The following is a 217381-nucleotide window of genomic DNA, read 5'->3' as shown; positions in this document are numbered from 1 at the left end:
GATAAGAGCAACTATAGCACCACATTTTGTGAACAATTTATCACTCCCCGTGCGCCGTACATAATGCTCCAACACTAGGATGGGTCAAATGCAGGGAAACCGTTTTGTTACTACATAGTACCTATACTACGTAATGACAATAAGTTCAATCTTCTTCATAAACTTCATAGCCCAATCACTGCAGAACTTTGCAGTTTCTGCCAATTTTGATGAATCCCAAGCCCCTAAAAAACATTCACCTGGAAGGACCATTGGACCCTTTCATTAAAGAATGGTCTTCATTTTGTAAATGATGGTCCCCTAAAGCTGGGTATGCTTTACGTTGCTTTACCATCCTTCTCAGGCCAATACACCAGCAGAGCGCTAAGAGCAACAACATCAGTCTGAGAGACTAAATAAGCAGGATATAGAGGTGAGCTTCTTCCTGTTTATTTCCCTTTCTTTCTATGTTCAGGATTTTTTTTTTGTACATTTTTTGTTTCAGTTTCTGAACAATACAAAACATTCTACAGCAAATCCACAACTGTGGTGGGTCTCATCAGCAACAACGATGAGCCCCACTAGGAGGGAGGTGAACAGCTGGCCATGCGGTGCATAGACAACAATCTCTTCCTTAACGTGGGGAAAACAAAGGAGACTGTTGTTCACTTCAGGAGAAACCACACCCAACCCACTGACCATCGGTGGTGCTGCTGCTGTGGAGCCGGTGAGAAGCACCACATTCCTGGGGTGAACATCACTGATGATCTCTCCTGGAGCATCAACACCACGTCACTCGCCAAGAAAGCCCAGCAGCGTCTCCACTTCGTCCGCAAACTGAACAAAAAGAGAGAGCAGGAGCCCCCCATATATCACCTCTCCCATCTGCCCCCAATTGACCTGGATTTGCACCACACACAAACACACACACACACACGCACGCACACACACACGCACGCACGCACACACACACACACACACAGCACCAGACACTTTTCTACTACGCTGCTGTGGACAGTCATTTGCACTACATATTTGTGCTGTATAATATTCATCCTCATCCGACTGTAATTTTGTTATTTTATATTGACTGTTGTGCCTTTTATTTATGCCTCTTAATGTTGGTGTTGAACATTATAATAACATGCTAACATCAGCTCATTATTATGATTGTTTCCAAATTATGTTGTACCTGTGTTATTAATAACGGTTACATACTTAGCCGTTTCTTTCCTCACTTTACCTGCACTATCTGCTGTTATAATAATGTACATTTTCCCGTTGCGGGATAAATGAAGGATTTCTGATGCTGATAGCCCTTAACAAAAAGAACAGCTTTGGTTGATGGGAATGTCATTAGTCGAGCAGGTATTTTGATACAAACCAATTTTGTAAATATTGTACAATATTTACTTAAAGTTGTTATATAACCCAAAAGTCACCAGATCATCAAAGTTATTACAATTGTTCCTGAAGAGCACATGATATTGTTTACTACATCTAATGAGATCCAATAAACACTCAAGTTATTCCCAAACAATGTCATTATCCACCAAATGATTGTTTTTAATTGTCTTTATTCGTTGTAAAATGGTCTTCACAGTACAGAGCACAACTGTACAGGCTGCTGTCATAGAAAGGAGAGCTTTAGTACAATGCTTTGTATGCAAAGCATTGTACTGTTTGGAGGTTCTATAAAGCTGGATTTTAGGGGTCAAAAAGTGGAGTGAACTTTGGGTAACTTCCACTAAATGTGAAATCAAAATAGCATGTGTGTGTATCATCTGACTACGATATATATGTCTGTTCTATACATTACATGTCCTGTGTTCTCCTTTAAAGAAACTTGAGCACATGTATATTATGTATCTTTCGGTTTCATAAATGTGCGTCCTGCACCAATCAGAATATTACATCCTCCACCATTGAGTGTAGCAGGCAAAACCTATTCATTTTTATTTTATAAATACGTTGCTGGATTAGTCTTATGGATAAATCATGGTGTTCAAACACATAATTTATCACTTTTTTCCGGCTTTATTTTCTTATTTATATCTTTAAAATTAGTGTTTACAAGTGTAAAAGTTCCAGAGAGATATAAATAAGAAATACAACTCGGTCTGGCTCTTATATGAAGTTTTAATTCAACTGTGTGTTAAGTAATTGTTTGGGTTCTATAATTGGACTGCATCAGTTCTGCATTTACATTAAAAGAAACATGGTAATCTTGGCTACTTGTTTTTCACGGTTGTTCATTGCAGAGAGCTCTATTATTTTTGATGGTCTTATTATGTATTCCAGCCGCTGTTCTCGTGTTCACTTGGTGTTATCGCGGGAAGTGGCGAAGAGATACGCTAGCTCCGTTTACCTATCGTGTAACTGACAGAAAGCCTAGCCTGGAGTTCCTCAGCGCTGATGGTGAATAGCCACTGCTGCGGTAACGGGCGGAGGAGAAGAAGCCGCAGAAGGAGTCAGCAGTGGCAGAGGAGTAATAGTACGCAGATAGTCTTATAAAATTACCAGTATTATTGTATCGTCGGATCATTACAAACGCCAGAAAGGAAGGGAAGGGAAAATAAGGAAAGATGGCGGCCGCGGCCTCGCCGGGCTCCGGCTCGTCCACCTCTTCAGACTGGATTGTACTGAGAGATGGTTGCCTGCGTTGCGACGAGGAGGGCCTGCGAAGCCTTTCCTACCACCCGGCCCTCAACGCTATCCTGGCCGTCACCAGCCGCGGCAGCATTAAAGTCATAGACGGCACTTCGGGGGCCATTCTCCAGGCTTCAGCGTTGCACGGTAAGCATCCGAGTCCTCCTCTGTCAGCCCTGACACCAACAGTGTGAGAAACCATCCTCTGGTTGTCAACACACACTAACGCTAAACACGACACAGGCTAGCGCTAGCTGTTCCTAGTAGTGTTCTTTGGGCCTAGTTACATTATTTGTACAGGATTCCTTTTGGTTTGCTTTTACATCGTCTTTGGACGTTGAGTGGTTTATCTTCAAATGTACAGTAGTGTTTCTCCAGCGTCTGTGCTTGCTTCTGTTTACCACCGTTATGTCATATAGCATGCAAGCTAATAGCTAGCTGGTTAACATAGCACAGCGCTAGTTAGCCGGGCAACCTTTCCTCACAGTCCCTGTCATTCTAGTGGTCAGTCACGATATGTCGTTATATTGACACTTCATGTCGAGGCACTAATGTAGCAAACCTAATGTTAGCTAGTTTAAGGTAGTAACGTTACATAATGGATATGGGAGTTACTGTGACAGCCACTAAGCTAGCAAGCGGCACTTTAGCTGCTTAACTCCACAGCCTATGGTGTTAACTGTCAGTCATTTACGGTCTGATGCGGAAAGTAAGCTTTTCTTGATGTTGCAGTTTTCTGTAATAAGAGGTGGAAGAAATACTCGGATCTTATACTTAAGTAGAAGTACCAGAGTTTAGGAATACTCTGTTACAAGTAAAACTTCTGCAATCAAAATTGTACTCAAGTAAAAGTACAAAAGTATTAGCATCAAAATATACTTAAAGGACCCAAAAGTAAAAGTATACATTATGCAGATCAGCCAATATCAGAATAATTCATATCATATGTTTTGATTATAATGATTGATCATGAAAGTGTTCTCAAAGCTGGTAAATGTGCAGCTAGTTTGAATGACTTTGTATACTGCAGGGTAGCTGTGGGGTTTTTTCGGGAGTTTTTCCTTGTACGATGTGGGGGTCTGAGGACAGAGGGTCTAAGGACAGAGGGTGTCGTATTGTCATACTGATATTCTGTACACACTGTGAAGACCACTGAGACAAATGTAACATTTGGGATATTGGGCTCTATAAATAAACATTGATTGATTGATAGCTTGTGGATTTACTCCAGGTGGAACTAAAGTCTGATTTAACACTTTGATTACATTTCAGATCATTCATCCAGATCTGTAAAGTTACTAAATAAATGTATTGGAGTAAAATTAAACACTTTACCTCTGATTGTAGTGGGGTAGAAGTACTAAGTAGCAAAACAATTGAAATCCTCAAATAAAGTGAGTCCCTCAACATTCTACTTAAGTACAGTACTTGAGTAAATGTACTTGGCTACTTTACACCACTGGGTGGAATCAAGCAATATTTGCTTGCTATGCTAATTCAGTCAGGCAACTAGCCTAACACTTGTCTTGTTTGTTTTGCACATCTGCATGCACAGTACAGTCACAATGTTACTGACATGTACATAACATTGACATGTACATAACATTGACATGTACATAACATTGACATGTACATAACATTGACATGTACATAACATTGAAAGTTTCCAAAGACTTGGAAATTCCTTTCACAAGCTGTGCTCCACACCCGCCTGCTAACTGCAAAGCTGATCCTCTGCTCTGTTTACACATCATAACATGGGGCAAAGCGCTTCTCTTTTAAAAGCTTGAGACTAGCATTGCTTAAACACACATGGTTAACACAAGTGTTAACATCATAAATTGTGCGAAGATGCGGATGGATGTCAGTATTTATAGAAAAGCCTTCACCCTGCCTTTATATCGTTGAACAAAATTAAGATTGTTGGTTAGTACCTTTTTCCATATGAAGTGTTTACTGTGATTAAGAACCCATAGCTCAGTCAGTATTCAAGTTGTTGTGGATGAGGCTGTTGACTGTAAACAGTATTGCCACACACAGTTTCTCACATAAATACTGCTTGATTGTAGAACTGTGATAGTTTGTACTGCCCATTGTGTTTGATGGCCTCGCCTATTGGAGGATTGGGTCATATGCCTTTTGAGATGTAGCATATCACCGTTTGACGGAGTTACTATGATAATGATGATAACAATAATAGTAATCATCATCATAATAAGAACATGCTTTTTCTCACTTTTCAAAACAAAGTAACACAGTCTTATAAGCAGCAACCTTTTCTCTAAACATAATGGTCTGTCATGTCTTTGAGAGGAAAGTGTTTTCTGCAGTGGTTATCTGTCTGCTCTGTGTGTCAGCCCTGGGTGTAACCCCCCCTCTGACCCAATGTCAGCTGGGATACAGCCCCATGCAACCCTGTGAAAGCACAAGTGGTTACAAATGTATGATTTTTCTGCAAACCGCTAATGTTGATACAAATATTGCTCCATTGGAAGCTGTTTATACTGTACATAAAGGTGACGCTGTACATGCAATACTGAGCTGTTGGATATTCAATTGACTTGACTTTAAATTGACTTGAATCTCAATATATTTACTGCACCGGCTCCTGGTTTCCAGGTCCGGACTGATGTTGTGTCTGTCGCCATCAGATGTCTGTCCATCGGGGTGATGGATGCTTGATCCCAGTTGAACCCGAATGCATGGTTATGTCACTTCTAGATGTCTGTTTTCTGCCTGGTGTTGTCACATCCATTACTAGAGGAGGACAACACCAGAGATGGAATGGAAAGATCCTGACACAATGTTTGGGTGTTTCAATGCTGATTTCCATGTTTGTCACATTTGACATTTTATAAGAAACAACAACATTATGATCAATGCTCCTCACTGCATTTCTGCTTACCATTATAATATTTAAAAATCTTATTTTGCTTCAATTGTTTTTGACTTCTGTGAATTCACCAAGGACTGGATACTTACCTCAAGGTGCCCAGTATTTTGGCACTTAGTTGCATTACAATATTGTAAAGGTAACTCCGAGTCTTCAGTATAGCAAAGTGTGTTTTGCCTGAAAAGCTTGAAACTGACCCTGAGAAGTGCAAACATTTTAATTTGTAAAAGGTGTAGGAAGCCTGTAGATTGTATGTGAATTATATACGCTTAGATATAAATGCCTACATTTTCAAAGATGCTCTTCTCGTTGTTTAATAATATTGTTGTTTTTGTTTTGTTAGGCTGCTGGTTGTTTTGTCAAGCTTTCAAACATTACCCATCCTCCAACCAACCCAACCCTCTTTTTGTCAATCACCAACCATTGAAATAGACTACACAAAAGGGAGATACCTTAAGTTGTTGTCAGGGCAATTCAATTGAAGACTAAGTACATTTCTATGAACACAACTCATATTATGAGCCCACATTGTGTAAAACCGCAAAGTATGGTATGATATGGTAAATACATATCTGTTTTCAATTCCACAGTAGAAATAAGAAAATGACCATGAAAAGGTTTGGCTTTCATTTGTTTGGCACAAGATGGTAGAGCATACATGGCGAATAACGGACGTGTCCCTGTATTATTATCTCAAAGTACAATCGACCAAAGATACATGTAACTTAACCGTATTTCAGGTAGATATTTCGCCTTCATTCCAGCCTCCCTTCCTTCACACTGTCTGCTGTCTTCTGTTCCTCTCACAGCTAAACCTGGCGGCCGTGTCAGGTGTCAGTACTTTCCTGCAGTGGACAAGGTGCTTTTCGTGGACGACTATGCAGTGGGATGCAGGAAGGACCTGAATGGCATCCTGCTCCTGGACACAGCTCTGCAGCCTCCTGTGGCGAAGCCGGAGGACATGGTCCAGCTGGAGCTGCCGGTCACAGAGGTGAGGGACCACTGTTCAGAGAGAGTTCATATTCACATGTGTGTGCCCTTTAAAGATGTGTGTCCTTAACCCTTTCATTCCTCCCTCAATATATAAGCCCTCATTGTTATTACTGCTGCAGTGCCTGTTTGGGTCTTTCTCTTGTTTTGAAGTGAATAATTGATTGCCTCAACTAAGTCAAAGCCCCCTGAACAGTGGATGCCCCAGGTGGTGTTGTTCCTTGGAGCAAGCAGGAACATTCATTGTTTATGTTCATTGCTAACAGCGAACACAAACTATGTTGTTCTAAATAAAAGTCAAACATTTGACTATGTTGTTAAACATCACACTTCTTGATGTTTAACGACCTGATGATGTCACAACCTGTATATTCAAATAGTTTTAGATACTACACAAGGCACATTTACACAAGCCGTGTTTTGTCATTGGTGCAACATTTGGCAGGAAATAAAGTGGTGCTGACGCTTACAGAGGCCTTGCATAGGCCATTTAAGGACTCATCTGCTATTATATCTTACTATTCAACTGCATCTCAACAGCTGTACCTAAACAATTTAATTATTTAAGGTACAAATGATCTGACACGTTTCTGTGGGGTCAATTGGTTCTGAATGTGTCAACAGTGACATGCGACTGAAGTCATATAATCATGCAATAAATGGCTCAAAAACCCATGGAATCCTTTATTTATTAAGAAGATGGTACCCGTTGATGATGGTAACTGTGTGTGTGTGTGTGTGTGTGTGTGTGTGTGTTGTTAGGCCCAGCAGATGCTGTCAGCCTGTCAGGAAAAGATTGACGTGTCTAACACAGAGGGCTATGAACTCTTTATCACCCTGCTCAAAGAAGGCCTGAAGAATACCTCACACGAGACGGCAGCCAATCACAAAGTGGCCAAGGTAAGTCTGAGACCTTTCAAAAAGTGACATCTTTTAAAGTGTTACATCTTGTATAAATAGATGCTTACTTTCCATGCTAATATCAACACATTAGGGTTATGTCATTTAGCTGTTAGTGACACCTTAAAGTCACGCGCGTGTTTCAGTATGGGGTGTTTTCGAAGATCATGTGAGAGGAGTCGGTGAAGGAAGACTAAGGATCCTCCCACTCAGAGTACTGCAGTCATTCATTCCACTTGTTCCACTGCCTCTGCTTTCCGGGTCCCTATTGCTCTCACTTCTCTTACTGCCTTTGGGCAATAGAAGGTTAGGTTCCTTGGGGTGGACACTTGTATAATGTATTGCCATCCAATGCAATAGCCTTAAATGAATATGTGCTCTGTAAAGCGAACGTTTAATTATTGTTAACACTGAGCTGTTGATTAAACCTATGTTATGGTGATGGATTACATTATCTTTTACCGATTCCTTGCTTTTAGATTTAAGTATATAGGTAAAAGTACAAAATACCTCTTAGTACGTTCTAGGATACAAATGGAATTCACACAATTTCTTTCAAACCGAGGTTAATTGTTTTTTCTCACAGCCAGTTCAAACACAGTTGTGTTTGGCACAGCTAGTTTTCTCTCCCACATATTGATAGAGTATCAAGCTATGACTAGGGCCCGAATCTTGCTAAAGTCCTGTCAAGACTCTGACTGGGGTCCCTCTTTAATTGTGTAGATGTATTACCTTATCAAACAAAACCATGCTAAAGTCAAATTGAAGCAAGCCAATCTAGTAAAGTGACATGGCCTTCTCTAGTCACAGTTGGCTACTGGGATGTAAACACCAGCACATCAAGGTAGCACTTTAAACCTATTGGTTTCAATAATAGTCTAATGTTCTAAAGGAGAGATAACGCATTAAACTTACAAAATACAAAATGTAGTGGCAGTTTATTTCTATGTCGCATTAGCAGATCAATATTATTTGTCTTCCTTGTGTATCCAGTACAGTGCGTGTACATGTCTAGCCTGGTGGAGCCCAAACACGGGCTGTGTGTGTTTTGGTGCAGCAAAGGACAATGTGACTTGGCTTGTGCAAAATAAGGAGGAAATAACCATATTTACAAAGTTAACCTTATTCAATTGTTTTCTGGACCTGATTTTCTATGAACACAATTCAATGTAAACAGCAACATCCCTTCTCAAGTGTCATTGCTTACGTGAAAGTTTCCTAAAGAACTTAAGAATGGGTTTACTTCTTTGAGCTGCATTACATCGTAATGGTAACACTAGTCATCATTAGTGTTAATTTCGGCAGCTATTTTTTTATTTAGTTTTAGTCTTAGTCCTGTGTTAAATTTCCTTTTTAGTTTTAGTCATATTTAGTCACCTTCATCCTGTTTTTATTTAGTCAAGTTTTAGTCGACTAAAAGTCTGAGCATTTTAGTCTTATTTTAGTCAAAGAAAACTAATTATTTTAGTCTACTTTTTGTCAATGAAAACTGTTGAGTCTTTTTTTAGTCATCAGATTATATAGAACATTCCAGTCAAACTAGTCTAGCCAAAACCAATAATTTGTAATTTTAGTCAAACATATTTCACAATAAGATTATATCTTGTCCTTATTTGATGAAAAACACAGGTTGAATGATTAAGAAAGCAGCTTTGCAGAGAGTATCTGGTCAGGTTTGTGGTGGTTTTACCTGCTGTGTTTTGGCCACATTGCTTCCCTTCTGATAAAACAATGCATTCACTTTTTTTGTCCGCCTCATTGGAGCGAAAATGGGCCCAAATATCACATCGTTTCTTTCTCCCAAGCAGTGGTGGCTTTAGACTTTTTCGTTGTCAGTCATTTTGACGGACAGGATCGTAACATTTCCGTCATAATCCATTATTATCCGCCGAGTGCACAATTTATCACTCACTCGCGCTGGGGGTATTCGGTTAACGCGAGTGCGACCACTGCTCCCAAGCCCTGTTGTTGCCATTTTATTTTCTGTTAAATAAGGTTAGTTAGACCATGAGTAAGACCACGAGTTAGACCATGAGTAAGACCATGAGTAAGACCACGAGTAAGACAATGAGTTAGACCATGAGTTAAACCATGAGTTAGACCACGAGTAAGACAATGAGTTAGACCACGAGTTAGACCACGAGTAAGACCACGAGTTAGACCACGAGTTAGACCACGAGTTAGACCACGAGTTAGACCACGAGTTAGACCACGAGTTAGACCACGAGTTAGACCACGAGTTAGACCACGAGTAAGACCACGAGTAAGACAATGAGTTAGACCATGAGTTAAACCATGAGTTAGACCACGAGTTAGACCACGAGTTAGACCACGAGTTAGACCACGAGTAAGACCACGAGTAAGACAATGAGTTAGACCATGAGTTAAACCATGAGTTAAACCATGAGTTAGACCACGAGTAAGACAATGAGTTAGACCACGAGTTAGACCACGAGTAAGACCACGAGTTAGACCACGAGTTAGACCACGAGTAAGACCATGAGTTAGACCACGAGTAAGACAATGAGTTAGACCATGAGTTAAACCATGAGTTAGACCACGAGTAAGACAATGAGTTAGACCGCGAGTTAGACCACGAGTTAGACAACGAGTTAGACAACGAGTTAGACCACGAGTAAGACCGCGAGTAAGACCGCGAGTTAGACCGCGAGTTAGACCGCGAGTTAGACCGCGAGTTAGACCGCGAGTTAGACCGCGAGTTAGACCGCGAGTTAGACCGCGAGTTAGACCGCGGGTTAGACCGCGAGTTAGACCGCGAGTTAGACCGCGAGTTAGACCGCGAGTTAGACCACGAGTAAGACCGAGTCTTCCTGACAGTTCATATTGTGCCGCTGCCCGGTGTAATTCAAATGTACCGCCGCGCGCAGCACAGAAACAGCTGCTGCTCTGCCGCAGCACCGGAAATGGAACTGCTGGGAGAAAAACTGACTATCAGAGATTTAACGTTATCTTTGATAATATTTCGTCTCCTCATTTTTCGTCAACGAAAGTAAAGAGAGATTTTGGCATAGTTTTTATTTAGTAAACTACATTTTCGTCTCGTCACTTTTCGTCAACGATATGGCATGATGATTTCGTTACAGTTATTGTTTACTGCCGTCGGTGCCGTCTCGTCATCGTCTCGTTTTCGTCCTGGAAAAAAAGGTCGTTGACGAACATATTTCGTCATAGTTTTAGTCAACGAAATGAACACTAGTCATCATGTACTCAAATATACCTGCACCAGTGTCTGCTTGACTGTAAATTCACACCTTGATGATGTAGCTAGCTCCTAGTGATCTGCATTTTGTTTTACTGGCATTAAATCCATCTCTCCTCTCGCTGATGTTTGGCTTCTCTTTCAGTGGGCGACAGTGACACTCCAGCTTCCCCACCACGTGCTGAAGCTGGTGGCCAGTGCCATTGTCAATGAGCTCAAGAAGATAAACCAGAACGTAGCTGCCTTGTCTGTGGCCTCATCCATCATGGACAGGCTCTCCTACCTCTTATCAAGCGCCAGGCCTGAGCTTGGTGTGGGCCCCGGGCGCTCTGTAGATAGGTGAGCAAGCAGGAAATAGTGATGATTTTCAACAACTTTTGTAGCATCACTCTGTAATCTATGATACACAACACGCATATGACTGATTGTAAACAGTCCACTACAAAACAGGAACTGTGATACATTCCACACGTAACGTAAAACTGAACGTGTTCCTTATTTGTTCTCTGCAGGTCTTTGATGTACAGTGAGGCCAACAGGAGGGAGACTTTTACATCGTGGCCCCATGCTGGGTACAGGTGGGCTCAGCCTGATCCAATGGCACAAGCAGGGTTTTACCACCAGGTAGGTTCTGACAGAGGAGCACAGCAGTCTGTAGCTTTACATCTGTTTACTCGCATGCACATTCAAATCATTTGCATGCAGTCGAGGGGATTTTTGGCGGCTTTTGAATGTTGTACACAACAATAGATGTGAACTCTTGGTAGATAGATCATCTCATGGTCCCTTTCAAAGTAAGCATTGCATGTATTATAACAGTCTCTGTGCACCAAGTCTTCCTTACTTAAAAGCTGAACATCTACATGGTGCGTAAGGGCACCTGCTGTTTTATCCGCCAGGAGGATGTACTGTTAGCACTGTTAGCTTAATAACAAACTGTTGCGCAATTTTTCCAAACAAATCAGGATGTTGCAGCCTTGCATTGTGCATGCTTCACCAAATTGGTCCAGTGCAGACATTTATTAATCATTGCTATTTCTTGTAATATCAATGCTGTGTATTTTCACCTGTGGTTGAAATGCAGCTGTGTAAGTGTTTGTCCCACCCTGTCTTTCCATAGCCTGCCTCAACAGGAGATGACAGAGCCATGTGTTTCACCTGTAGTGTGTGTCTGGTCTGTTGGGAACCTACAGATGAGCCCTGGTGAGTTAACTTTATTAAAAATGCATTTATTGAGCTACGAGCTATAACATATGAATGAAGACCAACATTTCTCTGCTACCCCTAGGTCTGAACACGAGCGACATTCTCCCAATTGTCCCTTTGTGAAGGGCGAGCACACACAGAACGTGCCACTGTCAGTGACACTGGCCACCAGCCCTGCCCAATTTCCCAACAGCCCCGACAGTTCGGACAAGATCGCCTGCTATGGCTTCGGCAGCTGTCCACAGTTTCTGGCTGCTGCCACCAAGAGGGGCAAGATCTGCATCTGGGACGTCTCTAAAATGATGAGGGTCAGAACATCTAAATGTTAAAGCATCAAACTGTCTCATGTGTTGTGTTTCACTTTCGATGATATTGGTGGCAGCCTGGAAATGTTGGTATGGGCCCAGAATCAAGAGTGTGTCTTTATGGGCTGAACAGGTGCACTTGAAGTTTGACATCAATCCATACGACCCAGCCATCCTGAGGCAGCTGATTCTGTGCGGGGGGGTGGAGCAACAAAGCGAGTCTCGCAGACCAACCCTGGCCTGGCTGGAGGAGTCTTCCACCTACTCAGACCTGCCCAAGCTAGAGGGAGACAGGTAACACACATAGATTTCCAGCTAGATAATTTAGGATAATAGCAAAACCTAGAACAGAGTTTAAGTACTATCCTCAAAACAAACAACAACAACAACAACAACAACAACAGAAGTGTGGATGACTGAAAAGACAGTAGCCATTTACTCTGACTCAAGCACTCAGTTCTTGTTTCTTTGATGGAATCCTGTGTTTGTGTTTTATCATGTGAGTCATGTCTTTTTAATCACTTCTTAATTTGCAGTGATGACCAGTTGGAGGATTCAGACAGCGATGAGCATTCCCGATCAGAGTCATTAACCGGTATGAAGACATGAATTACCACTTTTTGTGATTTCTAAGTGCTGGTGGTGTTTCAGAGATTAGGATGCACAATATCAAAAGCAATGTAGATACTGGATGTCAACTTCATTTCAATTTTTTTGTTTAAAAAACAAATGTATCCAACCTATTATCAGGAACATGACTGACCTCTCCTCTTGTTTTTATTCCAGGCCAGCAGTCCCAGTGGGAGAGCATGGATGTGAGCCTGGGGGTGACGTCGCTGAGTTTGCTGCAGCAGCCGGAGAAGCTCCAGTGGGAGGTGGTGGCCAGTGTGCTGGAGGACACGGTTAAGGACCTGGAGGAATTGGGTGCCAACCCCTCACTAAACCAAGCCAAGGCCCACAGCCAGGCCAAAGCAAAGGACAAGGTGGCTGACTACCACAACATTCCCTTCCCCTGCCTGCTGGCCGGAGGCCTGCTCAGCTACCGCCCAGCATCCTGCACCCCCATGGCTGGACCCCTGCCCACAGCCCCAGCTTCAACTCGCAGGACCACAGATGGTCCGCTAAGGACTCACGGCCCTGAGCCCTTTCACCCTGGGCCTCTCCAGGACCCTATGGAGATAGAGACCTGTAACCCCCAGATTGCGGCCCAGGAGCAGGGCTTCTCTAACCTCGTAGGTTCCCAACCCCCCAGCCCCTCCTCTCTGCCGGCTGTTCGCAGGACTATACCTGTGCTGCTGCTGTACAGCATCAGAGAGGTGGACGACAAGTCCTCAGGGCAGGTGTTTGCTCAAATGAACAATCTAATGAGCAAGGGGCTCCACGAGGAGGGCTTCACTGTGCCACAGATTATAGAGATGGAGTTTGACACACACGAGCAGCTTCTTCTTCAGGATCCTCCTATCACTTACATTCAGCAGTTTGCTGATGCAGCAACTAATCTGGCTGGGTTGGATGGTCACATGGACAAATGGAGCACGCTGGCTGCAGCTACGGCCTCCGCCCCCCCTCGGCCAGGAGCACTTGTGCAGTGCTTGAGGCTTCCCAAACAGCTGGAAGAGGAGAACCTTTATGTGGACTCGATCACGCCCTGCTGGGACGGTGTGCACCTCCTGGTGGGCCTGCAGCCATGTGGCACCGAGTCTCTGAGTGCTACAAACCAGGTGGAGGCTCTCAACAACCTGAACCGCCTGCACTCTGCACTCTGCAGCCAGCGCAAAGGAGACAGTCTACACTCAGTGGCCAATGGGGTGGAAGGCCACCACTCAGGGGGCTCACCGCCTCAGACCCCCCTCATTCTCCCCCCAGGAGACCAGCCGCAGCAGCAACAGAGGTCCCCAAGTAGTGGGAACGGCGGCTATCTTGCACTCTACAAGCTCAACTACTCCACCCGTATCGTCACCTTGGATGAGGAACCGGTGAAGGTGCAGCAGATCTGGGACCCTTGTGATGCCATCACCTCCCTCATACTGCTGCCTCCTGATGTGCTCGACAGCAGGGAGGACGACAATGAAGAGGCTCCTGAGGAGGCTCTGGCCTCAGGGTCCAAAAAGGGCTCCTCTGGGTTTGGAATGGCCCCTGCAGGCTCTGCTGGCTCTGCTGGTACTGGGACTGCATGTGGTGCAGCAACAACCAGCAGCACTGTCACCGGCCCCTCCACCTCTGGCATGAGCCACAAAGAGTGCAAGCGGGTCGAGGTGGCGGGCCTGGGCCACCTGGTGGTGACCACACGGGCTGGATATATAATGATACTTGACCTGTCTACGTTGGAGGTCCTGGCCAAGGTGGAGCCGCCTAAGAAGGAGGGGTCTGCAGAAGAGACGGACCCCTTTGTCTCAGTGACCTATTGCTCGGGGACTGACCGCCTTTGTGCCTGCACCAAAGGTTAGTGTTTCATTCCTGAGCCTGTTTCTCTGTCGACTGCAGTTCTGCTCACTGCTGGGATAGATGGGCTGCGATTGGGTTTAATGAATTGGGTTTTCAAAGTAGTTCTTACTTTTTTTCAGCAGCATATTATTGAAGATTTGTCAGAAATATCAAACATTTAAAAAAAAATTCAGAACACCTTTTCAATAATGTTTTTATGTTCTGAGTTGTGTGAACTCAGCAAGCGCACTGTTCCTGTTATGTGAATTTGTCCTAAAAACTATTCTTCTACTTTCATTACATTACATTACATTGCATTTAGCTGACGCTTTTATCCAAAGCGACTTACAATAAGTACATTCGACCAGGAAGACACAACCTTGAAGAAAACAGAATCATATAAGTACATCAGGTTTCATAGAGCCAAGCATTTCAAGTGCTACTCAACTGGCTATAAGCCAGTCCTTTATTAGTATATAAGTGCTTTGTTAGCAGTTCTTTGTTAGTAATTCTATCGCTCGAAGTGGAGTCGAAAGAGATGAGTTTTCAGTCTGCGCCGGAAGGTGTGTAAGCTTTCTGCCGTCCTGATATCAATGGGGAGCCAGTGTTTCCCCTAGGATGGAGTCATAGCAGCGGTGCTAAGGCACGTGGGCCCAGTATAATGTGAGCGCATGGAATTTTTTAGTGTGTGCGCGTGCGAAGTGCGCCACGCCAATTAGTTTCTATGTGTCAGCACAAGAAAGGCTCGAGGCCTAGTACCAGGGCCGGTTCTAGCTAATTTGCTGCCCAAGATTTTATATGTAAAGAATAAATGAAAAATCTCTACAAAAGGCAAATACACTACAAAAACAGGAACTTATTGACATAGGTCATATCCGTCAAAATGGCTTCAAATGTATTCAGTATTGTATGAGCTTGTTTTAATTGGGGGGTGGACGTCACATCCTCTAGGGGGGTCCGGGGGTATGCCCCCCCCCCCGGGAAGATTTTCTTTTTAACATTTTAAAGTAAAATGCTTCAATCTGGTGCAGTTTGAGCACACAATTACTAGAGACCTGATCTAGGGGGTACAACTCTAAACACCCATATGAAAAAGATCGGTTTACATTTTAATAATCAAATAAGTATGTGAACATAACCAGTAACCAGTAACCCATAGCCAATAACAAATACATGTAGCTTATTTTATTTGTGTTCATTCATATCTTATTTGACCTAGTTAACATTTATTTATGCATATTTTTGTATCTCTCCAACTTTAAACGATATTTTTGGTTTACTGTCCTATAGTATACATTGGAATGATTTCAAACCTGTTTTTATTTATCCTAATAATTATAAAGGAGTGCCTTGGAAATATGTGTTTACATAATTTGTGGTCAAAACGTTTGAGACCCACTGAGACAACTTAGACTGAAATGAACTATCTAAACGCTGAGTCCTTTACCTCACTGAGCCTCTCAGTCTGACAGGAGAGCTCTCCTCCACCCTGGTTGTAGAAACATCTACTTCTTATATCCGTTAGCGCAGCTAGCACCAGATTCTAATAACAACAGCGCCGGTACCGGTGCGCCCTCTCTCTCTCTCGCTCCCACGCTCGCACTTTGGCTGTGAGCTGCAGGCGCCTGATAAGCCCCCACTTTCATGACTTACAGCGTCTATCGTACAGGGCAAATGGAAAGTGTAACCGGGGTGAAAAGGGTGTTACATTTACTTAATTATGAATGTTGTTACATCAAGGCCGAAAATTAGGATGAGCACCAACGGTCAAAAATGTTTTTTCCCTCCCAGAGCTACCAGCGCAGCGCCCCACAGATCTGGTGCCCTATACCAAAAATCGGTCCTGCCTACTAGTACATACAGTGGCAATGTCTCAACATTTAGCAAAAATACACCTTTATTGAACATACAGTAACACAAATACTACAAATCCACATAACAAACAATCAAAAATGAAAAAGGGTTGCCACTTATTATTATTTTAATTTTTTAAAAAAAGATTATTTTTTTTTTGGGTACCTAGCTGGCGCACCCTAGCAGCGGCACGCATATTTCAGCAGCGGCGCTGCGCCGCCACTATTTGTATATAAGGGAAACACTGGGAGCTCATTCCACCATTTTGGAGCCAGGATAGAAAACCCACGTGTTTTTGCTGATGGGAACTTGGGTCCCCCTCGCAGCGAGGGTGCAGCGAGTCGTTTGGCTGATGTAGAGCACGTGCTGGGATGTACAGTTTAACCATGTCCTGGATGTAGGAAGGGCCAGATCCATTCGCAGCATGGTACGCAAGTACCAGTGTCTTGAAGTGGATTCTAGCAGTTACTGGAAGCCAGTGGAGGGAGCGGAGGAGCGGCGTGGTGTGGGAAAATTTAGGAAGGTTGAAGACCAGACGAGCCGCTGCATTCTGGGTGAACTGCAGAGGTCGGATGGCACATGCAGGTAGACCAGCCAGGAGGGAGTTGCAGTAGTCTAGGCGTGAGGTGACGAGAGCCTGGACCAGAACCTGCGTGGCTTTCTGGGTCAGCTGGAGACGTATCCTCCTGATGTTTTAAAGCGTGTATCTGCAGCAACGGGTTGTAGCAGCGATGTTTGCAGTGAAGGACAGGTTGTTATCTAGGATCACACCCAGATTCCTTGCAGTCTGGGTCGGGGAAACAACAGAGGTGCCGATGTTAATAGTCAGGTCAAGAGTGGGACAATCTTTTCCCGGAAGGAAAAGCAGTTCAGTTTTATCAAGGTTGAGCTTGAGATGATGAGCGGACATCCACTGAGAGATGTCAGCTAAACAAGCAGAGATGCGTGCGACGACCTGGGTCTCTGAGCGGGGAAAGGACAGAATTAATTGGGTGTCGTCAGCGTAGCAGTGGTATGAAAAACCATGCGGGCTAATGACAGATCCGAGCGAGTTTGTGTACAAGGAGAAGAGGAGGGGACCAAGAACAGAGCCCTGAGGGACCCCTGTAGTTAATTGACAAGGGTCAAGGTACGGTCTTTGAGGTATGAGGTGAGGAGGGAAAGTGCAGAGCCTGAAACTCCAAGTTCTTGGAGAGTGAAGGAGGATCTGATGGTTCACCGTGTCGAATGCAGCAGACAGGTCCAACAGGATGATGACAGAGGAGAGGGAGGCTGCTTTAGCAGTGTGCAGTTCCTCAGTGACAGCAATGAGGGCAGTTTCTTCATCAGCAAGTTTAATGTCCAGCCTTGCTTTATATATGTTTTCTCAACACTTTTGTTAACTCAAGAGGTTTAGCACCTGCAGGTGATTCGTTTATATACTGTCAAGATCAATCAACTGAAGTAAGAGTTAAAAGTGCAGTGAAGTCATTTGTAGGTTTTCATTTTGCTTCGTATCTCGTTTGAAGGTGGAGAACTTCATTTCCTTCAAATTGGAGGTGTGTGTGACGATCTAGATGATGGAGACATGTTTATTGATGGCCCCCTTTCTAAAGGGGCTGAACTGCTGCTTGAGGGGGCCAAGCCCTCCTCCAACCCCTCTAGCCCTGGAATAACAGGTGAACCTGACACACACACTCACTCACTCAGTAGCTGTCCACTTCAGAATTCATGGCCTGATCGTCAATTACAAACATTTCACTGGTAAATGATTTGCCCTTCTGTGATGCTGTAACTGCTGAACTGTCCTCTTTGAAGGAGTGGACCTCCTTGTTGACCAGCCGCTGTCCACGGAGAGCCTGATGTCACTGGTGGAGCTGACACGCTTCGAGACGTTGATTCCCCGCTTCTCAGCCACTGTGCCGCCATGTTGGTCGGAGGTGCAGCAAGAGCAGCAGCAGCGGCGCCACCCCCAGCACCTCCACCAGCAGCACCACGGAGACGCAGCCCAACACACACGCACCTGGAAGCTTCAGAGCGACAGGTAGCGTCAACTTTTTTAAAACTGTATGACTGCAGTCACTTTAATAAGTGTCCCAGTTAAATGGCTAAGTCATCTTCAGTGCTTGAGTTGAATATCTGAGCAGTCGGTGACCTGTGTTGTCTTTGCAGCTCCAGCTGGGACGAGCATGTGTTTGAGCTGGTGCTGCCCAAGGCCTGCATGGTGGGTCACGTGGACTTCAAGTTTCTCCTGAATGCCAACATCATCAACATTCCTCAGATCCAGGTCACCTTACTGAAGAACAAAGCACCCGGGCTGGGCAAAGTCAGCGGTAAGGACACTGTCTTGAGATGGTATCTTTTTTGTAAAGTATTTAGTACAGTGACGATACTGAATGCATACCTGCAGGTTGGTAGATTGTTCTTTGCAACTGTTTTGATCCAGGTGCTTAAAGTTGTTTGTGTTGTTTTTCATTACAATATCCGCTAAAAGGAATTGTGGCCTATTGAATATGGATCCTCTCTTTGTGTCTGATTCTTGCCTCTGATGTCTGTAACAGAGACGGCGGTGGACAGACAGATCTCCTTCCCCCTCTCCAGCGTCCTCCACGCTAACGGCGAGAGGAACGGACAGCCTCTGCTGCATGACTTCACAGAGGACATCCAGTTCATGGACATTGAGGAGACATCAGGTAAAGAATAACACCATTTTTGCTTTATTTCAGATTCAGAAATGTTGCCGTCTCTAATTTTCTAAAAAGACGGTAACAAACATGAGTATAAAGGTTGGCATTTAGTGTTTAAGCACTTTGAGTGGTTGGTAAACTGGAAAGGCATGAAATGTCTTTTTAGGGCTGAAGGTTGTTGTTTGACATTGTGAAAGTCTTAATGTGTATATTACCCGCCCTAAATATAGCAGTTCATGTGTTTGCTGCAGGTTCCATGCTGTGTCCATTCCTGGAGGACCACAAGGAGGACATCCTGTGTGGTCCAGTGTGGCTGGCCAGTGGGCTGGACCTCTCTGGCCATGCAGGCATGCTCAGTCTCACCAGCCCCAAGCTGGTCAAAGGTAACTACACTCACAAGTACACGTTCTGTGAGGGCATCGTGACCTGATCACAGCCTGACCCTCAGGGGTTTTCTGCTCAGGAAGATGCTATTCTGTTGTGAGTGCGTCCGTGTTTTCTAAGCTGTATTGTTCTCCCTCCCCTGAAGGCATGGCGGGAGGCAAGTACCGCTCCTTCCTGGTTCACATTAAAGCGGTGAGTGACCGGGGCATGGAGGAGAGCCCCCGACCCGTAGTGAGGATGCCCTGTGCCAAGCCCCAGGGCACCAAAGCGCACTCACTGTCCACCCTGCTGCAGCGGGCTCAGGCCTCCAAGGTACACATCACTGCTTCCAGTTTTCTCAGGATAGGTTCATATTTGGAATACTCCCATGCAAATATAAATGTAAATAATGTTTTTATTGATGTATTAGTTTCTCATATCCTTACCTTTCCGAAAAAGTTAACCACACTCACATTAATGTATTTGTGTGTGTGATTGTAGGAGAAGGTGTCTGCAGTGAAAAGCGAGAGCTCAGCGCCCTCGAAGAAAGTGGAAAACATGCGAGGCTGTGACCTGCTGCAGGAGGTCTCAGTCACAATCAGAAAGTTTAAAAAGACGTCAATGCCCAAAGAAAGGTCAGATCACTGTGAAACATTATGTTCTGTTGGCACTGTCAAAATGTTGTTGTAATAAATAATCTAACATTGCAGAAGTAAATTGAACAGTAAGTGTACTAACACACATTCCATCAGATGACAGTGACTTCTTGGTATACCTGTTTCTGCTGTTCCTGTCGCAGAAGTAAACCTATGTTTGTCCTTCTCTGCTCCTCAGGGTCCAACGCTGTGCTATGCTGCAGTTCCCAGACTTCCACGAGAAGCTGCTGGACGCTCTGTGTAGACGCACAGAAGTCAGCCCAGCCAATGAGCACGCTCAGAGCCTCATCCTCGACATCCTGTGCTGGCTGGCTGGGGTGTTCTCTAACGGACCTTGCAGGTAGGACTAAAATAACACTGCGTTCATCTATGACATCTCGTTCACACGTTACCTCCACTTTGACATTTTGCAGACAATAATAATATATTCTTTGGCTTCAGTTTAAGAGAAGGAAAAGAGGGCCTGCTGGCAAAATCCAGGACGCGGCTAACGGATATTGTACGGATGTGTTTCTTCGAAGCTGGCCGGATGCATAGCGCACAAATGTGGCCCGCTTTCTTGCACTTGTATAAGGTAAGAAGCAGTGGATGATTTCATCTGAACTGCCCAGTGAAACTGAGGCGGGAGGGGGGCAGATACATTCATATAACACTACTCACTCACTCAAAAACACATTGTCTACAGATACATTGCATAACAGGAAAGCCTACACGTACTGAATATTCTAAGCAAACACGTATCCCTGGGGAATATTTGTTTTGTTTGCTGTGTTGCGAAATAAATGTTTGAATTCACCCCGAGAGCACCTGGACCTGGATTATTGAAGTGAGCCAGTGACGTTAATATAGGTTCAGGAACTGTTCATCAAATGATCTGGGGGGGGCACTGGAAAGAAAAGCACAACACATTATTATGGCTATCCCTTCTGCTTTATGTAACGTTTATTTGGTTCCTATAGTGGGAAAATGCTATACGATGGAGTATTTGTAATTATTTATGTTTTTGGGTTTATACGGACATAATAATAAACATGCTGTTTTATTTTCCCTGCTGTAGCAATGGGAAAGGTGACCAAAGTCAGCAGGGTTTTGGAGTCAGTCTTCTGAAGGCAATGCTAGACAATATGCCTTATCTGCCTGCATCAGCTACTGGTGGTAAGTAAGTGAACAACAACTCCGATCATCATCCCCCAGCATTCTGTGCCTGACCCCTCTGTCCTGTCTCAGGATCCGTGTTCTGGTACTTCGTGCTGCTGAACTACGTGAAGGAGGAGGACCTGGCAGGCTGCAGCACCGCCTGCGCCTCTCTGCTCACCACCATCTCTCGACAGCTGCAGGACCGCCTCACCCCCCTGGAGGCTCTGCTGCAGACCAGGTACTGCAACTACTCCAAGAGTTTCTTACAGGCTTGCAGGCTTGTGAGGCACAAATACCATTCTATTACTTAAAGCAGGGGTGGGGAACCTTTTTCCTCTCAAGGGCCATTTCAATGTTTTCCACATCCTCCGAGGGCCGTACACATTATTGACCTCTGCTTAAAAATACTAAAATCACAGCCCATTCATTTGGCCTATCTTTCATGCACGTGCACGGTTGTGGCATGACCACCAAAACAGAAAGATATGGACACAAGATGTGTGCAAATGTATTTAGTTTCCTATCCATGTGAACATGATTTAAGTGGGGGGGGACCTAACCTTCTCTAGGGGGGTCCGGGGGGCTTGCTCGCCCGGGAAGATTTCTTTTTTAAATGTTGAAGTTGAAAGCATCAATCTGGTGCACTTTGAGAGCAACATTAAGAGATCTATGGATACATCTCTCAACACCCATATGAAACAGAACTGTAAACAGATTTTCTTTTTCTTTATGGATATTTTACAAATCACTCCCCTTTCAAACTGTATTCTTGTTTATTAATAACAACTTTTGTTTACTGTCATATAGTATTTATACCCGTTTACTTTATTTTCTTGTGTTTTTATAACTATAATGATCATATAAAGATGTGCCTTTACCTCACTGGTTGTAGAAAAAGCTTCTTATATTCGTTAGCATAGCTAGCTAACCAGATGCTAATAACAACAAAGGCATTGACTGTATACTCAGTGTGACAGATGAACAGATCGCCACTGGGCTTTCAGCTAAAGACACAGCCACGCAGAAACTGCGGCATGTGTACGGCTCCTTATGGCTACTGACATTTGTGAAGTCCCGGCCCGGAGCCGCGTTCTGGTGCTCTCCGTCAGAACTGCATCCCTGTCAGACCACGTGATGACACGTTAGGCTTGTGTTGTGTTCAAGGACCCTGACCTTGGCCAGGAAAAACAGGCACTCTCTTGTTTCATTTTTTTTGCGGTCTAGATTTCTTTAATTTTTTTTCTTTTTTGCGTGTGTTTATAAATTACCTCGAGGGCCGTAAAAATGGTCTCGCGGGCTGTATACGGCCCGGGGGCCGGAGGTTCCCCACCCCTGACTTAAAGGGATAGTGGAAATTGAACCCCAAATAGTTTCGTTTTAACTTATATACAAGCATAATTACGTACCAAAACAATCACACCTGATTAAAAAAATATAATAATTGCCTTACGCATGTTAGAAGCACTTTATTGCAGCTTCCCCGAACTTTTTTAGAAACGAAATGATCGATTCAGCCAAACCGGAAGTGAGGAAAACTCAGGAAGACGAAACGATAACAAACCATGGCGTCTATGCAGAATGAACGTGGAAGGGCAAATATACCAGACAAAGAAGAAGGATTGTACGAGGTATCCAGTGATGATAGCGAGTCAGAAACATCCTCTCGGCTTTCCTGCGAAAATGTAATTTTAGGAACTGAATCTGAATCCGGTTCAGTAAGCGACGATGGTGAGAATATTGAGCCAGACGATGGACCATTACGTCCTTATTTGTTCGAGCCCGAGGTGATGGAGTTAGTTCACGGCATGGGCAATGGCGAGGATGACCAGGACCAGGCGCCAGATGATGCACCCCTACGCACAAATAATCTTGACTGGTAGGTCCCTAAGCATAGCTCACGCTAGGCGCTATATTATATATTGCAAAAGTTGGCATGCATGCACTGTAGGCCTATGGCTATGCCCGAGGATGACTGCATGTAGGGTACATTTCATAACATACCAGGGTCAGGTTCACATACATTATCTTGTCACATTTATTATTGTATATGTAACAGCCTTATGGGCATTAATTACATGAATACATTTAAATGAATTGTATACTAGCATGATATACAGCTAGAGCCAATCGGTCTTTTGACGTAGTATGGTCCTAATCCTAGGCTAGCCAGGCTGCCTGTCAAGTGTAGGCTGTACTCACAGTACTGTTAGTCTATCATGTCTATATGATGACTGTAGTGTACACATTCGACACTGTGTACCGGATTATCGGATGACGAGGCCTCCGGTCGCCTAATCGACAGGCAATAAATGGCGTTGTACACAATGGTACAGGCTAACGATGCATTAAATCAGCCAGAAAACATAATAAAATACTCGTGCTTCGTCCAATGTTTGTGCCCGTCTTCCTTTGTTTTCGTCATCACCCGAAGATTCCCGAAGTATTTCGTTTCATTGAGAGGGCGTGGTCGGGAGCAGTAAAATTGAAAATAAAATGAAACGCGCATGAAAAAAAGAAAAAAGGTTTATTATGCTTATTTTTTAATAAAAATACATAAGTTAAACCCAAAATTCGCGGATTTCCACTATCCCTTTAACTTATTTATTTAATAATAAGAAGATACAAGTATTTCCAACTACTGCTGAAGTGAAGCCCACGGTCTCATCCGCTTTGTTCTTAATTCCTCGATGTATCTACCCATCACAAGCGTCACTCTCCCCCTCCTGTCCTCCTCCTGCAGGTACGGCCTGTACAGCTCTCCCTTCGACCCGGTGCTGTTTGACCTGGAGGTCAGCGGCTCCTCCTGTAGGAACGCCTTCAACAGCAGCATCGGAGTCCAGTCAGATGAGATCGACCTCTCTGACATCCTGTCAGGTATCAGCTTTTCACACGGTATTCTGACTAACGATGAAGTTGCATCAGACGGTAAACAATGTATATGAAATAAGATTACTTTAAATAGATTGAACTTCTCCAATACATTTTGTTTAATAGAAGGGGATCATGTGTAAAGATGGCTCCAGTCTTTGTTATTCTGATAAGGATGTATACACCCTTTAATTGAAGCTTTAAGTCATTTAAATGGTATACTGACTCTTTCTGTATCTCACAACATTTGTCCTTTAAATTCTTAGGGTCTTGATTCCAAAATGGAGGAAAACTGGATAGAGTTGAATTGTACTTTTCTCCTGAAGCTCGGTGTGTTCCTGAATGTTTGCTTTGGTGTTGTGCAGGGAATGGAAAGGTGAGCAGCTGTTCAGCAGCAGAAGGCAGCTTCACAGCACTAACAGGACTCCTGGAGGTGGAGCCTTTGCACTTTAGTTGTATCTCTACTAGTGACGGCACACGGGTGGAGCGAGACGACGCCAGCCTGTTCACCGGTAAACATCACTTGAAATAGATGTCTTTGGCCCCTGATCACAGAGCGCACACAGTTGAAAAGGTTTCTTCAATGCCTAATATTAACTGTTATTTTTAAGGGCTAGGAATATGCTGGAATTAGAATAAACTCTTAGAACAGCTCCCTTTAACACAATCTTGTGTATACTCAATTACTTGTGGTTTTAAATGTTGTATTATTTTTTAAATAATTGTCCACTTGAGAAGCTGTTGGAACACTTAAGTGGCCATCTCCTGATCTCTTACTCTTGACCCCCAGTGAGTACGTTTGGCGTGACGCCTGCGGTGGGAGGCCTGTCGTCAGGAACAGTTGGAGAAGCTTCTACAGCGCTGAGCTCTGCAGCACAGGTGGCGCTACAGTCACTGTCCCACGCCATGGTGTCAGCGGAGCAGCAGCTGCAGGTGCTGCAGGAGAAACAGCAGCAGCTGCTCAAGCTGCAGCAGCAGGTACACACGCCGCACGCACACAAGCGCATGTACGCACAAACGCACATCTTTCACTTAGCAGCATAGCATAGGTGGCACAGTGAAACTGGAACACATATTTAGACATAGCAGTACTATGTTACTTTTAACAGTATATTTTCACACATTTAATGTCATTTTCAGGAATTTTGATTTTCTTGAATTGTTTTAATTTCTTTTTAGTAATTCTGCTGTTACGATACCAGCTACTAGTTAGTTATGGCGCGTTTCCACTGCAGGGCCTCGCACGGCGTAGTACGGTATGGTTAGGCCTTGGTAGGCCAGGCTCACTTTATGCTGCGTTTCCATTACAGTTTAGGAACTGGGGTAGTAACTATAGAAACGCAGTGTAGGCGGAGCCGTGACGTGACGTCATCTTCAATGCGAACACAAAACCAACATCAGCCGTTAGCTGTTATCCCTCAGAGCTCACAGCTCCTCATATCTGCTCAGAAACTGGACAAAAGTTAAACAAGTACAAACTACAGACTGTCTGTGTCATGGCGAACACAGTCGCTGGTTTATTTATGTCTGGAGGCCGTTGTTGTGAGTGTGGACGGTCGGAGCATATATAACGTTAGCTTAGATCTCCATTCAGAAAACACACATTCTAAAAGGTGTTTCTCTGCCGTCTGTCTGCAGACCTGTCAAAGCATTAATTCATGGTTTTTACTAACCGGTATCAGTGTGTTGTTACGTCGGCATCATTTAGAAACGTGTATTACAATTAAATCACGGTCAAATATAGATAGATAGATAGATTCAACTTATTGTCATTACACAGTACAGGTACCATGTAACGAAACGGTTTCTCTGCATTTAGGAGCAGTGTGCTGCCATTATGTACGGCGCCCGGGGAGCAGTGTAGGGAACGGTGCCTTGCTCAGGGACACCTCGGTAGCACTTGGTCTTTCTGGGACTTGAACTGGTGACCTTCCAGTTGCCAAGCCAAGTCCCTATGGACTTCGCCACCACCGCCATATAATATGTTCATCTTGTTGTAGTTGTAGCCCCCTTGCCAGCGATTCTCTCACTAGTTTAGCATACTCAGCCCGACTCAGCCCGACTCAGCCCGGTTGTTGGCCCGGAAAGAACCTGGATTTTGGAGAGCCAGAAAACTGTGAAACAGTACCCGTTAGCCGGAATTACCCCTAGTGGAAACGCAACAAAAAAACGGGCCGAGTTTGGCAGGCCACGCTTAAACCGTGGTACGCGCTGCAGTGGAAATGCACCATTAGTAACCCTTCTGTGTCTGTGCTGCGAACAGAAGGCCAAGCTGGAGGCCAAGCTGCATCAGACCACCTCTGCAGCCGCCTCTGCCTCCGGCGTGGGGACCATCCACAACTCTGTGCCTTCCAACCCCTCCTCTGCCCCGGGCTTCTTCATCCACCCCTCTGATGTCATCCCGCCCACACCAAAAACGACTCCCCTCTTCATGACCCCTCCTCTCACGCCGCCCAACGAGGCGGTGTCAGCGGCCTTCAGCGCTGAACTGGCTCATCTGTTCCCCGGTTCCATGATGGACCCCGGGCCCATCAACCTGGCCGCGCACAAGAACACACAGAAAGCCAAGCCGGTTAGTTCATGCAGCTTCATGCTGCTTAGTTAGTGACAGCTGCCTGTCATACAGGGCTGCCTCATAAGCCTCAGTTATTTTTTAGCAGCAACTAAAAACGACCCAGTACACAAATGCCTTCTCAGTTTCATTCTCCTTTTCACTAGACACACAAGGGAGCCAAATCAATTATTAAATAACCCTTTAAACAACAATGTCTGAGGGAGACTTGCAGTACAATGTATAATACTTAATCATTCCCTTTATTCATCCAGGCGTCCAAATATACTCTCATAGGTTTTAGGAGACTAAACATATAAAAAGATTCATAGTTCAACATGTGTAAATGCCTGAATTAAAACAAGACACTTTTGTCAAACCCATAATCTAGCAGAGAGATTTATCTTCTTTTTCTTTTGTTAAATACGGTTTTGTTTTTGCAGCAGAGCCCCATGGGAAGTGGTCTGGCTCTGGCCATCTCCCAGGCGTCTCACTTCCTGCAGCCTCCTCCACACCAGTCCATCATCATAGAGAGGATGCACTCTGGTATGTCGTGGATAAGTGGTGTGTTGGAATCAAACGTATACAATTTTTAAAACCTCAGTACAATTATTCCAAAGTTAACTTCCGGTGTCCTTTCTCCTAGGAGCTCGTCGCTTTGTGACGCTGGACTTTGGTCGTCCGGTGCTGTTGACTGACGCTCTGATCCCGACCTGCGCCGACCTGGCCTCTCTGTCCATCGACATCTGGACTCTGGGGGAGGAGGTGGACGGGCGCAGGCTGGTGGTGGCCACCGACATCAGCACCCACTCCCTCATTCTGCACGACCTGCTCCCCCCACCTGTCTGCAGGTTCATGAAGGTGTGTATTTTGCTTTGCATTGACACATGATGGCTGACTTTAATGTTGTTAGTTTTTCTTGCTTTTCTTTGTTTACCATAAGTATGCCTTCTCCTCGTTTGCTTTCTAAACTCCAGATCACTGTGATCGGGCGCTACGGCAGCACCAATGCTCGGGCAAAGATCCCGCTGGGCTTTTACTATGGACACACGTACATCCTGCCCTGGGAGAGTGAGCTGAAGTTGATGCACGATCCTCTGCGGGGAGAGAGCGAGGCCGCCTGTCAGCCAGATGTTGATCAACATCTGGCCATGATGGTGGCGCTGCAGGAGGACATCCAGTGCAGGTAAGCATGGGAGTAAAGTATTTTACTTTTCTATTATCAAATCACACCGAAGGAGCAAACCAACAATGTTATAATCCTCATTACTTTCTGACTCCTCCTACTGTCCATGATCTTTGACTCCAAGCCCATTGGTTAATACTGAAGCTAAAAAACAGCTCACTCATATAACCTAGAATAAGATTTTTTTTTTAAACAGCTGTACTGCAATTTTTAGCAAATATCAGTCACATAGGAAGATGTTTGCAGAGGTTGGGGACCATCTTTTGAGGTGAATTAATTCACATTCAATTAACTCCTGTTTTCCAGATACAACCTAGCTTGCCATCGGCTGGAGACGCTTCTGCAGAACATCGACCTGCCGCCTCTCAACAGTGCTAACAATGCTCAGTACTTCTTACGGAAGCCAGACAAGGTGGTGGAGGAGGACCAGCGTGTGTTCTCCGCCTACCAGGACTGCATCCAGCTACAGCTGCAGCTCAACCTGGCTCACCACGCAGTGCAGCGGCTGCGCGTCTCCCTGGGGGCCAACCGCAGGTCGCTCCCCACAGCCGGGGCCCCGGAGGTCCAAGAGCTGGTCCACAACTCCTCCACAGAGCAGCTGAGGACCATCATCCGCTACCTGCTGGACACACTGCTCAGCCTGCTGCACTCCAACAACGGTGAACAAGCGTGATCAAAACAAATCTTATTTGTTTCTTTATATTTACTTGTATATACAGTAGGGCTGTACCCGAATATTCGTTCGTTGGAGTACTATTCGGGTTTCAATTTCGTTATTCGTTTTGTTTGTTTTTTCCCCGTTTTTTTTTTTACAAATTGAATTTATTGAAATCTCCAATATCAACGTAAGAGCTTGTGCCTCTTCGGGGGGTGCTAACACTTAACCATAAACGTTATCGTTTACTTTCTCCGTCTTTATATGTAGATATTACTTTTCTCCGTTAATCTCTGTCGCGTTGTTTCCATAGCAACAACAACTTCCTCTCAACTGCTACCTCTCCTTCAAAATAAAAGCATGTCCATAAATAGGACTATTCAACTGCAACGAAAGTAACAAACACAATGCGATATCCTTTTCAATTTCAAAGAACACAAATTGGGTTACATTAACAAATAACTATAAAACAACAATACTGTAGAACAGGGGTGCCCAACCTTTTTTGAACCGAGAGCTACTTTTAAAGTTGCCAGTCTGCCGAGATCTACCAGTCCAAATAGAGAGGCGTAGCCATTACTGACAGCCTACTACCAGGTAAATACACACTACTACTTGTATAAAACTGACCTTTGTACGATTAATACTTCATAAAATACTGCAGATCCTTTATCTTACCTCTTTCTAATCTACACACAAGTATTTAACTGAAGTTACACAACAGTGTTGTTGATACAGAGTTGGAGTTTATTCACACGTCACTACAGTGGGTAATGTTTAAGAAACATTGAACAGTGCTGCCACATATGACACAGGGACAAAAAGAAAAGACTCTGAACCCTTTCTTTGCCATTATATAAAAATAGTGTTGCAACAAAAGTATAAATGAGGCTTACTAATAAGACAACTCAGATCTGAAGCTACTCAGGAATCTGCTGCCAACGTGCAATAAAAGAGACAACATTAATAGAATCAAACCCTTTTTTGTTGCATTTTATTAGAGTATAAAAAGAAATGCCTTTAAAATAGGATGCAAGCAACACTAGCTATACAATAATTATAATGAATAAGTTCAAACAAACTCAAACTTACAGCTGATTAATAACGGTATCTAACTTGAGTTTTTATTATATCAAAAACCTGTTGAAATGCTTTGTTATTTTTACTGTCCCCTAAAAGCGCGCCGGCAGCCTCCAGGAATGCTTCTTTCACAACTTCGCCGTCTTTGAAAGACTTCATGTGTTTCTCAAGAACGTGACTGACACGATAAGATGCTCTGGTAGCAGCCTTGCTCTTGTTGCTGGGCCTGGTGAAAATGGACTGCTGTGCATTTAGCTGTCCTCTCAGGCCCCTCCCCTTTAGCTGTCCTCTCAGGCCCCTCCCCTTTTGGAGCGTAGGGCAGGAGGGAATTCCGTCTCGTAGCGTTTGTGCACTGTTTTGAAATGCCGCTCCTAAATGACCCTTCTTCGATAAAGCCTCGCTCGCATTGCAGATGAGACAGATGGACTTTGAATTGGAATACATACAAAAATAATCATCCTCCCACTCGGAGTGAAAGTTATATATTTTGGGCTTTTTTGCTTCTGCCATAAGTGCGGTCTTGTGTGTGTGCGGACTGTCACTCCTGTTGCCACGGACAACGTCAGCGAACTAGTGCCCACAAGCCACGCCCCGACACATGGGGTCACGCCGGCCAATCACAAAGCTTTGGTGCGTTCAAGTGCATTATTCTGGCACGGGAAGATTATGTTATAGGACATTAACGATATAACAGAATATTGTTGTTCTATTTTTAGACACATCTCGCGATCGACTGGGAATTTCCCTGCGATCGACCGGTCGATCGCGATCGACTGGTTGGGCACCCCTGCTGTAGAATAACAAAATGAATGCCGTGAATACACCGAAATACACGTGTTGAAGCGCGGGCCGAATATCCGGAGCTCTAAAAATGGTATTCGGGACAGCCCTAATATACAGTAGACCAATGACACACACATCCCAGACAGGGGCACAAATGCTTGAATGTTTTCCTCCCAGACTTTTACCAGTAGAATATGGACATTTATGTATGGATACATGTGTGGACAGCATCATACTTATATTTACACCTGATTGATTCGTGCCTCTGTATATTCCAGGCCACTCTGTGCCCTCAGTGCTGCAGAGTACCTTCCATGCCCAGGCCTGTGAGGAGCTCTTCAAACACCTCTGCATCAGTGGGACGCCTAAGATCCGCCTCCACGCCGGCCTGCTGCTGGTTCAGCTGTGTGGAGGAGAGCGCTGGTGGGGCCAGTTCCTCTCCAACGTCCTGCAGGAGCTCTACAACTCTGAGCAGCTGCTCATCTTCCCTCAGGACAGGTGGGGACATCAGATTGCTTCCATCAACCACAGATCCTGAACTGATTCTTCCCCCAGTGCTTTTTAGCTTTATCACATTGAGGATTATCATTCTCAGTGTAAAAGTCAAAAAAGCTTGTCGGACAATTGTTTTTTTCCATGTATTTGTTACTCAAATGAGAAAAGAGCTTAAACCTTAAAGCGCAGCATTGTTGCTAACTTCAGGACCAACCTGATCATCTCTCTCTTTCTATCTCTCTCTAAATGAGAGAGATAGGCAGCTCTGTAGCTCGAGCTGCTGGCATCTCTTTGAATCCCATCAACAATCAGAATAAAAACACTTTGAGTTTATTTAAATCTCAATGAAAGGCTTTGCTAGTGAGGAAACGGCTCTGTCAACATTGAAACAATCTCTTGCCCTGTACATCCCTCTGTCTGTACTGCCTCTGCCTTATCTTCTTGCTACGTATTATGTACGTTTCTTTTTTGTATTACTTTTGTATTAGCATTTCCAGTATTGTATGCCTCTATGTAGCATGTTTTTACTGATTGTATTTACTTGTTATTTTAAATTTAAAAAAACGTTTAGGGTGACATGCAACATCTGTCCAAGGATTACAGATGAAAAATAGCCTCTTGGCTAACTCTAGCATTTACAGAAATACACTCATTAACTAAAAATAAATCAACCAATAGAACTAGTTCTCCTAAAAACAGGTCTCAAATGACCCTGTTTGAAGTTCACCAATGCAGTATTTTGCTTGTCTTGTTTGACCCAGGGTGTTCATGCTGCTGTCCTGCATTGGCCAAAGATCCCTGAGTAACAGTGGAGTGTTGGAGGGGCTCCTGAACCTGCTGGACAGCCTGCTGTCTCCCCTGCAGCAGCCACAGGCCTCCGCCCAGCGCAGGACCGAGGGTACAGCCAGCCTCACTGTGGCACCGTTACACATTTATGTTTGATGGAGCAAAAATGGCACATTTCAGCAGATTCTATATTAGAAAGTGTGACAAAAAGTGTGTGTTTCAGGTGTTTTGGATATTCCCATGATCAGCTGGGTGGTGATGTTGGTCTCCAGACTGCTGGACTATGTAGCCAGTATAGAAGATGAGGCTGCAGGGGGTAAGAAGCACCTTGGAGGGAAAGAACGGGAGAGATCTTTTACAGGTATAGAAACTACACAATATTCCCTCACTTTTTTCTCTAACCTATGATTATATATTTTATTTCACTAAAGGACTTCACTATTTCAAGTCAAGAATCTAAATAAAAACTGTTATAGGCATTTTTGACAAATATCTATGAAATATGGACAACTCACAAATGAACCACACACATTATGATCTGTTAAAGTGGAACATACAACATGGATCTCTGAATGATCTTTTTACTAACCTGAAAGAAACCTTGTTAGACTTTCATAGAATACACTTCATTTCTTTTCTGCCCTCTTATTGAAATCTGTCCTAACCCCAGTGACCTGATGAGTGCTGTTGCTCTGTCCTCCAGGTATTCAGTGGAGCTTCATCAACAACAGCCTTCAGTCTCAGAACTCCGGCAGGGCAGCGAAAGGCAACAGCAGCCTGGACCGACTTTACTCGCGCAAGATCCGCAAACAGCTCGTCCACCACAAGCAGGTAAATGTGTCTCATCTTCACCATGTGCTTTAAGAAGTCAGTGTGATAAGTGAATATGTGCGTACGAGTCCTACAAACTCAAGGACAATGTTCTTCTCATCTCTTGTTTGACTCAAATAGGTTTACAATGCTCCTATTTATCATACCCTTTTATTGCAGCAGTTAAATCTATTGAAAGCAAAACAGAAGGCTTTGGTGGAGCAGATTGAGAAGGAGAAGATCCAGAGCAACAAAGGCTCCTCCTACAAGCTGCTGGTGGAACAGGCCAAGCTCAAACAGGCCACATCCAAGGTGAGCAGCTCAGCTTCTGCATGTCCAGTAAGCATCCTCTAAAGAGGATCCACGGTGTGTAATAAGTTGTCTGCATGTTTTAATAGTATGACGACATTCGTATAAATTATAATATTAAAGATTGTTACTTTGTGAGATGAAGATAATGCACAGACTTAACTACAGAGCTACAGATTAATTCTTCCACTTATTATGCTAAGATAAATGCATTTAGAGAGGGAGCATCGCTATGTAGCTCTAACACAGTATATACATGTCTAATACTTGGATGTTTGCCCTGCCTCTCTTCCTTTTTAAATGTCTTTTTATCTTAACATCGGCAGTATTACAGAACATGACATATTTGACAACATGAACAATGTACAGACGTAGTGCACAATGAAAGTATGAATAGCGTAATCAAAATAATAAAACATCTATTGTCCCCACACGAGCCCACAGAGCCCTGGTGTTATTGTCTGTAAGCAATCAGCTCCTAATAAGCTGTAAAGGGAATCATACGTAAAGAAACTAGAGAGCTTCAAGGGGCATACATTCTAACCGGTATGCCTTGTCACGTGTTGACTTATCCACATGTCACAGTGGGGGGTTCCTCCAACACCCACTTTAATAAAATGAACCTCATGGCACAGAAGAGGAAGATTTTAATTGAGTTTGAGTAATACTTGGGGGATTATCTATGCCTAAAATGCACAATACAGTTGTTTACTGTCCTACCCATTCTGTCATGGATTTCTTTTAGACCCTCTCTCCAGAGTGCTATGATATACACACATTGGGATAAACTGGGAAGATATGAGCCTTATGAGTTATTTTGCATTATTACAAAACGATGATGAATCTGGGTTCATTGTATTGCGTCTCTCTTCCAGCACTTTAAAGACCTGATCCGCCTGCGGCGGACGGCCGAGTGGCCCCGCTCCACGTTGGACACGGAGTCCAGCACAGCCAAAGAAGCCCCAGAAGTGGAGCCCCTGCCCTTCACCCTGTCCCATGAGCGCTGCATCTCTGTGGTGCAGAAGCTGGCCCTCTTCCTCCTCTCCATGGACTTCACCTGCCACGCCGACCTGCTACTGTTCGTCTGCAAGGTATCCATCGGACCCTCATGCATGGACTTGTTCAATTCCATAATCTGTATATACACATAAATAAGTACTTTTCTTACCCCCTCAGGTCCTTGCTAGAATAGCCAATGCCACAAGACCCACGATCCACCTGTGTGAGGTGGTGTCTGAGCAGCAGCTGGAGCGCCTGCTGCTCCTGCTTGTGGGAACAGACTTCAACCGGGGGGACATCTCCTGGGGGGGCGCCTGGGCGCAGTATTCCCTCACATGCATGCTACAGGACATCCTAGCAGGTGTGTTGGGTTGCTTTAAGTCTGGTGTGACTCGATTAATGAAAGAGTGTAAGATAACACATGTCTCCTTCATCCTGTCTCCTGTACAATGGGATATTTAGACTTTACCTGATCCTTTACATTTTGTTTGTTGAATTGGTGTTTTAATGTGAATATTTCTAATTTGGTTCAGTCATTTTACACATGCTGTTTTGATTTGTATTAGCCATGCTAGTTCTAAGGATATGTTCTGTCGCTCTGTCATTTAAAAAAGGAAATATCTTTACAATGATGCGATGCATTTCCATCAAAGTATTAAACATAGTGGAGTCCCCTTGAGCATACTTTTGAATAGCTTTGGCTATCCTTAGACTATTATTATAGCAACATGATTAAGTGAAATAGTTCAGCAAATACTAAATAAACTTGCACCACATTTTTAACCTACACACAAAATACCTCGGTAACAACTTTTAGATTGTTTTCCCTAGACTGCTGTGATACATTTGAATAACTTTGAATCCCTAAGCTTTTCATCCAGAGGCATCAACGAGTCATAATTTTTCATCCTTTGGTTTTTGACCAAATACATGCAAAACTAAATACATTCCTGTAAGCGTTACTGTCCCTGTTTAGTGCCATTAGTTAGCATGCTAACACACTGAACACGGTAAACATTCAGTGACAACATTGACATTTTTAGAATGTTAGCATTTCAATGTTAGCATTTAGCTTAAAGCGCGGTACAACCCAGCATGGTGCTTTGATTCTCACTCAAAAACAGTATCCCTAATGTTGTGCGTTTTCCTCCGAGCTGTGTCATTAAGTGTACACGTTGTTGTCCCAGGTGAGTTGCTGTCTCCGGGCTCTCTGGATGGCATCGATGATGGTGCATGCGGCGAAGAGGCCGGGGCCTCTTCCTCCTCAGCGGGGGCGGATTCGGACGACTGCCTCCCCCAGCCGCCCCCCATCCCCTGGTAGAGAGCATTGATGAGGCCCTGGTGCCTGATATCATTGCAGGTACTACGGGGGCATCCTCAATATTCCAAAGTGAGTGGGTAGCCCCGTCCACACTAAACACACACACACACACACACACACACACACACACACACACACACACACACACACACACACACACACACACACACACACACACACACACACACACACACACACGTTGATACCAACACTTTGTATCATCACAATATAAAGTATTTGTTTGTTAAATATTTTTTTAGAATTGCATTTCACCGTTTGTTTTACAGTATCGTTCAATGTGTTTAATGATTGTAGTTCTGTCTTTTGGAATGGGAGTCAAACATGTAGGCCAATTTGTCATTACAGTTATTATGACTTCAGTGTTCTTTCAGAGGAGTAGAGGAGATGATGGCTCCATCGGCATTACAATTGCCCAGTAACGTGCTCAAGAAAGTTTCTCTTGCCTGTTTGTTTTCCTAGTGTGCTTGCTTGGCAATATTAAGGCTGTTTTTATTATCCAAAGGTGCTCCACCTCTGTCCTCTTTGGAAAAAGATAAAGACATAGACTTTGACTTGCTACAAGACCTGATGGATGTTGATATTGATCCTTTAGATATTGATTTGGAAAAAGATCCACTCGCGGCCAAGGTGTTTAAGGTATGTGTGACTTCGTATTGTTCTCTTTTCTCTCGCTGTCTACTTGTTTATAACTTGGTGTTGGCCTGTGTATTGATGTTATTACGTTGACATGTTAAGTTAGGAAAGGCTGGAATAAACGGCATTACACACCTAGCTAATGCAGTGTTGGAGAAACTGATGTGCAGATGTTAAGACTTGCTTAATATGAAAGAGTAAACATAGAATATTGCAATATTATCTCATGAGTACAGGAAACAGTTTTGCAACACGTTAAGAATGAAGTTGTTAATGATCAGAATGTATCAGGGGAAAAAGATAAATGCATAATTAGACCAGAAATGCCCCTAGATTTAGAGTTAATTGTGAATAGTTCAACTTAAGTTAGGTTAACTTTTAGAAGATTTAGCTTGATATTGTGTGATTTTCACAAGTACATGTGTATTATTAGAACAGTTCCATTATCATGAAATGTCCATTGAAATACATTAGTGTTAAAAGGGGCAACGAATCGGAATGAAAGGTGTGCAGTCCGTTTTTTGTGTCAGGACATTTGTTATCAGCCTAAATGGTTTTATACACTTGTTAACTAAAAGATTGAAACATTTGACAGTGGTGAGTTCTTCGTCTTACTATTTATCAGACCCAAATCATAGATGAAACATTTGAGTATGATTGATGATGGCCCCTAATGTTACTGTCCGAATTCAACAAGTTGAATGACCAGTTTGTTAAACTGAAGGATCAGTGAATATGATTTATTTGTTTTCAAGCTGCACATTTAGAATGAATTGAACCAAGCGTAGCATAACATAGTTTACTTTCAGTAACTAAATGTGCATTTTGTGATTTGAATGTTAATGTAGAAGTTGACTTTTTATTTTGCCCTCGTCCTCACATCTGTCCTCAGCCTATAAGCAGCACCTGGTATGACTACTGGGGCGCTGACTATGGCACGTACGGGTACAACCCGTACATCGGGGGGGTTGGTATCCCAGTGTCCAAGCCTCCAGTCGCTGTTGAGAAGCCGGGCTCACAGAGTCTGTCAGTGTCCGTGTCGCAGGGTGAGTGGAGGCTCATTTCAGCACTAGTCTAGTCCTCTCTAAATCCACTTTGTGATGTGTTTGACCTTTGGCCCCTGTGTCACAGCCCTGGATGCCCGGCTAGAGGTGGGCCTCGAGCAGCAGGCTGAACTGATGCTCAAAATGATGGCAACCCTACAGGCCGACTCTATTCTCCAGGCCCTCTCCTCCAGCTCCTCCACAGGTAACCTCACAACATCACAAACAGAAGCCCGTTTTATTTAAATAACAAATGCTGTTCAGTAGTTGACCATGAGTGCTCAACAACCCACACAAGTGTTTTTTAGCAGTCTGTGTATCGCTGCTGTAACATTAACTTGTGCGTGTGTTTTTTCAGTGAGCCAGGCCTCCAATGGGACTGATGACTCCCTGCTGAGGGCCCTGCACGGGGGGGGGTCTCCTCCAGCCAGCTGCCTGATGATCCAGCCCTCGTCCATCCCCATGTTGAGCGGCTGCTTCAACAAACTCTTCTCCATGCTGCAGGTCCACCATGTACAGGTCAGCCCTAGGGATGGGTACCGAGCCCCGGTATTAAACGGGTGCCGGTGCAGAATTATTAAAGACCGTGGTACCGTTAAGCTCCGACGTTATCTGTCTTTTTATCGGTACAGGAGACATTTAAAAAATATGTATTATTGCTACACAAACATTATATTGCAGTTTTAGTGTCGCCAACTCCGTTTCTAATACGCAAAAAGACTGCAAAATGCGTCAATGATGTATTTTCGATCTTTCCAATCCAGACGAGAGATCTCTCTCCCCCCGTCTATGTGTGAGGGGGCGGGGCAGTTTACACACACGTGGCTGCTATATGCATGCCACACACACACACACACACACACACACACACACACACACACACACACACACACACACACACACACACACACACACACACACACACACACACACACACACACACACACACACACACCACACACACACACACACACACACACACACACACACACACACACGGCAGAGAGAACTAAGCGCTAATGTGTGGTAAACTTTACCCGTGTCGATGTGGACAATGAGAGTTTAGCATGTAAGGGCGGTAACACGAGCAATTTGTCTAACATCGTGCAAAAGTGCACCACATTCAGACGGAGGAATGCACTTGTTTTTGTTTGTTTTTTGACAGTTCTATAAGTTCACATTATTTACAATTTGTTTAATTAATTTACCTTTTTTTATTTTTCAAAAGAACCGATAAGAGTACCGTTTTAAAGCAATGGTCCACTCATTAGATAATTAATCAACACTTCAGTATTTAGTGAAACGTTATGTTTAAACCACACCCTGAAGAAATCAGCGATATTCCCCGGTAAATAATGATTTTATAGCTCTTTTTTATCAAAACCTGTATATTCCGTCTGGCCGCCGCCATGTTTGCCATTTTCAGTAGTCACGTGATGGTCGTGACGTCATCCATGCGTTCACTTTGTCAACACACGGAAACATGGCGGAGTATTTCAGTTCGGACTCGTCAGCAGAGGAACAAGTTTTGACCAATGTGAAGAGATTGGATGGGGGAATTCAGCCATACATATCAGTATGACAATACGACACCCTCTGTCCATAGACCCTCACATCGTACAAGGAAAAACTTCCGAAGAAAACCCACAGTTTAAAGGGAACATGGGAGAAACCTCAGGGAGAGCAGCAGAGGAGGGATCCCTCTCCAGGACGGACAGACGTGCAATAGATGCTGTGTGTAAATTGAAAAGATAATACATTTGCAACATAGGTATTCCAGATGTTTGGAAATGCATGTGTGTATAATAGGAAGATGATATAAGATACTATATGTATGCATGTAGTACCACCCTTGCTAGCGATTCCCTCTCTAGTTTAGCATACTCAGCTTCGTTGTCCCTGGCCATAGAATCACGATTTTATGGGGCCGGAAAAAACTGGGGGAAAATACACACTAGCCGGTACTACGCTATATGGAAAGGCCACCAAAAACTGTCCTGGCCTGGACGCTAAAGGACGTTAAAACGGGGCTAGCCGCTGCAATGGAAATGCGCTATAACATACCTTATTCTTACTCCGAGCACTACTTCCGCTCCTCCGTCGCTTCACACTTGCAGAGGGCGATTTCTCAACTGGCCGAACTGGTGTCCTGGTCGGTGATGACACCAGAAAGACCGATGGTACTGCATCTCCATTGAGTAATGGTTGTTCCATAAATCCCATGTTATGTTTGATCATACTCTCAGAGTAGTCGTCCGGAAATGTGAAATGTTCGCTGCATACATGAGCCTGTGAATCTCTCGGTTCGGGCCGGCCACATTTCGCTAGCCACTGCCTCCGAATGTACTTCTTACGCTTACCTTTTGGCAACAGATGGAACCGAGCATTCCGTGGATTGTTCCTATCAGAATTGTGGCAATATTTGGCGATACAGTGAGGCATATTTGAAGAGAGAAACTACAGTAAATAACATGGAGATCAACGTGTCTTCGAAAACCAAACGCATGGATTACGTCATGTCCGGGAAATGGCGGCGCCCACAGTGTTGATGTTATTTCGGTATATAATCAGTTTAAAATCACTGATAATGTCATCGGATTAAAAAAAAAAAGAGAGAGAGACTGGCAGAGACTGGTCTGTTTTATCGGATGATAATTATTTAAAAATGAGTGTCATGAGCATACCATTCCTTTAAAGGACCGGATCGATAAGCGGCATCGATAAAAGTAGTAGTACCGTTAAAACTTTAACGATACCCATCCCTAGTCAGCACACACAACAACAGACGGGGAACAGATTCCCTGACTGATATCAGTCTTCAGTGTGGAAACCTTTAGTCGACATGGTTAGGTATTTCTTATTTAGTTTTTAATCAGTTCCATGGGGACTCGGCAACTCCAGAACTTTAACCCCAGAGCTATGCCGTGTAGTTTTGGCTTTGTGTCCTGTTGCTGTCTTACACCAAAGACTTTGTTTCCCAAGTAACGTCTGTCGTGCAGACGGCAGCAGGTCCAGGTAAAAACAGAAGTAGCTTTAGTATCTGATAATCTGGGTTTGAAGCAGAAGTTAACGAGGTGCCAGTTGGCATCTAACGTATAGACCGGTGCAATGACACTGTTTTTTCATGTAAAGTATTCAGCTTTTTAGCTCAATGTCGGGATGAGGTTTTACTGCACATCGGTGAAACCTCATCACGCTGTGCTGTCCTCCGCTCCCCAACAACCATCCTCAGTTTTGGAAGAATATGAAAATTCACAAGCTTCTCTCAGCTTAGTGAGGATTTGATGAAGATAACATTTATTGCCCAGTCGGTCTAAAAACACTGGATATGTTTCCTGGATGAAATGAACGTATGTGATTAGTTTCATTTTTGTACTAAATGATGTATATCATCATGCAACAAAAACATCACCAGTGTGGATCATTAAAGTGATACATACATGTTAGTTTCTCCAAATTCTGTATTTCTTTCTTCTCTCAGTTGGAGTCCCTGCTGCAGCTGTGGTTAACACTCAGTCTCAACACATGTTCCACTGGCACTGAAGAGAGCGGATCAGACATCTTCATGTTCAACGCCAGCCGAGTGCCCACCATCCCCCTCAACCAGGGTCAGGACTCCTTCTAAACCCCGAGAGGGAATTAAGTCCCTTTTTTACATTCGCTATTTTTGTTTTATTCTTATTTTATAAATGTTTTTTGTGCGTTTCCAGCATCCATTAGCAGTTTCCTGACAGTGCTGGCGTGGTACCCCAACACCTCCCTGAGAACGTGGTGTCTGGTGCTGCACTCGCTCACCCTGATGACTAACATGCCAGCCTGCGGTCAGTGCTCCACTCTCACTGAGTCTCCTCAGAGCTCCGAGAGTCACACTCTTTCTCTCAGACTGATGCATGTTGAATTATGCTACACCAAAAGCAAAGCAAGACACATTTATCTAAGTCAATGTTATTATTATGTTTGTGTCATTCTTTTTCAAACAGCTGGCTGTTCTTGTTGGTTGTTTCCTTTTTTAAATGTTCCTACAACAGTTTTCGACGAAGAGCATCCTTGAATCTACCATCAGGTCATTGGATGATGCCCTCAACAAACTCAAAAAGAATCCCAATGTTTATTCCTTAATAAAATCATTCCAAATCACCAGCTGTTTGAGCGAGAACAACTTAATGTACCTGTGAAACACGCCCAGCAGTACACAACTTCTTTCACTTACAATTTGAATGATTCTTAACAGTATTGTCAGTGGTATGGTGTTGAATAAGTTCTGTTTGGACTTCCAGGCTCCAGCAGTGGGATGAGCTCTCAGGAAAGCACCGCCCAGCAGATGGTGTCTGACCCCACCCTGGTTCATGTCCTTGTGCGCTTCCTGTCTGGCAGCAGCACCAACGGGACGAGCCAGCACAGCTCTCAGGTGGGACCCACCGCCACCCAGGCCATGCACGAGTTCCTGAGCCGCCTGCAGGTCCACCTGTCCTCCACCAGCCCGCAGATGTTCAGCGAGTTCCTGCTCAAACTCATGCACATCCTGTCTACAGAGAGGTATGCTTTCCCTAATGTTACAGCACAGTCAGTTTCAGCACATGCTTTATGAATGGTCTTTGTGAACTAATGGCTCCTCCCGACCCTGCAGGGGTCCGTTCCAGTCCGGCCAGGGTCCACTGGACGCCCAGGTGAAGCTGCTGGAGTTTACTCTCGAACAAAACTTTGAGGTGGTGTCAGTAGCTACAATCTCCTCTGTCATTGAGTCCATCACATTCCTGGTCCACCACTACATCACCTGCGCGGACAAACTGGTGTCCCGCAGCGGCTCCGACAGCTCTGTGGGGGCTCGGGCTTGTTTTGGTGGTTTGTTTGCCAACATCATCCGGCCAGGAGACGCCAAGGCTGTGTGCGGAGAGACGACACGAGACCAGCTGATGTTCGACCTCCTCAAGCTGGTCAACGTGCTGGTGCAGCTGCCTCTGTCCGGGGACAGAGAGTTCAGTGGACGACTGCCGCCGGCCGGCAGCGAGGCGGCTGACAGCAGCGTGTCGGACGAGGAGAAGGTCTGTGGCAGCAAAGAGAGTGTGGCTGGTGGCTCAGCGTTCAGCCAGGGGCCCCCTGCAGGGGTGGCCGACCTGGTGCTAGCCAATCAGCAGATCATGAGCCAGATCCTGTCCGCACTGGGCCAGTGCAACAGCAGCGCCATGGCCATGATCATAGGTGAGACCCATCACAGGCACTTCCTGTGCTCTACCAACAGTTCCAGTGTCTTTCACCTTGTTCTTTTGATTTTACTCCTCACTTTTTCCATTTACAGCTCTTAGCAGCCTAAGACAGATTTTTTAAATCTGAGTTGGAAGAGAGTGCATATTAGATTTGCATCAGGTGGACTTGACTAAAATATAACTATTTCCAAAAAATGAAATTGCTGCAAAAGTTGAAATGTGCCTCATTGAATGAGGAGAAGGTATTTAGCCTATTCAACATGTGTCAAACATTTATGGGATACTGATAAATAGTCAACAAACGGACTCATTAATGCCAGTCATACATCAGTACTTGTGAAGTAAAACATTTACCACCATATATAAGCTACTGGTCAGAGCAGAGTTGTAGCCTTTATTGAATTAAACAGTACTGTGTTTAATTGCTTTGGAATTCAACTAAATCATTTGGTATTGATAATAACATTTCACTTGTGGGTGAATTGTTCCCTTAACCAACCAGAGAACAAGAGAACAACGTGTATATCAGGAGGGTATATCTACTGCCACCACAAGCTTTCTGTCTCTGTTCCTCAGGAGCCAGCGGCCTCCACCTGACCAAACATGAGAACTTTCACGGTGGCCTCGACGCTATCTCTGTGGGTGACGGCCTCTTCACCATCCTCACCACCCTCAGCAAGAGGGCCACCTCAGTGCAGGTCATGTTGCAGCCCATCCTCACGTACATGGCCTGTGGATACATGGGCAGACAGGTGAGCAGCAGCCTGTTTGGACTCTGATTACTTGATATTAAAACTAGGGCTGTCAGTCGATTAAAATATTTAATCGCAAATTAATCGCACATTTTTGATCTGTTCTAAATGTACCTTAGAGGAATATTTGTAATACTCTTATCAACATATGAGTGGACAAATATGCTTTATGCTAATGTTTATCATCATTTGAACAATGACAAATATTCTCATGAATATTAAACGCAACAACCTGGAACCTCTCATTCAAATAATTAGTGGCGTTAAAAATGTTTTGCGTTAACTTGACAGCTCTAATTAAAACCCGTCTTGGGAACCAATGCCAACGTTTTTTTTTTTCTACATTTTGTAGGGGTCTCTCTCCACCTGTCAGCTGTCGGAACCTCTCTTGTGGTTCATCCTCCGAGTGTTGGATACCAGCGAGGCTCTCAAGGCCTTCCATGACATGGGTTTGTACACACCACTTCTAAACCAGCCTTTTACTCAAAGTTTGGAAAAACCGATTGAACATGAAGTGTTACTTTCTTGTGTTTCATCAGGTGGTGTGCAGTTGATCTGTAACAACATGGTGACCAGCACCCGGGCCATTGTGAACACAGCACGCAGCATGGTGTCCACCATCATGAAGTTCTTAGACTCAGGTCCTGGGAAGTCAGCGGACGGCAACCTCAAAGCCAGAGTGATGACATCAGAGCCGGACAACGCTGAGGGACTCCACAACTTTGCTCCCTTGGGTGCTTTTACATCCTCCTCAATCTCTTCCATTGAGTGGGACAGTATTTTACAGCAAAATACCCTAACACCTTGCCAACATGTTTCTAATGTTCTATGATCCCTTTGTCCCTGCCCAGGCACCATCACATCCAGCAGCCCCACAGCACAGCCAGCAGAGGTCCTCCTCCAAGCCACGCCCCCCCACCGACGAGCCCGCTCGGCAGCATGGTCCTACATCTTCCTGCCGGAGGAGGCTTGGTGTGACCTCACCATCCACCTTCCTGCTGCTGTGCTGCTGAAAGAGCTCCACATCCAGCCACACCTTGCCTCTCTGGCCAGTGAGTAGCACCCAGTTTAACAGTGACGGTACATTTGAAAAAACGTAATGTGGAATTTTTGGGATAATTTGTTTTAATCACTATTTTTGCAACCATCATTCATGTTCTGCTGTGTTCCCTTCAACCAGCCTGCCCGTCATCCGTCTCCGTGGAGATCAGTGCTGATGGGGTCAACATGTTGCCACTCTCCACGCCAGTGATCACCAGTGGCCTAACCTACATAAAGATCCAGCTGGTGAAGGCGGAGGTTGCGTCTGCGGTTTGCCTGAGGCTGCACCGGCCTCGTGATGCCAGCACGCTGGGTCTGTCTCAGATCAAACTGCTGGGCCTGACGGCGTTCGGCAACACCTCCTCTGCAACCGTCAACAACCCCTTCCTTCCTTCTGAGGACCAGGTGTCTAAGACCAGGTACCAAAAACAGATTCTGGACTGAGAGTAGATTCATGTGTATTAGATGTAGGTGTTGTAACCTTTATTTTCTCCCTACAGCATCGGGTGGCTGCGCCTTCTCCACCACTGCCTGACCCACGTCAGTGACCTGGAGGCCATGATGGCCAGTGCTGCAGCCCCCACCGCCAACCTGCTGCAGACCTGCGCCGCGCTGCTCATGTCGCCTTACTGCGGCATGCACTCTCCCAACATCGAGGCTGTGCTGGTCAAGATCGGCCTGCAGTCCACACGCATTGGACTGAAGCTCATCGACATCATGCTGAGGAACTGTGCCGCCTCCGGCACCGACCATGCCAGTGAGTCCCACACAGCTGCAACAGCTTTAACTATAGGTCACATAACCACAGGGAAGAGCCTCCAAAACTCAACGTTCAAATACTGAGACTCATTTCATTTGTTTTTATTTATTTGAAACGTTTTTGGCATATTTTAGATTGCCTCACCAGGTGTTAACAGTTTGTTGTTCTGCAAGGTCTCCATTGAATTTGAATATTTGGTCATGCTTCATAATATCATTCATTTCTCAGAATGATGTAGTTTGTAATAAGAGACTCAGTTGGTGTGTTTTTGGTGCACACATGTGAGTCCCTAACCAATCACTGGCCACACTTTAATTATTGTGTAGCTACTTGCAACAAATGACATAAAAAAAATAAATCCATTTATATAGCCACAGCTGACCAAACCTGAACCTAGGTCCGACAAAAGCTTCAGGCTCTGGTCACATTAATTGTATGCATCATTGTTTCAACTCCCCCCCCAAACAAACCTGTAAACACTTCTACTGTGGCAAAGCATCTGCCAAATGAATGTAATGTATGGAGTTAGTGTTGCACGGTGTACCGATACTTGAAAGGTACCGCGATACCCTGCCGTTAAAAACGGTACGATTCCTCCGTTTCATTAGTATCGGTACTTTAAGAATGACAGGGGAAAGCACTCCGGTGAGAAAGCGCCGTTTTAATAAGAGCCGTGTGTGTTCAGCGCTCTGCTTCCACTCCCTGCACTGCAGCCGTGCCTGCAGTCCCTCCCCTCTCAAGCACGCTCTAAGTGCCTCCCCTCTCTCGTGCACGCGGCCACGCGCTAGCTGCCAGAGCATGTGAGAAAACGAGAAGCATGGCTGCAAGTGGGAGTGCAACTGCCGCTGCGCCTCGGCTTGTTGACAAAAAAGACGCCAGAAGCGAAATTTGGAAGTATTTGAGCTATATCTCTGACAGTGAGGGCAAGCCTACGGACACCACGAGGCCTGTCTGTGAGACATGTATTAGATCCCTGCAAACCAAGGGAGCCAACACATCAGACTGGGCTAAGCACCTCGCCGACCGGCATCCAGAGACAGACCGGTTAGCGAATGTGATAGATAACATAATTACATCATGCTCAGCCCATGCCCTCAAATCTAAGTCAAACTAGTGTAATTTATTTTGTGACAAACGAACGTTTTCGTAGTTTGACGAGGCAATTAATGGCAATGCTAACTGTCTAATATGCTATCTTTTTAGCTAACTTACCAATGTGGCTAACATCTGCAATGTACATTTTGTCAATAATTATTTATATTACTGTACTATTACATGTTAATAAAATATAAAGTTCACTATCAAAGAAATCACATACACTCAAGTATAAAGAAGAGACCATGTTGTAAGAAAACGCTTAACAGATAAACTATAATTGTATTGATCATGAAAATAATAAAAGAAAAGTATCGAAAAAGAATCGGAATCGCAATTCTTGACTTGGTATCGAAACCAAAATGTTGGTATCGTGACAACACTAGTATGGAGGTGAGTTAGGAAGCTGTACCATGCATATCTACAGGAGAAATGTCCACAAACTATACAAAACCTACCATAATACTGTGCACATATTTCCTGTTGAAGGTTCAAAACTCATCTTAAAAACCTAATTATCAGGCGATAACAACCCTTTTTTAAGTCTATGCTTCCATCGTTTCAGATTTAAACAGTCCCCTGCTGTTTGGGCGACTGAATGGCCTCTCGTCAGATTCCACCATTGACATTCTCTACCAGCTGGGCACCACACAGGACTCTGGAACCAAAGACAGGTATATATCCACACCCCAATTTTACCCCAACTGTCCTTTAGACCCCCCCTGTAAGAATAACAACCAATGAGTAACACTTTTTGTCAAGGTGATATTCCAGACAGACTCACGAGGCAATAGTTAAAAGTGTCCTTACGTCCTCTTTGTCATCTTTTACTGTCACATGCTTGTGTTGGTTGAATATAAATTCCAAGATGACTCACCTCACACTGAGGGTAGGAGATGAATTGAAGATTTTAAAACCACATGAGGAGTTATTTATCCAATATAACTCTGAATCTCCACCCTTCAGGATCCAGGCTCTTCTGCAGTGGGTCCATGACTCTTCTCGGGTGGCGGCCCACAAGATGAGTAGCCCGATGGGGTACACTGGTGCCGCTGCGGTCCCTTCCTCTTCTTCATCCAGAGAGTATGGTCTCCTCATGCCGTCGCCCTCCCACCTGCACTGTGTGGCAGCCATCCTGTGGCACAGCTACGAGCTGCCGGTTGACTACGACCTGCCTGCACTGCTCAACAGAGAGCTCTTTGAGTCAGTCAACACTCTTTCCCTTATCATCAACACCGCACTTTAGTCTGTTTGCCAACTCATTGAGATCTATTGTGAACCCAGGAAATGTTGAGTACCCCAACGTTAGAAATGAATAATTCGGGTCCCCAGCACATAGAAATGCTGGATTCTAGCTAGCATATGTTGCACAATTAGCACAAGTTGCATTAATTAGCTTTAATAAGCATATGCAAACAATAGCTAAAAGATGGCTTGGCCGATTTGGACTTGGACAATTTTGGTGTCGTTTTGGAGGCATAGTTAGGATGTAGAATCCATTTATAATATTTCAGGATCTAAAATGGCAGTTTTGGGTCCCCTTAACTTTATAATCGACCACACATTCTTAAAAATCAACCCACCAGGATAATGAATAGCCACTTTCTGGTTGAAATGCCATATATGCTCACCATAACATCATTGGGTGGGTGGGTGGGTGTGGAGGTCACAACAAGAAAAAGCAAAAAGAAGTCCCAAATGCATAATTCCAAGTTTGGTGTTATTTATGTTTGAACAGTAGTGCAAGTTTCAGTTTCAAAATAAGGAACTCTGACATTTTGAATAATTAACTGTATTAAACAGTTAAAAACAAACCACAAACAGCACCACACACACTCAGATGGCCAGATTATCTATACTGGCTGATGTCAAACAAAAAGGTTTCATCAAGCTGTAAAACTAAAAAGAATGTCTTGAAAATATTACATCATAAACAATAAGAAAGTGTTTCAAGAGCGCAAAGTCGTTTAAAAACATATGCCAAAAGCTTCCGTTATTTCTTTTGGTCTTTCGGCTCTCATGTCTCTTGGCTTCTTAAAACCAGCGGGGATCAGCTGCTGAACTGCTGTTGTCTTTGGCCGGGCTCCGGTGAGTGGCAAATCTGGGTGATGCCTTCTGATATGATTTAGCATGTTTGGCGTGTGTTCTCATTAGCATACCGCACCGCTGCAGAACAACGCCGACACACCGTCCTCTTCCGATCCACCACTCGCACACCTCATCGTTATTGTAGTCCACAGGGAACCCGAAATGTTCCCACAGCTGATTTAAAAGAAGCAGGTGGGTTCTAGCTCCTGTGTGTTATCTGAACTCACCATACTAACTTTTCTTCTTCTCGTATTTTGTTCGTTTTGTTGTTGTGTTTCTTCTTGTTCTTCATTTGTTGTTTAAGGGCGGCTGGCAAATAGCTTTTAGGCGCAATACCGCCCCCTGGATTATATATAGTGTAGTGGATGCTGCCCTGAATGACAGACTTTTTTCCCACTCATAAAAGAAAAAAGGCGTATTCGTCGTGTGACTGCGTGTGCCGAACCGTGACGGTACGGGACGAATACGGATACCGTTACACCCCGTGTGTGTGTCTGTGTACACACACACACACACACACACACACACACACACACACACACACACACACACACACACACACACACACACAGGCTGTGAGTGATCACACACACAGCTGCAGCCTGGCTGTGTGTGTGTGTGTGTGTGTGTGTGAGCACTCACAGACTCACAGCCAGGCTGCGGGTGTGTGTGTGTGTGTGCGCTCGGGCTGGGTTTCGCTGTCTCGCAGACCCCACGCAGCAACTAGGAAACCACACCAGTAATCCAGCTCACACTGTCCGCTCCTCGCAGCAGCGAGCCCCGCAGCGTCCCCCAGACCCCACGCAGCATTCTCATCTGTTTGTCATCACTGGTGTCATTTTCTGGTTGCTAACAAACGCCATTGTAACACATAATCACTGATGTTCCGCTGTAACGGTGATGGACTCATCAGAACAGAGTGGGCGAGCTGACCAATCAGAGCACACTGGGCTCACAGGGAGGGGGGGGCCGTTTAGGACAGAGAGTGAATACACATACTTTACAGAGATGCTGTGAGAAACCAATGTGAGTTTGGAACATTGCACAGTGTAAATGTATTCTAGTGAGCTCAACAATGGAATCATGATCAGTAGAAATGGCCATGACACGGGACCTTTAAGGACATTTGACATGTTCTCATGTCTGAAAAAGCATAATTTATGAAAAATACATAGTGCTAATCTTTTTCACGTTTGTCCTAGTAACATATTTTTAACACTTCAAACATTATTCAAATATTATTAAGCCTTTATAAATAAATACATTTACTTTCACATAGTATTCATACACTCTGGTACTTCTATTTTTACTTTTTACAACATCTGAGTACTTCTCCCTCTTCTGATAACCATGGATTGATGACTGATGAGTTCCTCTTCCTCCAGGCTGCTGTTTAACTGGTCCATGTCGTTGCCGTGCAACATCGTGCTGAAGAAGGCAGTGGACAGCCTGCTGTGCTCCATGTGTCACATCCACCCCAGCTACTTCTCCCTGCTCATGTCCTGGATGGGGATCGTCCCGGTGCCCAGCGCCAGTCACTCTCAGGTCCAGCGCCACCGCCTCTCCATGACCGACGACGGCAAGAAGCAGCACGACGCCAACACCAGCTCTGCAAGCCTCACCGACGACTCCAAGCATGCAAGACCCCCGGTCAATCTGTCTGAGTCCCAGCTCACCACGCTGGCCGCTGCCTCCCAGTCTCCGGGAGCCATAGAGCAGCTGCTGGACTCGGGCTTACCCTCCCTGCTAGTCCGCAGCCTGGCCCAGTTCTGTGTGGGTCTCCTGGCCAGCGCCGACCTGCCTCTACCCGCTGCTCAGGCCGAAAGACGACATCACCACTACCACTCATCCTCCTCAACCTCACACCTTCTGGCTCTGGCTGCAGAACTGGTCGCTCCAGTGCTGCGTTTCCTGACTGAAGTGGGCAACAGTCACGCCATGAAAGACTGGTTAGGAGGACCTGAGGTAAACCCGCTGTGGACGGCTCTTCTATTCCTGCTGTGCCACTCCAGTGCCAGTGCCGGTGCCAACGCAGGCTGTCTGCCTCTGGGCTCTGCAGCTGCGGCCGGCCCCTCTGCATCCCAGCCCCAGGCCTCAGGCTCACGGTACTCCCTGGCGTCTTCTATGCAGGCAGGAGGGCTGACCACACAGCAGAGGACCGCTCTGGAGAACACCACCGTGGCCTTCTTTCTGCAGTGCATCTCCTGCCACCCCAACAACCAGCGGCTCATGGCTCAGGTCTGCTTTTATATTCCCCTCTGTTGAGACTAAAGATTTCACTTTGATTGACTTTTCAATTTCACACATAGATTAACTGTAAAAGCATAGAGCTGACTTTTAATACAAATTATAGTATTAACTATATTTTTCGAACATTCATTTCTTGTTCCTTTGTGGTTTGAATGTCAAACTGTTTTCATTTGGATATATTATTTCGTCTTCAGTATTGATTTAAATCATTTCCCTTGTCTTTAGGTTCTCTGTGAGCTCTTCCAGTCTGCACCCCAGCGAGGCAACGTGCCGATCTCTGGAAACATCTCAGGCTTCATTCGAAGGCTTTTCCTGCAGCTCATGCTGGAGGACGAGAAGGTCACAGTCTTCCTACAGTCACCTTGTCCGGTGGGTAACTCACGTCTGCTATATCAGTTCTGGTTACATACAGCCTGAAAATATAATTATAACAATTATAACATTCACACAAAACCGTTGTCCCCCTTTTTTTCATCAGTTATACAAAGGACGCATCAATGCCACCAGCCACATGATCCAGCATCCCATGTACGGAGCAGGACACAAGTACCGCACCCTCCATCTGCCCATCTCCACCACGCTGGCTGAGGTCCTGGACCGGGTGTCTGGTATGTTTCAACACACAACACTTACACTAGAAATCTGCCTGACAAACAAAACTCAGAACAAGATGAGTTCTTTCAAAATAAGAGTCCCGATCTTATTACTATCAAAATAAAAGTGCAAAACGAAAACTTTACCATAAGAAAATATTGGCATACAAATATAATCACTTCTCTAAAAGTAACTCATTTTAAATATAGTTAGAAATATTAAAGGTAATTTACAATAATAAAAATAATATTAATATTAGTAATAAGCTTTATATCTGTATAGCACCTTTTTATACAAGAATTGTAGCCAAACTGGCTTCACAGCAGTTCAATAGACAGAGTAGTATAACATGACAGGATGAAAGCAATGTAGAGGAGCAGCTACATTTCAACACATATATCCACGAAGATTAATACATGAAGACTTGTGACTCGGGTGACTTGGACTCCGACTCGGACACAGGTAATGATGACTCTGACTCGACTCGGACACTCCTTGGGTGACTCGGACTTGGACTCGACTCCGACTCTCCCTAGGTGACTCGGACTTGGACTCGAAAATTGGGAACTCGAGAGTGACTTGGAGTCGTGAATTGGTGACTTGACTACAACACTGGTCCGAGATATATGAGGCTTCCTGCTTCTCCATTTGTCTCTGTCATGGGAAGAGAAGCAAGGTCTGGACACATCTCTCTGGGGTTCAGCCTCACAGTCAAATGGCATTGCTGCAACATGTTTGTCATTTTATTTTATCCCAGTTTTCAGGTTTGGGATTCAGCTCGTTTAACCTGCAGAAATAATTTCAATACAAATATACGTAGTTGTAACCATTTAACATCAGACAATTTGTCAACAAAACACCGCAATAGCCACATCTACTGCCTCTAAGCCACATTTTCATTGAATATTTGTTCACTGTTTTAAGCTTAACAACATTTATTTTGTTACAATAACTAAATAAATAAAGCCCCAGTAGGACTATTTTATTACTAATTTGATATCATTCTATCTTCTATTTATCCAAACAGACACACCAAGCATTACAGCCAAGCTAATCAATGAGCAGAAGGAGGACAAGGAGAAGAAGAACCATGAGGAGAAGGAGAAGATGAAAGCAGACAGCGGCTTCCAGGACAACTACAGTGTGGTCGTGGCCTCAGGTACTGTTGTGTGTTTCAAGTAACGTAATGTAAACATACACTCCTCTGACAACAGACCACCTCTGAGTCTTACCCCGCAGACAACATCAACATTAGATTAATAAAGGGAAATGTGTATATTATTCACCCACAAATAGAAAGCACCGAATAGATGGATGAATAGTAGAGCGTCTGCAACAATGGAAAAATATCTACGATAAGATAGGATGGTCATGTTTTATCTGTCCTAGGATCAGCTTCAGTGTCTAATAAGCACATGGCAGAGTTTTGACATGTATAATACTGGCATAATAGATAAGTTCTTGGTTGCTTTAAACCTCTGTATTTTGATCCAAAATAAATATGAACGTGTATTTCATTCGATGAAAACAAGACTCACAGTCCAGTCCTGTCTCTCTGTTCTCCGTGTCCGTATTCAGGCTTGAAGTCCCAGTCCAAGCGAGCTCTTTCAACCCCCCCCAGACCTCCATCCAGGAGGGGTCGTGTGATGAGTGACAAGTTGACTGCTTCGTCTGGAGTGGACCCCTCAGCCAAAACCATCAGTGTGCCTGTCTTCCACCTCTACCACAAGCTGCTTCCAGGTACTGCAAACAGGGCAGGGTTCACATGCTCACTCACATCTGGTGACTTTCAAGTGTTTGAGTCTGAAACTGATCATCTCATGTATTATGGACGAGTGTTTGCCTTTTCCCTGTGCTCCCCTCAGGTCAGCCCCTCTCACCGGAGATGACTCTGGCCCAGCTCCTGACTCTCCTGTACGACCGCAAACTTCCACAGGGCTACCAGTCCATCAACTTGACCGTCAAACTGGGCTCCAAGGTCATCTCCGACCCGGGCCTCTCAAAAACAGACTCCTTCAAGAGGCTGCGCACGGAGAAAGGTACCAACAGCAGCTTAATGCTCATTCAACATTCATTTATATTATTTCTGTTTCATACCAACATTTTGCCAATCCCATGTGGGAATTCAAGGCCACACTATTTACATATTCCGAACATGCATATACAAAGCATGTGAACATTTAATCCAGGATTTGGCTTCCTCTACCCTTAATCTAATGTCCATCCATCTGAAAGGGAAATATATAAATGAAGAGATGATTTATTTGTACAACAATTTTCCTTTTGTTACTGCAATACCGATAATGTGAATAGAAAGAGGTCTAGGGGCTTACCACGCAGTCACATTCTCAAGGCGTTGTGCTGCAGTGAGAGTCCCGTCCAGTGGCTCTCCTCCTTCATCTATACCTGATGAGTTATATATTCAGTCAGGCTGCGTTAAGTCTTTGCATGTTGCGTTTTTTTATCAATGCAGATTTCATGTACTTAAAATGGCATTTAGAAAGATTGTGTTATACAAGGGATACTGTTCCTAGTATTTAAGCATTGGGGAATTATTTGCAGCTTAACTCTGATTACCCTTGCTTATCAAATGGAACGGATAATAAAGGAAGGACAGTTAGTGAGGAGGACAGGTTGATGCTGGGATCAAACTGCTGACCTTCCTTTAGCCAGAAGGCCACACTGCCGATCCATGGATGTGATGCCTTGAGCACTGCTTTTATTTAGCCATCCAAATCTGCAGGCTCCAGGGTCAGCACGAGGTTGCATTCATTCATGACATCAAGGTCTTTTTTGATGATCTCAGCACCGGTGAATCTGCAGATCTGCTCGGGCACCTTTTGTCTGTTCGCCATGTCCTGCCCACGCTCCATAGTTCACATTATGGTCTGTTTGTGATGGATGGTTGTGTAATTCAGTAGCATAGGTGTTCTAATTTGAAGGACAAAATGGTTTGTTTTGTGAGTGTGTTTCTTTCCCCCCTCGAATGCACATGTGGAAGTCACGACGGCTCTTATGTACTGTTAAGTGTCCCATTAAGCCACACATTAAGCCACCAACCAAGAGAAATCCTTTCATTTTCTCTTATCATATCGCCATTTCAAAACTTGTAAAATCTAAATGGAAATCCAGACCCTATCTGTGATTAAGGGATTACTCTCAACATCTGAACTCGCGGCTAGCAGTGCTGACAGAGCTGGACTGTGGGTGTTTGAGCCCAGTGTGGTGACCATCCGCTATGGAGTGAGACTCACATGCAAATACAGCATGGCTGGCTACCTTAGGTATCAATTAATAATTTTCAGATTCCTTCTTGATTTTACATTTCATATTCTTAACATTATTTGCATTTAAAAAAACAACTCTCCCACCTTGTTAAAGGTGGGGTAGGTAAGTTTCAGAAACCGGCTCGAGTGCACTAAAATGTGAAAGTACACAGCCGAAAAGAATCCGCCCCTTCCTTCAGACTTCCTCACAGAGCACCTCCTCCAACACACATGCACGCGCACATTGGCTATAGTTCAGGGGAATTGTTAACCATACAAAACAGATAATTACCTGTCCAAGAGAAAAAGAGCCACCACGGCGTCAGATTTCAACTCGGTGTGTATGGGGGTTATTCCCGATCTTTATTCAAGAGCGTGGTATTTCAATTTGAGAGCATACTTTATTGATTTCCTTCACTCAAACCCTGTCATCGCACCAAAGACAAACCAAAGAGTAACCGCCCTTACGGGACGCTGTAATAAGTAAACCGAACGCACCCGCAAGGACACCTGGCCTCCTATTGGTTGAGGGATTTTGACAGGATTGTTTCACAAAAGTTTCGAGCGCGAACAGAATAAATCTGAGAGCAGCAATATATCTGAGTGCAAGCGTACAGTTTGAGCAGAAGCAGAGCAGATCTAAGTGCAAGCAGCACTATTTGAGTGCGAGGACAGGGTTTGAGGGAAATAAATACATAAAGTATGCTCTCAAATTTAAAGACCACGCTCTTGACTAAAGATAGGGAATAACCCCCATGTGTTCCATCAGTAGTCGCCATCGTTGAAAAGCAACTCCGATATTGACTCTGGTTTGAATTCTCCTAGTTTCCACTTTGTTTTTGTTCCTAATTTGCTCCGTTACATTATTTCTTTTGCCACCAGTAGACGATGTTGAACCTCACTCTGCCATGGTGAAAGTGGCCGCCTGTTGCTGGCGAGTCATTGAAGTACTGCTGCATTGCACGCCCAATGAGGGCACGAGATACATTTGTGCGTGCACGAGATGGAAGGCTGACAGACAGACAGGGCGGCAATCCAATCCGTTTAGCCGGCCTGGCTAAACGGATTGGATGTACTTTCTACAGTACCACGGCTTCCACAGATGACATTTTTTTATGGATTTTTTGTCAAAGCACTTCAGATATTCATTGCTATCGGGATGTTAAGAGCATTGCATGGAATATAACAAAAAGTGTATCTCGAGCCGGTTTCTCAAACTTACCTACCCCACCTTTAAATGTGCTTTGGCACGACTGCCTTTTAATGTGGTCATGCCAATAAAGCCTTTTTGAATTTGAGAGGGTGAGAGAGGTCCAGCAAAGGGTTGGGTAGAAAAACACATCTAGAAAGTTGTGCAGAGCGATGAGTCATCTGCCAGATTTCTCCTCTGTAAGAAATGAGGAGTGGCTTTTAAGGGATGACCTATCAATAGACCAGAGTTTTATGTTATCATAAAACAGTAAGACTGTGCTTCTACAATACACTGGTAGAGGGGGGTGTGGTGTGTCTTGCTTTCCACCCTTTGTTTCATTTTGAGCGTCTGACTTTGTCTTCACATTATAAGTGTAAACAAGGACATTAGGACGGTGTTTCATCTCCTGTCTTTGGATCAGCACATAGCTCACCCCAGGATAGCCCCCCCCGACTGCAGACATTAAGACCTACTGATGAATGAGAGCAGTGTTCCTCCTCCTCCTCCTCCTGCTCTCTGCTGCACTGTTGGAGCGATGGGAGTGATGGACTGATGATGGGCTTCACCACACAGCTCAACACTGAAGTCTAGAACCATTGAAATAAGATATTGCAACCAGGGAAAACATTATTAAACAGACACACATTCAAACACACACACTTTATACAAAACAACAGAATAAAAATGAAATGTGATAATTAAGGAAACTAGGATGATAAGAGAGCCACTTCGAGTGAGAAAAAAAAAAATCAGTAATACTATTATACATTTTTTTAAATGATAGGCTTCAGACCAACAATACCACCATGCTAGTCAAAATGTGCACACACGTTTAAGCATATGTAAGGCTAAACCCCACTTAATACCCTCTTTATTTTCAAGGACCATGCAATCATCGTGAAAAAAAGGAAAGCCACACTTGGCAGAAACAGCCACTGGCTTATAGCATTTAAATAAAAACATTAACGTTGTGTTTTATATGTAACACGTGTGAACAAATCGGACACCTTTTCCTCTTGTGTCCATCCCAGACATCCCAGATATTATATATTTCATTTAGAGTAGGTTCTACATTTAATCAAGTGTCCAAAATGTGAGACAGTGCGTGAACACACAACAGGTCCTCTGTTTGCTCTGCTTGCAGTGGACCACTGTGACATGCTGAACAGCTGTCCTGAGGATGAGCCCATGACGCCAGGGGACGAAGGTCTGGACGCCGCAACGGACGAGTCTCTGCTGGAGACCAACCCCATCCAGTCCCCGCTGCAGGTCTTTGCAGGCATGGGGGGGCTGGCCCTCATCGCCGAGAGGCTGCCCATGCTCTACCCGGATGTCATTCAGCAGGTACCCTCACACAGAGATATGCTAAACAATAAAAGAACCAAGACAGTCAAGGAGGGCTTAATCTTGAACCAGTAGAGTGCGGCAGTGATGACGTATTTTGGTAGGCCGTCCCTAGGGTAGCATCGCACGTGGTCCTTTGACACATTTTGAATTTTCTTTCGATATTTGGAATATTGTAGGAAAGAAGCTCTCAGGTAAATGCACATGTATGACAGATAAACAACCACTTTTATGATTGTTGATGTGAAAAAGCAATCGACCAAAGGAAAAGCTAACGTAAGGCCATAAAGAAACTCCAGTACGGTCACATGAATGCACGTCACCACCGCTAAGCTAAAGGAGGCTAATGCTAGCGTGGTCATGTTTAGTAGTCTTATTGATTCACTTATTGGCAACTGTCGTTTTTAAGAAACATAGAAGCTTCAGACATTCATGAGTGGGGTAGTTTCTGACCTTTTTTTATGTGGAGAACATAACATTTCAAATATTTTAAGCTTGATTTAAATACAGATCTTTCTTTAGAGATCCAACCAAAAGAACGATTTAAAAATGAATAGACTTCAGGGCTCAATCCTGCACCACTCGATTGAAGCATGTTAAGAATAAACGCTTGAATTGAATGGTCATTTCATGAGAGGAGTTTCATATTTCGTATTCACAGTATGTAGAGGGGACAGCCTCGTCTCCCTCAGCTTGAATTGGCTACATCATGACACTGCAAAGTTCTCGCCCTCCTCATCCTGCTGTCAGCATTGTCTCCCATAGCTCTCACCTTTGCTAACGTTCCACTCTGTCCCCAGGTGAGTGCCCCCGTGGTGCCCTCCGCTACGCAGGAGAAGCCCAAGGACAGCGACCAATTTGAGTGGGTGACCATCGAGCAGTCGGGCGAGCTGGTGTACGAGGCCCCCGAGTCCATCGCTGCCGAGCCCCCGCCAATCAACAAGCAGCAGACTCAGTCATCGTCCTCATCCTCAGCCTCAGTGCAGACCATGTCTCCCATCCCGGCCCACTCTCTGGCAGCGTTCGGCCTCTTCCTGCGCCTGCCAGGGTACGCAGAGGTGCTGCTGAAGGAGAGAAAGCATGCCCAGTGCCTGCTGCGCCTGGTGCTGGGGGTCACAGACGACGGAGAGGGCAGTAAGTCTGACCAATCAGCTGCCAGTACCATCAGGGTGTGCCTCACAAACAAATGGAGGTTTTCATGTCTGATTTGATTCTTACTTCTCGAGTCAGTTTAATATTCATCTCAAAATTCAAATGTTTTATTGTGATATACAAAATCTTAAGTCCCAGACTCCTCCAACAATGCAACATAATATATATAAGACATAAAAAAAATAAAACAAAAATACAAATATTGCAAGAAATAACAAAATAGAAATAAAGTTGTGCAAGAAAAAGTTGCAAAACTAATGCGAAAGTGATGCAGAAGAAGTGAAATATATACCTGTAATATACAATAAGCTTAATTTAGTGAATGCAGGAGTCTATTTACATGTAAACATCATAAGATAAATAAGAACAGAATGTACAAAGATGTTGATGGGTTATTGATGTCAGAGTATTTTTCCATTTTGTTGGGTGAGTCTTCAGGCCCAGCTCGACAGACACAAACAGAATATCAATAGCGTCATTATTCACTGGAAAGACATTGGTCATTACAAATACCAAAACTATTTCATAGCAGCATCACATTGTCTTCAGATGACCAGTAAATCAATGTTCTGCTTTGGCTTCCCCTCAGGTCACATCCTCCAGTCTCCGTCCGCCAACGTGCTGCCCACGCTGCCGTTCCACGTGCTGCGGGCGCTGTTCAGCACCACCCCTCTGACAACTGATGACGGAGTCCTGCTGCGCCGCATGGCTCTGGAGATCGGAGCAATCCACCTCATCCTGGCCTGTCTGTCAGCCCTCAGCCACCACGCCCCCCGCAACCCCAACGCCAACAGCAGCGTGTCCGAGGTACGGCCCGCTGTTCAAAATAATACATCATATTTATATAGCGCTTTACCTAGTGCGCAAAGACCCTTATGGGGGGGGCTGCAGCTAACTCCCTGTCGCCCCAGGTCCGGAGCTCAGTCTTGATGGGCTGCAGGGCGGGGGGGCGCTGCCAAGGTTGTTGATGGCTTTTGGATGTAATGAGTGATATCATGAAGTCAATCTGGTGTTTGAAGAGTAGCCAGTGAGGGTCGTGGAGGATAGGGGTGATGTGGACGCAGTGTCGTGTGGAAGCAGACAGCAGAGTTATTCACACACAAGCCCACATACACAGACTTTAATAGGGCCAGCCATGTTCTGGAAGCTGTGTAAAGAGGCTAGCAGCATGCCTAGTGTTTGTGGTTGTTTTGGTGACAAGCCAGAGACCTGTCACTGTGGCCGTCCCTCAGCCCCCCAGTCCAAGAGCTTCAATAAGAGCACAAAATAAGAACATCAACTCCGAAACAAAAAATACGTTTTTCATCCATGTTGGCTCCTATATACTATATATTATTCATATAAAGCTAGAAAAACATTAGCATGCTGTGATAGCTTGTCGGGAAGAAATGTTAATCTCCTTATTTAGGTTCCTTGACGTATTACCTTTAGATATCTGAATGAAAATGTTTTCTAAGCTATCAAAGAGTCTTTCCTTTAAAGACATTCCTACATTTTTCTAATGTGAGGCTGTATAGGGAAACAAACATGAAGTTGTTTGCTTGATGTACAAATGTTTTATTTTCATGATTCCATAGTGGTGTATTTGAATGTATCTGGATTAGGGCTGGGCGATTTTTTTTTTTTCCTAACTAATGGACAATTTTCGATTTAAACCTCGATTTTTTTCTAAACAAACCAGACCAAGGCAAAATTTCAATACATATTTTCTTTATTAACACAATAAAAATAAATCAATCAATAAATCAATGTTTATTTATATAGCCCAATATCACAAATGTTACATTTGTCTCAGTGGTCTTCACAGTGTGTACAGAATATCAGTATGACAATACGACACCCTCTGTCCTTAGACCCTCACATCGTACAAGGGAAAACTTCCGAAGAAAACCCAGTTTAAAGGGAACATGGGAGAAACCTCAGGGAGAGCAACAGAGGAGGGATCCCTCTCCCAGGACGGACAGACGTGCAATAGATGCCGTGTGTAAATTGAAAAGATAATACATTTGCAACATAGGTAGTCCAGATGTTTGGAAATGCATGTGTGTATAATAGGAAGATGAATCCACGAGGATATCCATCCAGGACTTATGATCCAGGACCACAGCCACGACTCAAGATCCAGCGCTCGCGATCCAGGACACAGGACCGCAGGATCATCCATGACTCCGGATCCCAGCGTATATAGACACCAAAAGAAAGACATTTGGGGAAGCTGGGTTAATCGGAACATGAGAGTACACAGGTACAGACAGAGATGAGATTACCAAGTAGTCTAGGCCTATGTGAACAAATCAGTTGTTCAAGAATAAAAAAAACAAAATAAAAACAGCACCACGGCACTTGGCTGTCATTAATGTGCAAAGATTTTTTTTAAATCAAACTGAAAAAAAAATCTCTTGTAGGCCATCCCTGAAAAAACTTGTAAAATGAAATACAACAAATAATAAATAATGATAATGAAATTAATAATAAAAAAATACCCTTAACATCCCTTTAACTTTCTAGGAAGTTGTCTTTCTACAGACCTTACACAGAACAGTTTGTTCTATGTATGACGGCTTGTACCCGAACCACTTCCATACAACTGAAGTAGCACCTTTTTTAGGAATGAGTTCTTCATCTGTGTTCGTGGACATTTTTATGGTACGTCTGTCGGTGAAGCAGTGAATGTGATTGTAGTAGGCTATGTGACTACCCGATCTGCAGCTCTGCACATGCGCACAGTGTTATAAATTAAAATCAATGTTTTTGATGGCATAAAGTACCTTAAACATACCGTCAGTTTAAATGCTGTTTTATACTGAAAAACCATAAGTTCTCGTGCGCAGTTGTTAAGCTTTTATTCTGAAAGTCCTTCATCTCCGGTTAGCATTTAGCATGTGGCTAATATACCATTTACTATAGAGGTGAATTTAGTAGCGATATGACACGGAGTGTTGCACACCGAAACCTACTAATTTCAACACTACAACTACTGTATAGACGTCGAGATATTATTATTGCTGAATATTAAATGAAGGTACAGTTTATTTGAATACGTTTGTTTACAGACGTGGGTAGCATGAGACAACATGGGATAGAAAAGGATACACCTTTTCAGACATGTATGTCAGAAAAGGTGAGAGCCTTTTGGATTACATGAGCCCAATTTGAGTTATGTGTGATAGTTCCTATAGTAGACATTTCTTTGTATTCCTTGAGAGCATTTTTTAAACTTGACATTGCTGTATAATTAGTCTCATGAAACTTTACAACCAAAAATGACAGACAGAGGTTAATCAAAGCGTGTATGTCTCACCCAGATGTCTTCTATGGGGCTAATACTGTCGACTTTTGATATACCCCTGAAACTAATGAGTGTTATTCAGGGCCAGAGAATGTAAACCATTTCTATTTTCCACTCCAACAATACACTGGCAACAAGCATTGTCCTTAAAAACAAGGGGAATTTAATACATTCTCAGAATGAGTGTTCTTAAATCCCCAACCCAGAGCCACCCGTCTAACTCTAAACATTATTGTGTGTGTTGGCAGCCACAGATGTCCAGTTGTCACGGTGGTGGCACAAGTGAGGAGCAGCAGCTGTACTGGGCTAAAGGCACTGGTTTTGGTACTGGATCCACAGCCTCAGGCTGGGACGTGGAGCAGGCTCTCACCAAACAGCGGCTGGAAGAGGAACACGTCACCTGTCTGCTGCAGGTGAGTCCATTCAATGTCAGATCATTTCAAAGCCAGTTTTGAAAATAATTTGGATGGAGCCTAAAATTCTTTCAGAATTCCAACATCGTCCCAGCAATGGGGAAATGTACATTAGTACAACAGCAGAAGTATAGTGCTGATAAAGTGAAGAGAATAGACTTGCATATAAAAATAACTTGGTATGCACATGTTAACAATATTTAAAAAAACCTAATACCAGATACATGTAAAGTGTGAACTTAAATGTGTCAATTAAGACAAAGTGGACAGAGTTTTTTGGTAATTGGTCTAACAGTGTGTCTACATTGTTTTTCTCACCAGGTGTTAGCAAGCTACATCAACCCAGCCGGCTCCAGCAGCTGCCAGAGTGCGGAGGCGTGCTCCGCAGAGAGCCGAGCCTCCAACAGCTCTGCGCTGCCCGCCGTGCTGCAGGAGCTGCTCTGCCAGTCCTGCCTCATCCCCGCCATGTCCTCCTACCTGCGCAACGACTCAGGTAGGCTCCATGATTTTACAAGACACCCAAAGCAAGAGGGTGTATTTTGACACCAGGTAGTAATAACTGTCTTTGGCTGTGATTAACACTGATGAGTGTGGCTAAGAGAAAGAGCAACACACACAGAGAGATTTAGAGGGAGTTTGTGTGCGATTGTGAGTTATAATTAAGATTTAATTAACTTGCCAATATGCCACCAACACCCACAAATCATCTTTGTTAAGCTCATTCGGTCTAGGAAGCATGTGTGTGAAATGAGCACAATTTGTGTGTGGTTTAATTATCTTGGATTTTAAATGCTACACCTCCTAAAAACCAACACCTGATAAAGGTGAAGGGGGTCTAACCTTTCTGGGGTAAACCCTGAAATTATGACGGTGGTAGCCCTTCAGTGCTTGGCAAGGCAAGTTTATTTATATAGCACCTTTCAACACAAGGCAATTCAAAGTGCTTTACAAAAAACGAAAGACATTAAGAAAATGTATGGTTGTGGACTACCTGAGAGATATACAGCAGGAGAACACGCCGTCCACCGCGGAGAATAAACAGAAGGGCAACCATGACAACCATGCTCCGAGGTCTTCTTTGCTGCTTTTGGTGTATTTTGTGGTGGCAGCAGCGCCACTTACAGGCCCCGCATATGTACTACAGCGTTTCCAGCGTTTCCAGCATTTCCAGCGGTCTAGTGTGAACGGACACGTTAATGAATCGAATGCGTGTGAACCAGTGGCGGCGCAAGGGGGTGGCTACTTGGGCTCAAGCCCCGGATGTTTTCTGAAAAGCCCCGGATGTTTCACTTAAAAATAAATAAAAATAAAACTTTTTTTTTTTTTTTTTTTTTAACGTCTCGGGTGTAATGTGCAGTACCGGAGTCCACCAGAGAGGCATCCGCTGCGGGACATTAGCCTGCGTACTGCGTAGCCTGCCCTGAAGTAGAAGTGATCCTTCCTAGTGCCTGATGAGTTTTAAGCTAATAGCCTATACAGTTATGGATATTAGAAAGTTTTTGTCATTGAAGCAGCCGCCACAAGCTGCAGCAGCAGCAGTATCAGCAGCTGACAACAATGTCATCACCAGCAGTCAAGAAATGGATGATGTTTCAGGTTTGTGAATCTAATGGTGATATCTGCACTCTGGCTGACTGAGTAAGAAGTGAAAAAGAGTGATTTGACGTTAATGTTATAGCTAGTAAACATGGAGTAACCACACTAAGTATACCCTTATATGTCAGTATGTATACAGAACATGACTAAAAATGATCCTAAGATGTAACGTTAATCCTTCATACCTCAGTCTACTTTTAAGACACTAAAATAACGTATTCCATTTTTTATTTTGTTTTCGCGCGTGGAATTATACCAGCTCTCGTTTCAGTACACATAACAACGGAACTGACAGGCAACCCTCTGAATCAGACTCCGATTGGCTGTGACTGCATCCACTCAGAGTGTCCGATTCAGAAACGTGATTCTTACACATTTTTTACGTCACAAACAAAGATGGTGGATGAGAATAGATCTATAAAACGATAAGCAATGCGCCAGAATCAAGGTGAGACTATCCGCATCCTTTAAAACTCTACGCACATTCGTTTCACCTTAATAAGTAAACGACTATTTGAGTGAGTTAAAGAGCCTGTGACACGAGTTTCCCCCATCATCCAAACCCATCAATTTGAGTAAATATTGTCCCCTTGAAAACCGTTACTGAACTGATTTTGGATATTTGTACTTTGATAACCAATAATCTGCCCTTCAATGTTGACCATTTTCTGGATCTTCTCGGGGATTCTTCAAGTCCCGCCAAATGATGGGTGACGTCATTGCGGGCACAGCGCTCCAGCTGCACCGTCCAGGATCCCAGCTTCTGCATGTAAACCTTTATATATATACAGTCAGATGTAAACGCACGACGGCGCACACAGCAGCAAGCTCAGACAGCGATGACAGGTTAATGTTGAACGTGTCTGAGAGCTCATATGAGGCTGAAGGATCGGTTTATGTTGTATCTGTTAGAAGTTTAGGAATTAGGTGCGTCAATATGGGCGATCATATGGTCATGTAGCCAGTGGTGGACTGGGACTAAAAATCATCCCGGGACTCTCGACCGGCCCACTTCGGTACCGCTAGTAAATTGTCAACGGGGGGAGTGGGGGATGTCAGGGGCGGCGGGTGCTGTAGATAGTAAATGTAAATATGTAAATATTTGTGTCACTGCATCCTGGTAAAATACAAATATAATGTATAATGTCTGTGTCTTTGACCTTAGCGCTGCTAGCCACCTGTGCCCTGCACTACGAAGCCAGTTCAACAGACCCTGGATATGTTTGAGTAACAAACAAACTAACAACAACAAACTAACAAACGAGATCTCGCTAAGCGGTCCTACGACGCTGGTTATCAACTCGGTAAATCAAGCCAGGGTTTCTCTCTCCAGCTGAGAGCGCGTTCACGTCTAAGACACGCGTGGATCTGACTTTAATTACATTTGACTCGAGTGTTTCGTCAACATAATGTGTTGAATAATACTTCTGCATCCAGTCTGTGACACTGAGTGTTGCACGGCCAGATGAGGCTGGAGAAGCTGACTCAGATCAGGAAATATATGATATATTATGATATTATATGATCGATGATCGACTGATTGATGATGTAATATGAATGATAAGTGCGACACGTCGGCGTCTTCTCTGCATACGGCAGTTTAAACTGTATTTCCTTTATCCTGTAATATGACTTGAGAGATGTAAACTCCACACACTGAGTTGATCTCTTTTCTATAGACGCCGGAGGCGGGCAGCGTCAGGTAAAAGAAGTTATGTAGCCTTCTCAAACCTGAGCCTCACGCGCCGCCTATGGGGGATGTGCTAGTGACTTATCCGACCGGCCCCGATGGCCAGTCCGCCACTGCACCCAGCCCACGTAAACTGTCAACGGGGGGAGCCTCGCTGCGGGGAAACGGTGGACCTAGTGTCCCGATCGGAGTGGGAATAATAATAATAATCCGTGCATTTTATCCATTAATTTCCCCAACATTGTGGTAAAAAAACCACACGTTTAATCCATGTTGGTGTACTACAACTACAAAAAGCATCGGTTTGTTTTCTCATCAGGAAATGCAGACCGGCTCAAACAAACGATTTTTAATCATCAGCCGAATTGACATGAAAGCACTAATAAATGTAGTTTCATCCACTTGAGTTTACAACTACAAAAATAATCGATTTGTTTTTATATCACATCCTACTGGAGGAAATTCAGTAGCTCTCACTACCGATTTGTAATCCTAATGTAATCATCATCTTCACCACGATCATTTATGTTTATGTCGCCGAATTGACATGAAAGCACTGACACATATGAATATACTGTAGTCAACTTCATTACAACGTTATTAACGTGCCTAATCTCAGTAATTCACCATTTCTACGCATGACAACACACTTTGTCCGTGTTTGGCTCTCGAAGAGTTCCCGCATTGACGTCACTTCCGGCTTCCCCCAAAACTTCAAAATGAGTCGAAGGAATTTCCCCGCGATGTTCGAAATTATTGATATTTAACGGAACGGTATCGCTTTTTCTTTTTTAAACTGACGGTTCGAGATTACTAGTAGCCCAATATTTCATTGCACAACAGTTGTTGGGATGCTGTCACAGGCTCTTTAAGGCATTAGTTTGCTTCATTAAAGGGTGTTACTGAGTGTTCTCCAGTGTCTTTTGTCCGCTTTAAGGTGTTATTAAGGTAGGGTTAATGTTGTTCTCAAAGTGCACCAGATTGATGCTTTCAACTTCAATATTTAAAAAAAAATCTTCCCGGGGGAGCATAGGGACCCCCCTAGAGGAGGAGGACGACCCCCGTAAAAGATGTTCGGTCCACCCCCCACTTATAAAAAATAGCACTGTACTCCTGTACCCCTGCACCCCCCCGCCCCCCCAACAACTCCTGGGCTAAGCCCCGGATCTCCTACAATCCTAAATCCGCCACTGGTGTGAACGGAACACTTTTTTGCGTTTGCGTATACATGCGTTTTACTGTATGCGTCCTCGTGGAGCCGGGGTCTAAGCCAAACTATATCCGGTCACAGAGATCTGCTATTTTAAAGTAAGGTCAACACATATCGACCCTAATTATAGTCTATATTAAGAACGAGAAAAGTCTTAACATATATCGTTTTTTGTAAACATATGACAAATGTGTGAGGGGGATGACGTCAGAGCATCGTCCTATGTGCCGGGCTTAGCCCCGGACAGCCCCAGCCCAATTTAACCCCTGGGTGTTTGAGAGGGAGCTCCTATATGGCATTGCCCCGCTGAAGCTCACCAAAGTTTAATATATTTCATAGTTCAAAGTTTTGTCAATTGTTTTGTTTATTGGTCAAATACTGGTTTCTACTGGTTTCTACTGGTTTCTGAGGAGTTGTACTGGAATGAAAGAGCACAGAAGCAACAAAGCAGCACGCTGCATTAAACCTGACCTTCACAGAGAGGTTGAAGTTCATGTGGAGAGGAGGCTTCAGTAGTCTGTGTGCACTCTGTTTAGTTGTGCTATCAATATAGCCCTGGTGGATAGAAATTCAGAGGCTACTGACACTGGGGGGTTAGTTAGTCTGTCGACGGTAGCAAACAAGGCACGTGCGTTGTTTTTGTTTTTGGTAATGATGTCAGAGAAGAACGATTGTCGTGCGTTTTTCAATTCCAAATTATCAAGGCCAAGTCTCTCTTTATAAATGTCAAAGTGAACCTGGAGATTTGTTTTTCGCCACCTGCGTTCAGCTTTTTGACATTCTCTTTTTTCTGTTTTCACGGTCATGGCCTTTCTCCAAGGAGATATTTTCTTCCCAGTCACTTCCTTTACCTTAGTTGGAGCAATGGCATCTATAACATTTAAAATTTTTGAATTAAAATGATCTACTAGCTCATTTACTGAGATGTTAGCAGGGGCAAGTGTGGACAAAGAATCCTGAGTAAACATTTCCCTAGTGTTTTCAGTTAAACATCGCTTTGTGGTTACCTCTTTTTGAACACTTGTGTGAACAGAAATAGAGCTCTCAAAGAAAACACAGGAATGGTCAGAGAGCGCAACATCAGTCACCACAACCTTAGAGATATTCAGACCCTTTGAGATAATTAAGTCCAGAGTGTGCCCCTTATTGTGCGTGGGCTCCGTCACATGCTGAGTCAGTCCATAGCTATCAAGAGCACAACACAGTTCTTTAGCCCCTCTGTCCTGGGGGTTGTCAACATGGATGTTAAAATCACCAACAATGACTAGACGGTCAAAGTCAATACACACTATAGACAGCAGTTCGGTAAAGTCATCAAAAAAGCTTGCACAGTATTTGGGTGGCCTATAGATATTTAGGAACAGAGCTCGAGAGGAGCATTTCAGCTGAAGGGCCACATATTCAAAAGAAGCAAAGTTCCCATACGATGTCTTCCTGCATTGAAGGGAATCATTGAACAGAATAGCAACTCCACCTCCTCTCTTATGCATTCTTTCCTGACTCATAAAACTAAAGTTGGGAGGGGTTGATTCGATAAGAACAGCTGCACTGTTATTTTGTTCAATCCAAGTTTCCGTTAAAAACATAAAATCAAGATTGTGCTCAGTGATAAAATCATGGATTAAAAATGTTTTTTTGGGAGCACAACATCCTAACAAATCACCACTAACAGCAGCTGATGGACTAGCATCGCTACTTTGCTTTCTATGATCCATTCGGTCTGAAAAATACAGCTCATGATTAGCAAACACGGTCACGCTTCTCCTTCATGTCATACAGTCACAGCATTGCTTCTGAAAACGTTCAACAAGTGCTCAGTGCAACCAGAAGAAAAGGTAAAGCCATGCGACTACACACCACCTCGCTCTTCCTTCTTAAAGGGGATCAGAAAAAAAGCTTGATATGGACATTCAGCCTAAGATGGCTGTAAAGTGAATAAGTTAGTCCTGTTAAGTAACAGGACAGCAGCATGCCCACTCTTTTGTGCAACATTTCATGGGGTCCTATTTGTATTCAGATGAGTTCTTATTCTTGGGTTGTTCAGTCAAATATTTTGACCCACTGGTTTCTGGTCATGATGTGAAGGGCTGCCAGATACCGGCCTTTCAGGCTGAGAGAGTGGACAGATGCTCTGGTCTTCTCTTGTAGTGATTACTGCAGGCTCGAGTTCCTGCACTGCACTAGTTCTGAATGACTAGAGATAGGTATGGATGTTCCCGTTTGTTTGTGGAAGAGATGGAGGATTTCTGCAACATGAAACAGCAGATGGAGCTACAGCCTCTTAGACTGAAACTGAGGCTGTTTGCCTTGGTTTCAAATCACACTGAAGTAAGTCCCAGTACCATACATGTAATGAGTCCAGGCTTATAGGACACACTGTCCGAGCAACACTTTTATATTTAAACTCAAGAATAAAAGGTGTCTTTCCACTGTGATTAGGTTTTGTTATGTCATAGTGTGTTGTAATTGAATGTGAGCAAATTGGATTGTAATGTTTCTAGCAAGAAGCAGGAGCACGGCTGTAGATTGTGTGCTGCAGCTCAGACCCCATGCTCAGGTCATCTCTTATACTCCCAGTCAGTTGAACAATGAGCTTCCAGCAGAGCTCTCGGTACTCAGTGGGCTTCAGCAGTGTGGAGGTCAGGTCAGCCCATTGCTTATACCCTGCCTGGCCTCTGCAGGGAGCGGCTGGTTATTAGTGCTGCGCTGACCTTCTGAGTCCGGCTGCAGTGGGGCGTGACACTGCTCTCTTCACTTGTGGGCCATGTGGCAAAAAGAAATCTATGCTTTTATAGCAATCGTATTTGCATTTCCGGCAGTTCATGTACAAATATAATAAGTCAAATAACCCACAATTGACTATTCTGCTTTTTCTGAAGCATTTTAGTAGAAATAATAAAGTAAGTTATTGAAAGCTTTTCAAAAAAGTACACTGAACTTAAGTTGAGACAAATTACTTTTGCCAATGTCAATAATGTACCTTTTTTTTGACAAAATGTTCTTATTTTAAGATTAGGTGAAATCAACCTTAATGTTTTGCCTAACATTACTTCCAGCTATTAAGAAGAACAGTTGTGTAAACTGCACCATACAACAGCAACCAATTCATGCCCCAGTTTAAAAATAAAATAATGGCAACAATAGTTATTTGCCTTCTTTCCAGATAAATAAAGTTAGAGGATTTTTGTAACTGCTACGGCCCGTCCACACAGCAGCGTGCTTTGAAGCTTCCAACGCTTCTGCCCATTCACTTTGAATGGGGTGACGTCACTTTTAGCCGAACTGCATTTTGGGATGCGGAGCGTTGCTGGCGTTGCTCGCTTCAAAAGTTGAGCAATGTTCAACTTTTGACGCCTCGGCAGAAGCGTCAGCCAATCGAATCATATGCCAGTACAAGTTCTAGCCAATCAAACCGCTGCTTGTGTGTCTGGGGCGGGAGATTCATGTGATTGGTTGTTGGTCGAGTGTTAGACACGCCCGCCGGCAAGCGTCAACACACGCCGCTGTGTGGACGGGCCGTTAGGGTTATTTTTGGTGTTATAATATTGGATTGCATTATTCTGTGAAGTGAAAATAGCATCCGCTTTTCTATGTCAGTCTTTGAGCAAACTATTGATTGCAGTTCCCATTAGGATGTTGGTGTAAAAGTGAGTCAATGCAAACGTTTGCGGTACAGTCTGCGCATTGCAAGGACAAAAGCTTCCATCAAAATGTTATGGCCAAAGAAAGTCAAAGCCTCATTTTATGTGTGCCCCAGATTTCATGATCACTTTGGAATTAAATCAAAGTATTAATTTCTTCATTTTAATGGCATGTTTTTGTTGTGAAAGAAGACATAGAGACATGCCATGCTGGTTGTTAGGGAAATGGCTGTGCTGTAATGTGGATCGTGCCCATTTGCCAGTTTACAGTAGGGTCTGATGAGTGCAGTAACAAAATAACCGTAACAAAATGAAAACGTTATGAAGTGATTCGTAAATAGGAATACAGGTTTGACTTAATGTTTTCATAAATATATTTTTCTCCCAGGAAAATTGGCATGGGACTTATTTTTACCCTCTCAAAGAACCGGAATCGAGAACCGAAAAGAACCGGATCGAAAAGCATTACCGGAATCGTTCAAATCCAAACGATACCCAAACATGGATGTATAATAAGAACCCAACCCTATGTGTGATGCAGTCAAATCTTACCGCTCACTTACTGTACGTTAGCAGTGTCGTAAAACTGTGGGGAAATTTAAAATACGATGGCGAAGAAGAAGATTCCAGTGGCCCGAATTTTTCACTTGTCCAGATTGGACAAGGCAAAAATGTATTCGGACAAGTAAATTGCCAAACTCACTTGTCCATGGACAAGTACTCTCTAAAAACGTTTTCTTACACTGCCGGTATTATACTTTTATTTTAATTGAATTTGTTATGTTATTTATTCCACTTTAGTGCCAGGAAAACAAAAACAAAATGTTTTATAAAAATTATGAACATTTATTTTCATCTCTACATAATATACTAGCTTTGAATGAGCACAAAATCCTAGCAAATACTTTGCTGTACTAACTGATTAAGGGCCTTTTAAGTTCCAATAGACAGAGGATGCTATTGATTCTTGTTTACTGAGGATGTGGAGATATTATAATAATAATAATAATAATACGAACTCGGATACATCATTATTATTAGTATGAAGATGAAATGTATTGTAGATATGCTGCAGCTGCTGCAGTTAGCGACATACAGATTTAAGCATCACTGTCCCCCCCCCCCCCCCCCCCCCCCCACCTACAATGGTCATTTGTAGGGGGGGGGGGACAGTGATGCTTAAATCTGTTTGTATGTGTCAGCTCTGAGCCCGTTCCAGCTGAATGTGTGCCACCTCTCTGTGCCTGACGGTGCTGGGATGTTTCACTTTGCATTAGTATCTCTGTGAGCATGTTGGTGTGTGCTAATGCAGCCCGGGTCTCATAATTAAATAACAGCTGATAAAAAGCATCCTGAGTGTTGTAATTGCTCCTCATTATCTGGTAAATTCTTCACACACTTACAGTGGGGCAAAAAAGTATTTAGTCAGCCACCAAATTGTGCAAGATCTCCCACTTAAAAAGATGAGGCCTGTAATTTTCATCCTAGGTATACCTCAACTATGAGAGACAGAATGGGGGGAAAGAATCCAGGAAATCACATTTTTAAAGAATTTATTTGCAAATTATGGTGGAAAATAAGTATTTGGTCACTAACAAAAGTTCATCTCAATACTTTGTTATATACCCTTTGTTGGCAATGCCAGAGGTCAAACGTTTTCTGTAAGTCTTCACAAGGTTTTCACACACTGATGCTGGTATTTGGCCCAATCCTCCATGCAGATCTCCTCTAGAGCAGTGATGTTTTGGGGCTGTCGCTGGCCAACACGGACTTTCAACTCCCTCCAAAGATTTTCTATGGGGTTGAGATCTGGAGACTGGCTAGGCCACTCCAGGACCTTAAAATGCTTCTTAAGAAGCCACTCCTTCGTTGCCCGGGCGGTGTGTTTGTGATCATTGTCATGCTGAAAGACCCAGCCACGTTTCATCTTCAATGCCCTTGCTGATGGAAGGAGGTTGTCACTCAAAATCTCACGATACATGGCCGCATTCATTCTTTCCGTTACACGGATCAGTCGTCCTGGTCCCTTTGCAGAAACACAGCCCCAAAGCCTGATGGTTCCACCCCCATGTCTCACAGCAGGTGTTCTTTGGATGCAACTCAGTATTCTTTCTCCTCCAAACACGTCTAGTTGAGTTTTTACCAAAAAGTTCTATTTTGGTTTCATCTGACCATATGACATTCTCCCAATCCTCTTCTGGATCATCTAAATGCTCTCTAGCAAACTTCAGACGGGCCTGGACATGTACTGGCTTAAGCAGGGGGACACGTCTGGCACTGCAGGATGTGAGTCCCTGGCGGCGTAGTGTGTTACTGATGGTAGCCTTTGTTACTTTGGTCCCAGCTCTCTGCAGGTCATGGACTCGGTCCCCCCGTGTGGTTCTGGGATCTTTGCTCACCGGTCTTGTGATCACTTTGACCCCACGGGGTGAGATCTTGCGTGGAGCCCCAGATCGAGGGAGATTATCAGTGGTCTTGTATGTCTTCCATTTTCTAATAATTGCTCCCACAGTTGATTTCTTCACACCAAGCTGCTTACCTATTGCAGATGCAGTCTTCCCAGCCTGGTGCAGGTCTACCATTGTGTTTCTGGTGTCCTTTGACAGCTCTTTGGTCTTGGCCATAGTGGAGTTTGGGGTGTGACTGTTTGAGGTTGTGTCTTTTATACTGATAACGAGTTCAAACAGGTGCCATTAATACAGTTAACGAGTGGAGGACAGAGGAGGCTCTTAGAGAAGAAGTTACAGGTCTGTGAGAGCCAGACATCTTGTTTGTTTGTAGGAGACCAAATACTTATTTTACCGAGTAATTTACCAATTCATTCATTAAAAAATCCTACAATGTGATTTCCTGGATTCTTTCCCCCCATCCTGTCTCTCATAGTTGAAGTGTACCTAGGATGAAAATTACAGGCCTCATCTTTTTAAGTGGGAGAACTTGCACAATTGGTGGCTGACTAAATACTTTTTTGCCCCACTGTACATGTGTGTGTGTCCTCCAGAGACCCACCCATTCATTTTTGTCCTCTGTGGAGCTTTGAGGTTATACATTGTTGAGATCTTCATAGTATGTTGAATACTTAAAACGAAAGTTAATTATAATCAAGTATAATCAATTATATTCTTGGATAACTCACAATGAAAATGTTTCATATGTTATGTTTTTCTATATTTACAGTATAAACCAAGTGGTTTGTTAAATTGAGTGTAAGACCTATAATGATTTATGGGTGTCAGTGATAAGGGAGAAGGCAGTTTCTTCCCTCTCCTCTCACAGCAGTACACAGGGAGGGGGGCTCCGAACTTAAGGAGAAACACACTGAGGCCCCAAAAAGGTGGTTATGTCATAGAGAATAATAATTTGCAAGTCCTGCAAAGTAGGGATCATGTCCTTTTTACACACACATGGGAAGCTGTGTCTTATGCCATAGCCAATAGAATATGTCCGGTAATGTCCAGTCCTGTACATCAGAGGCCATGCCCAGTTTCCACAAATATGGATATGGAGGAGTTGTCTTAGGTTTTTCTATCCTGTTTTCGAGCATAAAGACACTGGCGGATGGGGAGGAACTTTCTTTTTGGGAGAGAGCGAGAGAGAGCGGGGGCTTCCTCTGGTATGCTCTCTCTCGGTAAGCGCTGTCCCTCAGAGCTGGGTTAATAGCTCTCGGTAAGGTTCTCTCAGACTTGGTAAATATCTCTCAAATGTCTTGGTTGAATGCTGAGTGAATTTCTTTGTGAAATGAGTGGAATGATTTGATGGGTGATGTGTTTGAGTATTATGCCCGCCAGCTGTGAGGAATCTTCCTCTGAATTCATGCGGATAGGTATGGGTTTTAGAATGTTATTCCCGCCATCTGTTTCGGAAAAAAGGTATGAAATGTATGTGAATTGATTGGGAGAAAATGAAAGTTTGAATGTGCTTTTTATTAACACCGGTCTTTTAAGAGGAAATGCCTCTAAATTCTATCGGGAGATTTAAAAATCACAACTGAATTGGGCAGTTAAAATTACAATTTTGGTAATAAATGTAAAACTGTGAATTAAAGTTTCATATTAGAACATGATCACAGCATGATAGGTTTAGTATGATTATAATGTTGTAAAGAGAGAAGGTAAAAACCCTGTATAAGTTTGGACCTATTTTGCTTCAAATAAACTGATCCCACCTTTTGGATTGGGACAACTTAAAAGACATCTGTGCTCTCCTCTCCTGCTTCAAAGAGTTCAATATTTTTAATTCATTATAGTAAGGCAACATCTTAGGAGTTAGTGTAGTGAGTTTTCAGAGCAGTGTAATACTTATTTGCCAACTTTTTATTTCCCCCATTTTACACAACACAAATGGAGGCAGCTCACTAACCAAGGCAGAGAAAAATTTGAACAGAATCATTGCGGGAGACTCAGACATAGACCTGTCAGATGATGAGGATCCACAGGCAGTGATTGAGGAAGAGGTTGATAACTCAGAGGAGGAGGCATTGATTGAGGAAGAGCAGGAGACGGTTATAGAAAAAAGGCCCGTCATTCACTCTGGGCCAAAACTAACACGTGGGTTTCTGTAGGGTTCATGGCAGACGGATGCAGTGGGAACACATACATCAAGTGCCTCAAATGTTAGATGTATCTCTGCATTGCAAAAAAGGATGGAGTACTACAAATGAGGGCTCAGTATTTGTTGCATTGAGTTGTTGTCTAAATGTACTTGTATGTTAATGTTGTTTGTATACTATGCTTCACATAACTAACACCCGATGTACTCTACATTACATTACATTGCATTTAGCTGACGCTTTTATCCAAAGCGACTTACAATAAGTGCATTCGACCAGGAAGACACAAACTTGAGGAAAACAGAATCATATAAGAACATCAGGTTTCATAGAGCCAATCGTTTCAAGTGCTACTCAACTGGCTTTAGATAAGCCAGTCCTTTATTAGTATATAAGTGCTTTGTTAGTAGTTCTATCCTCGAGGTGGAGTCGAAAGAGATGAGTTTTCAGTCTGCGCCGGAAGGTGTGTACTCTACAAAGGATACACAATAAAACAGAAAATCAAATATATTGTTTTAGTTTGTGTTAGTCATTATGTTACCACCTTAAAGACTTGTGTGATCTCAAAAAAAAAGGAAATTTGAAACCTTTTTCTTTCGGGGTCTCAGGAGATTATGGGGCGTTTGTAGCCCTTGTTTGATTATGTATTTCTACCTGCTCTGTTGAAGCATAGCCTTAATGATTGAACACCTTTAATAGCTATGAATAGCCACTCCATATATCAGAGGTGCACATCACTTTTTGAGTGAGTTACTCAGATGAGTACCAGGAGACAGCGTTTGGTACTCACCCCACACGAAGCGTGGTCCTCCTCAGTGTCTCCTTCACTGTCCTCTATTTACACTTCTTGCATGCTAGATGATGATGAAGATGATGAAGAAGCACCTCCCTGTCTCTTTTTAAGTCTCCGATTTGCTTTCTCCAAAACTTGTTGCCAAAACTGTGAAGTCCTTGCATTTCCTGAGGCCAAGTGGAAGGATCAAATACTAAGAAATGATCACATGACTTGAAGTAATATCTGATTTCAGATGTGGGAAGTTACGAAGTACACTTCTTCAAGTACTGTACTTAAGTACAATTTTGAGATATTTGTATTTTATTTGACTTTGATGCTACTTTGTACTCCTACTCCACTACAGTTCAGAGGTACATGGTGTACTTTTACTCCACTATATATTATATATTTAATACCTTTAGTTACTTCACAGATGTGGATGAATGATGTGAAATAAGTAAATCCACAAGCTACCCTGCAGTCTACAAAGTCATTCAAACTAGCTGCACCTTCACCAGCTTTGAGAACACTTTCATGATCAATCATTATAAAACATATCATATATATTATTCTGAAATGGACCAATTTGCACAATGACTACTTTTACTTTTGGTACTTGGTAATACTTTTCAAATTTTACTTGAGTAACATTTTGAATGCAGGACTTTTACTGTAACGGCCCGTCCACACTACAGCGTCGACAACTCCAATCTGCCCATTCACTTTGAATGGGGTGACGTCACGTTGCCTCGCTTTTTCGCCGAACTGAATTGTGGGTAGCATAGCGGTCCGTCTCCGCCGTCTGTTCAACTTATGACGCCGGAGTAGCCAGCGCCAGCCAATCAAATCCCGTTTCGGAAAATCTGACAGCTCAAGCCGTAGCCAATCAAACCGCGTCTAAGCTGGGAGAGATATCCCGCCATTCATTTCTATATTTCAAAAAAAGTTGGAGGAGAAACTAATTATCGCCGTAGCAAATCACCCGGTTTTGTATGACCAGACCCTCTTCACCTACCGGGATACAAACCGGAGGAACCAGGCATGGAGGGAGGTGGCAGAGACAGTGGGTGAAACTGGTAGGTTTTCGCCTGTTTGGGGAGTTTATATATATACTGCTCCCATAAAATCCCCGGGGTTTTTTGCTTTGTATGTCGGGGGCGGGAGATTCATGTGATTGGTTGTTGGTCGTGTTGCTTGAATAAAATCCCCAAGCTACAGACACGCCCAGCTCCAAGCTTTTTTTGAAGCTGTAGTGTGGACGCTCCGTAACAGAGTATTCCTACACAAGATATGAGTACTTCTTCCACCTCTGTCTGATTTCAAACTCTTCCATAACACCCTGAGTAAGTTTGCAACTGTGTGTTTTACTCCACTTTGTTGTAAATAGATATGAAAAGGAAAAAAATGGTGCCTCATGAACTGCTGTCTAACAGCATATTGACCACAGCATATTACTAGACCGACTGGAACACTGGGTGGGACTTTCGGAAACAGTTCTAAATTGGTTTGAATCCTACTTAAAGGACAGAAACAACTTTGTTTCTATAGGTGAATACACATCTGAGTTGACAAATATGACATGTGGGGTTCCTCAAGGCTCCATCTTGGGGCCTCTTCTCTTTAACGGCTACATGCTACCACTGGCTCAGATAATGAAGAACAACAAAATAAGTTACCATAGCTATGCAGATGACACACACATTTACGTAACAATTTCACCAGGAGACTATGCTCCAATTCAAACACTGAGTGAGTGCATTGAACAAATCAATGACTGGATGTGTCAGAACTTTCTCCAATTAAACAAAGATAAAACTGAGGTAATGGTTTTTGGAGCCAAGGCAGAACGTATAAAAGTTAGCGCTGAGCTTCAGTCTGCAATGTTCAGATAAAGCCAGAAATCTAGGTGTAGTCATGGACTCTGACCTGAGTTTCAACAGTCACATTAAAACAGTTACTAAATCAGCCTACTATCACCTAAAGAATATATCTAGGATTAAAAGACTAATGTCACAGCAGGATTTGGAAAAACTTGTCCATGCTTTTATCTTCAGTAGACTGGACTACTGCAATGGTGTCTTCACAGGTCTCACTAAAAAATCTATTAGGAAGCTGCAGCTGATTCAGAACGCCGCTGCTCGAGTCCTCACTAACACTAAGAAAGTGGATCACATCACTCCTGTTCTGAAGTCTTTACACTGGCTTCCTGTGTGTCAAAGAATAGATTTCAAAATACTGCTGCTGGTTTATAAAGCACTGAATGGTTTAGGCCCAAAATACATTTCTGACCTCCTGCTAAATGATGAACCATCCAGATCTCTCAGGTCTTCAGGGACTGGTCAGCTTTCTGTCCCCAGAGTCAGAACTAAACATGGTAAAGCAGCGTTCAGTTATTATGCTCCAAATATCTGGAACTAACTCCCAGAAACCTGCAGGTCCGCTGCAACCCTTACTACTTTTAAATCCAGACTGAAGACTTTTCTTTTTGTCGCTGCTTTTAATTGAACTATTCATATCTTAAACTGCACTGTAACTTTTATCCATGTATTTTTCCTTTTAATGTTTATTTTATTAGCTTTTCTTTTTTAATGCTTAATGTCTTTAATTTTTTGTAAAGCACTTTGTATTGCCTTGTGTTGAAAAGTGCTATATAAATTGCCTTGCCTTGCTTAACAAGCTAGTTCACATGGCATATTGATGCCATTAAAAACGTTTAATAAATTAAAGTTTAAACAAGGCACGGTTTGCTAGAATAGCAACCATAATAAGGAAAGGTGCAAATAAAAAGTATGCCCGGCTCAGCTAGAGGCTGAGGGGGTTGGTTAATCAGTGCGCCACAGCAGGTTAACACACACTCGGGAGAGCGCTAACATGTTGTCAAGGACAAATATCACCTCGTTTCTTTTTCCCAAGCCCTGTTGTTGCCATTTTCGTTTCTGTTAAATAAGGTTCGTTAGATCCGAGTGTTCCTGACAGTTCAGTGTGCCTCTGGCCCGGTGTAATTCAAATGTACCGCACGCAGCACAGACACACAACTGGTGCGCAGCCGCAGCACTGGAAATGGAACTGCTGGGAACAAAACTGACTATCAGAGATGTAACGTTATCTTTGATAATATTTCGTCTCCTCCTTTTTCGTCAACGAAAGTAAAGAGAGATTTTGGCAAAGTTTTTATTTAGTAAACTACATTTTTGTTTCGTCAGTTATTGTTTACTGATGTCGTTGCCGTCTCGTCTTAGTCATGGAAAAAAAGGTTGTTGACTAACATATTTCGTCATGGTTTTAGTCAACGAAATGAACACTAGTCCTTACTTAACTTGAAATATTAAGCTGTAGTTCCAGGACAGTCTAAAACACAAAGTACATATTTGGAAGGAGATTCAAACCTGTGACAACAGTATAATAATAAAGAGACTATCTAACCCTCACTTTATTCCGCTTATACAATATTAGTTTGGATGTTTTTTTCATCTCCCTAACCTCAAAACCTTTTTGGATATGTTGTTATGCTGTCAGAGGATAGTTCTCTGCATAGTAGTGACTTATAAGACCCAAAAGAAAACGTTCAGTATGAGCTGCTGATTACAACGCAGATTGACTGATGTTATGACAGCACGTCTTAACATTCTCGAGTCGAGCTTCCAGTATAGGCTTTTTAGGTGGTGTAATAATCTCTACACCTCTAAAGCAGCACACAGAGCTGGTAACATTCTGGAACAGAGTTTATACAGATACTCTGTTACCACTGAAAACAACAAAACATGACAATTAACAGTGGGCCTTACCACTGCCGTAGGTGGGTTGGATCAAACCCTTGTTTTCTTGGTTGTATTTAATTAACTGCAACCTCAAAATACCCATTCCTCCCCCAGAGAAATAAATCCCCTCCAAACGGAGCCTCATTTCTTTACTACCCCCAACTCTTTATTTTCCTCTTACTCGAACCCACTAGCACGCCAGCTTTCATTTTCATGCTGCTTATCCCCCCCACAGCTCCTCAGCCCCAACAGTGCTCCACATTAATCATTGGTGTCTTGGCAAAGCCTTTTGGGATGCATTACAGTTTCTCACAGTCTCCTGGCACTCCATCATATGAACTAAGCCATTAGTGAGAGGTAACACCTTTACATTTCAGCACAATACTAATGTATCTCAATTGAAGAATGAATTCCTGGCACATTGTGGTTGACACTAATTGGCTTCCCGATCTGATATGCGATGTTTATATGTCTGTTGTATTCAGACTAAACATCTCTACTGTTCTAAACCTCGATTTTCCTTTAGGCTCATCCAAGACAAATAAGAATGTAAAGTTATCTAAGCTGCAGCAGGTTACACCGGTGAGGTAGTCTCTATTCTGGTCCATCATTCATGTTAAGTGGGCGCCCGCATGATGTCGGAGGGTAATCTGAACATGACTGGGCTGTTGGAGGGTGTTTGGTAATGATTCTTCACTCCATATACCGTAGATACCATGTGGAACAGAAGGCCATTGACACAGGCGAGTGTGTTTGTGTTTACAGAGCTTCCCCACCATTGAATAAGTGTGTGTGAACGGTGGGGTTTATTAGCACAGGCTTCACATTGTTTAAGTTTTTATTTTTTATATTTTATATGTTCTCAGCCTGGGTAGCAAATAGTGGTTTTGACCAGGCCACCACTAGTGATCATCATTTTAATTACAGAAGCCATGGGGCTTCTTCTCCCTAGCTCATGTTCTCTAGCATGCTGGATGGATTGAAGAAGTGTCCCACTCTGTTGTACTTTTCACTTGCTTTTCCATTTGGGTTTTTAGTCAAGATTAGTCTTTAACCTGTATAGCTCATGCTAGCAGGAAAATACCCTTTTCTATTCTGTCAGTTGTGATGTAGCATGCATCAGCAAGCAGAGTGAGATTACATGTTATGGGAGTATGAACATGCAACCATAAAGATGCCCTTCAATTCCCAATTGGGTTCTTATGTCTTCCTATCCCAGTCACATGAAAGCAATCATCTTTCTCCTGCATACGTCATTACATAACTCCTGTGATGATCCTCAGACTCTGTCACACACACTCCTTTGGGGTTTCTCACAGAAATGGCTGGAGGCTATCCTTTTTTTATATGTTCAGATTTTATTTTTCAGATGTCCCCTATTGCATGTTACCTCTCGACTTGATTCAAATGTGTATACAAAGCTTTTTTAACACAGGAAAAAGATTGCTGACACAAACCTGAAATCAACATGAACAAATATATGAGAATATTCCAACCCCCTCCCAAACACCAACTTCAAATTGTGGAAATAGATGCAGAAAAAGCAAGAAGATAGACCCAGTTGACATGTATATAGGCTACATGGTTTATTGACACGTTTATCGTTTTCTCACATTTCTTGATAATTAAACGTTTTCTTTATAAAAAAATATCTCCCTTTTGGAGTAACATCTTTACAAATTCCTCATCAGCACAATGTAAATGTTTTTGCACATATGTTCCTAAATAAAAATGTGTTTACATGTAAGGTTGTTTCTGGTTGGTTGAGGGCATTTTAGAAATGGCAGATATTTTTGGAGATGAAAGTACAGCAGAACTAAGAGCCACATTTCTGGGGAAACTCTTGGACAGGGGCCAGGAAGCTACAGTATATGTGGCCCTGAAGGCTGATGGGATATGGTGGCAAATAGTGTCTCCATAGAAGCTTCAAAAGTTCTACTTGTAATCAGGTTGTTAAAAGCCCTTCCATTCAAAGAGCAATTAGTCTTATCAACATACATTTAAAATGAAAGTCCATAAGACTTTCAAAGAGTCCAGAAGTCCAGGAAAATGAGTTGAAGTAGAGGTTTGTATATCATATCAGGCCACTGGGTGGCTTAGTCATGTCCACCTGGCTCTGCCCACGCTGGGACCCACACAGCCCGCTTTCTGCCATGTCTCCCAGCCCTCTGTTATCTCCCCGGCTCATGGCTATGGCTTGGCATCATGGCTTCGCCATCTTCAACCTCTTCCAGTGTGTCCAGTTTCCTCCACCTCTTTCTGGGAAAGATGTTCATGTCAGTTTTCTTTTTCCAACTCTTTCTAATCCTCCTTCCTGCCTGCTCACTTCCTCCTTTATCGTAGAAGTCTTTTCTGATGGCAGGTTTAAAGAACCCTTTATGTTTGATTTCACAGTGTGGTGTAAATGTAAACAAAGACGACTACAAAAAGGTTAAGGAATGTGCAAATGATGCCCAAAAATGCCAAGATAGACTCCTCCTGCTCCTCCTTGACCTCTAGTGCCTTGAAGTCCTCGAGGGTGATGGCTGTGGTGCCCATGATCCTGATGCTCAGCTAACCAGGCAGGGGAACACTTATCTGGAATAAAAGGAAATCATGAAGAGCATGTCAGACCGTTCACACGCGCATAAAAAGCAACCAAAATATCTTGTCTGAATGACCAAGTCATTTAAGGCTAAACATGGCTTCATTTGTGTTCGTCCTCTTACTAATCTACGGTAACAAACAGTCCCACACTGATCTGGGTTTTGCAGCCCCGCCAACGTTATCCGCCCACCAGAAAGAAAGAAATCATTAATGGAACATAACAATGGCCAGTCAGGGCGGAGGGGAGATTAGAGTGTAAACAGCGGTGTTTACGAGCTGCCACAGCTTGGAGCAGAGCGCCTTCACAGCAGTGTGTCTGTCAGCGCCAATCAGCCTCTGCCGTGGATAATCTGCAATCAAACTGTTCAACTGACATCACTACAGCACAATGGCGTTCCTTCATGTCAAAATAAGCATGATTTAAGGCTTTCATTAAGAGCCCCCTCACGCCCGCCCAACTCTTTTCTCTTGCCGTTAATGATTAACCACTCCCCACCCCCAGGTCCTTGTTAGTAGTTATTTTAAGCATAGTTCCCACCTTCCCTATGAAGGACATTGGAGATGGTGTGAACACAAACATTAACAGGAGCATTCTTGGCTTTGGTTTATATGTGAATGGAACTACAATCCTCCTCACCCCCTTCAACTCTTGCAGTATATATGTCACCTTATTCACTGAAATGCCTGATATTACAAAATACGAAATTACACACAAATAAAAATGATGGTATAAAGAATAAGTGGCTTACCCTAAGGCGTCTAAGGTGTATGACAACAACATCCGGCATGCTTTTTGGATCCTCACTGGTAAGCCATGGCTTCAAAGACATTCTACATGTGGAGGATGGGGGGAGAGAAGAGATGTGTAGCCTCAGACAGTGACAGACGGAGCGATAGAAGCTAGTAGTGGCACGATGCCTTCGCTGTGCTCACAGGCTTTCCAATAAAAAAGCCTGATGTGTCACTTCTCCACTCACCCAGTCTGTAGCGCCACCGGTCAGGTTAAAAACCCTCCACCCCCCAACTTCCCTTTTGATTCAGTTTCCCCCTCGCAATCGCAACCGTCTCTTATCAGCAGGATTGCATTGCTGCTAAAGCGCTAGTAGCTTCTTCTGAGGGAGATACCCTCTCCCCATTTACCCCCTCCTGCCTCCCCACTGTTCCTCCCATCTTTTTTCTGTCTGCTGTCTCTTGAGTTCCCTTTTACTGCTTTGCCTAAACACAACTCATCCACCTCCCTGCCCGACTTATCAGTAAATCCAACACCTCCTTTTTCAGTTCTATCCCTTCTGATGGCTTACTACTCTTCTGTGGAACAGTACAATTTCAAAAAAGCCCTCATGCCTGTCACTGTAGCCCCCATGCCAGTCATTACAAAACTGTCTTTAGGATCAGTTGATGGGGACACCCATCCTCCGTTGAGCCAAGTAGGAATGGTTTACATCCTGCAATTAGTGGAGTCTGGCAGATGATATTCCAAAAGTGGAAAAGCTGTAAAATCCCATGGAGCAGACGTCTGAAGAGAGGCGATAGCAGCCGGAGCGCCAGACTGTTGTTATGGCAATATGGATCTGCCTCTGCTGCCAGTGACAGCAGTGTTACGGCAGGTCTCCAACACCAGCTATTCCGTGGGAGGAATGTGCATTGCATAACCAAGCAGAACGATGTCAAGAGAGGGAGGATTCTGATGGTGGTGGCAATGAAGGAGAAGGAGAATGAAAGGGAGGGAGGGAGGGGGAGGGACGTGCCATTGCTCGCACTTTCTGTTGTCTCCTCCCCTCCCACTGAAGTGGGGGCTGGTTGAGCTCACACCCATACAGCTACCACCTAGACGGCACACAATAACAAAAAGAGAAAGGAGGTGAATCCAGCCGGCGCTGCCACGCTCCGCTCTGAGTTCAGCCCATCCTTAGCTGCTGGTACTCAGACCTGTGAGAGAGGAGGAGTGGAAGAGGAGGAGGCAACAAAAGGAGGCTGGGAAATAAAGGATGGTTGGGTAGAAAACAAAGAGGAAGGCAGTGCAAAGATGTAGGGGTCTTTTGACGCATTTCCACCGCAGGGCCTCGCACGGCTTAGTACGGTATAGTTATGCCTGGGTCACTTTATGCTGCCTTTCCATTACAGTTTAGTAGCTGGGGCAGTAACTATAGTAACGCAGTGTAGACGGAGCCGTGACGTCATCTTCAATGAAAACCACAGAAAACCAACATCAGCTGTTAGCACTCAGAGCTCACAGCTCCTCATATCTGTTCAGAAACTAGACAAAAGTTAAACAAGTACAAACCACAGACTGTCTGTGTCATGGCGAAAGAACCTGGATTTTGGAGGGCCAGAAAAACTGTGAAACAGTACCCGTTAGCCGGTGTAGGTCATGGATGTATAATAAAAACTGGATACAGCGTGGGAGGCGGGGCCTCTTTCATTCCTATGAGAGTTGCTCATTGGCGCATGAAGACAAAATGTCCCAACTTTTGAGAGAGCAAAACGTCACGAAAGTATTCATATAATCATATAATCCGTTCTTATTGTGCATCCATGGGTAAAGGTAAAACTCATGTAGTACTGAACACGTCACATGAACGGGCGGCGCGGTCCCGTGGGTTAGATCCGCGTTCATAATGCAGAGGAAAATAACTCTTTGCGAATAACGTTATTAGCACATTTTACAACTTGAGGACCGAATGTTTTTAATAAGGGCTATACAAATGTTCATACTGGGTAGTTTAGTTTTACAGAAGTCTCTTTCCCAATGTTGGTCAATGGGGAAAAGTATTTCCGGGCCCAGCGACTGATACAGAAGTGTAGTACCGCCGTTTGGCCACAACAAATATTTTCCTCAGAGTCCGGCGCACTTCCTGGGGGCTTGGTGTAGGTACCATATGTCCATGGCCTACCAGATCAGCCCGGGTCCGTTGCGCTTGCCAATGACGTCACACATTGGCTGTACAGCAACCCAAGAGGACATTTTACACGGCCAAATTCCGCAAAGAATATTAAAAAATATCAATCGACAGTGAATGTATGTTAGTGGAACTGTGTCAGGAAAGTGAAGTGTTAATTAAGGAATGTTAATGAAGAACTGAAATGCATAAAATAGAAAGTTAATATGTAGCATATCACTCCGAAATATGGTCGTAGACTTTACTGATGATTTAGAATTTATTGAAACTCCAGACTCAACGTAAGAGCTTGTGCCTCTTCGGGGGTGCTAACATTGGAATATAAACTTTATTCTTTACTTTCTCCTTCTTTATATGTAGAAGATATCAGATACAGTCATGTTGTTTCCATAGCAACAACAACTTCCTGATAACATGGCAATGCCATTTTCCTCAAAGATGCCAACAACAAAGGAAACACTTCATTTGTATCAAATATAAATGTTCTGTCTGTCGATTGTATATGAACACATACAGGAGTAGATCAATCAGCTTGTTCATATATTGTTAACAACATGGATAGCGCTAGCTGCATTGCTGATGTCCAAAGCAAGAAACAAAAATAAGAATCCCAACAAAGTAGAAACCCCCACCTCATTGCTACTATATAGGCACCAGATAGTGTTAAGGATTTATATAACATAACTTTATTCATTCTGGAAGGAAATTAGGCTTCTTGATAGAAACCAGAATATTCCTCAAAATGTACAGTGAAAGCAAGTTTTGTTTATAACTGATCGACCGGAGTAGAATAAAACAAGACTTAAATAATGTACATGTTTCTTGAATAGATATATTTTTACACATTGAGGAAAATGTCCCAAATATGCCACAGTACCATTTAATATAATATAATGGCAGAACAACCAACCTTTACTACTCTCTTTTGTCTCAGTGGGCAAATAGTTTTATTTGTATTTGTGTTTTGTATTGTTTATTATTATCACAATATGGTTACCAACAGCCCTAATCCATCAAGCCCCAGAGTAAATAGTGTGTCTTTGAATGCTTCATTGAACTGTGACCGCTGTCAGTGCAGTAATCCCCTTTGTTTTTGCATTAGTATTTTATTTCAGCCCTGGTGTATCTTGCATTCCAATGAGTTTAGCACATGACCGCTACAAGGCTGCTTTAAATCTCAGAAATGTGTAAACTTTAGCTTTTTAGGACAGTGCTTTTTGATAACAGTTCTGCCTGAATACAGTAGATTAAAGGTAGTAACCACCATGGATTAATAGGAAATGTATTGAATAACTATTACTTTGTAGTAGTAATCCCTTTTAATTTAATATTGTTTTTTAATGCAATTTTTCATTAACTGCCATAAATGGTCAAGTGCTGCAACAAACGCCTCATGATAACCTTAAGTGTGACAAGGAAGCCAGTTTCTATATTGAATTACAGACCAAAGTAGATTTGTTAAATTAAATGTTGCTGCAACACAGCTAAAAACATGGAGAAAGACATGAAACTAAGATCATGTTTCTCATTAAATTGTCAGTGCAACTTATCAAAGAGACCACCTTAGTGCATGATGCCAAAACATTGGTCTGCTGTCGATTAAGTAGCTTTTCCCGCAGTTAAGTGCAAATCCACTTTTATCTTTTATATAATGTCAATTTCTAGATTTTCTTTTTGATATTCTTATACTCACTGTTAAAATAAACCTACCATTAAAATGACAGACTGTTCATTTCTTTGTAAGTGGGCAAACTTACAAAATCAGCAAGGAATCAAATAATGATATATATATATATATATATATATATATATATCATTATTTGACACATACAAAGAAATGAACAGTCTGTCATTTTAATGGTGGAGCAGAGCTTTTAAGACTTTCATTTATTTTTTAGACTATTAACACGTCCGATGTACAATATTACTTATGTGTTGGGTACCGAGAAATTCAAATGATACCCAACCCTACTTATGTGCAATATATATATTTATATATATATTTATATATATATATGTTTATATATATTTATTTATATATATTTATTTATATTATATTTATTTATATATATATATTTATTTATATATTTATATTATATATATATATTTATTTATATATATTTATATATATATATTTATTTATATTTATATATATATATTTATTTATATCTATTTATTTCACTATTTATTTATATATATTTCTCTATACTTTACATTTACTATCTCTTCTCTCTCTATCTCTATCTCTATATCCTAACTACACTCTCAATATCTATCCTCACTCTCTTCTCTCTTTCTTTCTATCTCTCGAATCTTTCATTTCTCTCTTTTCTCTCTCATCTCTCTTTCATTTCTCTTTGCTTTCTCTCGCTCATCTCTTTGCTTTCTCATCTCTCCGTCTCTCTTTCTCTCTCTCTCATCTTTCTCTCTCTTTTTCTATCTCTCTCTTTCTTTCTCTCTCTTCTCTCTCTCTTTCTCTCTCTCTCTCTTTCTTTCTCTCTCTCTTTCTCTCTCTCTTTCTCTCTCTTTCTCTCTCTCTCTTTCTCTCTCTCTCTTTCTCTCTCTCTATCTATTTACTCTATATAAAATCGCTCGCAAATTGTTAACGATGCCGAGCCACTTTAAAGTACACAAGTAGTACGAGGAACTTAGCGACGCACATAAAGAGGCGACATGGGGTCTGCGGCTGAAAAGAGAAACCTGAAAGTTAGACATATGAGTTAAATCACTCAGTGAGGTGTTCTGTCAGAGAGAGTGGTGTTTAGTTTACAGCAGCCTGTGACGGCCAATAATAATTTAAATGTCTTCCTCACTGTGAGCAGTTATGAAAGAGCTGTTTGTGAAAGGTTATTTGTTTTCTTTATTGTTCCTATAGAAACCACTGCTTCCTGCTCACTGGTGAGTCAGCCTATGAGTGTTCAGCACATCAGTCAGCAGCTGTATGGGCATTGCACTATGGTAGCTGTTATTTGCACATTGTTAATCATGAGCAATGCATCCTTACATTGTTTAACTGTGAGGTGTTATACAATTGTACTGTACTCTGGAGAGCTTTTAAAGGTAAACAAATAAACGGCATGATGGGATGTGCAGTACCAAATATGTAAAGCACTTTTTTGTTAATGTATGATTTGCTGCATATCAGGAATAAAACAAAAATCCTCGGTCGTACCAAATTGAAGTATCATTATTTTTGCATAGTGTTGAATCGCACCGAATCGCATAATGTTGAATCAAATCGTATCGAACTGTATCGCAACTAGGGTTGCCAGAAACTGACCATGATCAAAATCGATTATTCGGCAGCCCTGGCGAATAATAATCGATTATCCCCCACGGGAGAAAAAAAAAAAAAAGGAAAAAAAAAAAAACTCAGACAAAAGGAATTCCGTTGTTTTCTTTACTGGAACATGTTTAACAGTACAAACAACAAACAAGCATGTCATCACAACGACGTGGCCTTGAAGTGAAGTTGGTAATGGCCAGCTGTGCTGCGTCTTTCTCTGTAACCTCTTTGGCGTGCTTCGCACTCAAATGCGAACGCATTGTTGAGGTTGAGCTGTGATAGACCAACGTCTTTTCGCAGAACTTGCATTTAACTTCCTTTGGACTTGTATGTTCGAAGTAGTTCCACAAGGAGGAACTCTTTTTACCTGCCGGCTGCCGCTTTGTTCATCTTTAGTCGCACGTGAGAGGGAGAGGGGGGTTGGGGGTGGGGTCGGTGTGCTGCAGCAGCAGTCTGCACGCAGGCTTCCTCCAAGTTTACAGTAAAACAAACTGGTGGTGTGACCAATGGCCATTTAAAATTATTAATACTATTACTATTATTAGCATATATATATTTATATATATTTTGGTTGAAACAAAGCCAGAAAAAAAACAAAACATAAATAATAAAAAAAAATATATATAAATAAAATCGATTTTTAAAAATAATATTCGATTATGGAGACTGTAACGAATAATCGAATAATCGCTGGCATCCCTAATCGCAACAGGGGTGAATCGTATTGTATCGCATCGCCTGGTGTTTCAAATCGTATCGTTAATGTATCGTATCGTGGCAACGTATCGAGATGCGCATCGCATCGGCCTCAGTGATGGAGATGCACATCCCTCGTAGACACACACACCCCCAGCCGCCGCCTCTGTCTCGAGCCAGTTAACTAGCGGGCCTTCTAGAGTACCCTGGAACCGAGGGAAACTCTGAAAGAATACGCCCATTGGCTACAAATCAATATATGATTGGTTGATCAAACTGTCAGTCCAAATGTACGCTCTCATTCAGTGCAACGGCCAGGGCATTCGATCAAGGATGTAGAATACCTTGGTTGAAGGATGGATATTCTACCCAGAGACCCAGAACAAGATCTGATTGGTTGCTTTCTTTTCGAACACAAATCAACGTAACACTGTAATATTACATATCAACAACACAGATACAATTCACATTTATTCATTTTATATACATTTTATTTATATAATTAAATCGATTTTGTGTTTGTTTTATCTGAGTGTTCCAGGGTATTCTCTGAATACCTTGAAGGCCCTGACGGTTCGCCACTGCTACCAACACATTAACATGCCTCTACAGTTACGTTACGATAATACTTAATTGTGAGGTCAAGTCTGACATTTTTCTTGCATCACAGCAGCCCCATTTGCATTATCAAAAAAGACACATATTTAAGGAATCAGACATTTACCATAACATTAGAATCACTCAAGACATTATGTTCAAGACCCTCCAATGTACATTTGATCTGGGATTTAACTCTGTATTTTATTTGAGGATTGACTGGTGCACAAAGGAGTGCTTGAGTTGTCTCAACAAAAGCACTATTCAGGGTTCGTATGGGTGCTTGAAATCCTTGAAAATGCTTGAAATTTGACGTGGTATTTTCAAGTTTGGGAAAGTGCTTGAATTTTGGGAAAGGTGCTTGAAATTGAGATAAAGTGCTTGAAAATGTAAATGCTTTACTTTTACAATAAATTGCTGTCTGACTGTTCGCTTTTTAGATTAAAAGAAAAGCATTGCTTCGCTTCTACATAAAACAGCTCCGCTGCACCTTCCCGCGCTATGCGCGCGACCTGAAGTGTTTGTGTTATGTGTGACCTGGGCATTCTGATGAGAGATAGATGACTGTGTGCCAGGAGGTTGCAGTTTCAACGAGCGTTGGCTAGCAGAAAACAAATACGAGCCATGGCTAAGACGAGGGTCAAGCCCACGAGTCGCCTCCTGCAAAGTTTGCAAAAATAACGATGCGAGAGTCTGCGCTGACGAGCCACATGAAAGGTACGCCGTAGTAGAGCATTTTAGATTAGGCTAACGTTGCATGTTACGTTTGTTTAAGCTAACGTTAGCAAGCTGAATAGCGAACTCGATTGAGGGATAATAATAATTGGAGGGCACAATCATTTCAGAGGAGCGTACCTATGTTATGTGCGTTACAGTCGCCATCGTGTGGTGTTCAGAGGACGAAGCACTCACGGCATTTCGTGTTATAGTCACGAAATATAATCTATTGATTCGACACGGAGCGATTTTGAAAGCAATGTATTTCTACTGGTAGTATGTTTCGTGCCTAAACCAAATGTGACTTGCTCTATCGAAATCAGTCGCATTGACCCGAAGACACATTTTCGTTTGTATTACTGGTCTGGGGGGAGCTCGCGAGAGTGTTTGTGTGTTTTTGCGTTTGTGTATTTTTGCGTTTGTGTACCGGGGAAACACTCACGAGAAACACCGGCCGTTGTTATGCTTGCTGTGACGTTACATTAGTCCGTTCTCCGCTTGTAATTATGCCGAAGCTTCAAAGTTGTATTTATCATCTGAATTTGCCGAAACAAGTTTAATATTCTGAAAGCCAATACTTTGTTTATTTGAAAACAGATGAAAACAAACTGTCTTTTATATAAAATTGAAGTATTATACAAGTAAAACTACATTTTGCTTTAATCCCATCATGTAATTGCAGAATGAACACAGTCTTCCTTTGAAGATGTATAAGTCAGGTGTCTTGAGTAGTCAGCATTACCTAAAATCATTGGACACATTTGTAAATATTATTTTCCACTTGTTAACATTGTGAGCCTATTTCTATGCAGCTCTGCGTGATTTTGTGGCTACAATTCAGGCTAATACACTACCAGAGGTGGAATAAGTACTCAGATCTTGTACTTGAGTAAAAGTAGAAGTACTCTGATCTTGTACTTGAGTAAAAGTAGAAGTACCAGAGTGTAGGAATACTCTGTCACAGTAAAAGTCCTGCATTCAAAATGTTCCTCAAGTGAAAGTAGAAAAGTATTATCATCAAAATATAGTGAAAGACAGCGAAAGTAAAAGTAGTCGTTGTGCAGATTGGTCCATTTCAGAATAATATATATGATATGTTTTTATAATGATTGATCATCAAAGTGTTCTCAAAGCTGGTGAAGGTGCAGCTAGTCTGAAGTACTTTGTAGACTGCAGGGTAGCTGGTGAAGGTGCAGCTAGTCTGAAGTACTTTGTAGACTGCAGGGTAGCTGGTGAAGGTGCAGCTAGTCTGAAGTACTTTGTAGACTGCAGGGTAGCTGGTGAAGGTGCAGCTAGTCTGAAGTACTTTGTAGACTGCAGGGTAGCTGGTGGATTTACTCCAGGTGGAACTAAAGTCTGATTCAACACTTGATTAGATTTCACATCATTCATCCAGATCTGTGAAGTAACTAAAGGGATTAAATTAGTGCTGTCAAAATTATCGCGTTAACGGCGGTAATTAATTTTATGAATTAATTGCGTTAAAATATTTAACGCATTTAACGCATGTGCAGAATGGCCCGCCCCATACGTGCCACCAGTGGCAGCGCCAGGGTATGGCTGGGGTAGGCTGGGGTAGGCTGCACCCATACCAAGAAATGTTTTAGCGCCACCATGACAAATTATGTTAAAGTAAGCAAAATAAAGTCTGCCAACTCGCGGAGTAAATTGCACAGACAGCAGTTAGTAAGATTGATTTCAGTAGCCACGGTTTTGAAAACTTTTGTCACGTAGTGATCGTCTTCTCAATAGAACATCTTTGATAACGGCGTGGTGTTGTTGCAGGAAGTCCCGACGCAGATTACTCTTGCTGTAGTACAGGGCAGAGCCATATCATAGTAATAATATGGCTCTGGTACAGGGCTGCACATAACTGGTACGCAGGTTATGTGCGTAATCTGAAATGCGTACCGTCACTTGTGTCTCAAAGCGCATTTGCGTACCGACGTACTTGTGAAGCTTTTCCAGAAGGCGGTTAGATCACCGGACGACAGAGTCGGTCTCCGTGTGCACAGACAGGGCTGCTGTTAACGTCGGTCTGTACAACGGAACTGTGCCAAAACTACGCCAACCGGCTGCGGAGGGAGACTCCCCCCCTCACTGGAGAACTGCGCCAACACAGCTGATCACAACGTTCACACTCTGTGGTCACGAAGTACTCCACTAGCCCCCCCCCCCCCCTGTCGACTTTCCTGAAGTACTCCACTAGCCCCCCCCCCCCTCTGTCGACTTTCCTGAAGTACTCCCCGTTGATAGAAATCAACACGTAATGAATTCAGACCCCACGGTTTGATGATTGATAGGTGTGTGGGTTGTCTTTCATTTTGACACGCAGAACAATGTTATAATAAACATAGATACTGTGTTAAATGGATATATCCGCCTTCTTTCATTTATCTTTCCATTTCCACAACAATATACATAAATAAATGGCATACTTTGGACATAGTTCGAATGGTGATTAATCATGATTAATTAATTTTTAAGCTGTGATTAATCTGATTAAAAATTTTAATCGTTTGACAGCCCTAGATTAAATACATGTAGTGGAGTAGAAGTACACCATTTACCTCTGACTTAACTGCCAACCTAAAAGTACCTCAAAAATAGTAATCAATAATGTATTGAAAAGGCTGATTGTTTTATATTGGCTCAGCCAGGTTATATGTGAGGCCTAGTCTACGTACAGATCACTAATTTTGAAATATTAAACTTAGTTTTCTTTTCTTTAATTGTTCATCCTAGTGTAGAAGGCTATCACGAAACACACATTTGGTTGTTTATAGCATAAAGAACATCTGATTTAATGTGAGGTAGGGAAATAATCATTTGAGTATGTGTATATAAATATGTAATTTACAACGGCTGTAAGATGCTTGAAAAGCTGGAAAATGCACCTTGAAAATGCTTGAAAAGTGCTTGAATTTGACTTTGGAAAAGGTGTAAGAACCCTGACTATTGTTAATTTAATAATGAATATACATGTGGATGGTGTGCAATTTATTTTGAGAAGAAGAAAAACAAGCTGACAAACCCACAGCCCTGACACATCCTTATAAACATATAATGCCTATTACACATCAAGCAGACACAGAGCAACATTAGAATTGATTTGGTTTCATGTTTATGGCCAACTACCATTGACTTTGTTAGCGATTGCGTTGCCTCTAAAATTCTCTTTGCCTTCTGTCTGACCACAAAGCAATTACATAATGCAGTCTATTAGGAAAAGTTGACATACTTAAAGAACACTTTTGTATCAGTCTCATGCACATTTGCAGCACCAGCCAAGAAGGGCAATTATCCAGTATGCTCATTCGAGAGAAGCACATCTCTCTGCATCTCAGCTACCTTCATTAAAAATGGACCATGGTCCCAAAAGGTAAATTATGAGCTGCTCTCAAATGATAAGTGGTGTTCCCCATGGAGGATCCAAAGGAATCACATCGCCTGGATGGGCTTTTGGAATGTTTTTTGGTAGCAATGCATATACTGTAAAATTAGGGTTGGGAACCGAAACTCGGTTCCAGATGAGAACCGATAAGAAAATGCCGGGTACCCATACAAAATACACAATTTCGGTTCTGCTTAACGGTTCCTAAACGCGGTAGACCCTGTATTCCACCGGGTCCGTCTGCGCCGCGGTGACCCGGTGGAATACAGCCAGGGTAAGGGAGGACTGGCCATCTGTGTGTTCTGGAGAATCACAGAACGGCCGGTCGTCAGCGGGCTGTTGACGGCCGGCTCGGTACGCTGACGGCCAGCACCGCCCTTCATTTTTTTAAACGGCATCATGTAAGTTGCGGCGACAGAGGTCCACAGTTTCCCCGAAGCGAGGCTCCCCCAGCCCTCCCGTAGACAGTTCACGAGCTCAGTCACTTCATAACACCAAAGATGGATCGTGGTAAACGCTCTAAAATGATGCTCCACTACACTAAAAAATAAAAAGACAAGGCACAGTGTAATGCCTGTTAATAGCTTGCCACAGGCATAGCTCAGTTAAAATAAAGCACAGCTATTGTACAATACATTTGTATTGCATGTATATTTTTAATTTGTAAAAATGTCAGTTAAAGCTTAAAAAAATAAAGATATTTTTGTTATCTAAATGTTTGACCTCTTTCTTTTACAATTTTGGAATCGAAACGGGTAGGGATGCACAATATTGGTTTTTTGAAACCGATACCGATAACTTCCTGCTTCTCAAGACCGATACCGATAACCGATAATACAAAAAGATTTACGCCACTAATTATTTTAACGCGATTAATGCATGTGTATTTTTTTTCCTCGGCCGCCCCGTAGTTTCAGAGCGCATCGAGTTTAAAATACCATCTACAAGCTGATGCTGACAGCCCCGCTCCTGCCGCCCGCTTGTGGCAGACCACACTTCCACGCTCACCGGCAGGCACCGACTGGCCATCGGGAGGACCGGGAGGGTGTGTGTATGTGTGGCCCGAGCGAGAGAGAGACCTTACGTGCCTTGTTGTTGTTAGCATCTGGTGCTAGCTAGCTGCGCTAACGGATATAAGGAGCTGTTTAAATGAAAACAGAGGAGCGACATTTCGCCACAACTGCGCCGAGCACTTGACTTGATGCAGGAAGCAGACAGCGGGACATTGTAGGAGAAGTCAGCACACTCAGCACGTGTGTGCGCAACATGATTGCAGCGTCCAGGCAGCTCCGGTTCGAGCATATGCCTTGAGTTGCACATAGCTCCAACGCGCGTCTGTGCGCACACACACACACACACACACACACACACACACACACACACACACACACACACACTGTATTGTATTATTGTCTTCGTACGCTTTTAACACACCATCGTAGCGATGCCGGTGTTTCAGGTGACTGATCAGGTTCGAAGTATTAGGGAGCGCTGGATTTGTGAAGAACTCCCCTCTTCCTAAACCACTAATACCACCAAAATTATATTGTATATTATCGGGGCTATTAATACTGGTATCGGGTTTATCGGGATGACGTCATAATTCCTAATATCGGACCGATAATTATCGGGCCGATAATTATCGTGCATCCCTAGAAACGGGGAATCGATAAGCAGAACCGGAATCGATAAGCAGAACCGGAATCGATAAGCAGAACCGGAATCGATACATTTCAAACGATACCCATCCCTATGTACAATGCAGTGATTGTCTCTCAAATATGGGAATGGATACTTATTTTTCCTCACCCTGCTGTGGCACTATCTGCAGTAATTAACATCACAGAGGTGTCCATTTCTAAACAAGTTCATTTTCTTTCACCCCCAGTAAAATACCAACCATCAATCTGTCAGCTATAATTACAGGAATCTTTGCATCTTCACTGGGGACTGCGGGCAGAAAAGGCACTAGACTGGAGTTGTTAGTGGGCAACAGGGTTTGGGTGTTAATTAGAATATCTGTGTTTGGCATTTGATGCCAGGGATTTTTCGGTGGTTGATTATCACTTCTATTTCCAGGATTTTGAACGGCCATGTATAGAAATCAATGATTGTGTGTATTTCTGGAGGATTCACAACCTGATTTTCAAATACAACTTCTTGAAACCATCAAGCCATTGATTTGACACGAGGTGGGGCTACAGGGAGGGATTAAAGTCCAACAGCAGAGCTTTTATTACAAGAAGCCCTTTCATATGCCATGCTAACTCATGGCAGGCACTCCTATTCAGGTCTACTGGCCTCCATTAACTTTTACTCAGCCTGAAGATCCAACATGGCTACTGGCAGTACCCATCTCTGTACGGCCCCCAGAAGGCCCTAAATCACAGAGAGAAGGCCCAGGTGAAGGCTGGCTGTTGGAAGCACTGCGATGACTGCAAGTCAGCACCACCAAGACGCTCATAGCTGTGATGGATGTCCCGCCTCCTTGGGTTTCCACTTTTCATGTGTCTCAGAGGAGAACAGCCTCTTTACTCTTTGCTCTGAATCACTGTTCAGGCTCCAAATTGGTGTTTCTTTAATTTCATGGAAATATGACTATATTTACAGAGGCAGGAAATGAGAAGCCAGTGCATATGACTTGTTTTGTAGTGTTGTACCAGGCGGTTGTTGAAATAGTTGGAAAAAGCGAAAAAGATAGTAAACCATTACCAATCATTTGTATCATAAGGTTAATAACAACAATTCATGGCGGTTTGTTGGCATAGTTTTGTGAAACTATATATGTGTATCCCCTTGGAAGCCTTGTAAATAGTTCATTGTTTTATCAATTGTAAATAAGATGAGGAGACTTTGATAAATGTTGATATTTGGGGGTAAAGTACTATCATGTACATCTAAATGATGGATTAGCCTCCAGGGACCATGAATAGTTGAATGACCAATGTAACCATTGCTAAAACACACTGCATGCATGGCTAAAGAACAAAACAAAACATGAGCGCAAATATATACAAATATTTTGTGTCCTTTCTTTTTATTATTTTCTCTTTCATTAGTGACATTTATTCCCCAAAGTGTAGAAAAAAACTGACATTGAAACAGAGCAGCAGGAGGAGGAATTCTGATGAGTTGCACACAGTAATTACATCGAGGTAACTAAAAGGGACTAGGATTCCATGCTAGGTGTCATCCAAAGACACCGGTGTAAGGATCTGCGATGAGGTTGAAGCTCTGGGAGGTCAGTGTTGTGCAGATGCTGAGTGACGACAGTGGATAGCGGGGAATTTCAATATAAATGTAAAACAGTCTGCAAGCCCCGAACAAGAGCTGTTTCTTTAGAGCAGGGGTGGGGAACCTTTTTCCTCTCAAGGGCCATATACATTTTTTCAACATCCTCCTAGGGCCGTACAAATTATTGACCTCTGCTTAAAAATACTAAAATCACAGCCCATTCATTTGGCCTTTCTTTCATGCTGTGCAAAGAAAAAGCAACCTCTTAATCCTGATATCTTGCCATGACTCACGCATGCATGCACGTGCACGGTTGTGGTATGAACACCAAAACAGAAAGATATGGACACAAGATGTGTGCAAATGTATTTAGTTTCCTATCCATGTGAACATGATTTAAGCGGGGGGGGGGGGGACACCAAACCTCCTCTAGGGGGTTCCGGGTACTTGCTCTACCGGGAAGATTTTCTTTTTAAATGTTGAAGTTAAAAGCATCAATCTGGTGCACTTTGAGAGCAACATGAAGAGATCTATGGATACATCTCTCAACACCCATATGAAACAGAACTGGAAGCAGGTTTTCTTTTTGGATATTTTACAAATCACTTCCCTTTCAAACTGTATTCTTGTTTATTAATAACACCTTTTTTTTTACTGTCATATAGTATTTTATACCCGTTTACTTTATTCTCTTATTTTTATAATAACTATAATGATCATATAAAGATGTGCCTTTACCTCACTGGTTGTAGAAAAAGCTTCTTATATTCGTTAGCATAGCTAGCTAACCAGATGCTAATAACAACAAAGGCATTGACTGTATACTCAGTGTGACAGATCGCCACTGGGCTTTCAGCTAAAGACACAGCCACGCAGAAACTGCGGCATGTGTACAGCTCCTTATGCAATTTTTTAAGTGCCGGTGTAGGTACCATATCTGCACAGCCTACCAGATTAGCACGGGGTCCGTTACGCTTACTAATGACGTCACGCATTGGCTGTACGGCAACCCAAGAGGACATTTTACACGGCCAAATTCCGCAAAGAATATTAAAAAATAACAATCGACAGTGAATGTATGTTAGTGGAACTGTGTCAGGAAAGTGAAGTGTTAATTAAGTAATGTTATTGAAGAACTGAATGCATAACATTGAAAGTTAATATGTATCATATCCCTCCGAAATGGTATCTGGTGTTTCAATCAATCAATCAATCAATGTTTATTTATATAGCCCAATATCACAAATGTTACATTTGTCTCAGTGGTCTTCACAGTGTGTACAGAATATCAGTATGACAATACGACACCCTCTGTCCTTAGACCCTCACATCGTACAAGGAAAAACTTCCAAAGAAAACCCAGTTTAAAGGGAAAAATGGGAGAAACCTCAGGGAGAGCAACAGAGGAGGGATCCCTCTCCCAGGACGGACAGACGTGCAATAGATGCCGTGCGTAAATTGAAAAGATAATACATTTGCAACATAGGTAGTCCAAATGTTTGGAAATGCATGTGTGTATAATAGGAAGATGAATCCACGAGGATATCCATCCAGGACCGATGATCCAGGACCACAGCCACGACTCAAGATCCAGCGCTCGCGATCCAGGACACAGGACCGCAGGATCATCCATGACTCCGGATCCCAGCGTATATAGACACCAAAAAGAAAGACATTTGGGGAAGCTGGGTTAATCGGAACATGAGTGTACACGGGTATAGACAGAGAGAAGGAAGAAATAAGATGTCCCCCGACAAACTAAGCCTATATCAGCAAAACTAGGGGCTGAATCTAATCAGCCCTAACTATAAGCTTTATCAAAAAGGAAGGTCTTAAGCGCACTCTTAAAAACGGATAGGGTGTCTGCCGCCTGAACACAAACTGGAAGCTGATTCCACAAATGTGGAGCTTGATAAGAAAAGGCTCTGGCTCCCATTGTACTTTTAAAGATGCTAGGAACAACCAACAACCCTGCATTCTTGGAACGCAATGCCCTAGTAGGACAGTAGGGTATAATGAGTTCTTTAAGGTAAGATGGCGCCTGCCCATTAAGGGCTTTGTAGGCGAGAAGAATAATTTTAAATTCTATCCTGTGTTCTATAGGGAGCCAGTGTAAGGCAGCCAGAACAGGAGTAATGTGGTCCCTTTTCCTAACTCTGGTTAGTACACGAGCCGCAGCATTTTGAATCGGCTGAAGCGACTTGACTGACTTCTTGGTACTCCCTGATAATAAAGAGTTACAATAATCCAGCCTAGAAGTAACAAATGCATGGACTAGTTTCTCTGCATCGTTTTGAGGCAAGATATGCCTGATCTTTGCAATGTTACGTAGATGGAAGTAGGCGGTCCTTGAAATTGATTTTATGTGGGCGTTAAAGGATAAATCCTGATCAAATATAACACCAAGATTCCTTACAGTCTCACTGGAGGCCAAATTAATGCCATCCATAGTTAGTATGTCTTTAGATAATTTGTTTCGTAGATTCTTCGGGCCAAGTACAATAACTTCAGTTTTGGTCGTGTTTTAACATCAAAAAGTTTAAGGTCATCCACGTTTTTAAGTCCTTAAGGCAGTCTTGAATTTTATTTAGATGATTAATTTCATCAGGCTTGATTGATAAATATAGTTGAGTATCATCCGCATAACAATGAAAGTTTACAGAATGATTCCTTATAATATTGCCTAACGGAAGCATATATAATGTGAACAAAATAGGTCCGAGCACTGAGCCCTGTGGCACTCCATGGCTAACTTTGGTTTGCGTGGAAGATTCATCGTTAACACGTACAAACTGAGAGCGTTCAGATAGATAGGACCTAAACCCAGCCTAAAGCAGTTCCCTGTATGCCAACTAAGTGCTCTCGTCTTTGCAATAGGATATCATGGTCGATAGTAACAAATGCAGCACTGAGATCGAGCAAAACAAGAATAGAGACAAGTCCCTTGTCTGAGGCTATTAGAATATCATTTGTGACTTTAACCAGAGCTGTCTCTGTGCTATGATGTGTTCTAAAGCCAGACTGAAAATCTTCAATAAATCATTGTTTTTTAAGTAATCACACAACTGTTTTGCCGACCGCTTTTCTCAAGAATTTTTGAGAGGAACGGAAGATTAGAAATAGGTCTATAGTTGGCTAAAACCTCTGGATCGAGGTTGTGCTTTTTAAGAAGCGGTTTTATCACTGCTACTTTGAAATGATTGTGGAACATAGCCTGATAATAAAGACATATTCATAATATTTAATAAAGAAGTGCTAATTAATGGAAAAACTTCCTTCAACAGCTTAGTTGGATTGGGTCTAACATGCACGTTGATGGTTTAGAAGAGAGAATCATTGCATGTAATTGTTCAAGGTTAATGGCTGAAAAGCATTCTAGTTTACTATCTAGTGTAATATTAGAACTTACGATTCCGGGAGCTGTTGATAACACTATACTGGTCGAAGGCAAGAGGTCATTAATTTTGTTTCTAAGAGTAACAATTTTATCGTTAAAAAAGCACATAAAATCATTACTACTGAGTGCTAAGGGAATAGAAGGCTCAATCGAGCTGTGGCTCTCTGTCAGCCTGGCTACAGTGCTGAAAAGAAATCTTGCATTATTCTTATTCCTCATCTTTTCCATAGCAACAACAGCGTAAACTCCCACAGACAACACGATTCATCATCTGAACGTGTGTACTGTCTGTTCCAAAAACTGCAGGAACCCAGAACACAGACAAAAAAACATAACCCCCTTCACATTGTAAATGTTACGGGTCCCCGATGTGACCACAGTAGCAGTGATGATAACTGTATTAAGCAGGTGAAACAGGAGCTGTTGACAGGAAGTTGTTGTTGCTATGGAAACAACATGACGGTATCTGATATCATAAAGACGGAGAAAGTAAAGAATAAAGTTTATGTTTAAATGTTAGCACCCCCCGAAGAGGCACAAGCTCTTACGTTTAGTCTGGAGGTTCAATACATTCTAAATCATCAGTAAAGTCTACGACCATATTTCGGAAGGATATGATACATATTAACTTTCAATTTTATGCATTTCAGTTCTTCAATAACATTACTTAATTAACACTTCACTTTCCTGCCACAGTTCCACTAACATACATTCACTGGTCGATTGTTATTTTTTTAATATTCTTTGCGGAATTTGGCCGTGTAAAATGTCCTCTTGGGTTGCCGACAGCCAATGCTGACGGTCATAGTAAGCGTATGGACCCCGTGCTAATCTGGTAGGCCGTGCAGATATGGTACCTACACCGAGCCGCGTTCTGGTGCTCTCCGGCAAACTAAAACCCCTGTCAGACGAGACATATACCACGTGATGACATGTTAAAATCGATGTATGTTTTTCATGGACCCTGACCGTGGCCAGGAAAAACAGGACTAGCTTGTTTAATTATTTTGCCGTCTAGATTTCTTTAATTTTTTTCTTTTTTACGTGTGTTTATAAATTACCTCGAGGGCCGTACCAAATGGTCTCGCGGGCCGTATACGGTTCTGGCCGGAGGTTCCCCACCCCTGTATTACATTTTGTAGCTTGTTGTCAATAAGTATATAAATTATAAATTATTTATGGCATCCTGTTGGGTTTGACGTCATCTGAACAGGACATCGCACGCTCACTGCTTGATAGCGTGTGAAGGTCCGTTTGTGCCGGTTGTTAAACAACATCGTTATGGGGAAATGCAAGTCTGCGTCCAAATGGTTGGAAGATAAGGAGGAAGGACAATCAATACTGTATATAGTAACTGTGAGGTAAAGTGTGTCGCCAATGTAACCGGTTAAATCTCGAAGTGGCGATGAGTTCTTAAAATGTATGGAAAGGGTCTTAAAAAAGGTCTTAAAAAAGGTCTTACATTTGACTTCAGGATTCCTGCATATACCCTGATGTATTATTTATTACATTACAGAAAACTTTCCTCTAATAATAAACAAAGAACTCGTATAAGGAGAATTAAAAAAAAAAAAAAAATACACAGGCCTACTTTAAAATAAATAAAACGTATAGCTGCACCCTAAAAAGAGTTAACTGATTGAATTATGACTGAACATCATTAGCTGTCTTCCTCTTCTGTGTTTTTCCTCCAATACGTAAAGGCTGCAGCACCTTTGAGAACTTCTCTACCGGTAAGCCAGCATCGGTTGCTGTGAAAGCATATAACTCTAACCACCAGAATTAAATCCTGTGTTCCTCCGATACTTTTCTTTGATCTATCCATAGTTCGCTCATCGAGCCGGGGGTCAGGTTATTCGCCTGCAAGAAAAGGCGCTGGTGCGGGACCGCAGCAGGATATGACGCATATTTTAGTTGACCTAATTAAAACTGTTTATTTTTTTTATTTAGGTGTCACAGTATCATCTCAAAATACAAGATACGAAACATTTTCAACCGTGCAACAACATATAAATATCCAACAAATATTTGTATTTTATTTCCTTCTTATTTTTGTCTAAGCTCAAGGGAGCCAGAGCAGAGGGCTTAAAAAGCCGCAGGTTGCAGACCCCTGGTCTATATGATAGAGAACTGTAGCGGATACGACCGTTACCAGTTCTCGTGTGGCTGCAGCCTCAGACCAGCCCGTCTGACACCAACAACCATTCCATGTTCAAAGTCACTTACATCTCCTTTCTTCCCCGTTCCAATGCTCTGTTTGAACTTCACCAGGTGGTCTTGACCAGATTAGTTATTTGCGTTAACAAGCAGTTGAACAGGTGCACCTAATAAAGTGACCAGTGAGTTTGGGTATATATAAATATATTTATTTATTGATAGCTCTCTCTAGCTCTCTGTTTCTGTCTCTAGCTATTCAATATTTGTTTAAAGTAGACATGTTATTGTAGTATGAGAGCTGGCCACCGGTGGCAGCACTGATCTTTATTGCTATAGATGAGTCAGTCTTTTTTGTTGCTTTGAATTCACTAAAGGTCTTCTTTCCCCCCCCTCTGTATATTTTGGGGTCACTAAGGATATTACCTGCCCTCCGGCACATTTTCATTTTTATTATTGTTTTTGAGCTACTGTGACTAAGATGTTTGATTATGAAGGTTCTGGATCACTGTTGTAGTGCAGTAGAGATCTGTTTATTGGGAAATAAAGAAAGTCAGTTAATTGTTTGCCCTATTCTTGGAGCATCTAACACTCACACACTGCATCCTGTGGTCTTGCTGCAGTCCTGGATATGGCTCGTCATGTGCCTCTCTATCGGGCGCTGCTGGAGCTGCTGAGGGGCCACCTCCACCTGCACCACCCTGGTCCCTCTGCTGCTGCCTCTCTCAGGAGACCCCGAGGAGGACGAGGATGAAGAGCACTCAGAGGGACAGACCTCTGTAGGGATGCTGCTGGCCAAGATGAAGACATGCGTGGACACATACACCAATCGTCTCAGGTGAGATAGTCAAAATACACACAGCACACAGGTCTATACCTACACATACATTTAATTATTTTATATTTTGGGCGGAATATACTACTATGATTTAGCCATTACCCCAACTCTCCAGGTAAATAGGCTCTACCATTATTAACCTTTTCCTCCAATGGGTATATGAATTTACCCTGAGTGACATTCAGATTTAGAAACTCCGCTGCTTTTGGCAGTGGTCAGGAAAAGTGCAGAATAAAATTCAATTTTCTGAGGAAAAAACATTGATCTTGCAGAAAGAGCCTGCATCTTAAACACATCCCTAACATAAGAGATGGGACACATCATCTCCACACACAACGCTCATGCAAGCTTGGTTTATACGTATTGAACCAAGTTTACATGCATATACCTCCTGCATAAATACATACCATAATAATCCTTATATTTATTATAGCGCTTTATCAATGACTCAAATCGCTTTACAAATACACATTACACATACAGATCATACATACATGTAATGGTCATCTACTGTGGACAATACCCACAGGAGCAAGTTCAGGTGAAGTGGCTTTACAGACACAGATCTGATCATCATTGCACAGTGTCAGTGCCACAGCGCCACACCGGCCATCTTCACACCTCGAAGTCATCAAGGCGCTTTTACAAGTACACATTAATATCATACATGTAGTGTTGCACGGTGTACCGATACTTGAAAGGTACCGCGATACCCTGCCGTTAAAAACGGTACGATTCCTCCGTTTCATTAGTATCGGTACTTTAAGAATGACGGGGAAAAGCACTCCCGTGAAAAAGCGCCGTTTTAATAAGAGCCGTGTGTGTTCAGCGCTCTGCTTCCACTCCCTGCACTGCAGCCGTGCCTGCAGTCCCGCTCCTCTCAAGCACGTTCTAAGTCCCTCCCCTCTCTCGTGCACGCAGCCACGCGCTAGCTGCCAGAGCATGTGAGAAAACTAGAAGCATGTCTGCAAGTGGGAGTGCAACTGCCGCTGCGCCTCGGCTTGTTGACAAAAAAGACGGGCAGAAGTCTGTGAACGGGCCGTTCAGGTGTTCAGAGCAGAGCTTCCTGTCGGAGCGGCAGAGCGTGATGTGCACTGAAAATTTTTTCTGTCGCAATATTATCGTTGAGCAAACTTAACTAGCAAACTAGCATCACTATCTGCTAACGTTAGCTTTAGCCTTCGTTTTCTATTAGTTTTTTTCATAGGCTATAAACGGAGGTGGTATACAAGTACCCGGGTCTTGTACTTGAGTTAAAGTAGAAGTACCAGAATGTAGAAGTACCAGAATGTAGGAACAATCCTGCAATCAAAATGTTCCTCAAATAAAAGTACAAAAGTATTATCATCAAAATATAGTTAAAGTAGCGACAGTAAAAGTAGAAGTACTCAGGTCTTGTACTAGAAGCACCAGAGTGTAGAATACTCTGTTACAGTAAAAGTACTGCATTCAAAATATTCCTCAAGTAAAAGTAGTCATTGTTTGATTGGTCCATTTCAGAATAATATATATGATGTGTTTTATAATGATTGATCATGAAAGTGTTCTCAAAGCTGGTGAAGGTGCAGCTAGTTTGAATCGTGTGGATTTACTCCAGGTGGAATTAAAGTCTGATTTAACACTTGATTATATTTCACATCATTCATCCACATCTGTGAAGTAACTAAAGGGATTAATACATGTAGTGGAGTAAAAGTACACCATGTACCTCTGAACTGTAGTGGATTAGAAGAACAAAGTAGCAAAAGAAACATTGAAATACTTAAATAAAGTACAAGTATCTCAAAATTGTACCCAAGTAGTACTTGAGTTTATGAATTTAGTTACTTTACACCAGTGGCTATAAAGATAGAAAGACTAAGCCTTGCACAGAGGCATGAAAATACATTTTCAAAATGCTCAACAGTGCTGCCGAAATGTTAAACTCACTGCTACACAATTAAAATAAATGCTTTTATATATATTTATATTAGATGTGACTCTTTGGCGTTTCTGTTCTTAGTAACACTGCTGCTTCAGTTGTTCTGACTGCTAACATCATCTGTTATTCCTAATTTTAAAGACGATATTCCGTGTTTCCCTTTTTTTAAGAAAAGTATCGAAAAAGAATCGGAATCGCAATTCTTGACTTGGTATCGGTATCGAAACCAAAATGTTGGTATCGTGACAACACTACATACATGTACTGTGGACAATACCCACAGGAGCAAATTCGGGTGAAGTGTCTTGCCCAAGGACACAACGGAGTTCCCCAACGCCCAGACCACTGCGCCAACCGTCCCTATAGTCCCAATAGTGCCTGAGTATGAATGTCTCCATTCCTCATAAGTCAGAGAGACAGCAGAGAACAATGAAGCTGTCCTAAGGTCCATTTTACATCTCTGTATACAACTTGTATATGATTAGCTGTTTTTAGCTTCAAGTCATACGTTATCTTAGTTGTGTCAAAATAATGAAATCTGCCTCATTCGAAGACTAGTTCTACAAACAGGCTAAAGAATGGCTAGTAAATGATATATAGACAACAGGCCTTTATCTTTTCAAAGAGAAGGATACAAGTAACAGGAATAAGAACACTTCCCTAATATTTGGGACAATATAGTATGTTTTCTGGTAAATCAACACAATGATTTTTTTTCCATTGAATTAATTAAATACCTGACAAATAATCACCATTCTGGTTTACCCTGCATATATATCGGTGACCGATTTGAGTATGTACAATTGTATTTTCAGATACAGTCTGTGATGTTTACCCACAGTAGCAACTGTACATATAACGAGTCAAAGAGGAGAAACATTTTTCATATCAGTGAACCTAAAAACCCACAGCAGCATTATACCAAAACATGTGTATAAAATCTGTCTTTTGAAATCTTAAGGAAAAACTACCAACCTTTGTATTAATGCATACAAAATGACATACAAGTTATCAAACAGCAGCCACTATTACATTATGACTGAATGTACATGTGTGTGTGTGTTTCAGGTCAAAGAAAGATAAGGGTAAAGGTGTGGTGAAGACGGACACCTCAGACCCAGAGCCCGAGGGCCTCACTCTGCTGGTGCCTGACATCCAGAGGACCGCTGAGATTGTGTACGCTGCCACCACGAGCCTGCGGCAGGCCAACCAAGGTGCCCAGAAAACACACCCATGGGGATCTATTGCAAAGTTAGATTTCAATCAGTCTGCAAACACTTCATCAACATATTTACATTGCCATTAGATGAAGTTGAAGTGTGCATGTGGGGGAACATGCACACTGAGTGTCAGGTCAGTTCACATGAAGAGATCGATGTGTAACATGAGGGTCTTGACAGATGTATAATATTGTAATTATGTGGACCCATGTCTACTGGCAGAACCAATTAAAAAGTGTTATTTATTATTTGCATTTGTATTTTTTACATTTGTATTGAATTGTACATTTCATTCTTTTGAACTCTTTATTTGGCTAAATGTTTCAGGAACATTTTAAAACAACATCATTCAAATCAAACTGGATGCCCAGGCATGAGACCGAATGGAAATGACAATTATTAAAGTTGTCGACGTAAAACATTTTTCTTGCTGACAGACAGACAGACGCTGTCTGAATTTAATTGTATCCAATAAAAGTTAATGGGAGGAAAAAGCCATCATAAAAAAGAAAATCCTTCTCATAAATACATTTGGTTATTCAGATCTGCATCAAACATATTATTTTCTAGGTGGTTGATCAGAAAAAACCAAGAAAGATGTTCCAAAGCTTATGCCACTGTGCCACTTATGGAATGCCTGGAATGCATCCTTGCTCTGTTTCACTCTAGCCTTTGTGATTCTTGTTTCCTCAGAGAGGAAGCTGGTGGAGTGTTCGAGGAAGGTGTCCAGTCGACCCAAGCCTCTGTACGTTCTGCGCTCTGTCGAGGAGAAATACGTGGCTGCCATGAAGAAGCTGCAGTTTGGTCAGTCCGGAGTTTGTGTGATGCACGTTTATATGTACATTTGTATATTCACAGATTTGCATATTAGTTTTATTTATTTACCACACACACACACACACACCACACCACACACACACACACACACACCACACACACACACACACACACACACACACACACACACACACACACACACACACACACCACAACCACTCAGCCATGTCATGACCTATTCCACCAGTTTAGAAATGGATGTAGTAAGCAGCTTGATGTCTGAAGTAATGTCAGGTGACTGTAAACACTGTTGTTCCAGTGAGCTGGCAGAATAGAGCCAGACAAGTCATGACAGACTGAAGGCTGGACTGTAACTCCTTCTAGCAAGACTTCTGATTATATCATTTAATTTCACCCTATGTGGGATATAAGAGTGTTTCTGTTGAGGGGATAATAAGAGTCTGATGAAATGGTTTGCAACTTTTTGACTGAAGTTGTATTCATGGTTTGAATGCCCTTTAGTAAAGCCAATAGAAGTAACATTTGTATACAGTATATTTGTACTAGAAGACCAGTTGTTCTAAGGGCAAGAAACAGCATAGCTTCTTAGCTCTTAAAGTGTATAACACAGGGTCGGCTTCCTGGGGGGTCATTCGCGGGCCATGCACCCCCAAACGAGTCACTGTGCCCCCCAACGCAGGGCAGGCAAGCCCTGCCACTTTGCCGGTTTTTTGTTTTGTTATCATACAATAAGTGAAAACGTTTCCACAAAATGTTTTTTTGTGTGAAATAAATCAGAAATAAAGAATAGAAATAAACTCACTGCTGCTCGTTGATTGGTGTGTTGCTTGACCAATGACCCCGACCTTTGTTTTGTTGTCATTACGTTAGTTGTAAGCCCAGTGGCGATCTGTTATACTGATTACAGTTCTGTTTCATATGGGTGTTGACAGATGTATCCATAGGCAGGGCTGCACATAACTGGTGCGCAGGTCTACCCCTCGCTATCGCGTGAAGGGTCTGCTTTATGTGCCCCGCACAGTAACCCCGCTGCGAGGCGAACAGTTAATGAGTGCTCACTAGCGCACCTACAAATTCACAATATTATTAGAGTATTCACAACTCCGGACCAAAGAGTTTGTCACAACATTACATCCCTCCCTTATTTCAGATGAACATTGACTTTTGATATTAACGAAATGTAAATAAGAATTTCAGTAAGAAAGGTCTCTTGTACTTAGTAATCAAATAAAGAAATTAATGTTTTAACTAGTGCTGTCAAAATTATCGCGTTAACGGCGGTAATTAATTTTTTGAATTAATTGCGTTAAAATATTTAACGCATTTAACGCATGTGCCGAATGGCCCGCCCCATACGTGCCACCAGTGGCAGCGCCAGGATATGGCTGGGGTAGGCTGGGGTAGGCTGCACCCATACCAAGAAATGGCTCAGCCCCACCATGACAAATGATGTTAAAGTAAGCAAAATAAAGTCTGCCAACTCGCGGAGTAAATTGCACAGACAGCAGTTAGTAAGATTGATTTCAGCAGCCACGGTTTTGAAAACTTTTGTCACGTAGTGATCGTCTTCTCAATAGAACATCTTTGATAACGGCGTGGTGTTGTTGCAGGAAGTCCCGACCGAGAATACCTTTGCTGTAGTACAGGGGTGCAGATAACTGGTACGCAGGTTATGGCGTAATCTGAAATGCGTACCGTCACTTGTGTCACAAAGCGCATTTGCGTACCGACGTACTTTCCAGAAGGCGGTTCGATCACCGGACGCCAGAGTCGGTCTCCGTGTGCACAGACAGGGCTGCTGTTAACGTCGGTCTGTACAACGGAACTGTGCCAAAACTACGCCAACCGGCTGCGGAGGGAGACTCGCCCCCTCACTGGAGAACTGCGCTAACACAGCTGATCACAACGGTGATCGACTTTCCTGAAGTACTCCCCCGTTAATTAAGACCCCACGGTTTGATGATTGATAGGTGTGTGGGTTGTCTTTCATTTTGACACACAGAAAAATGTTATAATAAACATAGATACTGTGTTAAATGGATATATCCGCCTTCTTTCATTTATCTTTCCATTCCCACAATACACATAAATAAATGGCATATTTTGGACATAGTTCGAATGGTGATTAATCATGATTAATTAATTTTTAAGCTGTGATTAATCTGATTAAAAATTGTAATCGTTTGACAGCCCTAGTTTTAACTTAAATGACTGAGTCTTCTTTGTCACTAACAAAAATGTCCTTTTTGTAATTGTTCAACTATCTGCAGTCTCTTGACTTCTTGAAGTCATATTTCAGCAATGAGACGTTGTGGTGGTCTCCTGTTTGTTCTGATTGAATATCTGGCTGGAACAGGACCTTCGGGGTTGATATTCTGGTTTTGGAGCTGATGAGTGTCCTCTCTGGTGGGTCAGGAAGTTGTAGATCCAGATCATCCTCTTCGTCAGTCATTCCTGAGTCCGATCCAGTAGGAAGTGAAGGTGGGAGCAGTTTGAAGTGTGAGGAGTTTCGTGTCATCTCATGTCCTAGGCGAGCTGCTGTCACCATTGATCCTCTGATCTTCACGGTGGTGTCAGGTTTGCTTCCATAAGGAGTCATGAGCTTGCCTTTGATATTCTGACGGCATAGCACAATGTCACCTGGTTTGAGGATAGAAGGGCGAGCTCTGTTTGTGTGGTCGGCATGCTCTTTGATGCGCTGCTTGACACGCTGATCAATATCTTGGAGTTTGGTGTCAGGTGTGTGATGTTGAGTCACATGAAGAGCGGGGAGAGTGGTGTTGAGTTTTCTCCCAAACATGAACTCGGCTGGAGTCAGCTGTGTAGTGCCGTGTGGGGATGCACGGTCATTTCTAAGAAAACTGTACAGGTTCTGTTTCCATGGTTTTCCTTCGGTGTGTGTGGCTGTTATTGTTTTCTTCAATGTTTCCATGAAGCGTTCAGCTTCTGCATTAGCTCTCGGCCAATACGGTGTTATTGTTCTGTGTTTGAATCCGAGATAGTGGCTGAAATCTTTGAACGGCTGTCCATTGAATGGAGGTCCATTATCTGTTTTCACCACATGTGGGATACCATAGGAGGAGAAGATTCTGTCCAGTTTGGGAATCACTGTAGTGGCTGCTGTGGACTTTAGTATCTCAACTTCGGGGAACCTGGAATACTCATCAATAACCACGAGCAGGTAATCACCTGATGGCAAAGGTCCTGTAAAGTCAATAGAAACATTTTGCCACGGGCCTTTGGGAAGTTCAGACATGTTAAGTGGTTCCATGTGATTCTGGGAGGTTGCTGCTTGACATGGTATGCAGTGTTTTATCATCTTTTCCACCATTTCATCTATGCCTGGAAACCATACCTTCTCCCTTACCAGTTGTTTGCTCTTAACAATGCCAAGATGACCGTCATGGGCCAGGCTTATTGCCTTATGTTGGAGAGAGGTAGGTAGCACAAGTCGTGTTCCTCTGAGAATGACATTCTCTCCAGCGTTGACTGTCAGTTCGTTTCGTAGGCGGTAGAGTGCTTTCAGCATTGGATAATCAGTGTAGTCTGAGTCCCGTGGTGCATGTCTCCAGTGTCCTGCACTCAAACAATGCATCACTTTACATAATGTAGGGTCATTCTTTGTTTCTGTTTGTGTCACTGCCTTTGGAACGACATTGTCAATGACAAAGTTGACATATTCCTCAGCCATGCAAGATGATCTGCTTGGTATGTTTCCCTCAATAGGATGTCTGGACATGTAATCGGCAGGGTTATCTTTTCCAGCTTTGTACTTGATAATGTAGCTGTATGGTTGTAGTCTTAGCCGCCAGCGTTCTAACCGAGCTGGGGGTGTGGCTTCTGGGTTGTTGAAGATCAGTTCAAGCGGTTTGTGATCTGTGATGACAGTGACGTGTGACCCATAGAGATACAGGTGGAAGTGTTCACATGCCCAGAGGATTGCCAGAGCTTCTCTCTCGGTTTGAGAATAGCGCTGTTCCACTGGTGTGAGTGCTCGGCTGGCATATGCAACAATGTTTGTTTGTATTTATTTATAGAAGGACATGAATACAAAAACATTAATCTCAGCAAAGAGAAGAGATGCAATATGCCAGATTATAGCTAATGGCTCATTTCCATATGTGGTCCTCAGGCAGGTTCATAACAATCAATAAACACATTTTAAAAAATGATATTAAGATTAACATTGCATGATCTCTATCAGTCAAACAATTTTTAAACCTGATTTAAGTACAGCTCAATAAATTAATACATAGTACACTTGAAATACACTTACATGATCTTGGTCACTCAAATAATTATAAAGCCTGATTTAAATACAGGTTACGAACATAATACTTAGTACACTTCAAATACACTTAAATAAAATATCTAAGATATAGTATGACAATACAGTTCAAATTATAAAAAAAACTCAGATTACAGTGTAATTAATGTTGGCATAACTGGTTGCTTAATGTCATTTTTTTTGCACCATAAGAAAACGAGTATTCCAGTGCTTGATGGCCGTAAACGAAAATACTGATCGTCCAAAGGCAGTGCGTCTCAGAGGGATGGTTAGATCTGCATTTGATGCAGATCTGGAGTTTCTGCAACTCTGCTCACGGCAAAACTGAAAAAAGCTCATCAACGGTGGTGTTGTAGAATTGTGAATGATTCTGAATCGAACTCTGGAAAGTAGAACCAGACTATCAAAACGGAAAAGTTTGTATTTGGACAGTATATTGCAATGATGGTGTTTTAATGACTTTCTATCCATAACCTTTAAGGCTTGTTTATAAAGAACCTCAAGTGGTCTCATAGCAGTCTTAGTTGCTTGGGACCAGCAGGTTATACAGTAGTGAAAATGTGATAGTATCATGGCATGCAAAAAGGTTTTCAATGCTTCTATGGTTCATGAGTTCCTAATATGTTTAAATTTGAAAATGTTATATTTCAGCTTTCTAGTCATGCTTCTAATATGGCTTTCAAAAGTCAAATTGGCATCCAAGATCACTCCCAAGTATTTGACCTCATTGACGTTTCCAATTATTTTACCATTCACACGAAGCTGTGGATGCGTGGTTCTTTTTTTCTTATTCGTGAAATACATTGTCACTGTTTTGTTAGTGTTTAGAGTAAGACACGAGTCATTTAACCATTGAGCAAGTTTGTGCAGCGTCAACGAGAGCTTAGAGGCAACCTGTTCAGCATCTTTCCCATGAGTGGAAACCACCGTGTCGTCAGCAGACATCTGGACGTCCACATCCTCACAAACAGATGGGAGATCATTAATATATATGCTGAACAACAGCGGTCCAATAATTGAGCCTTGTGGCACTCCGATTGAGCATGGCTTAGTTTCTGACAGTTTATCATGCACACATTGAGAACGACCAGCTAAATAAGACCTGCCCCATTGTATTGTGCTAACTGACAGGTTGTAATTGTTGAGTTTTGATAAAAATTTGGTATAATTTACTGTGTCAAATGCTTTTCGCAGGTCAAGGAACACTGCTCCAACTATCCCTCCTTTGTCATACTTAGCCTTGATTCCTTCCACTAAATAGCAGCATGCAGTCTCAGTAGAATAATTGGTCCTAAAACCAAACTGCATAGGATGGAGTATGTTGTTGTAGCTTAGGTGTGACACCAGCTTTTCCGCGACTACTTTTTCAACTACTTTGGACACAACAGGTAGAATGCTGATGGGTCTATAGTTGCCTACTTCTTTCTTGTCGCCACATTTAAAAATTGGTGTTACAATAGCAGTTTTAAGAGCTGATGGAAATGTATTGTCTTTTAATGATTGATTTGTAACATAGGTGATGGAGCTAGTTAAGTCCTTTTTATGTTTTTTTATAAATACTGTATCTAGTCCCCAGTGATCTTTAGCCTTACAATTTGATAAGGTGGCAATTATTTTATTCACTTTAGTCTCATTTGTACAGTTGAGTTTGAGAATGTGGTCATTACCCTCTTTGTCAGGGCTGTGCTGGCTGAGTATGGCACCTAGACCAACAGGGCTGGCATCAACCAGTAGTTTGGATTTCTTCCTTGGGTCAAAGTAAGCCATTGTAGTGTTTTCCATCAGCTCTGACTTTAGCCTCTCCATTGCCGACTGTTGTTGTGGTCCCCATGACCAAATCTTTTTTTGTTAGTTGACGTAAAGGTTCAGAGATCGTGGCATAGTCATGAATGAAACGTGAGCAGTATGTTATCATCCCGAGCAGACTGCGAACCTCTGATGCGTTTTGGGGTGGAGGAAGGTTCTTGATGGCAGTGATCTTTTTAGGATCTGCTGATATGCCTTTTGCAGAGAAAATATAGCCAAGGAACTCAAGCTCTGGTTTACTGTATTCACATTTATCAGCATTGAGTAGGGATGTAACGATATACCAAATATCGCGGTAAATAAACGTCCCAATACCGTCGTGAGACTGACAAAATCTACCGCGATTTTTTTATTATTATTATTTTTTTTTAAATAATTTTTGTAACACTTTTTTTTGTTTTAAACCTTTATTTAACCAGGTGGTCCCATTGAGATCATTGATCTCTTTTTCATGAGAGACCTGTCCAACATGGCAGCAAGTAGGTTACAACATAAAACAACATTACATTACATTGCATTTAGCTGACGCTTTTATCCAAAGCGACTTACAATAAGTACATTCGACCAGGAAGACACAACCTTGAAGAAAACAGAATCATATAAGTACATCAGGTTTCATAGAGCCAAGTATTTCAAGTGCTACTCAACTGGCTATAGATAAGCCAGTCCTTTATTAGTATATAAGTGCTCTGTTAGCAATTCTTTGTTAGTAATTCTATCGGTCAAGGTGGAGTCGAAAGAGATGAGTTTTCAGTCTGCGCCGGAAGGTGTGTAAGCTTTCTGCCGTCCTGATATCAATGGGAGCTCATTCCACCATTTTGGAGCCAGGATAGCAAACCCACGTGTTTCTGCTGATGGGAACTTGGGTCCCCTTCGCAGCGAGGGTGCCGCGAGTCGTTTGGCTGATGCAGAGCGTAGAGCACGCGCTGGGGTGTACGGTTTAACCATGTCCTGAATGTAGGAAGGGCCAGATCCATTCGCAGCATGGTACGCAAGTACCATTGTCTTGAAGTGGATTCTAGCAGTTACCGGAAGCCAGTGGAGGGAGCGGAGGAGCAGCGTGGTGTGGGAAAATTTAGGAAGGTTGAAGACCAGACGAGCCGCTGCATTCTGGATGAACTGCAGAGGTCGGATGGCACATGCAGGTAGACCAGCCAGGAGGGAGTTGCAGTAGTCTAGGCGTGAGGTGACGAGAGCCTGGACCAGAACCTGCGTCGCTTTCTGGGTCAGCTGGGGGCGTATCCTCCTGATGCTGTAAAGCGTGTATCTGCAGCAACGGGTTGTAGCAGCGATGTTTGCAGGGAAGGACAGGTTGTTATCTAGGATCACGCCCAGATTCCTTGCAGTCTGAGTCGGGGAAACAACAGAGGTGCCGATGTTGATAGTCAGGTCAAGAGAGGGACAATCTTTTTCCAGAAGGAAAAGCAGTTCAGTTTTGTCAAGGTTGAGCTTGAGATGATGAGCAGACATCCACTGAGAGATGTCAGCTAAACAAGCAGAGATGCGTGCGACGACCTGGGTCTCTGAGCGGGGAAAGGACAGAATTAATTGGGTGTCGTCAGCGTAGCAGTGGTATGAAAAACCATGCGGGCTAATGACAGATCCGAGCGAGTTTGTGTACAGGGAGAAGAGGAGAGGACCAAGAACAGAGCCCTGAGGGACCCCTGTAGTTAATTGACAAGGGTCGGACTCGGACCCTCTCCAAGTTACCCTGTAGGTACGGTCTTTGAGGTATGAGGTGAGGAGGGAAAGTGCAGAACATGAAACTCCAAGTTCTTGGAGAGTGTGAAGGAGGATCTGATGGTTCACCGTGTCGAATGCAGCAGACAGGTCCAACAGGATGATGACAGAGGAGAGGGAGGCTGCTTTAGCAGTGTGCAGTTCCTCAGTGACAGCAATGAGAGCAGTTTCGGTGGAGTGACCTGCCTTGAAACCAGACTGGTGCAGATCCAGAAGGTTGTTCTGATGGAGATAGCAGGACAGTTGTCTAAAGGCAGCGCGTTCAAGTGTTTTAGACAGGAACGGGAGGAGAGAGACAGGCCTGTAGTTTATAACCTCAGACGGGTCGAGAGTGGGTTTCTTTAGGAGAGGGTTTACTCTTGCCTCCTTGAGACTGTTTGGAAAGTGACCAGAAGTTAGAGAAGTGTTGATGAAATGGGTGAGAAACGGTAAAATATCAGGAGCGATAGTCTGAAGGAGGTTTGAGGGGATAGGGTCCAGAGGACAGGTGGTAGGGCGGGCAGAGGTAATGAGGGTAAGAACCTCACGTGGAGAGAGAGGGGAAAAGGAGGTCAGTGTGCGGGTGAAAGGAGGGTCTGGTGACCCAGCGGTGAGTAGAGGTGAGTCAGAAAAAGAAGAGCGAATATCATCAACCTTTTTTTCAAAGTGGTTAACAAAGTCGCTTGACAGAAGGGAGGAGGGGGGAGGGGCTTTGGGGGGGTCCAGGAGGGAGGAGAAGATGGAAAATAGTTTTTTGGGATTGGAATAGGAAGATTGGATCTCATCTTGAAAGAAAGTGCTTTTTGCCTGAGAGATCGAAGCAGAGAAAGAGGAGAGGAGAGCCTGATAGGTTAGGAGGTCGTCGCGGTGTTTGGATTTCCACCGTTTCCGCTCAGCTGCCCGAAGGACGGTTCTATTAGCACGCAGTGCGTCATTTAGCCAGGGAGCAGGAGGGGACTGGCGAGCCTGCCGAGATGTGAGAGGACAGAGAGAGTCCAGAGAGGATGTGAGAGGACAGAGAGAGTCCAGAGAGGATGTGAGAGGACAGAGAGGATGAGAGAGTAGAGAGGAGAGTTTCTGTAGCAGAGTTTGGAGGCAGGAGTTGGAACGAGTCAGAGGAAGGGAGGGCTGAGAGCACCGAGGAGGCAAAGGTAGAGGGGGAGAGGGAACGGAGGTTACGGCGGACAGGTGCAGGATGAGAAGAGATTAGCTCGTTATGTTTGGAAAGGGGTAAAGAGAATGAAATGAAGAAGTGATCGGAGGTGTGGAGCGGGTTTACAGAGAGGTTAGAAGTAGCGCAGTTCCTTGAGAATATGAGATCAAGGACACTGCCAGCTTTATGAGTTGGTGGGGACGGAGACAGTGAGAAAGCAAAGGTGGTTAACAGAGATGTTAGTTCGTCTATCTTCCCCGTCTGGAGGTTGAAGTCTCCGAGAAGTACAGCGGGAGGGCCAGTTTCAGGGATGTGTGAGAGGAGATGATCTAAGTCCTCCAAGAAGTCCCCCAAGGCGCCTGGTGGACGGTAGAGAACAACAATGGTTAGTTGTATAGGATGGGTTACTGTGACGGCATGGAATTCAAAGGTGGAAGGAGTGAAGTTAGGTAGCTTGAAGAGGGAGAAGCTCCATTTGGGAGAGAGCAGGAGACCAGTGCCCCCTCCTCTGCCAGTGGGTCTGGGTGTATGGGAGAAGGAATATGCTGTGGAGAGAGCTGCTGGGGTGGATGTGTTGGATGGAGTAATCCAGGTCTCAGTGAGAGCAAGGAAATCCAGGGATGGCAGGGAGGCGGAGCCAGAGATGAAGTCAGCCTTAGGAACAGCTGACTGGCAGTTCCACAGGCCACCTGAAACTAGATGTTGGATCTCAGTGGAGCACGTGGGATAGACGAGAGCAGGCCGGTTATAGCGATTAGGAGATACACGGGGCCAGTGATAATTGTGAGAAGACACATGAACAGGAACACAGAACACAAAAGGACATCGTATTTACAGGGCTACATTTACACCAGTGGTTCCCAAACTTTTTGTGCCCAAGGCACCAAAGGACAAGTAAAAATCTCAAGGCACACCTATTGTGCAAAATAGCCCTTATAACACGTGTTATCACTCATATCATGTAAAATATATATATTCCTAAAAACCTGTCTGATGATGCTGAGTGAGTCACTAGTGTGTTTGAGTTGAGTTACTTGAAAAACTAAAGTGAAACTTGATTTATTTTATTGCAGGGTCTGATTATTAAATGTCCTTGTTTATTTGTGAGATGCAGTGGCTCAAAGAAAATGCCTACTTTGATTGGTAGTACTATAGGTACAAAAACACTGGTTTTCTTGTTCCAGTCTTTTACTGTCACTTTGTTTTTGACACTTTAAAATACTGCTATCCTACTAAAATGCTGTACAAATCAGATTTATTATGTAATAAAGAAACCTTTTCCGAGTAAAACATTTTTTATTGAAAAAAAAAATAGAATTTTTTTTCCCCCCTTTATTATTCAATATTATCGTACCGTTAGTTTTTGGTATCGTTACATCCCTAGCATTGAGTGTGATATTTTTCTCCCTCAGTCTCTGAAAAACAGCTTTGAGGCTACTGTTAATAATAATAATAATAATAGCTTTGATTTATATAGCGCCTTTCAAGGGACCCAAGGTCGCTTACAAGTAGTAGGGCAAAAAATAAACATAACAAAACAAAAGTCAGACAGACAAAACAACAGACTGGCAACCAGTGGAGGTGGATGAGGGTGGGAGTGATGTGCTGCCACGGCTTTGTGTGCGTGAGTACCCTAGCAGCACAGTTTTGGACATACTGGAGCCTGTCCAGGGTTTTGTTGGGAACCCCGAACAGGACACCATTGCAGTAGTCCAAGCGGGTGGTGACAAATGCATGCACCAGGGTCTCGGCAACCGACTCCGAGAGTGACGGTCGGAGTCTGGCAATGTTCCTTAGGTGGTAAAAGGCCGATTTGGTCACAGATTTTACGTGGGAATGGAAGGAAAGGGTGGAGTCAAGGATGACACCCAGGTTGCGGGCTTCAGGAGATGGGGAGATGGAGCAGCCGTCGACCTCAAGGACGAAGTCACCAACCTTCTGGAGCAGGGCCTTGGGTGCCACAACCATGAGCTCTGTTTTATTGCTGTTCAGCTTAAGATAGTTGGAAAACATCCATGTTTTGTCATGCAGGCAGTTGATGAGAGACTGAGGGGGAAGCTGGGAGGATGGAGTGGTGCTGAGATACTATTGGGTATCATCAGCGTAGCAGTGGAAATTGAGTCCATGATGTCGGATGATCTGGCCGAGGGGGAGCATGTAAATGGTGAACAGGAGGGGGCCAAGCACAGAGCCCTGGGGTACACCGTGGTGGACTGGGGCCGGGGGTGAGTTTGAGCCACTGATGGAGACAAACTGTTTCCTGTTGAGGAGGTAGGATGTCAACCAGGACAGCGCTGTGCCAGTGACACCCAGGAGGTCTGAGAGGCGGGTGAGGAGGATGTTGTGAGAGATGGTATCAAACGCTGCAGAGAGGTCCAGGAGGATGAGGATGCTGAGGCGGCCAGAGTCAGCAGCAATGAGGAGGTCGTTGGTGATCTTGATGAGGGCGGTCTCAGTGCTGTGTTGCTGTCTGAAGCCGGATTGGAAGGGCTCATAGAGCTCATGGTTGGACATGTACAGATGGAGTTGGCCGGCGACCACTCTTTCCAGAGTTTTGCTGAGGAAAGGAAGGTTGGAGATCGGCCGGTGGTTCTGGAGGTCGTCGGGGTCCAGGCCAGGTTTTTTGAGTATGGGGGTGACTGAGGCCAGTTTGAAGCTGGTGGGGACTATACCAGGAGCCAGAGAAGCGTTGATGATGACCACCATGTAGGGACAGAGGGTGGGTAGGCAGTCCTTGACCAGGGCTGTGGGCATGGGGTCCAGGCAGCAGGTGGAGGTCTTGGCCGAGCTGACCAGTTTGGCCACTTGGAGAGCATCCACAGGGGAGAAGGAGGAGAGGTTGGAGTGGGAGAGGCGCGGCGCTTGGGGTGCGTTACCAGGTGAAGTGCAGGTAGGGGAGAAGGGCCAGTCACCAGGAGCTGCTGATGGATGGCCTCAACTTTCGCCTGGAAGAAGTCGAGGAATTTGGAGCACAGATCGGGAGCCCCTGAGGGCTGGGGGGCGTCAGGGGGCCGTAGTAGGCGGTTGGTGGTGGAGAACAGTCTTCTGGGGTTGCTTTGCTGAGCACCAATGAGACGGGAGTAGTAGTGAGTCTTGGCATGGGAGACTCACTACTGTTGTGCTCTTCTTGTGTTTTCCCATACACAATGATGTCATCACTCATGTCCCTGACGTTGGGAATGCCATGTAGCACTCCTTGAATGACATTTTGGAACACTTCAGCGGCAGAGTTAATGCCTAAGTTCAGTCTGGTGTACCTCCAGAGGCCAGTATGTGTAGTGAAGGTGGGTGAATACCTTGAATCTGGATGTAGCTCAAGTTGATGGTATCCAGCATTCAGATCCAGCTTGGAGAATACTACAGCTCCATTCAGGTCGTGGATGAGGTCATCTACAGGTGTCACAGATACTAAAAACATTTGCACACTTTTTATATGGTGGCCTATGTCCATATGTTTCTGTTTTGGTGGTCGTGCCACAACCATGCATGTACTGTATGCACAAGTCATAGGTGCACTATAAAATAGCACTACACCCCTGCAATGTGTGTGAAAACAAGAGACTTTACAGCATGTTTTTAAATTGAACTTGCGTTGGTGTTTGTGTGCAATGTGTGCCCCCCCGTGGTAAATGATTACCCCCCCATTTGATTTGTTCTAGAGCCGACCCTGGTATAACAGAAGAATGACAATGTTAGAGCAAGAGCTAACAGAACCAACTAGCTAGCATGCTATCCATCTAGTGATGCCAGTAAAACAGCCTTTTCCCTTTTTTGTAGCAAATGCAAGCAAAATGTTGTTCCGCTTTAAAAGGTATTTAACAATATTACATTATTTTAGCAAGATAACTAGCTAACCGCAGCATGCTACATGTCCTTTCGTCCCTCCATTACTACTGAAGGAAAGAAGAACTTCCAATAAGTGGTCCTAACAATTCATTTAAACATGGCTAAAAATATAAATGTATATTTTGAAGTTGTTATTTGAAGTGTTTACAGGCAGCACTGATGTTTTTAGGTTTAGTTGAGAGGAGAATAGTACATTCCTACAGCAGTGAGAGCTTCCTCACTCTGGCCTCTCTCTCTCTTCAGACACCTTTGAGATGGTCTCGGAGGACGACGATGGGAAGGTGATGTTCAAGGTGAACTACCACTACATGTCTCAGGTGAAGAACGCTAGCGACACCAACAGCGCCGCCCGATCCCGCCGCCTGGCCCAGGAGGCCGTCACCCTGTCCACCTCCCTGCCCCTCTCTTCCTCCTCCAGCGTCTTTGTCCGCTGTGATGAAGAGAGGCTGGACATCATGAAGGTAAAATACCACTTCAAATTGTCCTAAAGTCATGGATATGTCATAGTTTTGCTGGTGTGTACAGGGTTTTGTACTGAGATTCATAGAGACCACTAGTTTAAGAACTAGAGGGTTTGGATTGTTCTAGTGGACTGTGTTACTGCGTCGGGTGTTTCCACTTACAACTGGCCATGACATACTCATTCCCCCACTGACATTTCATTAAATGGCTGTCAACCCACATGTTGATTAATGGCAAAGTCTCTCCTGCTTAATGTCAAAATCCTCATCTCTTAGCTCCGTTTCGCCAAAAGAACATGTGAGGAAGGGAGGGCTCGTGCTCCCTGAACCCCTCATTCACTAAGTGAGCCCCCCTGGCATTGTCCTCTTGGAATATGTCCGTGCCATCAGGGAGGAAGAACTCCATTGATGTTAGACCTGGTCATTCAGTATATTGAGGAAGTCAGCTGACCTCATTCTTTGGGAACATAACGTTGCTAAACCTAGACCTGACCAACTGCAGCACCCCCAGATCATAGCCTGCCCCCACAGTACGGTAGGCACTAGGCATGATGGGTACTTCACTTCATCCGCCTCTCTTCTTACCCTGATGCACTCATCACTCTGGAACAGGATGAATCTGGATCCATTGATTTGGTTTTAATAATGCGTTGGACAGTTCTTTCCCTGATTTGAGTAGTTTCACCAATCTCCTTAGTTGTTTTCTTTGCTTGATGCAGGCCAATCATTTGATCTTTTTGTAACTGATTAATGTCCTTGTCTTCCGACAGGGATGTTTAAGAAATGAGAAGCTAAACACCACATCAGCTGGGTTAAATAACTTGTTGCCAGCTGAAACATGTGAATCTCTGCAGTAATTATCCAATGGAAGGCTCTTCCAGATTGGCTCAGTTAAATCCAGGTGGTGACTTTTTTTTTGGACGGGCAGTGTATGTATATGTTATACTTGCTGTGAGCACCAAGCTGGTATAAAAGGAAGGATTTTAGTCCATAGCCAAGAGTCCTGTCACAGCGGTGCACTGTTTCCTTCTGCAAATACGTTCATACACACCAACTAAAAGTCACTTTCTCCATGAGTGTAGCATGGCCTGAGGAGCAGCACAAAGGAACAGTAGCTGATGAGGTGGAAATCTCCTGATCTGTGAGGGTCAGCGCATCCTGTGCCCCCCCTGCATCCTTACGCCAGGACAAAACAGCTTTGTAGCAGCTGCTTCAAAAGGAATTCTCAATACCCATTTCATACTACTGAAAAAAATCCCAATTAATTCTACATAACCTCACTTACTCTGTTTGAATACTGTTTCTTTAGGAAGTTTAACAAGTAATAATTCACCTTTCTAACATCTATTTTATATTGCCATGAAAATATATTCTTCAGACAACTGTAAAAAAACTCATTTTAAAAGATTACATTTAAACACATCATAATGTTTAACTCTACATTCACAATACACATTTTTCCTAAATAGAGCCTGAATGCACCTCGGATGCTGGCAGCTAACATTAACAAGGAGAAAATAGGGTGATTCCCCTGCACGCATCGTAGGGACTTTAATGAATACATTTGGACAAAAGCTCAACTGATGTGTACTGTGTGGGTGTTTGGGTAACAAGAAGGAAGGATGTGGATGTGCCAGCAAACAGCTGGTAGGTAGAGGAGAGAAGAAAACTCCAGGGCGCGCAGACAGGCTCTCTCGCTTTAGGAACTAACTCAATTAATTGAAATTCAATGATTTGATGTGTCAATAAGACGCCATTAGTCTCAAGCCACTGCCTGTAGTACTAAAGTTAAGGTTGTCTTGGAAAAAGTTGTTGTATAATACAAAGGTATAATATATTACATTTAAACTGTGCTCCAGTACTTTTCTGTTCAGGCATATGACAAGTAGGGTTATATTATCTTGTAACGTTTGTTTGATAAAGAAGAGATATCGAAAGAATCAAATATTAAAATAATAATATATATATACAGTTTTAAAGATTTAATATAGTTAATAAATTGTTGTATTGATTGAGTTATAAAAAAAACAATCGTTGAATAAGTTGTTAGAATAATTGACTAATCCTAACAACATCTTTTGTGGCGCACCCCCAGCTGCTTCACAGACCGAGCAACACGTCATACGGCAGCTATAACAAAGCCCTACAGTTCGATTCATTTCTTTTAAAGGCTTGTTTTCTATTTCTGCTTAAGGGTCAATCATTAGATACAATAATATACTGGGGATGGAGCTTATTTGATTATATTAACATATGCATTTATGTCCTTATGACACGTTTTAAGTGTGTTTGTTTTGTTTGATAATGAGCTTATCTCTTTTGTTCATGAAACAAATAGTTGTTGCTACACATGCCAGGAGAGGTGGAGAGGTGTCTTTTTCGTTCCGCTAATGTCACCCTTTAGCCTGTTGTTAATCACATTGTTGTGGCCGTGAATACGCCTGAGAGGGAGTCACAACTTGTTCACCTTGATATCCTGCCCTTTGCACTTCACTTAGTTTGTACTTCCTGTTATCAGTGTGTCCACCTTTCTTTAATGAAGCCCCTCTCCATGAGTGTGATTAGTAACCTTCTCAGTGCTTCCTCTTCATCACCTCTGCTCTGTGTTTCAGGTTCTCATCACAGGCCCAGCCGACACACCGTACGCCAACGGCTGCTTTGAGTTTGATGTGTATTTCCCCCAAGACTACCCCAACTCCCCCCCTCTGGTCAACCTGGAGACCACCGGGGGACACAGTGTGCGCTTTAACCCTAACCTCTACAATGATGGCAAAGTGAGTGGAAACCAGCTCAGAGGCTGTTGGTGTGTGTCATCATCAAGAACAGGATGGATTTGTTTTTATTAACCCTTTCATCATTTTAATCATCAATCACAAACAGAAATGTAGTCTTCCATTTCGATTTGAATGATCTAGGGAACATTTATGATGATGACAAAAATGATTTCTTCATTTTCATATTTAAAAATGGGTATAACTACACAACTCAAACTCACTTCCATTTCACCTGAGAGGAACAAACAGGAAAAACATATACAACAAATTCAAAATGTAGTATAAAACATCTAGGAACAAAGTCCTTCACATGAAGTAGAATCCTAAATGAAGTCATTTCCGTGTAGCGTCATATCTTCTCAAATAAAGAATCAAACCTGCAATACATGTAGTGACTGCAAAGAAAATGACATTTCTGAAATAAATGAGTTTTCCGTGTTTAGTGAGATGGCTAAAAAGATAGTTGTCCATCAAGAACCCAACATGGTGTAGAAGTGTCAAACTCACCCAGCACATCTGAAGAGCGTCCCGGTCAGGTGTCCAGTTTTAAATTAAAGCTGACATTTGGACGACATCCCTCCAGAGTTCTTGTTTTGCGATGTTAGAACATATTTAGCTCTCCCTCTCTGGACCTGGCTTTCTTCCATTGAGTAGTTGGGGTCAAGGTTACCCCCCACATCTGTGGCTCATCATCAGGCAGCCGCTGACACTCCGCACACATTTCAATAATGTATATGTCGGAGCAGTACATGCTCCGACCGTCCACACTCACAACAACGGCCTACAGACATAAATAAACCAGCGACTGTATTCTCCATGACACAGACAGTCTGTGGTTTGCACTTGTTTAACTTTTGTCCAGTTTCTGAGCAGATATGAGGAGCTGTGAGCTCTGAGTGCTAACCGCTAACGGCTGATGTTGGTTTTCTTTGGTTCTCATTGAAGATGACGTCACGGCTCCGCTTATACTGCGTTACTATAGTTACAGCATAAAGTGAGCCTGGCCTACCCAGGCCTAACTATACCGTACTAAGCCGAGCGAGGCCCTGCAGTGGAAACGTGCCATAATTGGCGTCAAAGCTTAATATTGAGTCCAATCAAGCTGGATAGATAGATCCTTTATTCATCCCAAATTGGGAAGTTATTTTATCACAGCAGCAGTGTTGTCACGAGTTAAACATATGTATAGTATACAAATTAACAATAGCAGCAAGTATATACAAATTCACAAAAGAAAAGACATATATCAATAGCTTATCTAGTATAGGGGTGCAACAACTAATCGACTAAATCGATTAAAATCGATGACCTAATTAGTTGCCAACTAATTCAGTCGTCGATTCGTTTGGTGCCGTCATCACGTGTGTTTTACACGCTGTTAAGCTCCAACGTTATCGGTCTTTTTATCGATACTGGAGACATTTAAAAAAATACGTCATATGTATTATTGCTACAATAACATTATATCGCAGTCTTAGTGTCGCCAACTCGTTTCTAATGTGCAAAAAGACAAAGAAATGCGTCTATGGTGTATTTTCGATCTTTCCAATCCAGACAAGATCTCCCCCCCCCCCCGTCCCCCCCGTCTGTGTGCGAGGGGGCGGGCAGTTTACACACACCGCGGCTGCTACATGCAGCAACACCACGGCGGGGATGGCGGAGAGAAGCGCTCCAAGGTGTGGTTAAACTTCACCCGTCTCGATGTGGAGATGCTCGTTGGAATAAGTGTTCAGCATGTAAGGGCGGTAACACGAGCAATTTGTCTAAACACTTAGCAAAAGTGCTCCACATCCAGACGGAGGAATGCACCGGGTTCCACTGTCTTTCTAGCAGCTCTGTAGCCCCATCCACGAGGAACGTTTCCACGTCAGGTGTTATGTATGCTAGGAGCGACACATGGAGTTAACTCAATGATACAAACATGGGTTAATGATTAAAGGAAACAGAGTTAGTTAGTTTGTTAAAGTTTCAGCTATTCTGTTCACAGTTCTGTCATCACATTATTTAATACGATTTGTTAAAACATTGTTGTTTCTTTTGATGTGAAATATTATTTATTTAATTTAAATAAAAAGAAATGTTAATTCTGTTCACAATTTGTTTTAGTTAATTTAATAATATATGTATTTTTGAATCAAGTATTCATCTTTATTGTCTTCATTGTTTCCACATGCCTAAAACAACCTCAAGCTAAATCTAAAAGTTGATGGCTAAATAAGAGCGTTTGAGAAATTGTGCAAGGCATAATAGTCCGAATAGTCGATTAATCGTTTCATTAATCGATAGATTAATCGATAGATTAATCGATTATCAAATTAGTCGTTTGTTGCAGTCCTAATCTAGTACACAATATATTAAAAAAGAATCTACTGAATACATTTCAATACTCTACAAAATACAATTTCACTACACATATATGTATTGATCATATGTACATTTCAATTGTAATAAAACAATTGATGGAGCTGTTCCCCTTTAGATATGTCATGTTGAACAAAAAAAACGTATAACTAAAATGAATTTTTTTTTTTTTTTCAACCAGGTATGTTTAAGTATCCTCAACACATGGCATGGGAGACCAGAGGAGAAGTGGAACCCTCAGACCTCGAGCTTCTTACAGGTGAGCCTCAGATTCATCAGGCCTGCTGTCAGAGGGGTCAGCAGGCTGTTGGAGTCTTTGTGTCCCAGGCTGCACTTCATCTCTGGCTGTCACTACAGTGCTGCAGGCTCTGTATTAATGGGCCTGGTGGATCAACAGCTGACATGAAGGATGCCTTTTAAAGCCGAGTTATCACTCTGCTTTGGCCACAGTGTGTGGGTGTTAATCAAAGCAAACACAAGCCACTATCATTTGAACCTGGGAGCCATTCCCGCTCACACACACATCACTCATCTTGGACTCGGGATCAGAAGGATTCAATTGCATGTTCAGCCAAGACGCCTCGTTTTCAGCTTTGATTCTGCAGACTGTTTTCACATTTCATCCTGAAAATGCTAAGCAGTATGGAGGATACATAGCTGTGAAGATAACCAAGACCCATTGTAGCTAAACTGCCAAATGTTACATTTTCCTAATGTTTTTTATTTTGTAAAAAGACTAGTTCATCTGTGTTTACAAAATATAAAGCCAGTGGTACCAAGTAACTAAGTAATTGTACTTAATTACAATTTTGACAGTAGTTTACTTGAGTATTTACATTTTCTGCTACTTTGTACTTCTACTGCACTACATGTATTTAATCCCTTTAGTTACTTCACAGATGAATGATGTGAAATCTAATCAAGTGTTGAATCAGACTTTAGTTCCACCTGGAGTAAATCCACCAGCTACCCTGCAGTCTACAAAGTACTTCAGACTAGCTGCACCTTCACCAGCTACCCTGCAGTCTACAAAGTACTTCAGACTAGCTGCACCTTCACCAGCTACCCTGCAGTCTACAAAGTACTTCAGACTAGCTGCACCTCCACCAGCTACCCTGCAGTCTACAAAGTACTTCAGACTAGCTGCTCCTTCACCAGCTACCCTGCAGTCTACAAAGTACTTCAGACTAGCTGCTCCTTCACCAGCTACCCTGCAGTCTACAAAGTACTTCAGACTAGCTGCTCCTTCACCAGCTACCCTGCAGTCTACAAAGTACTTCAGACTAGCTGCAACCTTCACCAGCTACCCTGCAGTCTACAAAGTACTTCAGACTAGCTGCTCCTTCACCAGCTACCCTGCAGTCTACAAAGTACTTCAGACTAGCTGCACCTTCACCAGCTACCCTGCAGTCTACAAAGTACTTCAGACTAGCTGCACCTTCACCAGCTACCCTGCAGTCTACAAAGTACTTCAGACTAGCTGCACCTCCACCAGCTACCCTGCAGTCTACAAAGTACTTCAGACTAGCTGCACCTTCACCAGCTACCCTGCAGTCTACAAAGTACTTCAGACTAGCTGCACCTTCACCAGCTACCCTGCAGTCTACAAAGTACTTCAGACTAGCTGCACCTTCACCAGCTACCCTGCAGTCTACAAAGTACTTCAGACTAGCTGCTCCTCCACCAGCTTTGAGAACACTTTCATGATCAATCATTATAAAACATATCAGATATATTATTCTGAAATGGACCAATCTGCACAACGACTACTTTCACTGTCTTTCACTATATTTTGATGAGAATACTTTTATACTTTTATTTGAGTGACATTTTTATTGCAGGACTTTTACTGTAACAGAGTATTCCTACTTCTACTTTTACCAGGGTTGCCAACTCTCACGCATCTGGCGTGTGACACATGCTTTCACTCTCAATCTCACGCTCTCACGCTGCCCAAACTATTCTCACGCCAAAAACAAGAATACCGAAGACTCGAAACGGTTTTGAAAACTTTTGTCACGTAGTGATCGTCTTCTCAATAGAACATCTTTGATAATGTCTTCTGGCCAATCAGAATCAAGATAACGGCGTGGTGTTGTTGCAGGAAGTCCCGACGGAGAATACTTTTGCTGTAGTACATCTCTATATACATCGATACAACATTACGTGTTGATAGAAATCAACTCGTAATGAAATAAGACCCCACGGTTTGATGACGGTGTGTGGGCTGTCTTTCATGTTGACACACAGAACAATGGGGGCTATCCACCCTTATCCACAATGTAGAGTCATTAACACAGCTTCTTCCCTCTTCTCTCTGATGCGGCTTTCACACCAGCGCTTTTCCCTTTCTAGCTCCGAGCGGGAGCTTTTCTGCTTCAGCTCCGGTTTCCCTTTTCAGCTCCCGCTCTGTGCACACCGCCCACTGGGCCGCAGAGCTGCCCTTGCTGCGTCATGACGTCACCGTTTACATCGCTGATTTGCTCCTCAACGGCAGCTCACAACAACAACTGCGTCGGGTCGATGATCGTGTTGCTTTTAATCACACGAAGCCAGATTAAATTGAATAACGACTTCTCCAACCTTATGCTTTGCTCCAGAGTGCCGTGGTTCATTGTTATTAATGTGTTTCTGCAGCATTTACCGACCGCTGCAGTGCTGCTCTTCCACAGGAGTCTATTCTCCCGTTAGCTCCCGGTTAGCTCACACTGCAGCGGCCGCTCTAAAGCAGGGGTCTCCAACCTTTCTCCACCTGAGAGCTACTTTGAAAAAATGAAAGTGGCCAAGAGCTACTTGCATCGCATCGCTTACATTTATTCACATAGCACTCATCAGTTGAATTAAGCTACTTTTGTGTGAAATCAATACCCAAAGCTTATCTAAAATCTTAACTTCACATCAAGGTCCAAGAAAACGACAATTTCTCACATATTAATATGGACAACATAGTAAGTACTTCACTGAAGATTCACATACATGTCCAAGAGCAAATTACAATGTTTTCACTTCTTCTTATGGCCCACATAGTAAATACATCGCCTTAATCACCACCTTGCAAGCATCTTATGGCACGTGTGTAAAATAAGTGCATTCACTCTTTTTTACAGTCAGTGAGACGACTGGCGCTGCATGGAGTCCACCATAGAGGTGTCTGCTGGACCCACTTAGGTCCACTCTAATAGAGTCATTTACATGTTCATCAGTCGGTCTTGTTCTGTATTTAGATTTCATTCATGTCAGAAAAAGCTGCTTCACAAAGGGATGTATACAGAACCACATAAAGCAGACAGGTTCAGTGCTGCTTGGTGATGTTCTTATAGTTTTCTGGATCTACAAGGCTCCAGAAATGTTGTGAGTTTTGCTGAGACTTCAGCTGAACATAATTTTGGAGATTTATAACCTCCATCTCCATAGGATTGACACTGAACAGTGCAGCCATCTTTTCTTCTTCTTCGTGTTGACATGAAATTATAAACCATAATTAATCAATTGTAGGTCTAGCCTCCCTATATCTGTGTGTGACATTTTTCCATCCTCAAAAACAAAAAACTAATACTTCTGCAGTCTAGCTGCAGCTTCTAGCAACGGCCTTCTGTTAAAAAAAAGGACACTGAATGTCCTGAATGAGGCATCACACACATGACCTGAGTCTGAACACAGCAGACAAGGAGTATTTACAACAGCATTATAAAAACAAAAATAGTACATGTGGGTGCTCACTTACATTCTCTGTCTCACTGTTACATGAATCCCATGAATGTATGAGATTAAGTTAGCTTCATCATCTCAGTGATTAAGTGAATACTAAAGTTTCTATCGGGTCACTGTCAGCCTGTCACTCATTATTTTCAGGAGGGGGCGGGGCTTGGAGCAGCAGAGAGGAGACGGTGATCGCGGAAGCTTTCCTCCTGCCTTCACAAATTTTACACGCGTATTTATCAACGGAAAATAGCAAGAGGACATTCATACTCTGCATCCAAGACTTGATTAAATCCACCAAAAACCTGACATGACGATAACGAGTGTTTTTCAAAAACACAAATCCCTCCCTGTGTGTCTCTGAGCCGCAGCGACAGGGCCTGATTCAGAGCGGGTCATTCTGCTGTTGGTTCTGACTGGTGCTGCTGGAGAAAGCAGACAGCTCCGTGTGTGGTGTCGCTGTGCTGCTGTCACGTCTGCTCCTTGATCTCTGCGTCACCGACCAATTTTATATTCGTGTGACAGAAACAATTCTAAATTAAAAAAACTTGATTGTCCGGCCGCGGCCGAAAAATCAAGAAGCAACGTTATAATCGATAATCGAGCTGGGAGCTACTGAAAAGCTGCCCGCGAGCTACCGGCAGCTTTTCAGTAGTGAACAGGAAAACCCGGCGCTTTTCAGGCTCTAGCTCCGAGCCGGAGCTGAAAAGGCGCTGGTGTGTAACGGAGCGTCCACACTACAGCTCCAAAAATAGCTTGGAGCTGGGCGTGCCTGGAGCTTGGGGATTTTATTCAAGCAACACGGCCAACAACCAATCACATGAATCTCCCGCCCCCGACATACAAAGCAAAAAACCCCGGGGATTTTATGCGAGCAATATATATATAAACTCCCCAAACAGGCGAAAACCTACCAGTTTCCCCCACTGTCTCCATGCTGGTTCCTCCGGTTTGTATCCCGGTAGGTGAAGAGGGTCTGGTCATACAAAACCGGGTGATTCGCTACGGCGATAGTTAGTTTCTCCTCCGACTTTTTTTGAAATATAGAAATGAACGGCGGGATATCTCTCCCAGCTTAGACGCGGTTTGATTGGCTAATGCTTCAGCTGTCAGATTTTGGGAAACGGGATTTGATTGGCTGGCGCTGGCTACTCCGGCGTCCAGGCGACCAGAAGTTGAACAATGTTCAACTTCTGGTCGCCTGAGACGCCTCGCTCGGCTACCCACAATTCAGTTCGGCGAAAAAGCGCGGCTACGTGACGTCACCCCATTGAAAATGAATGGGCAGCTTGGAGCTGCTTGGAGCTTTCGACGCTGTAGTGTAGACGGGCCGTAAGGGGCATGTGAGGAGCAGCAGGTTCAGCTTTCAGAACAAAGTAACACAAAACTAAAATGGCATTCATTTTTTTAAATATGTTGTGTAGTAATAGATGTATTTATTTTTCTTCTCAAGAGAGGACCAGAATGTGTATTTTATGTTAGTATTTCAAAAAATATCCTGGGGGAGAATCCCCCCAGACCCCCCTGCAGGGGTTGGGCTTTCAGCATGTCAACTCTTTCACCTGTGGGGAAGTTGCAGGATAGGCTCCAGGTCGCCATTTTTATTTACTACAAGACAAATGTGCCTTTTTATTTCATACATTTGGATTGAGACGGAAATAATCTAAACCTCACGCGTGGCGTTTCACTGTCAAGGGGGGCGTGTAATTACATTGCAAAAACTGACTTGAGCCCCACGACTGTATGGGTTAGCCCTACCATAGATTACCCAACACAAATACTCTGGAGCCACAACTGCCGACCCGTATTGCGCAAGCGCAGATCTAAGATCCAGTAGAAATGATAAAAAGTAAAAGTCGGCTGCTTATTGTTCAACTAGGCCAAAATAGAGTCAGAGAGTATATGAGAGTGAGTGTGTTAATTAATATGTTTGGCAGTTTGGTGTGTGTGTGTGTGTGTGTGTGTGTGTGTGTGTGTGTGTGTGTGGTGTGTGTGTGTGTGTGTGTGTGTGTGTGTGTGTGTGTGTGTGTGTGTGTGTGTGTGTGTTGTAGGCCTCTCACGATAATTCATTTTGTTGGATACATTTTCCCGGAAATTATTGTCACCGTTGTGTGACCATTTTAGACCCCTGACATAATAATAATTCAAGTACATCCTTTCAAGCTGCTAGTCACATCCTCATGTAAATGGCAATTTATCGAGTTCATTTTTATTTATCGTACGATAAGTCAATTAATTGCTTATCACGACAGGCACACAATAAAACAGTGGAAACAAACATGTGTTTGACTTTCCTTAGTGAATGAAACTGTGTGCCCTTTATAGTCTGTGTCCAATATTGTGTATTTGTATATATTGTATATATATCCTGTATATATGCTAAGGTCCCGCTGCTGACACGATAGCAGTCATTTTGTGTGCATATGTGTAATTAAACCCATGATATCAAAATCTCACTCCAGCCAGGCAACCCTGCTTTTACTCAAGAACAAGACCTGAGTACTTGTCCTACCTCTGTCTAAAGTCTTTGAGGCACCGTAACCAAAATATTTAAATTGTATTTTCGTATCCTGAACGACACCGCCGCCAGGGCGCGTCTCCCCGTTACCTGCAGAAGGAAGCCATGCACTCAACGCAGCCCCGCTCTCTTTAACTCCAGGTGACTTTCTGCCGCTTTCCTCCGTGGTGCTGATCGTTTCACCACAGCTGTTGCGACTTTTGACTGATTTCGATAGAGATAACAAATTAGAAGGAACAAAATATATACAGATTTCAGTATTCTGAGGCTCTGAGCCCCATTTATTTTCCCCACAGGCGGCAAAAAAAGCCCGACATTATACGATTTCAAATAAAAACAATAATGGTGGCTTGATATTGAGTAAGAACATGTTTTTATGAACCCCACAGCTTCCGGTCTTCCAAGACCCGACCGGACAAAAAGACGCAGGCACGAAACATACTACTTGGTTGCGTAATTAGACCATAGCTTGTTAGTATGTTGTTAGTTATAAATTATAAACTGAGGATTTGACCGCGTCGCTATGGTTGATACTTTTAGAAACAGGCTTTTATATAAAATAGTATTATACAAGTAAAACTACATTTAGCTTTAATCCCATGTAATTGCAGAATGAACACAGTCTTCCTTTGAAGATGTATAAGTCAGGAGTCTTGAGTAGTCAACACTACCTACAAATCATTGTACACATTTGTAAATATTATTTTCCACTTGTTAACATTGTGAGTCTATTTTTATGCAGCTCTGCGTGATTTTGTGGCTACAATTCAGGCTAATACACTACCAGAGGTGGAGAAGTACTCAGATGTTGTACTTGAGTAAAAGTAGAAGTACTCAGATGTTGTAGTGAAAGTATAAGTATTCAGATCTTATACTTGAGTAAAAGTAGAAGTACTCAGATCTTGTACTTGAGTAAAAGTAGAAGTACCAGAGTGTAGTAATACTAGTACTGTAAACAAGTAAAAGTCCTGCATTCAAAATGTCACTCAAATAAAAGTATAAAAGTATTCTCATCAAAATATAGTGAAAGACAGTAAAAGTAGTCGTTGTGCAGATTGGTCCATCTCAGAATAATATATCTGATATGTTTTATAATGATTGATCATGAAAGTGTTCTCAGAGCTGGTGAAGGAGCAGCTAGTCTGAAGTACTTTGTAGACTGCTGGGTAGCTGGTGTTGGTGCAGCTAGTCTGAAGTACTTTGTAGACTGCAGGGTAGCTGGTGTTGGTGCAGCTAGTCTGAAGTACTTTGTAGACTGCAGGGTAGCTGGTGAAGGAGCAGCTAGTCTGAAGTACTTTGTAGACTGCAGGGTAGCTGGTGGTGGTGCAGCTAGTCTGAAGTACTTTGTAGACTGCAGGGTAGCTGGTGAAGGAGCAGCTAGTCTGAAGTACTTTGTAGACTGCAGGGTAGCTGGTGTTGGTGCAGCTAGTCTGAAGTACTTTGTAGACTGCAGGGTAGCTGGTGAAGGAGCAGCTAGTCTGAAGTACTTTGTAGACTGCAGGGTAGCTGGTGTTGGTGCAGCTAGTCTGAAGTACTTTGTAGACTGCAGGGTAGCTGGTGAAGGTGCAGCTAGTCTGAAGTACTTTGTAGACTGCAGGGTAGCTGGTGGAGGTGCAGCTAGTCTGAAGTACTTTGTAGACTGCAGGGTAGCTGGTGGAGGTGCAGCTAGTCTGAAGTACTTTGTAGACTGCAGGGTAGCTGGTGAAGGTGCAGCTAGTCTGAAGTACTTTGTAGACTGCAGGGTAGCTGGTGTTGGTGCAGCTAGTCTGAAGTACTTTGTAGACTGCAGGGTAGCTGGTGAAGGAGCAGCTAGTCTGAAGTACTTTGTAGACTGCAGGGTAGCTGGTGTTGGTGCAGCTAGTCTGAAGTACTTTGTAGACTGCAGGGTAGCTGGTGAAGGTGCAGCTAGTCTGAAGTACTTTGTAGACTGCAGGGTAGCTGGTGAAGGTGCAGCTAGTCTGAAGTACTTTGTAGACTGCAGGGTAGCTGGTGAAGGAGCAGCTAGTCTGAAGTACTTTGTAGACTGCAGGGTAGCTGGTGTTGGTGCAGCTAGTCTGAAGTACTTTGTAGACTGCAGGGTAGCTGGTGAAGGAGCAGCTAGTCTGAAGTACTTTGTAGACTGCAGGGTAGCTGGTGTTGGTGCAGCTAGTCTGAAGTACTTTGTAGACTGCAGGGTAGCTGGTGAAGGAGCAGCTAGTCTGAAGTACTTTGTAGACTGCAGGGTAGCTGGTGTTGGTGCAGCTAGTCTGAAGTACTTTGTAGACTGCAGGGTAGCTGGTGAAGGAGCAGCTAGTCTGAAGTACTTTGTAGACTGCAGGGTAGCTGGTGTTGGTGCAGCTAGTCTGAAGTACTTTGTAGACTGCAGGGTAGCTGGTGAAGGTGCAGCTAGTCTGAAGTACTTTGTAGACTGCAGGGTAGCTGGTGGAGGTGCAGCTAGTCTGAAGTACTTTGTAGACTGCAGGGTAGCTGGTGGAGGTGCAGCTAGTCTGAAGTACTTTGTAGACTGCAGGGTAGCTGGTGAAGGTGCAGCTAGTCTGAAGTACTTTGTAGACTGCAGGGTAGCTGGTGTTGGTGCAGCTAGTCTGAAGTACTTTGTAGACTGCAGGGTAGCTGGTGAAGGAGCAGCTAGTCTGAAGTACTTTGTAGACTGCAGGGTAGCTGGTGTTGGTGCAGCTAGTCTGAAGTACTTTGTAGACTGCAGGGTAGCTGGTGAAGGTGCAGCTAGTCTGAAGTACTTTGTAGACTGCAGGGTAGCTGGTGGAGGTGCAGCTAGTCTGAAGTACTTTGTAGACTGCAGGGTAGCTGGTGAAGGTGCAGCTAGTCTGAAGTACTTTGTAGACTGCAGGGTAGCTGGTGGAGGTGCAGCTAGTCTGAAGTACTTTGTAGACTGCAGGGTAGCTGGTGAAGGTGCAGCTAGTCTGAAGTACTTTGTAGACTGCAGGGTAGCTGGTGGAGGTGCAGCTAGTCTGAAGTACTTTGTAGACTGCAGGGTAGCTGGTGGAGGTGCAGCTAGTCTGAAGTACTTTGTAGACTGCAGGGTAGCTGGTGGAGGTGCAGCTAGTCTGAAGTACTTTGTAGACTGCAGGGTAGCTGGTGGAGGTGCAGCTAGTCTGAAGTACTTTGTAGACTGCAGGGTAGCTGGTGGAGGTGCAGCTAGTCTGAAGTACTTTGTAGACTGCAGGGTAGCTGGTGGATTTACTCCAGGTGGAACTAAAGTCTGATTCAACACTTGATTAGATTTCACATCATTCATCTGTGAAGTAACTAAAGGGATTAAATACATGTAGTGCAGTAGAAGTACACCATTTACATCTGACTTAAGTTTACTGCCACTACCAACCTAAAAGTACCTCAAAAATAGTAATCAATAATGTATTGAAAAGGCTGATTGTTTTATATTGGCTCAGCCAGGTTATATGTGAGGCCTAGTCTACGTACAGATCACTAATTTTGAAATATTAAACTTAGTTTTCTTTTCTTTAATTTGTCATCCTCGTGTAGAATGCTATCATGAAACACACATTTGATTGTGTATAGCATAAAGAACATCTGATTTAATGTGAGGTAGGGAAATAATCATTGGAGTATAAGTATGTGTATATAAATATGTAATTTACAACGGCTGTAAGATGCTTGAAAAGTTGAAAATAAACCTTGAAAAGTGCTTGAATTTGACTTTGGAAAAGGTGTAAGAACCCTGTTATTTACATACGTATTACTTTATTTTTTTATTAGTTGAAAGCCCAGTGGCGATCTGCTCATCTCTCATCGAAATAACATGCTACAAAGGGGCGGACTGGCCATCTGTGTGTTGACCCTTCCTGTCGGCTCCCAGACCGTAGTGGAGGAAACGGGGGGTGACTCTCTGTCGTCTCCCAGGGCAGGAGCAACAACTTCAGGTTCAATAACCCACGTTAGCTCAATGACTGCAGAGAGGCGAGCTCTTCTTGGGAGGCCGTTTAGCTGTTCTTCTGTTTCACAAAATACATCACAGACCTCTGTTCTTCTGCTGCCTCGTTTCACTTCCAGAAACATACACACGCTCGCTCTACCATCCACACCCCTCTCTCTCTCTCTTAAAGGGACAGCGATCTCATCTCACTCTGCATGATCCTAATATCACAACATGTGTGCTCTGGAGAATCACAGAACGGATATTATTATGCCGTTTAAACCAATTATTTAAATGTGTTGCGCTGACAGGTCCACACACTGCTTCCCCCCCCCCGACTGGTTATCTTTAGTGGTGCACTGAGGTATGGATGAACACAAACTCTTGAATGCAGCACGATGACATTCACACAGAGCGTTGTTTGTCATTAGCCCGCATGGTTTTTCATACCACTGCTACGCTGACGACACCCAATTAATTCTGTCCTTCCCCCGCTCAGAGACCCAGGTCGTCGCACGCATCTCTGCTTGTCTAGCTGACATCTCTCAGTGGATGTCTGCTCATCACCTCAAGCTCAACCTTGACAAAACTGAACTGCTTTTCCTTCTGGGAAAAGATTGTCCCTCTCTTGACCTGACTATCAACATCGGCTCCTCTGTTGTTTCCCCGACCCAGACTGCAAGGAATCTGGGTGTGATCCTAGATAACAACCTGTCCTTCCCTGCAAACATCGCTGCTACAACCCGCTGCTGCAGATACACGCTTTACAGCATCAGGAGGATACGTCCCCAGCTGACCCAGAAAGCCACGCAGGTTCTGGTCCAGGCTCTGGTCACCTCACGCCTAGACTACTGCAACTCCCTCCTGGCTGGTCTACCTGCATGTGCCATCCGACCTCTGCAGTTCATCCAGAATGCAGCGGCTCGTCTGGTCTTCAACCTTCCTAAATACTCCCACACCACGCCGCTCCTCCGCTCCCTCCACTGGCTTCCGGTAACTGCTAGAATCCACTTCAAGACACTGGTACTTGCGTACCATGCTGCGAATGGATCTGGCCCTTCCTACATCCAGGACATGGTTAAACCGTGCACCCCAGCACGTGCACTCCGCTCTGCATCAGCCAGACGACTAGCTGCACCCGCACTGCGAGGGGGACCCAAGTTCCCATCAGCAGAAACACGTGGGTTTGCTATCCTGGCTCCAAGATGGTGGAATGAGCTCCCATTGACATCAGGACAGCAGAAAGCTCACACACCTTCCAGACTGAAACTCATCTCTCTCGACTCCACCTCGAGGATAGAACTACTAACAAAGCACTTATATACTAATAAAGGACTGGCTTACCTAAAGCCAGTTGAGCAGCACTTGAAACGCTTGGCTCTATGAAACCTGATGTTCTTATATGATTCTGTTTTCTTCAAGTTTGTGTCTTCCTGGTCGAACGCACTTATTGTAAGTCGCTTTGGATAGAAGCGTCAGCTAAATGCAATGTGATGTTTGGTTTATGCACACACTTGCATTAAAGCGAGCAGGGCCCTTGGAAATTGATCCCTCCTTTGCAGGGTTCGAAAGTGCATAGAGATGTCTTCATTGATTATCATTTCATTTAGTGTGCTGGGGATCAATAATGGAAAATAAGGGGGTTTGAATAGGAGAGAGGGGAGTAGGCTGGGAGCAGGCAGTCATCAACAAGGGTGGATATTGCCTCTGATATCTGGCAACCCAGTTTAAGACAGACGGCTCACCACAGTTGAAGGTCACTGGTATCTTCCTGATGGAGCATTATCAGGAGCACAGCAACCAGCTGCAGAAGGCTGGTCGGCCTTCACTGCCAGGTCCTCTTTGTTTGTGATGTAGTGGGCGGCGTCCTTATTCTCCTTGAGACAGACATTAATCGTGCTGTTAATACCGATATATTCAGGCGTGTATCTTTCTGCTTCCAAAGAATGTCTTGCTTTTGTCAGAGTCCACCCCTGCCAAGAATATTGAAGAGGCGGCTTTAGATGTGGAAGTGTCCGTGGTTACACCAGCTCTCTGGACACCAGACCAAGCTGCATTGCATAGCAGTGTGTAGGGTTCTATAGGCAATCATACTTTCTTCAATCAGAATACTTTATTTTTCTTGGGGAAAAGTAGGTTTTGTAATAGTTGCTACATAAAACATTATAATTATAACATAGAGATTTTTATAAACATGCTTCAGGTCAGCTGATTGAAATGAAATACAAAATAATCAAAATATGCATATGGACTTAGAAAAATTAGAAACATTAAGATATTTATATCAACTTTAGAGGTAAAAATGTGCACTATATATTGCATGTGCATTAGAATAAATACAGTGGTGTATTATGAATAAGACGTAGATAATGATAGATAGGATAATGCACAGTATAAGGCTTTGATGGTGAAGTTATTCCTGGTGTCAGTGTATTAAACGGAATGACTTCCTGTTCTGTTGTTTGAACTTTCTAACCAGTAGGTACCCTGAAGCTTTCCAATACATCATTTATTTTCCCTCCCTGTTTTTAAATGTGTAGGTTCTGGTGTCGGTGCAGTCCCTCATCCTGGTGGCTGAGCCCTACTTCAACGAGCCGGGGTATGAGCGCTCCCGCGGGACCCCCAGTGGCACCCAGAGCTCCCGGGAGTACGACGGCAACATCCGGCAGGCCTCGGTCAAATGGGCCATGTTGGAGCAGATGCGCAACCCCTCACCATGCTTCAAAGAGGTAGGGGTCTCTATCCTGTTCAGTTTCCTTCAACATGCCGTTCTGTGGATGATCATGTCATTCCTGGAACAACTTGAACTTTTTAACTGCACCTACAAAGGAATCATGGTCCTTGTTACAATATAAACTTGGTATTTGTTGAAGAGGAGGGGTTCAAGATAAAGCAAGAAAAGAACCCCTTCTTCAGAATGTCATTGTCATGTTATGAATCAAAGGGAATGTTTTAAAGTAAAGTGAAATGTTTTAGTAATGCTATACAGATGTAAGGCCTGGCCTGAACCTGAAATGGCCGGGACTTGGGCTGAGACTTTCAGACTTAACTCTGTCACATGTACCGATCGTATTCTTTGCAGAGGGAGTCAGTTATTTGTATTTTCTTCTCACTTCCACTCTCAATACACATTCCTAATAGAAGACAAAAGAGTTGACATAATGCATTAGCTTCACACCTTTTGCCCTTCTTGACATGTTCTATCAACTGAAGAGGAATGCAAAGCAGCTTCCCCTCCCTCAGGCTGTCTGATAATACATCCTATGAATCCCTTGGAGATGACATTGTCTGGAAGTTGGCCAATTCCTCCTCCCCCCTCTCTTCCTCACAGTTTCCTGATACAATGTAATCCTTTAAATGGTCCATGTTCAGACTGGTGTGCAGGGCAAGATAACAATCTTTCAGCCTGCGCATCCAGAGCAGCTTCATTCGGAAGTGTCAGGAAACAAGAGGCACGGAGGAAGAGGGGCGCTCTGCTGAGAGGGCTGACTGGGGGAGAGAACCAGAAGTGATCCCACCACTGATTACATGATCAACACATTTCTAATAGAAGCACATCCAAATAGAGTGATTTCATGAATAGCTTTCACAAGGGTCATTTGGCTTTACTGCTCTTTTGACTTCATTCAATAGGAATTGAGCTGAAGGACTTTGAGGAACACATTTACTGGTTATTCTTCTGACCAATATTCAAATGTCTCCAGATGAATTCATCTCCACACCTATGCTGGTGGTCTACATGGTATACATCTATACAAAGCTTCATCACCATCATGTTCCTGTTGGAGCCGGCCCATGCCTCCATCCACATGGCCACATGGCAACTATATTGTAGGGCTGACTGTTCATGCTTTCACTAAATATTTACACAATAATGTTTTTGATCAAGGTCTTTTTATTGGTTTTAAGGACACATACGATACGATGATCAGTACAATACAGTATTACATTCCAAATGACACAACAGAGTCCCACCCCTAGTATGGTATTACTGTACCGATTAGTAATGACATTAACAATTACATGTATAAATACAAAGAAATACAATAACGTTTTTGGGACGTGGATATAAATACTAAGTGGTTTAAGGCAACATTTAGAATAAATTCAGAATATAATTTCACTTTACTGTAATTCAGACATTCAGACCAGGAAAGATACTAATGCTATATGACCATATCATAGATCAAAGAAGATACCCACTCTCATATCAGTGTTGATATCAAATGAATGTAATAAATACACAGCCCTTTGCTCTACCTGAACTAAACATTATACATTTCATTTCTTGTTGTTCTCTTTTATGAGCCGTCAGTTGGGGAAAAGTCAATTCTCTTATAAAAACACTTACATAATAATTCAAAACAAACCTCAGTCTTCTCAAATATCAAAATGAGACAAATTGTCTGGTTGAAGGTATATACCCCCCCCCTTCAGTGGGAGGTTTTGGAAGTATGCTCTGAAATCTGAGACTTGGATTCACCACATGTTTGGAATGAAGCAGAGCCTCAGTCTTTTAGGACTGAGTTCAGAGCGGGAGTGAAGTGTTCTGAGGTAACCCGTTCTCTGATTGTATCCACAGTCAGTGCTGCTCGTATTTCAGTGTGATCTGAAGGTGTTATGTTATAAATCTATCTGGCCTTTGCACAGTTGGATGGGATCAAATGGGGAAGAAAAGAGTGTAAGACATCGCCCAGCCAGTGTGTGAAACGGAGCGTTGTAGCGAGAGATCTTGAGGGGACTGGGGAGGACGAGGTCAGCCGACTGAGACATCTCACACACACGCTCTCAGAAATTCAATTAGGCTTGCTAAGAATCTCCCATGTGCTTTTCTCTGGCCTTTTAGCACCTTAACGTCTCCAGCTGAGACACATCCACTGAGAGAGGAAGACTACCAGCCAGGAGCAGTGGCTTTAGTGTTGTTGTTGTTGTTGTTGTTGTTGTTGTTGCCTTCTTCAACATAAACATATAGACATTAGGAACTCTTATATTGAATACAGGTCAAGCGTGTGGCTCTCATCTACAGAGTTGTTAGCTGATATCCTTTTGGGAGGTAATGATCTTCTTTATTTGTTTTGCCATAACTATCATTTGAAAAAAAACATCCTGCATTTTTTCACAGCAATCAAAGCTTCATCATTTTTGTGTCTATTTGTGTGCAACAATGTTTGATGGATATAGCTAGATGGGAAGCTAGCTATGTAGAACAATGCTGCCTCAATCTTAATCCTGCCTATTTAGGTTACATTGAATCTGCCCTTGATAAGCACAACAGCAAACCTGCTTGTTTTGGTAAACATCAAGACATCTGCCAGTCATCTACCACAGCGTATGAAGCTGTCCGCTGTGTGGTCTCTACAGTGCTATAGACCAAGTCTATGAAGTCCGCTGTGTGGTCTCTACAGTGCTATAGACCAAGTCTATGAAGTCCGCTGTGTGGTCTCTACAGTGCTATAGACCAAGTCTATGAAGTCCGCTGTGTGGTCTCTACAGTGCTATAGACCAAGTCTATGAAGTCCGCTGTGTGGTCTCTACAGGGCTATAGACCAAGTCTATGAAGTCCGCCGTGTGGTCTCTACAGTGCTATAGACCAAGTCTATGAAGTCCGCCGTGTGGTCTCTACAGTGCTATAGACCAAGTCTATGAAGTCCGCCGTGTGGTCTCTACAGTGCTATAGACCAAGTCTATGAAGTCCGCTGTGTGGTCTCTACAGGGCTATAGACCAAGTCTATGAAGTCCGCTGTGTGGTCTCTACAGGGCTATAGACCAAGTCTATGAAGTCCGCCGTGTGGTCTCTACAGTGCTATAGACCAAGTCTATGAAGTCCGCCGTGTGGTCTCTACAGTGCTATAGACCAAGTCTATGAAGTCCGCTGTGTGGTCTCTACAGTGCTATAGACCAAGTCTATGAAGTCCGCTGTGTGGTCTCTACAGGGCTATAGACCAAGTCTATGAAGTCCGCTGTGTGGTCTCTACAGTGCTATAGACCAAGTCTATGAAGTCCGCTGTGTGGTCTCTACAGTGCTATAGACCAAGTCTATGAAGTCCGCTGTGTGGTCTCTACAGTGCTATAGACCAAGTCTATGAAGTCCGCCGTGTGGTCTCTACAGGGCTATAGACCAAGTCTATGAAGTCCGCCGTGTGGTCTCTACAGTGCTATAGACCAAGTCTATGAAGTCCGCCGTGTGGTCTCTACAGTGCTATAGACCAAGTCTATGAAGTCCGCCGTGTGGTCTCTACAGTGCTATAGACCAAGTCTATGAAGTCCGCTGTGTGGTCTCTACAGGGCTATAGACCAAGTCTATGAAGTCCGCTGTGTGGTCTCTACAGTGCTATAGACCAAGTCTATGAAGTCCGCTGTGTGGTCTCTACAGTGCTATAGACCAAGTCTATGAAGTCCGCTGTGTGGTCTCTACAGGGCTATAGACCAAGTCTATGAAGTCCGCTGTGTGGTCTCTACAGGGCTATAGACCAAGTCTATGAAGTCCGCTGTGTGGTCTCTACAGTGCTATAGACCAAGTCTATGAAGTCCGCCGTGTGGTCTCTACAGTGCTATAGACCAAGTCTATGAAGTCCGCCGTGTGGTCTCTACAGGGCTATAGACCAAGTCTATGAAGTCCGCCGTGTGGTCTCTACAGGGCTATAGACCAAGTCTATGAAGTCCGCCGTGTGGTCTCTACAGTGCTATAGACCAAGTCTATGAAGTCCGCCGTGTGGTCTCTACAGTGCTATAGACCAAGTCTATGAAGTCCGCCGTGTGGTCTCTACAGTGCTATAGACCAAGTCTATGAAGTCCGCCGTGTGGTCTCTACAGTGCTATAGACCAAGTCTATGAAGTCCGCCGTGTGGTCTCTACAGTGCTATAGACCAAGTCTATGAAGTCCGCCGTGTGGTCTCTACAGTGCTATAGACCAAGTCTATGAAGTCCGCCGTGTGGTCTCTACAGGGCTATAGACCAAGTCTATGAAGTCCGCCGTGTGGTCTCTACAGGGCTATAGACCAAGTCTATGAAGTCCGCCGTGTGGTCTCTACAGTGCTATAGACCAAGTCTATGAAGTCCGCTGTGTGGTCTCTACAGTGCTATAGACCAAGTCTATGAAGTCCGCCGTGTGGTCTCTACAGGGCTATAGACCAAGTCTATGAAGTCCGCTGTGTGGTCTCTACAGGGCTATAGACCAAGTCTATGAAGTCCGCCGTGTGGTCTCTACAGGGCTATAGACCAAGTCTATGAAGTCCGCCGTGTGGTCTCTACAGGGCTATAGACCAAGTCTATGAAGTCCGCCGTGTGGTCTCTACAGTGCTATAGACCAAGTCTATGAAGTCCGCCGTGTGGTCTCTACAGTGCTATAGACCAAGTCTATGAAGTCCGCCGTGTGGTCTCTACAGTGCTATAGACCAAGTCTATGAAGTCCTCCGTGTGGTCTCTACAGGGCTATAGACCAAGTCTATGAAGTCCGCCGTGTGGTCTCTACAGGGCTATAGACCAAGTCTATGAAGTCCGCCGTGTGGTCTCTACAGTGCTATAGACCAAGTCTATGAAGTCCGCCGTGTGGTCTCTACAGTGCTATAGACCAAGTCTATGAAGTCCGCCGTGTGGTCTCTACAGGGCTATAGACCAAGTCTATGAAGTCCGCCGTGTGGTCTCTACAGGGCTATAGACCAAGTCTATGAAGTCCGCTGTGTGGTCTCTACAGGGCTATAGACCAAGTCTATGAAGTCCGCCGTGTGGTCTCTACAGTGCTATAGACCAAGTCTATGAAGTCCGCTGTGTGGTCTCTACAGTGCTATAGACCAAGTCTATGAAGTCCGCCGTGTGGTCTCTACAGGACTATAGACCAAGTCTATGAAGTCCGCTGTGTGGTCTCTACAGGGCTATAGACCAAGCCTATGAAGTCCGCTGTGTGGTCTCTACAGGGCTATAGACCAAGTCTATGAAGTCCGCCGTGTGGTCTCTACAGGGCTATAGACCAAGTCTATGAAGTCCGCTGTGTGGTCTCTACAGGGCTATAGACCAAGTCTATGAAGTCCGCCGTGTGGTCTCTACAGTGCTATAGACCAAGTCTATGAAGTCCGCCGTGTGGTCTCTACAGTGCTATAGACCAAGTCTATGAAGTCCGCCGTGTGGTCTCTACAGTGCTATAGACCAAGTCTATGAAGTCCGCTGTGTGGTCTCTACAGTGCTATAGACCAAGTCTATGAAGTCCGCCGCGTGGTCTCTACAGGACTATAGACCAAGTCTATGAAGTCCGCTGTGTGGTCTCTACAGGACTATAGACCAAGTCTATGAAGTCCGCTGTGTGGTCTCTACAGTGCTATAGACCAAGTCTATGAAGTCCGCCGTGTGGTCTCTACAGGACTATAGACCAAGTCTATGAAGTCCGCTGTGTGGTCTCTACAGGGCTATAGACCAAGCCTATGAAGTCCGCTGTGTGGTCTCTACAGGGCTATAGACCAAGTCTATGAAGTCCGCCGTGTGGTCTCTACAGGGCTATAGACCAAGTCTATGAAGTCCGCTGTGTGGTCTCTACAGGGCTATAGACCAAGTCTATGAAGTCCGCCGTGTGGTCTCTACAGTGCTATAGACCAAGTCTATGAAGTCCGCCGTGTGGTCTCTACAGTGCTATAGACCAAGTCTATGAAGTCCGCCGTGTGGTCTCTACAGTGCTATAGACCAAGTCTATGAAGTCCGCTGTGTGGTCTCTACAGTGCTATAGACCAAGTCTATGAAGTCCGCCGCGTGGTCTCTACAGGACTATAGACCAAGTCTATGAAGTCCGCTGTGTGGTCTCTACAGGACTATAGACCAAGTCTATGAAGTCCGCTGTGTGGTCTCTACAGGGCTATAGTTGGACAGTGTTTTGGGTTCATCTGTCCATCTCTGCTGAAGATGCAGCGCTGCAGTGGTCCCCCCTGCTGTCCCTCTCTCTGTATGTCCCTCTCTCTGTATGTCCCTCTGCTGTGCCTCTGTTTGTCCCTCTCTGCTGTCCCTCTCTCTGCTGTCCCTCTCTCTGCTGTCACTCTGCTGTCTCTCTCTCTGTCCCTCCCCCTACTGTCCCTCTGCTGTCCCTCTCTCTGCTGTCCCTCTGTCTGTCCCTCTGTCTGCTGTCCCTCTCTATGCTGTCACTCTGCGGTCCCTCTCTCTGTCCCTCTGCTGTCCCTCTCTCTGTTGTCCCTCTCTCTGCTGTCCCTCTCTCTGCTATCCCTCTGTCTGTCCCTCTCTCTGCTGTCTCTCTGTCTGTCACTCTGCTGTCCCTCTCTCTGCTGTCCCTCTCTCTGCTATCCCTCTGTCTGTCCCTCTCTCTGCTGTCCCTCTGTCTGTCACTCTGCTGTCCCTCTCTCTGCTGTCCCTCTGTCTGTCTCTCTGCTGTCTCTCTGTCTGTCTCTCTGTCTGTCCCCCTGCTGTCCCTCTGTCTGTCACTCTGCTGTCCCTCTGTCTGCTGTCCCTCTCTCTGCTGTCCCTCTCTCTGTCCATCCCCCTGCTGTCCCTCTCTCTGCTGTCACTCTGCTGTCCCTCTCTCTGTCCATCCCCCTGCTGTCCCTCTCTCTGTCCATCCCCCTGCTGTCCCTCTCTCTGCTGTCCCTCTGTCTGTCCCTCACCTGTCCCTCTCTCTGCTGTCCCTCTGGCTGTCCCTCTCTCTGCTGTCACTCTGCTGCCCCTCTCTCTGTCTGTCCAACTGCTGTCCCTCTGCTATCCCTCTGTCTGCTGTCCCTCTGTCTGTCCCTCTGCTGTTCCTCTGTCTGTCCCTCTCTCTGCTGTCCCTCTGTCTGTCTGTCCCTCTCTCTTACTAGTATTCAGTCCGTGAGAGAGGAAGCCGATGGGTGCCCTTGCTGTTATGTGATTTGTATTGAGTGTAATGGAGACCTCTCTTGATTAAGTCATGTTTCTTGTTGTTAATTTCCATCTAACTGACGGCCTGTGTTCCCACTTTGAGCCCCACATTTGAGATGTTCTTCCATTCGTGAGTTCAAATCTTTATCCTTGTTTCTATGACAGTTTAGTTATGAACTGCTCATAGTCTCTGCTGGTTTAGACCACACTTTATCATTTCCATTTCAGCCCTACTAACAGAGCCAAAAGGCGAGTCAGTCAGTGGTTCCATTGGGGCATCCTTTTTTAGCTATGGTTCTCAATGTGTAGAAAGTCCTTTTTATCATCAAGGCTCACATGAACCCACAGCAGGCTCCATGGGAGCATGCTGAAGACACTGCTACTGTTTCTCTCTGAGCATTGGATGAGTGGAATCACCAAGATGTGTAGTTTTGTGTATGTGAGAATCCAGTGTTGCCACATGGTGTTTTAGAGGGAGCTCCAGAGGAGTACAGGCTTGAACTAGAGAATGCAATTCCTGAAGAAATTGCTAGTGGGAATGCTTTATGCTGAAAAGCTGACGCTAAACTGCTATGCTGAAATGTAATGTGTAAGAAGAAAGTAAAGAATGTAGATTGAAATGATACATGAACACAGGGGGCTTGAATGTGTGATGAGAAATTTCAAAACGTGAAGCATGTCAAGGAAGTTGAGTATCTGAAGTGTAATTTTTGTGTAGTTTCGGGTTAATAATGTGGCCTTTTTGGCAGTTTAACTAAAGGTGTGCGGCTGCTGCCGTGAGGAAATATCTGCCTGAAATTACAATGGGCTTCAATGGAGGAAATGGAGGAATTTTTAATGTTTTTGTCACTTCATTCCCTCAAGAGGCATTGTGTTGAATTATTTTTGCTTCATTATTTGTCATTTTTCAAGCTACGAGATGTTTTCCTACGTTTATCATGAAAAATGATGTCTCAGGAATGTAGGGTTTGGGAATTATGGCAGTTTAAAAAAAAAATATGAAGGCACATTTCAAGATTTCTTACCCTCTAGCTGTGACATCACGCACTCTAGTTAATGTTAAAATCTGAAGAAAACCTCTAAAACAAGGTCTGAACAAATGTTAATATCTCTAAAAGTAAGAATCCGATTTAAAAGTTGTTTTACACGAATAATGTCAGAAAGATTTGTAACATTTTAATGTTGGAATGAGGTTTCTGAGTGAAAGTATGAATGAACAGTTAGCAGTTGAAGTCTGAAGATTTCCTCAATTGACTTCAATGTTAAAAATGTGATGTATTATGGGATGTATCTCTGGAATTATGAAAGTTATGAATGAGAAAAGTAATAGCCATTGATTCCCGACCGAGCTGAACGTTTTGATGTTTGAACGGAGTTTCTGAGATGTTCAATGTGGGAGAAGAAGAGGGCCAAAATAGCGGCGGAATAATAATAAAAATGTGTCCGTAGAAGAACAGTTGGTTGGAATGCTGTAAACAGCAGAGTCATGTGGAACGAGTGGTAACATATGGGTCGTGGTGGGCTTGTGTTTGTGTGAGAGCAAGAGTACACTTGTTCATGTGCATGTTGGAGGTAGCTGTGGAACTCGGTGTGTGGTGATAGCTAGATCTGTGTATATGTGTTTGAGTGGGAAGGCAGCGTTGTCATATTCACATCTTTAGGAGCCACCGACAGGTTTACATTCTAAACTAGCTCCCTATCATCTCGGGTGTTTGGATGGAGAGCTGCCCTCCATGAACATCCACGGCTATGTGTGCAGGAACATGTCTGTCTCGTCGCAGACTCAGGTTTTCCCTCTCCTGTAAAAGTGTGTAGCTTTGAACTGTGGAGCAAGGCTGCATGCATTTGCAACATACTGCTACTCCCTGCTAGGGAGCGGGGAGGACGTTTTCTAAAACAGGAACATTGACAGAGGAGGAGATGGGAAGCTGCCCAGAGTGGGATGAAGATGAAGAGAGAGGAGGGAGATTAAAGCTCCACAGACCCTCTCTGCCTCCCCCTGGTAACCAGTACATCAGCAGTCGCCATAATAACTGATCCACCTCCCTCACCCAGAACAGCACTCACTCCATACTGATGGCCCTGGAGACGGTTGTTAGGGAGGCCAGATGGGGGGCTAGATGTTGACATCAGTGTTCCAGAAGAGGGTCCTACACATGATGTCAGAGACCCTTCATAATAAACTCCTCAGGAAGAGAGAGATCAGTGAAACGTGTACGGCAGCTTGAGACACATGACTGAATGTTTGGTCCGGCTGCTTTTAACACTGCAAGTAATACTGAAGAACTGTCAGTGGTGCTTCCTCACGGCTGGAACGGGTTCTTTCTGAAGAGCTGACACGTGTAGGAGCTGGGAAATGCTTCTCTGATGTAGCCGGATGATTGACAGGTGTCCTGCCGCCTGGTGCCGTCAGAGAGCAGACACTCGGTGTGTCAGTCTGGACTCCTGGCGGGGGGCATGTAGTTAATAAACATACATTGGAGCAGACATTCAATTATCTCATAGTTTTTCAAAAGAAATGTTATTTGTACAGCTTTTATTATGATTTGATATAAACACAGACACTTCTTGTGCTGGCTGTCGTTGATCAGTTCCCCGTCGTGTCTCTGCAGGTGATCCACAAACACTTCTACCTGAAGCGCGTGGAGATCATGTCTCAGTGTGAGGAGTGGATCGCTGACATCCAGCAGTACAGCAGCGACAAGAGGGTGGGCCGCACCATGTCCCACCATGCTGCTGCACTCAAGGTAATAATACATTTGATTTATAAAGGCGCAGTTCAAGGCTCTCAAGGTTGCCGTACAAGGTACACAAAACACTGGTAACGCACTGCAATGACATGTCACCTGGTAGACGCTTTTATCCAAAGCGACGTACATACGTTCAGTACTGAGGGCCCCACAGGAGCAATGAGGGCCCCACAGGAGCAATGTGGGCCCCACAGGAGCAATGTGGGCCCCACAGGAGCAATGAGGGCCCCACAGGAGCAATGAGGGCCCCACAGGAGCAATGAGGGCCCCACAGGAGCAATGAGGGCCCCACAGGAGCAATGAGGGCCCCACAGGAGCAATGAGGGCCCCACAGGAGCAATGTGGGCCCCACAGGAGCAATGTGGGTGAAGTGTCTTGCCCAGGGAACCAGGGAACCAACAGTCAGTATTACGGGGTCTTAAGGGGCTTTTCCACTTCCTGTGTAAATATCCAACACATAAAGTCTACTCTGAAAGAGCCCTGCTAGTGAACAGTTGCAGGAGGCAGGGGCTCTCTGCAGACCACCCTGGGTCACTCAGTAGCTCATAACATACACAGATACCCACACACAATTAGCCACACCCACAAACTGTGTCTGCCTGGTGCTACAGAGGCACATGTATCCTCACTGTGAACAATCCAGATGTCATACAGCTGCAGGACCCTGAACACAACACTTTATACTCCTCTAATTGAGTTACCATACTTCAAAGCCAAGTATAAGATCTGATGGACCTTTGTTGATCCCCGTAGGGACATCAAGGTGTCATGGCATAACAACAGAATCAGGCAGAAACACTTGGAATAATAAGGATAGAAATAATAAGAATAAATGTGTATTAACAGAATGATATGAGTTAAACATTGAATGAAGGTGAATGTACATATATACAAATATGTAGGTTAAATATATATACACTACACTCAACTGTGTCTAACTTAATTATCAGGCAAGTACGTATTTTGACCATGTCATAGTTGTATGCATATTTTCTAACTGCAAGCTGCATTGGGGGGAGGGGGAGGCTGAACACCCTCCTCATCTTTAAAATACTGTTGCCTCCCCCTCCTGTATTTACCTCATGCCTTGTTATTCTGTCACAGCATGTATCATGAGAGAGCTGTGCTTAATGTTTGCTGTAACATTAACCCCGCCCCCGTTCCCCCCCCCCCACAGAGGCACACGGCTCAGCTCAGAGAGGAGCTCCTGAAGCTGCCCTGCCCCGACGGCCTGGAGCCCGACGGAGACAACTTCCCTGAACGCAGCATGGGCCTCAAAGAGCTGCCAGGCCCCCCCGATGCAGAGAAGCCGGGGGGCAGCCAGGACAGCGAGGGCCAGCTATGAGTCCACACCCCCCCCCCATCCATTCCCAGCATCACGTCCCCCCCTCCTCCCTCCTCATGATGATTATTACTCTCCAAAAGACTTGATGGCTTCAGAGCACAAGCCACCACTTTGTCAATATTTGTATGTAAAGATCTAATAGCAGATAGTGGGGGGGACGTGGGAGCCGTGAGACGAACTATGAAGTATGCTACGCCCTTATGAAAACAGTCGGAAAACTTTTATTTACCTGTAAAAGAGTGTAAACATTTTGTGCTTTTTCCAATTGTGAAATAACCACTGATTGGTATGTTATTAAACTTGTTATGTGATGGCAGAGAAGACAGATTATATAAGGGAATGACCTTTTAGAGAAGAATGTTTACTGAATGTTAATTTCCTTTTTTCTTTTTGACTGTTAGAGCAAGATCAGTTGTAACCAAGGGTTTGGGTCATTCTTTAAGCAAACTATTTAAACATGAGAGGAAAGAGAACCGGATGTGATAAAGGCCCCGCCCGCCGGTCATCATTGCTTCTTCTGATTTCTCCAGGATCATACCGCTTTAATACCGGCTGATGGACACATTTTAATGCTATGTTATCCCTTTTACAGGCTCCAAATTAAAAAGCACCATTCTCTGGATACACGTTTTGTTGCCTCTCAGAAATCTCCATGAGCGTTTTGCATCAACATGACTGTAGATCGTAAGACTGTCAGAGCATCATGGGACATGTATTCTGAAGGCTTGTGCATGTGTGTTCTGTGCGTGTGCAGCACCCCCCAGTGAGACACAGACCTGTGATGTGCCTTTGATCTACACCACACCACCACATACTCCAACAGAGTACCTTTACTCATTTCTTTGCTATTTCTACAAAATTATCGATTCTGCTCCGTCTGACAAACTGCTTTGATCTTTTTTTATTATGTCAAACTTCAGTGAAAAAAAATGCACTTTCTATTTGACTCACTCCTTAGAACAGTCACATTCTCCTTTTGCTAGGACATTAAATGGAGCTTGAAGTACGGATTGATTGTGCGAATGATTCTTTCTGCGTGTCAACAAACATCAGATCTGTCTTGACGACAGAGAGACAGGAAGTCCTGACAGACATCGAACATCTGAGCTAAATGTGGCCGCTTTAATGACTTAAAAAGTGGATCGGACAAGGTTGAAAGAAAATACACGACATCCATTTGCATTCAAATGTGTTATGAATGTTGTGGGATCAATCCCAATTCCTTTATTGGTCCCACAGCGTGGCATCACATCAGCGTGACAGCAATATTAAAGAGTCAGCTAACTTATTAAATATAGAGAAGGAAAGCACACTGATCATTTAATTAACAAATAATAAAGACAAATAAGGCTAAAAATTCATAGCAGCAATTAAAAATAAATAATAATAAAACTAAGTGACGGTTACATATTACAGTGTTGGGACATTTATACAAAAAAAAAGTATGTATTTCACATAATTGCACAGAAAGTGAATATTTCCTGGTATTGAAATCTGGGCTTCCTTTACCGTGAGGATGCTGTGCTTCGTGTTAAGGGTGGAAGACTAACAACTTCATATCTAGAAAGTGTTGACAGATTCACTTCTAAGATGTAGCTGTATAGTTTAAAAGACTCTAAAACAAAGCTGCAGAATGTTTGAGTCTCTGGTGACTCGGCGGGCTTCAGCGCCGTTCTCTTTCGGCGGCCCCGGCCCTTCGTCCTGCGCGCAGAAAGCCTCATCGGGGTGAGTGATGGACAATGTAACCGCTGTATAGTCGTTTAGTACCAGACTCAAACATGTGTTCTCTCCACTGGCCGCTCGGGGAGCTGCAGCTCTTCTGCACCACAGGGGTCCTGGTTTAGGCCCCCATTGGTCCTAGAATGAGATCATATGTGAGTCGGGCATTATAGTGCAAGTGGATACAATTCTACATTTTATTGCCTTTTTTTTTTTTTAGATAAACGATCCCAAATAAAATGTACACAGCTTGTATCTTTGCTAAAATGTTTGCAATTACATTCTGTAGACAAAAGCTTTAAAGGCCATAGAAGAGTTGCAAACATAATTGTTCCAATACTGAAACTCTATATTTCTACTCTGTGAATACCTGTTATTTATCCCTGATTGCTGCATTATTGTGAAGATTCAAGTTGGAATACATAATTATACCGTCATGCATTTCAGCTACGGAGGAATAATACATGCATCAGGCAGCTGTAAACTTAGTGCCAACATATTCCCTTTTCCTGGAGCTTTCTACAGTATCGTACACTTCTGAATGGTGTCGTGTCTCTTCATATGAAGTTGACTCCCCTGGTGTCAAATCAAAATACTGTTATGTCAACAAATACCTGTAATTAATGTGACAAAAATAAGTCATGAGTAGGAAACGCATCATGACAAGAAAGAGTCCTGTGGAATGTTTGTTAAATGGAACTCATTATTATTGTTTTAAAATGTGATAGGAAAACAAAATGATATATTTGCCCAAATACTTTAAAATTCCTGACTGACTGACATACAGAGTGGAGACAACCCACCTGTTTCATAAAAAAACACGAGTTTTACAAATCCTTGATGGTGCAGATTTGACGGCCAGTCACTTCCTTAAACTAGGACGTTTTTATTTTGTCTTCTTTTTTCACCCTTAATCTGAAGCACATAATAGGGCGGTGGTGGCGAAGTCCATAGGGACTTGACTTGGCAACTGGAAGGTCACCAGTTCAAGTCCCGGCAAGACCAAGTGCTACAGAGGTGTCCCTGAGCAAGGCACTCCCCGAGCGCCGTTCATAATGGCACACTGCTCCTAACACTATCATGAGTCAAATGCAGAGAAACCATTTTGTTACATAGTACCTGTAGCCTAATGACAATAAAAGTGAAAAAAGCCCAGAGATTACATGAGGTGCAGCCCCCTTCAGACATTACTGCAGCAACCTCTGCCACCCCAGGAGCAGAAGAACACTCTGAACAGGTGAATGTATATACATGTTAATTATGCCATTATGAATGTTCAGTGCAGGTTATTATTGACGGCTAAACAAAACTCCATCATGTGCTGAACATATTTCCGTTGTTTGGTCTCAAGTCGAGACTAAACCTATGTTAAGCCGACAAAAGGCTCAGCAGTTCAGCCGTTAGATTCTGCAGATAACAGTAATAGTTTCAATATTTAATCTTAAAAATAATTTGTCCTCCAAAATACTGACGGGGCGGATGGTGTTTTGGGGACAAAGTATCCCCTGCTTGTGTTTGTAGCCGCTGAAGCTGTGACACGTTCAGGGACCTGTGGGAGAGAGGAGCACAGGGTGTTGTTATATCCTGACAGATTGATACATTTTCTCTCCCTTCATCCACTCTTTCATTGATAATAGGGGATATATGGTCATGGCTGTAGCCCAAAAGTGGGAGATGTGCAGCAGAGATGCGTGGAGCAGAGATGTGCAACATATGCAGGATTCAGATTGTTAAAAGATATTGTTCGTGCATATTGTGCATGAATGTATCATTCTCCCCCCTCCCCATGAAGTATTTCACAGCATACAGCCCCCTCTGCTCCGTCTGTTAGAGCACTTTCACGCATATCTGTGTTTTCCACATAATGTGAGGCTGATCTCAGTTCATTTCTAACAATCAATACAAATCTTATTGACTTGTAGGATCAATGACAATTATCTCTGGCTCATGATGTCATTATCTGGCACTGATCAACACAAGTCTTATGTCACGATCACAGGTACAGATCAGAACCCAATAGAACGACACAGATACAACCGTGTTTTGCAATGTTCAGTTTATTCAGGTCAGGGACAGGCAGGGTCAAAACCAGGAAATCCGTCAGACAGGCAACCAAAACCAGACGGGGAGCCGGAAGGAACTCGAGATCCCAATACAGGCCGGCAGTGGTCAAAAACCGGGCAGGACAAAAATCTAGGCTGCTCTGCTCCCTCCAACCAGTGTCTCCATTCTTCCAATGTCATAATTTCTTTCTGCTGGGGACTGCTTCCGAGAGAAGAAGGCACACGGGTGCATCTTCTGATCCTCGGCCGACCGTTGAGAAAGAACTGCCCCAACTCCAGTGTCCGACGCATCTACCTCTACAGTAAACTGCCGAGTAGAGTCTGGAAAAATCAAAATAGGAGCAGAGGTGATTTTAACTCACAAAAATCCCCTTCTGCCACCGAGGACCACCGGAAGGGAATGTTCTGAGAGGTGAGAGCCACCAAACTGTAGTTTCGAATGAAGCTCCGGTAGAAGTTGGCAAAACCCAGAAAGCGTTGGAGCTCCTTGCGTGTTGAAGGGCGCGGCCAGTCAGTCACTGCCTTGGTCTTTTCAGGATCCATCTTGATGTTTCCGGTGGAGACCACAAATCCCAGGAAAGGGACTTCTGTGGTGTGGAACACACACTTCTCGGCCTTGACAAAGAGGTGGTTCTCCAAGAGCCTCTGGAGGACTAGGCGAACATGGACCACATGCTCCTGTTTAGACTTGGAAAAAATCAAAATGTCATCCAGGTATACAAAACACAGATATTGAGTAGATCCCGCAGAACATTATTCACCAACCCCTGGAAGACTGCAGGTGCATTTGTGAGTCCAAAAGGCATGACTAAATACTCATAATGTCCACTAGGAGTGTTAAATCCCGTCTTCCACTCGTCCCCCTCCCTGATTCTCACCAAATGGTACGCGTTACGTAGGTCCAGCTTGGTAAAAATAGTAGCGCCTTGTAACAGTTCAAATGCAGAGGAAACAAGTGGAAGGGGGTACCTGTTCTTGACAGTGATGTTATTGAGTCCTCTGTAGTCAATGCATGGGCGCAGAGTCTTATCCTTCTTACCCACGAAGAAAAAACCTGCACCAGCAGGAGATGATGAAGGCCGGATAAGCCCTGCATCCAAAGAGTCATTGATATACTTCTCCATTGACTTAGTTTCAGGAGCCGATAAAGAAAAAAGTCGACCTCTAGGAGGAGAAGTACCAGGTAACAGGTCAATAGGACAGTCATTAGCACGATGAGGCGGGAGTGAGGTGGCCCGAACTTTGTTAAAGGCCTCTTTAAGATCCCAGTAATCCTTGGGAACACCGGAAAGGTCTTCACACTCCGAGATCCTCGGCTGACTGGAATCAATTGAGGAACTAGATCTTAAGCAGACAGCATGACAATGAGCACTCCACTCTCTAATAGTCCCTGAAGCCCAATCTATATGAGGATTATGCCTCCTTAACCAAGGAAACCCCAAAATGACAGGCTGATGTGGTGCATGGATAAGGTGAAAAGAGAGTGTTTCGCTGTGATTACCTGACATGCTCATTTGAACTGGAGTTGAACGGTGTGTCACTCTGCAGAGAAGACGACCATCTAGAGCTGTAGCATTGATGGGCTTCTCCAAAGCCTCCCGACCAAGTCCCATTTGAAAGGCCAGTGTTATGTCCAAAAGACTGGCATCAGCACCAGAGTCAATAAGAACTGCCACAGTGTGCATTTTCCCCGAGCAGCTCAGCTGAGCATGGGTTAGGGGTCGAGAGGGCATTTCTAAATTCATAATTCGGCTCACCAGCGCCCTCTGGATGACTGGTGAGCCCTGCCTTTTACAGGACAAGAGGAGGCAAAATGACCCTCCTGGCCGCAGTACAAACATCAGTTGTCCCGCAGGCGGCGCTGTCGTTCTGCCTCGGAGAGCCGGGTCCGCCCCAGCTGCATTGGTTCAGACGAGTTAAAAAATCCTCCTCTCACCTGTTCAGTAGCATGCGCCGACGGGAGAGGCGGGGCCTGAGGAGCGACAGAGAAAACCCTCTCTCTCCTCCTCTCCCGAAGACGGCAGTCAATGCGGATGGACCACCAGCTCATCTAAATCAGCAGGAAGGTTCCGAGCTGCCAGTTCGTCTTTAAAGCGATCCGACAGACCGTTGTAGAAGGCATCGAGAAGTGAAGAAACATTCCAGTTACTCTCGGCGGCTATGGTACGAAACTCGATGGGGTAATCGGACACAGATCTCCCTCCTTGCACCAGGTTAAACAGTCCCCGAGCGACCTCTCTTCCGGGTGTTGCGTGATCAAAGACTTTACGCAGTTCATCGGAGAATAAGCTTACAGACGAGCAGGCAAAGGATTGTCTCTCCCATTCGGCGGTACCCCAGTCTTTAGCTTTGCCCGTGAGAAGAGAGACAATATACGCCACCCGGGATCTTTCTGTTGGGAAGGCTGAAGCTCGAAGGCGAGGGAACATTGGACCAGGAATGGTCTGCACGAACCTGGGGCTCCAGAGTAGCGTTCCGGAGGAGACAGGCGTGCGCGCCGGAGGATTCTGGATTCGAACGGCGGAAGCTGGAGTTAGATCCGGACTTTGGACCGTAGGAGGAAGGCTCTGAAGATGATCACGCAGATTCACAATGGTCCGTTCGTGACGAGCGGCCATCTCCTGCATAGCTTCAGCCATGAAGGTAAGCTGCTGCTCGTGGCGTTGTAACCTGACATCTTGCGTCTGCGGTTCTGTCGCTGAGTCGGCCAGATTGTACTGTCCCGATCACAGGTACAGATCAGAACCCAATAGCACGACTCAGATACAACCAGTGTTTTGCAATGCTCAGTTTATTCAGGTTAGGGACAGGCAGGGTCAAAACCAGAAAATCCGTCAGGCAGGCAACCAAAACCAGACAGGGAGCAGGAAGGAACTCGAGATCCGAATACAGGCAGGCAGGGGTCAAAAACCGGGCAGGACAAAAATCTAGGCTTGAGAATAACACACACTCGGCGGGAACGACAAGGCAATCTGGCAAAGGACAAGTGATAGTGAGGTGGTATAAATACTGTGGGGTGATGAGGGAATGAGTAACAGGTGAGGGGAAGGGCTGGGAAGACCAGGTGAGGGAAGTGAGCTGATTACAAGGACCTGGAGGAAGGCGGGATCTGAAATGACAGGAGAGTTAAGATGAACCAAACCAAACAAACAACAATAGATGTGTCTAACCAACACACTCTCACTCCATAATCGTCCAGGAGCGACGTTTGGTCAGTGTCCGTGGCGTGCAATTGTGACGCTCCTAGGCTCCTTCAGCGTCATAAAGGGACGCAAATAGCTTTCAACTGATTGCAATGTATTCCCATCTGCGTCGGGATTTGACGCTCATGGAAGCACGGCATTCGTTTGTGTCGGCTGCCCTTAAAGGCAATGTGAGCGTCCATTCCCATTGGATAACGGAGAATTGTACACCCGGAAGTAAGTACTCCTCTTACTGTCGATTGATTTTACAGTGATATCTGCTCTACTCATCGACTAAAAAACACCAGATTATCCTTGTTAATTACACAACATTGATTGGTTTAAATTGTGTGCAATGCTTTTGTATTTTTCCCCTTCGATTCGGAGAAACAAATATTTTTTCGGAGTAAAGGATGGCAGAAGACACTACACTACCCAGAATCCCCAGCTATCGTTTGGACTACACCATGTGCTCTTTTTGACAAAGCCCGTTTTTTTTCACCATTCATTCCGATGGCTGGCGTCTATGTCACGTGATCTTCAAATTTCTCCCTGCAGAAAAAAAAAACATGGCCGAACTTCGTTTTATTCTCGGTGGAAAATGCCTATTTTAAAGTTAGTTTGGCCATTAAAATGCGTTTTGATGTCATTTGATGCGAGAAATATGAGTTGTTATTTCAGATTATGTGTGCAATGGATGTACATGATCTTTAGTTTGCTAGTTATTATGAAGATTACTTCAGGAAATTGCATCCATAGAACGTTTTCATTGTTACCAAGGTGGTTGCTAGGGACGCTGCTATCGATATTATTTCTGTTATGTTGTGTAACTGTTTAATGTTGTTATCTTTATTGCTACCCCCTTCCCCGTCAATGTATAGTGTTGGTCCACAGCGCAAACGTATTAGTTTAACAAAATCCGCATCTAAAGATAGCCTACATTATTTTCCCCTGTGCAATTCCAGTCTCACATCTCACAGCACATCGTCATTAACAAATACCGGAAACAGACCGAAAACATTTAAAAAAAAAAAAATAATACTTTATTCCGAGTGTGCTTGCTTTTCTCTTTGAAAGTCATCACATAACGGCATTGTAATACACGGTTCGGCTGCATTAAATATTACATATCTGCCGTAGTTCTGTATTTATAGAGCCCTGATGAGAAGACCTCTAGACAAACATGAGGAACTGAAAACGTGACGTGGATCATAAATATATCAGCCATTAAACAACATCTTACATTTCTTTTCACACAATACGTCTCCTTGCAGTATCAACACTAATTCGGCTCACTTTTATATTTGATCCAATTGGTAGATAGGCTGTATTTACACCATAAAGGTGCACAGCTGATATAAAGGGACACCTAGTGGTTAAAGCATGTTATTGAATTTCATTATTTTTATTATTAGATATTAATAGGATCCCTATAAAGTATATTCATTACTCGTTATGCTCTACTAATTGTTAATTAAAGACTGTATGTAATGACTATTTTGCACATCCCTTTCAAGATTTCAAGATGTTCTAAGGTTTATTGACATCATATAGGCCTACACAACTATGGTGTAGTTCTGCACTGAATGAAAAACTTGGATTGCAGGTTCCTCAATAGTGCATTACAAGACATCTATCAATATGTGTGCATACCTCCAGCAATGTTAACTATGTTGAAGCACTTATTTTAACTGATATTATACATATGTATTATACTCTTATAAGATCTATGCAGATATTTCATCTCCGGCCTTGTCAGGTATCGAACAATCAATAAATAAAGAACACAGAATTGTTAAATATAAAACACAGAATTTGTGTGATTATACTAAATGATTTTCAAATAAACACAACTGCATATTTAACTGTTACACATGCTGATGTAACGCAAATGTTCCAACTTGGGATCAATAAAGTATATCTTATCTTAAGCTGATCGATGGCTGCTGCCATATTTGCACAATGTGCCTCTGAACCTTGACAAGTGCATGTTTCAGGATTATCAATTAATGTAATGTAAGTACATCTCAAAGTTTAGAAACTAGTATAAACTCAAACTAAGTTAAAGTGGAGTGTGCTTCTGAGTTTGTAATACCATCATGGGAACTATGACCAGTCAGACCAGAATTAGGACTGTTATGTTGGTTCATTTAGGGGCAATTACACAACTACAATTGAAAATAGATTGGATGGTGGTGATTAGCCTCTCAGCCAATCACATCACTGGTCTCATTACTCTGAACAGCTGAGTGACAAGGAATGACAGTCTACATGTCTACAGTCAAACTAGTGGCTGATTTATTAAAAAAGAACAATAACAATTCATAACAAGCTACAAACAGCTGTTTTTTGGGGCCATTTGTATGTGACCTATTCAAATTCTTATTTTTTATACAACTCTTGTTTAAGTTAAAAAGTTAAAAGAAAGCTATGATGAGTGACTGGGACAGTACACTTCTGTAAGGAAAACGTTTTGACACACATCAATGTTTTAAACCTCGGGGAGAGCAACAGAGGGGGATCCCTCTCCCAGGACAGATAGACGTAGATGTTGTGTGTATAGATAACATATATAATAAAAGTATAACATAGACAGTCCAAGTGATAAAAATGATAATGTAAATTTATAAAAAGATGGATACAGGTGGATTTCTAAGATCTTGCCCCAAGAAACCAGCGTCTTGCTGTCCCACAGTCCCGATCAATCTTGGTGTAACAGATGGTCTCAGCTCCAGCGGCCACCTCCCCTGACTGGCCTCACTAGGGGTCCACCCTAGGGTCCAGACATCACCTCCACCACTGCTGCTATGGACCAGGAAGTGAAAAGACTGACGACACTGATCCAGAGGTCGGGACTGAAACAAGGCTGATGGCTGTTCACAGCAACTCCACTCCAGATTCTACTCATCCTTAACAGACATCAGTAGTTCGTGGTCGACTGAGTCTTGTAGCTGTAGCCCCCGTCCACCTGCACAGACCCTCCACCTGGACCACCATCCTCACACAGTCAGAAGACCGGGACGCTGCAGGATGATTGGAACGGTTCATACTGCAGTAACTCGGCAACAACAACTCTATTTTACCCGTGAGTCTGAAAACATTTATCATCAGTAAGTTAAAAGTAACGCAAACTGGCTCATATTCTGCGTGTATAAACCAAAAATACATCCCGGTTTTCACATGACCCGTGTCAGACGAGTACGTGCAAAAAGGTTTTCGTTAGCTACTGACAATGAACTGCTTTTCAATCCTTCAGATAGCAATTAGCTTGAAGCTTTTGAAGGCCCAGAGTCCATCCCTCTCCTCCGACCTGTTCCCTGATGCTCTCGGCTCCATTCCTCCAACGTCGACCCACTACAGGGTCTCTGTGTTTTAGAACAATCCCATTCTGTACATATTCTCCTAAAGGCTACACAAACATCCTGAGCATCCTTCCATCCCAGCAATACTTTCCTTTTTGTCCAGCTTCTGCCTTCCTATGCTAACTCCTTTAGCCACCTCAGCTCCTCCCATATCGATACCAGCTATCACAACTGCTAAGACTGATTCCAGCGTTCCATGATGTTACCATCCCATGGTTTCCTTCAGTTCTTCTTAACCCTGCCCCTCACATATACCCTGTGTAGTATGACCCTTGTCTCTCATACTCAGGCAACAGAATAATTATGCTGGTGACATTGTTGACCTTGCTCCACTATGCATCCAATCCACACACATGTTACCCTTACCCTAGGGCAGCGGTGTCCAAACCTTTTTCACCGAGGGCCACATACAGAAAAATATACGAAGGGCTGGGCCACTTACTAGAGGTGAAGTAATGCCTCATAAGTTAATTTTTAAGTTAGCAAAATCAATCAAATGTAGCTAAATGATGCTTGTTACTTGAATATGCTTTAAGAAAAAACAGCCTCCATCACTTTCAATTTTGACGGGGCGATTCTATTTTAACCGCCGCCGACAGGGGGCGAAAGAGACGAGTGAGCGATACAGGGAGAGAAACACAGAAGAAGAGATGAGAGCGCGGCAGAGAGAAGCGGAGAGGAAAGTGAGTGAAGAGAATAATTAGCGATACAGGGGCTGCGTCTCAGGTCGACTATTTTATATAGCATTGAAAATAATTACTTTGAAAATCATGTATCTGAAAAAATGTAAAAATGCAAGTGAAAAAAATTCGAATGTTCAAATTCAGATCCCAAAAATTCAAGTGAAAAAAATTCCACGTCAAAAAAATCACACAAATGTTCAAAAAGAGGTAACCACAAAGCGATATTTAACTGAAAATACTAGGGAAATGTTTATTCAGAATTTTACTAGCACACTTGCCCCTGCTAACATCTCAGTAAATGAGCTAGTAGATCATTTTAATTCAAAAATTTAAAATGTTATAGATGCCATTGCTCCAATTAAGGTAAAGGAAGTGACTGGGAAGAACATGTCTCCATGGAGAAAGGCCATGACCGTTAAAACAGAAAAAAGAGAGTGTCAAAAAGCTGAACGCAGGTGGCGAAAAACAAATCTCCAGGTTCACATTGAAATCTATAAAGAGAGACTTGGCCTTTATAATTTGGAATTGAAAAACGCACGACAATCGTTCTTCTCTGACATCATTACCAAAAACAAAAACAACGCACGTGCCTTGTTTGCTACCGTCGCCAGACTAACTAACCCCCCAGTGTCAGTAGCCTCTGAATTTCTATCCACCAGGGCGTGCAATGAATTTGCCTTTTTCACTGAAAACATTCAGAACATCAGACAAGCAGTCAGTGCCTCTGCATCAGGAACAGCAAATGTGTTGTCTCTGTGTCCAACTAATATCAATTCAGACATCATGACACAATTCCATCAGATTAATGATAAAAACCTAGAGGACATTATACAACTTCTGAAATCCTCCTCCTGCTGCCTTGATATTATTCCAACAGGATATTTCAAAGATGTTTTGCCTTACATGGCCTCAGCTCTACTTCATATAGTAAACAAATCTCTTCACTCAGGTATTTTTCCACAGGCCCTGAAAACTGCAGTCATTAAACCGCTCTTAAAAAAGAATAATCTAGATGCTTCAGTGATGAACAATTACAGGCCCATATCAAACCTCACATTTCTAGGTAAAATTATTGAAAAAGTTGTTTTTCAACAGTTGAGTAATTTCTTGCATTTAAATAACTGTTTTGATGTGTTCCAGTCAGGCTTTCGTCCAAACCACAGCACTGAGACTGCTCTTGTAAAGGTCTTTAATGACATCCACTTAAAAACAGACAGTGGCAGAACTTCAGTGTTAGTATTATTAGATCTCAGTGCTGCGTTTGACACTGTTGACCACAACATATTACTAGACCGACTGGAACACTGGGTGGGACTTTCGGAAACAGTTCTAAATTGGTTTGAATCCTACTTAAAGGACAGAAACAACTTTGTTTCTATAGGTAAATACACATCTGAGTTGACAAATATGACATGTGGGGTTCCTCAAGGCTCCATCTTGGGGCCTCTTCTCTTTAACATCGACATGCTACCACTGGCTCAGATAATGAAGAACAACAAAATAAGTTACCATAGCTATGCAGATGACACACATTTACGTAACCATTTCACCAGGAGACTATGCTCCAATTCAAACACTGAGTAAGTGCATTGAACAAATCAATGACTGGATGAGTCAGAACTTTCTCCAATTAAACAAAGATAAAACTGAGGTAATGGTTTTTGGAGCCAAGGTAGAACGTATAAAAGTTAGCGCAGAGCTTCAGCCTGCAATGTTCAAACCAACAGATAAAGCCAGAAATCTAGGTGTAGTCATGGACTCTGACCTGAGTTTCAACAGTCACATTAAAACAGTTACTAAATCAGCCTACTATCACCTAAAGAACATATCTAGGATTAAAAGACTAATGTCACAGCAGGATTTGGAAAAACTTGTCCATGCCTTTATCTTCAGTAGACTGGACTACTGCAATGGTGTCTTCACAGGTCTCACTAAAAAATCTATTCCGAACGCCGCTGCTCGAGTCCTCACTAACACTAAGAAAGTGGATCACATCACTCCTGTTCTGAAGTCTTCACACTGGCTGCCTGTGTGTCAAAGAATAGATTTCAAAATACTGCTGCTGGTTTATAAAGCACTGAATGGTTTAGGCCCAAAATACATTTCTGACCTCTTGCTAAATGATGAACCATCCAGATCTCTCAGGTCTTCAGGGACTGGTCAGCTTCCTGTCCCCAGAGTCAGAACTAAACATGGTAAAGCAGCGTTCAGTTATTATGCTCCAAATATCTGGAACTAACTCCCAGAAACCTGCAGGTCCGCTGCAACCCGTACTACTTTTAAATCCAGGCTGAAGACTTTTCTTTTTGTCGCTGCTTTTAATTGAACTATTCATATCTTAAACTGCACTGTAACTTTTATCCATGTATTTTTTATTTTAATGTTTATTTTATTAGCTTTTCTTTTTAATGCTTAATGTCTTTCATTTTTTGTAAAGCACTTTGAATTGCCTTGTATTGAAAAGTGCTATATAAATAAACTTGCCTTGCCTTGCCTTGCCTTATGTTCAATAATATTTGCCTTAAATACATTGAAATGTGAAAGTTGAACAAAAAAGTTATGTTGCTTGGTAAAATGTAACCTTTTGCTAAGAAAGTACACTCAACATCACTGATGTGTAGGTGATCTAGTATTCAGTCATGTTTAATGGCATGTATATCAGTGTATTAGTCATTACTTTATGCATTCTTTGTAAAGTATGAAAAAGGTGTACCTTGGAATCCGTGCTGAAGTTCTCTGCTGTTAGGAGTCCAGATCTGTCTCTCCTCCTCTGGTCCAGCCTGTCTGGATCACCTTGAGGAGACTTTGAACAAACAGATGTAAAGTTACATGCATGGCTTACAGACTTCTTTACATGCAAACAACTTTGTATCTTCTTTTAAAAACAGGTCATAATCTTATTGTTATACTTAAGAAATTGCTGGATATCACATTCCTTATACTGTATCAGTTTGAGTAGGTCCTTTTTATTTTGGATGAGTTTTTCATGAGTTTTTCATATGCCATATTCATATGCATCACACACGTAAGGGTAAGACACAAACCTATTGAACAAATGCAATGGTTAAGCTTAATTTCCACTGAAGTCACAGATAACGTCATATCTAATATTTAACCAAATAATTTCCTTGTCACTAAAGCATTGACTACGCTATTCATCATCCTTAAATGCAGGCATTAAGTTACATGTTCCGTTCTACAGCCACGATAAGGCTGTTTCTCAAGTGTGAGGATAATACAATTAAAAGAGGCATAAGGACTCTTAAGGACTAACGGACTCTGAAGGACTCTTAAGGACTAACAAACTCATAAGGACTCATAAGGACTCAAAATGTGCCTCACTACGGCTGCTCTTTGCGTTTCAGCGACAAACAGTTGGCGATGACATGCCCAGGTTTGCAACAGTAAAACACTCTACACCACAATACGATCCAGCAAACATTTCTTAAATTCTTCTAACAGAAGCAATTCTCGCAGAGAAGCAAAATCATTCGCTTTACATGTTGTGACCCATTTATCGGACATGCTTCCCTTTTCCCTGCCGAACTCCACATATGTTTGTCAGTCTCACGGAATACCAAAAGAAATATTTCTGCTAATATCAAAGCAGAAATGGGGGCAAAAGTGACTGCACCCAAAACAATAAACCTGCTAGCTAACTGGCCTAAACTCAGTAACAGAATGTGGGCAACCCTCCCCTATGCAAGCCCCTCCCTCTGAACCCAGGGCTCGCTACAATACTGTATACACAAACTATACAAAAACGCCTTTACGCTTTGGAGCTTGTTTTATCCATCTGTAAGCAACTGCCATCTAGGTCTCTCAGTCACTCACTCCTGATCGTTCACTGCACAGTGACAGCTGCTACGGGCCTGATGTGTGAAAGTGAAACTATCTGATAGACAGAACATATAGCCTATCAAAACGGCCCAGCCCAGCCCAGTGGGGTGTGGGCCACACCACACCCCTCCAGGGAGTGGCCGGAACACTTACAAATGTGGGCCGGTAGGATTTAGGCAAAGACATTTATTTATTTTTTTTAAATATTTTTGGCCCTCCGGCACACCCACAGCACCGGCCCACCCACAGCACCGGCCCACCGGGACAACTCCCGGTATTCCCAATGGCCAGTCCGCCCCTGCCCACACCTCACGCAGGTGAACAGGATTATAATGAGTGCCACCCATATCCATGTGACCCAAGCCAACCAATCAATAGTGAACAAATATCTTATATTAAAACATAAAGGATTACTAAACACGTTTCATGGCTCATACACTGTGTATCGCTCACTGATTAGACAATGCAGTGCATGCACTGATCTGATGCTTCTTGACATGAGAGCAGTTCCCAGCGGAGTGAAGAAAACACATGAAACTCACGAGAGTCACTCCTCAGTCTATTCTGTGTTTTGTTTCAATTCATGTATCATTTAGTTACAAATATGTGATATATCTGAACAACAAAGTGGTCAAAAATCATTTTATTCATTTATTGGAAACATTTTCATGATCGCTTTTTTCGTTTATACATTTTAAGAATGGCGTTTATCTTTTTTGAGAATGAGTTATTATTTTATTTAATGTATTTGGGTCTCATTTCATTTCATTTCAAACCTTTATTTATACAGATAAAATCCCATTGAGATCATTGATCTCTTTTCCAAGGGAGACCTGTTCAAGTAGTTCCACATGAAACATAAAAGCATAAACAGAACAACAAAAGGACATCATACAGCATCATTTACATAATTATCCACATAAACAGGTACAAATAGCTTCTGATTGACTAGCATCCAACCGAGCTTTAAAACATTTAGTGGCACCAGATTGCTCAGTTTCCATTTAATTTGCAGACTATTCCAAGACAGAGGAGCTGCGCATCTAAAAGCTGTCTTCCCTAACGGCCCGTCTACACTACAGCGTCGACAGCGTCGAAAGCTCCAATCTGCTCCAATATGCCCATTCACTTTCAATGGGGTGACGTCACGTAGTCGCGCTTTTTCGCCGAAACTGAATTGTGGTAGCAGAGCGAGGCGTCTCAGGCGACAGAAGTTGAACAATGTTCAACTTCTGTCGCCTGAGACGCCTGAGTAGCCAGCGCCAGCCAATCAAATCCCGTTTCCCAAAATCTGACAGCTGAAGCCGTATCCAATCAAACCGCGTCTAAGCTGGGAGAGATATCCCGCCGTTCATTTCTATATTTCAAAAAAAGTCAGAGGAGAAACTAACTATCGCCGTAGCAAATCACCCGGTTTTGTATGACCAGACCCTCTTCACCTACCGGGATACAAACCGGAGGAACCAGCATGGAGACAGTGGGGGAAACTGGTAGGTTTTCGCCTGTTTGGGGAGTTTATATATATATTGCTCGCATAAAATCCCCGGGGGTTTTTGCTTTGTATGTCGGGGGCGGGAGATTCATGTGATTGGTTGTTGGTCGTGTTGCTTGAATAAAATCCCCAAGCTCCAGACACGCCCAGCTCCAAGCTATTTTTGGAGCTGTAGTGTGGACGCTCCGTAAGACAGTCCTAGCAGTTGGCACATTTAATAAAACCACAGCATTCGATCTCAGGCAGTAGCCACTTACAATTCTCCGTGAGATCAGGGAGCAGATATAAGATGGAAGTTTCCCTAGCATGGCTTTGTATATAAAAATGTACCAGTGACTGAGCCTCCGTACAGTTAGTGAAAGCAAACCAGCCCTTGCATACAGGGTACAGTGATGGGTTAATACTTTACAGTTTGTCACAAATCTCAGTGCACTGTGATACGCAGCATCTAACTTGACCAGGCAATTGGCAGGTGCATTCATATAGACCAGATCCCCAGAGTCCAGCACAGGTCAAAGGTCACAGAGCCTCTTCCTGGCCTCAAGCGAGAAACAGAACTTGTTTCTGAAAAAGAAACCTAGCCTAACCCTCAGTTTTTTCAGCAGGTTATTGACATGGAGTTTAAAAGAGAGACAATCATCAAGCCAGATACCAAGGTATTTGTAACAGGCAACAACTTCAAGTTTTGTTCCTTGCGTAGTTACAATATCTAAAACAGGCTCTGGTGTCTTTTTAGCTTTTGAAAAGAGCATTACCTTGGTTTGATCCACATTTAAAAGAGGCTTTAATTCAGAGAACTGAGTCTGAATAATGTTAAAAACAGCCTGTAATTTAACAACAGCCTCCTTAATGGAGGGACCTGCACAATACATCACAGTATCATCCGCATAAAAATGTAAAGTAGCTTCATCCACATTATCACCTACGCTGTTAATATATATGGAGAATAAAAGTGGTCCTAAAACAGAACCTTGTGGTACACCATTAGAAATGTTTAACCACTCAGAAGACAGTCCATCAAAAATGAACACATTGGGACCTTTCAGAGAGGTAGTTCACAAACCACCCACTGCATGGCTGGATATGCCAATACTGAGTAGCCTCTGCTTTAAGATGTGATGATCGACGGTGTCAAACGCTTTGGAAAGGTCAATAAACAGAGCTGCACAACTCTGCTTATTATCTAAAATACTAGTAATGTCATTCACCACTTTCATCGTGGCAGTGATGGTGCTGTGTTTCTTTCTGAATCCTGACTGATGTTTAGACAGGATGTCATTTGTACATAAAAACTCCTTTACCTGTTCACTCACTAGGCGTTCAAGAACCTTAGCCAGAACTGACAATTTAGAGATTGGCCTATAGTTATTTAAAATAGTTGCCTCCCCTCCTTTCAGTAAAGGCAAGACATAAGCAGACTTCCATACTTTTGGAATTGTATTTGTGCTGAGGGAGAGGTTAAAAAGAGAAGTAAGAGGTGGAGAAATAAAGTCTGCAGATATCTTTAAAAAGAAAGGTTCTACGTTGTCCGGGCCAGCCGGTTTCCTAGGATCTAGCTTAGATAAGGCTTCATGAACAACATCAACAGTAAAAGGGGTAAAACTGAAAGGGTTTTCCAGACCACGTTGTTCAGAGTCACGGATTGGGGTGTTCACAGAAGCAGAGTTAGTGACAGAATCAAACAGAGAGCCACAGGACACAAAATGCTCATTAAAGCAATTTAGCATAGTAGCCCTGTCTGATATAGAGCCAGATGCTCTGGTGAGGCACGGAGGTAGCTCATTACGGATCTCACCGGTTGATATCGATTTTATTGCTTTCCAAAATTTCCTAGGATTATTTAGGTTTTCTGTGGTAACTGACAAATAGTACTTCGACTTTGCACTTTTGACATTTGAAGTGAAGCTATTCCTTAGCTGCCTAAAACGCAGCCATTCTACCTCTGAGCCTGATCTCCTAGCCTTTGCCCAGGACAACATTGTCCTAGCCTCAACATCAGCACACAGATCGATTTTACCCCAATCAAACCCAAACAGATCATGCACAAAACCCTGCTCCACAAAATGTTTTATGTCTCTCTTGATGATAATGCGAGGTTTAAGCTTTTGGACCTTAGTGTCCCTAATTGTGGCTACAACACAGTGATCGCTCAGATCATTTGCAAATACTCCCACAGATGAATATTTATGGGGAACATTAGTTAAAATGAGATCAATTAGGGAGGATTTATTAGGGACTTAATGTTAGGGCGAGTAGGACTGTCCACAATCTGAGTAACATTCAATGAGATACAAAGGTTTTTAAAATCCTCTGACACTGCAGTTAACCAGTCCCAGTTAAAATCTCCAAGCAGCACTATGTCCTTGTAGTCTAGCTGCGATAAAAGATTTGCTAGTGAAGACAAGGAGTCTTTGACAGCTGAGGGGGGTCTGTAGCAGCCCACCACCATGACCTTTGACCCTTTGCCACTTCTATATTTAAGGCTAACAATTCAAATTGCTTACTGATAGATTTGGAAATTAATGTGGTTACACTGAACTTATTCTTAACATAAATTGCAACGCCACCACCTTCATTAGGCCGGTCGGTACGATACACATTAAAACCATTTAAGGCAATGTCAGAGGCCAAAATAGACTTATTTAGCCATGTTTCAGATAAGACAATGACATCAGCGTCAGTCGAGCCCAGATACGGACAAAATCTAGTTTACCTAACAGACTGCGCACATTCAAGTGGATGAAACCCAACCCAGACCTAGCTTTAAAATCAGCAGGAGTAGCGATCTGACTATTACTACTGGACGGACCAGGGTTAGGTTGTACATTTCCTGACAGTAATAACAAAAAAAAAAACAGGCATCTTTTCCTCTTAAGCGACACACATACATTGTCATCTACTTTAGAATCACCGGAAAAGTCTGCGAGAGTGTGATTAGAGCTTAAGAAGCAGTCCTGAAGAACCATCATCGCAGGAAAACAAAAAATACAAAACATAATTTGTCGAGCAGATTGTCTGTGACAAGGCAACCGGTAATTGTTTGTGTAACACATCCGAACCTTTGCAGGGGATGCCCACTGCAGGTGGCAGAACAGACCTGAATCCAGTAGACTTCTCAGAATGACTAGAGATCTTCTCATAGTCCAAAACAGTTAACAGGCACAGCAGAATCACGATATGGGCCATTTTCCCAGACCAGCAGAGCATCCGGATAGGCGTGCAAGCAGGCCCGAAATGTGGAGGCGCTCCGTTCTCCTCGCGATATCCCCGGTGCAAAACCTCCTCAGTAGGCCTACAGCAGGATAGGCGAAGCAGGACCAGCTCGAGGCGTAGAGGCACTCCGGTCTCTCAGCGTTATCCCCGTGGTAAAACGTCGTCGGCACCGTAGAGCACGACAGGTGGAGCAGGTGGATACAGGCCTCCGCTACAGCAGGTGTAAAGCAGGCCGCAGCCCGAACGCGAAGCCGCTCCGGTCTCTCCGTTACGCCCCCCGGGGCAAAATCTCGCCAGGACAGCAGCACACGACAAGTGGAAGCAGGTCCCCGCCACAGCACAACTGGGCAGGTGGAAAAAGGGGGCCCAAACAACAACGTGCAGCCGCAAACTGAGGAGTGAGTCCCGTGAGTTTCTTGTTGTTTCTTGTTCTGTTGGGTCTACAACAGATGATACAAGTGTCAGTAAATGTGTACTAACAGAGGCGGGGGTGTGTGTGGAAATAACGGGGTCCTTCTCACTTCGGTTAAATGGATTCCTTGCGTCCCTCACTTGCGTTGTTTCCCTGCGACTAGTCCCTCCCACCAGGGAAGCATGGAGAGATGCAAGGGCTGAAGTCGAAGTCCATTTAGCTTAGGAACCTTCCTAAAGGAGTGAAATGACCCGGAAGTCCCTCAGTGGCAGCCATGATAAGTGCCGTTCCAATTCTCTAGAATGATGAGAATGATAGGAAAGGAGGTTTCAAACTTCCTTTATAACCTCCTTTAGCTTAGGAACCACTGGACCTCCCTAACTGACAGGAGAAGCGAAAATGCTGCCCCACAATGCCTTGCAGCCTCAGCATTTGCCGTTGTCAGTACCAGGGCTGCAGTCGAATAGTCCAAAGATCAGCTCCTAAGTTCTAACTCTATCGTCTATTCCTTGACCTCTGAGTGAAACGTCACGGGGTTAAGGGATAGTGGATAGGAGAATTCAAAAGGACTTAGGAGAAGAGACTGCGGATGCACTTTCACTATCCGACGTGTTTATGATGCGCCAGCGGACGTCATGATGCGCCAGCGGACGTCTGCTGCTGTGGGGAAACTATGGAAACCACAGTTTTCTATACAGCGGACTACAACATGGATGTTTAATAAGAACGAGGGACTGCTGTGAACTCATCTAGAGACTCTGCTCCGTGCTCTGATGCTGCTGCTTTGCTTTATGAACGTGGACAACAGAGAAACATATTCTTCAGGACCAAAGTTGGAATTGAAATAAAAAAGGAAAGTGAAACTTCTGCTCATCACCCTCTCCCTCCGGTCCACATTAATACCAATGATCCCAATACGTATGATTGTATGAACTAAAGATCTTAAAATAAATACAGATGTATTTATTATAAACGTTAGTCCTTAACATCTATCACTGTGTATATCACCATTCAAACATCTTTTAAAAGTTGAACAAACCCCACACAGCTCAGTAAAGACTGAAATGTTGACTTTTGTTATCTGTGTGTGATTTTTCTAGCGTCCAGGAGAGAAGTTTAAAAAGGAGACTAAATGGAGTCTCTGAAAAGGTTCAAATTGGTACTTTAATTAATAAAAAGCGTGGTAATGTCACAAACAGAATATAGTCCGAACAGGAGAGAAAAGCTGCAGCTCCCTCTCCCTTTGGTGGCCGTGCAGAAGAGCTTACAAGCATTCGTCTTTCCCGCTTGCTCGCTGTTCGCTCCTCCTCTCTGGGAGCTGTAGTGACGCAGGGGACTTCCCCCCTCGTTCTCCTGTGTCCGATATCGCGTTAAACAGAGGATTTCAACATTTTACATTCATTGCTTACTTCCCCATGCCTTTTCTCCTCCTTATCTCTTTCATAACATTATATGTAATACATGTTAACGGCGTCAATAGCCACTTTAATGATACTAATGGGCGGTAGTCCCGGAAGTCGTCATGACGGATTTTCAGAATAAAAGCTTAGTATTGAGAACTTCCGGGTTTTTCCAGAATAAAATAGCATTTAAACTGACGGTATGTTTAAGGTACATTATGCCATAAAACATTGATTTTAATTTCTAACACTTTATTTGATAACTTCAGTAAAAACTAACGTTCATATTTCTCTTTTTGATTATAATACTGATGAACGTTCAAAACAAGTAAGGGATAATGTGCTGCGACGCGGTCATTATGGGGAAAAGAACACCGACAGGCTGATCAGGAGCCCGACGCGAAGCGGAGGGATCTAGATCGGCATGAAGGTGTTCTTTTCCCCATAATGACCAAGTCGCTGCACATTATCCCGCTTATTACATGGCCACATTCTCAACAAAGTAACGTTATGACTCCCAATATTAATTGAAATGCTTTTATGGATTTAGAAAATGATTTTATTGATTTAAAAAATAGTTTTATGTATTGATTTAAATTGACATGCATCCGCGAAGAAAAATAGTCCGATGTTACCGTTTGAACTAACGTAGCAACGGCAGGAACTGCTTCGATAGCGTTTTTGAGGAGCTTTCTGATTACAGATTTGAAACATCGCTGCTTGCTTTAAAAGTAGCACAATTCATTATGTCAAACCTTGGAAAGTATCTCGATATCCCTGCCCTAATGCCAAAGTAACTGCACACTGTATGTTTTGCCATTTGATGTCTATGTCTGGACCGCTGCGTAAAAAGGAGGGTTTCTGCCCGTTACTTCTCCGCTGTTTTCTTGTCCCTCTTGTCTTTTCTTTTCTTCACTGGGGACTCATCAGCCACTAACCATTACTCCAAATTACTGTGCTCTCCAAATATATTAAAATGAATGTTAAAATCCTCCATGTTGCTATCACACGACAGCGGAAAACTAAAGACAATCAGACAGTTTGCTTGCTTTTCAAACTGTTACATTTGAAAAACAGTGAGAGCGTCTCTTGTCAGTTTGAAAAGCCAACGGTAGGAACTGCTTGCGTTTTTGAGGAGCTTTTTGATTACAGATTTGAAAACATCGCTCCTTGCTTTAAAAGTAGCACAATTCATGATGTCAAACCTTGGAAAGTATCTAGATATCCCTGCCCTAATGACAAAGTAACTGGCAAGTGAATATGTGTCGCCGTTTGATGTCTATGTCTGGACCGCTGCGTAAAAAGGAGGGTTTGTGCCCCGTTACTTCTCCGCTGTTTTTCTTGTCCCAGTTCGAAAAGCAAACTGCATGCAGTTTGCTTTTCGGCCCAACTGTATACAGTTAAATCGACCGGACTTCTTTCTGAAGATGTGAGCGTCCTTAACAACGGTCAATAAGTCCTTGACAGCAGTCTGTCTGTTCGGTATTAACAACGTGTCACGTGTTCTGAATTGACCAATCAGAATCGAGTATTCAACTAAGCCATGTAATAAAGCACTTTGGCAACTTACCACCTATGTTTTAAAATGCTTAATAAGCACCGTAACTTTCATGATATCATTTCTCGGTCATAATCGGTTGTTTCCGTGAACGGCTGACTGTTGAGTGACGGCAAATGCTGCGGCTGCAAGGCATTGTGGGGCAGCATTTTCGCTTCTCCTGAAGGTTAGGGAGGTCCAGTGGTTCCTAAGCTAAAGGAGGTTATAAGTAAGGGATAATGTGCTGCGACGCGGTCATTATGGGGAAAAGAACACCGACAGGCTGATCAGGAGCCCGACGCGAAGCGGAGGGATCTAGATCGGCATGAAGGTGTTCTTTTCCCCATAATGACCAAGTCGCAGCACATTATCCCGCTTATTACATGGCCACATTCTCAACAAAGTAACGACATGAGTCCCAATATTAATTGAAATGCTTTTATTGATTTATAAAATGTTTTTAATGATTAAAAACATAGTTTAACTGATTTAAAATGACATTCATCCGCTACGAAATATTGTCCGGTGTTGATGTTTGAACTAGGCTGTTGCAACGGCAGGAACTGCTTCGATAGCAACTAACTCTGTTCATGTTAGCATTTGAGCCTTAGCTGTAATTAACATTGACCTGAACGTTTCCATTAATGGTACAATGTGACATGGTGAATGGGAAATCTTTAGGGATATTCAGATCGACGTTTCTGTCCTCGATCCTCTCTCCTTGCGGGGGTTTCGCATATGACACATCTGAAAGCACAATTCCCATGTAAAAACACGGGAAACAATATTGCTACAGTTGTATCGCTCCCGCTAATGTGTGTGTAAGGACAGACAACATGGAAAGGCACTGACCCGATGTGGTGGTATTTCCTGGATTGGAGGACAGGATGTTGCTCCATTTCTCCCTTTCGGTTATTGTCGGAGCCCAGTAACTCTTCAGGCTGCCCTCGCACCTGTGCCCAGTCACAGACATGATCTCTTTAGATCCAAGACCAGCCTGAGAGAGCAGTTGTACAGCCGTGCTTCTCAGGCTATGGTTTGTGTAGCGCTTTGAAAGCTGGGCTGCCTGGCTTATTGTGGGTAGCATTTGCCCAAGGAAATTATGTCCCATGGGCTCACGTGAATACCACACTGATTCACCGTTGAGAAGCTGTTGGTCCTTTTTTAGTGGGTGAAGGTAGAAGGCTTTGGCGTCAGATGGGCACAGGGAAACATACTTTTTGAAGCTGGCAACGGGGCAATTTTGGTTGTCAGGCTCGGCGAAAATAAAACCTCTGTCATTCTCTTTATTCGTGTCTTTTGGATCTTTATGATTTTTGGTATCTGCGTTATGGGCAAGAGATATGTATTCGCATCCGTGATCATCAAGTTTCAAAATAAAAGAGCTTTGCATCAAATGTCGATTTCCCTCTCTGCCTCGTCTGGCAAGATGCAGCTGGACATCCATCCACACTTTCCGGACCAGTCCGCCGGCTGTGTCCACAGACAGCGCCTGTGAAGCCCTGAGCAGCCGCAAATCCGCAGCTGAGATAGGCGGGTGGTGCTGGCTGACGTCTTTCCCGTTTTTTGCGGAGCTTCTTTACAACAGATGTGAAAACATCGTTGCTTGCTTTAAACGTAGCGCAGTTCATGATGTCAAACCGTGGAAAGTGTCTTGATATCCCTGCCCTAATGCTGAAGTAACTGGCAACTGAATAGGTGTTGCCGTTGGAGGTCTGGACTGTTGCGTAAAAGGACCGCAGCTGCGTGTTGAGGGTTTCTGCTGCATAGCTGTCAAACTCTGTTGGTTCTTTTTTTTCAATCAACCAGTCTTTAAATAATTTCATCGCCCATAATGTGTTCCGTTTTGTATTCAATTCATGCCGGTCTTCTTCAATTTGGTCGATTTCTCTGTCATTCAAATCTCGGTGTCTTTTCGCCTCTCTTACTTCTCCACTTTTTTCTTCTCGCTCTTGTCTTTTTCTTTTCTTCACTGGGGACTCATCAGCCACTAACCATTCCTCCAAATTACTGTGCTCTCCAAATATATTAAAATTAATGTTAAAATCCTCCATGTTGCTATCACCCGACAGCGGAAAACTAAAGACAATCAGACAGTTTGCTTGCTTTTCAAACTGTTACATTTGAAAAACAGTTAGAGCGTCTCTTGTCAGTTTGAAAAGCCAACGGTAGGAACTGCTTCGATAGCGTTTTTGATGAGCTTTTTGATTACAGATTTGAAAACATCGCTCCTTGCTTTAAAAGTAGCACAATTCATGATGTCAAACCTTGGAAAGTATCTAGATATCCCTGCCCTAATGACAAAGTAACTGGCAAGTGAATATGTGTCGCCGTTTGATGTCTATGTCTGGACCGCTGCGTAAAAAGGAGGGTTTGTGCCCCGTTACTTCTCCGCTGTTTTTCTTGTCCCAGTTCGAAAAGCAAACTGCATGCAGTTTGCTTTTCGGCCCAACTGTATACAGTTAAATCGACCGGACTTCTTTCTGAAGATGTGAGCGTCCTTAACAACGGTCAATAAGTCCTTGACAGCGGTCTGTCTGTTCGGTATTAACAACGTGTCACGTGTTCTGAATTGACCAATCAGAATCGAGTATTCAACTAAGCCATGTAATAAAGGAAGTTTGAAACCTCCTTTCCTATCATTCTCATCATTCTAGAGAATTCGAACGGCACTTATCATGGCTGCCACTGAGGGACTTCCGGGTCATTTCACTCCTTTAGGAAGGTTCCTAAACTAAATGGACTATTCGACTTCAGCCCAGATGTGTTCGGGGTACCAGATATGTTCGGGTGTATTTCCGTCGTAACCGTCTCCGTCATATCCGTCTACTCACCTCCCTCTGCTCCCAGCGCTCTGCTGCCACACGCCGGCCGTCTGCGGAACTGCAGCCGGAGGAACTCGGGACAGCTTGTTATGTGTGGGGTGCTATGGTGGGGTCCCATGTACTTGTGCACATAAATAATGTTTCTAATTATTTACAATTAAAAAATATATATATTCTGCGTTACTTTAGCCAACACTTTTATAAGGCCACTAGATTAGATAATTACGAAATGTGTAGATAGAATACATATCTTTCAGGTTGTTATTTTGTTATTATGTTTCATGTTTTATTGACCTTTTAGTATTTTTTATATAGTATCTGAACTTTGGAGAGGAGTTGGGAGACACACGACACATTAAATCACATCTACAGATCAAGATAAAGCGAATGGAAGTACTCCCATACTCCTAGCGTGAACATGTTTGTGAAAACGTGTGCAAAGTCTCCGAAAATCCTAAAAATAAGCTCATATTTGAATTCCCCATAAAAAAACAAATCATTCAGTAAAAACAAGGCCCCACTGATCATCTACTCTCTGACACGATTCCAGGGATGTCTGGCTTGAGTTTCTACGACCAGGGAAAGTGGACAAAAGTGCCAGAGATCAGCCTCTTAATTTACCCAGGGCCTAGTGCTTGGCTTTGGGCATGAAAATTCAGGAAACTCCCCTGAGTATTTTATTAAATATCTGAACTTTGGAGAGGAGTTGGGGGACACACGACACATCAAATCACATCTACAGATCAAGACGAAGCGTGTGAAAATGTTTGTGAAAAACGTGTGCAAAGTCTCTAAAAACGGAGCAGTGGCTGTGATGCTAGCTTTGCGGCTAGCGGTTAGTTGTTGTTGTTTGAAGTTGTTGCTATGGAAACAACATGACGGAGAAAAAATGTATATCTTCTACATATAATAACGAACAAAGTAAAGAATGAAGTGTAGGCTATGCCTGTTTGAAGTTGTTGCTATGGAAACAACATGACGGAGAAAAGTATAATCTTCAACATATAATAACGGACAAAGTAAATAATGAAGTGTCGGCTATGTTTAAATGTTCGGAATTTGACCATCATGGCCCTCTTGAGTTGCCGTAAAATATGACTGATGACGGATGCGACGGAAATACACCCGAACACATCTGGTACCCCGAACACATCTGGTACCTACACCGTCACTCAACAGTCAGCCGTTCACGGAAACAACCGATTATGACCGAGAAATTATATCATGAAAGTTACGGTGCTTATTAAGCATTTTAAAACATAGGTGGTAAGTTGCCAAAGTGCTTTGTTTTGAACGTTCATCAGTATTATAATCAAAGAGAGAAATATGAACGTTAGTTTTCACTGAATTTATCAAATAAAGTCAACATTTCAGTCTTTACTGAGCTGTGTGGGGTTTGTTCAACTTTTAAAAGATGTTTGAATGGTGATATACACAGTGATAGGTGTTAAGGACTAACGTTTATAATAAATACATTTGTATTTATTTTAAGATCTTTAGTTCATACAATCATACGTATTGGGATCATTGGTATTAATGTGGACCGGAGGGAGAGGGTGACGAGCATAAGTTTCACTTTCCTTTTTTATTTCAATTCCAACTTTGGTCCTGAAGAATATGTTTCTCTGTTGTCCACGTTCATAAAGCAAAGCAACAGCATCAGAGCACGGTGCAGAGTCTCTAGATGAGTTTACAGTAGTCCCTCGTTCTTATTAAACATTCATGTTGTAGTCCGCTGTATAGAAAACTGTAGTTTCCATAGTTTCCCCACACCAGCAGAAGCACATTCATGACGTCCGCTGGCGCATCATAAACACATCGGATAGTGAAAGTGCATTCGGATTCTCTAAAGTACCGCAGTCTCTTCTCCTAAGTCCTTTTGAATTCTCCTGTCCACTATCCCTTAACTCCGTGACGTTTCACTCAGAGGTCAAGGAATAGACGATAGGGTTAGAATTTAGGAGCTGATCTTTGGACTATTCGACTGCAGCCAAGGAAACCACGAGAAGCAGGGAAATGAGTTTTAAGAGCAATGGGACATCCTTTCCTCCGGAGCATCACGTGAAGCGACGTCCGTTTATGATGACGCTACACAGCTGATCGTCTGACAGCAGCCAGCTCTGTCCCTGTTATTTCCACACACACCCCCACCTCTGTTAGTACACATTTACTGACACAAACATTTGTATCATCTGTTGTAGACCCAAATACATTAAATAAAATAAGAACTAATTCTCAAAAAAGATAAACACCATTCTTAAAATATAAACGAAAAAAGCGATCATGAAAATGTTTCCAATAAATAAAGAAAATGATTTTTGACCACTTTGTTGTTCAGATATATCACATATGTGTAACTAAATGATACATTAATTGAAACAAAACACGGTATAAACTGAGTGACTCCTTGAGGTTCATGTATTTTCTTCACTCCGCTGCAGTGGCGGTTCTAGACCAATTTGACTGGGGGGGGGCACAATAAATGCAGGACGAAAAAGAGAACTAGACAGTATGAAGTAATTGCGCATAAGAAAACGATGCAATACAGTTATTGGTATTTGTTTCAGTACACTTATTTATTTCAGATTGATCTTATAGTTATTACTGTTAGCTTCAGCTTAAGTTATAGTGCAATGTTTGCACTAACACCATATTTATATAAAAATAAAGGCAATGAACAGTTACATCTCTACTTTACATAAGGGTGTCTGACTGTCTGCACAATCTCACATTGATTACAGCAACAAAATCCTGCGGTTTTTGGCAAACCGAGTACCAGAAAATATACATTAAAAAAAAACAAAAAAAAAACTTTTCATTGTTAGGGGGGCCACAGGGGGGTCAGAGGTCAGTGTTAAGGGGGCACTGGCCCCCCTAGAACTGCTCTCATGTCAAGAAGCATCAGATCAGTGCATGCACTGCCTCGTCCAATCAGTGAGCGATACACAGTAAGGGGGCGGAGCGAGTGTCTGAGGATTTCATCGAAGGATGGTCTGGTGGCTCCTCGGTTATAGCTCCTCCATTATCGCTCCTCGCTCCTCCGGCAAAAATAAGGCCATTGGGACGCTACTCAAGATGGCGCAGACTTTAACATTAACATTCATTGAATTGCACACTTTGTTTGTTTGGATATGTAGCAAATTAACATTTTAATAGCACTTAATGACTGACTGAATGGAAATGACAATAAATGAAAATGTAAAACGAAAAAAGCGATCATGAAAATGTTTCCAAAAAATGAATAAAATGATTTTTGACCACTTTGTTGTTCAGATATATCACATATTTGTAACTAAATTATACATTAATTGAAACAAAACACGGTATAAACTGAGGAGTGAGTCCCGTGAGGTTCATGCATTTTCTTCACTCCGCTGGGAAACTGCTCTCATGTCAAGAAGCATCAGATCAGTGCATGCACTGCATCGTCCAATCAGTGAGCGATACACAGTAAAGGGGCGGGGCGAGTGTCTGAGGATTTCATCCGGCAGAAATAAGAGCCATGGGACGGTGTCGGTACCATATCTGCTCGGGGTACTGTTATGGAAATCTAGGACCCAACACGGCTGGAGAGTACAAGTCAAAGTGATCAAAACAAATAAATGGTGAATCGAGAAAAGCTGTCTTTTGGTTATTTATTTGAAGCTTCAAATACACGATACAATAATTAAATATAGACACGAGTCGAACAGAGTATAGGATAGTCTGCCCGAGTGTGTGCAGTACAATGAAAAAGCAGAGGTTATATATGAAAAGAGTGGGAATGTTATAACTCTTGTGTTCACACGGTCACATTGTTATTAGACACCTTCTGGCCTTGAGCAGATAGCATAACGGTTCTTGTGTGACTGTGTATGAGTTTCCCAGTAGGCCAAAGCAGCTGTGGCCTTGCAGCGCCTGGGAATAAACCCAACGGAGAGTAGAATAGAATAATAAAGCACATCTCAGGAAATAAGAAGCATTTGGTTTAAGCATATAAGGATATAATAAAAATGTCCACTACATTCTCCCCTTTTGATCATACTTGATCAATAAAAAAAACAAATGACAGGATAGACTGATATAACACATCAATGAATACACTCCATCGCTGGTTTAAGTAAACACATCACAAATATATCATAGAAAACTGGCTGTTTTTGTGGAGGACAGACTCCAATATAATGTAAGCATAAGAGAGGAGATACACACATGATTATATTGTAGTGTCGGAATCAGACTCTTCTGATTCTAGCTGGTCTATCTCACTGTGGCGCAAAGGATTGTCGTGTAATGGAATAGTAGTGTACTGAACGAAAGCTGAGGATACCATGCTGGAAACGCACTTCTTCAGTATTGGGATAATCAAACAGGTACAACTGATTAATAGGCCAAAAATGATCGCCAGGGGTGTCACTATCCTAGCCAGCCATGCTTCCCACCCGCCTGATGTAAGCCAGGCCCACCAGTCCCAGCCACCTGCGTTGGATATGTCATCAGCTTTCATGTCGGCTAACAGGTCGTTGAGATGCAGCACAGTGTCAGTGATGTTCTTGGTGGCGTCGGGAATGTAAGTGCAACAGGAGTCACCGATCACATGACACAGGCCACCCTTTGAGGCGAACAAAAGGTCAAGAGCGAATTGGTGCTGCATGAGCATGTTCCTAGAGGCTATTATGAATGAGTCCTTGAGTCCAATCTGTGGAGGAGCCCCAAAAAGGATTTCAAATGGGCTGAGTTGACTCCGTGTTCTTTTTCGCATCCGCATGTACATCAGCACAATGGGCAGAGCTTGTGTCCATGACAGACCTGTGTCTGCACAGCATTTTGCTAGTTTGTTTTTGATTGTGCCGTTCTCTCTTTCCACCCCACCCCCACTCTGATAAGTGATAAGCACAATGCTTTCTGATGTCCATGCCCATGTATTCTCCTATCTGCGTAATGGCCTCATTAGCAAAATGTGAACCGTTGTCCCTAGAAATTTTGTCTGGTAGTCCCCATCTAGGAATTATTTCCCTCAGTAGTGCCTTTGCCACAGCATTTTCTGTCTGTGCTTTTACTGGGAAAGCTTCAACCCATTTGGACCACATGTCCACCACCACCAGACAGTGCTTCTTACCCTCTGATGGGCTAAGCTCAATGAAATCCAGCATTAGGTGCTCAAATGGCCTGGTGGGAGGTGGATGTGCTCCGGGTCCTGTAACCTTTACTGGTCTACCAGAATTTTGCATAATGCAGATTAGGCATGCTTCACAGTGCTTTTGAGCTGTTACTGTGAACCCCCTTGTGAACCACTCCTGATTAATAGACTCTAATGGCGCATTTCCACTGCAGCGGGTAGCCCCGTTTAAGCGTCCTGAACCGTCCTCAAGCGGCCAGGCCAGTTTTTGGTGGCATTTCCATATAGCCTAGTACCGGCCCCATAAAATCGTGGTTCTATCAGACCAGGCCAGGGCTGTGACGTCAACACTCGACTGCTGATTGGTCAGAGAGAATCGTCACAAGATCGCGAGCGAGATCATCCCTCGCGTCACATATATATCAAGAAGCAAGCTTGCAGCATTTTGTAAACGGAGGAGCTACAAAAATGGCAACGTCGAAGAAAAGCACACCGTGGTCGACCGAGGAGGTGACGACGTTCCCACATCTCATTGGGGATGATAAAATCCAGTGGGAGCTCGACGGAACAACGCGAAATGTGGAAGTGTTCCAGGATGTCTCTGCACAGATGTCCGAGCGCGGATTTTCGAGGACTTTCCTGCGATGTAGGGAAAACGGCAACGGCTTTACTGGAGTCCCTGCAAGGTACGCTCACTTCTAACAAAGAAGTCTCTTTTATCCTTACATTAATGTTCGGCAACCCATGCTTTTATGGAGCCCCGAAGAGCTACATAGCTAGCTAAGGCAGATAGCCTAGGCAGATAGCCTTAGCTAGAGCTATTGTTTGCTAACACCATATGTGCCATTGTTTACGTTCAGTTTTTCTTTTCTATAGTTGTTGTTGCTATTTAGTATTGTGCTGCAGTAGTTTGTGGAATTAACAAGTCATGTTGCTGTTCTAGATGATTACATTGGGACTCGTGAGGAGGAACATTCCCGAACAACGGGTGATGGCAGTGTTCCGTCCACATCGTCATTGAATCCAGAACGGACCCCAGCCGAAGAATCGACACCACCTCAACCACCAACACCGAGTGCCATCACGACACCGCAGCGTGTGGTTCTAGGTAAGAAATAGAAATGGCAAAACGACTGGAATTGTGTTTTGTTTTTTTAAACCTTGGATCATCCATCGTCAGTAATTAAAATAAGCTATACCACTGTGTGGAAATGCTCTGTTACAAGTAAAGTCTTAGCTAGTAAGCAGCTAGTACAGTTGTGTGTGACATCCTATCATATACATATATTTATATTCATTATCAACAGGCTGGACATAATGTAATTCACTTTCACAATCATTGTAAACATCTAGGGCCAGAACTTTCTTTAGTTCACCTTACTGTTGTTCTGTTTATACATGTTATTCTTATATCCTTGTGTGAACTGTACCTGTCCTGTGTGTTTTCCTTATTGCTAATTATTATCTTATTGTCACCCAGGCAAGAGGAAACGAGGAGGAGAGGATCGGGCCCAGCAGGAACGGCACCATGACTGGGCAGCCGACGTGGCCCGTCTCCTCCCTGATACTTCAAAAAACCTTAATAGTTATTGTACATATTATATATTTTGTATCTAGTTAATTTTTAAATGCAACATTTGTACTTCCTTGTTTATTTATTTTCTTTAAAATGTTCATTTTATATTTACAATTCCATGTATATTTATGCTGGCTGCAATACAGTTTTACATTTTTTATTTGTATTGTTTAATGGCATGCCTTTTTGATACAACATTTGTATTTTTATACTGCCATCAATAAAGTACTTCTTTGACTTATCTTATCTCTTGTTGATAATGAATGGCACCCAACATAACAAAATCATAAACATACATGAATTTATAAAGCAATAACAAACACCATCAGTTAGGAAAAAGCCCCTTAGTTTTAAGAGATTTAAAGCAAGAAATTGAGTTTGCTAGCTTGAGGTCCTCTAAAACATTATTACATGTTTATTTTGTAATGGTATTAAGAATACATAATACATGTAGAAATTGCTCAATTGTAATACCCTCGTTCTACTAGACTCAAACAACACATTCCTTATATATTTCAAAGACGAGAGAACAAAATAAACCTATAACCCAGGGATCACCAACTACATTTGTCCAAGGGCCGAAATGTAACCAATAGACACTATCGCGGGCCAGCGATTTTTATATAGCGCAGAATTTTATAAATAGTATTCAGATTACTTTTGGAATACTTTCTTTTTCCATAACAGATGGGTATGTTTTGGTGAACAGGAGACACTTCTTTTACTGTTTTCATGGCTTATCAAGAACTCAAACACAACATCTTGGTGTCATTCTGGACAGCTCATCTGCACCCCACATACAACATTACCCGGACTGCATTCTTTGTACCGTCTTAAAACCTTTCCTTGGAATATGTTATGCATTGTAAGGTGTCCTTGGTGCTTTGAAAGGCGCCCCTAAATCGAATGAATTATCATTATTATTTATTATCTGAAACGATGTAATAACTTTTAAAACTGTTTCCAGTCACTTGCCCCATGCATTCAGCAGCAGCAGGCCGTTCACTTTGATTTCATCCCGTTATGAAATGTCATCATTTCGACAATAAAGAAATGATACATAAACGTTATCTTGCACATTTTATCTAACCATCTCCGTTTCTAACTTTCAATATATTTTAAAAGAGATCTCTCTCTCATCTGCGTGCGGGGGCGGGGCCTCACAGACACGCTGCATTTCTCTCTCTCATCTGCGTGCGGGGGCGGGGCCTCACCGACACGCTGCATCTCTCTCTCTCATCTGCGTGCGGGGGCGGGGCCTCACAGACACGCTGCATCTCTCTCTCTCATCTGCATGCGGGGGCGGGGCCTCACAGACACGCTGCATCTCTCTCTCGCTCACAGACATGCTGCAGCGCTGTGCAGTGTGCACACAGTTCTGCCGGTAATGAATATTACATTTTGTGAGGAAACTTTTCCACCAATAATTCCAATAAGTATTCCAAAATGTATTCACTTCAGCAGTTTACGGTGTAATCAGATTACTCGTTTTTCAAATGTAACGCCAGCTGAATACAGTTAGCCTACTTGATTTTTGTATTCTGATTACGTAACGCCGTTATGTTTTCCGTTACAACCCAACCCTGCTTCTCGGCTACTGTCCCGCAGCTCCAGCCTCTCTGTTGGACTCTGTCGCAGCGGGGCTACTGCTGTGGTGCGGAGCGCATTAACCAGACTCTTCACAACGAAGGATCACTTCTTCTTCTTCAGGGGAGGGAAGGTTTCGCAGTACGCAGTCTACTGTACCGCAGCTGCTGCCTCTCTGTTGGACTCCGGTACTGCACCTTACTCACGAGACGTTGTAAACAAAGAAATGGGTGGGGGGCGAATGCAGTAACCACTCCGCCAACGCCACAGTCACCCCCGTTGTGCGGGCCAGATGAGAATGTCTGGCGGGCCGGATGTGGCCCGCGGGCCGCCAGTTGGTGGTCACTGCTATAACCCATTCAAGCGAGCTTTTAACATGTCTAGAAGAAAGATTGAGGTTATATTTAATATATTATTTTATGTTGTGGATACTTTAGTTTCCATCCATGTTTACAATTGTCCACACTATTTTACACTTGCATTTATGAATATAGTTTTGCTGTGTTTTACACTTTAGTATTTATGTTTATAGTTAGCTTTGATATTTGCTTAATTGATTAGAAAGATTTTCTTTTCATGATCTGATATTTCCTCAAATGTTATTATGGGGCAGTACTTACTGGTGCTTGAATTTCAAATATTCAATTCAGATCATATTTCTTTAAAACATTTGACAAACACATGTATATGAAAAAAAAAGGATTTATTTATGTTCAATACAATGAATACAATACAATGCTTGCTGTGATCACTTTCCTTCTTGCTGTGATAACAAGCCACACACCAAGAAACAAGTAAACGATCGCTTCCACATCCTCCATTGTTGTGTGTGTTTTGTGAGTTGTGTCGCATTGAAGATGACGCCACTGCAGTTTTACCCAGCGTCGCTCCGACCAAAAAGCTGATCGCCCCGCCTACACTGCGTTGCTACCCCAGGTCCTAAACTGTAATGGAAATGCGCCACGGCCTCGGCCGGCCAGCGAGGCAGCCCGAGGCCTGAGCGAGGACGCTTAGGGACGCTTAAACGGGGCTACCCCGTTGCAGTGGAAATGCGCCATTACATCCCTCCTTTTGACACATGATCCCACCCATGTGTCAACTTAGCGAAATGAGGGAAAAAATGTCTGGGAAGACATGGATTAGAATTTGGGCCAACCCAGGTGCTGGAGGTTGGGTCAAAAGCAGCCCCAGCAGCCTTCCATTGAGCCTTCTCAACTGGCGTAGCTAGCTGCTGCATGGAAGTCAGTGATGACATTTTGTCAGTGAAGGAGGAGACAGGGATTTTAACAAATGAGTGTGCGTGAGGTGCGAGAGGAATCAGGGCAGCTGCCTTTGCGGCTGAGTCAGCAGACGCATTTCCTAGGGAAACTGGGTCTGTACTGCTTGCGTGTGCGGCACATTTACAGACTGCAACCTCAGATGGGAGCAGAATGGCGTCTAGTAAGCCTGCAACCAGTACATGGTTAAGTACTGGTTTGCCATCAGATTTCAGAAATTGTCTACACTTCCAAATAGCCCCAAAATCGTGTACTACCCCGAAAGCATATCGTGAGTCAGTGTAAATAGTCACGGTTTTGCCTTCTGCAAACGTGCAGGCTTCAGTTAGTGCGATGAGCTCTGCTGCCTGTGCTGATAGGTGACATGGAAGCGGTCCAGAACGGAGTACAGCAGAATCTGAAACAACAGAAAAACCCACCCGATTAGTGCCCCCTTGGTCGCGAGAGGCAGACCCATCAACATACAAAATGAGGTCAGCGTTGGTCAGAGGAACGTCTTTTAAGTCCGGTCTAGGTGTGCACACAATGGAAAGTACGGCAACACAGTCGTGTTCCTCACCGTCTTCAGGCAAAGGCATAAGAGACGCTGGATTCAGAGTGTTACATCGCTTGACATAAACATTAGGCATGTCTAACAGGCAGTGTGATACCTGAGGTAACGTGCAGCAGAGAGGTGTGATGTTCTCTGTTCAAGGAGGATGAGTGAAACAGCATGTGGAACTAACAGGGTCAAAGGTGCATATCCCACAATGTCACGTGAGGAGTTGAGCGCTTTCTCAGCAGCAGCCACTGCACGTAGACATTTAGGAAGGCCAGCAGCTACAGGATCTAGCTTGGAGGAGAAATAGGCCACAGGCCTCTGTTTTCCTCCATCCACTGCCTGAGTGAAAGGTTTAGTGTGATCAGGTAGACTTAGAGTCGGTGGGGATTGGAGAGCCAGCTTCATATTAATGAAGGCTTCGTCGGGTTCCGGTGTCCATATAAGATGATCTGTAGGTTTCAAACCAGTGACGTATGTGATAGTACGCAGTGGTAACTCGATTGGAGAATAGTTTGGAATGAATGACCTGCAGTATGAACAAAAACCCAAACATGACATCATCTGTCGCTTAGTGACAGGTTTTGGCAGAGCAGCCAATGATGCAATACGCGTTTTCCCCTCTCCTGAAATGACATGACCCAAGAATGTAACTGTTCTTTGTACATATTGGAGTTTAGACAAACTGGCCTTATGGCCTTCGGCTGCGAGGTGCATTAACAAAGCAATAGTATCAGTCTCACACTGTTCTGCTGTAGGTGCGCAAATCATGAGGTCATCAACATACTGGATCAGAGCAGTGCCTTTAGAAACTTGGAGAGAGACCAAACTTGTACACAATGCCTGGTTGTACACAGTAGGTGATTCACAATAACCTTGACACAGGCGTGTAAAAGTGTAAGGTTTACCGTCATATTCAAATGCAAACCAGAATTGGCTGTCTTTGTGTACAGGGACACTGAAAAATGCATTTGAGAGGTCGATGACAGAAAAAAATGCTGCAGAGGCTGGAACTTGGGAAAGAATCAGATACGGATTTGGGACCAGCGGTGCCCGAGCGTGAACCGCTGCGTTGACAGCTCGCAAATCCTGGACAAATCTCCACTCGTCAGGAGGTTTGTCTCTGATCTTTTTGACAGGAAACACTGGAGTGCGGACCGGGGAATCGTTACACGGAATAATGACCCCTTGTTTAAGCAGAGAGGTAAACACTGGCCGAATGCCATCAACAGCTTCACGTTTCAATGGATACTGGGGTTGATTTGGACGGTACGTGGATTTAGGAGTGATAACCACCGGCTCCGCAGAGCGGATTAAACCTACGTCATATTTGTGAGCTGCCCACAGTGTTTGAGGCACTGTTTTTAGCGCGTCAGGGAGCTCAGAAATATGACTGAAAAATGAGAACTCCGGGCCAGATGGGCCAGCAACGGGGTTAACATAGTCATCATTACCTGTCAGAGTCAGAGAACGCAGTACATGCACTGAGCAGTCAATGTTGTACTTAAACACGTCATGTGATGGGGAATACTCAATCAATGAGTCGTCTGTGATAGTCCAATCAGTACTAGATTCCCAGTCTTTAACGATTGGACCCAAATCCCTCCATTTCTCAGTGGGCCCCCTGGCTAATGAAATGTGTGGGACCGCCCCTGGGATTTGATACAGCTGGTTTTGTGTGTGTGTTAGTCTAACAGAGATAGCGCTACACAGCGAATTCCAATACATTGTTTTAAGCATGATCTCATCATTCAAACATTGCAAAAAACTCTCATCATAGTATCTACATGCATCATTATCAACCACGTTCGCAGTACAATGCATATGAGAAGCCTCCATGAACACAGCAGGTGGAAAAACACGTTGATGAGTCAAACGCAACAACTCCTTGTTAACAGCCATTGGTACACAATTAGTAATTCTTTATCATCAAATGTGGGGTTTTGAACCATCAATGTAGTTGGTCGTCGGACTTTGAGTCCCTCATTTGTAGAAATGAGGTCGAAGCCGAACCGGAGAATCAGATCTCGTCCCAGTAAATGTATTGGGCAGACAGATGATAACAGGAAACTGTGTTTGATTGTTGTTGGAAATGGATGGTTGTCATCACCGTTATCTTTACACTGAAGTGGTATCGAAAACTTCTCCTTCACCGTTACCCCCCCTGCTCCTATCGAGTGAATGAATCTTCCACTAAATTTGCAATCTGGCACATCTGCCCTTTTTAGCACAGAGTGCGTAGCCCCGGAATCAACCAGAAATTTAATATTAACCCCCATTATAGCTAGAGTCAGTGTGGGAAATTTCTCAAATGCTTTTTCCGTGTCATATTTCAAATATGTACCCTCTTTAATTACAGACATTTTCTCTAATTCTTCCAATTTCTTAATCGCGTGTATGATGTGTGTGTGTGTGTGTGTCACTTCCCTGGTTTGATGTGGCTGGCATGGGTGTCGTCTCCTCGGACCGAATTCCCTCCTCCTCCACTCTCTCCCTCGACTGTCAGTTTGAAGAATTTTGTCTGTTATGATCCGATTTATCCGATCGAAAGTTCTTTTTCTGCTTCTCATGTGGGCATTCAGCGATCCGATGACCCGTCTCTCCGCAGTTAAAACAGCGATTGTGGTTATTGCGGTCTCTTCCTCGTCCTCTGCCTTTTCCTCCCCGGCCACGGAAACCCCCTCGGTTCCCTCTGCCCTGGCCCTCACCTTGGGTCCAGCCTGGACCATGGTCAGCTGGGCCTTGTCTTTGCGGTCCCGGCGTTTCTTTTCCTCACTGGCCTTTTCTTCTGAGAACCGTTTCTCGGCATGCACGGCATGTCGGCGAATTTCTTCCAGCCGGGCACCGTCCAGTACGTCAATGCAGGAGTTTCGCACCGATGCAGAGATAGCCGGGGATAGGCCGTTGAGGAAAGCGTTGCTGAGGTGTGTCTCCCACACTCCCACTTCTGCTGGTTGCCCGTCCTCTTGTTTGATAATGCTGCTATTCTCGATGAACACTTGTTCTAAGCGGTGGTAATAGTCATTTACTGTTTCCTCCGGGTTCTGCTTACATGCATAGATTCTTGACATGTCGACTTTGGCGGGGAACTTTGTAGTTATTGCAGTCTCTAGGCGGCCCAAAGCCTCGCGGTAGGTAGCGTTCTGGATCTCGTCCCACTCGGGTTTTTCCATGTGCTGTTGACCTCCCAGTATTTCGGTGAAGTGGCTGACGTGTGTCGGACCCATTTTCAGAGTCAACAATTTCTTTATCTCCGGCATGGTAGGGGAGAATTGTCTACAGAACATGAGTGCAGCGAATTTAGCACCTCCTAACTCAACATCTGGCAGGTGATCTCTTGATATCTCCTTCATCTCTGCTATGGTCCATGGGCGATAGACTAATGAAGGACCATCATGTCCGGCCACCTGTATCATAGGCAAGGCGAGAGTATGCTCTTCGTCCTCCTGGTCGCTCTGGTGGCGGAGGTGTTCTTTTTTGTAGATTACAGCTTCTTTCGCCTTTCTTTCCTTTTTCTCTATCTTGTCCTGGATCTTTTTCAGTCTTGCTAATTCTTCTTCATCTTCTTTTCTCTGTCTCTCTTCGCCTCTTTCCCCTCTCTGTATGTCCTGCTGTGCAGCTGCTCCAGCGGTGGCTGGTATGCTGACCTCTGGTCCAGCAGCAGCAGCCCCTCCAGGAGCCTCATCAGCAGGTAGCAGATGGGGAGGTGGAGGAGGGAATGGAAACCCAGAGTCGAGGAGAGGGTCCCGCACGCCTGAAAACAGAGGATAAAGGGAAGCATGTGGTTTATATTGTGGAGGTAACACAAAACACTTTTTCTCTTCCTTTTCACCCTTATCGTCAGCCTGTATCTTTTTTATTGCCGCGGCCAATTGCCTTCTTTCACGGCACTCTGCTTCATCCTCCCAGTATTTTAAACACTTTCTATGAGTGTCCAGTTTTTCCAAGTCTTTTACTTTAATTGTACTCTTCTTTTTCATCCCATCTCCATACTCTTGTAATTTATCTCCCAGGTTTTTGATTTTTAATTTACTCAAAGAACCTCCCTTAGGAAATCCGAACATTTCCGTTATATTTAATTTAGACAGACTTTCTTCACCATATTTTGCTCGCATGACATCCACAATCGGACTCTCAGGAGGGTGTACAACCCCCCCACTCTGCTTTGCTCCCATAACAAAGTCTTTTAAGTGTTACCAAAACACCTGTGTTACCAAAACACTATTTTTTCATCCGTCGATGATGTGATATTTGTTTCTCAGTACAAATCACACAAAAACTGATCGTAATCCCAAATCACGACGGATATCCCAAATATCCTACTTTCGAGCAGTCCCTCTCATAAATGTCATGTCGAGTTTAATTACGTTTAACTTTAAACAATTTAGACTTTGTACATCTCACCCAGTATTGAAAGCCCCTTTTAGTTCGTTGGATCTCGTGAAGTCAATCGGTTCCACCCCTCGCGCTGGTCCTCTCGTCCCGTACGGTTTCTGTCGAGGTAGAGGAGGATCCGAGGATCCCGGAGCTAGCAACCCCCAGCGTCCAGAGGTGTTCCCAATCGAACATACAGAGATCCTGCCGACAACGCCATTTGTTATGGAAATCTAGGACCCAACACGGCTGGAGAGTACAAGTCAAAGTGATCAAAACAAATAAATGGTGAATCGAGAAAAGCTGTCTTTTGGTTATTTATTTGAAGCTTCAAATACACGATACAATAATTAAATATAGACACGAGTCGAACAGAGTATAGGATAGTCTGCCCGAGTGTGTGCAGTACAATGAAAAAGCAGAGGTTATATATGAAAAGAGTGGGAATGTTATAACTCTTGTGTTCACACGGTCACATTGTTATTAGACACCTTCTGGCCGTGAGCAGATAGCATAACGGTTCTTGTGTGACTGTGTATGAGTTTCCCAGTAGGCCAAAGCAGCTGTGGCCTTGCAGCGCCTGGGAATAAACCCAACGGAGAGTAGAATAGAATAATAAAGCACATCTCAGGAAATAAGAAGCATTTGGTTTACGCATATAAGAATATAATAAAAATGTCCACTACAGTACCATATCTGCTCGGCAGCTCGGGTGTATTTCCGTCGCATCCGTCATCCGTCATATCCGTCATATTGTACGGCAACTCAAGAGGGCCATCATACATGGTCAAATTCCGAACATTTAAACATAGCCTACACTTCATTCTTTACTTTGTCCGTTATTATATGTAGAAGATATTACTTTTTTCTCCGTCATGTTGTTTCCATAGCAACAACTTCAAACAGGCATAGCCTACACTTCATTCTTTACTTTGTCTGTTATTATATGGAGAAGATATTACTTTTTTCTCAGTCATGTTGTTTCCATAGCAACAACTTCAAACAGGTGTCTTAAATTACATTTAAGACACTGCAACGAAAGTAACAAAAACAATGTAAAATCCTTTTCTGTTTCACAGAACACAAATTGGGTTATTTACATAATTATGTTTACACTGTCGATTGTTATTTTTTAACATTCAAACAATGACAACTAACCGCTAGCTGCAAAGCTAGCATCACAGCCACTGCTCCGTTTTCGGAGACTTTGCACACGTTTTTCACAAACACTTTCACACGCAAGGAGTATGGGACTACTTCCATTCGCTTCGTCTTGATCTGTAGATGTGATTTGATGTGTCGTGTGTACCCCAACTCCTCTCCAAAGTTCAGATATTTAATAAAATACTCAGGGGAGTTTCCTGAATTGTCATGCCCAAAGCCAAGCACTATAGGCCCTGGGTAAATTAAGAGGCTGATCTCGGGCACTTTTGTCCACTTTACCTGGTGCTAGAAACTCAAGTCAGGCATCCCTGGAATCAGAATAATGACAAAATAACAACCTGAAAGATATGTATTCTATCTACACATTTCGTAATTATCTAATCTAGTGGCCTTATAAAAGTGTTGGCTAAAGTAACGCAGAATATATATATTTTTTAATTGTAAATAATTAGAAACATTATTTATGTGCACAAGTTCATAAATATAAAAAAGGTCCAAATGCGGGAATAAGTATAAACAGTGAATGTGTAAATAAATACATGCAAAAATATGAAAAATAAATGAATAGGGAAAGTAACTGAGATATACCAACACACTCTCACTCCCTAAGCGTCCAATAGCGACGTTTGGTCAGTGTCCGTGGCGTCCAATTGTGACGCTCCTAGGCTCCTTCAGCGTCATAAAGGGACGCAAATAGCTTTCAACTGATTGCAATGTATTCCCATCTGCGTCGGGATTTGACGCTCATGGAAGCACGGCATTCGTTTATGTCGGCTGCCCTTAAAGGTAATGTGAGCGTCCATTCCCAGGAGTAAAGGATGGCAGAAGACACTACACTACCCAGAATCCCCAGCTATCGTTTGGACTACACCATGTGCTCTTGACAAACCCCGTGATAGTCCTCAAGCTCTGTGATTGGAGAGTGTGCTCCGAGGGTTACCGAGCCTCGAACAGCACTTGAAATGGGATGGAACCACGGCAGACTGTCCAAAACTGGATTTGAACGGGTCCACCGCGTCCCCCCTCCCCCACCCCGTCCCCAGAACTACACATGCTGGCTATTCTGTTTCGCAACATGTTCTCTATGGCACGTCTCAACTGGGAGTTGTAGTTTTAAAAGACGTTTTCGTATTTCCCATAATAAGAAGTTGCCAGTATTAAACTGTGTACATCCCTGGAGGTTTAGGGGACAGGAAACACTCACATTTAAAACATATAATTAATAAATGGTGCCCATTATGGGCAGTATTAATATATATACCCACATGCCAGCTAAGGTCAGAAGAGCTTTATTTAACAGCTGGTCTTATGTGTGTGACCCCTGCGATAACATTACATTACATTAATTGATAAGCCTGAAACATGCACTTGTCAAGGTTCAGAGGCACATTTTGCAAATATGGCAGTAGCCATCGATCATCTTAAGATAAGATATACTTTATTGATCCAAAGTTGGAACATTTGCGTTACATCAGCATGTGTAACAGTTAAATATGCAGTTGTGTTTATTTGAAAATCATTTAGTATAATCACATAAATTCTGTGTTTTATATTCAACAATTCTGTGTTCTTTATTTATTGATTGTTCAATACCTGACAAGGCCGGAGATGAAATATCTACATACATCTTATAAGAGTATAATACATTATGTATAATATCAGTTAAAATAAGTGCTACAACATAGTTAACATTGCTGGAGGTATGCACACATATTGATAGATGTCTTGTAATGCACTATTGAGGAACCTGCAACCCAAGTTTTTCATTCAGTGCAGAACTACACCACAGTTGTGTAGGCCTATATGATGTCAATAAACCTTAGAAAATCTTGAAATCTTGAAAGGGATGTGCAAAATAGTCATTACATACAGTCTTTAATTAACAATTAGTAGAAAATAACGAGTAATGAATATACTTTATAGGGATCGTATTAATATCTAATAATAAAAATATTGAAATTCAATAACATGCTTTAACCACCAGGTGTCCCTTTATATCAGCTGTGCACCTTTATGGTGTAAATACAGCCTATCTACCAATTGGATCAAATATAAAAGTGAGCCGAATTAGTGTTGATACTGCAAGGAGACGTATTGTGTGAAAAGAAATGTAAGATGTTGTTTAATGGCTGATATATTTATGATCCACGTCACGTTATCAGTTCCTCATGTTTGTCTTCTCATCAGGGCTCTATAAATACAGAACTACGGCAGATATGTAATATGTAATGCAGCCGAACCGTGTATTACAATGCCGTTATGTGATGACTTTCAAAGAGAAAAGCAAGCACACTCGGAATAAGGTATTATTATTATTTTGGTCTGTTTCCGGTATTTGTTAATGACGATGTGCTGTGAGATGTGAGACTGGAATTGCACAGGGGGGAAATAACGTATCTTTAGATGCGGATTTTGTTAAACTAATATGTTTAGGCTGTGGACCAACACTATACATTGACGGGGAAGGGGGTAGCAATAAAGATAACACCATTAAACAGTTACACAACATAACAGAAATAATATCGATAGCAGCGTCCCTAGCAACCACCTTGGTAACAATGAAAACGTCGCGATTTCCTGAAGTAATCTTCGTAATAACTAGCAAACTAAAGATCATGTACATCCACTGCACACATAATCTGAGATAACAACTCATATTTCTCGCATCAAATGACATCAAAACGCATTTTAATGGCCAAACTAACTTTAAAATAGGCATTTTCCACCGAGAATAAAACGAATTTCGGCCATGTTTTCTTTTTCTGCAGGGAGAAATTTGAAGATCACGTGACATAGACGCCAGCCATCGGAATGAATGGTGAAAAAAACGGGGTTTGTCAAACAGAGCACATGGTGTAGTCCAAACGATAGCTGGGGATTCTGGGTAGTGTAGTGTCTTCTGCCTACTGGCATAAACAATGCCGTGCTTCCATGAGCGTCAAATCCCGACGCAGATGGGAATACATTGCAATCAGTTGAAAGCTATTTGCGTCCCTTTATGACGCTGAAGGAGCCTAGGAGCGTCACAATTGGACGCCACGGACACTGACCAAACGTCGCTATTGGACGCTTAGGGAGTGAGAGTGTGTTGCATATACTGACAAACAAATAGCTACAGATCAAGAAATAAAAATTAGTACATAAATGTGTCATACTTAAATTAGTATTAATTTCTATTGTATTTCACTGTTCCTATTATTAATATTATTATTATTATTATTTATTTCTTTGAAATCTATTTCCCATGTCAGTTTTGGGACCCCACCATAGGACCCCACACATAACAAGCTGTCCGAGTTCCTCCGGCTGCAGTTCCGCAGATGGCAGAGTGCTGGGAGCAGAGGGAGGTGAGTTGCGGTGAGTTGCCGTACAATATGACGGATGACGGATGCGACGGAAATACACCCGAGCAGATATGGTTGTCACTTTTTTTTCTTTTTCATAAATGTTTTATTGAACATTTTTAAAACATACAAAAGCTCGGTGAGGATATCATCAACTTATCAACATAAGTGCAAGACATTCATTCACAAAAAGACAAAAATAATACATCCAATAAGAGCCAGGGGGAGAGAAAAAAGCATAAAGGCACAAAAACATTTGAGAGGCATTAAAGAATATGATAAAGGCGGAATTAATGCTTTAGACTTTGAATCGATGATTGGAACAATTAAAATAAAATGGTTGAAAGCTTTTTTGTCCCAGCCAGAATCCATGTGCTTCCATATTCCAAAGGCCATATTTAAACGTCTAGGAGGGTTTGATTTTCTTTTAAAATGTGATTTTGAGGTTAATAAGATTCTGACCAAATTGTCAAATTTTCATAAGCAGATACTTCATTATTGGAAAATGATATTTACCCACAATTTTTCTCCTCATGGATCTACTTTATGGAACAATAGAGTGATTTTTATAAACAGAAAATCCTTGTTTAGGAGTGATTGGCATGAGAGGGGTATTTTGTTTGTTCGTGATTTACTAGATTGCAATGGTAAACTGCTAGATGTTTTCGCTTTTTCAACGAAATACAATATTACGTGCACTGCTAAAGATTATAACAAAATCTGTAAAGCAATTCCTCTACCACTTATTGAAATGATTCATAATACTTCACTGTACTCAAATGTTGTATCAGTTTTACCTAGTTTGGAATTTATTGGCAATACTCTTAAGAATAACAAATCTATTAATGCTTCTTTGAAATCCCACTTTTTTCACAATTTGAACAGAGGCTTATTTCCACAAGGAACCGATTTAGACACTTTATCTGTAATGGAAAAAGCTCTATCTTATTTTATAAAATGGCCTATCTCTCCTAAAGCAAAAGAAACTCATTTTAAAATTGTTCATAAAATCTACCCGGTTTCTACTTTTATAAATTCAAGATTTAAATTTGAAGTGGAACCATGTTCCTTTTGTAATTTATCTGATGAATCGTTGGAACATTTATTTTTCTCATGCCCTTTTTCTAAATTGTTTTGGTCGAATGTGAGAGATTGGTTGTTACTTAAATTAACAAACATTCCGGCCATCAAAATATATCACATTTTATATTATATTGATAATTTGGATTCTCCCATATCTGATTTGGTAAATATAATTATTATTTTGGGTAAATACCATTTACATTGTAGTAAATGGAGAGGAGGCAAGCCCTCCTTTCCCTGTTTCATAAATGAGTTCAAGTCCTTTTTTCTGTCCCTTAGGAAAATACAATCTTGTAACATGTCTATAAAGATTTGCAATGACATTTCCAAATGGTTATTATTTTAAGTAAGCTTAACAAGCTGTGACTTTTTAATGTAGTGAGTTTTATTTCTCCACAAGAATTGGAAAATATTTTTTTTAATATTGGCCGAAGAGACAAAACACGAGTGGCTTGGATAAATAAGTTTAGATATACCTTCTGCTTTAGTAAGAAGAACTCTGCCAAAAATAGTAAGATCTCTAGTTAACCAACGACTGAGAGATTTCTTCATATCTGTGATACGGTTACAAATATTAAGATCTTCTCTCCTGATATAATTTTTAGATAATGTTATTCCTAAATATTTCACTTCAGGTACCACTCTAATAGAGTCAATAATGGAATCATCACATGAATGGATAGGGAGTAATTCACATTTTGAAAGATTAAGAGATAACCCTGATGCTTTTGAAAAAATTGAAATTGTGTTAAGAGTTTCCTTTACCATGGATTTATTCTTTAGGAAAATGGATGTGTCATCCGCAAATTGACTAATTTTAAATTCTTTGTCAAAGAGGGTAATGCCTAATATTTTGTGATTCTTTATAATAAGCGTTGTTAAAACTTGGGTGGTCAGAATAAATAATTTTGGGGAAATAGGGCAACCCTGTCGAATACCACGTAAAACCTTAAACCTAGGGCTCATTCCAGGGTTCAAAGATACAGAACTATAGATGTCCGAATAGAGCATCCTAATTATGTTGCAGAAATGTTCACCAAAACCCAGAAATGTTAGAGTTTCCATTAAAAAGGAATGTTCAACAGTATCAAAAGCCTTATAAAAATCCAGAAATAATACGAGACCTTCAGTATCAATAAACTCCTGGTAATCGAGCATATCCAATATCAGTCTGGTATGGTTATGAATACTTCTGCCCTTAATAAAAGCTGATTGACATTCATCTACTAGTTGATTCAGACCTGAGTTTAACCTGTTAGCATAAACATGTGCTAACAGTTTGTAATCATTACATAGTAGGGTAATAGGTCTCCAATTATCCAACAAAAGATTATTTTGATTTGGTTTTGGAATTAAGGTAATAAGGCCATGTTTCATGGTTGGCGAAAGGTTTCCTGCTGAAATGCAATCTGTGAAAGCCTTATAAAGCATTTTTCGCACATCTGACCAAAAACATTTGTAAAACTCTATGGTTATACCGTCCAGCCATGGTGATTTGTCACCAGACATTTGCAGTAATGCACTATCTAATTCTTCAATTTTTTGTCGATCGTCCATATACTGTTTAAAAGGATCATCTATTGTCTTTTCGAATTCTGTAATTTTACTAAAAAAGTTATCACAATTTTCTTTAGAAAACTTTGAGTTATATAAATTGCTATAAAAAAGTCTAATTTCTTCGTTTATCTGGTCTTGATTTTCAATAGTGACATCATTAACACTCAGTTTTTGGATTTTCTTTTTCACTTGTCTTTGCTTTTCAAGATTGAAGAAATAAGAAGTGTTTTTCTCTCCTTGCTCAATCCATCGGGCTCTCGAACGAATAAAAGCGCCCTTATGACAATGACCCCTTAAAGGAAGACGATCTAACCACTCATCAGGAACTACATCAAAATCCCCTCCGATTATAATCTTATCAGTCATATAAAGTACTTTCCATTCCTCAAATCTTTGGCACAAGATTGAAAGAAAATTATTGTTTTTAATCTTTCTGTTATATCCATAAACACACACCAGTATGTAATTAGTCCCATTAACATCAGTCACAACCATTAGCCAATGACCGTTTGTATCACTCCTGTGGTCAATTATATTTCCAGGTAACCTGTTAAATAAAATCATCACTCCAGCCGAATGTGATGTTCCATAGCTGAAAAAAATGTTGTCTCCCCATTGTACTTTCCAGAACTTAGTATCTGCCTCTGCAGAATGAGTTTCTTGCAGAAAAACACAATTTGCCTTTTGATCCTTACAAAAAATTAAAATTGCCTTACGTTTCACATTGTTTTTTAGCCCCCTAGCATTTAAGGATATGAACGATAACATTGAAAGAGCAAAGATAGAAACCTTAAGAAAATGCGCAAAGGAATGCTATATCGATGCGCAGGAGTGAGTAACGTAGCCCTTAACAAACATATTTAGTGCAATAGCTCACAACATTTTGAATATAACCTAAGACAAGTCCAATCCTAAAAAAAAAAAAAACACTCTTCAGCATACCTACTGAGGACCGAAAACCTGCTCCCTGTCCCTCCAGTTAATTACTGCGGTGTTTTTCACGTTATTCCGGGTCCACTCTTTTGTTGTCAATCAGCGCGTAGCCTTCCTTCAGAAAAGCTCTCTTCCTCTTTCTCCTGGCTTCTTGAACCAGTGGCCACAGCTTGGAGCGAGCCTCCCGGTCCTCCTTGGAGAAATCCTCTTTGAAACGAATGTGCATCTTGCTGCAGATTCTCGCATCTTTGGACTTTTTCCAGATCTCGTCACGAACAGTCCGCATCCTGAACTGAATGATGATTGACCTCGGTGTGTTGTTGGAAGTAGCTGCATTACCCTTCATACCCAGCCGATGGACAGTGTCTACTGCAGGGGTCACCAACCTTTTTTAGGGTGAGGGCTACTTTCAAAAAATAAAACAAGTCGAGGGCTACTTTTACTCCTCTTTTTTTGTTTTTTGCAGTGTATATATTTAGCACATTTTAACATTATTATATGCTGACCTTTAACCTTTGTGTGCTGTTTGGGTCTGTGGGACCCGTTTGCAGTGTTTACTAAAACAAAATGTTTGCAATTTAATTAATGTAACCTTTTTTATTTGGGGGTGGATCTCACCTCCTCTAGGGGGGTCCTCACCGCCTCATGAGCATGCATGGAATGTTGAAGTGAAATGCATCAATCTGGTGCACTTTGAGCACAACATGAATTGATGGATACAGCTCTCAACACTCTATGCAAGGGAGCTGTATTTTCAATAATCCAAACATCTTTAGAATATGATCACAACCAACAACAAATCATTTAAACTGGTTTATTCTTATCTTATGTTACCTATTAGCATTCTTTCTTTATGCATATTTTACTAACCACTCCCCTTTTAAACTGTTTTTTTTACTGTCCTATAGTACACATTGGAATTATTTCTTACTTTATCTATATTACATAGATAAAGGTGTGCTCTCCCTAGCTCTCTTTCTCTCCGTCTCTCTCTCTCCCTCCCTCCCTAGCTCGCTCACTCTCTCTCTCTGTCTCGCTCGCTCACAAAGGCTGTGTGCTCCTCCGTGGCGATGACGGCTTGCGTTAAAAAATAATAATAAACATATTTGTAAAGTGGGGACACAAAGGTGATTTCGAAAAGTGCGGGGGACATGTCCCCAGTGGAAATTACGCCATGCGTGTGTGTGCGTCAAGTGCAATAAATATATAAGTTACAACACACAGAGTAAAACTCTGCCCCTCATGTGTTGTATAGGCTCGCATGATAGGCTGTGTTCAATGGGGCTGATGTGTAGTGTAGATTCTGCCAGAAGGAAAATCAGCGGGGAGGTGACACATTGGTTTTCTTCCCGACTGCAACGCTGGTCCCGCAAATCAAGCAAGAACGTGATTGGTCGATATTCATTGTGGGGTGGGGGGAGGGGTGTTATAGAGTTGTAGTAAGTAGATAGAGTTCGCTATGATTTAGGTTTCGTTTATGCATAGGGTAGATTCTTTTAATTACATTTCCTTTTTTGTTTTGTATATTTTATACATTTTGGATTTGCTTGGCGAGCTATTTTTAGAACATGTCCGGCGGGCGACTCACGTTGCCCCTGCGGGCGACTAAGTGCCCGCGGGCACCGTGTTGGCTACCCCTGGTCTACTGAGTCATGCAGCTTTTCCATAGACAGCGGAACAACTCTTGTGAGTGTCCCGATCACAGCTTCTCTTGTGTTTTCTCCTTCTTTTTCAGGCAGACCATTCATCCTCAGATTCCACCTCCGTTTGTAGCGGGCTTGCTCCTCGCCAGACTTACGTAGTAAAGTGTTATCTTTCAGAAGATCATCAAACTTTTTCTGAAGAGCAGAAATGTCTTTCTTATTTTCTTTAGCTGCTTCAGTGTTTGCTTCAATGCGTTTTTCAAACTTTTTTAACAGCTCTGTCTGTTCATACATTTTTCCGGATAAGACTTGTATTGCCTGGAGAATGGTGCTGCTGCTATCCTCTGCCATTTGTGTTTCGCCATGAACCTTTGATTTCTTTGGATTCGGTCCTTTAGTTGGTGTGTGGTCCCAATTTATTTTGTATCCCTTAGAGTTGTCCGCTTCCATGTCTTCAATATCCGAGTCGTCACACGCCTCACGGAGAACTTTTAAGTTGTAATCGTGGTCGGTCATGCTAGCAGGCACTTTATGTCAAAAGTGTTGGTAACTGAAGAGTTAAAGTAAAATGTGACTATTTAAGCTTCTATAATAACTTAAAGTGTATCATGAATAAGCTATTGCCTGTCGGTTTTGCAGTCAAGGACTCAAATCTAAACTTTTTCTACGAGCCTGCAACGTTGCTGCTTCTCACTCCCCCATCTTGAAGTCCTTTTTTCAACTTAATTTCAATTTCACTTCTGTTAGACAGCCATATATGCCATACATTTTTGCATACATTCACAGTAAATATTTATTCAGTATGATAGCTGTCTAACAGAAGTTAAATCAATTTCTCACTTATTCTGACAATGTACTTAACCCCAAATAAAAGAACCCAATAAAAAGAGTTGTTAAATAATAGTGAAGTCACGTTGTAATAACAATAACTCATCTCTCTCGAGTTTTCTTTTTGAGCTTTGCTAAAAGCCACTGTGTCAAGTGTCCATCTTGGGTTGCCGTCCGGAGTTGTCCAATATGGCGGACCATCTCGCACATGCGCAGTACCGATCGGGCAGGGGGACGGATCGGGTAGTGACAATGGTACCCCGAGCAGATATGGTACCGATCTGTGGTACCGACAACCATAGATATATATAAACACTAGATGACTCACTCGCGCTGCTGGCCAATGGAGGCCGAGTAGCTGTTGTGAGGTGAGGGAGGCAAGATGGCCGCCGGTGAGCTACGCTACTAGCCATCTAGTGTTTATATCGGTTTATATATATCTATGCCGACAACGGTACTCAAGATGGTGCAGACAAATCAACTTCCGGTGAGACCGAGCATAGATATAAACACTAGATGACTAGATGCCGCGCTGCTGGCCAATAGAGAACCGCAGTGACGCGTCCTAAAACCCGGAAGTAAGTTAGCATTTTTACCACGTCCGGTTCCTTCGATAAAAAGCAATGCAATTTCTCCATAGGATTTTGGAAAATAGCTCCAAATAAGGTCTGTGTTTGACACAAATTGAAGAGACAGATCACGTTTTGTTCTACGATATTAAATACATCAGCAGTGACCCCGCTGGTGATTTTTGAAGCGTTTACGTGTCTGAAAAACAATGGTTGTTAACAAGTGGCTGAATAGGACTACAGAAGTTACACCGAACACGTAAAACCCTCCCGCTAAGTTTGTTTGCCCTGTTCTGCTTGAAAGCAAGTCCCTGCCTCCTGCAAACTGTTCAAACAAACGCTTCAACTTGTACCATTTACAATCTGTATGTTTGAATATGGATCTTAAGTCGGCGTGACGTTGAAGCAGCGACCTTGCTCTAATTCCTTTATAGCATAACGTTAGCATTTTGCTTCTTGCGACTAGATTTATGCTTCGAAAATTATAAAAGTAGGATAGACATGTGGATATTATCCGGCTGAACAAAACGTGATCCGTCTCTTAAATGTGTTTCAACCACAGACCTTATTTCGAGCTATTTTCCAAAATCCTATGGAGAAATTGCATTGCGTTTTTGACGAAGGAACCGGAAGGAGTTTACATCCGGGTTTTAGGACGCGTCACTGTGGTTCTCTATGGAGACCGACGTTGCCACATGGCGGCCATCTTGACACAGGCAGTTCGCTCATTCATAACATTATGTCTATGGTGCACTATTGAAATAACCGGAGATTGCTCAATTTTCAACCAATTTTCAAACGGTTTGGTTTGTTATAAACATCAAAGATGTAGTTATGAAACTGCATAGGCCTACTTATAATTATAGTCATGAACTTTTTTTTTCAACATGTCTTGTTGTCTCCGGTATCATAGCCATGCTAATAACGTTTATAATAAACTAAACCGTTTGTTAATCAGTCAAGAATTCAGCGAGTTAAGAGTATTTTTGTGCAGATCACTCACCTTACAACAGCTGTAGCAGTAGTTGTTGACTGTGGCAAGATGGCCGCCAGTGAGCTACGCTGGCGACTCCCCCTTGAGCCATCTAGTGTTTATATATATCTATGAGACCGAGGAGCGATGAAATGAAAATAGTCGACCTGAGACGGGGCCCTTGCGTCTCTCCGTGCTTCCCTGGTGGGAGGGACTAGTCGCAGGGAAACGACGCAAGTGAGGGACGCGAGGATTTAATTTAATCGACCTGAGAAGGGCCCAGGGAGAGAAGCGGAGAGGAGAGTGAACAGGCGTGTTAGCGGCAGACAGGGAGAGACAAATAATTACACATGGCGCTCTCCAAGAAGAGGAAAGTGGACAGTCAGAACAGAGCTTTTAACCCTGAGTGGACTCATTCGTGTTCATCCTGCCCACTGGGAGCACAGAACCAGTGTGTCTCATTTGTTCAGAGACCGTGGTGGCGCTCATTAAAAGAGACAAAACGCCACTAAGTGTTTGACCAAACATTCCCTCTCAAGTCAGAACTGAGGTCACAGAAAATAAATATCGTTCCAGCGCAGGCTAACCGAGGCTAACCAATGAGCACCTGCATGTGTGTATGAGAATGGCCCTGACACCATTTCAGCCCAGATTTAAAAACTCCTGGCAGGACAAGCTCCAGCTCAATTCTCGCACTGAATTTTAAAAAAGTGAGTGAGGGACTGCAATATAAGAGGGAAAGAAAGAGAAACTTTAAAACTGTTCAATTGTTATGATGTTTAAAGACTGATATTGTTCTATAATCGGCTGAAACTGTTAAGTCATGATGTGAAACGGTTAACAAAGAAAAAGGGAAACTCAAGCTGCTGCTACACTTTATTTTATTTATCTAAAATTAAGCACTTTTAAGATGCACATATTTTCAAAAGCTATTATATTTATTTTCTCTAAATGCAGCCCGAGAGGAACATTACACATATCCACAGTATTTACTGTATATCTGTATAGTTCAATGTTAATTGAAAATAAATATTGTTGTTTATGAATTGTACTTTCTTTATTTGATTGGTAGTCAGTTGTTGATTACATGCAGACGTTGATAAAGCTACAGGCTACTTCAATATCACACTAATTCATAAAGCAACTTAGACATTTTGATGTTCCGGACCTTTGCATGGGGACATTTTCTCTAACTGGACCTCGTTGAATTTTAAAAATGTTGACATTCTAATGCCTGAACATGTTGCTGCTACTGATAAATATTTTCCCAATCAATCTAAATACAGTATCTCGAAACCCACCAAGTGGTAAACACATTACTTAATGCATCAATAATTGAAATCAAGTTTTTTTTTTATATATAAGTTAATACAATCATTGAATATATATATGGAGTTTAAATGGTTCATCCTGCATTATGAGTAATTTTACATTTGGTACCTAAAATACATTTTAGCGATTATACTATTTTTATTTGACTTAAGTAACATTTTAAATGCATGACTTTCACTTGTAACAAAGTATATTTTGTAACTGTTATAATGCTACTTTTACTTAAGTCTGAGTACTTGTTCTAACTCTGATCGCGTGCCCATCTACATCATGATTCATGGCGCAACATGACTGAATTAAAAAAAAATCCCAGCATCCCTGTGCAAGTTGCTCAGATCTCCCACAATGCAACGCGCATCTGTCATGGCTGCTCACTGATGGCACTTGCACCACATGTGTGGAAATAAACATAATATCTCTGACTGAGAAACACCGACTTGGCTCATTAAGAACGCGATTCCACTCCGGCTGTGATCCGGGACCGTTCAGACTGAAGGCTCCCGCTGTCGCTTCTCTTCGGCCGGCTACAGAGGGCTCAGTGATGCCGCTGGACGTGGAGCTCCCCGTGCTGCGAGGCTTCCTGACACCAAGCGAGGCAGCGGAATGGAAGCAGAATATGTTCAGTACTGCAGGTGAGACACCAGGCTATCATTACTTCACTATGTAGCCATTAGCACACCCGTGGGCAGATTAAGTTATCTGGTGAGCATTTTAGCTTTAAATGGCTTCTCTGTTAGGCTGCGGTAACGTTAACGGTGGGTGCTTTTCCTGATGATGAAACTCACGGCAACGGCACTGGTTTAGCATTTTCTAGTAATACCAGCATTTTAATTGCTACTGAAGTGTAAGAAATTAAAATCAATGTTTAAATTACGTAATGTAGATAATAGATTAAACATGCTGTAAACTTAAAACTGTTTTATTCTGAAAATACTTCATTTCCGGTTAGCATTAGCTTGTGGGTAACGTTATTGCTGAATGTTAAATGAATGTAGTTTTATTTTGAAAAGCTTTATTGAAAGGCGTCTCCGTTGTCAACAATGAAGTAACTTCCGGTTTTACGTTAACACGGATTACAGCCGTTAAAATTGATTAAATAAAAAGTCATGAATGAGAATACGAGGAGAAAGGGCATATGGAGTTATGCAATGAACACACAACGTCTAAATCCTCTGATTTACGCGATATCAGACACAGAAGAACTCGAGGAGGGAGGACCCCCTTTCGTCAGACCAACGGTGTTTCAGGGCCGGTTCGGAGCGGGAGCTTGAAAAGCACCGGGTTTTCCTGTTCACACCGCAGTGGAGCAGCCTCTTAGCTCCAGAATCCGGTTCGTTTCAAGTACCAAAAAATTGTCCGGCCAGAGCAAAAGCACCGCATACGTCACGCTTACGTCGAGGCGGGGGCAGAGACAGGATCAACTCCTGAACAACAACAAAAAGCCCGCGTTTTATCCAGTTTGGAGAACGATGGAGAAACTTAACAAGAGTTTCAGAGTTTCTGCCAGAGACTGTATATATAAAGGTTTCTGCTCATGGTGAAGCAACGTGTCTGCGTGTTAAGGTGGAACCTGAGCATTCACGTTGATCACCTCTCATTATAAATCTATAAAACTATAAATATTAAACTGTACTTCACTTGTTCATTTGAGACAGCTGTTACATACCTGGGTGAAGGTTACAGTTCATTTAAATGAAAGATACAACGTAACTCCACACTCATGGTTCAGTCCACCTTAAGAAATAAGACCGACCTTGGAAGCAGTTGTGTTTTAAAAAAACCTTTATTGACACAAGTACACTTTTTTTATAAGAATATAACTAAACCACAGAAATGACTCCGGAAAAGCTGCAGATAGAGCCATAAGAAATTAATGCAACTGATTTCATCCGCACGGTTTGGCTTTATGAAGCAGGCACGCAAACGGTTACGTCATGACGCAAACGATGATGCAATGACGCAGCACCAGTCGGACTCTGGGCGGTGTGAAAAGAGCCAGAGCTAAGCCGAAGAACCGGTTCTGAAGCTGAAAAGCTCTAGCACGGAGCTTGAACCGGAGTTGTGTTGGTGTGAATGAGGTATGAGAGGAGGAGCCAGGAATTGGATATTAGCTCGCTCCACGTAGAATCGCTCTCTCTTCTTCGCTCCTTCCCGAACATGGCGCTGTGTTCCTGATTTGCTCCGTCTGTTTCAAAACCACGTTACTTTATTAAATTACCCATTTGAACCTTTTCGAGACTACATTGTCTCTTTAACTTCCTCCTGGGCTCGAGAACAATGAGCACGATCTTCAGAAGCCAATGGCTAGTGATGGCAGTTTGACACTGAAGCTTCGATAGGTGCTTCAAACCCTGGTTTTCCTATTCCATAGAAGCAGTGCTTCGAAGCTTGCTTCAAATCACGTGACATATGACGTCCGAAGCAGCAACTGCTTCTTTTCCTGAATGAATCAACTCACTGGGTCGCCGTCCAATCAGGTGATTCAATGCACTGCCTCGTCTCTATTCTGACAGGTGACAGGTTGAAACCGTTTCAAATTTGAGCACTTCAACACTTTATAACCGCTCTAAACAATGTGCAATGTGTGGGTTGTTGTCGTAGTTTGCGTTGTTGCTGTTGAGTTGTTGTTGGTATTGCATTTGTATTGGATCATTATAGAGCAAGCCAGGAAGAAAGATAGGTCGTCTTGGCTCGGGAAACACTTTGAAATGTGGAAAGTTGTGAACAAAAAGATAATGAGTAGTTCTATATATATATATATATATATATATATATATATATATATATATAAAAAAAAGTTCAACAGTTTAAAGAATAGATAGCCCAGTGGATAGAGCCGGCGGCCCGCATGCGGCAAAGTCCTCCTTGAAACTGGTTCAAATCCTGGAATGGATGAACTTTTAATCATTGCCCGCTTTTCAACTTTAATACTACAACTGATAAAAGGCCCTCTCCGGCCAAAAAATATGCCTTTTTTTAGAAAAATAAAAAGAATAATGTAGGCTACCTCAATAAAGATATTTGAGTGTTCCCCATCCCACATAATCACCCCCTGCCATAATTACACAAGCACACCCAACCAATGCCACATTTTCCAGCACTCTCTTCTAGGGGTGTAACGGTTCACAAACATTTCGGTTCGGTACGTACCTCGGTTTTTAGGTCATGGTTCGGTTCGGTACGTTTTCGGTACAGCAGAAAAAATTATCACAAAACATAACATATTTTTTTTAATTATTATTAAACTGAATAATGTATTCACTCAAATAAATACAAAATATAATAAAATAAACATTAAGGTGCAGCATTTCGATGAACTGAAATAATCTGTATTTGAACTTTACTGTACTAGTACTCACAAAATATAAACTATTAGTTTTGGGTTTTTAATTATTATTAAACTATGAATATTCACTCAAATAAATATAAAATATAATAAAATAAACATTAAGGTGCAGCTTTTCGATGAACTGAAATAATCTGTATTTGTACTGTACTAGTACCTAAGCAGCCAGCTTGACATTAGGACTTGCTTGTCATTTCATGTTTTTTTAAAGAAAGATGAACTTGTCCACATTGCTGCCGAAAGGGCAGATCAGCTGGCACTAGCAATGTCTCCTGCTGTGGAGAACACCCTCTCGCTAGGGACAGAGGCAGCAGATACAGCCAGGTAGCGCTTTGCTAACATGGCAACATAAGGATATTTGCCGTTTGTAATAGCTTTGGCTCGGTCTGAACTTTTTGCGAGTGGTGGAGGCTTAAATGCTAGTGGGAGTTGGGTTTGCACCTCAGTCTTTTGGTACCGGTGATATTCACGTTTGGGTGATGCCTTTTCAAATGAGTGTGCAACTTTGATGTATTTCCAGCCGCGTAACCAATTTTAGTGGATCAATGCCGACAAACAGCTTTGGTTCGGTCCACCTGTCTTTGTCCGTCATCCTTGTACGTAACTGCAAAACCAAAATGTTCCCAAACCGGCGACTTCAATGATGCTGGAGGATTTTCGAGCTCAACTTTATCTGCGTTCGCCATTTCGACAGTTCCTAAAATTACCGACTACATTTGAACGCATCCCTCTGACCAGCTCGTCCAATGAAATGACTTGCTCGCTCTATGACGCGTTGATCACAATGGGAGCAAATTACTCTGAATTACACCTGAGATTACTTCCAAGAAGTTGTTCACGTTCTCAATTTTTTACGTTTAACGTTATATTCGTTCGGTACACTTCGGTACCGTTACACCCCTACTCTCTTCTCAATAACCCAATACACACAATTATCAATCTTTAACCCTCTGGAGTCTTAAGGGTATTTTCTCGATTTTTAGATGGTTTTTTTTTATCACCTTTTTAAAATGTATTTCTTCTAACATGGCACCCCATGTGTTGCATATCAAAATGTTCAGGACAATCTCTGGTCTTGCTATATATGCAAATTACTCACCTTAGAGCACTGTTTGATGAGATAAGTAGCTCAAAAGCTTAACAGCTTGAGCCACAGTAGATCTTGACCTGGGGGCCGGCACAGATGGATGTTCTGGCTTCTGGATAAACGCCGCCTGTGGGCCACTAGGCCCAGGCAGCTGTGAAACCTCTCTGTAAAACGAATTAAAATGTAGGACAATAATTACAACAAATTTCATTGAAATAAAGTTCAAGTAAAATGTTGCTCAAGCACAAATAACAATGCACACATAAAAAGAAAGTTTGGGAGGTTGGACAGGACTCTCTCTCTCTCTCTCTCTCTCTCTCTCTCTCTCTCTCTCTCACACATACACACACAGGTATTTTCAGTTACTTTACATTCAGTATAAAATCACTGACACACATATACATAGTCTACATCTGATTACAAAGTCTCATCTGTACAGGACGGTAAAATAATAACAGGCACACATATAAATACATCTATGACAAAGTCTCATCTGTACAGAACAGTATGATAAAATAATCGATGGAAAAAAACATGTCTATAGCCACTGTACATGTCTCCGTTGTGGGACAAATACATAATTAATTTAATCATCTACACTAGGGGTGTAACGGTTCACAGAAGTCACGGTTCGGTTCGTACCTCGGTTTGAAGGTCACGGTTCGGTACAACAACAAAAAAGCCAAAAAAAGTCCCAAATGCATAATTCCATGTTTGTTGTTATTTATGTTTGAACAGTAGTGCAAGTTTCAGTTTAAAAATAAAGAACAAACCATACACAGTACACTCAGATGGCCATATTATCTATACTGGCTGATGTCAAACAAAAAGGTTTCATCAAGCTGTAAAACTAAAAAGGATGTCTTGAAAATATTACATCATAAATAATAAAGTGTTTCAAGAGCGCAAAGTCGTTTAAAAACATATGCCAAAATCTTCCGTTATTTATTTTTGGTCTTTCGGCTCTCATGTCTATTGGCTTCTTAAAACCAGCGGGGATCAGCTGTTGAACTGCTGTTGTTTTTTGCCAGGCTCTGGTGATTGGCAAATCTGGGTGATGCTAGGGTTGCCAGAAACTGACCATGATCAAAATCGATTATTCGGCTGCCCTGGCGAATAATAATCGATTATTCAGACCATGATGGCTGCCGGCCGAGATTTCCTTGACGGACACCCAATCCACCAATCCCACACAGTGTAAAGTCAAGCTGCTTTGAGCAGCCATATTGGCGGCTGTGCCCTGGTTACAGTCTCACAGGAGATACCGCTGGAAAGCTACTCTTCCAGCGATTCCGCGGATATCTGAATCATATTTCTACTCCTTTATAATCGAAAATATATGATTAATCACGTAAATTATGCGCACCTGGACGCGCCGGTGTGTCCACCGACGGGTTAATTGCAGATACAACAGTGTGTGTGTGTGTGTGTGTGTGTGTGTGTGTCGAATATTTGTCAAGGCAAGGATACGTTAAACTCACTGCAGCCTTGCGCTTTGCCAGGAAAGGTCGCTGTAACTCAGTGGTTCTCAAACTTTTTCTGTCATTCCCCACTTTGAACAGGTGGGCCTTTTCAACACCCACCTGTTCCTCATCGCTCCAATAAAATGGTAGGCCAAGCTTAAAATTATCAAATGTATCGTTCTCTAACAGGGGTCTGTTTTAGGATGAGGGTTACTTTCAAAAAATTAAAGCAAGTCGTGAGCTACTTTTACTCCTCTTTTTTGTTTTCTTGTTTTTTTGTCGGGGGCGCGAGATTCATGTGATTGATTGTTGGTCGCGTTGCTCGAGAGAACTCCCCAAGCTTCAGACACGCCCACCGCCAAGCTTAAACGCACGGCGCTGTGTGGACGGGCCGTTATAGGCTACTCCCGGCCTCGCAGCGGGGCTACTGCTGCGGAGCGCATAAAGCAGAATCTTCACAACGAAAGATCACTTCTTTCACGGCTGCTTTATAAACTGCCCGAGCGTTTATGAATTATGGACTAATTTGAGGGGTCTTGTTTTCCATAATTGCTGCCATTTCATTGGCAGATCTGATGAGTAGCTGAAATATCATTAAACATGTGGCCATACCTCAGGCTTTCATTTTCCCCCTCATAAAGCCTTCCTGCTCCCCCCCCCCCCCTCACTTCTCATTGTGCTTTTATGGCAGCCCCTGGCTTTCATTAGCTCAGCGCTGAGATAAAAAAATCTCCACACCTCCATTACAGTAGTAGCCTTTGGCCGACAGCCCCCCGATTCAACTTGTCGAATCGGCAGCGGAAGGTGAAAAGACACAACGGTGCAGTACACACAAATCTGAGTAGGGCGACAGGACGCTCATCGACGGCCAGACATCTATCGATGCCGAAAATCAGCTCGGTGTGTAAGGACCTTAAGGGAGACAATTGAGATCCTTCTCAAGTTAGCCGGGTTTCTTCATGCAGCTCAGTATGCCAACTACCCCCCCCCCCCCCCCTCTGTTCTCTCCAACGGGGGAACAAGAAGCAATCAATGCAATTGAGCCAAGCCAGTCTCCCTCCTCAAATAAAAAGCTAATGAAAGGCTGGGAGATGTTTAACCAAACGCATTACAATTATTTCTGGTTGGGAGGCGGTGGCCCAGCAGCTGCTCTCTGTCCTTTCATAAATCAGTGTTTTTCCACATCTCCCCATCAGCCTCTCCACACAGCGGAGTGTACGCTTTTATTTTGAAAGTGGTTTTGAGCACTTGGTGATTATGTATATATTAGACACAGGTAGTAGACAGATTGGTGCACCAAAATGAGCCTTTTTTTAGAAGGGAAAAACAGGAAATGCCACAGGGGAAACCATTGTTGCTTATCTATTGTATTATTGGAATACAACGAAGAGCGGCAGCTTAATTTAGAATAAGTTCTCAGTTTTATTTTACAATGTTTTTGTTAGGGCATTTAACAGGTCATAACTCCCTCTACAATATCCATTTAATAAACATCTCCTTCAAACTGTAGGGTTCTCCTTCTTTATCTGCATTGTTTACTCATGTCGATAGACCACACACACAGACTAGGCAATGATCTGTTCCTTCCAATTAAAATAGTTTTTAAAGAGTTTCAAGACGGTTTAATGAAAACCTCAGCTCTTAAATAATTTGAAAGGGTTTGGACTAGAGATGTCCCGATCCGATCATGTGATCGGGGATCGGAGCCGATCACGTGATTTTCAAAAGATCGGAATCGGGAGAAAAAAATCGGGGATCGGGATTATTTTTTTTAATTAAATATTTTTATTTTATTTAATGTTACAAAACAAAAATGACCATGTTGACGTCTTAACGTCATCCTGAGGCCTTAGTTTTGGTTAAAAATTACACAAAATCATGTATGTGTTGCTTCTTTTGCGCTTGTTTTCATAGACCTGGTTGCTTATTTCTCTCAAATAGTGGGCGCAGTGTCTGATAGTAGCAGCAAGCTAATGAGAGGCTACGTTCGGCTGGTGACTCGGGAGTCGGTACAGAGAAAATGTCAGGAGTTTGGAAGTATTATAAAATTGAAAGCGAAGGCAGTTGTAACAGCCAGATGCAATGTTTGCAAGGCGGAGGTTCCGCGTGGTGGAAAGAACAGAGCTACGTTCAACACGACCAATCTAATACGCTACCTGAGAAACAAACACCAACAACAACACGACGAGTACACAGCGGCCACTCAGGTAACGACACTGAAACAACCGATACTTTCAGAGACTTTCAAAAGGAAAGAGAAACTGCCCCGGAACAGTGGGCCAAAAGAATAACAGCCAAGATAGCTGAATTCATCGCGTTGGATGACCAGCCGTTATCGGTTACCTTTTTCTCTCTTAATGCATTGCATAAAGATCGGATCGGGAAAAATCGGTATCGGCAGATTGTCAAAATCAAATGATCGGAATCGGATCGGGAGCAAAAAAAGGTGATCGGGACATCCCTGGTTTGGACCAATGTGTATCTTTCTATAGGCCAACAGGCACAATGATCTGTTTATTTGGGTTCTGCATTTTTCAAAAGGGTTTAAATGCATTCAATCGTAGTGCATAAGATTTCCTGCAAAAATTCATATTTTTCCGATATCCGTCTGCAGTTAAATGTTGCACCTGCGGTAGAAATTGCATTGTTTTCATGTGAACTTAATTGAACTAAATGGTAAGAATGTCCTGAATTTGAACTCTAATCTTTGTTCTTCCAGAGGCGGGCCCTCTGCTGAAGTCCCTGATGGAGGGGGACTTGGAGGAGGTCCTGCTGAGCCCACAGGTGTTGGACCTGCTTAGGGGAGATGGCAGCTGCAGTGAGGGGGAGGACATCGAGGCCTACCTGGAGAAACAGGTGCTGCAGTACCTCACCTGTGGCACCAACAATGAACACACCAACAGGTACAACTTTATTTTAAAATTCCATTTAACCTATTCTACACCGCCCCCCCCGATACCGGGGGGAAAAAACGCGTCATCTGCAGGAAACCGCGTCTGAGGGCATCTTAATATTCAATAAACTATGAATGTTTTATATCCATGTAACGGGAAGAAACTCAGCTCACTGATCATTTTTATTTTCAAAAAAACCCACAAAGCTAGCGCTGAGCCTATGAATTAGCCACGAGCGAAACATGCTAACGGGGTGTTGCACAGAAACTCACTCATAACACCCTTATTGCTTATCGTAGCTGCACGCCCAACCCATCGATTCGCATCGTGAGATGACACAGAATCGATAGGTACCTACATTATCACTCCATGATTAGAACTCGCAAAGCTATTAACAAGAACAGACATCACAACATGTGGCGCTAGGTAGCTAAAACCGGCAACATGGCCTACCTTGGTCGTTGTCTGGTCAAAAGTGGTTGTAAGAGCCATATGTTAAAATGTATAGTTTGATATATTTGAATATTATAATCCTTTGTTGTTAGTGCTATTATATCATTTATTTGAACCAGTCGTGTGAAATTGACGACATAGACGACCGCAGCTGTTCGTGATTACGAGACGTTATAGCCGAGGGCAGCTGCTGGTGAAATCAAGTTTTATTTATTTATTTTTTTATTTATCCTTTATTTATCCAGGAATGTCCCATTGAGATACAAGATCTCTTCTTCCAGGGAGTCCTGACTATATTTATATAGCATATTTTTTTTTTTATATATATTTTTATTGAAGACACATAAAAAAGACATTTGGTACATTGACAGGGACCACAGTTCAAAGTTACTAGTAACCATTTAGTCTCTACTATTGTGTATCAATTGACAAGCCATACATGGTTAATTTTCTCTTGAAGGCATACAGTATTTAAGCCACCTTCATAACTCAAACAGACCAGATAGCCAAATATAAGGGAGTAGTTTACCGACTGAACTAAACAAGATAATAATAGCAATAAAATCAAAATAATAATACTAAAACAATACAAAGACAAAAATTAACATAAATACGTAATAAAGAGGAAGGGGGGGGGGTGTCCATCAATCATTCAGTAACCAAAAATGTGAGAGATTGGAAGAAGGTTAAGAAGAGTTGCCACTTAGTGTAAAACATAGAGGTTCTGCCTCTTAATGAAAACTTAATTTTCTCCAATTTTAGAAAAGACATGATATCGCTGCGCCACTTAGCATTGGAAGGAGCTTTTTTGGATTTCCAGTGAAGAAGAAAAACTCGTCTTGCCAATAACGAAGTAAATGCCAGAATATCTAATTGCCCCGAGTTGTATCTGTTTGTAATCTCCTGGGCACCCAAAAATGGCAATATGGGGACTAGTGTTGTCACGATACCAACATTTTGGTTTCGATACCGATACCAAGTCAAGAATTGCGATTTCCGATTCTTTTTCGATACTTTTCTTAAAAAAAGGGAAACACGGAATATCGGCTTTAAAATTAGGAATAACAGATGATTTTAGCAGTCAGAACAATCAATCAATCAATCAATCAATCAATCAATCAATCAATCAATCAATCAATGTTTATTTATATAGCCCAATATCACAAATGTTACATTTGTCTCAGTGGTCTTCACAGTGTGTACAGAATATCAGTATGACAATACGACACCCTCTGTCCTTAGACCCCTCACATCGTACAAGGAAAACTTCCAAAGAAAACCCAGTTTAAAGGGAAAAATGGGAGAAACCTCAGGGAGAGCCACAGAGGAGGGATCCCTCTCCCAGGACGGACAGACGTGCAATAGATGCCGTGTGTAAATTGAAAAGATAATACATTTGCAACATAGGTAGTCCAGATGTTTGGAAATGCATGTGTGTATAATAGGAAGATGAATCCACGAGGATATCCATCCAGGACCGATGATCCAGGACCACAGCCACGAGAACAACTAAAGCAGCAGTGTTACTAAGAACAGAAACGCCAAAGAGTCACATCTAATATAAATATATATAAAAGCATTTATTTTAATTGTGTAGCAGTGAGTTTAACATTTTGGCAGCACTGTTGAGCATTTTGAAAATGTATTTTCATGCCTCTGTGCAAGGCTTAGTCTTTCTATCTTTATAGCCACTGGTGTAAAGTAACTAAATTCATAAACTCAAGTACTACTTGGGTACAAATTTGAGATACTTGTACTTTATTTAAGTATTTCAATGTTTCTTTTGCTACTTTGTACTTCTAATCCACTACAGTTCAGAAATAATGGTGTACTTTTCCTCCACTACATGTATTTAATCCCTTTAGTTACTTCACAGATCTGGATGAATGATGTGAAATATAATCAAGTGTTAAATCAGACTTTAGTTCCACCTGGAGTAAATCCACCAGCTACCCTGCAGTCTACAAAGTACTTCAGACTAGCTGCACCTTCACCAGCTACCCTGCAGTCTACAAAGTACTTCAGACTAGCTGCACCTTTACCAGCTTTGAGAACACTTTCATGATCAATCATTATAAAACATATCATATATATTATTCTGAAATGGACCAATCTGCACAATGACTACTTTTACTGTCGCTACTTTAATACTTTTAAACTGTAACGGAGTATTCCTACACTCTGGTGCTTCTAGTACAAGACCTGAGCACTTCTACTTTTACTGTCGCTACTTTAACTATATTTTGATGATAATACTTTTGTACTTTTATTTGAGGAACATTTTGATTGCAGGATTGTTCCTACATTCTGGTACTTCTACTTTAACTCAAGTACAAGACCTGGGTACTTCTACTTTTACTCAAGTACAAGATATATAGGCTACTTATACCACCTCCGTTTATAGCCTATGAAAAAAAACTAATAGAAAACGAAGGCTAAAGCTAACGTTAGCAGATAGTGATGCTAGTTTGCTAGTTAAGTTTGCTCAACGATAATATTGCGACAGAAAAACTTTTCAGTGCACATCACGCTCTGCCGCTCCGACAGGGAGCTCTGCTCTGAACACCTGAACGGCCCGTTCACAGACTTCTGCCGTCTTTTTTTGTCAACAAGCCGAGGCGCAGCGGCAGTTGCACTCCCACTTGCAGCCATGCTTCTCGTTTTCTCACATGCTCTGGCAGCTAGCGCGTGGCCACGTGCAAGAGAGAGGGGAGGGACTTAGAACGTGCTTGAGAGGAGCGGGACTGCAGGCACGGCTGCAGTGCAAGGAGTGGAAGCAGAGCGCTGAACACACACGGCTCTTATTAAACGGCGTTTTTTCACGGGAGTACTTTCCCCCGTCATTCTTAAAGTACCGATACTAATGAAATGGAGGAATCGTACCGTTTTTAACGGCAGGGTATCGGGCGGTACCTTTCAAGTATCGGTACACCGTGCAACACTAATGGGGACAGACTTTCACAGTGAGTGAGAGTATTTTTGCGATATCCTCAAAAAACTTCTACCAAAAGGAAAACACTAATGGGCAGGAGAAGAACATATGGAATAGGTTGCAGGGAGAGGCTTGACATTTGTCACAGATGTCAATAACAGTGGGATATATTTGTGACAATCGTGCCTTTGAGAAATGAACCCTGTACAGCACCTTGAACTGTATGAGATTGAGACGAGCACAGGATGAACTCGTATGAATCCTGTTAAGAGCAGTGTCCCACCAGTGATCACCAAGTTCACACCTAGCTGAGCCTCCCAGGCAGCCTTGATTTTAGTGGTGTGTGAGCTGTCATCGGTCAGGAGTTTGTTATATATTTTTGAAATAAGTGACTTTTGAAGGGGATCGGAACAAATAAACTCATCCCATATTTGATTAGGGGGTATAGAGGGAAAGGATGGAAACATGGATTTGGTACAGTGTCTAATTTGGAAATAACGAAAAAGGTGAGATGTTGGGAGTTCAAATTCCCTTGATATATCAGTAAAACTACGAAAGGTATTATCCTTATAAAGCTCTCTAAAAGTCCTCAGGCCCTTCTCATGCCATACAGAGAAAGTGGGGTCAGATAAGGCAGGTCGGAATAAATGGTTTCTAGGGGTGTAACGGTTTCACAAACATTTCGGTTCGGTACGTACCTCGGTTTTTAGGTCACGGTTCGGTACGTTTTCGGTACAGCAGAAAAAATTATCACAAAACATAACATATTTTTTTTTAATTATTATTAAACTGTGAATAATGTATTCACTCAAATAAATACAAAATATAATAAATAAACATTAAGGTGCAGCATTTCGATGAACTGAAATAATCTGTATTTGTACTGTACTAGTACCTAAGCAGCCAGTTTGACATTAGGACTTGCTTGTCATTGTATTTTCATGTTTTTTTTAAAGAAAGATGCACTTGTCCACATTGCTGCCGAAAGGGCAGATCAGCTGGCACTAACAATGTCTCCTGCTGTGGAGAACACCCTCTCTAGGGACAGAGGCAGCAGATACAGCCAGGTAGCGCTTTGCTAACATGGCAACATAAGGATATTTGCCGTTTTGTAATAGCTTTGGCTCGGTCTGAACTTTTTGCGAGTGGTGGAGGCTTACATGCTAGTGGGAGTTGGGTTTGCACTTCAGTCTTTTGGTACCGGTGATATTCACGATCGGGTGATGCCTTTTCAAATGAGTGTGCAACTTTGATGTATTGCCAGCCGCGTAACCAATTTTAGTGGATCAATGCCGACAAACAGCTTGGTTCGGTCCACCTGTCTTTGTCCGTCATCCTTGTACGTAACTGCGAAACTAAAATGTTCCCAAACCAGAGACTTCAATGATGCTGGAGGATTTTCGAGCTCAACTTATCTGCGTTCGCCATTTCGACAGTTCCTCAAATTACTGACTACATTTGAACGCATCCCTCTGACCAGCTCGTCCAATGAAATGACTTGCTTGCTCTATGACGCGTTGAACACAATGGGAGCAAATTACTCTGAATGCTGCGACGCAGCACCTGAGATTACTTCCAAGAAGTTGTTCACGTTCTCAATTTTTTATGTTTAACGTTATATTCGTTCGGTACACTTCGGTACACACGTGTACCGTTACACCCCTAATGGTTTCCCAATAAAGGAGCTAAAGTGGATGCAGAAGTAAACTTAAATGCCTCCTAAATTAGTACCAGATTTTAAGAGTAGAACTCACAACAGGATTATTTGTATGTCCAGAGAGGTTGGTGGGAATGAAAGAGGTAAGTAGTGCCATAGCGGAGGATGAGCCACAAGACTGTGCCTCAAATCTAGACTATGGAGGATGCACTGATTTTGACCAAAATGAAATCTTGTGTATGTGTGAAGCCCAATAATATAATTGGAAGTTCGGGGAGGAGACAGTCCAGCGTTAAGTCCAGCGTTTAAGTCTACATCTTTGAAGAATAGATTTACTTATTCTGGGTTGCCTTTCCATTCCATAAAAAGCCAGAAATAACCTGATCAAGAGTTTTAAAAAATTGTTTAGGTTAGAAATAGAGGGAGACATTGGAAAAGAAATAGGTACTTAGGAAGAATGTTCATTTGAACCGTGGTTAATTTTACCTATAAGCGACAGAGGTCAACTCTTCCATCTTTGAAGATCTGACTTGATTTTAGACATTAAAGGGGTGGTGATATTGGCAGCGAAAAGGGAACTTAGTGTTCTTGTTACATTGATTCCTAGATACTTAAAGCCAGAGGCGCTCAATCTGAAGGGACATCGGACTGGTTCAATTGTGATGCCAGAGCGTTTACCGGATAACATTCGCTTTTGGAAATATTCACTTTGTAACCTGAGAATGAACCAAATTTCGTAAGAAAAGATAAAATAGCTGGTATAGAGTTACTGGGGCTTGAGACATACAACAAATAATCATCCGCGTACAGGGACAATTTAAATTCCCATCCCCAGCCGCGATATCCCAGTGAAAAGTGTTGAGGTCCTCAGATATATTGACAAAGGCTCGATGGCTAACGCAAAAAGCAAAGGAGATAGTGGACATCCCTGACGGGTTCCTCTGGATAAAGTAATATAAGGAGAATGAACGCCATTAGTGGAAATACTAGCTTTTGGGGATGTATAAAGAAGGCGTATCCATGAAATAAATATATCACCCAGCCCAAATTTACTCAGTACAGTAAGTAAATAGTCCCACTCAACCCTATCGGGTGGGGGGGTGTGGGTGACGTGCAACAACATTAACCTTTCTGTTGGTCGCTTGTTAGCAGACCCTTTACGCGATGGCAGAGCGAACAGGTACAGGCAGGGCCCATAATGATAGCCCTATAGTTTAAATCTACTACCCACACATGAACATATGGAAATGGGTTACTATTTAAAAAAATAATGTATTTATAAATGTATTTAGGAACCTATCCATGTGATTTTTAGTGGGGGTCAAC

The 217381-nt window shown here is 43.0% G+C and overlaps 2 protein-coding genes and 1 long non-coding RNA gene across 3 annotated transcripts; all 3 read left to right on the top strand.

Annotated features, from left to right (window-relative positions):
* Positions 1-2355: 2355 nt before the first annotated feature.
* Positions 2356-149629, top strand: birc6 (baculoviral IAP repeat containing 6). Its single transcript, XM_034100519.2, is given in 76 exon segments — positions 2356-2775; positions 6331-6512; positions 7274-7411; positions 10777-10970; positions 11144-11255; positions 11752-11834; positions 11920-12145; positions 12276-12436; positions 12679-12737; positions 12929-14584; positions 17929-18078; positions 18218-18443; positions 18572-18732; positions 18961-19092; positions 19338-19469; positions 19616-19782; positions 19951-20084; positions 20284-20445; positions 20547-20634; positions 20636-20679; positions 21163-21260; positions 21333-21480; positions 23983-24116; positions 24476-24622; positions 24901-25088; positions 26374-26682; positions 27108-27207; positions 27308-27522; positions 27639-27847; positions 28154-28506; positions 30644-30863; positions 31622-31758; positions 31870-32007; positions 32350-32477; positions 32637-32768; positions 33641-33856; positions 33942-34125; positions 34952-35071; positions 35074-35154; positions 35609-35742; positions 36632-36785; positions 36871-36987; positions 37141-37301; positions 40264-40390; positions 40493-40603; positions 41060-41318; positions 41410-41981; positions 42563-42738; positions 43091-43187; positions 43278-43472; positions 43590-43790; positions 43919-44198; positions 44280-44536; positions 46200-46308; positions 46601-46837; positions 49108-49960; positions 50198-50341; positions 50451-50580; positions 51594-51725; positions 52145-52306; positions 52432-52605; positions 56169-56368; positions 57169-57502; positions 58110-58327; positions 61058-61222; positions 61544-61715; positions 102026-102081; positions 102083-102240; positions 105230-105375; positions 106075-106185; positions 119235-119452; positions 122065-122226; positions 124769-124846; positions 137237-137425; positions 147137-147271; positions 148452-149629. Coding segments are annotated over 76 exon segments (14967 nt in total). The 5' UTR covers positions 2356-2564; the 3' UTR covers positions 148620-149629.
* A 30412-nt stretch (positions 149630-180041) lies between these two features.
* LOC139435284 (uncharacterized) lies at positions 180042-181072 on the top strand. The gene is made up of 3 exons (XR_011644565.1): positions 180042-180131; positions 180389-180553; positions 180926-181072. It is a non-coding gene; the product is annotated as an uncharacterized lncRNA (long non-coding RNA).
* Positions 181073-202580: 21508 nt separating this feature from the next.
* Positions 202581-211349, top strand: LOC117459944 (tetratricopeptide repeat protein 27-like). Its single transcript, XM_034101114.1, has 3 exons — positions 202581-202855; positions 210839-211022; positions 211313-211349. Exons 1-3 carry the CDS (start codon positions 202765-202767, stop codon positions 211347-211349), a joined length of 312 nt encoding a protein of 103 aa, XP_033957005.1. The 5' UTR covers positions 202581-202764.
* Positions 211350-217381: the final 6032 nt, after the last annotated feature.

This window comes from Pseudochaenichthys georgianus, chromosome 15, assembly GCF_902827115.2.
Source record: "Pseudochaenichthys georgianus chromosome 15, fPseGeo1.2, whole genome shotgun sequence".
Classification (NCBI taxonomy): Eukaryota; Metazoa; Chordata; class Actinopteri; order Perciformes; family Channichthyidae; genus Pseudochaenichthys; species Pseudochaenichthys georgianus.
This window is presented reverse-complemented; position numbering and strand designations above follow the sequence as displayed.

Bases quoted from the DNA above. Each gene is read 5' to 3' on its own strand.
- LOC117459944 (XM_034101114.1), top strand. From the start codon at position 202,765: ATGCCGCTGGACGTGGAGCTCCCCGTGCTGCGAGGCTTCCTGACACCA. The intron at 202,856-210,838 runs GTGAGACACCAG...TTGTTCTTCCAG, and splicing joins GAATATGTTCAGTACTGCAG to AGGCGGGCCCTCTGCTGAAG. The intron at 211,023-211,312 runs GTACAACTTTAT...TGCTTATCGTAG, and splicing joins AACAATGAACACACCAACAG to CTGCACGCCCAACCCATCGA.